Raw genomic sequence first — 268,112 nt, forward strand, 5'->3', positions numbered from 1 at the left:
CTATGTTGATGACTGTGTTCGTTCTTGTATGAAGTTGCTGTTGAATTGCTCTGCCATTATTAGTATTAGTATTATTGTATGAGGTATTCTTGTTTGGGTTACCCCTGTGCTGTGATGTGGGTTTTAAATGGTGTGTATTCTTTTTTCTCTCCACTGGCTATCTGGTAAACAGGCTACCCTCTAGGCAGTCTCTTCTGCTGATGTGTGTGGGTCTGGTAGTGGTACTCTCTCTATTCTACTCTTTTCCTTTCGGCATGGTTAATACCTGCCTGGCACCCGAACAAAATCTTTCTTTACCCCTCTCTAATAAATACCGCTACAGAATTGGCGCCCAAACAGGGACTTGAAGAGAAACACCCATGACACCATCCACACAAGGTTGAATCATGTATTTTGTTGGAACCCCATACTGTGTCAATGTGGACACACCTGATGGTAATCATGTTCGAGATTCTTTCATTGTGGAAGGACTCGATGAACTAATGGAGTTGTTTCCCCTCCGCAAAGCCACTGCATCAGCCATTGCTCTAATTCTGAGAAGGGAGGTCTTTACCAGATTCGGGATTCCAGACCAAATCCTCTCTGACCGTGGTCCGCAGTTCATATCAGGAATCTACAAAGAGCTCTGTACCTACTGGGGTGTAATTGCCAAGTTGACCACAGCCTATCATCCTCAGACCAACCTGACCGAGAGGGTAAACCGAACCCTGAAGGGGATGATTGCTTCATTCGTGGGGGATCAGCACACAAGGTGGGATCAGCATCTCCCTGAATTTCGCTTTGCACTGAACTCTGCCGTGCAGGAGACTTCTGGGGTCACTCCCGCCGAACTCCACCTGGGAAGACCACTAAAAGGTCCGATGGACCGAGTCTTGCAAAGTTTGAATGTTTCACCTGACTGCCCAGCGTTTGATGCCGTACAACACCACCACACCTTGCTAGCCAGAGTGGAGGCCAGCAAACCCAAAGCCAAACAACGACAGCTGAGAAACTATGACAAACATAGACGAGACGTGTGTTTTCCACCCCAGTCTCGTGTCTGGGTATGTTCACATCATCTGTCAAAGGCATCTAAGAAGTTCACTGCCAAGCTAGCTTCGAGATGGAAAGGTCCATACCGTGTAGTGCAGCAGTTGGGACCAGTGAACTACTTGGTCTGTTTGGAGGACACTGGGGAAGATGTCAGGACAGTGCATGTTGTTGACCTAAAGCCCTGCTACCCTACGGCAGAAGAGCTGAATCGCAGGCAAAAGCAACACCTGCAGGACCTCTTCGTGGAGGACTCTGATGAGGAAGACTTCCCTGGTTTTGTGTAGCAGGAACATGAACCTGTCAAAGCCCGCATCCTCTCTGTTTCTACAGGCATTTTTTCATGGGGGGAGGAGTGTGGCGAAATCTGCACGGAGTCTTCACCGTGCACTTCCACTTTAAGAGCACATGAGCAATAAGGAAGGAGGAAATAAAGAGAGCTTGTTCAGCTCGTGGGGAGGGCCTCTTTGGTGGCGCGACAGTTTGATTGTGTGTGCTGCAGAAGTTTTGTTTGTTTTCAGCGTGTGTAGTTCATAGAGTGTTTAACTCAATCATCGGTGTAATCGCTCTAGGTTGTGGTTGTTTTCGTTTGGGACCGCGGCCGTTATGGATCGCATGGATTAGTAGCAACATTGTTGCGAAGCTTTAACATACAAACCAACAAACCATCGGACAGTCAGACAGTACACCTGCACGCCTGAAGACCACAGCTAAGATCTCTCTTGTTCTCTTTCTCTTCCCTCTATCGTTCCAGTGCTTTACCCTGCAACAGACTCTCTATTTTTCCAATGCACTTCCCATTGAAGTTCATTAGAGCTGGACTATTATTGCCCTGCCAGAAGTATTTGGACATTTTAGTTAAAAGGGAGGTTGCTTGCAAGTTGTGTATTGTTATGTGAACTGTATTGAGGTGTACTAATGACATGTGGCCGAGAAGACTGTGGACATTTTTAAGGCCTTTGTTGTGTCGATGAACACCCCCCACATTCATACCCTTTGCACTCATCCACTAGAAAATAATACAGATTATTGCAAATCCTATGTTGATGACTGGGTTCGTTCTTGTATGAAGTTGCTGTTGAATTGCTCTGCCATTATTAGTATTAGTATTATTGTATGAGGTATTCTTGTTTGGGTTACCCCTGTGCTGTGATGTGGGTTTTATATGGTGTGTATTCTTTTTTCTCTCCACTGGCTATCTGGTAAACAGGCTACCCTCTAGGCAGTCTCTTCTGCTGAGGTGTGTGGGTCTGGTAGTGGTACTCGTCTCTATTCTACTCATTTCCTTTCGGCATGGTTAATACCTGCCTGGCGCCCGAACAAAATCTTTCTTTACCCCTCTAATAAATACCGCTACAAGCGCATTAAAGGGACAGTTAATTCATTATGAAATCAAAGGTTGTTAAATGTTTTCAGATCACACCTAAAACGAAATGGTGCTTATCGTTCACATTTATTTGGGATTGAGGCATATGGCCGGATCTACATAACAGATACCATGGGACATGGTTGAATCTCGTCAATAGACCACTTTCAAGTTCTGAAAACATCTGACAAGCTTTTCATTTTGGAGTGAACTATCCCTTTAAGGCCCATTGGCTGTGCTGTGTGTGGCAACATGGTGCTAAGCACTGACCAAAACCATTGGAGCCAGCTAATGCTATCATCCTAGATAGCCACTGTCACAGAAAACTTCTTAGGAAATAGGCATTCCAACTCACACTGACAGTTCAGTTGCGTTCTCTCCTTTACCTATACAATAAAGAGAAGGGGATGAGAGAGAGAGAAGAGGCTATTCATACAAAGTCAGACACCAGCAAAGGCCTGTATTTCTGGGGGACTATAGGTCTCTCTACCTCTCTTGGAATTGTAGCACAGCACGCAGGCGAGGACCAGGACAGCCACCACTAGCAGACAGCAGGCCACGATAAAACATTTCTTCCACATTGCCATCTTCACTGTAGAGAGAGAGAGGAAGGAAGAGTGAGAGAGGTAGGGAGAGAGATGCAGGGAGAGGGGGGAGGTAGGCAGGGTGTTTGTGAGAGGAAAAGGGTAAAGGTTGAAAGACAGTTAGGGTGGGTGGAGATGAGGACAGGGTGGAGAGAGGGGACAGAGGATGGTTGAAAGAGAGAGAAAGTCAATCTTAAAGTTCAGAGTCAAATGTCCATCTGCTTCCTCCTCTTGGGGTCTGAACTTAAGTGTTCCCTTCATTCCCCCTCTCCTCCTCATCCCCCTATCTTCTGCCTTGCCATTGGAGTTGCCGTAGTGCCAATATGGAGGGGGGGGGGGCAGGCTGGGTCTAATTGCTCTGGATAATGAGTGCTGGCCACGTCGTGCTGAGGAGTCATAACCCATGGGAGCCTAGCGCTTTGCCGCTAGCATCCGGATTGACTGTGCTCTCGCGCTAGCCGTCGGCACTAACCACACCACAGGACAGAGGGCAGAGTGGCTGCGGGGAATTTAGCGTGGCTCATGCTAATCAACGCCACAGCAGAGGAGCTCATTGGGGTTCGTTAATAGTGGGGTCAGATAACCTTGCTGGCAGGCACTGGGGTGGAGGGATCAGATCAGACGGAAGTAAACTTGTCAGTTGTCACTGAAGCAGCAGTGTTGTGAGAAGAGCAAAACTGTCCCTGCTGGTCCAAAGAGGAGTCTTTCGTTTCTACACGAGTGGTGCTGTGAACGCAAATCAATCTAGACTGGTGCATCCAGTAAGAGCAGTAAATAAATGCGTGTCTATGGTGGAGTGTGTGGACACCCGCTGTGTGTGCTGTTTGCCTGTCTCTCAACCTATTGTGATAAGTAAAGCAGGGCCTTGCTCTATCTTCTCAGAGTGTGTGTGTGTGTGTAACTCTCACCATCTACGGTGACAGGCTGACTCTGGACCATGATAGTGTAGTTGATGGCCTTGCAGTAGTAGGTGCCACTGTGCTCATTCCCCCCTCCCTTGATCCGGTGGGAATTGGGTTGAGGTGGTGAACAGCGGCTATGTTCCCACTTCGGTACCACTTACAGGTGACGGGCGGGGAACCTTCCACCCCATAGATCAGGTACATCTCATCTCCCTCTGTGACCCCCGACAGGTCTGGGGTGATGATGACTCCTGGATTGGACAGAGGCACTGGGAGAGGGGTTTTTCTGATGGTTAAATAAGAAATGTGCAATAATGCTACAATCCAATGAAGCATGGACATGTTTAACGTTGTATACCATTCCACACTTCAACAGGCTCAGCTAAGACTGCGGTGGTGTTTGTTGCTGACCAACGCGTCGACTTTGGGGTTGTTCTGTGCCTCACATTTATAGTCCACTGTGTCGCTGTAGTGCTGGACGGTGATAGGGAAGATGGCCTGATGGTGCGGCTGCTGCACGGTGGTCGAGTTACCCTCAGAATACTTCTTCCACAAGGTGTAGTCGATGGGTAGGCTGCCTCGGTCTGAGTGACAGCGCACCTGAAGGGCTTTCCCACGATCACTCTGCCAATGGCTGTTATCTCTGGGTTACTGTCAAGAACTGGGGAATGAATAGAACAAGTGATTGAAATTACAAAATGGACTGTTCATGTGGAGAGGTCACCTTCCAATGACATCAACATTACTTAGCGGCTACACGTATGACCACACTTCGACTCAAAGGTTGTATCTGAGTCAAGAGTTACATTTAAAAACGGGTGTTCTTCACCTAAAAGAGCAATTTCCCACATTATCATTTTTGATTGGAGTTCCCCTTTAATATCATATTGTTGTGACAGATACTGCATCCATACATGTTATCAGCATATCCTTAGCTTAGCTTAGCTCCTTGCCCTGTATGCTCACCTTGCATTCGTACTTCCCAGTGTTTGCCACTCTGGCCATGCGCAGAGAGTAGAGGAGGTCCTCTGTGGTGGTGGTGCTCTTCGTGTACACCACGGTGTTGTCCTTGTAGACGGTGTATTCACGGTTCAGGAACCAAGAGCTGCTGACTAAGGCCTGGCAGCGTACCATCACATTGGTACCTTGGGAGACGACGTTGCTGGGCTCCAGAGTCAGATTGACACTTCGGATTGTGAACACTGGAGAAATAACTCAACGTCAATGCTCTGACTGATCAAATGTTCTTTATAACAAAAGTTCTAGAAAACAAGCCTTTGTGATCTCATACCAAAGCACATTATTTAGTGAATTCACACTTGGTAGTGACATTAATCTTTTCACTGAGGCCAAAAAAGATATCCCCATAGTAAGAGAACAGTGCAATAAATATATAGCTAGTCATCTTCCAGCTCCAAGATATTCAGATGAAATCACTCACACCAATGAATTGGATATAAACACAGACCCTCAACAAAAACAACATAAGTCTTTTGATTCAGTTCATGCTGATAGCGAACTGTTTTCCCACATTTGTCCTCCACAGAGTACTTCTTTAGATAAAGGGGCCTCCCAGTGGGGTCTAGTGCGGAGCGGACATTCCTCTGCCAGGTTTCCCCCTCTATCCTAACAGGAGGCGGCGGCGTGTGACACTGCTAACACGGGTTTCCACATTTTTTCCAGTGTCTCGGACTCCAAAAGTGTGAAAACACTGATAAGACAAGATCCAGGAACCATTCTCATAGGATTTCCAGTGTGTCAATACGGTTTTAGCTGTGTTAATACTACGATTAGGGTATATCAGTCACCGCTCAGTATAAGATATGTTTCAGTAAAACAAGTCCATAGCATTAGAAAGAAGTAGATAAGCAAGAACGTCCAGTCCCAAAGCACACAATCTATGAATACACAAACCTTCACAGAGAGAACCAAAACAATAGCTGAATACATACCACTCCTAAAGAAAAACCTGAAATACACAGAGTTCCCTGGTTTTGCAAACTGCATTCACTGCACTCTTGACTATCCTATTTTAAGAATCTCTTCAAGAACACTAATACATACATGCCTGTGATTCCGCCACTTGGTCTGGATGGAACAGGAGGGGGAAAAGAACACACTACATCAACGTAAAGAAAATCCTTACTTCCTTATTTCCCCACCCAACCCAAAACCCTCCCAGAGGGAGATTATCATCAAACTTCCTTACAGGTGGGGAGGAGAACAGAGATTAGCAGTAGTAGTTGGGTGACCATCCTGAGTGAGGGCTGTTGGGGCTCCCACATCGGTGGTGGCTGTCCTGGGCTGATGCGACTGGGGGGATAGTAGTGGGATGGGAGGAGGGAGAGGACAGGGGAGGTGCTCTACCTAGGCCACAGAGTGGGCCGCTGGTTATCACAGCGAGCATAGCCCTCGACTTGGCTTCATTTTCCAGGAAGTGACTGTTGTTTCCTCAGGATGTGGGAGCTGCTGGAACTTTGCTGTTTTGGAATGTTCTCTTTCTGGGCTGTGTGTGTAGTCATAGACACTGCTCAGCATGCTTAGGGTGCAGTAGGAAGGAGCTAACCTTTGCCCCCCCAAGTGTCTGGGCCTCTACAGGTACTATGGGGTAACATGGAGTGGGGCACCCTTGCTTCGGTGCTCAGGAGAGCATGTTTCCTGAGGGTAGGATATCACATTGTGCTCGTTCGTTACAGTTTACACCGTCGTAAATCCCAGCATGCCCTTCAAAGCTGTCAAACTACTTTTAGCTTAAGCTCCTAGTTACGATTTTGTTTGTTTTAACTTCTACTGAGCTACCTACCGCCAGACATATTATACCTTATTGGATGAACTTATTAGAACAAAATAAACAGTTTTACTATGATATACCACTCTTACCTTTGTACCAATATGAAATAAAAAATAAGATGAAAATGTATGCACTCACTAAGTCACTTTGGTTAAGAGTATCTGCTAAATGACAAAAATGTAAATGTACATTTCTTAAGGGCAGGGTAAGTTACTTTCTAAATGTAATCCGTTATGGTTACCTGTCCAAAATTGTAAAAAGTAACTACATTTTTGGTTTACCATAACTCCAACGTAATCGTATCACTTACTTTTGGATTAGTTTCCCTTTAAGAGGCATTAGAAGACAAAAAGGATACATCAAACACATTTGGTATGTCATCGTAGTGGTCTCTGACTCGCTCAGGTTGAATAAACTTGAATGTCATTGAGAAAACAGAAAGGGGTCCATGTATTTTTTTCACTCAAGAACCAGCAACCTCTTTATACCCCCTTAAGCAGGGTTGGGGACTAACTGATTACATGTAATTTGATTACAAAACAAACTAATCTTTTACACTACCAGCAAAATAATAATCAGATTACAGACACTTTTGAAAAACTAGATTACTTATTGGATTACTTTTAAATTCACTTTACCATTTTTGCCTGAGATCCAGTTGGGCAAGACAGTGCGAGACTGGACTCATCTTAGCTCCTGCCCTGCCTCCAGTTAAGGCACACTTATCTGTACCTCCAGACCAGTAGGATTCTATTCCATGTCTAAACTCAGATAGGGGACTGCTAGTTGGCAAGTATCATTGGTTGTTATCAATTAAACTGTCTCTCTTTTTACTGAGGCTTTCTTGACCTTTAACCATAGACAAATCAATGTCACGGCAAACAGAGAAACAGTTCAAAGTTAAGGCCTCTATTCAATGCGTCTCGCTGAATTGTTACAGATTGTACGATAGACATGCGAAGGTCATATCCTATTGAGCCGAGATATGCAGTATTTATGGTGAATGCAGTGTCAGCTAAAGTAGAAACATTGCCATATAATTTCAATCGCTCTGTAACTTCCACGATAGGGATTGAATAAAGCCCTAAATCTGATTTTATTCAGAACATTCATGAAATACCAAACAAATAAATACAAGGATTCAGAATGAAAAACAAAAACTAAATGTAGCAAGCAGCACCTGGAATCTCAGGCTTAATTAAGTCCATGAAAAATATTTGAATCATCTCTTTGCTATGAAATTCATACCAGGACTGATTTTCACAGACACTCACTCCTCAGGGGATTTTTTTTAAGCGGTCTGGTGAGAAGGAAAATATGCCTGATAAAAAAAAAAGTAATTTTCATTATTTTTTAAACATTCCTGATCAACCGATTTGGTAATGACACGAATATTGTGACGCAAAAGTAGATACATTTGTCTTACACAATACATGTAGAACTTCATAATGAGAGCATGAACATTAACACAAACATGAAAACACACACCAGCAACAAAAAACACCAGGAAAACTAGTGTTGTTGTGTATTTGGTTTATTTTACTGACTTCATCTCCTGTCCTATAAACCAGTCAGCAAAGCCGTCTTCCGTCACAGAGAAACACCCGATTGCTTTCATTTCTCCTAAAGTATTCAAAGTTTATTCTTGTTTCCATATCTAAAATGTTAAAACTCAAAGAAGGATATCTAGAGATGTGATTCTGAGCATGGCTGACAGACAGTGTTGTGGGGTTTTGCTGTAGGTGTCAGTGAAAGCAGTGGAGGCTGCAGTACCTCCTCCGTACCCTAGAGGGTGAGCTACTGAGCGTAGTGGGGCTTGGTTATGACCGCGAGCGCAGCCGCTTCTACAGAATGCATGGCATGTGTTACCGGTTACCCTGCCCGATTCAGTCCACAGGCAAAGCATTATTGTCCATTCCTTTCTAGAGTGATAGCCAAGCTGAGGACTTTAGAGGCAAAAAGGTGATGGGAGCATCCATGGGGGAGTACTGTATGAGGAGAGACACCGTGTGGGTGAGAGCGTCTGTGAAAGGGGGAGAAACAGTCCTCTCTCATCTCTCCATCCCACTGAGGTCCAAGGCAAACAAACACCAGCAAATAAAAAATATAAAATCACAAAAAACGGAAGAAAAAAAAAAGTTTCAAAGAAAAACAGGAAGGTAATACAGAGCAAACCCAAAAAGCGACCCCTAATAGAGGCACATTAATTGCGATACCGCACTTGGAGCGAGTGTTGACCAGAGGGGTAACCCTTGTTAAAAAAAAGAAAGAAAGGCACCTCAGGACTCACTGAACTGATTTTGTGACGTTTTTTTGAGACGTCGTGGTATTATGTGGCTCATGAGGTACCTGAGCTAGTGTTGGAGGTTGACAGAAGGAGCTGTGGCTTTTGACAACAAGGACACTGAACTGAAGAAGTGCTATGGATCGTTACTGTGTATTTACCAGTGGTGTCACTCCTCTTTTTCGACCCAACTTCTATCACAATCTTCTTGAAACTCCTTTTCTGCTAAAGAACCCACACGGCTGGCAAATAAAACCAAGGTTAAAAGAAAAAAAAGAAAAGAAAATTGCTGTAGACATTTCTCCAAAAAGGGAAGCGGATAGCAGGGTGGAGGTTGGTAGTTTGCACACAGGGGAAAGAGCTGCCTAGGGCTGGTGTGTGTGTTTCTGGGGACAGTCCATACACAGTTTATAAAGTCCTCATAAGCCTGTGTGCGAGAATGCAGCAAAGTAGCAGTAGAACCCCATTCCCTCGTCCCCATTGGTGTCAATGGGGATGAGGGGATGCAGTGGGCGCTGTGTTTCTTCTCGTCCAGCCGCGGGGTGCTTCTGGCTGGGGTTAGGTCTGTAGGAAAGACTGGGGATGGGCATTGGTCAAGCGGGCCTCAGCCAGAGCTCTGGAACTGATACTTCAGGACCCCAGCAAACTGCTCCGTGTCTCCCAGTGCTGGGGCTCCTCAGGTGGGTATGGCTCAGCTGATGAGTGGGGGGGTCTGGAGCTAGAGCAGCAGAAGCTTGGAGGCTGTAGAGAGCTCCTAGCTAATTCCTTATTGCTTTGCAGGTAGGGCAGACAAGTAGCATCAGTCTTGGGATTAGAGCTGAGCAGTAGTCACCCATTGCGCTATGGACATGAGGTCAGCCTTTGGGCATAGGACAATGGAGATGAATGGCAAAGGTTGGTGAGGTTAGCACAATTGGGTGAGGGTGCATGGATGCAAGGTCTGGTTAGTCCTACAGTATAGCATGGTAGTGGACATCTGTATGGGCATCGGTTTGTGTCCAAGGCTGTGGGCCGGCCCACTTTGGGCACATCTGTGCTCTGTTCTACATTTCACTTTCTCTCAGATGTGCCCCGTCTGTCAAAGTGCCTGGCTGTTTCAGAGGAAAAGCCTGTAGTCCACCATCTTGTACGTGAACAGTGAGAGAAAGTCTATTAGCTACAGCGGGGGGGCTTTCAATAAGGGTTGTGCGGGCGTCCGTGAGCCACGCCTTTCAGGTCCAGAGTCGTGTGTGAGAGATAGCCTCTTGACCCCGATGCATAGAGGTCATAGAAAGGTAATGTAGAGGTCACTCCGAGTTCATTCAGGTAGCGACACCGCCTGTCTCCCCCAGCCAAGGCTGGAACCTTTAAAATAGACCTATTATTCATCTCTGTATACACGCAATTAAATATACACACTCCTCAGCACTGCCAAGTCTACAATCAATAGCTTCATAATAAGAATATGAATAAAACGATCAAGAATAATCAGATAATCAGTCAACATCATAACACGAGTTTGTCAGCAGCCATCACTATAGAACATTCAGGGGTGGTAACAATTGCATATGTACATTAGAAGTCATTTACATCCTGGCTCCGAGGGTGAGAGGTCAGGGGTCAAAGGTAAAGTTCAAGGGGGGGTTGACGCTGAGGGGTTATCTGAGCCTCTTCTCCGCTGAGTAGATGGACATGTAGTAGTCGTTGCTGCCCACCGCCAGGTGGGGCTGTTGGGACACAGGGAGAGAGAAAGAGAGAATATAATGGACTCAAAGACAGGCGCAAAAACATTCATTTTCCAAACCATTTAGTGTAATTAGGTGTGATGAAAAGACAGGTTTTGCAGAGTATAGTTTAAGAGACATAGGGATAACTCCTTGTACCCACGCAACTTATTCACCCAAATCGTAGTTCCCATGTTACGTTATCTAGTTGAGATTCTATGATACTATGAAGAGAATAAGAATGGCATAGTACCCAGTAGGGATGGAAGGCCAAACAGCTGATGGCCCCGATCCTTTGGCCCATGAAACCGTCATAATACTTGATGTTGCTGATCACGTCACCGTTGGAGTTGTACACGGCTATGAACTGGTTCATCGATCCACTGGGAGAGGATGGAGAGAACGAGGGAAAGAGCGAGAAATTAGTTTCATAGCTGCGATACCAAATGTAGCAAAAGTTGAAATCGTCAGACCGTCCCCCACCTTTCATCCGTTGATATAGTATTGACCACATTTGATTCCTCAAAGTGAGTTTAGACCATAGAGTTTGATAGAGGGTTACAAAAAATGGGTTATATCCATCTGGAGTCCTCTATGGAACTCTATGGTTTAGACCATTTATGAAGGCCCTTCCTGCCGCGTGCCGAAAACCTGTGAACTCACCAGGCGAACAGGTTGGCCTGTGGATGGATGTCCAGCGCCGTTAACCCCTTCACCGTCTGCAGCACGTTCACAGAGTCCGGCGACCGCAGCTCGAAGAACCGCACGTCTCCATCGACACTGGGGAGGAGGACGAAGGAGTCAAAACAGTACATGACATGTCATCACATCCATTTAGATCTACAGGAAGTAGGGCCGCTGGTCTTGGACCGAGCCACAGACAGCGAGAGAACTAGAGCGTGTGAGAGAGTCAAGAATAGTAGTATGACCAAATCTGGACACCCAACCGTCACAGAGATATTCCATCAACCAACCATTCAATCACTCATCAACGAGCACTACCTGACACTAATGATTTTGCCGTCCGTCTGCTTCTGCAGGTGGGCCTTGACCACCCAGGACGAGTGTTCCCTGTATGTCATCACACGACTATGGGGAGACAGAGAGGAAAAGCATCATCAACTTCAGTCCACCTACAACCATGTTGTTGTTCACAGGAGAGACCGAGGCAGATGTGAAAAGTAAGCAGCGTGAGTGGATGGACTCCAACATAGTTCATCAACATGCAAGACGCCACACAGTGTAAAAGTGAAGGGTGTATGAGAATTTAAAGCAGTGCCGTTGTGTTGGTCTGAGTTATCAATCAATCAAATGTATTTATAAAGCCCCACTTTGTGACATCAGCAGATGTCACAAAGTGCTATACAGAGACTCAGCCTAAAACCCAAAACAGTAAGCAAGGCTGTATTGTGTGTATATGGCCACTGGGAGTCACCATAAGTACATGGGTATAAGCACTATTGGACAGCCCGTCTCCATGGTAACAGCATCCTTGAGTGACAAGACACTATGATTGAAGATTGAGGAGGTAGTTGCCCCTAAGCACAGATCTAGGCTCTAGATGACCTAACCTCAAATCCTAGCTTTAAGAAGCAGAAAACAAATCTGACTCTGGGCCAGCAGTAAGAAGCAATCAGAAAGCCAAAGTGAGGACCAAAACCTATCCCTGTTCCGTTGGCGAAAATAGTTACAAATTCTGTAAGAGTGTGCATGATTGTGTGTTCCCCTGGGTGTGTATGCGATGTGTGTGTTTGCTTAGCCCTCTACTGGTTTTAAAGGAGAGCACAAAGGGAAAGGGTTCGACAGTCTCAGTGCCTGAGGGGAAGCTCTTAAATGAACATTAGTTCAAGATTTATGGGACACTACGGCTTAATTGCCCTGTTTTCTCTTTGGGGATGAACTCAAATAATGTTTGGCTGAAGATGTGCACGACCGTGTGGACACAGGATGTGGCAGGAGAGCTGGGAGCTCCCAGGTGAGAATACAGCAGAAATCAGTGATATGAGTCTTCAAATAAACCGCCAGTTAATTAGGTACACCACACCGTTCATGAAACTAGATCGCTCCTACAGACAGTCAGTCAAGTGGCTGTGACTCGCTATATAAAGCAGGCAGACAGGCATAAAGACATTCAGTTACTGTTTGGTTGAACGTCAGAATGGGGAAAAACAAGTGACCTAAGCGACTCTAAGCATGTTATGATCGTCGGTGCCAGACGCTCCTGTATCTCAGAAACGGCCGCCTGCCTGAGTTTTTTACGCACAACAGTGTCTCGGGTTTACTGAGAATGGAGCGACAAACAAAAAACACCCATTCTGTGGCAGTCCTGTTGGCGAAAGCAGCTTGTTGATGAGTTCGAATGAGAATGGCAAGAACCGTGCAAGCTAACAGGCGGGCCACAGACAGACAAATAAATAATGGCGCAGTACAGCAGTGGTGTGCCAAACAGCATCTCGGAACGTACAACTCGTCGATCCTTGTCACGGATGGGCTATTGCAGCAGACGACCACACCGGGTTCCACTCCTATCAGCTAAAAACAAGAAGAAGTGGGCACGTGACCAAGACTAGACAATCGAGGACTGGAAAAACATTGCCTGGAGCATGACAGCAAGTTCAGTTTACTTGAGTGGCCTGCGTAGTCCCCAGACCTGAACCCAATACAGTATCAGAACATACTGACATCCAATCTGCGTGTGGAGCGTTTTCCGACACCTTGGAGAATGCCCCGAAGAATTTAGGTTGTTTTGGTGGCAAAGGAGAGTCCGACCCAGTACTAGATTGGTGTACCTAATAAACTGTCCGGTAAGTGTTTATGAGATGAATTATTAACAGCTTTACCTATTTTGCTTTGCACATACGATTTTACATTGTGTCTGATGATAATTAAGGGGATAAAATATATCTGATGCTAATGAGAGTTTCATAAAACATTAAGACACACAGCTTCTCTTTGTTCTACTGGGAATAAGAAGCCCTATGATTAGAAATGAATTAGGAAGAATAGAAGCCCATTCACATTTATCTCAAGGCACATTTTAGACAGAATAATGTGACCAGGTTCGTGTGCATTGCAGGGATGATTCTCATTGTTGAAGCCTTTATGAAAGTCAAAGTGTGGAGGCAGCATTAAAAGTGTGCGTCTGCGTTTGCGCGTGTGCGAGTGAGAACACTCACCACTCGTTGGCGCCCATTCTCCTGTCATAGAGGCGGACCGAGCCGTCGCCCAGCCCCGCTGCGATGAGAGACCGCTGTGAGTCACATGATAGGCAAGTCACACAGCTGTCTGCCCCCGTTGGGATGTCCTGGTAGACACACACACACACACACACACACAATTAGTTTAAGCAATGTGGGGGGAAAAAAACGTAATTACATAGTCGTTGCCGTGACATAAACGTTGTGGTTGTCACGGTGCTCATTAAACATTGAGGAACTGGCTAACAACTCGATCAATCACGTCTACAGCTGAATGATGGAGAATGCCGTCTGGGCTCTGCCGTCAATACAGCCAGAGACAGGGCAGGGCTCGCATACCTACCATACTACTGTCTCTCAAATAAAGGGTTAACAAGTTGAATGGAAATACAACCGATAATGTTGAGCCAGGTGCTGAATACCAGGATGCATTCAGTGCCTTCAGAAAGTATTCAGACCCCTTGACTTATTCCGCATTTTGTTATGTTACCGCCTGAATTCAAACTGGATTAAATACATATTTTTCTTACCCATTATTCTGTACAGGCTTCCTTCTTTTCACTTTCATTTATGTTAGTATTGTGGAGTAACTACAATGTTGTTGATCCATTCTCAGTTTTCTACTATCACAACTATTCAACTAACTGTTTTAAAGTCACCATTGGACTCACGGTGAAATCCCTGTGCGGTTTCCTTCCTCTCCGGCAACTGAGTTAGGAAGTTAGCCTGTATCTTTGTAGTGACTAAGTTTACTGATACACCATCCAAAGTGTAATTAATAATTTCACCATAATCAAAGGGATAGGTCTGCTTTTTATTTTTTTTTTACCCATCTACCAATAGGTGCCCTTCTTTGCGAGGCATTGGAAAATCTCCCTGGTCTTAGTGGTTGAATATGTGTTTGAAATTCACTGCTCGACTGATAATTGTATATGGGGGGTACAGAGAACGCAGTCATTCACAAATCATTTAAAACACATTGCACAGAGTCTACGCAACTTATTATTTGACTTGTTGAGCACATTTGTACTCCTGAACTTAATTAGGCTTGCCACAACAAAGTACCCACACTTCCACAGATTGTCATAATGCTCCCAATGGACCTATTGGTCAAAACTTGTAGAAAGGATTTGAGATGAGGCACCTGTGACATTTCAAAACAACGTCGTTGATAAACGGGTTAGTTATGTTCAGTGTGTTTCCCTTCACCTGAACCTTCATCTCCCTCTCCGTGTCCCAGATCCTGATGACCCTCACGTCTCCAGACGTCATCAGCAGCCCCGTCTCCTGCTCCCAGTCCACCACCATGCCTGCACCTAAGAGAGGACTCTGGTTAGTAACACACACAGACAGAAAGATACAAGGGAACACACACAGGCGGAAACACCATTGACAAAGACCCAGCTGTCAATGCCCGGGACACGGGGGCATGATCTACCAGCTGAGCATGGGTCATGAAGTAATCTGCCAAAAGTTCTGACACACTCAGACTGGCGGATGTAAACAGGAAACACACCATCTGAGTCAATTGTGGGTCTAATGAAGGGTCACTCATCAGCCGTCAGGATATCACCAACACCTATCTAGGGGGCTAGGGGTCGATTTGGAAGAAGCAAAAAACTTTGAGGCAGCTGCCAACCCTGTGACTCACAACAGTCAGAGGTTAAAAGACCTACTCCTCTTGGAGGGGGGGGGGGGGGGGGGGGGGGGGGGCTTTACTTGGCTCATTGCACGCTATCGTCTCCTTGTGGCAGGCCGGGCGCTTGACCTTGGTCGTCAGGTGAACGGTGTTTCCTCCAACACATTGGTGCGGCTGGCTTTTGGGTTTAGCAGGCGGGTGTTAAGGAGCGCGGTTTGGTGGGTCAGGATTCGGAGGACGCATGACTCCACCGTCGTCTCCCGAGCCCGTTCGGGGAGTTTCAGCGATGAGACAAAATCAAAATCGGGAGGCAAAAATAGGGGGTCAAAAAAGCAAAACAAAAAGATGAACTGCTCTACCAGATGTTACTACTGGCAGGCTGTAGTGACAGGGTGTCACACCCAGAGAGAGAGAGAGAGAGAGAGAGAGAGAGATGAGAGAGAAAGACAGAGATTAGAGAGAAAGACAAAGATTAGAGAGAAAGATGTCCCGTTGACAATTTGGTTCTTATCATTTTCATATTGTAAATAGCCAAAGTAAGCTTTAGCAATATGTATATTGTTATATCATGCCAATAAAGCAAATTGAATTGAAAGAGAGCGAAAGACAGAGAGAGAGAGAGAGATATGAGAAAGGGAGAAAGACAGAGAGTGATGAGAGAAAGACAGCGAGAGAGAGATGAGAGAGAAAGACAGCGAAGGAGAGATGAGAAAGAAAGACAGCGAGAGAGATGAGCGAGAAAGACAGCGAGAGAGATGAGCGAGAAAGACAGCGAGAGAGATGAGCGAAAGAGAGCGAGAGAGATGAGCGAAAGAGAGCGAGAGAGATGAGCGAAAGAGAGCGAGAGAGATGAGCGAAAGAGAGCGAGAGAGATGAGCGAAAGAGAGCGAGAGAGATGAGCGAAAGAGAGCGAGAGAGATGAGCGAAAGAGAGCGAGAGAGATGAGCGAAAGAGAGCGAGAGAGATGAGCGAAAGAGAGCGAGAGAGATGAGCGAAAGAGAGCGAGAGAGATGAGCGAAAGAGAGCGAGAGAGATGAGCGAAAGAGAGTGAGAGAGCGAGAGATGAGCGAAAGAGAGCGAGAGATGAGCGAAAGAGAGCGAGAGAGATGAGAGAGAGAATAAAACAGAGATTAGAAAGAGAAAGACAGATAGATTAGAGAGAAAGAGATTAGCGAGAGAGAGCGAACGAGAGAGCGAAAGACAGCGAGAGAGGATTTAGAGAGATAAAAACAGCGAGAGAGGATTTAGAGAGATTAGAGAAAGACAGCGAGAGAGATTAGAGAGAGAGTAAAACAGATTAGAGATGCGAGAGATTAGAGAAGGATTGGCGAGAGAGTGAGAGAGAAAGACAGTGAGAGATTAGAGCGAAAAGAGAGAAAGACAGAGATTAGAGAGATGAGAGAGAGCGGGAGATTAGTGAGTGAAAGAGAGCGGGAGATTAGTGAGTGAAAGAGAGCGGGAGATTAGTGAGTGAAAGAGAGCGGGAAAGAGATGAGAGAGAAAGACAGCGAGAGAAAGAAAGACAGCGAGAGAGAGATTAGAGAGAGCGAGATATGAGAGAGAAAGACAGAAAGATTAGAAAGAGAAAGAGAGAAAGACAGCAAGAGAAAAACAGCGAGAGAGAATTTAGAGAGAGATGAGAGAGAAAGAGATTAGCAAGCAAGAGAGAGAGCAAGACAGAGATTAGAGAGAAAGAGAGATGAGAGAAAGACGGAGAGAAAGACAGAGTATAGAGAGAGATGAGAGACAGAGAGAGAAAGATTAGAGAGAGCGCGAGAGATTAGAAAAAGCGGGAGAGAGCGGGAGAAGCCCTTGGCACCACCATATGCTGCTACTGAGAGCGAGAGTCACAGAGCTAAACTGTGGTCGAGTCTCAACCGTACTTGATAAACCGCTCTGTGACACCTGGCAGAGGGCCGGGGGCGTAGCCTAACCTTGAGGCTAAGCCCCAGCGTGGCTAGCTCTGGAGTCACAGCTACGCGGGCTGTTAGCTAGCTCTGGAGTCACAGCTACGCGGGCTGTTAGCTAGCTCTGGCGTCACAGCTACGCGGGTTGTTAGCTAGCTCTGGCTCACATGCAGACGAGTGGGGGAACACTTCAGAGTGTACTCAGCCACCCACAGAGCTGGGACCCTCACACACACACGAACATCTGTGATTCCCCCATTACACACACGCGTGCACACACACAACATTCAAACACACGCGTGCACACAAACAGAACGTCTGGCCCCATTCAGAGACCAGAGACTGAGGCATTCCTTTGAAGTCTAGAGCTCTGTGTTAGTGAGAAATTCCCATCTCTTGTTGATGAGGAAAGAGGGAGAGGAAGAGTACAGCAGAGAAACCCTAATCTTGTTTATTATAACTTTAACTATTCCAGGCAGATAGTACTAAAGTCAATGCTCACAAGCAAGGGTTGGAAACTCCAAATATTTCCAATCGTTTCATTATGAACCAGAAGCACATTTTTTGTTCTGACCAGCATAATAAAGTTCGGAACCGGTTGGAACCAGAAGAAAGTACAATTTTAGAGAATTTGGCAGTACGTCCAACCGGCCTCACAACCTTACCTAGAAAAGTAGCTGGCAGACAAAAAAAGAGAACGTTGTTAACCGGTTCCCATGCTTTTAAAATAATGCTTATGTTCCTGAACACTAGAGATCACTTCTGTTTCCGTCATTCTTTCGAGTTTTCGGATTTGTTCCCTGAACCGGTTCCGTCCCCTGCGTACAAGCCAACACACTGACTGAACCCAATGTCAGGAAAATAAGAGAACAAAACAGTTCACCCCATCTCTCATTCTTCCCATCCCATCTTTATTCTCCTCCCACTCCGACACCTCTCTTTTCTCTTCACTCCCTCCATACAGTTCAACCGTAACCAACTCCAATCAAAAACATCTCTCAGGCGCTGAAAGGTCACATCAGGGTCAACGCATTGAGTTCTTACACAGACTGTCTCAACTTCCCTAAAATGAGAGAATCAGCAGCATAACCAGGGATCTTAGAAGTCCACACATATATCAATAGCGACATTATAGATGGAGATGCCTGACTGAGGGAGTGGATGTGAGGTAGTGCTGGAGGCTCATTGTTCTCCTTAATAACGACTACAAAGGCGGCTAATGATTTAGTTAGCATTAGCATACTGTATAATGGAATGGATATTCCGGGGCTGCCTGTGCGTGGGTGTTGCTGGTGCGTATAGATGCTAGCTGCAAGCGCAATTAGGTTATCCCTACAGCTAGCGTTCGCATAAACTAGCGTTAGCGGTCTCCAGTGGCTACGATAGCCCCATTCCACTACTCATTCTGCCCCTGGCTCTCTTCCCTAATACCCTTCTCTATAGCGCTCCTTACATATCCCTCAGTCTCACTTCATACTCCCATCACTCATTATTTCTCTCTAGGAGACTAGCACTGCCTCTGCATTCTCATTCCACACCATTATCACCTGTTGATGGACTGGCTCTCACACACGCCGCAGTTTATTAAAGACTGCGCCCCGACTTCAACTTCCCTCCTCTCTCTCTTTTATTCCCTTAATCGTGTTTGCTTTGAAAGTGTCCTCCAGGACCCTGGTGATGGAATTAACTAGGACTACGCTGCACAAGCCTGTAGTTAACGATGAGGGCGTCACCACGGATGGGGTTGATTTGATGGACACGGGCACCGGTAGTTGATTAGGCTTCTGGCGCTAGGCTAGTTGACCTGTGAGCTGACGAGAGACATACAACTCTAGAGTGGAGCCTGTATCGAACCTGTATTACAGGCTAAGGGAGTCTGAGTATTAGAGCAGTGATGACTAAAAACTTTGGGTCCAGAGTCACTGAGACATCTGAGCCTTCTCTCATATTCAGCCTGTTTTAGTTTGTCCCTCTCCCAGTCCCTCTCTCTGTCTATCTGTCCGCCCCCCTCTGTTCCTCTCTCTCTGTGTACGTATCCTCTTTTAGTCCTACACCTCCCAGCCACGAGCTCCCAGAGGCCTTTTTAACAAGCCTCCAGCCATCCAGTGTATGTGGAGTAGGACAGCCCCAGGACTGCCCTACTTTCACTCAAACTTCCCCAGTCTAGTCAGAGAAAAAGAAAACTTCCTCAAGCTGCTGCAGGAGAATGAGAGTTGAGGGGAGAGATAGACGAGAGAGAGAGAGAATGAGAGAAGGGGGAGAGCGCAAGATGTTATAAACGACATTTGCATGAGAACTTAATTAGGTCTGCGCTCTGTCTGTGTGGACGGGAAGTCGATGTGGGTCTCCCTCTCCGGAATGCTAAACAAACACTAATGATAACTCCATAGGGTGTAATGAGGGCTGAGAGGGAGACGGCGCTGCTCCACAACAGATAGAAAATAAACAGCACCCAAACAGGCAGGCAGGCTCTCCCTCGCTCTTCCCCCCTTTCTCATATCTCTCTCTCGGTCAATCCATCACTTTCTCGCCTCTCTCTCCCTATCCCTTCCATCTCTCTCTCTCTCTCTTTCTCTCTACCCTCCTTCCCAATCTCTATGGTCTTCTCTCTGACTCACATTACATGCCAATTCAGCTGCAGAGGAAAAACCCAAGTCTGGATGAAGACAGTTTTAAGGCCCCTTGCTTGGCTGTGGAGGGAACTAATCATTGGTACTGTAGAGTCTGGAGTAAGGGCCTCAGGGCTAGAGGAAGGAGGTCCATTATTTCTACTATCAACATCCCACATTACCAGCAGGCCTCTAATTATACACTGTAGATTATTTTTCAGGGCATCCTCAATCATGTTATAACCCATATGGGGGTGCCGTGATGACAGTTGTAAGACTAATGTGGGTTCCCTGATTAGTACACTACTGCCACTGTAATTCCAACCCTGCAACGATACCGAGGCCGATAGAACCAGAAACAGCACATTCACATCGGAGCTGAAGCATTGCTCTAACTACGTCGACACAAACTGTTTTTATTATCAGGGTAAAACAAGCACACAATTCATAAAAACTAAAAAGACAAATCTGAGTTGTTAATACACCTGCATTTAACTTTGCGTGTAAAAGCTTACAGTTAAAACTAGAGTCGTCTGGGCAGAGTTCAACCCCCTTCATGTCTGTTTTGTACATGACAACTGGTAGGAAGACATGGTACCAGCTTTGGCCTGTGGAGAGAGGGATACTGACGAAAGGGAGGCCTGGGAGGGGGGCGGATCAGGCTACAGGAGGAAGTAGTAGTGCAGGGGCAGACTGCTGGGGTTTGTGCAGCACACTGAGTCAGACGAGAGGAAAAGACGACGGCAGCACTCACCTCCCTGTCCCTTACTCCTGTCCAGACAGATGGAGACCCGCCTGGCCAGACCTGCGAGGGGAGGAGCAGAAAGGAGGAGGCAGGGAGATGGGGGAAGGAGAGTCAGAAGCACATCAGCCCCAGCACCTCACACTTAGCAAGGACCCCCGCATGCACGGACACACACACACTCACGCTCTGACGCATACATGCAGTCTTGCACACGCACGCTCTCTGTTTTTGTTTGTGCGAGTTTGAATTCCACACAGACAGATAGATAGACACATAAGCGCACACAGCCACACACACAATGAGAAGCGGAACAACAAGGCTGCAGTTTACCCAGCATGACATCTTCCAAATGAATACCGCTGATACACCCCGATCAAAAACTATGGAGAGAGAGATATTCCACTACTCAACTACTGGGTGTGCATTTAAAAACAGGCTCCAGATAGCTACACTACATCTTAAATCATATATGCACCCTACGGCCTTGGCCAAAAGTAGTGCACTATATAGGGAATAGGGTTCCATTTGGGATGCAAGTCATATCTCATCTAAAAGCCTAGAGGGCAGAGGAGTCTAAATCCCCTGTACCACAGGGAAGACGAGTGTGTGCACACCTCGTTGAATGGATGTGTGTGTACGTACGCATGTGTGTATACCGAGTGTACAAAACATTAGGAACACCTTCCAAATATTGAGTTTCACTCCCTTTAACTCTCAGAACAGCCTAAATTCGTCGGGGCATGGACTCTACAAGGTGTTGGAAGCGTTCAACAGGGATGCTGGCCCATGTTGACTCTAATGCTTCCCACAGTTGTGTCAAGTTGGCTGGATGTCCTTTGGGTGGTGGACCATTCTTGATACACACTGGAAACTGTTATGTGAAAAACCCAGCAGCATTGCAGTTCTTGACACACTCAAACCAGTGCGCCTGGTACCTACTACCATACCCCGTTCAAAGGAACTTATATATTTTGTTTTGCCTACTCACCCTCTGAATGACACACAATCCATGTCTCAATTCTCTCAAGGTTTAAAAATCATTCTTTAACCTGCCTCCTCCCCTTCATCTACACTGACTGAAGTGGATTTAACAAGAGACATCAATAAGGGATCTTAGCTTTCACCTGGACTCACCTGGTCAGTCTATGTCGTGGAAAGAGCATGTTTTGAACACAGTTTATAAGTGTGAATGTGTGTGTTCTGCAATACAACAGGACTAACTGCATATAGCATAGTGATACAATTAACACCAACTATTACAGTGTAGGGGAGCTGGCAGCCTTGTTCTGCTAGAGGCAGATGAACATAAAACCAACCAAAGTCAACGTAGCAGCAAAGTAGCAAGACAGAGTTGGAGGATCTCAATGAAATGAGACAAAATGAGGAGGAATAGCGCCCGACGTCGTTACTGGATGGAGGGGAGAGCGCGTGTTATGGAGATGGGGGAGATTTGGAATGTGTGTGTGTGCGTGCTTCTGAAGCAGTTACAATCGGTGCCAACGATGATCTCACGATGGCATCTGTTCATTGCAAGTGCGCCAGCTGTATCAACGCAAGCTTGAGCTGTACAGACCATCTCTACCCCCCTCTACCTCCAAGGTGAAGTGGTGGTTAGTTACCCTGCGAAATCCTGATTGTTGAATACCTTGTTGTTGACTGTGATATCTGCCCTACTCTGAAATCTTCAGGGATGTGTGTGTGTGTATGACAGCTCTCCTTGTGATGCTAGTTAACTGTGTCACCTCTCAGCAGGCACCCTGAGCAGGGACGCTGCTCATCTTTGTTAAGGTGGGACACACACAGCTGGTGGTCCGCTGTACTGTCAGTCAGAGCACACATGCACTCATTAGAATAGAATGAGTGTGTCTCATTCCATGATTCGACACAGAGCTGTCAGAGCTAACGTCCTGCTAGCTAGCTCCCTTGCCTGTCCTCCTTCACACCCAGCACAGATAATAATGGAATGTGATTCAGCTATGTATTGAATGTCAGACAACAGCTCATCCTTGACCTGTATGTACTCACACACTTTTCTTCTACCGTACATTTCAGTTACACTGTTTATACTCAGCACATATTTATTTATATACTGGATACCTGGCATAGCGCACTCTTAATATATCTAGTGCTGTACATAGCCTTCTTCATATATCTGGTGTAAATTCATCTGGTTTACATACGTATAGATTGCATTTGGATTACTGTTAACAGTGCTTTGTGGGTTGTTAATTAGATTTATCCCAACGTGTCTTCATTTCTTTCATTAACTAGCTTGTTCAGGGGCAGAACGACAGATTTGTACCTTGTCAGCTCGGGGATTTGAACTTTCGGTTACTAGTCCAACACTCTAACCACTAGGCTACCCTGCTGCCCCATAACATCTGCTAAACTGTGTATGCGACCAATAAGCGTTGATTTGATACAATCTCAAATGAATTCAGTAGCCAATTTCCTGCACCTGCCATCCATAAGCCTACAGTTCTCTGAACCGTCACACGTCAGAGAAGTACAGGAGAGGAACATAGACAAGCAATTGGCAGATGTAGAGTGAAATATGCGGGGGTTGGAGAGTTGGTGGAAAGGGGACATGGAGATGGGGGTCTGAATTCTGAGCGGGTGGGGAGGAGGGGGGGACTTGAATGATTGTGGACACTAGAACTAGGTGGATTGAGGGTTTGGGATAGAGGGGTGGATGGGAATGGGGTAAAAGTTGTATTGTGTGGTGGTGGTGGTGGGACAGGGTGTAAAACTGAAGCCGACGGGGAGGTACTCTGAGGGTCTAGGCTGATAAACGGAGGGGGTCTAGGGGGGGGTAAATAGCGTGGTCTTTACTGTGGGCGCTGGAGGAGGGCTGACCTCGGGTGGTGGGGAGCATGTCGGACAGGCCCTGCCACGCCGTCACCATCTCGGGGTTCCGCTGGTCCGCAAAGTTCTTCCAGATACGCAACGCCCCGTCATCTAGAGGGAGGGAGGGGGGAGAGGATGTTTGGAGAAAGAAAGGAAGGGGGGGTGACAAAGAAGGAAGGAAAAGTAAAGAGAAAAAAAAACAGATATCATACAAGGTTAGAGGTCGCAAACAACTTCCATATTTACACTTGCAGAAACACGTCCCCCCCTCTGTGCCCATGAGAGACGAAGTGCGTGCACATGGATTTACATTAACCGCTATGGCCTCGAGCGCGTACGTGACCTAAAAGTGCTGAAAGAACACAACAGATGCACAGTCTATGGCTATATCCCAAACAGCACCCTATTCCCTACATAGTGCACTACTTTTGACCAGAGCCCTATGGGTGCACTATACAGGGAATAGGGTGCTATTTGGGAGGCATCCTATCCCTTAACATGCATCTCTGAACAAAAGAGATAACGGACAAGTTCTTACGTCGGGTCGACACAAAGCAACTGTCAAGCAATTTGACCTCGTCTCTACAGCCTCAGGCTTTACAAACTCATATGTACAATACAATGAGCTTGTGCCTCTCCTTCATGCCTGGTACCTTCCCACTGCTTTCAAGCCTACACACACACACACACACACATACAAATATAATACCATGCTCCTTGCCACTCATTGTACAAAGGCACCGCAAACTAAACTGAAACTAAGTTCAAGGTCGTGTTAACAGGGTCTTGTTTCTCTAGTCCTCCTGAACAGACTGCCAAAGAATCCCAGAACGTTCAGTATTGAACCACTTATGTACACTCTTCTCTTCCTAGAAGTAATGACGGATGGTGCTCAACCCTTCACGTCAAGGTAGGGAAGAACTTCAAATACGGATGTATTCTGAAAGTATTCAGACAGGGCTGCAAACCAGGGTGAATGAATGACCATGTTTAAAATGACAGACAAAACCACATTACTGTATATGACTTTGGAGCCACAAAGCATTTTAACACAGCCCTGCGATAATTGGTTTCACATGAGAAATAAAGTGAACAGAATGGTGCTCTCCAGCAATTCAACATAAGTCTGCCGACTTAATTCCTTTTATAATTATTTAAGACTGCATTTTTTCACCCAGGGAACAATGTGCGCGTGTGTGTTCCTGTTTGAGGATGTGAGTCAGGCTTTTGAGGCTTATTAAGACTTCAAGGTCCAGGAGAGAGAAAACATGCACATTTATTTACTGCAAAAGGATGGTGTCCTTGAATTGAGGCAACTGGGGTCTATTTAGTTTCTGCATTTAGTTCGATTGGGTGATGCTGAAGTGATTAACTGCTTTTAGTTTTTTACATGTGTGTGCTTGCATATGTTTGTGCAAGATAATTGAGTCTGGGTGTATGTGCGAATTTTTGAGATGATCGCATGTGTGTGTGTATTTATATTATACTTAATATAATAAACGGCGGCAGATTTCCGGCTCGGTGATTCAAACCGGCGACTCTTTGGTTACTGGCCCAACGCTCTTTAACCGCTAGGCTACCTGCCTGTGTGTACAGTGTATAGGTGTGTGTGTGTCTGACCTGTAGCAGTGAGCAGCAGGGAGTAGTCATGTCCGTTGAGGTACTCCATAGCTGTGATGCGGGTGTAGCGAGGGTTCCCGTTGTAGAAATAGTCCAACCTCTCTGCCTTCTCCCAGTCCCAGAAACTACAGAACACACTTACACTTCAGTCACTTCCAGCACTTCAGTCACTTCCAGCCACTATACATCAAACCAAGTGTCTGTAGCACTGCCAGCTATGTCTCTATGTGTGTCACTGGACGGTAATGGCTCTGATAGGGGACAGGCTTTTCTCAGGGCTGCCACTACAGCATGTGTCTGAATGACCTGGTTCTGATGACTTTCAACTCTTTTCACAGAGATGAACACAAATAACTCACACCATATGGCTTGTTTCCACATATCCAGCCCTCTCAGACCAGCAAACAAACACAGTCAATGGCCACATCTCAAAATGGCTTCCCATTTCTCATATACTGTAGTGCACCTTGTGTGAATAGTTTCTGAAGGCACTGTTTGTCTCTGGCCAAAGTAGAGCATTATTTACAGGGACAGAATCATATGAGACAGTCAATAATGTGTTTCAAATATAGTTGAGGCGTTGCGCATAGGTCTCTCACCAGATGCTGTCTTTGTCTGCCACGGCGATGCAGGGGTTGAAGGGGTGGAACTTGACCACGGAGGGAACGCCGGGGTTACGGTTGATGAAGATCTGGTCGTCCAGACGTGTCACGCCTAGAGGGGGAGAAGACACTAGTCACCAAACAAGAATCAAACACCACACAATCCATATGTATTATTTGGCTTCATCAATTAATGAAAAGAAGTCAAGCGGTCTATATTTATATGGGTGTGTGACTGTGGTATCATGATAGTAAAGATATGTTTGGATGAAAACACTCATGTAACTCCCATAAAGACTGGAACATTTGATAGTGAGAGCCCTATTCAATAGTCCTACAGTCACATTACAATCCTTGTCTAAAGGTCTAGCTCTCGCTACGTAGCCATGACAACCATCACTTGTGTCGTCAAGGTGTCCTTCGGCTATCTGGAATGTCTCTAAGTGGACCGTCAGGAATTTCAGAGAATAAATGCTAATTGAAAAAAATGTCATAAAGTCGTAAAAGAAATCCTGGAAGAAAATGTTTTTAATCTAGCCTAGCGAGACCTTGGCAAGACCTTCGCCTCTGGACTTGATCAAAAGCTGAAAAGGGGTTCATTAAAAGCTAGTCTTGTCTGTGTCGTTTTCTCTACCATGCAAAATTCAATACCACGAGTGTGAAACCTTGTATTGTTGCTTTCAGCAAACTCATCACGTATTTCACAAATAAAACAGAAAAAAAACAGACTTCAATCAGTTTCCCCGGCTCTCTTTTTCCCCGTCTCTGTTCCCCGGCTCTCTTCTTCCCCGTCTCTGTTCCCCGGCTCTCTTCTTCCCCGTCTCTGTTCCCCGGCTCTTCTTCCCCGTCTCTGTTCCCCGGCTCTCTTCTTCCCTGTCTCTGTTCCCCGGCTCTCTTCTTCCCTGTCTCTGTTCCCCGGCTCTCTTCTTCCCCGTCTCTGTTCCCCGGCTCTCTTCTTCCCCGTCTCTGTTCCCCGGCTCTCTTCTTCCCTGTCTCTGTTCCCCGGCTCTCTTCTTCCCCGTCTCTGTTCCCCGGCTCTTCTTCCCTGTCTCTGTTTCCCGGCTCTCTTCTTCCCCGTCTCTGTTCCCCGGCTCTCTTCTTCCCCGTCTCTGTTCCCCGGCTCTCTTCTTCCCCGTCTCTGTTCCCCGGCTCTCTTCTTCCCCGTCTCTGTTCCCCGGCTCTCTTCTTCCCCGTCTCTGTTCCCCGGCTCTCTTCTTCCCCGTCTCTGTTCCCCGGCTCTCTTCTTCCCCGTCTCTGTTCCCCGGCTCTCTTCTTCCCTGTCTCTGTTCCCCGGCTCTCTTCTTCCCCGTCTCTGTTCCCCGGCTCTCTTCTTCCCCGTCTCTGTTCCCCGGCTCTCTTCTTCCCCGTCTCTGTTCCCCGGCTCTCTTCTTCCCCGTCTCTGTTCCCCGGCTCTCTTCTTCCCTGTCTCTGTTCCCCGGCTCTCTTCTTCCCCGTCTCTGTTCCCCGGCTCTTCTTCCCCGTCTCTGTTTCCCGGCTCTCTTCTTCCCCGTCTCTGTTCCCCGGCTCTCTTCTTCCCCGTCTCTGTTCCCCGGCTCTCTTCTTCCCCGTCTCTGTTCCCCGGCTCTCTTCTTCCCTGTCTCTGTTCCCCGGCTCTCTTCTTCCCTGTCTCTGTTCCCCGGCTCTCTTCTTCCCCGTCTCTGTTCCCCGGCTCTCTTCTTCCCCGTCTCTGTTCCCCGGCTCTTCTTCCCCGTCTCTGTTTCCCGGCTCTCTTCTTCCCCGTCTCTGTTCCCCGGCTCTCTTCTTCCCCGTCTCTGTTCCCCGGCTCTCTTCTTCCCCGTCTCTGTTCCCCGGCTCTCTTCTTCCCCGTCTCTGTTCCCCGGCTCTCTTCTTCCCCGTCTCTGTTCCCCGGCTCTCTTCTTCCCCGTCTCTGTTCCCCGGCTCTCTTCTTCCCCGTCTCTGTTCCCCGGCTCTCTTCTTCCCCGTCTCTGTTCCCCGGCTCTCTTCTTCCCTGTCTCTGTTCCCCGGCTCTCTTCTTCCCTGTCTCTGTTCCCCGGCTCTCTTCTTCCCTGTCTCTGTTCCCCGGCTCTCTTCTTCCCTGTCTCTGTTCCCCGGCTCTCTTCTTCCCCGTCTCTGTTCCCCGGCTCTCTTCTTCACTGTCTCTGTTCCCCGGCTCTCTTCTTCCCTGTCTCTGTTCCCCGGCTCTCTTCTTCCCCGTCTCTGTTCCCCGGCTCTCTTCTTCCCCGTCTCTGTTCCCCGGCTCTCTTCTTCCCCGTCTCTGTTCCCCGGCTCTCTTCTTCCCCGTCTCTGTTCCCCGGCTCTTCTTCCCCGTCTCTGTTCCCCGGCTCTCTTCTTCCCCGTCTCTGTTCCCCGGCTCTCTTCTTCCCCGTCTCTGTTCCCCGGCTCTCTTCTTCCCTGTCTCTGTTCCCCGGCTCTCTTCTTCCCTGTCTCTGTTCCCCGGCTCTTCTTCCCTGTCTCTGTTCCCCGGCTCTCTTCTTCCCTGTCTCTGTTCCCCGGCTCTCTTCTTCCCCGTCTCTGTTCCCCGGCTCTCTTCTTCACTGTCTCTGTTCCCCGGCTCTCTTCTTCCCTGTCTCTGTTCCCCGGCTCTCTTCTTCCCCGTCTCTGTTCCCCGGCTCTCTTCTTCCCCGTCTCTGTTCCCCGGCTCTCTTCTTCCCCGTCTCTGTTCCCCGGCTCTTCTTCCCCGTCTCTGTTCCCCGGCTCTTCTTCCCCGTCTCTGTTCCCCGGCTCTCTTCTTCCCCGTCTCTGTTCCCCGGCTCTCTTCTTCCCTGTCTCTGTTCCCCGGCTCTCTTCTTCCCTGTCTCTGTTCCCCGGCTCTCTTCTTCCCTGTCTCTGTTCCCCGGCTCTTCTTCCCTGTCTCTGTTCCCCGGCTCTCTTCTTCCCTGTCTCTGTTCCCCGGCTCTTCTTCCCTGTCTCTGTTCCCCGGCTCTCTTCTTCCCTGTCTCTGTTCCCCGGCTCTCTTCTTCCCTGTCTCTGTTCCCCGGCTCTCTTCTTCCCCGGCTCTCTTCCCAGTCTCTGTTCCCCGGCTCTCTTCTTCCCCGTCTCTGTTCCCCGGCTCTCTTCTTCCCCGTCTCTGTTCCCCGGCTCTCTTCTTCCCCGTCTCTGTTCCCCGGCTCTCTTCTTCCCTGTCTCTGTTCCCCGGCTCTCTTCTTCCCTGTCTCTGTTCCCCGGCTCTTCTTCCCTGTCTCTGTTCCCCGGCTCTCTTCTTCCCTGTCTCTGTTCCCCGGCTCTTCTTCCCTGTCTCTGTTCCCCGGCTCTCTTCTTCCCTGTCTCTGTTCCCCGGCTCTCTTCTTCCCTGTCTCTGTTCCCCGGCTCTCTTCTTCCCCGGCTCTCTTCCCCGTCTCTGTTCCCCGGCTCTCTTCTTCCCCGTCTCTGTTCCCCGGCTCTCTTCTTCCCCGTCTCTGTTCCCCGGCTCTCTTCTTCCCCGTCTCTGTTCCCCGGCTCTTCTTCCCTGTCTCTGTTCCCCGGCTCTCTTCTTCCCCGTCTCTGTTCCCCGGCTCTTCTTCCCCGTCTCTGTTCCCCGGCTCTCTTCTTCCCTGTCTCTGTTCCCCGGCTCTCTTCTTCCCTGTCTCTGTTCCCCGGCTCTCTTCTTCCCTGTCTCTGTTCCCCGGCTCTCTTCTTCCCTGTCTCTGTTTCCCGGCTCTCTTCTTCCCTGTCTCTGTTCCCCGGCTCTCTTCTTCCCTGTCTCTGTTCCCCGGCTCTCTTCTTCCCTGTCTCTGTTCCCCGGCTCTCTTCTTCCCCGTCTCTGTTCCCCGGCTCTTCTTCCCTGTCTCTGTTCCCCGGCTCTCTTCTTCCCTGTCTCTGTTCCCCGGCTCTCTTCTTCCCCGTCTCTGTTCCCCGGCTCTCTTCTTCCCCGTCTCTGTTCCCCGGCTCTTCTTCCCCGTCTCTGTTCCCCGGCTCTTCTTCCCTGTCTCTGTTCCCCGGCTCTCTTCTTCCCTGTCTCTGTTCCCCGGCTCTCTTCTTCCCTGTCTCTGTTCCCCGGCTCTCTTCTTCCCTGTCTCTGTTCCCCGGCTCTTCTTCCCTGTCTCTGTTCCCCGGCTCTCTTCTTCCCTGTCTCTGTTCCCCGGCTCTCTTCTTCCCTGTCTCTGTTCCCCGGCTCTCTTCTTCCCTGTCTCTGTTCCCCGGCTCTCTTCTTCCCTGTCTCTGTTCCCCGGCTCTCTTCTTCCCTGTCTCTGTTCCCAGGCTCTTCTTCCCTGTCTCTGTTCCCAGGCTCTTCTTCCCTGTCTCTGTTCCCCGGCTCTCTTCTTCCCCGTCTCTGTTCCCCGGCTCTCTTCTTCCCTGTCTCTGTTCCCCGGCTCTCTTCTTCCCTGTCTCTGTTCCCCGGCTCTCTTCTTCCCTGTCTCTGTTCCCCGGCTCTCTTCTTCCCTGTCTCTGTTCCCCGGCTCTCTTCTTCCCTGTCTCTGTTCCCAGGCTCTTCTTCCCTGTCTCTGTTCCCCGGCTCTCTTCTTCCCCGTCTCTGTTCCCCGGCTCTTCTTCCCTGTCTCTGTTCCCCGGCTCTCTTCTTCCCTGTCTCTGTTCCCCGGCTCTCTTCTTCCCTGTCTCTGTTCCCCGGCTCTTCTTCCCTGTCTCTGTTCCCCGGCTCTCTTCTTCCCCGTCTCTGTTCCCCGGCTCTTCTTCCCTGTCTCTGTTCCCCGGCTCTTCTTCCCTGTCTCTGTTCCCCGGCTCTTCTTCCCTGTCTCTGTTCCCCGGCTCTTCTTCCCTGTCTCTGTTCCCCGGCTCTCTTCTTCCCCGTCTCTGTTCCCCGGCTCTTCTTCCCTGTCTCTGTTCCCCGGCTCTTCTTCCCTGTCTCTGTTCCCCGGCTCTCTTCTTCCCCGTCTCTGTTCCCAGGCTCTCTTCTTCCCTGTCTTTGTTGTCCTCCCTCTCTTCTCTCCACCACTCTCAACCCTCTATCATTTTTACTCCTCTGTTTCTTTACTCTCCTTTCTCACTTCCTCAGTCTCACTCTCCACCCTCCTACTCCTCCCTCTCTATTCTTTGTCACCCTCTAACCTACCGGTCTCTCTCGCACTAACGAACCCCCTTCCTCCCCCTCTCTTTTCTCGGTCTGTCCATCTCCCCAGAGGCAGGAGAATGAATGAGGGCAGCCCTGATCTTTTAGTCTCAACTTAAGAGGATGGCAGAATGGGATGGTTAAAAGGGGAGAGAGTGATGCATGCGTATGTGAGCCTCAGCTCTGACGCCAATGGACTCGTAAGCGCGCACGTGTGTGTGTGTTGTAGGAGCTGGCAGTGACGTGGGAGTGTTAGCCATTCTGTTTGAGCGGGCTCTTGACTTCACAGGGGGAGCTGCGCTGAAGCCTGGGGTCTTTAATGTGTGTGTAGTGTGTGTGTATCATGTGTAGTGTGTGTATAATGTGTATATAATGTGTGTGTGGGTCAGAGACCTGTCTGGGAGAGATTTTGGAACGAGGGGGGGGTTTCCAATAGATCCTCGCTCCCCCTCTAGCCTCATATGCATACTCACGTTCCCCTCACTGGTGTGTGTTTCACTCTTCAAATATCCCCCTGCCACGGTATGCCACAGTATGTGTGACTGAGTGCAGGAGCACATTTGTTTTTCTTCTATACTGTGAGTAAGTGTCTATACAACAGTGACAGAAAATCTACATAGTGTGTGTGTATTTATGTGTAGCTATACATAGTGTTTGTGTGTATTTATGTGGAGCTATACATAGTGTTTGTGTGTATTTATGTGGAGCTATACATAGTGGTTGTGTGTATTTATGTGGAGCTATACATAGTGTTTGTGTGTATTTATGTGTAGCTATACATAGTGTTTGTGTGTATTTATGTGTAGCTAGCTATACATAGTGTTTGTGTGTATTTATGTGTAGCTATACATAGTGTCTGTGTGTATTTATGTGTAGCTATACATAGTGTTTGTGTGTATTTATGTGGAGCTATACATAGTGTTTGTGTGTATTTATGTGTAGCTATACATAGTGTTTGTGTGTATTTATGTGTAGCTATACATAGTGTCTGTGTGTATTTATGTGTAGCTATACATAGTGTTTGTGTGTATTTATGTGTAGCTATACATAGTGTTTGTGTGTATTTATGTGAACCTATACATAGTGTTTGTGTGTATTTATGTGTAGCTATACATAGTGTTTGTGTGTATTTATGTGTAGCTATACATAGTGTTTGTGTGTATTTATGTGTAGCTATACATAGTGTTTGTGTGTATTTATGTGTAGCTATACATAGTGTTTGTGTGTATTTATGTGTAGCTATACATAGTGTTTGTGTGTATTTATGTGGAGCTATACATAGTGTTTGTGTGTATTTATGTGTAGCTATACATAGTGTTTGTGTGTATTTATGTGTAGCTATACATAGTGTCTGTGTGTATTTATGTGTAGCTATACATAGTGTTTATGTGTATTTATGTGTAGCTATACATAGTGTTTGTGTGTATTTATGTGAACCTATACATAGTGTTTGTGTGTATTTATGTGAACCTATACATAGTGTTTGTGTGTATTTATGTGTAGCTATACATAGTGTTTGTGTGTATTTATGTGTAGCTATACATAGTGTTTGTGTGTATTTATGTGTAGCTATACATAGTGTTTGTGTGTATTTATGTGGAGCTATACATAGTGTTTGTGTGTATTTATGTGTAGCTATACATAGTGTTTGTGTGTATTTATGTGGAGCTATACATAGTGTTTGTGTGTATTTATGTGTAGCTATACATAGTGTTTGTGTGTATTTATGTGGAGCTATACATAGTGTTTGTGTGTATTTATGTGTAGCTATACATAGTGTTTGTGTGTATTTATGTGGAGCTATACATAGTGTTTGTGTGTATTTATGTGTAGCTATACATAGTGTTTGTGTGTATTTATGTGTAGCTATACATAGTGTTTGTGTGTATTTATGTGTAGCTATACATAGTGTTTGTGTGTATTTATGTGGAGCTATACATAGTGTTTGTGTGTATTTATGTGTAGCTATACATAGTGTCTGTGTGTATTTATGTGTAGCTAGCTATACATAGTGTTTGTGTGTATTTATGTGTAGCTATACATAGTGTTTGTGTGTATTTATGAGAAGCTATACATAGTGTTTGTGTGTATTTATGTGGAGCTATACATAGTGTTTGTGTGTATTTATGAGTAGCTATACATAGTGTTTGTGTGCATTTATGTGTAGCTATACATAGTGTTTGTGTGTATTTATGTGAACCTATACATAGTGTTTGTGTGTATTTATGTGGAGCTATACATAGTGTTTGTGTGTATTTATGTGTAGCTATACATAGTGTTTGTGTGTATTTATGTGGAGCTATACATAGTGTTTGTGTGTATTTATGTGTAGCTATACATAGTGTTTGTGTGTATTTATGTGTAGCTATACATAGTGTTTGTGTGTATTTATGTGAACCTATACATAGTGTTTGTGTGTATTTATGTGTAGCTATACATAGTGTTTGTGTGTATTTATGTGGAGCTATACATAGTGTTTGTGTGTATTTATGTGGAGCTATACATAGTGTTTGTGTGTATTTATGTGTAGCTATACATAGTGTTTGTGTGTATTTATGTGTAGCTATACATAGTGTTTGTGTGTATTTATGTGGAGCTATACATAGTGTTTGTGTGTATTTATGTGTAGCTATACATAGTGTTTGTGTGTATTTATGTGGAGCTATACATAGTGTTTGTGTGTATTTATGTGTAGCTATACATAGTGTCTGTGTGTATTTATGTGTAGCTAGCTATACAGTGTTTGTGTGTATTTATGTGTAGCTATACATAGTGTTTGTGTGTATTTATGAGTAGCTATACATAGTGTCTGTGTGTATTTATGTGTAGCTATACATAGTGTTTGTGTGCATTTATGTGTAGCTATACATAGTGTTTGTGTGTATTTATGTGAACCTATACATAGTGTTTGTGTGTATTTATGTGTAGCTATACATAGTGTTTGTGTGTATTTATGTGGAGCTATACATAGTGTTTGTGTGTATTTATGAGTAGCTATACATAGTGTTTGTGTATATTTATGTGTAGCTATACATAGTGTTTGTGTGTATTTATGTGGAGCTATACATAGTGTTTGTGTGTATTTATGTGTAGCTAAACATAGTGTTTGTGTGTATTTATGAGTAGCTATACATAGTGTCTGTGTGTATTTATGTGTAGCTATACATAGTGTTTGTGTGCATTTATGTGTAGCTATACATAGTGTTTGTGTGTATTTATGTGAACCTATACATAGTGTTTGTGTGTATTTATGTGTAGCTATACATAGTGTTTGTGTGTATTTATGTGGAGCTATACATAGTGTTTGTGTGTATTTATGAGTAGCTATACATAGTGTTTGTGTATATTTATGTGTAGCTATACATAGTGTTTGTGTGTATTTATGTGGAGCTATACATAGTGTTTGTGTGTATTTATGTGTAGCTAAACATAGTGTTTGTGTGTATTTATGAGTAGCTATACATAGTGTCTGTGTGTATTTATGTGTAGCTATACATAGTGTGTGTGCATTTATGTGTAGCTATACATAGTGTTTGTGTGTATTTATGAGTAGCTATACATAGTGTTTGTGTGTATTTATGTGTAGCTATACATAGTGTTTGTGTGTATTTATGTGGAGCTATACATAGTGTTTGTGTGTATTTATGTGTAGCTATACATAGTGTTTGTGTGTATTTATGTGTAGCTATACATAGTGTTTGTGTGTATTTATGTGAACCTATACATAGTGTTTGTGTGTATTTATGTGTAGCTATACATAGTGTTTGTGTGTATTTATGTGGAGCTATACATAGTGTTTGTGTGTATTTATGTGGAGCTATACATAGTGTTTGTGTGTATTTATGTGTAGCTATACATAGTGTTTGTGTGTATTTATGTGTAGCTATACATAGTGTTTGTGTGTATTTATGTGGAGCTATACATAGTGTTTGTGTGTATTTATGTGTAGCTATACATAGTGTTTGTGTGTATTTATGTGGAGCTATACATAGTGTTTGTGTGTATTTATGTGTAGCTATACATAGTGTCTGTGTGTATTTATGTGTAGCTAGCTATACAGTGTTTGTGTGTATTTATGTGTAGCTATACATAGTGTTTGTGTGTATTTATGAGTAGCTATACATAGTGTCTGTGTGTATTTATGTGTAGCTATACATAGTGTTTGTGTGCATTTATGAGTAGCTATACATAGTGTTTGTGTGTATTTATGTGGAGCTATACATAGTGTTTGTGTGTATTTATGTGGAGCTATACATAGTGTTTGTGTGTATTTATGTGTAGCTAAACATAGTGTTTGTGTGTATTTATGAGTAGCTATACATAGTGTCTGTGTGTATTTATGTGTAGCTATACATAGTGTGTGTGCATTTATGTGTAGCTATACATAGTGTTTGTGTGTATTTATGTGTAGCTATACATAGTGTTTGTGTGCGTCACCTCTCTGCGTGATACGTTGACTCTGTTTTCGAACGCGGGCGTTCCTCAGGAACCTCCACTCCCTCTCTTTCCTCACCTGGCTCTCCACATCATGCTCTTCTGGGATCTAGAGAGAGAGACATGTTTTATTTCTATTAGATTGAATGTCTAAACTGGAAGTGATTACAGAGCTAAGAGAAGAAGACACTTGCTTCCCTTCCCCTCTCTCTCCTCCAGTCATACTCCTTCATGGTATAAAGACAAGAGCTTTGTGCTACTGGGCTAAACGAAGAGGGTTGCTTCTCAGGCTGCTAAGTGTTCCCTCCCACGTTTCAACACTCCCTCATCCTCTTCCTGCCCAACTAACACTCTTATCTCACCCTCTCCTCTCCTTCTGTCATCCCATTCTTTGGAATGATGGGTTAATGAGCTAAATGAAGAGGATCCCCTCTTAGGCTCCAACTGTTAAAAGCTCTATCCTTGCTTGTCCTCTCATCTCTCCTCCCCCTCTCTCCATCCATCCATTATCCCCTCCTTCTCCCTCTCCATCCATCCATCGCCCCTCTTTGAGGGCTGCCTCTCAGGCTGTGTTGAGGGGTTTTCTCCTCCCTCACTCTCATACCCCCCTCTTTCTCTCCATCCATTCATCCCTCTATTTCTGAGGGCTGCCTCTCAGGCTGTGTTGATGGTTTTCTCCATCCCTCAGTCCCTGACAGGGAGAGAATCATTAGTGAGCGTCAATGGCGGTCCTCGGGTGTAACTACAGAGGGCAATGAAGGGATTGAGTTTGAGTGTTTTGGTGTGTGTCTGTGCATGCGTGCACTTCTGTGTAGATGTGTGTTTCTAAGTGGATGTGTGTGCATGAGTGTTTCTGTGTGTCTGATGTGCGCGCACACATTTCTATGTAAATGTGTGTGTGTGTGCGCGTGTCCCTGTGTGTATAGCTGTAACCATTAGCATTATGGACAGAGCTGGTAATGTACAGAGAAAGACTGTAATGGAGTGTAATGGTGGAGTGTTGTGAGGCCAGAGTGTTGCTGCTTATTAAGTACATGCCCCACCAGGCTCCCTGCTCTGCCCGCCGAATACTTAACACTAACAGAGCAGCCACACACTCACTGCATCCCAAACGGCACCCTATGCCCTACGCAGTGCCCTACTTTTGAACAGGGCCCATAGTGCGTTTTATATGGAATAGGGAGCCATTGACTGCTACCGCATGTAGATTTATACGCTGTGGTAATAACCACCAAGCACTCAGTGACAAAACATAGAGAGAGGTGGAGGGAGGGACAGATGGAGGGGGGTGGAGCGAGACAGGGAGAAAAAGGAATGGAAGGGGGGAAGGGAGAGAGCGAGAGAGAGTCGAAGGGTGGAGAGAGAGAGAGAGAGTCGAAGGGTGGAGAGAGAGAGAGAGAGTCGAAGGGTGGAGAGAGAGAGAGAGAGTCGAAGGGTGGAGAGAGAGAGAGAGTCGAAGGGTGGAGAGAGAGAGAGAGAGAGTCGGAGGGTGGAGAGAGAGAGAGAGTCGGAGGGTTGAGAGAGAGAGAGTAGGAGGGTTGAGAGAGAGAGAGTAGGAGGGTGGAGAGAAAGAGAGTAGGAGGGTGGAGAGAGAGAGTAGGAGGGTGGAGAGAGAGAGTAGGAGGGTGGAGAGAGAGAGTAGGAGGGTGGAGAGAAAGATTAGAAGGGTGGAGAGAAAGATTAGAAGGGTGGAGAGAAAGATTAGAAGGGTGGAGAGAAAGATTAGAAGGGTGGAGAGAAAGATTAGAAGGGTGGAGAGAAAGATTAGAAGGGTGGAGAGAAAGATTAGAAGGGTGGAGAGAAAGATTAGAAGGGTGGAGAGAAAGATTAGAAGGGTGGAGAGAAAGATTAGAAGGGTGGAGAGAAAGATTAGAAGGGTGGAGAGAAAGAGTAGAAGGCTGGAGAGAAAGAGTAGAAGGCTGGAGAGAAAGATTAGAAGGGTGAAGAGAAAGAGTGATTAAGTAAAGGACTCAAGGGAATAGTGTGTGCAAGTCACTGTTTGCTTGTACATCTTTACAGCGCTAAGACATTAAGGCCTGCCTCAGTCAGCGCTGATGAGTGTGTGTGTGTGTGTGTGTGTGTGTGTGTGTCAAGGTGAGAGGCTGTCATGATGCTGGGTCTCAGCTTGGGCTGCAGGATATGGGCAAATAATCTAATTGGCATGACAACGAATTAAAAAAGCCAGGTAGAGTAGAAGTTGTTGTGACAGAGTAGGAACCAAAGTGATGGTCAGTTTCCCAGGGGACCCTTATTACATTTAAATGTTACATTCATGGTAAAAAAAAATTTTTTTACATGCAGCCTCTTGCGATATGGATATCTCAGCCACTAATGTGGGACATTACACACTGACTGTACAATGAACTTGGCTGACAAAGGACGGAAACACACACACACCAAAGGTCTGCTAATGGTTATATACACACACACACCTCGTACTGCTGACACATTGATATGATAACCTGTGTACAGACTTTTAGACACAACGGCTCTTTATGGGAGCGTTCCAGAAATTGCAAACGCAGCTTTTTCATTTGTACTTCTGCAAAGTGAATACCTCTCCCTCTCTCTTCCCGCTCTCGTTTTCCTCTCGCTCTCATCCGTCTCATCTCACCCCATCACCCCTTGTTTTTCTTTCCTTCTATTCCATGTCCCCACTTTTTTCCTCCCTCTCTCTCTCTCTCTCTCTCTCTCCTGTTTCTCAAGCCACTTCTCTCCATCTCTCTTATCCACCTAGTGTCTCTCTCCATCCTTTTCTCTCTCTCTCACCTCCAGACCAGCGGCAGTTTGGCAAAGTCAAGACGAGCTGACAACGTTTCTTTTTCTCTTTCAGAAGATGGAGAGATGAAAGGCGGGTTTTAGAAAGTGTTGGAGGGAGTTTGCGGTTCCCCTAACGGCATTGCCAAGGTGCGTGTGTGTGAGAATGGGAGTGTGTGTGTCGGAGTGAGTGAGTGAGTGTGTGGAGACAGCCATACACATGACTCAGCTGCTTCCTCTGACCATCAAAGGAAGGTCAGGTGCTGTAACAGCCTAAACAGCTTCCTTGAACAGGTACTACAGTATTGTGTGTGTGTGTTTAAGAGAGGCGGCGAGAGAGAGTGTGTGACAGAGAAAGAGGGATGAAAATAGGAGAGAGAAGTGTAGTACAGTACCTTCATAACAGGCTGAGCAAAGTACTTGGCGCTCCAGTCACACAGCCCTGTAGACAGGTTGGCATTCATGTAGGCCTTGTGACCTCCTGGGTCATCTGCATCATCCCCGGCCTGACACACACACACGCAGATAATTACAAAATATTCACATTTTAACACAGTAACACTAATACACACCACACTCTCAGAATTAATTATGAAAGATGATCCAAAAATACGTGTCTGGGAGTTCTTTCATAATGAATCAAACAGACTAAAATGAAGCATCTTAATCAAGTTGGATAAAAACATTTCTTCAGAAGCCTTAATTGAGCAATAGAGGTAATTAGCATAAACGTATTGTTTAAATGGGATTTCTTCTCAACTACCACATCTTCCTTTACTATAGACTTCGGAAGTCAGTTAAGGAAAGTTGCCATCACTCAAAATGTTCTTAGGTTATTTCTTATGTTTCTCCTTAAGAAACAAGTCAACCAGAAGTGAGATTCTAGAAAATGATGTCAGGGTACCTGTTCAGAGCCGGAGGGCCCCTTGTCGAACATCTTGCGCGTGCGGGGGAACTGGTGGGAGTGGGGGGCCTGTCCGCCCAGCGTGGGGGTGTAGGGGGGTCGCGTGGGGGGCTGTTCACCTCCTCGTGTCGGGGGTTTGGGCACCTCGTTGGTCAGACTGGAGCTGCTGGCACTGGGCATGGGGGGAGAACCACTGGGGAAAGAGGCAGATATGGGGGGAGAGGGAGGTTAGTGTAGGGGGCAGGAGAGCATTGGTGAGAAAATGAGTATGAGGATGGTGGATGTAGAGTGGTGTGTGTGTTTGTGTGTCTTCTACACCAATAATCCTGGTAGGGTTAAGAATATGAAGATTGTGTGAGTGTGTGTGTGTGTGTGTGTGTGTATCCTCACCCTGCCTGGTGGATGTGTGCCCCCTTGCTGGTGGGGCTGGCAGGGGCCGACTGGGTGAGAGAGCCAGAGTCCAGGATCCTCTGGGGCCGAGCGTTCATAGTGGCCTGGGGAGACAGAGAGAGAGACAGGGCCTGAGAGACCGGCGACAGGAGGAGAAGAGAGACGGAGGGAAAAGAGAGAGCAGGAGTACAAAAAGTGAGAAATGATAATAGCCATTTAGAGCTTAATGTAATATCAAACATAAGTAGGCTAAAACATACTTTGTACTGTGTTCTGTAACTCGAGCAGTTGGGTGAACTTTGACTGTATTTCAACATATTACCCTTTGACAAATGATCTATACAACAACACCAGCAAGACACCTTGAAATCCTCCCGGTACCGCACCCTTCAATAACAGAATCAACGCCAGTATACACTAACAGCTATTCACCAGAGGAGAGTAAAACTCAATGAGGGAAACCTGATGAATAACAGTGAGTTGTTTACAAAAGCCAGAGCAGAGAGAAAAACCTGGTTGGCTTTAGGAGATCCAGTTAACACCAGCAAACAAACACATTCTACCATCTGGAATTGCCTTTTGATTTGATTTCTATGCTAATTGCCAGTAGTAGTGTGTGTGTGTGTGTGTGTGTGTGTGTGTGTGTGTGTGTGTGTGTGTGTCTGTGTGTTTAAGAGTTTGCTACTATTACACGTGTGTGTGGGTTGCGGCAGCATCAATTACTCATGTTTGCAGGCGAGCGCTTCACTAAAACGAAGCATAGAAATGACAGTCGTTATGGATGAGCTGCCACTAATCTGAGGCGCTTCACAAACTGCAGTAGTAAAAGATGAATTAGGTGGGAGAGACCAAGCAATTATCACACCACCACCACAACAAATAATACACTGCAATGTTCGCAGTGCTAGTTACCACACAAACACGGAAAGCATTTTGGCAAAAATCTCTTAACACACACACACACACACACACATAAACAGACACCATCACATCGAGAGAGAGCTGAGAAGCAGTACTTCTTAGACAGAAATCTTCAAAGGGTAAAATTGATCTCATCTCACACTGGGAGTTTTCGCTAACTGTTAAATCAACACGCTCATATCAACTAAGGAACAATGGAGATATCTGGATTCTCTGCAGAGGGGGAAAGCTATCATTATTAAACAACACAGCAAGAGGAAGAAGAGGGGAGAGAATAGCAAAAGGAGGAAGATGTGAAACTTGTCATTTTATCACAATCAGTAAGAGCTGGTGAAGTCAGTCTGACAGCGTAAGAAATTGAATAACCGGTATGTCATTTCCCATGCAACACACAGTCATCAGGATTATTGCATGGTAGACAATAGGTTATCATTACCCCACAGACTAAGCTTCCTGCTTAGTGCAAAACATACAATTGTTGAGTAATTGTGTCCCATAATTGAATGGTATAAAGTGCTTGGTTCGAACCGGCGCGGTCCACCATTGGTGCATAGTCACCATCGACAAAGTAGTGCACTGTGTAGGGTACCATTTGGGACACATAGCCAGCCAGTATCTCTACACTTGTGAGTGTTGAATTATTCAAAGACGGGATTTAAATGGTCTGTGGGCGCACACAAGAACAGAACACCTCCCTGATCAACGATAATAGCCCCATGAAGCAGCCTCAAAGTGAGGTGTGATTGGTTGGAAGGGGTGGTGGTCTGATGCAAGAAGCAATCTGATTGATGGAGGCAGTACCGAGGGGGAGGGATTGATTTTCTGCTGAGTAAGGCAGTAAGGCCCAGAGATTGTGGGTTGAGAAGAGTGATCATGATCTCATGCAGTTGGTTTTAGAGCTTTTTCTACCAGTGTCTCCCCGAATGTGCAAAGCCTGGTCCCAGATCAGTTTATGCTCTCTTTCTAACTCATACTGTTGGTCCGTAGAAGTTGGCACAAGAGAAAACCAAAAAGGGGCATTCACTAGGAACCAAACAGAAGCAAACGAGCTGAAACGGGAAGGGACCTACCTGAACTTGTGCAATAAGAAACCCTGTTGCAAGCTAACATTCACCCACAACAGCACGGGACAACGGATGTTAGAATGTGAGAGAATAGCACAGACTCGCTTACAAATCCTAAATCCTACAATCTTATCACCACAAAGTATGGACCACATACAAAAATATAACAAGTTAACCTTTAGGCTTAAACCTCTTAATAAGGGGTGGCAGGTAGCCTAGTGGTTAGAGTGTTGGGCCAGTAACCGAATGGTTGCTGGATCAAATCCCCGAGCTGACAAGGTAAAAATCTGTCGTTCTGCCCCTGAGCAAGGCAGTTAACCCACTGTTCCACGGGCGCCGAAGATGTGGCTGACGAAAAAGGCAGCCCTCCACACCTCTCTGATTCAGGGGTTAGGTTAAATGCGGAAGACACATTTCAGTTGAAGGCATTCAGTTGTACCACTGACTAGGTATCCCCCTTTTCCCCCATGAAAAATGCATTAAAATGTTAATTTGGAGAACAAAGAAGCTGCATGTGTTTCACACTTCCATCCTCCTTGGCACCTGGCAACGCGCTAAAAATCCTAATTAAAACACAATTGGATTTTCTCGGTTGGACACTTAAACCAATGAGAGCATTTCTCTGCTTGTCAAGGGAAGGCTGTCGAGAGCTCTGGCTTTAACAGACGTGGGCTGCACCAAACTGTTACACACTCCAGTCAATATTGTGTTTAGCGCGAGACACTGAATACCTGGATTGACACTTGTTTTTAAGTGTGTGTGTGTGTGAAGGTGTGGGTAGACCCTCTTTGTTCTTTTCTTTGAAGTGTTGCCAGGCTGAAGAGTGTGTGAGGCCTTGGTAATTAAGGTAAGTATGGATACAGATGGTAATACAGCGTCCAATGGAATGCCCACTTGCAGGTTCTGTCTCGACAATGCAACAATAAGAAAAAATGACGATAAGAATATGAACATAAAGTCAACATCTCAGTGGAATAGAATGTGCTGCGTAAGCACAATACAGGAAGGCACAATTTACTGTCCAATATTTGTTTGTGTCTAAACATCGCAGACACCGTTTAAGTCTCCTCCATCTCATTTGCTTGTTCATTAACTTTCTTTTCACCAGGTAAGTTGTTAGAGAAAACCAACTCTACGGCAACAATCATTTACAGGTTAAATCAGTCAATTTGAATCTGGGGCAGAATGTATTGTGAGGGAGCGGTGGTGGTGGTGGTGGTGGAAAGTAGGAAAGAAAACCTTTGGGAGATGAAACACCACTGCAATAGAGAGATGATGATAGAGAGATGATAGTTCCTCCCAAGCTCATCTACAGATGGATCAAAAGAGCAGGAAACAACAGAGATTTGCATCCCCAATGGCACCCTATTCCCTACGTCGTGCACTACTTCAAATCGGGGGTCATTTTGGGACACATACAGAGATTCACAGAGATTTCTACCTGGGCTTCCCCTGTCTCTGTCTCAGAGAAGAGTTGCACAGGACTGTGGATTGTGTTGAGGAGAAAGAGTACACCGGAGATGATAAATGTACAAGCCACGATGTTATCATGGTCAAATGCCCTTTCCTGAGACTGCAGCAGTGGCCCATAAGGTATATTTCAAAAAATACTGCGGCATCATACATTAGAGTCATTGCAATGTTTCATACATTAGAGTCATTGCAATGTTTCATACATTAGAGTCATTGCAGTGTTTCATACATTAGAGTCATTGCAATGTTTCATACATTAGAGTCATTGCAATGTTTCATACATTAGAGTCTATTGTAATGTTTCATACATTAGAGTCTATTGCAATGTTTCATACATTAGAGTCATTGCAATGTTTCATACATTAGAGTCTATTGCAATGTTTCATACATTAGTCTATTGCAATGTTTCATACATTAGAGTCATTGCAATGTTTCATACATTAGAGTCATTGTAATGTTTCATACATTAGAGTCTATTGCAGTGTTTCATACATTAGAGTCTATTGCAGTGTTTCATACATTAGAGTCATTGCAATGTTTCATACATTAGAGTCTATTGCAATGTTTCATACATTAGAGTCTATTGCAGTGTTTCATACATTAGAGTCTATTGCAATGTTTCATACATTAGAGTCATTGCAATGTTTCATACATTAGAGTCTATTGCAATGTTTCATACATTAGTCTATTGCAATGTTTCATACATTAGAGTCATTGCAATGTTTCATACATTAGAGTCATTGTAATGTTTCATACATTAGAGTCTATTGCAGTGTTTCATACATTAGAGTCTATTGCAGTGTTTCATACATTAGAGTCATTGCAATGTTTCATACATTAGAGTCTATTGCAATGTTTCATACATTAGAGTCTATTGCAGTGTTTCATACATTAGAGTCTATTGCAATGTTTCATACATTAGAGTCTATTGCAGTGTTTCATACATTAGAGTCATTGCAATGTTTCATACATTAGAGTCATTGCAATGTTTCATACATTAGAGTCATTGCAATGTTTCATACATTAGAGTCTATTGCAGTGTTTCATACATTAGAGTCTATTGCAGTGTTTCATACATTAGAGTCATTGCAATGTTTCATACATTAGAGTCTATTGCAGTGTTTCATACATTAGTCTATTGCAGTGTTTCATACATTAGAGTCTATTGCAGTGTTTCATACATTAGAGTCATTGCAGTGTTTCATACATTAGAGTCATTGCAATGTTTCATACATTAGAGTCTATTGCAGTGTTTCATACATTAGTCTATTGCAGTGTTTCATACATTAGAGTCTATTGCAGTGTTTCATACATTAGAGTCATTGCAATGTTTCATACATTAGAGTCTATTGCAGTGTTTCATACATTAGAGTCTATTGCAATGTTTCATACATTAGAGTCTATTGCAGTGTTTCATACATTAGAGTCTATTGCAGTGTTTCATACATTAGAGTCTATTGCAGTGTTTCATACATTAGAGTCATTGCAACGTTTCATACATTAGTCTATTGCAATGTTTCATACATTAGAGTCTATTGCAGTGTTTCATACATTAGAGTCATTGCAATGTTTCATACATTAGAGTCTATTGCAGTGTTTCATACATTAGAGTCATTGCAATGTTTCATACATTAGAGTCTATTGCAGTGTTTCATACATTAGAGTCTATTGCAGTGTTTCATACATTAGAGTCATTGCAACGTTTCATACATTATTCTCTTGTAATGTTTCATACATTATTCTCTTGCAATGTTACTTACAAAAGTCTGTTGCAGTGCCTTAAACAGAGTCTGTTGCAATGTAATATCTAATAAGTCCTGTTGTTTTTTACGGGGCTTCAGTGGGAAGCCCTAAAGCTGAGATGAACAGCTCTGGGGACTGCGAGGAACTGATGGTGTCAGCAGCAGGAAATACAAGGGCTCTCTCCAGCGCCAGGGGCCAACAGTGGTTATTACACCTTCTTAAGTAACAGCAAGCTTCTCCTCTGCAGTGGCTGGCCTGGGGGAGTCGTTTCGCCTTAATTGCATTTGCACAAAAGTAATGGTCTCGAGGTGGGGAAAATGCCAGGGAAGAGGGAGAGTGTATGTGAGTGTGTGTGTGTGTGTAAGAACAAGAGTGTGTGTGTGTATGAAACTACATGACCTTTTCAACACATAAAACACACCTAAAGAAAACCAAACAGACACACAGCAGAAGGAGAGAGAACAGTGTGTATGTTTAGTACCTTGTAGGCGATGCTGTTGAGGACCTTCATGGCCAAGTCGGACACCTCTGGGAACGGGTCGGCCGCCAGGTGCAGGAGAACCCTCCAGATCTGTGTGTAAACGCTGTTGAACGACACCCCTGCAACGACACAGCATGATTAACCATATACATAATTATCCAGCATTCACAGACGTGACTTACCGTTAATACACACAGGCACACAGCATCAATTACAATCAATACACACACACACTGAATTACCATTTCACATAATGACCCAACAGTGTGAACACCATCATTATACATTAGCGAACATCTACATTCTGTCTCCCATTCTCAACAAGCACGTAAACACAGCATGATTAGCATCAATATTTGATTAGCAACCATCAATAAGAGAGCCAACCTTCTCACCATCTCATTTTCTCACGTACACAGCATGATTTCCATAAACACTCAACAATCTCTCTCTCTCTCGCACAAACACAACATGCTTACCGATCACACTCAACCACTGAATTCTCCATCATCATCATCATCATCATCATCGCATACAAACGCTAACATCCAATTGATGCTAATCACCTGTCATCTAACATCCAAAAACATCCACACTGACTGGCCGTTGTCTCACTTCTCCTTCACTCAGTCATCTGCTGAGGTGCTGGAGCCAACATGGCCGCCGTGTCAGGTAATGCAACTCATTAATCAACACACACAATGAAGGCAGCTGGCTTCTGCAACATTGCTGATTGTGAGAGGAACATGACTGCCAATTGTCATCATCATGCGGAATATGAATGAGCAAGTGCTCTGCTATTGTCTTTTTTACCTACCGAGGGCGACAGGTCTGTGTGTTTGTGTATCAGAGAAAGTGTGTGTGTTCACTTTGGCGATTATTCCCTCCCTTCCCACCCAGGACTATCTCCCCCCTCCAACTTTTATTTATACATTTTCTTTCTCTCCTGTCGTCCTCTCTGCGGTGTCATCCCTCATTCCAAGCTGTCACTCAACCTGACAGAAGACTGCAGTGCCGCTGAGCTGAGTTCGAGAGAGACGGTCACTCACCGGGCTTGGCCATGAAGGCGCTGTCAACATCAGTTTGTTTTGCTCCGGGCCTAAACCTGCCTGTCACCTTTCTCTTTGTATTAGGAGTGCCCCCCTCTTATTGTAGTTCATTATTTTGGCACATTGACTCTCACTTTGCAAGGAACACAGCACTCCCTCTATCTAGTTTCCATGCTTTCTCCCTCTGTCTGATGCAATCTTCTGTTCGTCTCGACGGCCGGCAGTGAAGGTATCCAGCTGTTAATGCCCTTCTCCCTCTCCCCAGCACTTCACACTTGTAGACAGAGAACAGAATGAAAAGTGTCCTTAGGGAGTTGTCACTTCATACTGAGGGTAAGAGAGGACACTGTCTTAACCCCTAGACAGGACACACTCATCCTCCTCCAGAGGCTGTAGAATGAGGGACATGTGAGGGGAGGCGTGGCAGGCTATCACAAACTGTTGCGGCTAGCCAGTGCATTTCATAGACACACTGTGTGAAAATGCGTGGAGGCACATGTCGCAGCAAAAATCGGGAGCTCTGTTTAATAGTACTGCAGCAGATTGTAGTGTAGGCCGAGAGGGGGGTGAGAGCTGGAGGGGGAGAGACAGGAAAGAGTACATGCGAGAGAGATAGCAAAGGGGGGTAAGCAAGAGTGGAAGCATGAGAAAGAGAGAGAAAGAGAGCACGGGGAAAGAGGGAGCGAGAAAGCAACCCAGAAATCAGGCAAGAGAGAGAGAGCAAGGTAAAAAGCGAGTGTGTGTAAGCGGGAGCGGGTAAGCAAGGTAAAGAGGTGATTAGGTTCTAGCCCGGGGGCATGAATGTGATTAGGTGCTGCGGTAAACAGCCCTGGTGATGAATGTGAAATACCGTTTCCCCTCCATTTAAACAGGGAAATACTTCAGTTTTCACTGGCATAGACACATTATCACCACAGCACCCTACACAGTTCAACATGAGAGAGTGTGACTACAAATCATTCCCAGGCTGAATTGTCTTCAGCTAGGCCTGGTATGAGGACCTTTGCAACATGTGCACAATTTTACAACCATGTTAAATCCTAAATGATATTTCTCACGACAACAGCTACATTTGGAGCTTCCCCTGCAGTATCCTGACAAGACAGAAAAATGTCTCAAAGGTCATCCGTTAATGCATATTTAACACCCAATCCAATATAAGTCTTGGTCAGCCTCTGTAAGCTACATTTCCTTCATTCAAACACGAGCATCTTAAATGCACTGCCACAGGGAGAAGCTGATCCAAATTCTTGCTGTGGCCAAACAGAAATGTCAGGGAGGATATCAGAACGCCTTAGAGTAGGTAGGTGTGCTCTGGGTGGTATTTTGCTGTGTAAGACATTATCATTTTTAAGGCCAGATTCAATAAGCGTTTCCAACTTATTTTCTGGAGGGAATAGAATCTCCTGTTTCTGTAGCGTGAGGCAGCTTGCTGTACAAGTACACTCCCTGGACAGGAAGCTAGTCTCTCTCAGGGCCTTAAAGAGGTAGCTCACCCAAAATTCAAAGTCCATATTCTGTGTCATCTGTTGTGTTGATTTGGGAGTGAACTGTCCCTTTACGAAGAGCACTTCTATCAACAACCAGGTATTGCCCAATCAATTCTATATTGTGTGTGACTGACCAGTGTTAGCTAACACAACCCAATTGTGCTCCTGCAACATGGCTAGGCTATGGAAACAGCATAGTGGGCGAGGGGCCAATTTCATACTCAACCTGTTTAGAATGAATCAGACCCCTTGGCGGTGTTCGAGACCCCAGTGCAGCTTGGGAAGGGTTTAGATAGAGGCTGAATGAACGCTAAACGCACCGGTTAAAAGGGTAGCGACAGAAACGTCTACCAGAATATGAATTTTTTATTTTATATACAAAAATATATTTGATATCCATTTCCTGGTAGTTTATTCGTCAGACTTGGTAAAGTGCATGCCACTGTGACCTGAAAAGACCCATAGATGTGGCTGTGTTGGACTTGGCCAATCAGGGCTTCCTGTGGGAGTTGATTAATACGGGATTATTTGATGAATCGGAGTTAACGTAGCGGTGTGTTCCCATGGGTCAGTGGTGCACTGGAGGGATTTATGGAAGTGGGGAAGCGTGTGTAGTGTACTTAGTACCCGACTCACGCCACCCCTCTGTTTGTGTGTGTGTGTGCACGTTGTAGCCGTGTCCTCGTATTTTGGAGCAGCGTTTCCCAACTCTGGTCCTCCTGTACCCCCAACAGTACACATTTTCATTGTAGCCCAGACAACACACCTGACTCAACTTGTCGACTAGTCATCAGGCCCTTAATGAGTGGAATCAGGCAAGTTTGACCGGGGCTACAACTAAAATATGTACTTTTGGGGGGGCTGGAGTTGGGAACCACTGTTTTGGAGTACTTTGTCAAATACAATGGCAGTTGGTGTGTGAAGTGGGCATTTCTCAAACTGGCAACAGAGGGTAGGGAATCCCCATCTCTCTCCTTCGTGTTGTTGGTGAGTTAATGCTTTTTCTCCACACACACAAACTGAGTGTCAGGACGCATCAAGGCCTCTGCCAATCACCACAGCATAGGGGAAACAGAGCGGGGCCAGCCCTCAGTGAGACCAGGAAAAGCACTCAGTCTTTTGGAGCCAGGGGCACCCTCGTGAGTTGAACAGTAGAGGATGGTAGGTTGAGAACAAGTCTTACCTACGGGTAGGAGGGCATTGAAGCAGGAGAAAGGGAAAAGTATAGGAAGGCAGGGCTCCAGACTGTGACCGCTTAGTCACATTTTGACTTGGCTGTGCAAGTTAAAAAAATGTATTGGTTGCATCGGCACGAGCTGAACATTCATTACAAGGTCAACTCACTCAAGGTTCAAAACGTCCTATTTTTCTGGTGGCTAAAGCCATGATTTGGTCATTATCCTCAAGATTCCTGTAATGAAAGTGTCTGCCCAGCCCCTGTAACTGCTTTGCTGGTGCCTGCTGTGACACGCGAGCCACACGCTCTCCCCCCTCTGATTGTATAACATGTAAAAATACAACTGTGGGAAACAACAACTGTTGAAGAGAGGATGTTCTCAGCTTTCTGGGGTATGCTCTTTATATTGAGGTCAATAGCAAATACTTCACAACCAAGATATTTTATACTGAACAAAAATATCATCTCAACATGTAAAGCGTTGGAACCATGTTTCATGAGTTGAAATAAAAGAAGATAGAATTGTTCCATACGCACAAGAAGCGTATTTCTCTCAAATGCTGTGCACACATTTGTTTACATCCCTGTCAGTGAGTATTTCTCCTTTGCCAAGATAATCCATCCACCTGACAGGTGTGGTATATCAAGAAGCTGATTAAACAGCATGATCATTACACATAGACGTCTCAAGTTTTGAGGGTGTTTGCAATTGTCATGCTGACTGCAGGAAAGTCCACCATAGCTGTTTCCAGATAATTGAATGTATGTTTCTCTACCATAAGCAGTCTCCAACGTTGTTTTAAAGAATTTGGCAGTACGTCCAATCAAGCCTCACAACCGCAGACCACATGTAACCACGCCAGCCCAGGACCTCCACATCTGACTTCTTCACCTAGGGGATTGTCTGAGACCAGCCACCGGGACAGCTGATGATACTGAGGATAATTTCTGTCTGCAATAAAGTACTTGTGTGGAAAAAATCATTCTGATTGGCTGGGCCTGGCTCCCAAGTGGGTGGGCCTATGCACCTGCCCTGTCATGTGAAATCCATAGATTTGGGCCTAATACATTTATTTTAATTGACTGATTTCCTTATATGAACTAACTCAGTAAAATAGTTGAAATTGTTGCATGTTGGGTTTATATTATTGTTCAGTATATGGCTTTGAGATAAACAGAGTGCTTGAAATGTGCATCAGCCATTGCTCGTGCATAGGGTAGTAGGCTACAAACTGAAACGTTTCTTTAGGACATTACATTCAGATTAATGCATGACTACGAGCAGTGAGTATTATATATAGTGTTACCAATCTAGCTAATGTTTTTTGAGTTTTAGCCCCAAATAAATTTGCCTTTGATATTAATGCAAAAAAAGGATTCCGGCAAATTAATCTCTATTGAACAAAAGAAGTCAGAACATTCTGGAGCCCGATTTTAACAGTAACAGATAAGGTGATTACTATTTCTGTTCTATTGCTTGAAGCCTTGGAAAGGAATGGTGCGACCAAATCATGGGCTTGTTCCACCAACAGAAAAAGAGTATCACCAGACTAAAATGTTAATCTGGAGCCCTGAAAGAGGCCAATTGTAACTTCCACTTAAGTAAAATGTTTGGTCTCCCATTGACATCAATACATGACTAAGTGAACATTTGACTTAAGTGGTAGTTACTACAACCCCTTACTACCAAGAGGAACAAGAGGTGATTTGGAATAAAGGAGAGGAGTAGAACTGTAAGACTAGGGTGGTAAGGGTAGTTAGTGTAGGTCAGTGGTAAGGGTAGTTAGTGTAGGTCAGTGGTAAGGGTAGTTAGTGTAGGTCAGTGGTAAGGGTAGTTAGTGTAGGTCAGTGGTAAGGGTAGTTAGTGTAGGTCAGTAGTAAGGGTAGTGTAGCTCAGTAGTAAGGGTAGTGTTCGCTCAGTAGTAAGGGTAGTGTAGGTCAGTAGTAAGGGTAGTGTTCGCTCAGTAGTAAGGGTAGTGTAGCTCAGTAGTAAGGGTAGTGTTCGCTCAGTAGTAAGGGTAGTGTAGCTCAGTAGTTTTCCTACCTATGAGGGAGTTGAGGGAAGAGTAGGAGGAGACTCGTCTCATCTTGTCGATGGTCTCAAAGGAGAGGATGTACTCGTCGTTGTCAGGGCTACCAAGGGTGCTGCTGGCACTGCTGCTGGTGCTCAGGTTACCTGGTGAGAACGTCACCGGACCACCTAGACGTACAAATGACAGAATAGTAGTTACACAACAGAATCACTATACCCTGAAATATACCATATTATACCAGAATAACAATGCCCCGAAATATACCATATTACACCAGAATAACAATACCCCGAAATATACCATATTATACCAGAATAACAATACCCCAAAATATACCATATTATACCAGAATAACAATACCCCGAAATATACCATATTATACCTGAATAACAATACCATGAAATATACCACATTACACCAGAATAACAATACCATGAAATATACCATATTATACCTGAATAACAATACCATGAAATATACCATATTACACCAGAATAACAATACCCCGAAATATACCATATTATACCTGAATAACAATACCATGAAATATACCATATTACACCAGAATAACAATACCCCGAAATATACCATATTATACCAGAATAACAATACCCTGAAATATACCATATTATACCAGAATAACAATACCCCAAAATATACCATATTATACCAGAATAACAATACCCCGAAATATACCATATTATACCTGAATAACAATACCATGAAATATACCATATTACACCAGAATAACAATACCCCGAAATATACCATATTATACCAGAATAACAATACCCCAAAATATACCATATTATACCAGAATAACAATACCCCGAAATATACCATATTATACCAGAATAACAATACCCCGAAATATACCATATTATACCAGAATAACAATACCCCGAAATATACCATATTATACCAGAATAACAATACCATGAAATATCCCACATTATACCAGAATAACAATAACATGAAATATACCACATTATACCAGAATAACTATACCATGAAATATACCATATTATACCAGAATAACAATACCCCGAAATATACCATATTATACCTGAATAACAATACCATGAAATATACCATATTATACCAGAATAACAATACCCCGAAATATACCATATTATACCAGAATAACAATACCCCGAAATGGACCATATTATACCTGAATAACTATACCCCGAAATATACCATATTATACCAGAATAACAATACCCTGAAATATACCATATTATACCTGAATAATTATACCCTGAAATATCCCACATTATACCAGAATAACTATACCATGAAATATACCATATTATACCTGAATAACAATACCCTGAAATATACCATATTATACCAGAATAACAATACCATGAAATATACCATATTATACCTGAATAACAATACCCTGAAATATACCATATTATACCAGAATAACAATACCCTGAAATATACCATATTATACCAGAATAACTATACCCTGAAATATACCACATTATACCAGAATAACAATACCCTGAAATATACCATATTATACCTGAATAACAATACCCTGAAATATACCATATTATACCAGAATAACTATACCCTGAAATATACCACATTATACCAGAATAACAATACCATGAAATATACCACATTATACCAGAATAACTATACCTTGAAGTAACAGTATCAAATGGAACGTGTAAATAAAGTACTTGTTCTGCTCTGATTGTTTGATTTTGTGTGACTGAAGGTAAAGTGAAGTGTCAACTTATTACTAGCCCCCCTCTCCCATCTCCCTCTAGCTAGAAAACTAGAAACTACAAGCTATTGACTGGACCTTCCATTCAATCTCCCCAGCCTATTCTAACTGTCCGCCCGAGTCATCACACTCTATAACTCTACACAACTTCCCATTATCATCGGCTGACTCACACAAAATGGCCGCCATATATCCCTGTAACAGAGTGCATATTGAGATGGGGATTGGGAGTAGGCAAGGAAGGCTAAAAGGTTTGTCATGGCTGTTGGTGACAAGCATCGCTGCCAGTTAGAATGAGTGGGCGATGTGGATTCAGAGAGGCTGTAAGCGGTAAGCTAACGTGCTAGCGGCTAGTATAACTCAGCGTGGCTATATTGCCTTTTGGCTTCAGCAAGAATGAGCTGACACCTGAGTCAGTCAGTACTGCGGGGGCTGAGAGGGGGTCAAGAGTGTAATCCTCCATTAATGCTGTGGGTGTATGATGGACATAGGCTCTCAAACTGTGTGTGTGTTTTGTGTGTGCAAGCAGAGCAAGACAGGCCCCCCCCCCACGCTAAACCCTAGCGTCAGTGTGGTAAGCCCGAGGAGAATTATCTTCTCTGTTGTGACTTTGCCATCATGACTATGATGACGATTCTTCAAATCCCCTCAAGTAATTATTTGGGAAAGAAGAGAGGCAGTCAGAGGGAAGAGAAGTCTCTACCCTTAAGTCGCTTTCATTCTCTCCATCTCCCCCTTCACAGTATATAACCACATTAATCTCTCCATGTCTCTTTTTTTCAGTTCTCTCCCTTGCCTGCCTCAATGTCATCCTCCCCATTTCTCTCTCCTACCCTCTTCGTTGAGGTTGAGGTTCTGCAGGCTCTTGTTGAGGTTGCGTGCGGTGGTGGCAGCTCTGATGTTGGTGTAGGAGTTGACTGAACGCAGCCGCGGGATGGCTGGGCTGTCGCGCACTGGAGTCAGGTTACATGGCTCTGTACACAGGCACACACAGGGGAAGGTCAATTAACCCATTCATTTGGCACTAAATGGAATACAGTAGCGACATGACAGTCAATATGAGAATAGGTAATAAAGGTCATTTTAAATATTGATGTGCTCTATCAAAACATGCTGCATATTTCATTCAAACTCCCGCAGATCCCTAAACCCCATTTCACATGTACAGTAGTTAATGTCTGGGACAAGTCTAAGTGGACCAGTGTGCTTTAAAACAATACACATCAATGACTTCCTATTGCAATGATTATGACAGAGGTTGGAAGTGAGTGTATGTGGTGTGTGTGTACCTAAGGTGTTGGCAGGTGAGGGTACAGGGTAGTTCTTCTCCTCCTCCATGAACTGCAGGGCCACGGTGCAGAAGTTACTCTCGTACTGAACCACCAGGTGACTCAGAGCCACCACCAGCTCCTGAAGAACACACCGCCACCACACAGTCAGCCAGAACCCAACACACACACGGTCAAAACTTAGTACACCACAGCAAAAGACCTAACACAGTCCATCGCCCTACAGTGGAAATCAGTCAACGACGTCAGCAAGAACATTGGAAATAGTGTGTGTGTGTGTGTGTGTGTGTGTGGGCCCACCTTGCGGACCACAGGGCTGCCGTCGTTGATGAGCTGTGCCAGCATCATGGCCACATTGTGGTCGATGGTCGTAGAATGGTCCGTCCGCTCGGCCGAGTTCCCCACAAACGTCCCCAGGGCAAACACCGCCGCACAGCGCACCTGAGGAGACGGGGGATAGTTTGGTACTAAGAGAACTCACTCCCTAGTCCCTTCCTGGTTGGATCCAGAACAAGTCATTGGTCCGTCATTGGTTAGATTGCTTCGGTGCTGCTTTAAAAAAAAGGGGGAATCAATACTAATACTCCCTCCTTAATCCTCTCATTTCTAATGCAGCCATATTTACTGAGAAGATCAATGGTGTCTGAAAATAATAATTTACCATTGGTCACGCAATACCGCCCATCACACTAATTGACTGTGTACGCTAAATAACAATAACTGCTACTTCTAAATTGCTATCAATAATCGCCCCAAGAAGCCACAAAGGAAGTGCAGGTCCACATAATATATTGTTTATTCCTTAAGTATCTCTCCATGCACTGCCTGTCATACGCAAAACTAACTCAAACCTGGCCCAGTGTGTGTGTGTGTGTGTGTGTGTGTGTGTGTGTGTGTGTGTGTGTGTATATTGCAGAGAGTAAATATGCATCTCCTCTTGAGAAATCCCCCCAACAGGCCTCAGCTGGAAATTCATTAAAAACTCTCACCGTAGTCACTGATCTACATTCCTCAGTCTGTCTCTCTCTGTTCTCTCCAGTCTCTCTCACTCTACCCATCTCTCTCACTCTCTGTCTGCATTATATGGGGTACTTGACACACACACACACCTTCATTTTAAAGAGGGGAACTGGGCCCAGATTCACCAAACACTTCTTACGCAAAAACTTAAGCTTCTCAAGAAAAAAACAAGTTCATAAGACAGTTCTCGTAAGTGCAATTCCTCCACAACGTCTTAGGATTTTATGATTTTCTTACCAGCTTCTCAAATATCTTCTAACAAATCTTCTGAAGATGTTGCTAGGCAACCGTTTCCACTAGCTATCTAGCTAGCAACGGCAATCGTGTTAGCATATTTCCTACTGGGATTACTGTTGTAAAACATGTCCTTGGGTTTAAATAATCAATACAGAAACTTTCAGATGAAGTTTGTGAGTGAATAAAACAAGTTCAATTGCGTTCATGAGTTTCTTCTCTCACTGCCCCGAGTTTAAGACAAGGGTTTGGCTTTCTTGGAATTAACAACATTTCCAATAACATTATGTTCAAGAATCTAATTTCTTCTTAACTTCTTGCTTCAGGCGAAACATAAGAAATAGCAGAAGAACATTTCCAAGAACCTTTGAGGAATAGCAACTTCGCTTAACTTTCTTCTTAAGTCTAGTTAAGGACAAAATGGCAGTTAAGAAGAAATGTCTTAAGGTTTTGTGAATCTGGGCCCTGAAGAGGAGGGAGCTGATCAAACTAGCCGAGTAATAAATATACATTTTTAAATTGTGGTTTGTGTGTGTCTGGGTCCTCCAAAGTTCCTGGTGAAGCGCTCAAATACCCAATTCTCTTCGGGCATTGTGAGTGTGTACATAAGGTTGTGTGAGATCAGTGTGTGTGTGTGTTTACACCAGAGTGGATGCGGACCCTGGTCTCACCACTCAGTCACAGCAGCTATCTGGCCCCTAGAGAGAGAGGATGCCCTGCTAGGCTGCTGGCAACAGATGTTCCCTGTCCCCGTGTGTGTGTGTGTGTGCGCCCTGCATGCCACCCATGTGAGGTGGGCGAAATACAGCGCAAACTGACTTCACTGTCCCTCAGGTCCTCAAAATCCTAAAGGAGCCACTGAACCCTCAATCTGCTAGGTGTGACACACACAGCCACCGAGTGTATGTCCCAAAGGCCTGCGTGTGTGTATGTCTGAAAGGTGTGTGTGTGTGTACGTCACAAAGGTGTGTGTGTGTGTGTACGTCACAAAGGTGTGTGTGTACGTCACAAAGGTGTCTGTGTACGTCTGAAAGGTGTGTATTCCTTCCCTCTCACCTCAGGTATGGGGTCGGACAGCAGACTGTAGAGCTTCTCGTGGGCACTGTCCCTGACACCACACCAGCGGGCCGAGTCAAAGTTCTGCCAGATGCGTCCCAGGCAGATGGCCACCCACTGACGGAGCAGGGGATGAGGGTCAGAGAGCTGCTCCAGGCAGATGGCTATCAGGTTCCCCTGCAGACAGGCCTCCTGGGGGGGGGGGTTGAGGAGGATGAGAAAGGAGTTGGAAGGCAGGCAGGGAGGAGAGAGAGTGTTAGAGGGGCCATGTCAGTAATTCACACACGCACGTCCAAGGCCTTTATGACTTGGCTTTAGGCTGAGCTTCCCATCTGGAAGTCTATGGGCAAACACAACAGGGATCTAACCTCTGCCTCCCACTGTGAACCTGAAGGGTCGACGTCCAATACTTGACTGTTAAGAGTTCGTCACCTTTTATGTGGGGTTGTATTGGTTCCTGTGGCTATGAAAAGCCACCATTTGAAAGCCTATACCTATTTTGGCAGACTCTCTGCCTTGTGGCAGTATCAAACCACCCTCCATCAGACAACTAGAGCAGCACAGGGATTCAGTGTACATGTTGTAACTTGATCACACCGGAGCTGAACCCTACCAGTAGGAGTACCATCACTCCTAACCCCTGAAGTTTAGGCCACGTGTTCCAACCAATCCAACAAACGGAAGGAATGATGAAGTGCTAGTTAAAAGGAAGGCAGAGAGGTATAAATACAAGGCGGCGAGAACTTTGAACGAGCGGCACGTCTCTGTAATGTTGGAGCTCATCTATTATTAACACAGAGCCAATGGGAGACGGAGAATATTAAGTAAACAGAGAGAGAGGAGGGAGGGGGAGAGAGAGAGGAGTGTGCAAAAAATATGAAGAGCAAGATTAATAGATAGAAAGACCGAGAGAGCCCGAGGGCGAGAGCGACCCGACAGAGAGCGCGGGCGAGAGCGACCCGACAGAGCCCGAGGGCGAGAGCGACCCGACAGAGAGCCCGAGGGCGAGAGCGACCCGACAGAGAGCCCGAGGGCGAGAGCGACCCGACAGAGAGCCCGAGGGCGAGAGCGACCCGACAGAGAGCCCGAGGGCGAGAGCGACCCGACAGAGCCCGAGGGCGAGAGCGACCCGACAGAGCACCGGGACCGAGACACAGGGACCGGCAGAAAGAGTCTATGTGGATCTATGATAGACTCAATAAACACCAAAAACCGCGTGAAGAGGTCTGGATCGTTTTCTGGGAATAGAGGAGTATACATGATAAAGTGTTGTCAGGAGAGAGAGCAGAATGGGAGATTTTTAAAAAAATATGACTATCTACTGGGAGTTGGGGAGAATTAAGAATTGTGTCTGTTGAAGGGTTTTAATCAATGTGGGGCTTGCTTGATAATAGCGTCACCTTTAAAGTGATTTCTTCATCAAATAATTCTCCCCTAACATCTCTCTGGTGTCCCCTTTCTCTCACAAGACACACACACACACACACACACACACACACACACCTGGCCTGTGGTGTAGCTGTTGACAATCACAGCCAGGATAAAGACAGCCATGGTGCGGTGCTCAGCCTGAAACAGGAAACACAAGAAACACAGTCAACTGCCATATATCAACTCCGTTCACCAACACCTCATTCATTACTGGGAGCTATGGATCATAGCACACATGTTTGAGTAGGTAGAAGTCACCACTAATACAGGGTCAGATATATTCTCAGCTAGAATGGAAAAGGTTACGATCGGAGGGAAGGGCAATCTGATTCTAGATCTATGGTTAAGGGTAACCCACGGGTGCCTTGTGGCGCTTTCGGTTTTCTCATGCTCTGATTAGGTGATACTCACAGGCATGTAGGGGTCGGCCAGGACAGACAGGAAGTACTTGTGTCCGTTGTCCTTTACCAGGTCTGCCTGACATGACTAGAGAGAGAGAGCGAGAGAGAAAAACAATCCAGTACGTCAGTCTAGTCACCTTGTCATTAATCTGCTGTTATTACACGAGTGATGAACAAAACACGACTCAGACACTTCACTGACAACAGTCTCCTGCCATCCTTACAGTAGAATCAACTCAGCCTAAATAATATATTTATTATATTTAAGTAGATTACTTTATTGTGCTCCTTGAGGAAAAGTGTCATATGTTGCAGAGCGACAAATATGCAACTACTCAACATAATATTTATAACCAAGGTTAAAGACATAGCCTAGACATTATTGAATAACGCAACTCAATACCTGAGTCACACTACTAATTTGACAGGGGGGAAAAATGACTTCTCTTCCTGTCCTTTCATCTCAAAGTCCTTTGATTATTCTTCACCATTGACAAACACTGATGACTACTCTCGGGTGTCTGGATGCTAAAGGATCACTAGAATAATACAGACTGTCCTACTACCTTAGGGTTATACGGTAAGTTCTACCATGTAAGTAAAAAAAAGGCAATATGCTTTGTGTAAGTGAGTTTTAGGGCCGCCATTTTATTCAACAGCTAAAACGTGCCAAAAGGACAATGTTCTTTGTGTTACAGATAGCCATGTTTATAGTGCACACTCGCTTCGTAGGTTATCACGTACTTATGGCCTCGAGGAACATTACCCATTATTGATATCCAATATCTAGCTAAATACTTAAGTTGGGTGAGGAATCAGTAAAATAAGTATAAATCAAATCTTATTGGTTACACACACATGGTCAGCAGATGTTAATGCGAGTGTAGAGAAATGCTTGTGCTTCTAGTTCCGACAGTGCAGCAATATCTAACATGTAATATTTAACAATTTCACAACGACTACCTAATACACACACATCTAAGTAAAAGAATGGAATTAAGAATATATAAATATTTGGACAAGCAATAGAGCGGCATAGACCAAGACACAGTAGAATAGAATACAGTATATACATAGATGAGTAATGCAAGATATGTAAACATTATTAAAGTGGCATTATTAAAGTGACTAGTGTTCCATTTATTAAAGTGGCCAACGATTTCAAGCCTGTATGTAGGCAGCCGCCTCTCACAACTCAATCTCCTGATGATGATTACTCTACATTAACGTCAACTGACGTTAAACTGATCGACTGACATTAACTGACTGAATGGGTTCATTTTCTGCTTTTATCTGGGACTGTTATTGACTTCATGGCAATCATTTCTCTGTACAGCTACACAGAGCTGCTCCATGTGACGGATATGACTTGACTGTCCCTATATAGACACATATCAACTGTTCTGTAGGGAGAGTGAAATTGGTTTAAAATAAAGTGCAACAATTAAAATGTAGCTTGCTATGACGGTAGAAGTCTGGTATGGTTTGGTTATTGTAATGTGTACACTGAATGTGTACACTGACTAAGATCAGGGCTTTGTGATGGCCACTCCAATACCCTGAATTTGTTGTCCTTAAGCCATTTTGACACAACTTTGGAAGTATGCTTGGGGTCATTGTCCATTTGGAAGACCCATTTGTAACTTCCTGACTGATGTCTTGAGATGTTGCTTCAATATATCCACATACCTTCCTCCCTCATGATGCCATCTATTTTGTGAAGTGCCCCAGTCCCTCTTGCAGCAAAACACCCCCACAACATGATGCTGCCATGCCTGTGCTTCACAGTTGGGATGGTGTTCTTTGGCTTGCAAGCCTCCCCTTTTTCCTCCAAACATAACGATGGTCATTATGGCCAAACAGTTCTATTTTGTTTAATCAGAGCAAAGGACATTTCTCCAAAAAATACGATCTTTGTCCCCATGTGCAGTTGCAAACCGTAGTCTGTTTTTTTTATGGCGGTTTGGGGCAGTGGCTTCTTCCTTGCTGAGCGGCCTTTCAGGCTATATCGATATATAGGATACATTTGTACCCGTTTCCTCCAACTTCTTCACAAAGTCCTTTGCTGCTGTTCTGGGATTGATTTGCACTTTTCGCACCAAAGTACGGTCTTCTCTAGGAGACAGAATGCGTCTCCTTCCCGAGCGGTATGACGGCTGCGTGGTCCCATGGTGTTTGGAAATTGATCCCAAAGATGAACCAGACTTGTGGAGGCCTACAATTTTTTTTGCTGGGGTCTTGGCTGATTTCTTTAAAATTTCCCATGATGTCAAGCAAAGAGGTACTGAGTTTGAAGGTAGGCCTTGAAATACATCCACTAGTAAACCAATTGACTCAAACTATGTCAATTAGCCTATCAGAAGCTTCTAAAGCAATCATTTTCTGGAATTTTCCAAGCTGTTTAAAGGCACAGTCTACATACACTAAGTTAACTTCTGACCCACAAATTGTGATAGTGAATTATTAGTGAAATAATCTGTCTGTAAAATTACTTGTGTTATGCAAAGTAGATGTCCTAACCGACTTCCCAAAACTATAGTGTGTTAACAAGAAATTTGTGGTTGAAAAACGAGTTTAATGACTCCAACCTAAGTGTGTGTAAACTTCCGACATCAACTGTAGTGTGCTAGTGTGTATGTGTGTGCCTTAGTACTCACGCTGTCCACAGCCAGGATCTTAGCCCAGATGAAGACCAGCAGGGGTCGGAGCTCCCGCGCAGAGCTCTGTAGCAGCTTCAACACGTAGGGGAAGATCCCTACTGAGAGGGCCTGAAAACACACATGGGATATTATTCACTTTAAAGTTCCAACCTAAAGAAATCAGAACTGGCTTTAACTATTGTGTCTTTCTAGCAACACCTCTATAATAATGAGAAGATTAAGAGGCCCCTAAGGCCCTAAATCTGTGTATATTTATTTTTAAATAAATATAGCAAATACACCTTCCCTAAATGGAGTAAACTAATGGATGACAACACTTTAGCTTCTACTTCCAGCTCATACATACAGTACTATATACATTTTACAGACAGTATATTTTACATGAGTTCTTATTTGTAGTGTCTACTAGTTGATATAGATTGTTTCAGACCTGACAGTAGATGAGAGCTTGTATATCTACAATAATCAGCTATCTGTGCTAGCTAAACTTGTGTTTTGGCCATGTGTTTGTGTATTGGTAGACCAGAATGCTGCATAGTTTCTCACCAGACTGACGGCCCAGGGACCCAGGTCCAGGAAGCGGCCGAGCAGGTCCAGCGCTCTCAGCCTGTGAACCTGACTCAAGAGGACCTGAAGGAGACCAGGGAGGGGGCCGAGGTCAATACCGTGGTGTGTTCAACGTGTTTAGTGGCATCGTGAGCAAAATGAGAGCGGGAGAGGTGGAACAGGTGGCTCACACCACTCACCAATATGCTGGCACTGGCAGTTGTTTGTCTCTCTCTCTCTCTCTGTGTGTGTGTGTGTGTGTGTGTGTGTGTGTGTGTGTGTTTTGGCTGCTTCAGGTGTACATACCATATTAGCATAAGAGTAATGAGGTGAATATGAATACATGTGCATGGGTGTGTTCCCATCAGTGGAGGCTGGTGGGAGGAGCTATAGGAGGACGGGCGCATTGTAATGGCTGGAATGGAATCAATGGAACGGTATCAAACAGATCAAACATCTAGAAACCGCTCGACTCCATTCCAGTCCAGCCATTACAATGAGCCCGTCCTCCTATAGCTCCTCCCACTAGCCTCCACTGGTTCCCTGCGGTATATGACATTGCATTTGTGTGCATGTGGGTGGGGTGTAATGTTAACAGATTGTGCGTGTTTTTGGCACCACCAGCTCCGGACGTTGGCGTGTCCCCATGCGACCGTGTGCCGTGGGCGCGAGGACATGCGCGCACGGGGGGGAGCGGATTCCACACGCGTCCCCCCCCCCGATCAACCCATACACACTGCTATTTCTAGCATAGTTTTGTGTATTATTAGAGCAGTGTGACCTCAACCCAGCAGCTGTGAGCGAACGCAGGAGGAGACCGGGGTTGGACCGTGCCAGGGCTACCCCTCAACCCTTCAGGGGAACGTGAGAAAGGAGAGCCTGGGAATTTGTGGTCTGTATGTTATACAAGAGGAGGAATATTCAGCGATTGAAGAGCGGTTGGAAGAGGAGGGATGAAAAAGTATACTTCTGAACGATGGGATTATATAAGCAGCCACTAATGACACATTCAGAATAGCAAAGTCGCTCATCAATCTTGTCCCAACTGCTGAGACAAGTGACAGTGACAAATCAGAATCAGTGGGCGCGCGCGCGCACACACACACACACACACACACACACACACACACACACACACACACACACACACACACACACACACACACACACACACACACACACACACACACACACACACACACGACTAAAGCGAAGAGACCAAGACCAGTTCAAATGACAGGAAAACCAAAGAGCATTTTACTCTCTCATAGCATGTGGGTGATCATCAGTAACACGCGTTACAAGTCATCGGGGAGTGAGTCAACCAGTACAGATGTTCAATCTGCAGCCACCCACTGATTCACTAGACTGTCGTAATGATTGAATGGGCTTTGTGAGAATGTGTCTCCCCTAGAACTCCAACCCTTCTGAGCTAGCAGTCGTAGGACATCACAATTTAATGACAGTCACCTTTCCCAATCCTTTTGTTTCAATGGGAAGTATGTTACTATGACGACATTCTCTTTCTGACCCCTCTCTTTTACCCATTTTCCCAAAGCTCCTCATCAATAGTTCACACACAATCACCCGCTATATCTCGGAGAATGCAATGTCATAGCTTTATATATTAGAGATCAACGTAAGATTGTCTGTTCTTACGTGGGTGTGTACAACGCTCTACATGCGCACACCCACACAAAATCACACCCGCTCCGCTCAAAAGAAAACCCCTCCACACTTTCCCTCCCCGATGGTTCTCCCAGACAGCCTCCTGGTTTTTATTTGCCTTTCTTTCCCCAGTGGACGTGTGAGGGAAAGCTGCAGCTCTCAGCTCTGCTGAGTCAGGGGGAAATGATCACGCTGAGTACAGAATGGAGCCGGACAGCATAGGGGCTAGGCCAGCACAACAACACATGGGGCCACTGCTGCTGTGAAGTGCCACTTTCAAGAAAACACAGCCTGACGTAAAGGGGCTTAGGGAGAGAGTGAGGGAAGGCGAGAAAGAGCAGCGAGAACCAGAGAGCGAGAGAGTGTGGGGTGGGGTGGGGGGGCTGGAGGAGCTAGCAAGGCAGATAAATGCATTATTTGTGCAGTTAGAGAGCAGACCATGATTTAACTGAGCCAGGCTTACAGAGAGCATGCAACTGCTTGACATTTAAAGGGTAACTCTGCCACGCCACTTTAAACATTTGAAATGTTATTATAATTATATATTTTTTTTGTGTAGTGGCCACGATTTAGCAGCGGTGGCTTAATACATATAGGGTAATTACTGGGGGAAACTAAATGTTCCCAAACAGATTGAAACGATGGAGTATCCTCCTGGAATATCGACCCCACCACTCGCCATCGTACAGAGCTAGTTCCCGGCTGCGCCTCACAACAGGACAGGTTGAAACGATGGAGTATCCTCCTGGAATATCGACCCCACCACTCGCCATCGTACAGAGCTAGTTCCCGGCTGCGCCTCACAACAGGACAGGTTGAAACGATGGAGTATCCTCCTGGAATATCGACCCCACCACTCGCCATCGTACAGAGCTAGTTCCCGGCTGCGCCTCACAACAGGACAGGTTGAAATGCGCCTATTAGAATGTTGATTACAATGTGGGCATAGCCTCTAGTTGTTTTAATGGAATAGCCTGAATGTTTTGTCAGATCAAATTTACTCAAGAGGAGTAGTTTAAAAACAGAATTATTTTATTTGTATGTATCCATTCAGGTTCACAGTGCGGACGGAACCAAGGTTCTCATACCGAACCGTTTGAAAACCTATTAGTGTACCGTTAGACCCCTATTATGAAGTATTTAGTGATGTCCTACACAGTTTGTGTAATTTTATGACTTCATGTCTATTGACTCCTCTGTGATGTTTTCAAGTAGGATTCCTGAGATGACGAATACATTTCATTAAATCATATTCAGCTTTCCTACCGTCTGTAGTTTTCTGATCATATTGGAACTTCCTGCTGTATGTTGCTCTGGTTATCTGTGTCTTATAATATCTAGAAATACTTTAAATGGACGCTTAAATGGGCAAAAGGAGTCACTCGCACAAGATGATGGAATTCCACTCTGGAAATGGGGAAGCGTGTCCACAGAAGTCAACAACCACTACTGGAGCCCTGTAGTGGTAATCTCTGTGAGAGAGAGAGAGAGAGAGAGAGAGAGAGAGAGAGAGAGAGAGAGAGAGAGAGAGAGAGAGAGAGAGAGAGAGAGAGAGAGAGAGAGAGAGAGAGAGAGAGAGAGAGAGAGAGAGAGAGAGAGAGAGAGAGAGAGAGAGAGAGAGAGAGAGAGAGAGAGAGAGAGAGAGAGAGAGAGAGAGAGAGAGAGAGAGAGAGAGAGAGAGAGAGAGAGAGAGAGAGAGAGAGAGAGAGAGAGAGAGAGAGAGAGAGAGAGAGAGAGAGAGAGAGAGAGAGAGAGAGAGAGAGAGAGAGAGAGAGAGAGAGAGAGAGAGAGAGAGAGAGAGAGAGAGAGAGAGAGAGAGAGAGAGAGAGAGAGAGAGAGAGAGAGAGAGAGAGAGAGAGAGAGAGAGAGAGAGAGAGAGAGAGAGAGAGAGAGAGAGAGAGAGAGAGAGAGAGAGAGAGAGAGAGAGAGAGAGAGAGAGAGAGAGAGAGAGAGAGAGAGAGAGAGAGAGAGAGAGAGAGAGAGAGAGAGAGAGAGAGAGAGAGAGAGAGAGAGAGAGAGAGAGAGAGAGAGAGAGAGAGAGAGAGAGAGAGAGAGAGAGAGAGAGAGAGAGAGAGAGAGAGAGAGAGAGAGAGAGAGAGAGAGAGAGAGAGAGAGAGAGAGAGAGAGAGAGAGAGAGAGAGAGAGAGAGAGAGAGAGAGAGAGAGAGAGAGAGAGAGAGAGAGAGAGAGAGAGAGAGAGAGAGAGAGAGAGAGAGAGAGAGAGAGAGAGAGAGAGAGAGAGAGAGAGAGAGAGAGAGAGAGAGAGAGAGAGAGAGAGAGAGAGAGAGAGAGAGAGAGAGAGAGAGAGAGAGAGAGAGAGAGAGAGAGAGAGAGAGAGAGAGAGAGAGAGAGAGAGAGAGAGAGAGAGAGAGAGAGAGAGAGAGAGAGAGAGAGAGAGAGAGAGAGAGAGAGAGAGAGAGAGAGAGAGAGAGAGAGAGAAGAGAGAGAGAGAGAGAGAGAGAGAGAGAGAGAGAGAGAGAGAGAGAGAGAGAGAGAGAGAGAGAGAGAGAGAGAGAGAGAGAGAGAGAGAGAGAGAGAGAGAGAGAGAGAGAGAGAGAGAGAGAGAGAGAGAGAGAGAGAGAGAGAGAGAGAGAGAGAGAGAGAGAGAGAGAGAGAGAGAGAGAGAGAGAGAGAGAGAGAGAGAGAGAGAGAGAGAGAGAGAGAGAGAGAGAGAGAGAGAGAGAGAGAGAGAGAGAGAGAGAGAGAGAGAGAGAGAGAGAGAGAGAGAGAGAGAGAGAGAGAGAGAGAGAGAGAGAGAGAGAGAGAGAGAGAGAGAGAGAGAGAGAGAGAGAGAGAGAGAGAGAGAGAGAGAGAGAGAGAGAGAGAGAGAGAGAGAGAGAGAGAGAGAGAGAGAGAGAGAGAGAGAGAGAGAGAGAGAGAGAGAGAGAGAGAGAGAGAGAGAGAGAGAGAGAGAGAGAGAGAGAGAGTGTGCGTGTGTGTGTGTGAGAGTGTAAATTGTGAGTGTGTGAGTGAGAGCGAGCGAGAGAAAGCGTGATAGAGAGTATGTGTCTGTGTGAATGAGGGAATATGTCTGTGTATAACAAGTCTCTCATAATTGACTGAAGTGATTGTGTTATCTTCTACTGCAGGTACATGACTGACTGTCCGGTAGGAGAGAAGTACATTTCCTGCTCAGTGGTGTAGCCTGTCTTGTGCCACCTCCTCTGGGTGATGGAGAGCTCCAATGACGTCCCTGCCTACGTGGTAAGATTCAAGCTGACACTCACAACAGACCTGGAGAAACGCAAGGAAAACGCCAACCTCACATGGCCACAGCACTAACCCAAGGTTTAAGGACCTGAAGTGCTTTCCCAGACCTGAGAGGAGTGAGGTGTGGGCTTTGGTCAGCTTGCTGAAAAAAAAGAGAGGCCTGCACAGCAACCTGATGAAGCAACACAGTCAGAGCCACCAAAGAAAGCTGCCCTCTTGTTGAGTTCTTCTGAGTCTGATGAAGAGGAGTCGTCCATTGAAAAATGTGTGGAGCGTTACAAAGCAGAGCCCAGCATCAGCATGGAGGACTGTCCATGACAGTGGTGGTCACAGCATGCAGGGGCACACCAGTTGGCCTGCACTGTGCGAAGGTCCCTGGCAACGCCTGCCACATCAGTCCCTCGTGAGAGGTTGTTTTCACTCTCTGGGCATATCGTACAGAAGAAGTAGCTTTATCATCTCAAAATGTCAACAGGCTTGTTTGTCTCTTAGCAACTGGCTCAGTGAAAGGAAATAGGAGGATGACTGAAGTGTATGGTCACAGGTTTATGTTCTGTGGAATTCATGGCATTGTGGGACAGGTTTATGCTGTTTTTTCTTCGTATCCATAGAGCAAGTTATTTTTTCTTATAGCCAATCATTAATTGGGAGAACAATAATTTTGAATGGCTAAAGCTTTAACTGTGTGTGTGTGTGTGTGTGTGTGTGGCGCCTACTGGGAGCATTAGTAAGTTACAGGAATTTTTAATGTTGAATATGCCATTAAGAATATTTTTTTGTGTTTCAGTCCCTACACGCCTACAACTCAATACACAGCTTTTGTTTTTAAATTGAAAAATCTTTATTTAGCACCACATTTGAGCAAATACAACACTTGCGATTAATCGCGATTAACTACAGAATTTAATGTGATTAATTGCAATTCATTTTATTCGTTTGACAGCCCTAGTCGAAATGTAGTTCTCTTTAGTCCATGTCATTACGAATCACATACAATGATTCAGAATGTTCTCTACAATATTATAACCTTAATATGCTTAATAATTAAATAAGAATATTAGTTTGTTGGAATCGTTGCTAGTTTATATCTTCCATATTTCGGCGTTGGGAAGTGGTAAGATCAGGAGGCGTTTCCACACTTCGGACCAATCAAATTCAACTCGATACCCTTGTTATTTTCATCTCCAGATCCGTGACTTTCTATTCCTCGAAACCCAGTCAATCAACGTTGAAAGGGGATGTTGCTATGGCGATTTAAAGGGAAAGACTCCGAAAACTGAAAGATATTTTTCGGGTAGGGTAGATATTTTATGCCCGTGTGTGAGTGTGTGTGTTTGTGCACCTGCAGTACGATGGGGAGCTGTTCGGGGGGGTTCCTGTTCTCCACTCCCATGGTCAGCCACACCTGGAACGCTGTCAGCTGCTCTGCAAAGAACGGACTGTGCTATTGGGATGAAACAAATACAATCGTTTAAATACATCTATGATGAATATACATCTAAAAACATACAGTACATTGATACTGATCTCACTCACAGAGTACATACACTATATGTACAAAAGTATGTGAACACCCCTTCAAATGAGTGGATTCGGCTATTTCAGCCACACCCATTACTGATAGGGATATAAAATCGAGCACACAGCCATGCAATCTCCGTAGACAAACAGTGGCAGTAGAATGGACTTACTGAAGAGCTCAGTGACTTTCAATGTGGCACCGTCATAGGATGCCACCTTTCCAACAAGTTAGTTCGTCGAATTTCTGCCCTGCTAGAGCTGGCCAGATCAACTGTAAGTACTTTTATTGTGAAGTGGAAAAGTCTAGGTGCAACAGCTCAGCCGCAAAGTGGTAGGCCACACAAGCTGTCCCTGGTTGCAACACTCACTACCGAGCTCCAAACTGACTCTGGAAGCAACGTCAGCACAAGAACTGTTCTTCTGGAGCTTCATGAAATGGGTTTTCATGGCCGATCAGCCGCACACAAGATCACAATGCGCAATGCCTAGCTGCCAAGCTGTCGGCTGGAGTGGTGTAAAGCTCGCCGCCATTGGACTCTGGAAACATTCTCTGGAGTGATGAATTACGCTTCACCATCTGGCAAGCCAATGGAAAAATCTGGGTTTGGCGGATGCCAAGAGAATTTGACCTTCCGTGATGCATAGTGCCAACTGTAAAGTTTGGTGGAGGAGGAATAATGGTCTGGGGCTGTTTTTCATGGTTTGGTCTAGGCCCCTTAGTTCCAGCGAAAGGATATCTTAAAGCTACAGCATACAATTACATTCTAGACGATTCTGTGCTTCCAATTGCTTCTGTGCTTCCAACTGCGTCCAACTTTGTGGCAAGAAAGGACCTTTCCTGTTTCAGCATGACAATGCCCCTGTGCACAAAGTAAGGTCCATACAGAAATGGTTTTTCGAGATCAGTGTGGAAGAACTTGAATGGCCTTCACATAGCCCTGACTTTAACCCCATCAAACACCTTTGGGGTGAATTGGAACTGCGACTGCGAGCAAGGCCTAATTTCCCAACCTAACTAATACTCTTGTGGCTGAATGGAAGCAAGTGCCCACAGCAACGTTCCCACATCTAGTGGAAAACCTTCCCAGAAGAGAGGATGATGTTATAGCTGCAAAGGGGAGACCAACTTCATATTAATGCCCATGATTTTGAAATGAGATGTTCGACGAGCAAGTGTCCACATACTTTTGGTCATGCAGTGTATCTTGACCTGCATACAAACACAGCTGTAACCTCTCAACAATAGCAACTCAACAATAACATTATCCATTTAATAGTTTGATCTAGAACACCATTATCTAACACACACAAATTAGGCTTAATGCATCGATAATGAACTGTACACACAATACCATACATCTCATTGTAGAACGAGCTTTGTAACAATGTTTTATTTATTTAGGTTGTGTGTGTGTAAGTTATATAATCATGTGCACGGCAACTCAGCACGTCTACAACGCAACACGCAGATACTAATCTTCATACAATCTGCAACACACAGTAATCATGAAACTAATGCAGCACACCTCTCTCTGTCACACTGTCACACACCCCCCCCCCAACTGAACAGAGTCAATTCTTACACCGATCTGTCTATTACATAACACCCTTACATAAGGAAGCCTCTATTGTAGCCTTGACGACCAGCTGCAGTAGTGTGTGAGAACATGTGTCACTTCATAATGTACCACCCCTCTCTTCCCTGCTTCCCTTCAGCCCCACATAGAGCAGGGCTGTCATGACGATGTGTCTGCCGCTATTAACTGCGCCATGAGCAGTTTCATCATCGTCGTCCCATTAATATAGCAGAGGGAATTACAACAGAGACTCTCCCGCTGCTGAGAGTAGAGGGAAATATTACCACTGGTTGAGGAAGTGAATTTGTGAATAATCAAAGCACCACGCGATGCTCTCTCAACACTCACACGCTCAAACACGAGGAACGAACACGCACACACTAGAGGTTGACCGATTAATCGGAATGGCCGATTAATTAGGGACGATTTCAAGTTTTCATAATCGGAAATCGGTATTTTTGGGCGCCGATTTGCAGATTTTTTAAATATATATTTTTTATACCTTTATTTTACTGGGCAAGTCAGTTAAGAACACATTCTTATTTTCAATGACGGCCTAGGAACGGTGACGGCCTAGGAACGGTGGCCCCTGCCTTGTTCAGGGGCAGAACGACAGATTTTCACCTTGTCAGCTCGGGGAATCCAATCTTGCAACCTTACAGTTAACTAGTCCAACGCAATAACGACCTGCCTCTCTCTTGTTGCACTCCACAAGGAGACTGCCTGTTACGAGAATGCAGTAAGCCAAGGTAAGTTGCTAGCTAGCATTAAACTTATCTTATAAAAAACAATCATAACCACTAGTTAACTACACATGGTTGATGATATTACTAGATATTATCGCGAGAGCGAGAGAGAGAGAACGAGTCTCTTATCTCTCAAAAGGCAGAGAGAGGGGGGAACATTTGTAGAGGACCCAGGTGGGTCAATTATAGTTCCATTTAGCATGCAGGGTTGAAGGAAGAGAGGGAAGAGAATGGAGAGAGAGAGAGGGAAGAGGAATGTTCTCTCAGAAGTGGTAGAGAAGAGGCACACCTCAACAGGCCAGGTGGAGAACTGATAGGACTTGGAAGGAGGGAGTCACGCTCTGTAGAGATTCATTCAACGTTTTGCATACAAACTTTTGCAATGGCAGTGCATTGCTCTCTGCGAGATATGGTGCCTGAAATTAATTTCATAGCTAATTTAGCCTGCGGGCTGCATTCGGTCTTCCCCGGGGTCGGGAGGGCTGCACTGAAATGTTAGATTTTCTTGCCATGGGCCGTACGTTTGACACGCCTAAAGTAAGAGTTCGAGGGAGGTTCAAGTAAAGACGGCATAGATAGAGTGAGGAAAAGATATGGCGAGTTCAGAAGATGACAGTAGACTGCTTAAGGAGCCCTTACACAACCCCTGGTAATAATCTGATGTCACAATCAGCTTTTCTACCCCTGCCTGGCCCAGGGTTTTCCCCCAGAGAGATAGGGAATTCAATATTACAATCGCGGTGGATTATTACACCATAACGGGATGCTAAACTTTTGTAGCTCGTCTGGACAGACCGACTATTTCTACAGGGAGCTGCAACAATGCATCATTAATGACCATCTCAATCTCTATATTTTTGTCGAAAAGCACAGAGGCGGTATATGGCAGGGCAGCATGTACTGTACTACACCATTCATACCACCCAAACTGACCCCAAAGATGATGGTTTAGCACTGACTATCACAGTGGGAAACTTTCAAGTGAGTGTGTTGAAAATATCTTATAATGAATGATTGAGTTGCACTGACCAGACAAGAAGTCCCAGACTGGTTTAACAGGATGGAGTGATACACTGACCGGACAAGAAGTCCCAGACTGATTTAACAGGATGGAGTGATACACTGACCGGACAAGAAGTCCCAGACTGGTTTAACAGGATGGAGTGATACACTGACCGGACAAGAAGTCCATGACTGGTTTAACAGGATGGAGTGATACACTGACCGGACAAGAAGTCCCAGACTGGTTTAACAGGATGGAGTGATACACTGACCGGACAAGAAGTCCCAGACTGGTTTAACAGGATGGAGTGATACACTGACCGGACAAGAAGTCCCAGACTGGTTTAACAGGATGGAGTGATACACTGACCGGACAAGTAGTCCAAGACTGGTTTAACAGGATGGAGTGATACACTGACCGGACAAGTAGTCCCAGACTGGTTTAACAGGATGGAGTGATACACTGACCGGACAAGTAGTCCAAGACTGGTTTAACAGGATGGAGTGATACACTGACCGGACAAGTAGTCCCAGACTGGTTTAACAGGATGGAGTGATACACTGACCGGACAAGTAGTCCCAGACTGGTTTAACAGGATGGCGTGATACACTGACCGGACAAGTAGTCCCAGACTGGTTTAACAGGATGGAGTGATACACTGACCGGACAAGAAGTCCCAGACTGGTTTAACAGGATGGAGTGATACACTGACCGGACAAGAAGTCCCAGACTGGTTTAACAGGATGGAGTGATACACTGACCGGACAAGAAGTCCCAGACTGGTTTAACAGGATGGAGTGATACACTGACCGGACAAGTAGTCCAAGACTGGTTTAACAGGATGGAGTGATACACTGACCGGACAAGTAGTCCCAGACTGGTTTAACAGGATGGAGTGATACACTGACCGGACAAGTAGTCCCAGACTGGTTTAACAGGATGGCGTGATACACTGACCGGACAAGTAGTCCCAGACTGGTTTAACAGGATGGAGTGATACACTGACCGGACAAGTAGTCCCAGACTGGTTTAACAGGATGGAGTGATACACTGACCGGACAAGAAGTCCCAGACTGGTTTAACAGGATGAAGTGATACACTGACCGGACAAGTAGTCCCAGACTGGTTTAACAGGATGGAGTGATACGCTGACCGGACAAGTAGTCCAAGACTGGTTTAACAGGATGGAGTGATACACTTACCACAGCTACTATCACTGCTATTGACTCAGTGGAAATAAAATAGTATTTTAACTCATAGAAGTGCCAGGGTCAAAGTTACCAGGGTCAATACAATGAAAGTGAAAGAACTGAACGCGTCAGACTAGTCAACCTGAAGTGACAGACAGCCATCCGTCAGCTAGTGGGGTTATTTCTCAGTGAGATGTCAAACACACAGAAACTGTATCCACAGCATATAGGGCAATATATCTTAACGCCTGAGGGCTAATCAAATGAAGGGAAAAAAGCCTTTGGCAGTGTGGCCCCGCAGGACCTTGGTGAAGACAGAATTTGGACACCAGGCAAAATGAGTTTGAGACCCCTGACATAGACAGACACACGCCATGACTAAGTCCTAAAGGTACTGATAAATGGAAAAAACACACACTCACCCTGAAGGCGGTGCCCTCCTCAATGATGGTAGGCAGCTGAGAGAGACAGATGTCCACAGCCAGGTCCCATGCCTGCCTGTAGAGGAACGGTGCACACACACACACACAAGGCATCAACAACCCAAATGTCCAACACACACACACACACACACACACACACACACACACACACACACACACACACACAGTCCTAGAGAGGGCAGCATTGAGGCTTTGATCCATCCCAAACTCTGTTCTACCTGGTCATCATGTTTATTTCACACTGTTACATTTCACACATCAAACCCCCTTTACTGCTGCACTTGCACACCAACCCCCCCTTCCCCCTGCTCTTCCCCTATCCACCAACCCCCCTTCCCCCTGCACTTCCCATATCCACCAATCCCCCTTCCCCTCGCTCTTCCCCTATCCACCAACCCCCCGCTCTTCCCCTATCCACCAACTCCCCTTCCTCCCTATTTGCTCTGAGGCAGCACTTGGGGTCTGCAGCTAAGGGGTTTGTCCTCTGGTTAGAAAGTGCATGCAGGAATTGGGCATTTGGTTGAAGAATGCAACAATACGCAACTTTACAGATTGGTTCCAGTCATTGAACGAAACTAAGAACACTGCCTTTGCCTATTCCATCCAGGTAATAGAGGAAACCAAGATAAATGACTAGAATACAATTCTCTAGGGAGAAAGACATTTCCCTAGTCAAAGGATCCTAGATGCTAGTTATAATCTATGTAGAATACAAATCATCATATCATTCACATAACACAGTGTGCATTCAATATTCATATCAGGTATAAATATCTGTAATCCCAGTGCATGAATATATCAAATATATGAAACATCTGGAATCAGTCGAAACAAGCAGACAAACATTTGTTTGGCGACAACAAAAAAAACATGTATCTCTTGTTGTTAGTATCAGTTTGGGAAGTGAGTGAAAAGTGACATGAAACGTGATTGGGATTTGATAGGAGTGAGGGGTATGTGATGGCTGCATGTAGCTTAGCGGTTAAGAGCGTTGGGCAAGTAACCCAAAGGTCACTGGTTCGAATCCCCGAGCCGTCGTTCAGAACACTGGCGCAGTTGTCAAGTCAACACATCTGTCATTGCTGCTGTGAACCGCATCACAAGGGCGATGCCAAAGAAAGGATGTATAAAACATTGACATCATTGATGCAACTTCAATGTTGTTTGAGCTGCATTGTGGATCACTAAATTAGCTTGAGATGATTTTACCGCATCCAAGTTGCTTGACATAGGCGTTTCAAAGAGCTGTCAGTCAAGGTGAGCTCATGAATAATTAACTCCCCGCCCACAAAGCCTGTCTTTTCAAACTTCCTGAGATAAACATACTTTTTCCACACATTTTGAGCATTTCTATCCAAAACAAATATTATGGGTGATATTTTAGTCACTCAAAAGGCTATTTTACATGGGATTCAGAATGACAGTTCGGGACCTTGGGACCTTTAAGTGTGTATGAGGAATGTGTATCTAGTTGCTGACACTGCTATAGCTTCTACCTGCAGCAGAGCTTGGTGCAGCCATAGCGTCATACATCCCCATCACACTTGTTCGTGCACACCTGTCCCCAGCCAATTTATATCCTAATAATGACCCACTAATAAAGACAACAAGAGCATTTTAATAACACTTGCTGGTTGTGTATGGCCACCATCAATCAAAATATTTCCCCAAACCCTCACTATTTCTCTCCACCTCCACACTTACACATTTTTCTTATTTTCTATGTCTCCTACACACTTTATATTAGTCTCTCTCTTCTTTACTGCTATCTAGCTACCTCAACACTTCCTATCAGTCTCTCTCCTCCACTCTCTTCCTTCCTTCTTTACTGTTATCTAGCTACCTCAACACTTCCTATCAGTCTCTCTCCTCCACTCTCTTCCTTCCTTCTTTACTGTTATCTAGCTACCTCAACACTTCCTATCAGTCTCTCTCCTCCACTCTCTTCCTTCCTTCTTTACTGTTATCTAGCTACCTCAACACTTCCTATCAGTCTCTCTCCTCCACTCTCTTCCTTCCTTCTTTACTGTTATCTAGCTACCTCAACACGTCCTATCAGTCTCTCTCCTCCATTCTCTTCCTTCCTTCTTTACTGCTATCCAGCTACCTCAACACTTCCTATCAGTCTCTCTCCTCCACTCTCTTCCTTCCTTCTTTACTGCTATCTAGCTACCTCAACACGTCCTATAAGTCTCTCTCCCTTCCTTCTTTACTGCTACCTCAATACTTCCTATCAGTCTCTCTCCTCCACTCTCTTCCTTCCTTCTTTACTGTTATCTAGCTACCTCAACACGTCCTATCAGTCTCTCTCCTCCATTCTCTTCCTTCCTTCTTTACTGCTATCCAGCTACCTCAACACTTCCTATCAGTCTCTCTCCTCCACTCTCTTCCTTCCTTCTTTACTGTTATCTAGCTACCTCAACACTTCCTATCAGTCTCTCTCCTCCACTCTCTTCCTTCTTTACTGCTATCTAGCTACCTCAACACTTCCTATCAGTCTCTCTCCTCCACTCTCTTCCTTCTTTACTGCTATCTAGCTACCTCAACACTTCCTATCAGTCTCTCTCTTCTTTACTGATATCTAACTACCTCAACACTTCCTATCAGTCTCTCTCCTCCACTCTCTTCCTTCCTTCTTTACTGCTATCCAGCTTGTCCTTTGACCTCCGTCCACATTCTCTCTCTCGCTCTGTGCTTCCTTTCTTGCTGGCTCAAGCATCTCTTTAGAGCTGTGATGGGGTGTAGTAACAAAGGGAAAGTGCACCCCAGATTATTCAGTGCTATTTAATGTCTTCTTAAGAAGAGATAATGGAGGCAATAAGAGAGGAAAACAGGCGATCGCTCACTCAAGAGGCTTTCAGCAAAAACACTCTCCCCCAACTAATGCTTTTAGCAACTGAAGGTGGAAAAACACACAAAAGGATTTTGCAGACAGTTTTCAGCATGAATCTAATGAATGGACAGACAGATAAGATTTAATAGAAAAGGCCAACAGAGAGAGAGTGTGTGTGTGTGTGTGTGTGTGTCTTACCACATGGCGTGCATGTATGTAGGTGGCAGGCGCGGACTGCTGACAGGGGTGCAGTTGTATGACCTCATTATCCTCTCGGCCAACAGGAAGTTGCGGAATAAACTGGCCACCAACAGGTCCTGACGAAAGAGCTTCTGGAACAGATCTAGAGAGAGGGAGGATGAGTAAGAGGAGAGAGAAAAAAGAGAAGAACGGACATGACGGAATGGAAAGAAAGAAAGCGATAGGGGCAAGGGAGCATGGTTGATGGAAAATAAGACAGCATCAAAGAAAGAGAGAGATTCTATTGTTTTTTCTCCCTCAATCTGCCCACAATAACAGAGCAAAAACATGATTTTATAATTTATCAAATTTATTACAAATAAATGTTTTATATTTACATAAGTATTCAGACCCTTTACTCAGTACTTTGTTTAATCATTTTTGGCAGTGATTAGTCTCGAGTCTTCTTCAGTAAAATGCTAAAAGCTTGGCACACCTGTATTTGGGGAGTTTCTCCCATTCTTCTCCGCAGATCCTCTCAAGCTCTGTCAGGTTGGATGGGGAAAGTTGCCGCACAGGGTTCAAGTCCGGGCTCTGGCTGGGCCACTCAAGGACATTCAGAGACTTGTCCCAAAGCCACTCCTGCGTTGTCTTGGCTGTGTGCTTAGGGTCATTGTCCTGTTGGAAGGTGAACTTTCACCCCAGTCTGAGGTCCTGAGCGTTCTGGAGCTGGTTTTCATCTAGTATCTCGCTATACTTTGCTCCATTCATCTTTCCCTCAATCCTGACTAGTCTCCCAGACCCTGCCACTGAAAAATATCCCATCGGCATGATGGTGCCAGGTTTCCTCCAGACGTGACTCTTGGCATTCAGGCCAAAGAGTCCAATCTTGGTTCTCATGGCCAGAGTCTTTTAGGTGCCAAGTCTTCCGTCTGGCCACTCTACCATAACGGCCTGATTGGTGGAGTGCTGCAGAGATAGTTGTCTTTCTGGAAGGTTCTCCCATCTCCACAGAGGAACTCTGGAGCTCTATCAGAGTGACCATCGAGTTCTTGGTCACCTCCCTGACATAGGCCCTTCTCTCTCTAGGAAGAGTTTCGGTGGTTCCAAACTTCTTTCATTTAAGAATGATGAGGCCACAGTGTTCTTGGGGACCTTCAATGCTGCAGACATTTTCTGGTACCCTTCCCCAGATCTGTGCATCGACACAATCTTGTCTCGGACCTCTACGGACAATTCCTTCGAACTCATGGCTTGGTTTTGCTCTGACATGCACTATCATATGTGGCACATTATATATACACAGGTGTGTGCCTTTCCAAATCATGTTGAATCAATTGAATTTACTACAGGTGGAATCCAATCAAGTTGTAGAAATATCAAGGATGATCAATGGAAACAGGATGCACCTGGGCTCAATTTCAAGACTCATATGAGACTCACTTATGTAAATAAGGCATGTTTTTAACTTTTAATACACTAGCAACAATTTCTAAAAACCTGTTTTCATTTTGTCATTATGAGGTAGGTATATTGTGTAGATTGATGAGAATAAGGCTGTAACGTAACAAAATGAGGAAAAGTCAAGGGATCAATGCTTACCGAATCCCCTGTAGGTGTGCATGTATTGTGCATTGAATGCACTGTATGTGTGTATGTATCTATTGTGTGTATGTAGTGTGTGTGTATTGAATGTGGACAGACAGGCAGAGTGCAGTAGCAGCGCCAGATAGATCAAGGCAGGGGGCGGTAGTGACATTTTCAACTCGTATTATTAATTCATGCATTATCTCATTTAGTTTAATGGGGCCAGGTTTCTCCAGTGTTTATCCCCAACTAATGATAATAATTGGTGTGTGTGTGTGAGAGAGAGGGATTGAGTCTGTCTGTGCATAAGTGTTTTGATTGTGGCGTGATTGGAGTGTGCGTGTTCACGTGCTTTTGTGTGTGAGTATGTCTGTGTGAGCGTAGTTTGTGAGAGTGAGGTGTGTGGTGAGGTTGGATTAGGTGTGCCGTGCCTTCATGAAAGAGATTCACTGTGATGGAGGCTGATTAATGAATGGCAGTGCTGTATGGTTTCTGGGGCTTATCAGCCCATTACCACTGTTCTCCTCTCACATCACGACTCACATGAGTGTTTGTGTGTGAGTGAGTGACTTTCTACTTGTCTGGCCAGCCCAGGTAGACACAGGGGTATGAGTGTGTGCGCATGCATATATGCTCCCAAGCTCGTGTGTGTGTGTGTGTGTGTGTGTGTGTGTACCTCTGGGCAGCACGTTCCAGGCGATAGTGTCAGTGATAGCAGTGAAGATCCAGTTGAGCTCTCCCAGTGGGGTGCGTCTGTCATTCAGTCTCCCAGGTATCCTACACAACACCATAGGTTTGTCAGTAACATTAACATACCGGTAACTGTCAAAAAATAAAGGAAACCCCAACGTAATGTCTTAATGGCGTTGGGCCACCATAAGTCAGGACAGCTTCAATGCACCTTGGTATAGATTCTACAAGTCTCTGGAACTCTGTTGGAGGAATGCGACCATAGATATAAAGCCGTGTTCTATTTATATATACGGATGCAACACGATTCTTCCCCAAGAAAATTAATTTGGTGTTTTGTTGATGGTGGTGGAAAATGCTGTCTCAGGCACCGCTCAAGAATCTCCCATAAGTGTTAAACTGGGTTGAGATTGTGACAAACTGCAATGGCATCATACATCGCTTTCATGCTCATCAAACCATTCAGTAAACACTCGTGCCCTGATGAAGGGGGCATTGTCATCCTATGGAGGCATAGCCATGGTAACCAATATAATGGCCTGCCCAGCATTTTATACATTTATAAATGTCTTAAGTCAGGAACCAAACCTGTGTGGAAGCACCTGTTTTTAATATACTTTGTATCCCTCATTTACTCAAGCGTTTCCATTATTTTGGCAGTTACCTGTATATTCCATAAAGAATACACTGAGCGCACAAACATTAAGAACACCTTCCTAATATTGCGTTGCACCCCCCTTTGCCTTCAGAACAGCCTCAATTTGTCAGGGAATGGACTCTAAAAGGCGCCGAAAGCGTTCCACAGGGATGCCGGCCCATGTTGACTCCAATGCTTCCCACAGTTTTGTCAAGTTGGCTGGATGTCCTTGGTGGTGGACCATTCTTGATACACACAGGAAACTGTTGAGTGTGAAAAACCCAGCAGCGATGCAGTTCTTGACAAACGGTGCACCTGGCACCTACAACCATACCCCATTCAAAGGCACTGAAATCTTTTGTCTTGCCCATTCACCCTCTGAATGGCACACATACACAATCCATGTCTCAATTGTTTCAAGGCTTAAAAATCCTTCTTTAACCTGTCTCCTCCCCTTCATCCACACTGATTGAAGTGGATTTAACAAGTGACATCACTAAGGGATCATAGCTTTCACCTGGATTCACCTGGTCAGTTTTTCCCACACCTATTCCAAACTTAACCCACCAAGTCAATGTGCTGTAGGACATTGGTACCCACCCAGGTGATAATGCGACTCTCTCCTCACTAAATTAATGACAAATGGATGAATGGGCAAAAACTGTGCACCTTAATTCAGAATTAAATTCATATTAGGCCTAACTTACTGATGAGGGTGAAGAGGTTGATTTAATTTAGAAAGACAATAGTGTAATGATGAGTTGGTGTTATGCCTATTTATCAGCAGCAAATCACTGTCGGGGCTGATACCGTTCTCTTTTAAGTTTTACTTTGTGAACAGAAGCTGTTATGGAACTGTTGTATTTACTGTAAGGGAAACTAAAACATGCTACATGGTGCAGTAGGCCTTCAGAATAATGCAAAACATATCCTTGACTCTATCTCAGTTGATGAGCGGGAAACAACAATGCCAGTCAGCCTGCCCAGCCGGCCCATCGAAACTACACCTAAACTATACCCAAACTAATTTCACACAGATTAAGAGTTAGACTACAGACAAGATTCAATTGACTATAATCCGATGAGCGACAATTTAAGGCCTATCAGTTGGCAAACTGCACATGCAGGGAAAGGAGCATCACTTTATCATATCCTCCTTCAGAGTCACATGCAAGTAAAACATTTACATTTGTAAATAGTATCAGAAAGAGCATATTCTGCAGTTTCTATTACACTTACCTTTGTCAAATAACTCTGGAGCTGCAGCTCCATTTCCAAATGTCACTTTTTCCAAGAACATCCCTGCTTACCACTTACGTGGCAGCATTGCTATGCCTACTACGTAAAAACGAGTAACATAATACAATTAAAATATGCTATTCTGTCATCAATGGATGAATGGGCAATAGAAACTGATAATGGTGCATGTGACTTAAAACCTCTTTGGGCTGCAATCCCGTTAACGGGATGATATGACAACAGCCAGTGAAAGTGCAGGGCGCCAAATTCAAAACAACAAATCTCAATTAAAATTCCTCAAACATACATGTATCTTATACAGTTTTAAAGGTAGTCTTGTTGTTAATCCCACCACAGTGTCCGATTTCAAATATGCTTTTCAGCGAAATCACCACAAACGATTATGTTAGGTCACCACCAAACCACCATTTTTTCAGCCAAAGAGAGGAGTCGCAGAAAGCACAAAGAGATAAAATGAATCACTAACCTTTGATGATCTTCATCAGATGACACTCATAGGACTTCATGTTACACAATACATGTATGTTTTCTTTGATAAAGTTCATATTTATATAAAAAAAAATCTGAGTTTACATTGGCGCATTACATTCACTAGTTCCAAAAACATCCAGTGATTTTGCATATCCACATCAATTCAACAGAAATACTCATCATAAAGGGAGATGATATAGAAATACCTCTCCTTAATGCAACCGCTGTGTCAGATTTAAAAAAAACTTTATGGAAAAAGCAAACCATGCAATAATCTGAGATGGCGCTCAGAACAATAGTCAAATTAGCCGCCATGTTGGAGTCAACATAAACCATAAATGACAAGCTAAATATTCCCTTACCTTTGATGATCTTCATCAGAATGCACTCCCAGGAATCCCAGGTCCACAATAAATACTTGATTTGTTCGATAATATCCGTTATTTATGTCCAATTAGCTACTTTTTTTAGTGCGTTTGGTACACCTATCCAAACGCTGGTGCTGGTCGACCATTTTTTCGGACACAATATCCAAAAAGTTATTACAGGTCGAAGAAACATTTCAAACTAAGTACAGAATCAATCATTAGGATGTTTTTATCATAAATCTTCAATAAATTCAATAAAATTCCTTTGTGTCTTAAGGAGGAACAGAACGCAGGAAGATATCATGCGTTATGCGTGTGACCTGGAACTGGCTCTCTGCCAGTAGTCTGATTCATTCCCCTCTTATTCAGTCCCACAACACAGTAGAAGCCTCATTCAAATTTCTATAGACGGTTGACATCTAGGGGAATGGTTTGAAAATATACCAACCTCAGATTTCTCACTTCCTGTTTGGATTTCTTCTCAGGTTCTTGCCTGCCATATGAGTTCTGTTATACTCACAGACATCATTCAATTTAGAACTATATTGTAATTTTGATGAAGAATTGTGGGCAGTCTATTTTATTATGAGAGGCTGGAAATGGTATATAATTTCCCCTCTGTGACAGTCAAATTAGACACCGAGTACAACATACAGTGTGTAGTTCAAAATGGCAAGACGAACCAAAAGAACGGACACACTAACAGTATTGCAAATGCTGCAGAATTTAGATGAGTTCGAGTTGGATGGAGGATCATATATTGAGCTTGAACTCAACATTGCTGATGAAGAGTCTTCATCTGATTCAGATGTTGACTTCCGCCTCTGATGCCTGAGCTTCGCCACAGAAAAAACTCAGAGCCAACAGACGGCGAGGCAGGAGTCTGGGAGGGACGGCACGGCGAGGCAGGAGTGTGGGAGGGACGGCGAGGCAGGAGTGTGGGAGGGACGGCACGGCGAGGCAGGAGTGTGGGAGGGACGGCACGGCGAGGCAGGAGTGTGGGAGGGACGGCACGGCGAGGCAGGAGTGTGGGAGGGACGGCACGGCGAGGCAGGAGTGTGGGAGGGACGGCACGGCGAGGCAGGAGTCTGGGAGGGACGGCACGGCGAGGCAGGAGTCTGGGAGGGACGGCAAGGCGAGGCAGGAGTCTGGGAGGGACGGCAAGGCGAGGCAGGAGTCTGGGAGGGACGGCAAGGCGAGGCAGGAGTCTGGGAGGGACGGCAAGGCGAGGCAGGAGTCTGGGAGGGACGGCACGGCGAGGCAGGAGTCTGGGAGGGACGGCACGGCGAGGCAGGAGTCTGGGAGGGACGGCACGGCGAGGCAGGAGTCTGGGAGGGACGGCACGGCAAGGCAGGAGTCTGGGAGGGACGGCACGGTTTGAGTAGAAAAGAGGGAGGAGTTTGTGTGACATGCAGATGTTGAAGCACATCAGAGATGGTACTGTTGCTCATGTGCATAGAAAAGGAAAAAGTAGGTGGGACATGTCTTTGGATGAACTCTAAGCATTTATTGAACTCTTGTACGTCCGCGGGGCGTACGGCGGAAAGAGCATGACGTGGAGTCCTTTTGGTCTGATCGGTATGGGGCGGACATTTTCAAATTGATTACACTGGGCTGGCTGCCGCAAACTGATTACACTGGGTTGGATGGTGTTCAACTCTGAGGTGATACTGCGGCAGGTGCATATGAAGCAAGGCCCATGAAAACTGTGTGCAGTACAACCAATTTGTTTGTGGGGCTTGCTCACACAAAGCCCCGAAGCTGTGCGCTGACTGTGGACCCCCAAAAAAGAAGAGGAAATGGATTAATGCGTAAAGACACTCGCATAAGGGCACAATACAGTGTCCGATATAAAAAAAAACTGTAATTTGTTGATTGTATCTTGTCATGAATATATATTTACGCAATTCACCCTTTACAATTGCTGATGCACTGGTGACTGTTTAGGAATACAGCAAATATTATATTTTTACTTGCTGTCAGAAGTTGTAACTGGACTTAATTACTATAACTCTACAAATTAAGTTGATCAAATTGATTATACTGAATATTTCTTCACGCAATTAATCATTTACAATAGTTTATGCACTATTTATCAAGCATGTTTGCACACCTTACAGGTTGATATGCATCTGATGCATATGCTAAAGAGTATGCCCGGCAACGTTCTCTAGCGGGTACTGATAGGCTGAAAGGCCAGGCGGTTCTACCAATACAAACTTTGCCAGTAATCTAGATTAGGATCAATCTTCCCCTTGTGCCCTAAACAATAGCCTACACTAGTTAGTTCCCTGATGGCACTAGTTGGTCAGATAGGACTTCCTGTTGATGTCAAATAAGGAGTTTCCTTTTGCCCAGTCATCTGTCATGACCTTGGCCTGGGGGTAGGTTAATGACAGTCATAAATACCTCTTTCCCCCTTTTTCCTCTCTCTACCCTACTGATGTTACATTTGCAAACATAGAGATTCTGGGAATATCAGAAGATGGGGGGAAATTAACTATATTCTGGCAATCCGACCAATTGAACAGTGGTACTATATGTCGTCAGTTCGGTTGTCATCTGAGACATTCTCAAAGATAAAATGACAAACTCTACAGTGGATGTCTACACATCAGAGTTATCAGATTCACATGGAATTGTTGTTCAATTTAAATGTTTGAATATGAAATTATTGGTAATGGGATGAAATGTGATTTTAGCTTCTAAAATGTGAGATTTGGGTTTTCATAAGGTACTCAATCAGTGGCCCGCCCGTGTGAAGGGACATGGGCTATAAAACATTTCAAACACGCCCTCCTCTCCCTTCCTATATAAAGCCTTGACGACAATATAACCTCCGGTTCCGAGGATGTGAGGATGACGGTCCTTTGTCAGAATGGTTCAGATAATAACTACAGAACGAAGCCAACATCAGCGTGAGCTTTGGTTGCGAATCGTATGAACTTTGAACTCTTATTCACCACAGAAGTGATGCCTCCTAGCCGTTGAGTTAGCAACAGCCGCTGCAAACGAGGGTTAGGAAGGAACAGACAGATCCCGTCTATCACACAACGACGTTACTACAACGTATCCAATTGACCACCAGAGACATTCTTCAAAGGACAAAGGACTCGGTTTGGCAACACGGGCTTCCATCTACCACCAACCTACCGAAGCGCAGCTCAGAGTAATTTATTGCATTTTCCTTTTCCAAATGGGCGGTAATTTAGAACGCATCAGATACTGTATTTACAATAGCACAGCTATTTGTTACCTTTGTTACCCAGTCTTCCCGCTATTTCACTCAAACCCAGCCCTTTTCTTTTGTGTAACAAGATGTCATATCTGTTCCGCCCGCCAGGGACGTTTTCCTTTATGACGTAATTTGTAATCAAGTTATGATTTAATTATGTGTAATTCTGTGTGATTAGTTAGGTATTTAGTAAATAAATAATTAAACCCAATTTTGTATTGCTGATTCAACTTGTTAGCCAGGGTTTGTGCAGATAACCAAGAATTTACAACTTTCAGATGAGACTGAATTAAGATGAAGATTAATATTGACTGCTATTGATGTAAAATATTACTAGGTCTTTAAGAGTTTATTCAGAAGATAACAGCTCTATAAATATTATTTTGTGGTGCCCCGACTCTCTAGTTAATTACATTTACATGATTAGCTCAATCAGGTAATATTAATTACGGATAAATTATTTTATAGAATAGCATGTCATATCACTTAATCTGGCATAGCCAAAGACACGATACATCACAATGTAATCTATTCTTATTTCAATGAATCAAATACAATTGTATTTATTACAGATTTTGTTGTTGATGTTTTCATCTTGTCTCTAGGCTGTCAGGAAAGTGGTGTCCCCAGAATGTGGTGCCAGAACAGGTGTCCCCAGTAGGTAGCATGTGTGTGGCCTAGTCTGTGGGGCGACAGGCAGCCTAGCGGTTAAGAGTGTTGGGCAAGTAAAGGTTGCTGGTTCGAATCCCTGAGGCGACTACGTGGAAAAATTGGTCACATTTGCCCTTGAGCAAGGCACCTTAACCCTAATTGCTCCTGTAAGTCACTCTGGATAAGAGCATCTGCTAAAGTAACTAAATGTAAAACAATGTACAGTATGTGTGTGCGCGCATGTGGTGTGTGTGTGGTCGAATGATGACTCCTGAAAGCACCCGTGTGTGTAGTGTAGATCAATAGAGGCCTGGCTGTGTTGATGGTGATGTGTTGACCAGGCCACCGCCCCCCACCCCATGACGCTTTATGACCCCCTCAGTGGGGGAGAGGAGTACAAGGAGGAACGGGGACAAATGGCTTCCCCCATCTCCCTAGGTATATCCTGAGACACATGGAGAAAGCACACACACACACACACAATGCCCAGAGAGGACGCTGAGGGGCTGCACTGAACCAACAAGGCATCGCTCATGTGAAAGAGCAGCGTGTCACAACATCAAAGAGACACCATTTCTCTTTCCCATTCAGACCTGCTAAACCCCACAAGAGCTCACCCACCGCTCCCATTCATCTGGCCTAACACACATGAGCAGTCAGTACAGACAACACATGCTCACTCAGCTAAATGTATTAGAATGGAGGAAAAAGAGGACTACATGTTTCTGCCATAACCTTGACTCCGTTCGACTGGGGGCACTGGTGAGTAAAGACATGTTTTCTCAGGATTCCTGCTTGAGGTAAACTATTTCTTATCAACAATTCCGTAAAACCTACCAATATTATTCACTAACACGTCGACAGGATTTCCAAAGTTTGTTTGGCTAAAACAACCTATAACATCCTATTACTGTTTAGATCAAAGGCTGGTGGCTTTGTGGAGTAAAATCACTGAGTACTGGGTGTTCCGGTCAACAATGACTGGCAACACCATGAAGCACCAAAGATGAAACATTTATCCTTCCGGACAGGACAACCTGTGTCCCAGAAAAGTGGCGAGGTAAATTGGTTTCCCTCTTTGTTCAAGGATTAAGAGGGGATACAGAGGTAAGGAATGGATGGATGGATGGATATCCTGGTCAAAGTATAATATCCCTGGCCAACCCTAATTGTTACCCGTCACACAAGTGTTTTCCATTTATTCATGGATTCGTTTTCATGTATTTATTTCCCAGAAGGTAGAGTGCGCCAGTGTCACTGCTGAGTTTCCAAGTCTCTCAGGTGACTTTGTCACATGAAATAATGACCCATAAGCCAAGTGACAAGGCATGATGAGCACAGCCCTACCCAACTCAGAGACCCAGCAGGGGGCTAGACTAGCACTGCACCCTTCCAGGGGGTCTGGGAGACACCGTTTCAATAGGCTGCGGGATTGGAATTGGAATCCAAGCTCAAAGCTCATGTTATTATCCCATGTTATTCCCATCCAGTAGGAAAACAGTTCAGGGGAGATGAAAAAAGACCTGTGTTTCTTGATAAGAAAGGATCATCCTTGTTCAGGAGGCAGGGCTTGGCGGATGTAGGAGTGAAGTCAAAAGAGAAAATAAACAACATCCATTATATTGCATCTGAGTGAAGTAGAGTATTAGTCATGATAACTGACATGGTTTAGAATCGTGACTCGAAATCTCTTATCTAAGATCCTTTTGCAATACGTGTGCGTGCGTGCGTGTGTGTGTGTGTGTAGGAGGTAGAGAAGAAGTAAATCATGTAATTACTGGTTGGTCCAAGTTCTTTGCAGTGACTTAGTCTTATGTAATGGGGGTCGGCTGTTGATATGTAACATCTTGGCCCTCTGAGCAGAAAGTGTGTGTGTCTCTCTCCATTATGGCCGGTTAACACTGAACACACGGAGGGAGTCATGGTCATGTGCTGACTGAGTCACAAACTCAGCTGGGAGGTAAATGTCACCATCTCCTGGGGCCCAGCGCTGAAACACACACTGACACAGCTCAGCCTTCCGGAAGCTAACGCTTCAGCACCACTCCTTATTGTAGCTGTCTAAAACCCCGGTCCTGGAGAACCACACAGGGTGTGTGTTCAGGGTTTTGGTCCAACTCAGCACTAATACACCTGGGGCCTGTTGAGGAGGTTGCAACATTATAGCATTCAGATATAATTTTAAAAAACAGTAACCAGTAACCATTTTAGAGACAGCCACCAAAACTAGCTGTGTTTAAAGTTCCAGACAGAGGTAAATGAGAAGGTCCTATAAATGAGTGTTGTGACAAGGTATGAACTCTGCTATGGACAGGTTCTTATGAGACCCAACAGAACTGGCCTGTCAGAGGACAGAGCAACCGGTCTAAAAACCTTCTGTCACACTGAAAGGGGGTATTTCTGCCATTGCAGCACATTGGAAACCACACACGTGAAGATGCTGGGTGATTCTGTAGGAACTGCTACACTACATGATGAATTAGCGCTTCTGTTGCTGCACTGATCTCCAGTACTTAGCCCGTGAAGTCCAACTGTGAGGTGATTTTGAACTAGTTAAGGGCGCTGTACTGCAACTCCAGTATAGCTCTGAAAAACCAGAGCTTTGAGTGGTGTACAGAGCTTTGGTCTGCATCTGGGTCAGATCTGAACGTCGTCACTCCGAAGCGAAGCCTTTCCCAGCACAAACTTTTTTGTTGTTTTTTTGTTGTTGAATTTTAGCCCTTTTTCTCCCGTACGGGCTCGGGAGAGACAAAGGTTGAAAGTCATGCGTCCTCCGATACACAACCCAACCAAGCCGCACTGCTTCTTAACACAGCGCAAATCCAACCCGGAAGCAATGTGTCGGAGGAAACACCGTGCACCTGGCAACCTTGGTTAGCGTGCACTGCGCGCCACAGGAGTCGCTGGTGCGCAATGAGACAAGGATATCCCTACCGGCCAGGCCCTCCCTAACCCAGACGAAGCTAGGCCAATTGGGCGTCGCCCCACGGACCTCCCGGTCGCGCCCGGTTACGAACAGAGCCTCTTGGTGGCACAGCTGGAGCTGCAGTACAGCGCCCTTAACCACTGCGCCACCCGGGAGGCCCTACACAGCACAAACTTTGACCCAAACTGATTACACTGGGTCGGCTGGTGTCCAACTCTCTTGAGGCTATACCGAACAAGTCCACTGCTGAATACACTCTATACATTCAGTTGAGACGAAGACTCCCAAAAACATCCTCACACTTGCAAAGCTCTCAAACGCAACCTGCATTTTGATTTATTTTGGGTCTGTATCAAGTCGGAATGCCGTCACACTAAAACACTAGGAAGGTAGCTCCGTTTCCAGAGGGGAGCCTTTTCCCAGCACGACCTCAACCTCTGACGCAAACCCACGATAAGAGACTGACGCTCGTATGAGCCTCCTGACGTGCCTTTACATGTCTTCTCGCCGCAGCCCTCACTCCAGTCCAGTGAGAGATGTAAGGAGGGAGGGAGAGGTGCCAAAGCTGTCAAAACCGGCCCGTGATGTACTGATATGGCAGAAGGAGAGTAAAGAGAGAGAGAGAGAGAGAGAGAAAGAAGCGTAGTGAGTGAGATCTCGCTCTGATTGTTAGTTGAAAGGTTCTCTCTTCCACCTGGTTATTTCTCAAGCAGTTTTTATCCTCCACAGAGGCATCTCCAAACGTCAGAGAGAGAGAGGAAGAGAAGAGAACGCTACAGAGAAGGTGGGAAGAAAGCGAGAGAGTTAGACATGATGCCAAAGGGAGAGAGAGAGATAGATAGTGAGCATGAGTGAAGGACCTTATCCACCTGAAGAGAGAGAGACTTCTTGTATCCTCTCCTTTGGAATAGGGGATTGTTTGAAAGAGGAATAGGCTGCGGTTCGGCAGAGGTACCTGAGGAGTTATGGGGCACAGGGGAGGCAACTCTGTGGTTTGGATCCAATCCTAAACCCACTTCCAGTCTTGAAGAGGGGCAGAGTAGGCAGAAAGAGGAGTGAAACGTGACTATCTGGAGAGGTGTAGAGTAGGCAGAGAGAGGAGTGAAACGTGTCTATCTGGAGAGGGGTAGAGTAGGCAGAGAGAGGAGTGAAACGTGTCTATCTGGAGAGGGGTAGAGTAGGCAGAGAGAGGAGTGAAATGTGTCTATCTGGAGAGGGGTAGAGTAGGCAGAAAGAGGAGTGAAACGTGACTATCTGGGAGGTGTAGAGTAGGCAGAGAGAGGAGTGAAACGTGACTATCTGGAGAGGTGTAGAGTAGGCAGAGAGAGGAGTGAAACGTGACTATCTGGAGAGGTGTAGAGTAGGCAGAGAGAGGAGTGAAACGTGACTATCTGGGAGGTGTGGAGTAGGCAGAGAGAGGAGTGAAACGTGACTATCTGCGTCACACTGGAAAGAGTTCTAGATGAACTTTGAGCCCCGACGTGCACACACTCACGTGCACACACACACACGTTCAGTGAGTGTGCACCATGACACCCTCAGCCTCTACTAGCCCTAAGCCAAACACACTAATTAACCTCTAGAGGACTAGACTTGTGTGTGTGTGTGTGTGTGTGTGTGTGTGTCCATTTTGGCCTGGTTAACACTGAGGGAATCATGGCCATGTGCTGACTGAGTCACAATTAGCTGGAGGCAAAGTCATGTGTGCGTTTACACGTCAGCATGTATGTTTGGAGGGAAAGCGAGAACGTCTGAGTCAGACAAAGACTAGGCAAGAGGGCCAAATCTAAAGTATAGAAAAGTTTGTATCCGTCTTGTTTTCCTGTTATGTGAGCGTGTGAACGTAGTCAGTCTTGTTTTCCTGTTATGTGAGCGTGTTCTCTTGTTTTCCTGTTGTTTGAGCGTATGAACGTAGTCTCTGTTGTCTTCCTGTTATGTGAGCGTGTGAACGTAGTCGCTCTGTCTTGTTTTTCTGTTATGTGAGCGTTTGAACGTAGTCTCCGTCTTGTTTTTCTGTTATGTGAGCGTTTGAACGTAGTCTCTGTCTTGTTTTCCTGTTATGTGAGCGTTTGAACGTAGTCTCCGTCTTGTTTTTCTGTTATGTGAGCGTGTGAACGTAGTCTCCGTCTTGTTTTTCTGTTATGTGAGCGTTTGAACGTAAGTCTCTGTCTTGTTTTTCTGTTATGTGAGCGTTTGAACGTAGTCTCTGTCTTGTTTTCCTGTTATGTGAGCGTTTGAACGTAGTCTCTGTCTTGTTTTTCTGTTATGTGAGCGTGTGAACGTAGTCTCTCTGTCTTGTTTTCCTGTTATGTGAGCGTGTTCTCTTGTTTTCCTGTTGTTTGAGCGTGTGAACATAGTCTGTTGTTTTTCTGTTATGTGAGCGTGTGAACGTAGTCTGTTGTTTTCCTGTTATGTGAGCGTGTGAACGTAGTCTGTTGTTTTCCTGTTATGTGAGCGTGTGAACGTAGTCTGTTGTTTTAGCTCTGAAGCAAGCTTCCAGAAAATTGGAACGGAAATGGCGCCACACCAAACTGGAAGTCTTCCGACTAGCTTGGAAAGACAGTACTGTGCAGTACCAAAGAGCCCTTACTGCTGCTCTATCATCCTATTTTTCTAACTTAATTGAGGAAAATAAGAACAATCCGAAATTCCTTTTTGATACTGTCGCAAAGCTAACTAAAAAGCAGCATTCCCCAAGAGAGGATGACTTTCACTTTAGCAGTGATAAATTCATGAACTTCTTTGAGGAAAAGATTATGATTACTAGAAAGCAAATTACGGACTCCTCCTAAATCTGCGTATTCCTTCAAAGCTCAGTTGTCCTGAGTCTGCACAACTCTGCCAGGACCTAGGATCAAGAGAGACGCTCAAGTGTTTTAGTACTATATCTCTTGACACAATGATGAAAATAATCATGGCCTCTAAACCTTCAAGCTGCATACTGGACCCTATTCCAACTAAACTACTTAAAGAGCTGCTTCCTGTGCTTGGCCCTCCTATGTTGAACATAATAAACGGCTCTCTATCCACCGGATGTGTACCAAACTCACTAAAAGTGGCAGTAATAAAGCCTCTCTTGAAAAAGCCAAACCTTGACCCAGAAAATATAAAAAACTAAAATCGGCCTATATCGAATCTTCCATTCCTCTCAAAAATTTTAGAAAAGGCTGTTGCGCAACAACTCACTGCCTTCCTGAAGACAAACAATGTATACAAAATGCTTCAGTCTGGTTTTAGACCCCATCATAGCACTGAGACGGCACTTGTGAAGGTGGTAAATTACATTTTAATGGCATCGGACCGAGGCTCTGCATCTGTCCTCGTGCTCCTAGACCTTAGTGCTGCTTTTGATACCATCGATCACCACATTCTTTTGGAGAGATTGGAAACCCAAATTGGTCTACACGGACAAGTTCTGGCCTGGTTTAGATCTTATCTGTCGGAAAGATATCAGTTTGTCTCTGTGAATGGTTTGTCCTCTGACAAATCAACTGTAAATTTCGGTGTTCCTCAAGGTTCCGTTTTAGGACCACTATTGGTTTCACTATATATTTTACCTCTTGGGGAAGTTATTTCAAAAATATAATGTTAACTTTCACTGCTATGCAGATGACACACAGCTGTACATTTCAATGAAACATGGTGAAGCCCCAAAATTGCCCTTGCTAGAAGCATGTGTTTCAGACATAAGGAAGTGAATGGCTGCAAACTTTCTACTTTTAAACTCGGACAAAACAGAGATGCTTGTTCTAGGTCCCAAGAAACAAAGAGATCTTCTATTGAATCTGACAATTAATCTTAATGGTTGTACAGTCGTCTCAAATAAAAGTGAAGGACCTCGGCGTTACTCTGGACCCTGATCTCTCTTTTGAAGAACATATCAAGACCATTTCAAGGACAGCTTTTTTCCATCTACGTAACATTGCAAAAATCAGAAACTTTCTGTCCAAAAATGATGCAGAAAAATTAATCCATGCTTTTGTCACTTCTAGGTTAGACTACTGCAATGCTCTACTTTCCGGCTACCCGGATAAAGCACTAAATAAACTTCAGTTAGTGCTAAATACGGCTGCTAGAATCCTGACTAGAACCAAAAAATGTGATCATATTACTCCAGTGCTAGCCTCTCTACACTGGCTTCCTGTCAAAGCAAGGGCTGATTTCAAGATTTTACTGCTGCTAACCTACAAAGCATTACATGGGCTTGCTCCTACCTATCTCTCTGATTTGGTCCTGCCGTACATACCTACACGTACGCTACGGTCACAAGACGCAGGCCTCCTAATTGTCCCTAGAATTTCTAAGCAAACAGCTGGAGGCAGGGCTTTCTCCTATAGAGCTCCATTTTTATGGAACGGTCTGCCTACCCATGTCAGAGACGCAAACTCGGTCTCAACCTTTAAGTCTCTACTGAAGACTCATCTCTTCAGTGGGTCATATGATTGAGTGTAGTCTAGCCCAGGAGTGGGAAGGTGAACGGAAAGGCTCTGGAGCAACGAACCACCCTTGCTGTCTCTGCCTGGCCGGTTCCCCTCTTTCCACTGGGATTCTCTGCCTCTAACCCTATTACAGGGGCTGAGTCACTGGCTTACTGGGGCTCTCTCATGCCGTCCCTGGAGGGGGTGCGTCACCTGAGTGGGTTGATTCACTGATGTGGTCATCCTGTCTGGGTTGGCCCCCCCCCCCCAACCCTTTGGGTTGTGCCGTGGCGGAGGTCTTTGTGGGCTATACTCAGCCTTGTCTCAGGATAGTAAGTTGGTGGTTGAATATATCCCTCTAGTGGTGTGGGGGCTGTGCTTTGGCAAAGTGGGTGGGGTTATATCCTTCCTGTTTGGCCCTGTCCGGGGGTGTCCTCGGATGGGGCCACAGTGTCTCCTGACCCCTCCTGTCTCAGCCTCCAGTATTTATGCTGCAGTAGTTTATGTGTTGGGGGGCTAGGGTCAGTTTGTTATATCTGGAGTACTTCTCCTGTCCTGTTCGGTGTCCTGTGTGAATCTAAGTGTGCGTTCTCTAATTCTCTCCTTCTCTCTTTCTTTCTCTCTCTCGGAGGACCTGAGCCCTAGGACCATGCCCCAGGACTACCTGACATGATGACTCCTTGCTGTCCCCAGTCCACCTGGCCGTGCTGCTGCTCCAGTTTCAACTGTTCTGCCTTATTATTATTCGACCATGCTGGTCATTTATGAACATTTGAACATCTTGGCCATGTTCTGTTATAATCTCCACCCGGCACAGCCAGAAGAGGACTGGCCACCCCACATAGCCTGGTTCCTCTCTAGGTTTCTTCCTAGGTTTTGGCCTTTCTAGGGAGTTTTTCCTAGCCACCGTGCTTCTACACCTGCATTGCTTGCTGTTTGGGGTTTTAGGCTGGGTTTCTGTACAGCACTTTGAGATATCAGCTGATGTACGAAGGGCTATATAAATACATTTGATTTGATTTGTTTTCCTGTTATGTGAGCGTGTGAACGTAGTCTGTTGTTTTCCTGTTATGTGAGCGTGTGAACGTAGTCTGTTGTTTTCCTGTTATGTGAGCGTGTGAACGTAGTCTGTTGTTTTCCTGTTATGTGAGCGTGTGAACATAGTCTCTGTGTAGTTGGGGTAGAGAGAGCTCTAGGGGCTGTAAGCTGCCTTATGTTCTCAAAACGAGTGGAATTGCATCTGTACGTCCTTTTATCTGGCATATTTGTATCACTCACAACAAGAACATACTCAAATCCATCCAGAAAAAAACAACAAATCTTTACAAAAGAAAAAGTAGGGCTTTAAATTGGTCCAAACTACACTACTCGCTGAAAGAACAAAAGAAAAGCAATATAAAGTAAAGAAAGCAGAAATGAAAGCGGGAGAGTTACCACAGCAGTACTTACTTCTCAATGAGGTCCAACGTCACTCCTGGCACCAGCTTGGCACTTTTCTGCATGCAAAACCTGGGGGCACAAACAGAGATCCAGTCCAATCAGGGCAGCAAGAAAGCAAACAAAAGTGCTATAAAAATGTTTCATCTGTAAACCGCTGAACGTTTGCAGACAGTATGTGTGGAAGCACTGCCGTGTCAACCACAAAGAAATATGTTTGTTTTCACAGTGAATTTTGTTTTTGCTGTCACAGAAACAATAAGTAACTTTCAATTACATTGCATAAGGTGAGGGTCAGGTCACAAAGGGATACACGCAGGGTACATCCAGGTCTATTTGGACCGCACTGTGACTCCCACAGTGAAGAGGGTATTATCGTGCTTGGACAGGCCCGGCTGGTAGCAGGTCCAGTGCGTTCCCAGCAGGGTGACGTTTAAAGGTAGAGGAGAGGCAAGGCACGATATAGCACTGCTGAGGCAGCAAATATAGCAGCTGGGTTGAGATCTCAGATAGGGCTTAGTCATTATTATCAAGGGGAACACAGGTGTGGGGATTGTGTGTGGGGGGGGGGGGGGGGGGGGGGTGTGTGTGTGTATTCTGTGAGCGTGCACTCGGGCACGCATGCGTTACACAAATCCAATGCTTGAATTATGCAGAACCTCACCACCAGCTGTCCAGCACACGTGTTCTCATCTGGACATTCAAGCATGTACCCAGACAAAGTCCAAACTAACACTGTGTAATAACTTCCCACAACAAACCTCAGTTGACCATTACATTCAGATCTCCCACTGTGTTTGTTGTGGTAATGAACTTTTAGGACAGAGGTCAAAGCGGCACACGAGAGTCTTCTCAAACAGGACATGGAACATGAATAGAGACAAGGCCATGTAGACAGAACGAGAGATAGAGAAGCAGGAGGAGACTTTGATCCACAGCCAAAACAGAGAAGAGATGGAGAAGGGTGTCAGAGGACATACTGTACTAGAGAGAGAAGTGGAGCAGAGAGAACTTGTGGAGTGGTACTGGGGATCCATGTGACTGTCTGTGCGTAAGTGCTTGGGAGAGAGAGAGAACGAGAGAGAGTGAGGAAGTGTGTGTGTGGGGTCTTGTGTGCGCGACGGCTACCTCTCGGTGGGATCACAAACTAGGTCGTAGAGGGAGGAGCGGAGCTTCTCTGTTGGTCCCCTTGGAGCCGACTGTCTGCTACAGCTCATTACATCCCCCAATCAGTCCTCCCCAGACTCCCTCTGTCTCCATCTTTCCCTCTATGCGGCTCTCTCCTTCAATTCCAATCTCTGTCCTTCGGTCTCTCTTGCTCCCTCTCCCCTATCATTCTGAATGTGCATGTCTCCCAACTCCCTCAGTCTGCCCTCCACTCCCCCTCTCCATTTGACACGTTTCCCAACCCCAAGTCCTCATCGTGTACCAAGTTACCAATTCTCTATATCCCCCTATTTTTTGGCTCTCCTTCACCGTCTGCTTCCCTTCTCCTGTTCTTTTCTCCTTCTATCCTCTAATTCCTTTCCCGCTTCCGTCTCCCCGCTCCATCCTCTCCCTCTTCCGTCTCCCCGCTCCATCCTCTCCCTCTTCCGTCTCCCCGCTCCATCCTCTCCCTCTACCGTCTCCCCGCTCCATCCTCTCCCTCTACCGTCTCCCCGCTCCATCCTCTCCCTCTACCGTCTCCCCGCTCCATCCTCTCCCTCTACCGTCTCCCCGCTCCATCCTCTCCCTCTTCCGTCTCCCCGCTCCATCCTCTCCCTCTTCCGTCTCCCCGCTCCATCCTCTCCCTCTTCCGTCTCCCCGCTCCATCCTCTCCCTCTTCCGTCTCCCCGCTCCATCCTCTCCCTCTACCGTCTCCCCGCTCCATCCTCTCCCTCTACCGTCTCCCCGCTCCATCCTCTCCCTCTACCGTCTCCCCGCTCCATCCTCTCCCTCTACCGTCTCCCCGCTCCATCCTCTCCCTCTACCGTCTCCCCGCTCCATCCTCTCCCTCTACCGTCTCCCCGCTCCATCCTCTCCCTCTTCCGTCTCCCCGCTCCATCCTCTCCCTCTTCCGTCTCCCCGCTCCATCCTCTCCCTCTTCCGTCTCCCCGCTCCATCCTCTCCCTCTTCCGTCTCCCCGCTCCATCCTCTCCCGTCTCCCCGCTCCATCCTCTCCCGTCTCCCCGCTCCATCCTCTCCCGTCTCCCCGCTCCATCCTCTCCCGTCTCCCCGCTCCATCCTCTCCCGTCTCCCCGCTCCATCCTCTCCCGTCTCCCCGCTCCATCCTCTCCCGTCTCCCCGCTCCATCCTCTCCCGTCTCCCCGCTCCATCCTCTCCCGTCTCCCCGCTCCATCCTCTCCCGTCTCCCCGCTCCATCCTCTCCCGTCTCCCCGCTCCATCCTCTCCCTCTACCGTCTCCCCGCTCCATCCTCTCCCTCTACCGTCTCCCCGCTCCATCCTCTCCCTCTACCGTCTCCCCGCTCCATCCTCTCCCTCTACCGTCTCCCCGCTCCATCCTCTCCCTCTACCGTCTCCCCGCTCCATCCTCTCCCTCTACCGTCTCCCCGCTCCATCCTCTCCCGTCTCCCCGCTCCATCCTCTCCCGTCTCCCCGCTCCATCCTCTTCCGTCTCCCCGCTCCATCCTCTCCCTCTTCCGTCTCCCCGCTCCATCCTCTCCCTCTTCCGTCTCCCCGCTCCATCCTCTCCCTCTTCCGTCTCCCCGCTCCATCCTCTCCCTCTTCCGTCTCCCCGCTCCATCCTCTCCCTCTTCCGTCTCCCCGCTCCATCCTCTCCCTCTTCCGTCTCCCCGCTCCATCCTCTCCCTCTTCCGTCTCCCCGCTCCATCCTCTCCCTCTTCCGTCTCCCCGCTCCATCCTCTCCCTCTTCCGTCTCCCCGCTCCATCCTCTCCCTCTTCCGTCTCCCCGCTCCATCCTCTCCCTCTTCCGTCTCCCCGCTCCATCCTTTCCCTCTTCCGTCTCCCCGCTCCATCCTTTCCCTCTTCCGTCTCCCCGCTCCATCCTTTCCCTCTTCCGTCTCCCCGCTCCATCCTTTCCCTCTTCCGTCTCCCCGCTCCATCCTTTCCCTCTTCCGTCTCCCCGCTCCATCCTCTCCCTCTACCGTCTCCCCGCTCCATCCACCGTCTCCCCGCTCCATCCTTTCCCTCTACCGTCTCCCCGCTCCATCCTTTCCCTCTACCGTCTCCCCGCGCCATCCTTTCCCTCTACCGTCTCCCCGCGCCATCCTTTCCCTCTACCGTCTCCCCGCTCCATCCTTTCCCTCTACCGTCTCCCCGCTCCATCCTTTCCCTCTACCGTCTCCCCGCTCCATCCTTTCCCTCTACCGTCTCCCCGCTCCATCCTTTCCCTCTACCGTCTCCCCGCTCCATCCTTTCCCTCTACCGTCTCCCCGCTCCATCCTTTCCCTCTACCGTCTCCCCGCTCCATCCTTTCCCTCTACCGTCTCCCCGCTCCATCCTTTCCCTCTACCGTCTCCCCGCTCCATCCTTTCCCTCTACCGTCTCCCCGCTCCATCCTTTCCCTCTACCGTCTCACCGCTCCATCCTTTCCCTCTACCGTCTCCCCGCTCCATCCTTTCCCTCTACCGTCTCCCCGCTCCATCCTTTCCCTCTACCGTCTCCCCGCTCCATCCTTTCCCTCTACCGTCTCCCCGCTCCATCCTTTCCCTCTACCGTCTCCCCGCTCCATCCTTTCCCTCTACCGTCTCCCCGCTCCATCCTTTCCCTCTACCGTCTCCCCGCTCCATCCTTTCCCTCTACCGTTTCCCCGCTCCATCCTTTCCCTCTACCGTCTCCCCGCTCCATCCTTTCCCTCTTCCGTCTCCCCGCTCCATCCTTTCCCTCTTCCGTCTCCCCGCTCCATCCTTTCCCTCTTCCGTCTCCCCTCTCCCTCTACCGTCTCCCCGCTCCATCCACCGTCTCCCCGCTCCATCCTTTCCCTCTACCGTCTCCCCGCTCCATCCTTTCCCTCTACCGTCTCCCCGCGCCATCCTTTCCCTCTACCGTCTCCCCGCGCCATCCTTTCCCTCTACCGTCTCCCCGCGCCATCCTTTCCCTCTACCGTCTCCCCGCTCCATCCTTTCCCTCTACCGTCTCCCCGCTCCATCCTTTCCCTCTACCGTCTCCCCGCTCCATCCTTTCCCTCTACCGTCTCCCCGCTCCATCCTTTCCCTCTACCGTCTCCCCGCTCCATCCTTTCCCTCTACCGTCTCCCCGCTCCATCCTTTCCCTCTACCGTCTCCCCGCTCCATCCTTTCCCTCTACCGTCTCCCCGCTCCATCCTTTCCCTCTACCGTCTCCCCGCTCCATCCTTTCCCTCTTCCGTCTCCCCGCTCCATCCTTTCCCTCTGCAGTCTCCCCGCTCCATCCTTTCCCTCTGCAGTCTCCCCGCTCCATCCTTTCCCTCTGCAGTCTCCCCGCTCCATCCTTTCCCTCTGCAGTCTCCCCGCTCCATCCTTTCCCTCTGCAGTCTCCCCGCTCCATCCTTTCCCTCTGCAGTCTCCCCGCTCCATCCTTTCCCTCTGCAGTCTCCCCGCTCCATCCTTTCCCTCTTCCGTCTCCCCGCTCCATCCTTTCCCTCTTCAGTCTCCCCGCTCCATCCTTTCCCTCTCCCGTCTCCCCGCTCCATCCTCTCCCTCTCCCGTTTCCCGCTCCATCCTTTCCCTCTTCCGTCTCCCCGTTCCATCCTTTCCCTCTTCCGTCTCCCCGCTCCATCCTTTCCCTCTTCCGTCTCCCCGCTCCATCCTTTCTCTCTTCCGTCTCCCCGCTCCATCCTTTCTCTCTTCTGTGTCCCCGCTCCATCCTTTCTTCTGTGTCCCCGCTCCATCCTTTCTTCTGTGTCCCCGCTCCATCCTTTCTTCTGTGTCACCGCTACATCCTTTCTTCTGTGTCCCCACTCCATCCTTTCTTCTGTGTCCCCACTCCATCCTTTCTTCTGTGTCCCCACTCCATCCTTTCTTGTGTCCCCACTCCATCCTTTCTTCTGTGTCCCCACTCCATCATTTCCCTCTTCAGTCTTCCCGCTCCATCCTTTCCCTTGCTCTCCCTCGTCGATACACGGACATTAGCAGCAATAATTAACAAAACACTAATTAGCTGACTGTTGGCTCCTTGCTATTGCTGTATAATATACTGCTAAAATAAAGGAAACCCCAACATAAAGTGTCTTAATAGGGCGTTGGGCCACCACGAGTCAGAACAGCTTCAATGCACCTTGGCATAGATTCTACACGTTTCTGCAACTTTCAGAGGGATGCATGCAACACCATTCTTTCACACACAAAAAAATCATAATTTGGTGTTTTGTTGATGGTGGTGGAAAGCGCAGTCTCAAGCGCTGCTCCAGAATCTCACATTAGTGTTCAATTGGGTTGAGATCTGGTGACACCCTTTAAACCCCCTACGCTCCTTTAAGACCCCTCTTTCAAAGTCACTGATCTCTCTTCTTCTAGCCATGGTAGCCAAAATAATGGGCAACTGGGCATTTTTATACATGACCCTAAGAATGATGACATGTTAATTGCTTAATTAACGCAGGAATTCCATCTGTGTGGAAGCCTGCTTTCAATATACTTATATCCCTCATTTACTCAAGTGTTTCCTTTATTTTGGCGGTTACCTGTATATAATGTTCTGCTCTGCTGCCCTAAGCTGTGGATTCCTCTTAATGTTTGAGATCTACACTATTAGAAGCTAAGTGGTTATTCAGACAGAGAAACAGTCACAGTAGGTTCATAGCTTACGTCTCAAGGATGTTCAAGGCATAACCTATCTTCATTCATTTCTATGGTTCAAGGGCAGAGCCGTATATGTATATTAATGGATCTGGTTCAAGGCACTCGGGTTGGAAGAAAATATATGTAATTTCAAAAGGTCTATGCATTGCTATAGAACTTATAAAACGCAGAGATGTATTCAGAACGGAGATGTGTTTTAGCACAGGGCATTCAAGGTAGTCTGAGGCAGTTAAAGTATTCTGATGTATTATGAGGTTTTATGGGGTAAAACTTCTTCCTGTGCCCATTACATTCCTGTTTAGGTGTGTTGAAACAACGCGGAATGTACAATAGTACCAAAGGGAAATAGAACATGAGGTTAACTTCTCTAGGGTAGGGGGCAGCATTTGGAATTTTGGATGAAAAGCGTGCCCAAATTAAACTGTCTTCTACTCATGCCCAGAAGATAGGATATGCATATAATTGGTAGATTTGGATAGAAAACACTCAAGTTTCCAAAACTGTTAAAATAGTGTCTGAATATAACAGAATTGATTTGGCAGGCGAAAACCTGAGAAAAATCCATTCAGGAAGTATCATTTGTTGAACAAAACTGAGGTTTTTGGATATAAAGAGATTATCGAACAAAGGGAACATTTATAGAATAAATGAATGTCTTCTGTGTGCAACCATATGAAGACCATCAAAGGTAAGTGATTAATTTTATCTCTATTTCTGACTTGTGTAACTCTTCTACTTGGCTGGTTACTGTTTGTAATGATTTGTCTGCTGGGCTATGTTCTCAAATAATTGTAAGGTATGCTTTCGCCGTAAAGCATTTTTGAAATCTGACACCGTGGTTGGATTCACAAGAAGTTCATCTTTAAACCTATGTAAAATAGTTGCATCGTTCCTGATTTATTATAATGAGTATTTCTGTATTTGACACTCTGCAATCTTTGCAATCTCACTGGATGTTGGCCAGGTGGGACACTAGCGTTGTGTCCACGCTCCAGCGATCGTACAGGAAGTGTGTGTGTGTTACACCCTCCTCACATGTTTCCTCCTTCCCCCTATAGGCTAAGGAGATGTGAGAACCAAGAGAATGAGCTGTTTTAGCTTTAAACTAGAGCAAAACATTGGTGTGTGTCATGGGATATCTTGGCAAACAAGGGGAATCTAAGACAGGATAATGCAGCTCCGTGCTGACGCATTTTCATTCAGAATTTATCAGCGTTTTGCCTCTTGAAGGTGTACCGTCATGCAAAGCATCATAGATAATGAGAAGAAGATACTTGAGGTTACTGGAAAGGCTGTCCCAAGTTTTCAAGAGGGAAGCTAAGGTCTCACGTGCGCACACACATTTTTGTGCTTTCTTTTTCTGTTATTTGTGTGTGTGACTGAGTATGTCGGTGTGTGCTTGGTGAGAGTGAGACCTTAGCTTCCTTAGCTAAAACACACACACAATACCCAGGGGGTGGGGTTGGCATGAGTAGAGTGTGCGGAAGCACCAAAGTTCCAGGATATTGAGGCAGTCACCTGTCAAGGTGTTGGCAGCAGAACAGGAGTCCTGATTAAAGATTCAGGAATATGGTGCTTCTCAGCTCCTCACAGTCACACAAGGCTGGCTCCTAACTATCTGATACGTATGCTGAGTCCCTCAAGAATCACTATCCTCATTTCCTTTCCTTATTTAACCCTCTTCTCCCCTTCTTTCCAAGCTCAATAAATCTTTCTTCTCCTCTCTCCTTTCCCTTTCTTTTTATCCCCTCTTGTTCCATCCTTTCCTCTCATCATCTCTGCTCTTCTCCTTTCCCCCTCCATTACCATAGCCACCCTCTATCTGAACATGGGGGAAATCCCTTGAAGACAGTGCTCTATCAGAGATGATTTTCTGCTCTAGTGAGCAAGGAAACCCTCTTTCTGCCTCTCTCTCTTCCTATATTCGTTTTTTCTCACCTCCCTCTCATTCTCTTCCCTCTGTGCTTTTTTTGTGTTGCAGGTTTGGAATCCGAGGTAAGCCATCACATCTTAGTGAGCCTGCAGGGCTGAATGCGATTAGCTAAGAAGAGAAGCACATGTCTCTTTCAGCATGGAAGGGGGAGAGAGCGAGCAAGATAGTGGCAGAGTTCACTGCAGTCTCGAGACAGGGATGATAATGGATATTTCCAGCATTGGAAATCACTCTTTGTTATGACCCATCTAATACCTTTACTATAAGACTATCAAATCTTTAAGCAATTTGAGACTTGGCTGTAGAAATATTATCTACTGTTATATTACTTCATCATTAACCTTTATTTAAAAAAATAAGTTAAGTCAAACGAGCCAATTGGGAACAAATGATTAGGTGGCCATGATAATATTAGATGTTGGGTTTGAAATTTATCCAAGACCATATACTTGCAACAAATGCCAAGAGATGTATAATGAAAGGAAAACAGAAAACGTACCACTGAGACCCCAATTTAATGTCTTAACCAAAGAATGAAGATTGCAAAGAAATGTGAATTATATGCCTATCAAATGTCTTCCTACCCCAATGGTATTATTGTACGCCAATGCGTCGCACTCACTATAATGGATCCTTTGAGCATGAAAAAAAATTGACAAAGGAAACATCTACTCCAGTCTCACTTAGCCTCAGAAACTGTGATTTGAAGTACCCATTAGCTATATTACACCATTGATAGAAAAAAAACGTGAGACTGACATGTCTGTACGTCATGTGTGCGAGTGAGAGACCTTGCCAATACTTTCGATTAACACTAGAACTGTGCAAGAATTGTCACTGTCTGAATTCCGAACAATGCCAAACACTAAGAGAAAAAAACTAAACACACCCAAATATCCCCTCAAACTACAACACTACTACTGTAGCAGGAAATGCAAAGGGGTAAGCTGGGTATTGTAGTTCACAGAAGAGATCAGATAATGAAGTGGTCTTTCAGTACCGATCTCTTCCTGATTGGTAGCCCTTTCCCGTATACGGGTAAAAAAAAATATGCAGATTTTGTAATTGATAAGCACCTAAATTGGAACGCAGTGACTGTACTGTAACATGTAACATGTAAATTGCACCGCCATTTCCTGGTTGCAAAACTTCAAATGGTTCACCTCATTCCAGTTTACGTGACAAAAAAAGCATGTGTAGTGTAGATAATCATTGCGTCACTAATAAACCACTGAAATATATTTTCCATAACCAAATATATTGCATTTTCTTTCAGCTGTTTGAAGCTGGCGTACAACACCGAAAGTAAAATCCAAAAATGTAACTTACAAATTGGAAGTATAGATATAGCGCACATAGATCTACCCATTCTTGGAAATTCATTGTTTGGTGAATGTTCAATTCTCCCTGACTGTCTAGCTTTTATTTTGGTAATTGGTAGTTCTCAAAGATGATATTATTATAAAATATATAGGTCCATTATCTTTGACATACTTTATATCTGGTTTTTGTCATTACGGTTTACACTGAAAGCATTTTTCCAACCAGAAAACCCATATATTTTATATATGGGTCAAAGACGAGACGTGTAAATTTGTTGTCCGAAGGCCATTCATTTAACATAAAAAGATATGCATAGATATAATAATAAATCATTCAACTATTTCCCTTCTTTAGACCCAGAAATATTTGTGTTGCAAACTATTAAATTAAGGGAGTTATTGAGCTTTAACGTGTCAAAATGTCCTTCAATGTAACTGTTCGGGTAAAAATTCTAATGACAAAAGTGATTTAAAAATATAAATGAAGACCCATGGCAAAATTGTGTTAGTGTTTGCAACAATATATAGAATGGGCGACATACTGTATCTACAAATTATTTAATAACTTGAATAACTTTTTTCAGGACTTCTGCGCTTCAATGTCATTCAGTATAACATAGGTAAAAAGCATATCACATGATGGTAATCTCTAAAATATTTGATGATTTTGTAACAAAAATGCATGTTCTTCGCACAACACAGAAAACATACTTTTAATGTTATATATAAATGTTATATATAAAGAGCTATATTAAATATGAAAAGGATAATCTTCATAGGTCAAGGATACTTTATATAGGTGGCAGAGGAACTGCCTGTTAAATATGTTTATGTATGAAATCCATATCACGCTTTTTTCCTTCAGCACAACAAAAGTTGTTATACCACAATGTCACCCGTTATGCTGAAGGACAGTAGCTTTGTTATCCCATGTTTTCACTAGTTTACAACATTTAATCATGCAATTCAAATTTACTTGTATGAATACAGAATATTATCATTTTAAAACTATTTTATGGCATTAAGGTATTTCAAGGTACATTATCTTTATACTGTAGATGCGGTTGTCTAATAAGGAGAGGGCTGCACGGTACAAACAAAACATTAACGCAGATCCAGTTGCTATGGAGGAAAGACAATCCAGAAGAAAAGCGAGGTATTGTTTTCATGGTCTCAAGCCGTCAGCAACAGAATCTGATATAATAGGCAATAAAGCGGGGTGAATAACACTTAACATTAACAAAAATCCAGAAAATCACATTGTATGATTTTTAAAATAAATAAAAAAGCTTTCCGGGCGTTGTAATTGACGTTTTAATTTTTGCTACTTTAACAACTTTATACGTCTTTGACATATAGACACACACACATACAGTTGAAGTCGGAAGTTTACATGCACATTAGCCAAGTACATTTAAACTCAGTTTTTCACAATTCCTGACATTTAATCCTCGTAACAATTCCCTGTCAGTTAGGATCACCACTTTTTTTTAAGAATGTAAATTGTCAGAATAATTTATTTCAGCTTTTATTTATTTCATCACATTCCCAGTGGGTCAGAAGTTTACATACTCTCAATTAGTATTTGTTAGCATTGCCTTTAAATTGTATAACTTCAGTCAAACGTTTCAAACGTTTCAGGTTCAGGATTTTCCCATGATGTCAAGCAAAGAGGCACTGAGTTTGAAGGTAGGCCTTGAAATACATCCACAGGCGCACCTCCAATTGACTGAAATTATGTCAATTAGCCTATCAGAAGCTTCTAAAGCCATGACATAATTTTCTGGAATTTTCCAAATTGTTTAAAGGCGCAGTCAACTTGGTGTATGTGAACTTCTGACCCACTGGAATTGTTATACAATGAATTATAAGTTAAATAATCTGTCTGTAAACAATTGTTGGAAGAATGACATGTCATGCACAAAGTAGATGTCCTAACCGACTTGCCAAAACTATAGTTTGTTAACCTGTCGAGCGGAACCCCTCGCCAACAGCCAATGAAATTGCAGGGCGCCAAATACAAATCAGAAATCTCATAATTCAAATTTCTCAAACATACAAGTATTAGGCACCATTTTAAAGATACAATTCTCGTTAATCCAGCCACAGTGTCGGATTTCAAAAATGCTTTACAGCGAAAGCTCCACAAACGATTATGCTAGGTCACCACCAACTCACAGAAAAATCCAGCCATTTTTCCAGCCAAAAATGAATCACTAACCTTTGATGATGATCATCAGATGACACTCATAGGACTTCATGTTACACAATACATGTATGTTTTGTTTGGTAAAGTTCATATTTATATCCAAAAATCTCATTTTACATTGGCGTGTTGTTCAGTTGTTCCAAAACACGCAGTGATATTACAGAGAGCCACATTAATTCACAGAAATACTCATATGTTGATGAAAATTCAAGTGTTATGCATGGAAATATAGATAAACTTCTCCTTAATGCAACCGCTGTGTCAGATTTCAAAAAAAATTAAAGGAAAAAGCATAATCTGAGAACGGCGCTCAGAGCCTAAACCAGCCAAAATATATATCCGCCATGTTGCGCAGTCAACATTAGTCATAAATAGCATGATCAACATTCACTTACCTTTGATGATCTTCATCAGAATGCACTCCCAGGAATCGCAGTTCCACAATAAATGCTTGTTTTGTTCGATAATGTCCATCATTTATGTCCAAATCTTTTGTTAGCTTCTTTGGTTAGGGTGTTTAGTAAACAAATCCAAAAGCGAGTTCAGGTCCAGTCGGACGAAAAGTTCAAAAAGTTATATTACAGGTCGAAGAACCTTGTCAAACTAAGTATATAATCAATCTTTAGGATGTTTTTATCAGAAATGTTCAATAATGTTCGAACCGGAGAATTCCATTGTCTGTAGAAAAGCAATGGAACGAGAGATACCTCATGTGAAATGCGCGTGACTGAGAACGAGGCTGCTGGCAGACCCCTTAGTCAAACAGCTCCCATCCGGCCGCCCTTCACATGAGAAGACTGAAACAACGTTCTAAAGACGGTTGACTTCTAGTGGAAGCCTTAGGAAGTGCAAAATAACCCATAACTCAATGTGAATTCGATAGGGGCTGAGTTCAAAAACTACAAACCACAGATATCCCACTTCCTGTTTGGATTTGTTCTCAGGTTTTTGCCTGCCATATGAGTTCTGATATACTCACAGACATCATTCAAACAGTTTTAGAAACTTCAGAGTGTTTTCTATCCAATACTAATAATCTGCATATATTAGCATCTGGGACTGAGTAGGAGGCAGTTCACTCTGGGCACGCTATTCATCCAAAAGTGAAAATGCTGCCCCCTATCCCAAAGAACAAGATATTTGTGGAGTGGTTGAAAAACAAGTTAATGACTAAGCGTATGTAACTTCTGACTTCAACTGTACATACAAATCATTCATTTTAATTTTCTCACTGTTTGGAATTAGGCAGCCGGAGGTGCTGGTGTAACCGACAATGTTATCCGAATTTGATATGCTGCTTAAATGAATTGACACCCATATCATCTAAAAATGGAACGTCATGTTTTGGTCATGAAGAAAAAGCTAATATCTCGCAGCTTTTTTACCAGTAACCTGGAATCACTAGTCAGTCTTCAGAAAATACTCATCCCCCTTGATTTATTCTACAACCTGAATTCAAAAGTATCACTGATATTTAATAAGCTTACGTCAGAGCTTTTGTGAATTAAAAAAAAATTGCATCCTTATGTAGACCTCGCCCCACCCACATCCGTTCCACGCATCGAAAGGGGTTGGAGGCAAAGGAAAAACAAATAAGTGCTACCAAATATAACATGCATTTCAAAAATATTACAAGTGTATAAATAAGGCGTATTAAACACATCTGTAAAACCACAGCAAGTTTTCATTAATCATTGGGTACATCATACAAAAAACAGAGTAATCTTAAATAGGGACATTATTCATGTTCAAATTCATAACATACAGGCATTTCATCATTAAGTCCTTTAGGAAATAATGTCTGGAGGGTGAAAATACAAAAGCATTCTCTTTCTCAGACTATTATTAATATCCCCTCCCCTGTCTGATATCTTAACTTTCTCTATGCCACAAAACCTAAAAAAAAGGTAGAAATGTCATGCTTTAGGTCATTAAAATGTACTGTCTATGCCGGATTAAGTGATATGACATGCTATTCTATAAAATAATTTCTCTGTAATTAATATCACCTGATTGAGCTAATCATGTAAATGTAATTAACTAGAGTCGGGCACCACGAAATAATATTTATAGAGCTGTTATCTTCCGAATAAACTCTTAAAGACCTAGTAATATTTTACATCAATAGCAGTCAATATTAATCCTTATCTTAATTCAGTCTCATCTGAACGTTGTAAATTCTTGGTTATCTGCACAAACCCTGGCTGAATCAGTAATACAAAATATGGTTTAATTATTTATTTACTAAATACCTAACTAATCACACAGAATTACACATACACATAATTAAATCATAATTTGATTACAAATGACGTCATAAAGGAAAACGTCCCTAGTGGGCGGAACAGATGACAGCTGGTTACATAAAGGAAAAGGACTGGGTTTGAGTGAAAGAGCGGGAAGACTGAGGGACACAGGGAGAAGCTGTGCTATCGTAAATACAGTATCTGATGCATTCTAAATTGCCGCCCATTTGCAAAAGAAAAATGCAATAAATATTTACTCTGAGCTGCGCTTCGGTAGGTTGGTGGTAGATGGAAGGCCGTCTTGCCCAACCGAGTCCTTTGAAGAATGTCTCTGGTTGTCAATTGGATATGTTTTCGTAACGTCGTTGTGTGGTAGACGGGATACTCTGTCTGTTCCTTTCCTGTTCCTTCCAATCTGCTGTTGCTAACTCAACGGTGTGGAGGTATCACTTCTGTAGTGAATAAGAGTTCAAAGTTCATACCATTCGCAACCAAAGCTCACGTTGATGTTGGCTTCGTTCTGTAGTTATTATCTGAACCATTCTGACAAAGGACCGTCATCCTCACATCATTGGAACAGGAAGTTATATTGTCGTCAAGGGCTTATATAGGAAGGGAGAGGAGGGCGTGTTTGAAAAGTTTTATAGCCATGTCCCTTCACAGGGGCGGGCCACTGATTGAGCAGATGAAAACCCTTATGAAAACCCAAATCTCACATTTTAGAAGCTAAACTCACATTTCATCCCATCACCAATAATTTCATATTCAAACATTTAAATTGAACAACAACTCCATGCGAATCTGATAACTCTGATGTGTAGACTTTCCACTGTAGAGTTTGTCATCTTATCATTGATGAGAATGTCTCAGATGACAACCGAACTGACATCATATTCATTAAGTACTATCGCATATGTTCCATTGATCGGATTGCAAGAATATAGTTCAGGCCAACGTTATGACAGTACAGTACTGCGACTGGATAATCCTTGTTTTTCCTGATTTAACTTTTATGTTCACTAATTCTCTGTTTGAGAGAACGAGAGGTTTTACCGACATAGCAGAGCCCACATGAACATTTAATAATGTAAATAACCTCGGTGGAACATGTAATAATGTCATTTATTTGGAACTGTTTTCCTGTGTGTGGGTGGCAGAAATATTCACACTTCATCATATTGTTGCACTGTGTGCATTCTCTGCATTTATAGCTACCATTTGGTAGAGGGCGTAAAAGGGCCTGGCTGATTTTCTTTTGTGGCTGGCAGTTGGCATGAACCAATTTATCGTGTAAATTGTGACCTCTCCTATACACAATAAGTGGTGGATTTTTAAATTCAGCAGGCAAAGCTGGGTCCGATGATAAAATATGCCAGTGTTTCTTGACCACATCTCCCACTTTTCACAAATTCAATGTATATGTGGTTGTGAATATTACGGAGTGTTCTTTAGCTTTAGTCTTTTTTGTAGCAGTTCATCTCGTGTTTTTCCCCAAAGCCAAATTAAGAGCTTCATCCACACATTGTGGCGAATAGCCTTTTAGAAACCTAATGCGCATCTCCTCTGCTTTTCCTAGATAATCCTTTGTGGAGTGGCATATACAACGCAGTCTGAAACTGGCTTCTTGGAAGTCCCCTTTTTAATGGCTCAGGATGGAAGTTGTCCCCCTGTAATAGTATTTATGTCTGTTTCTTTTCTATACAGAGTTGTAAACAGGGTTCCATTTGATTTCTCAATCCGCATATCGAGGTAATGAACACGTTGAGTCAACGTGTTCATTCAACAGTGAACTTGAGATTGGGGTCAATGTCATTGAGTCGTGCCATAAAATCTGACAGCTCTTTTTCCATTCCTTCCCATATGCAAAAAATGTTGTCTCGCGATACAACTTCAGGACTTTATTCAAAAATGTTCGTTTTCATTATTAACAAAACTTTCTTTAAAAAGACCCATAGAGGTTAACATAGCTCGGAGCAAATGTGGAGCCAATCGATGTTCCATTCGTTTGGAGGTAGTATTCATCATCAAACCTAAAATAGTTATACGTCAAAACATATTCAGCCAGTTCTAGAATAAAGTTTGTTGGTGGATATTCGTTAGTATCTGTCCAAATAGTGTGCTAGTGCTGCCAGCCCCCCACGGGGAATACTGGTATATAGACTCTCGACATCTAATGTGACCGAAATACAGTCTTCTGTTAAACCCGTTATAGGTGAGATCTTGTTTATGAAGTCTATAGTCTTTTACATATGATGGCAATGCTTGCACATGAGTTTTAATAAAAGAGTCTACAAAGTTTGACAACGGCTCTAGCATTGAGCCTATTCCTGCAACCACTGTTCTGCCTGGATAATTGCCTTGTGCTTTAGGTTTGTGTAATTTCGGTCAAATGTACGGGCATGGACGTATCGCACATTTGCAGCAAAGATATTAATATTCAGGTTTTGAGATAAGGTGGTTTAATAGGCCTTGCTCCAGATTAGAGCATATATCCCTTTGGAACACCTGTGTGGGATCAACACTCAGTTTTCTATAGAAACAATCATTGCAGAGTTCTCTCTGAATTTCTTCTTTATATTTTTCATAGTTTAGAACCAAAGATGAATCTTTCATTAATTAATTAAGTGCCAGTTCTTCTGTTCTAGTGAGATTCTTCTGAATGTGGTTTGTTTGTCTTGTGTACCCTGACATGGCTTCTTGTTTGACTAACCTACTATAGGTATTCATCGAGGAGTTGTTATCCATGGGACATAATTTGCTTTTAGGCTTAAAATGGGTACCAGCTCTTTGATGTGTTTCTAGGCCCAAAACAGTGGTTTGCCAAAACACATGCTTAAATTTAATCTTGCGAAACAATTTAAACAGATCTACTTTCGTATCGAATGGTTTATCTGTACATGTCGGTAAAAAAGAGAGGCCCTTAGATAAGACTGAGACTTGATCATCAGTAAGGTCTTTTTTGGAGAGATTAATTACCGCGTCTTGCTGTAGCTCCGTGTCCACGGCCTGTGTTCCTGGTTTCATCTTCGACCGCTTGCCTCTCCTACATTTATTTTCTTTCGTGGAGCCTTGTGTTGCTTCTGGGCTAGAAAAACTGACTGTGTGCCATGGTAGCTGGAGTCACTGTCTGTAGGGAATTGGCTCTCGGTGGAATCCTCTGTGGCCATGTCCTCCCGCTGCTGCGTATCTGTGTCCCCCGATCAGCGGTGCGTCCCTACATCGGCCTCTGTGCTCCTGTCCTTGGGCCTTCCCATTCGTACACCTGGTTGAGCTGGTAGTCCTCTGTGTGTCGCCGATATTTCTTGATCTTTGTTGCTTGTAGAAAGTCCCTATTTCCCAATAGACTGGTTGATCGTGTCGTCTATGGCTGTAAAATTTGGGCCTAGAATCTCCATTATAACCTCATGTTCGCTAATCTAAACTTCAACTTCGTTTACTTCCTTCGACATGTTCAACGATTAATAGCATTAAATCTAAAGAACATTTGAGTATTTCACCCCATTGCTGAACGAAAGTTTGTAGGCTCTTTCTGTATTCTCAGTCCTCTTGGAATGAGCTTATTGTGCCAATACTCGCTAAGAGTGGTGCCATGCAGGAACAAATGAGTTTCTTTCTCCTGGAGACTCTGGAGTTGGATTTTAAGTTTGACAATCGAGTGTGGAACTGGGTTGTCCATGTTGGAGGTAGGGAAAAGAATCTTGTTGGCGTTTTCTTGTGTGAATGAAAGGGTACTCGCACAATGCGTGGTAAGTGAGTTGTTCTCTCGTAGTGGATCCATTGTATACTTGGTACGACGTTTTCTTGTGTATATTTACAAGATTTCAGAGTGCAGAGTGAAAATATTTCCAAATAAATGACATTATTACGTGTTCCACCACCCATGTTATTTACATTATTAAATGTCCACGTGGGATCTGCTATGTCGGTAAAACCTCTCGTTCTCTCAGAGAATTAGTGAACATAAAAGTTAAATCAGGAGAAACGACAGGGATTATCCAGTCGCAGTACATTTTAATAATGACCTAAAGCATGGCATTTCTACCTTTTTAGATTTTGTGGCATAGAGAAAGTTAAGATACCAGACAGGGGAGGGGATATCAATAAATATGAGTAAAAGAGAATGCTTTTGTATTTTCACCCTCCAGACATTATTTCCTAAAGGACTTAATGATGAAATGCCTGTGTATGTTATGTTGTGAATTTGTCCCTATTTAAGATTACTCTGTTTTTCGTATGATGTACCCAATGATTGATGAAAACTTGCTGTGGTTTTACAGACGTGTTTAATACGTCTTATTTATACACTTTTGTAATATTTATGAAATGCATATTGTTATATTTGGTAGCACTTATTTGTTTTTCCTTCGCCTCCAACTCCTTTCGATGCGTGGAACGGATGTGGGTGGGTCGAGGTCTACATAAGGGTGCAATTTTTTTTTCTCACAAAAGCTCTGACGAAAGCCGTGAGGCCGATACGTAAGCTTATTAAATATCAGTGATACTATCAAGAGCAGTGTGCAGTTTCCTTTTTCCTTCATCTTGTTTCTTTTTATCAACAAAAAAAAACTCCCTAGTCCTTGTCGATGACAAGCATACCCATAACATGATGCAGCCACCACCATGCTTGAAAATATGACGCCTAATTGCCCAACATCAGTGCCCGACCTCACTAATGCTCGTGGCTGAATAGAAGTCCCTGCAAAAATATTCCAATATCTAGTGGAAAGCCTTCCGAGTAGACTGGAGGCCGTTATAGCAGCGAGGGGGGGGGGGGGGGGCAACTCCATATTAATGCCCATGATTTTGGAATGAGATGTTCGAAGAGCAGGTGTCCATATACTTTTGGTCATGTAGTGTAGGCTGTATCCTCTTTCAAAATGTAGCAAGTGTTGTCATCATTCTTGCTGCTTCCACACACACACACCTGTGAGATCAGGTGTGGGTGTGGTCTCAATTTAATAGAGTAGGCAATAGCCTATGCACGGGCGGAGAAGCACGGGGCAGTTATCTTTCCAAGGAAATGTACTTCCTAAATATGATTAGGCTGTAGTTTACTACATTTCGTAGAAATAAATATTGATCATCCATATTTCTGTCTGAAAATCTTCACACTCCTAAAAGGTAGGCTATAAAAATAGCTCAAGAGAAAGTGCAAGTCTCCAACTCCGCTCTCTTCAACTACATCTATCATATTGGCTGATACAGGCCAGTAATACAGACCAATATAAAATGGGCCACATGAAAAGCTCTGGTAATTTAACCTATTTAACTTATATTTGCGCATTTGATATTGCCTATAGGGCGCAAAATTAACAGGACCATGGCTGGCAAGTGAGCTGTGTCACATACACCTAAAATAACTGGTTTGGGACCAGTTCTTGACGTATCAGGTGCAGTCGGACAGAAAGCCAGCAGGTGCGGTATGTAACGCTGCAGGTGTGAAGGGGGTAGTGGGATGAAGAAATCCGTCCAGTGTAGATCCCTAGCGTGGAGTACCTTAGAATACTTTGAAACTACCTCAGAATGCCTTGAAGACCCTAGGCTAAAATGCACTGCCGTTTTGAATATAACTCTGCGTTTGATCAATTCTATTGGTGTTGTCACCAACCAATCGACTAGTCGATCTTCAAGGAATTTTTAGTCGGTCACCAAACATTACGACAGAAAAGCCAACGATAAACCCTTGTCACAGAGTTTCGAAACCCAGAGGCGCAACATCGTGAGAATTCCGGGAACGCTTGCAAAACAGACCAAGCCGGGGTTTGGCGTTTGAAAAGTCAACGAGAAGCGAAAGATTTTCCCTTATGTTAATTTTCTAGAAATCTGAAGGCACAACCTGGATTGGAGCCAATGGCTTAAGTAGATGACCATCTTATTTATACAATATCGTGAAAGTGACAAACTGACACGTTTCCATTTTGGTCAAAAACAACTTCATATCAAAGGAGTGACTGATTTGACAGCCTGCACATGCGCAGTTCAGCGCGAGACGACCGTTAGACCCGACGAGGAGTTTCTGTGCTTATCTAGCCAACGTCACCATGACATCGGAGAAGCAGTCTGATTGAACATGTGAGGTTACACAATGCTTTGCTTCCCCACTGTGAAGTCACCACAGCGACGGGACAACAGCTACATTTCCATTATACTCCGTGTGTGTTACACCCTCCTCCCATGTTTCCTCCTTCCCCCTATTGACAAAGGAGATGTGAGGACAGAGAGAATTAGTTAGTTTGCCGACACATTTTCATTCAGAATTGATCAGTGATGTGCCTTTTGAAGGTGTACTTGTCACTCACAACATCATAGATAATGACAATAAGCTACTAGAGGTGACAGGAAAGGCTGTCTCAGTTTCCAGGAGGGAAGGGCTCTCTCTCTCTCTCACACACACACACCACACACACACACGCTTTCTTTTTCTGTTATATGTGTGAGAACTTAGCTTCCTTAGCAAAAAATACACACGATGCCCAAGTGGCATGATATTGAGGCAGTCACCTGTCAAGGAGATGGCAGCAGAACAGGAGTCTTGCTTAAATATTCAGCAGGAAGATGGTGCTTTTCAGCTCCTCATTGTCACACAAGGCCATGACTGGCTCCTAACCATCTGATAAGCATGCTGAGTCCCTCAAGAATCACTATCCTCATTTCCTTTCCATATTTAACCCTCTTCTCCCCTTTCCAAGCTCATCAGATCTTTCTTCTCCTCTCCTCATTTCCTCTCTCCTTCCCTCCCTCTCTCCTTTCCCTTTCTTTTTATCCCCTCTTGTTCCATCCTTTCCTCTCACCATCTCTGCTCTTCTCATTTCCCCCTCCATTACCATAGCCACCTTATATCTGAACATGGGGGAAATCCCTTGAAGACAGTGCTCTATCAGTAATGATTTTCTGCTCTGGTGAGCAAGGAATCTCTCTCCCTCTATATTCGTATTCACTATCTCATCCCCATCTTTCATCATCTTCCCTCGGTGCATGTTATGCAGGTTTGGAAGCCGAGGTAAGCCTGTCTTAGTGAGCTTTCGCATCTGTTTTTTTTCTCACTGCGGCGCTGAATGCAAATAGCTAAGGGGAGAAGCACATGCCTCTTTCAGCATGGAACGGAGAAAAAGAGAGAGAAAGAGGCAGAGTTCACTAAATTCGAGACAGGGCTGATAATGGATATTTCTAGCATTGGAAATCATTCTTTGTTATGACCCATCTAATACCTTTACTATAAGACTATCAAATCCTTAAGCAATTTGAGACTAGGCTGTAGAAATATCAACATTTATTTTTCCCAGATAAGTTGTGGCCCAATGAGCCAATTGGCAAATAAGGATTAGGTGGCCATGATAATACAACATGTTGGGTTTGAAATTTACATAAGACACAATATACTTGCAACAAATACCAAGAGCTGTATAGTGACCACTTCGAACACAGTTTAATGTCTCAACCAAAGAATGAGTATTGCTAGTTTTCTGGAATGATATGCCTATTAAATGTCCTTGTTCCCCAATGGTAATATTATACACCAATGCATCCCACTATTACGAATATTTTTTTATTGAAACTTTATTTAACAAGGCAAGTCAGTTAAGAACAAAATCTTATTTACAATGACGGCCAACCCTGGCCAAACCCGGACAATTCTGTGCACCGCCCTACGGGACTCCCAATCACAGCCGGATGTGATGCAGCCTGGATTCGAACCAGGGACTGCAGTGACGCCTTTTGCACTGAGATGCAGTGCCTTAGACCGCTGCACCATCTTTCGATAGAAAACACTCTAACGTTTCCAAAACTGTAAAGACATTGTCTGTGAGTATAACAGAACTCAAGCAAAAGCCTGAGAAAAATCCAATCCGGAAGTGCCCCAGGTTTTGAAAGCGCTGCGTTCCAATGACTCCCTATTTGGCTGTGAATGTACCATAAACGAGCTTACGCTTTCTACGTATTCCCCAAGGTGTCTACAGCATTGTGACGTAGTTTTACGCATTTCTGTTGAAGAATAGCCGCAGGCGGCCACATTGAGTAAGTGGTCACATGGTGGCTCCAAGAGAGATTCTCGTGTAAAATACAGAGGTAGCCATTACTCCAATCGGTCCTAGAGAAAAATGAATTGTCCCGACGGATATATGATCGAATATATATTAGAAAAACACCTTGAGGATGGATTCTAAACAGCGTTTGCCATGTTTCTGTCGATATTATGGAGCTAATTTGGAATATTTTTCGGCGTTGTGGTGACCGCAATTTCCGGGCGATTTCTCAGCCAAACGTGAAGAACAAACGGAGCTGTTTCGCCTACAAAAATAATATTTTTGGGGAAAATGAACTTTGGCTATCTACCTGGGAGTCTCGTGAGTGAAAACATCCGAAGTTCATCAAAGGTAAACAATTTAATTTGATTGCTTTTCTGATTTCCGTGACATGGTTGCCTGCTGCTGGCAAGGCTATCGATAAACTTACACAAATGCTTGTCTAGCGTTGGCTGTAAAGCATATTTTGAAAATCTGAGATGGCAGGGTGATTAACAAAAGGCTAAGCTGTGTCAATATATTTATATATTGATATATATTATTCACTCACAAAATTGTGAGTGAGCCCACTCCCTTGGCTGAGAAGCAACCCCACACATGAATGGTCTCAGGATGCTTTACTGTTGGCATGACACAGGAATGATGGTAGCGCTCACCTTGTCATCTCCGGACAAGCTTTTTTTCCAGATGCCCCAAACAATCGGAAAGGGGATTCAGAGAAAATTACTTTACCCCATTGCTCAGCAGTCCAATCCCTGTACCTTTTTTCAGAATATCAGTCTGTCCCTGATATTTTTCCTGGAGAGAAGTGGCTTCTTTGCTGCCCTTCTTGACACCAGGCCATCCTCCAAAAGTCTTCGCCTTACTGTGCGTGCAGATGCACTCACACCTGCCTGCTGCCATTCCTGAGCAAGTTCTGTACTGGTGGTGTCCCAATCGCGCAGCTGAATCAACTTTAGGAGACGGTCCTGGCGCTTGCTGGACTTTCTTGGGCGCCCTGAAGCCTTCTTCACAACAATTGAACCGCTCTCCTTGAAGTTCTTGATGATACCATGGTTGACAGAGGAAGAACAATGATTCCAAGCACCACGCTCCTTTTGAAGCTTCCAGTCTGTTATTCAAACTCAAGCAGCATGACAGAGTGATCTCCATCCTTGTCCTCGTCAACACTCACATCTGTGTTAACGAGATAATCACTAACATGTCAGCTGGTCCTTTTGCAGCAGGGCTGAAATGCAGTGGAAATGTTTTTTTTGGGAATCAGTTCATTTGCATGGCAAAGTGGGACTTTGCAATTAATTGCAATTCATCTGATCCCTCTTCATAACATTCTGGAGTATATGCAAATTTTCATCATGCAAACTGAGGCAGCAGACTTTGTGAAAATTAATATTTGTGTCATTCTCAAAACTTTTTGCCACGACTGTATATTATAATAACCAAATATAGCCTATTAACAGCTGAATATAGAGAAAACATGCCAACTGTGCCAGTGAGAAATGTTTAACGTTAAACCCTGCACATGCATGCACACACATAAGTGCATGCCTGTGTATATGTGCACGTGTGTGTGTGTGCGCACGCTTGCTTATGTTTGTGCAAGTGCGTGTATGTGAGACCTTCCTTAGTGAAAACACACACGATGCCCAGGTGGCAGGGTTGGCATGAGGAGTGTGGTCGGAAGCACCAACATTCCAGGAGATTGAGGCAGTGACCTGCCAAGGAGCAGCAGAACAGCAGTGTACTTGGAAGATGGAGCTACAGTCACACGAGGCCATATGATGCTCCCAACTAACTGATAAGCAAATGGCCACTGGAAGGTTTTCTCCACCTTCTGCTGACAAGTATTTATTTCCCGCTCATACACAAGTAATAAAGGCCAAACGCACTGAGTGGGATAAAAAAATATCTATATATATTTTACACACACACACCTCCTCAGCACCCCTACTTCTATTGGCTATGGATAAGCATGCTGAGTTCCTCAAGAATAACAATCCTCCTTCACTTTTCCTTATTTTAACCCTCCTCTTCTCCCTCAGAACTTTCTCATCCGCTTCTCTTACCTACTTCCCTCCTCTCTCTCCCCTCCTCTGTCTCCCTCTCTCTCTCTCCTTGTATGCCTGCCTCCCTCCCTCCCTCTCCTTCCCTGACTGCCTGCCCGCCTCCCTGCCTCTCCTTTCCTGCCTGCCTCCTTCCTTCCTTCCATGCCTGCCTGCCTGCCTGCCTCCTTCCCTGCCTGCCTGCCTGCCTCCTCCTCCTTCCCTGCCTGCCTCCTCCTTCCCTGCCTGCCTCCTCCTTCCCTGCCTGCCTCCTCCTTCCCTGCCTGCCTGCCTCCTCCCCTGCCTGCCTGCCTGCCTCCTCCCCTGCCTGCCTGCCTGCCTGCCTCCTCCTTCCCTGCCTGCCTGCCTCCTCCTTCCCTGCCTGCCTGCCTGCCTCCTCCTCCTTCCCTGCCTGCCTGCCTCCTCCTTCCCTGCCTGCCTGCCTCCTCCTTCCCTGCCTGCCTGCCTCCTCCTTCCCTGCCTGCCTGCCTGCTCCTTCCCTGCCTGCCTGCCTCCTTCCCTGCCTGCCTGCCTGCCTCCTTCCCTGCCTGCCTGCATCCTTCCCTGCCTGCCTGCCTGCCTCCTTCCCTGCCTGCCTGCCTGCCTCCTTCCCTGCCTGCCTGCCTGCCTCCTTCCCTGCCTGCCTGCCTGCCTCCTTCCCTGCCTGCCTGCCTGCCTCCTTCCCTGCCTGCCTGCCTGCCTCCTTCCCTGCCTGCCTGCCTGCCTCCTTCCCTGCCTGCCTGCCTGCCTCCTTCCCTGCCTGCCTGCCTCCTTCCCTTGCTCTCCCTCCCTCCTTCCCCCTCTCTCCTTCCCTGCCTGCCAGCCTCCCTCCCTTTCCCTGTTTGCCTCCTTCCCTGCCTGCCTCCCTCAATCTCTGTCTCCCTCCCTCCCCTCTCTCTCCCTGCCTGCCTGCCTGCCTCCCTCCCCTTCCCTGCCTGCCTGCCTCCCTTGCTCTCTCTCCTTGCCAACCTCCATCTTTGCCTGCCTGCCTGCCTCCCTCCTTCCCACTTTCCTTCCCTGCCAGCCTCCCTCCCTCTCCTTCCCTGCATGCCTGCCTCCTTCCCTCCCTCTCCTTCCCTGCATGCCTGCCTCCTTCCCTCTCTCTCCTTTCCTGCCTGCCTCCTCTCCCCCTCCCTCAGCCTCTTTCCCTGCCCCTGCCAGCCTCTTTCCCTGCCCCTGCCAGCCTCTTTCCCTACCTGCCAGCCGCCTCAGTCTTCCCTTCCTTCCCGCCTGCCTGCCTCATACCTTTTATCCCCTCTTTTCCACACTTCTTTCCCCCCTCCATCACCTTAGCCTCCCCCCGCATCGGGGAAATCAGAAATGATTTTCTTGCTCTGGTAAGCAAGGAAGCCCTCTCTCACTCTTCCTATATTCATTTCTCTCCCGCTCACCACCCCCTCCCTCTTTCGTTCACTTTCCTCCATGCAATTTTTTTTTGCAGGTTTGGAAGCAGAGGCCTTGGCGTCTTTGTGAGCCTTAGTCTGTTTTTTTCACTCCCTTTTCTCACTCCGGGCTGAATGCAATTAGCTAAGGAGAGAAGCACGTCTCTTTCCGCATGGAAGGGAGACAGGGTGAGAGTGAGGGAGAGAAAGAGTGCCAGAGAGCGAAATAGGCAGATTTCACTGCAGTCTCGAGATAGGGCTGATAGTAGATATTTCTAGAATTGGAAAACATTGTTATGACCAATCCAATGATGTTCACTCTAAGACTATCAAATCCTTAAGCAATAAGACTTGGCTATAGAAATATTATCTACCATTATATTACTTCATCATTAACCTTTATTTTTACCAGAAGTTGAGTGGTCAAATTAGTCAATTGGGAAATAAGGATTAGGTGGCCATGATAATATTAGATGTTGGGTTTGAAATTTAGCCAAGACACAATATTCTTGCAACAAATGTCAAGAGATGTATAATGAAGGGGAAACAGAAAACCTACCACTGAGACCTTTAATGTCTCAACCAAAAGAATGAGAGTTGACACTTTTTGGGAATTATATGCCTATAAAATGTCCTTCCCCAATGGTAATATTGTACGCCAATACATCCCACTATAACGGATCTTTGGAGCATGAAAAGATAGTTGAAAAAGAAAATGGCTATTCACTTTCCTCAAACTGCCATTTGAAGTACCCATTAGCCTATACTTCATCCTTTGATAGAAAAACCATGAGTGACGTGTGTCTGTACGTCATGTGCACGTACACATCTGAGACCTTGACGAGTTCTTGCCAATACCTTCGATTTGTACTAGAATTGGCCCTGTTTGAACTCAGAACAGTGCCAAACGCTAAGATGCATATCCCCTCAAACTACAACACTAGGGCATAAGGAGAGAGGGTGTGCTGGGTATTGTTGTTCACAGGATAAGAGATCAGATTCTGCAGTGGTTTTTCAGTACCAATCTATTCCCGATTGTCCAGAAATTGCCATTTTAAAAGTCATTAATATTTATGACACTACATAGACCTCATTAAAACTGAAGGTCAAAATAGGGCCCCCATAGAGCTCTGGTCTAAAGTAGTCTACTATATAGGGAATATGGTGCCATTTGGGATGCAGTGTAAGTATTATGTTGACCTTCAGTAGAAATAGAATAGAGAAAGGGGAAAATTGAAATCCATGGTGTTTATGACAAAAACAACTACTTTTTAAAATGTCCTATGAGTACATCTTGAAGTTTGCCCATCCTCCTCACCCACATATCTCAGCGTCATCTGTCAACGATATTTCCAAAGGGCTCGCAACCTGCTAAAGCATTTATGATGTTACAATCTGGCAAACAGTGCTTTGCAAATACAATGTCTACTCTGAAATGCTTCACAAACTGGCATGAACTTGTCATTTCTAAGGAGTCAAATGGAGAACGGCAACTACCATAAGAACAATTTATTCTATCAATCGGACATTGTGACAGCCATTCTGGATCGAGGAACTCCAGTTCCATATGAGGGCTTGACATTAACTTTTTTAGCCATTTATCTTTCGGACAAGTTGGACTGAAAGCTCAAATCACTTGCGCGCCGCCGCCCCCTAACACCACGGGCCAAAGATGTGACTGAAAATTGTCTTTGATGCAAGGAACCATGTCACTAAATAATATTCACTATTACAGTATCATTGGTATTGACAAAGAAAGGATGCTACTCTCTGATCCCATGTATTATAAAGTCTCTCCTGCCGTTGTGGCCTTGAGCAAGGCACTTAGCCCACCACAAAGTACAATACTGCACTAATAGGCCACTGTATAAAACACATGTTGGCCGTCAACCCTCCATCTGGAGACCTACTGGGTGGCACGCTTTTGATCCAGCCCTGCACAAACACCAGAGTCAGCCTACCAAGGTCCTGTTGAGCAGGTGATTTAAAAAAAATCTTTTTTCTCACACAATCGGTTATGTTCGAGCAGGGCTAAATCAAAAGCCTGCACACCTAGTAGCTCTCCTGGAGGATGGTTGGCCACCCTGCAACATTACAATTACAACCAAATACTTGCTAAAATAATTCCCTCCATAAACCAGGGATCAAATGGCTAAGGAAGGCGAAGTAGCTAAGATATTCAGTGTTCAGGGGAGATCTTGGCAGCATAGGAGTTACTTGTCAATAAGGCCATTCTAAGAATATTTGTTTTACTTTTTCAGAATTACATGGCCAGTATTGAACAGAGGACAATCCTAACTAATTTTGAGCGTGTGAGAGACGTAGGGGTTTTCAACCAGAGTACGCAGCATTGGTTTCATCAACTATGAACCCGTATGACCTGCGTGTCGGCCATTTGCGGTTATACACGAGTGCCTGTGGCAAGTTATTTTAGGACATGACAATGACATTAATACACACTGATAAATAGTTACCTAGCGAATTTAAAACATTGTGTAGTTTGGCTGGTTATGTAGATATACTACAGTCTATCATTGTTTTACAAGCAGCACAAATCTCTCCCTCCCCCCCTCGGTAACAGCCCACTGACAAACGCAGGTGATGCACACACCATGACTTTTCCAGGATTTATTGCTGACCAAAGAATAACTAGGCAAATAACTCACTAACTAGCAACAAATATCAACAAATGTGCACTCGCGGCTAGTGTCGCTTTGATCTCAAAAACGCATTTGGCAACTGCATGATTGAAAGACTGTCTATGCAAGCCTACAATAATTACACTCAGATGTGTTCTGCAGAGATTGGGTGGACAGTGTGCAACAAATTGCTTCCGGATGACACTGATCCAATTCTGATCGGAGTAGCCTCATTATTTGATAGTGATTTCTGCGTGATTTTGTCAATTCCAACAACTTAAATTTATATTTTTCTGTCTGACATTTTTTTATTTTACTTGCCCGAACAAGCACACAGTCCCTTTTCAGCAAACAAACGCTTGTTTCAAATAAACACTGGGTCTAAATTAATTGTTTATGAGGTTACCATGGACACAGCTCTGATATTCCCATGGTCATGTGCATTAAACTTTATTATTTTTATCTGTCAACGTCGCAAGCCATGGCACAACCAAATTCATAGAGCAAAATTCCGGCGAGGCAACAGCCAGGCATTTTGGAATTGATCCAAAACGAGTGCGAGGATGTAAAAAAGTCAAAGTTCAAGGGCGAGACTATGAGGTGGATCAGAAGAGGGCGAGACTGCGAGGTGGGGAGAGGAAAAAGGAAAGGAAAAAGACAGGACAGGCTCTAATAAACGCTGGTTGTGATCAGTGATGAAGCCAATAAATGCCTGGTCTACTAATTGAAGTTATGGTATTCAAAGACATTCAACCTGACATGAAAGGGCCTGGCCTGCATGTTGCCACTCCGAGAGAGCTTTCATCCAGCAGAGTTCCTCCCCCACCCAAATGCAGAGGCCTCTTGGCCCTCCCTGCTCCATGGCTTCCCTCTGTGCAGAGGTCACCACAGTACAGTACCCCTTCGATATTAAAAATGCCAAGGCACGGAAAGAGAAAGAAAAGCTCCTCATGGACAATCCAGAGACACTATTTGCTGACTGCTATACAAATGTGAACGTAAGCAACCTAATCTTCCACACAGACCATCCCTGGGCATGGCACACAGCTATAAGAGCACACTACCCTGCTTTTAAGAGAGAGGGTATTGGCAGAGGGTGGAAAAACAGAATAGTGGAAAATGAGGACCCTGAGACTGAGACACCCTCTGTCAACCTGTACAAGAATGGAACAGTGGTGTTGCAGGGCGGCGTCATACATTTCCAAAAGGACTGAATCACAGTGAGAGCACGGCAGGAGAAGCTTTCTCTGGGTGACGTCTCCACCCACCTCGAGCGAGTCTGATCACACCTCTTCAAACTGTCCTGCAGACAAGGATAGTCACACTGTACCCCCCCAGGACATAACACCCAGGTCCCACAACTGCACTGCTCCTCCATCACAGAGGGATACACTCACTGAGAAGGAGAGAGATATGGTGGCACTCAGGGAGAGAGGTAGTCCACATACTCTCCAGATAGCACAGACACACAAATTAGACCAGCACAACACCACCCCCCTACAGTACCCAGAGGGCTGAAGGTGGAGATGGACTGCTGTCTGAGAGAGCTGGCTGCACTTCAGTCTGAGGTGAGAGACCCGAAGCAGGAGAGAGAGGAACACATGGCACAGCACTGCAGGAGGAGGTGGGAAAGCAGAGGTGCGACAAACAACCAGTCATGAGAGCTAGCCCCTACCCCCACGAAGAAGCCAACAGAACAGTCCACTTCAGACATTGACCACAGCAGGACAGACAAGGCAGGATCCACCAACCCAGCAGACGACCCCCTCTTGGCATCCCCCCTGTCAGCACACCAGATATCTCTCCTGACAACACTCCCACACCAACTGTGGACACACAAAAGGCAAAGAGTGTGCTCTAAAATGTATTTCCCATTTGTGTCAATGATGAGGAAACTTTCTCCAAAACACCAAGTGGCTAACAATCTGGTCTCTGAACACTCGGCGAGCCCTGGAGTTGCTGTCAGAGGACCAACTAGGGTCACCCAGCCACATTATAATAGAGACGGGCACAAACAAACAGAGCCAAAGCAGGAAAGGGTGGCCACAGCACTTAGAGTGATTAGAAAAGTATTTTCCACTTTCCCCAATGCACAAGTGGTTATCTCCACCCTGCTACCAGGAAAATAATTTTGCCCTGCCACCATACAATGGGTGAACGCAAGCATTTCCTGGGCCTGTGCCTCAAAACCAAATGTTTACCTGGCTCACCACTCCACCTTGGACTTGAACAGCCTTTATGATCAGGTCCACCTCTATAAGGCAGCAGTCCCCACCTTTGCCAGGACCCTGAAGGACATCACCCTCAACCACAGCCCCAGCACCTCACACAGGAGCAACCGAGAAACTGACACCCCACCCAGACTGGGAGGACCTGCACCAAGAGGATCCACACCAAGAGGACTTACACCCAGACCAGCAAGACCCTCTCCCCCGGGAGGACCTGCACCAAGAGGATCCACACCAAGAAGACCTACACCCAGACCAGCAAGACCCCTCCCCCAGGAGGACCTGCACCAAGAGGATCCACAGCAAGAGGACCTACACCCAGACCACAGCACCAACAGTTACATCCCCACCCCAACCAGTCAACAACTCCCTAAACAAACTCTAGCCACACCCTATATAGGCACCCCCAGATCGGTTTTATGCCCCTTCTGCACTTTCCTGCGTTTGCCAGCAGCTCTTCGCTGTGCTTCAAGCATTGCCCTGTTTATGACTTCAAGCCTGGTTAAATAAAGGTGAAATAAATAAATAAAAAGTCTGTCAACTCCCGAGATTAGGCTGGCATAGTGCCTATAAGAACATCCAATAGTCAAAGGTATATGAATTACAAATGGTAGAGAGAGAAATTGTCCTATAATAACTACAACCTAAAACTTCTTAACTGGGAATATTGAAGACTCATGTTAAAAGGAACCACCAGCTTTCAAATTGTAATGAAACAGCAGGGAGCAGGTCTCGAACCCTCAACCTTCTACGCCCGAAGTCCAGCGTGCTATCGACTGTGCCGCAAAAACATGCTCGTGCGGCAGTCGATATCCGCGCGTAAAAAAACAAGGGTCGTTACAATATGTTCTGAGCAAGGAACTTAAACGTTAGCTTTTTTACATGGTACATGTTGCACTTCGACTTTCTTCTCCAACACTGTGTTTTTGCATTATTTAAACCAAATTGAACAGGTTTCATTATTTATTTGGGACTAAATTGATTTTATTTATGTATTATATTTTTTTTGGTCCTCTATAAATCGGTATCGGTGTTGAAAAATCATACTCTGTCGACCTCTAATTTGCACATCGTTCCAACACTGTATATATCCATAATATGACATTCGAGATGTCTATTCCTTTGGAACTTCAGTGAGTGTAATGTTCATTTATCGTTTATTTCATTTTAGTTAATTAGCCATTTCACTTGCTTTGGCAATGTAAACATATGTTTCCCATGCCAATAAAGCCCTTTGAATTGAATTGATAGACAGTGAGGATAGAGGAGAGAGATGTTCCGGTTTATGAAGCATCACGCACAGATTGGGGTCCGTGGCCTAATCCCATTGTGAATATGAAACTGGGCAATCACACAGAAAATACACTGATGGTTGGATAGATAGAGACGTCTGAGGTCTCCACTCATGAGTAACAGAGAAACACACTACAGAGAACACCGCAATGCCAGAGTCATGTTCATTAGGAAAAAACCCACGCCATGAAGTTGAACACTGGTGACCACCTAATTCAATGTCCATTTTCTCCCCTTTATAAACTGACCGTGACCCTTTTCCAAGAGGATTCCTGTGCTAGCGACCCAGTTGAATCACCTCTCTGCCAGACATTGACCCAGTAAAGCTGGCAAACACCATACTATATTGTTGAAATCACCTTTGGTTGGTACGCAAGACCTCCCTCAGTGTGATCTACATGCTAAATTGGCTGTACCACAGAGAGACAACACTAGAGGCCAAAAGAACAACACTAAGGAACATGGAATGATATCCAATTATATTAGTATGTCAAATGAAGGCTATGCCGATGTATTCCTCCGAAGTACAGTATGTTCAAATATGTTGAAAACTAATAACGCATCAACGCTTTAGAGAGCAGGGATGTCAACGGTTGGATTCTGGGTAAACTCTTAACATTGAGATATTAAAGACATGATGGATCAGATGCATAGTCTATAAAGGAGTGAGAAGTTAATGGTTCTCTGAAGTAAGACAATAAGCTTGGAATGTGCTGAGTGCAGGGAAAACAAATCGCATGTGACAGTACTGATAAGGGGAGAAACCGTTGAAGGCTCATATCACTTAGTTCCCTGCTTAGTAAGAAGGATGCAGTGTTTAGAGATACGGAGGAGACTGGGGTATGAATACAACCACAGAGGAAGCTATGTATTTTGTCTGAATACAGCCGTGTCGACCCTTTGAGAAGAATTAAACTTGTTTAAGCTTCTCTAGTGTCCGTGAGTTATTTACTCTGAAAAATTTGACCCTAACACTACTAATGACCATACTTATGTGGAAAATATATATCTAAATAGTTTTCATTTGGCGTACTAATATCAATATCATTGGATATAATTGAACAAGGAAAGTACGCCATTTAGACAGGGTGTCTGAGAATAAGGAGTTTTAAGTTGGAGTGATCCATCTTTTGGCTGGTCCACTGTGGCTCTTACCAGCGCAGGGCGATCTTGATGGGCGTGGTGAGGCAGGAGGTGAAGAGGTCAGCGGGGAGGTCAGGGTTCATGGGCAGTAGCTCCGAGGCCTCGCAGGCAGCCAGCTGGATACAGTTCTTCATGGAGGGGGGGAGAGGCATCTGGGCCAGGGGGTGGTTAGGGTTAATGGCTGCCACCTGGAAGAGGACAAAAATACTTAGATTGGAGATGAGGCTAATAGAGGGACAGGCTATACAGAGACACAGGTCTAACAGATCAGCTGCACAGACGGACACACCGATGTTATGCTATCCCCGTCTGAATGAAATACGTTTTTATTCAAAAATAAAAAAGGTATAGACAAACAGAGAACACCAGGGAATACTATAAAAATAGAGAAAATATGTAATACTGAACTCTCGCACTTGACTGTTTTCCCCCCTTACTGGTTCTGACATTGCTGATAGCTACTTTATTGAGGAGAAATGTACTTACTATGACTGTGATATGTGGCCGTCCCACCAAGCCATCTTAAGATGGACGCGCTAACTAAGTCGCTCTGGATAACAGTATCCGCTAAATGACTCCAATGTAAGTGTAAATGTAAGTCAGAGAGAAAAGAGGTGAAAGGAAAGAGAAATAACAGTCGACAAAGAACAAGATGACAGAAGAAGAGAAGGAAAAACCAACCAAGGTGGTAACGCCGAGCAAGAGAAAGAGGACCAGATAAAAGAACAAGAACAGAATCGACAGAAAAGAGGAGACCGATAACAGGCCAGAGGGGCGTGCAGGTCAGAGAAAGGGAGTGAAAACCTTTAGGTCATTGGATTCTCTCACTGCTCTAAACTTCTGCTATCATGCGGTAATGAGATGTGGAAGAGAGCTTTTGAAGTTCAGGGCGGCGGCCGTGTTCGACAGTGTGCTCTGAACAAACAGCCTCCGAAGCAGATATTGGCTAATGTGATATTATCATTCTGGGGAAATGGACCGCCTGTACAATGCCATGAATACAAAGGTGTGAGAGACACTGAGTGTGTGTGGAATACACAGGTGTTTATGTCTGAGTGCATGTGTGTACACGCACGCGCGTCTCCTCCTGTCTGGGTGTATAGATCCACCCAGACCTGGTTTAATGTCAGCCTGCCTCTAGGCAGCTTGCGGAGGTGAGCTCCACATTTCATTTGATGACCTCGGTGCGCTCCCTTCCCCTCCTTACCCAAGGCTGTGTACCATGGACTCCCTATGCTTATAAATACTTCACAGACTTGACTGAAGCGCTTGTACTTTTGAGCTTCAAAATGTGAGTTCTGCCATAATTCTACAGTTCTGGTGCAGCCTAAATCTCCCAATGACTAGCAATACGGCCGAGTTTCAGGCAAGGATCTGGAGATTTGATCTGGCCCTTGGGGGTCATTTTGTACTGATGGCATAGCTGATGCATATGATGAAAGGGTGCAATACAATTTAAAGCACTTTGTCTAGCGTTATGATAGCAAGCATCACGGTAGATGGATGGTACCGCGTGTTGAAGAGTGGGACTCTTCATTGCACCCAGGAGACTGAGATTTACCTACCACTCCTAGTACCATCCCATCCATGAGAGAAGAGGGAAATTCTGCTTTAAGTGTTAAAACCACTTCCTGTTTTTAAAAAAATTCACTGTCAAGCTGGCTATAACTGCTGTGCAGGGAGGAATTGAAAGATCTTCTCCAAAGTGTCAACCCAAACACTTACATACAGTGCAGTAGACCAGGGACACATGCCCAGTCAATCAGACACAGAACTTCTGCTCTCTGTCCTCACATCTCCTTAGTCTATAGGGAGAAAAGGGAACGTGGGATGCACACATACGCACACACATGCACTCAAAGACAAGTGTCACACAGCACACACAATCTGGGAATTGTGAGGTGAAAATAGCTCAATTCTCCCCACAGTCAACTCCTCAACATCTGATGCAAGGCATGGTAAACCTAGGCTTATTAACACCACTTAGGGCAGAGTGCAGATGATGGAAGGCTGGTCATATTTTACTAAGGGCTAGCTGGTAGACACACACACACTCTAAAATGCAACCAGACAGACCAGCATTTTCTCCATATTTTTCCCCTTGGTGAGGAGCAAATACAACATTCCAAAACTTTCAATTGAAATCAACAGAGGCATGAAAAGTGTGTGTGTGTGGGTGTGTGTGTGTGTAAACAACAGATACACTGAAAGAACCTCAACACTACATGATGAGACAGCATGAGTCCTCCCAGCTCTAGAAACACACCGGGAATAAGTCCCTTCTAAATCAGTAGAACCACAGTGAAACCCCTTATGGATATTGAGCCTTCCTCTCTAATTGTAGCTTGTTATAATGAGGAGACTCCAGAGAAAGGAAACTAAATGCAGGACCTGCAGCAAGCCAACATCTCAGTGTGAGATCCATGTGTGTCTTCATTGCTTTTCATAAATACCACTATTAAACCTGCAGCTCTGCTCAGACCTGTCTGGATTAATAGGGACGTGTGCGCTTGCGTTTGTACACTGTGCATGTCCGTGACTCGTACGATTACATCTTCTCTGTCACTTCTTAATGATGAAATGGGGAATGTTACACTAACCAACGCAACATGTATATTTGAACTAGTCCATAAGACATGATGATGGATCAACGATGGCGGAACAATGTTGTTACACAAGTCATTTGGGATATTGTGATACAATACACCTTATGGTAAATACCACACTACTGCCTAAACCCGGCTGCTTTTCGGTAATTAACATATTAGCATATCATAATCTCAGAAATTTGCATTACAATCAGCATGGAAGGATTTTATTGTCATCACACTGGGTATGTGATTTTTTTTTACTGGCACTAATTCACAGAACTAATTGTACTGTATGGGGAGCGGGGTGTATACACACACACAGCAAGGAGTCAACAAACACATTCAAAACACAGCCTTTACAATACACATATGCACAGACACACACGGGAGTGTGCATTGGCTGAGAACAGATATACCAGACAGACAAATGCACAACAATCAGACTCCTTCCGCCCAAAAGACAAGAGCACGGACACACAGTCAATGCAGTGAGCATCATATTGCTGACTCCATACAGTAAGTCTGAAATATTTAGCAGGAAGCGGACTGCTCATAACAGAGCACTCAGACACCACACCCCTGACTGATGGTTGCGTGCGTGTGTGCGAGTGAGTGAGCGAGACAGAACACCTCCCCGTCCTTCCGCACCACTCCCCCTATTTCCCAGTAAAAAAAAAAATGTTAAGGCCCCTAGTGGGATCAAGTCTGTCCGTGTGTGTTTATGAATACATGCATATAAGGATTGTGTGCGTGTGAGAAGGCGTGGGCGTGAACTAGGGCCACCCTCTACGTGCACTCTGCTGCAGAGCGTTATGCTGTAGCGGAAACAGGGATGGAGAGGAGGTGGAGAGCACAGGGACTCCCTGCCTGGGTACTATCATGCATCTTTAATAGTCTTCCGGAACTACCTCTCCACCTCTCTCCTTCCTCTCTTTCCCTACCTCCCTCATCCTATTTCAATATTCCTCTTTCATCTATCCCTCTCTCCCTTTCCTCTCCCTCCCAACTACCATTCATCTTTCCATCCCCATCCTCCAACTCTCTCGTTCTCCATCACTCCCCCCATTCCTCTCTTCCTGTTGCTGTGCAGGCGGGGGAGAGGTGCACCAAGGTGTAAAGTGGAGCCATTTTGCCTTCCGCCATTATTTAACTTGGCCTAGTACTAACACAGAGTGCTATGAAGCTGAAAGCAGTGTGGTCTAACACAGTAGTAACCCCAACTGTTCTGTGCCGTGACCCAGAAAACACGAAGACATCGGCCTTAAACTGACCCACTAAAAAGGACCCACTCCAAACAGAGCATAAATTCCTTTTGCATATTGGCACATTATTTTCTGATGAATAAGGTTTGTTTAAAATATCACGTTTACTTTCAACCAAGGCACATACAATGGAATTGAATGTGGCATAACCTAAGTATCACATGGCCCATGTTGTTATATGGCCCATTTTTAAATAGTTTGTTCACAAACTCACTGGTCAGTGGCTACAACCTTACACTTGAGTGGATAGCTAGGCTAGCACGGAAGAGTGGTGTTTCTCAACAGTTCCAGCTGGCTGCAGCTAAGAGCTTTTCCCCACAGTGACCCAAAGAGAACCCAGAGTGGTCAATTACACCAACACTTTTAACAGCTGAGAAACAAAGGCTACTCTCTATCCCTCTCCATCTCGCTCTAGACCTCTGTTGATCCATTTCTCCTCTCACTTTTTTCGCTCTTCCTTCCCCGCTCCCTCTCTCGCACTGACAGCTTTAAGTGTTATTGATGGGCCGCTGGGCCTTCTCTCGCTCCTTCCTCTATCTGGGCCGTGACCCCTGCTATCTCAGCCTGGTAAGAGTTGGACACATAGGGAGCAGGGCAGAGGGAGCCTGAATGGACGGATGGGGAGGAAAGGAGAAAAGGTGTGTTGCTGGTATTGAAGTTAGCGTGACTTTATGGTGAAGGATGAATCTCCTCACAGTATCTGTCTTTTTCTCAGCCTCTCTAGACTGCATTGTAACACTTTCATCGCCTCGCTGCCATCCCTTCCTCTCCCACCTCTCTTTTCCCCCTCTTCCTCCCCCTTTCTATTGCTCGCCCTCTTCTTCACCTCTCTGACCCCTTTCTCCACATCTCATCAACCCTCCTTGTCCTTCTCTCGCTCGTCCTCTTTCTTTCTGCTGTATTCAATATAATCTGAAGTGCGCTCAAACTCCTCCATGAATAATTTAACTGCGTGTTGTAAATTCACTTGAGATGCCACGGCCGGGAAGAAGAAAACAGTGGAATAAAGGGGATAGAGGGATGGCAGGGAGGGGGAGGGGAGATCCTGACCAAACCAAAACACTATCATTAATTCATTTAGCTCCAGCTGCCTATTTGCTGGCTGGGATCACAGAGAGGAGATTGTGAAACGCTTCTTTCATTCAAAATAATTAGCTGGCTTGCCATTCGGAATTCAAGGCACATTATACACACACATACCTTGGTCTCGCTGGGGGAGTGGTTGTGTGTGTGTGTGTATGTCTGTATGTGTGTGTACAGAGCATTCATAAATTATTCAGACCCCTGGACTTTTTCCATATTTTGTTACGTTACAGCCTTATTCTAAAACCGAATAAATCGTTTTTTCCCCCCCTCAATCTACACACAATAACCAATAATGACAACAAAAAAACGTGCACTTTTTATTTTTATAAATGAAATACATTCACATAAATATCCAGACCTTTTACTCAGTACTTTGTTGAAGCACCTTCGGCAGCAATTACAGCCTCGAATCTTCTTGGGTATGACACTCAAAGCTCGGCACACGTGTATTTGGGGAGTTTCTCCCATTATTCTCTGCAGATCCTTTCAAGCTCTGTCAGGTTGGATGGGGAGCATTGCTGCACAGCTATTTTCAGTTCACACCAGAGATGTTTGATCGGGTTCAAGTCCGGGCTCCGGCTGGGCCACTCTAGGACATTCAGAGACTTGTCCCGAAGCCACTCCTGCGTAGTCTTGCCTGTGTGCTTAGGGTTGTTTTCCCCATTCTGAGGTCCTGAGTGCTCTGGAATAGGTTTTCATCAAGGATCTCTGTATTTTAAAAAAATAATAATGTCCTGACTAGTCCCAGTACCTGCCATTGAAAAACATCCTCACAGCATGATGCTGCCACCACCATACTTCACCGTAGGGATGGTCCCAGGTTTCCTCCAGACGTGATACTTGGCATTCAGACTACAGAGTTCAATCTTGGTTTCATCAGACCAGAGAATCTTGTTTCTCATGGTCTGAGAGTCCTTTAGGTGTCTTTTGGCAAAATCCATGCAGGCTGTCATGTGTCTTTTACTGAGGAGTGGCTTCCGTCTGGCCACTACCAAAAAGGCCTGATCGGTGGAATGCAGCAGAGACGGTTGTACTTCTGGAAGGTTCTTCCATCTCCAAAGAGGAACTCTGGAGCTCTGTCAGTATGACCATCGGTTTCTGATCACCTCCCTGACCAAGGCCCTTCTCCCCTGATTGATCAGTTCGGCCGGCTCTAGGAAGAGTTTGTGGTTCCAAATTTCTTCCATTTAAGAAAGACAAAGGCCACTGTGTTCTTGGGGACCTTCAATGCTGCAGACATTTTTTGGTACCCTTCCCCAGATCTGTGCCTGGACACAATCCTGTCTTGGAGCTCTACGGACAATTCCTTCAACCTCATTGCTTGGTTTTTTGCTGACATGCACTGTCAACTGTGGGACCTTATATAGACAGCCGTGTGCCTTTCCAAAACATGTCCAATTAATTGAATTTACCATAGGTGGACTCCAATCAAGTTGTAGAAACATCTCAAAGGCGATCAATGGAAACAGGATGCACCTGGGCTCAATTTCGAGTCTCATGGCAAATGGTATGAATACTTATGTAAATAAGTATTAATTTTATTTAAATGTATACATTTGCAAATATTTCTAAAAAGCTGTTTTCGCTTTGTCACTATGGGGTATTGTGTGTAGATTCATGAGGAAAAAGGTATGTTTTATCCATTTTAGAATAAGGCTGCAACGTAACAAAATGTGGAAAAAGTCCAGTCCTCAATACTTTCCGAATGCAGTGTATATCTCTGCCACCCACCTCCAACTCCTGCTCTCTCTGCAGGGCGAACTGTTTGAAAGACTTGACGATGATGCCAGCGTTGGAGCAGTCGTAAACGAAGATAGAGGGGCTGCCCATCCACGTCTGGAGGTCGTACACAGACAGAGGGATGTACTGGGTGTAGTTCTACAGGACAAACAGGAAGGGGGTTATTAAACATTTTGGTAGACAACATTAGATGCCATGTTATAGCCACCTACAAGCCAGCAAATAGAAATGTTCTGTACTACTAGCAATTATTTGTTCAAAATTTGTTTAAGATGTTGCCAGATCCTTCAATCCTCTTTCAATACTAACAATGAAAGAAAGAGGGGGGGGGTTAACTGTACATCTGCGTCCCAATTCACTTTTTGGATTGGATGTGGGGAAGCAATGAAAGTCCTGGTGTTGTTTCTGACTACTGTACTGGGAGATACTCTGTGGTGGTGGTTTTAGGAGGTGGAACAGAGGGATCAATGGGGCCTTGGCACACCGTAGCAGAGAGTCGGCAGCAGGGCTAGTTTTATAGGACTCATCATTAAGGGTTACAAAGAGAGGAAGAGAAGAGGAAAGGAGGAGGCGCTCTGGGGTGTACTGGGCAGAGGCAGCGCCCAAACCAAGACAGGAGCCGTGTGTCATTTAGAGTGGGTGTTCCTTGTGTGAGTTGTCCATAAAATAATGTATTTCTGTAATAACTATTTTTGTTGTTGGTGCGTGGGTGTGTGTGGGATAACTTGTTTAAGTCTAAAATCAGTGGAGCCAATGGACCTGTTTGTGTGTATTCAACGATTGGACTTCATTTGTGAGTCTTAGTGTGATTGTAGAGACAGAAGTGGAAGTCATCATTGGACGTGTGTGTGTGGGATAACTTGTTTAAGTCTAAAATCAGTGGAGCCAATGGACCTGTTCGTGTGTATTCAACGATTGGACTTCATTTGTGAGTCTTAGTGTGATTGTAGAGACAGAAGTGGAAGTCATCATTGGACGTGTGTGTGTGTGTGTGTGTGTGTGTGTGTGTGTGTGTGTGTGTGTATATATATTTCTGCATGTGTGTGTTTCTCTCACCTTGTTGAAGACCCAGATCTCTCCGTTGACGGTGGGTCGGGGGACCCCGTGTCCATTGTAGTGGAAGAGGACACGCTCCTCCTTGGCATTGCGTCTCAAGGACGTACACAGCTTCTTCACCTCGTCTACGGTGGGGTCCAGACTCTGCTTGTAACGTGCCTGAGCGAGAGACAGAGAAACCGAGAGAAAGAGTGGAAGAGCGTTAACATAATTTGATATTGTGTTGTGTTATCATGTTGCTACAACTACCTGCCCCTCATTTGATCTGACAACACGCATTCGATGAGAGGTGAGAGAGAAGGAAAGAGACGCATTTCAGTTTGAGAGTGTGGACAGACACATACACCATAGTTTAAAGTGTATCGATTAATAGATAGACGCGAGTGTAGAAATATGAAAAGGGGGTGAAACAAGAAGCAGGCCAAACACACAGGTCTTTTCAATTCAACTCCCTCTTTCATTCATCATTAAAGAACTTTGGAGAAACAGAGAGCATGTGGATTGACCGTCCTTACAGGCCAATGCCTAGAGGACTAGAAATAACTAGATACAACTGAATAGCGGTGCTGAAAGTAGGTTAGGGCTACAGTTGATGTCTTTTTTGTTGTTTATATATTATATATTATATATTATATATATATATAATATTTTTCTATGAGAAAGGAGGTGCATTTGCGTCATTGCTATCCTACCTGGGGAGAATAGAATAGACTATTGTGTTTGCTGTAATAGGCTTCAGTGGCATATTTAAATAATGCTCCTGCTGCTTTTAATTAGTGAAACAGGCCTCGAGGTCATTTAACAATGAGAGCAGAGTGGGACAATGGCCTGCTTTGTGTGTACACGTCGTCATACAAATTTAGACGGTGTACATTGTATGATTCCCACGTGCGTACTAACAGTCAAACACAGGTTCTCTCAAACAAGACACACAAAACATCGAAACGTCAGTCACCTGTCCGCATCCTGTACAATGAATTAAAGTGAGCAATAAGAAATCAATGGGGTTTCTTTGTTTTGTTTTTTTGAGTGCTCCAACTATGTTTAAACCTCAAGTCCTTTAGAAAGTTTGTGGTAAGCCCTTCTCATAACCGCACAATATTACATCAACCTAGTACGAACCCGTCCCCATTCAACCTAGAACGTTCCCATTCAACCTAGAACGAACCCATTCAACCTAGAACGTTCCCATTCAACCTAAAACGAACCAGTTCCCATTCAACCTAGAACGAACCAGTTCCCATTCAACCTAGAACGAACCAGTTCCCATTCAACCTAGAACGAACAGTTCCCATTCAACCTAGAACGAACCAGTTCCCATTCAACCTAGAACGAACCAGTTCCCATTCAACCTAGAACAAACCAGTTCCCATTCAACCTAGAACAAACCAGTTCCCATTCAACTTAGAACAAACCAGTTCCCATTCAACCTAGAACAAACCAGTTCCCATTCAACCTAGAATAAACCAGTTCCCATTCAACCTAGAATAAACCAGTTCCCATTCAACTTAGAATAAACCAGTTCCCATTCAACCTAGAATAAACCAGTTCCCATTCCACCTAGAATAAACCAGTTCCCATTCCACCTAGAATAAACCAGTTCCCATTCAACCTAGAATAAACCAGTTCCCATTCAACCTAGTATGAACCTAACTTTTTTAATCCATCAGTTCCCATTCAAGGACTTCAGCATTTAACCCACACAATCATTAGAAACACCAAGCTAAATAGCAATGAACCAATCAGTTCAATATGTATTCGTATTCAACGACGTCATCCAGTCTCCTCATTCGGCTTCAGAACACAGTGAGCATGCCTTGAAAGCTAAAGTTGCTGATTGAGTTTGGTGCAATCAGATAGGACCGCAGTCTGAACACTGCCTGGCGGATAGACACTTTCAACGATCCAATGTTAGTCCTTATGAGATTAAGTGTTATCAGCAGCTGCTAATTGTGTTAGAGATGGGATTTCACAAATGGGATGTACACTGAAATGTGAGTGAGGAGAGATGGGGCGGAAACTTGATCAGTTTAGGCTGACTAAACTTTCTTCAAGCGAGTGTGTTTGATGGAGAGAGAGAAAAGGAGAGGAAGAGGAAAGGAAAAAAGGAGAGAAAGTGAGAGTGAAAGCGTGTTTGTGTACATAGCCCATCACACACTCAAATGCTGTTTCCTATCTTTCCCTGAAGGGGGAGCCCTGGTACCCAACTGGGACTCTCCTTGCAGGTAAGTCAATACTCCCAGGAAGTCCTCCTCCCATCCTACATCTCTGCAGCTAGCTCCCAATGCCCAGCAGTGTCTGAGCAGTCCCATTGGCACTGAGCTGGGAATTTGATGTGCGTCTGCCCTTTCAGTTTCTGTCCGTCTCTGTTTAGTTGGCTCTATCGAGGTGTCCATGAATTGATCCATCACTCCTTACAAAAAAATCTGACTGACTCCATTGGTGCATGAAGTGGTTGTGTTGTTTCTGTCAATGTCAGGACAGATATGGTGCCTGGCGCACATCAACCTGAACCCTGCCCTGTCTGCTTCAAGGAACAGGTACCAGGGAAGGATACAGATAACCAAGAACACGAAAATACACTCTTAAAATCTCAGACATACTGATACCGTAAGCTACTCAAATACTTGCTCTCTCTCACACACACACATACAGGCATAGCCTACACGGGCACACAGGAACACACACAGGCAGTCGGGGACACACAAACATTTTCCACTGATGGTGGACCTGTGGGACTGGGGATAATCCCTGTACTAGAACAAGGAAAAGCACAGAGCGTAACCAACCTCTCATCCCTGATCTGCTCCATAACAATAAGAGCATATGTCTCAAATGACACCCTATTCCCTATGTAGTGCACTACCTTTGACCAGAGCAAGCTCCAAAGTGGTGCGCGACATACAGAATAGGGTGCCATTTGGGATGGAACCAGAGTGAAGGAAAAAAAGCGCCACATCATTAACACACTAAACCTTTCCTAAAGCCATTCTCAACACTGAGGGGTGCACAGGGACATTATAGACTAAACTCACTCTGATTACAAAGGAAAAGATGGATGGTATTACCAGCCTTGCATAAATGTTGTGTAACAAAAATACATGACACAGAGAAAGATGAGATTGAGAATGAGGAGATACAATCTGCCTATAGTAGTAAGCTTGTCACCAGTCTCATAGTTTTTTTTACCAGAAAGACTGAAAGCTGATAATCTAACAGACTGAAGTTGCAGACCAAAAGCATGCAAGCAAAATAAATTATGCAAAATCAAAATGTACTTGCATACGTTTTACAGATACATTTGTTTCTATAAGCTCCAAAGAACAAGCAAGGATAGACAATGTCTGAAGACAGTTTGTATAGTTGACAGCAGCAGTGGCACCCCAACTTGTTGTCAATGAAGGCAAATCTGTTGAGTGCTGTGCCGTTTCCTGTCATTGGGGAGGGCTATGTTAACATTTCATTACAAATACTGGGATTGTTTGGCTGAGAAGGAGAACCACAAATCTAATAGGCAGAGTGAGAGGGAGGAAGAGAAAGAGTAAGAGAAATAGAGTCATTTCTCAAGCACTGTATCATCTCCCTGCTTTCAGATCAATACCGCTGAGGAGAAATGATGCCAATGGTTTGATGGTGCGCGCACACACACACAATGAGCAGGCCTATGTTTCTGATCACTTTCGTTGCATGTTCAAAAGCACATACACACCCATTCATAGATCTGTCAGTGATGACGTGTGTCGGTGCGAAGTCAGCCAAGGGGCTCCTTTACTTTAGATCAATTGTCTTCTTCCAATTCACACCTCAGGAAATTGAAGAGACCCTTATGTTACTCCTGTTTATAGACACTCAGTCAGACACATTCTAGTCACAGTAAAGGTTATAACCATGTAAAAAGCAATTATATTTCTATGGAGGGTACTGTCCTTGCCAGACTGAGTACCATGATGCAAGTGTCATGACAGAATCGTATCACCTTGTAAAATGATTTTAAAGAGATTCTCCGAACTTCTGTATACTTTTTTTGCCAGTAGTTCTGAAAGTAGTGCTCACGAGCCAAAAGTGGCCCCCGAAAATTGCGTCATATGTACAGATACATTTTGTGCACAACTTTTTGCTCGCTCTCTCTTTGCTGCCTCAAATAGTGAAGGGTCTGAACCTCATTGGCTGGAACTCGAATTGCTAGCGCAGCACAGCTTTCAGTAAACAGTCACTTTCAAACTAGGGATTTTGTGTCTAAGACAATAGTTATCTTCGTAGATAATGCATGAATGAACTACACATTGGCACATCCAGCCCAAAGTGAGAGGTATAAAAATACTTATTAGTCACCAAAGTTCTGGATCACGTCTTTAATCCAGAGTGAGCTGTAAATAGCGAGGGGGACTAGAATTGCTTTTTACAGTTTTTTTTATTTTTATTAAAAGGAATCAGTTTTCCTTGTCATATCAGTCATTGCATCCCTTTAGAGAGCTATTAACAACTTGCAAGAAATGTCCAGATCAACCAACCCATGTCAGCTAACGTTTTTAGTAAGGTTTTTTAGCCCATAGATTGTTGTACCGTTGGAGTCACTCAAATATCACATTAATACAGACATGGCAACATGTATTGAATTGCAAGAAAATAAGCTTTAAACCTGCAGAATTCTCTCTCCACCAACAAGAGGGGTGTGAACAGTGTCATGAACAGTGCTTGTGCCCATTGAAATAGGCGTGGATCACTGGATGTTCCCCAATACTGGAGGGAGGCCTGAGTGAAAAGGTTTGGGAACCCCTGTATTAGACTATAATGTGTAAGAAGATTTTTTTATTTTTATAATTCAACGTTTCATGAACCAGCGCAAGGCCACTGAGTAATGACAGGTTTAGGATGACACATCACTTCCTGGTCAGTATGGGTAAGTGGACAGACAGTTGATCTGGCGTTTTCCTTGTTGTCAGATGCCCTGTGGGCTGTAATCTGCAGCTGCTCAGTCATGTGTGTGTGTGTGTGTGTGTGTGTGTGTGTGTGTGTGTGTGTGTGTGTACCACTCAGGATGAAAATGAACGATAACAGGTCACTAGGATCCACAGACATACCCTGCCCCTTTGAACTCAAGTCAATCTAGTGAGCAAACACTGGGCTTTGCCTGTAATGCATTTCAGACACAGGGCCCAATTCCCTAGAGTAAACACACAGGCAATTTGTGAGGGTCCATTTCTGTGTCAGTTGCAATGTGTAGTGGGGGAAGATAGTTCAAAGTGTGTATAGTGTGTTGACCTGAAAATAATTGATATTATAAAATGATTTTGTTGTTTGTGTGGGTAGGTGTGGGATAGCATGTCTAAGCAGACTGATCCATTGTGGAGGCTGTGGGAATGGCACCCCCCGTCACTAAGACATGTGCTACTGAAATTGTATATGGATATTTTATGTAAGAGCAATGGTGGAACACTAATACAAATGATACTATAACAAATTAGTTTTCTCCCGCGTTAGAAAGCAGTCGGTGTCCGCGGTTCAGAAACACAGTGCGCTGTTGAATTGACGCCTTTTCCTAGACCATGTTGCTATGTGCATAATAGCAAAGTTAACCAGCATATTGCGGCAGAGTTAGATGAGCAAACAGCCCTTGCCTTAATTGTCGAAGAAAAGCGAGGAGAGGAAACCAACTTAATTAGCTCTATAAATCAATAGCCTAACTTTCATAAATCATCCAACCATCTACAGTACCAGTGAAAAACGTGGACACACCTACTCATTCAAGGGTTTCTCTTTCCTTGTTCCCTTTTTGGTTGTTACAGTCTTGTCTCATCGCTGCATCTTCCCTACAGACTCGGGAGAGGTGAAGGTCGAGAGCAGTGCGTCCTCAGAAACATGACACAGTCAAGCCCCACTGCTTCTTGACACAATGCCCGTCGAACCAATGTGTCGGAGGAAACACCATACACCTGGCGACCGTCTCAGCGTGTACGCGCCCATCCCGCCACAAGAGTCACTAGAGCGCGATGGGACAAAAGACATCCCGGCCGGACAAACCCTACCCTAGCCCGGACGACGCTGGGCCAATTATGCATCTCCCCGGCTGTGACAGAGCCTGGACTCGAACCAGGATCTCTAGTGGCACAGCTAGTACTGATATGCAGTGCCTTAGACCACTACAACACTTAATGCGTGCTGCTTGTGCTGTTACAGACTGGGATGATCGGGAGCTGATGTAGTAGGGGTGGCCAGCAAAATGAGCTGTGGAAACCTCCGTCCACCAGTGGTGTGTGTCAGCCACAGGGGCCACAGGCCACCATGTAATCACCACATAACTCTGTTGGCAGGGTACATTATGCAGCTGGCACTGTTAGCACCACATAACTCTGCTGTTTTGCCGTGAAGGCCAGCATCACATAACTCTACCATGGCCACTGGGCTAAATACAACTAGACGCTACCATATATCTCTACCTTCACCGTTGTATGCTATAAAGCTAGCGCCTCAGGACCATGACGCTACAGCTAAGCCCTTTGGCATCACATAACTCTACCTCAGACACAAATAACCCATCAATATACCATAGCCAGCTCCAGTCTAAATACAGCTAGTTGGACCAGGAAGCCATTTGAGAATTTTGGTACATAGCTCCAGTGAACAGCTTCAGAACAGAGGTCCAGTAAAGCTCTCTTCATACGGGCTCAGCTGTCAGCTGCCCAATCCACCTCTTTTCTCTCGTTCTCCTCTAATCGTCTCTGATCCCAATTTCCAGCTACAGCCGCTGGAATTACAATGGAAATTGTTTGAGGAGTGGTTGGAGTGGCAGAAATGCCAGAGTCCATTCCTAAAGACCGAGTCTGACAGAGGCTTGGGGACTTCCGATGTGAGTTGGGGGATTGAAGTGGGAATTCTGTCCAGATACGCCAGGAAGAGAGAGGAGAAAAGCGGGGTGTGGTTATGGGAAGAAGAGAGTTGTGTTTCAGGGTTAAATGTAGAATGTGGGGCGAACAAGGGGGAATGAGGACACACACTGACACGAATCTGAGTGTGTGTAATTAATCCTCCTCCATTCGGAAATAGCCTCTAATGCAGGGGTCTACCGGTCACACCTGTAGGTAGGTAGGTAGGTAGGTAGCTAGGTAGGTCGGTCGTGCACTCGCACCTCTTAGGTTATTTCAGTCACAAAGCAGATGTTTGTGGTAGAACCCCACCCCCTGATTATGGTAAATGATGGGTCTTCAACATCCCAAGGGGTTCGGAGTAGGGTAGCGTTCCCAGAAAATACACACACAAGTAACATTCACACACACACACAACCTCTTAGGTTATTTTTGTCACGAAGCGGATGTTTGTGGTAGAACCCCACCCCCTGGTTATGGTAAATGATGGGTCTTCAACATCCCCAAGGGGTGTGATATGGGGTGTGATATGTGAGCCTGTAGAGGTATCCAGGTCAGGTGTTTCCTGGCTACTTCAGATCTTTCCATCTGATTTAGGGTCCATTGATCAGGTAATAAATATGTCTCATTCTGCTCCTCAGGGATCACTGGGTTATTATAAAGGTACTGATCAATAAAGCCTCAAATGAGGGGAAGAGACCCTACAGGTTTTATAGTCCAGTGAGTGTTTACTGGAAAGGTGTGTGTTTTCAGAAGTGTAGTTCTAGTGTGTGTCTGTGTACGTGTATGTCAGTGAGTGAGTGCAGTGAATGGAAGAGAGCCAGTGGTTACCGTATTTTACTATATAATATACACCGGTATTGATGCACGGGCCAGTTTGGGGTTTTACTTTACCTATAACAGTACTTCAAGGTTTGGTTTGTTAAATGTGTTAGGCCACTCCTCCGCGTGTAATGTCATTTTTTATAATTTACTCTGTTTGCTATTTGAGTCGTCTCTCTCCTTTGACACATACCAAACCCTGTATCATGTCACTCAAGGAGAGCAGTTGCAGATGCAACAAGATGTTGATGACAACGATGCTGCTTTCCACTTTGTTTCTTAATACAAATCCACAAGCGTTCTATATTTGTACTATTAGTTTGTGTATCTTACAGTCTGCAAACAGCTAGCTAGTTTTGTCCTTTCCTAGCAAGTTGGGATTCAAAGATATCAATGCTAATCGCTAGTTAGTTGGCTAGTTAGCTAGCTAAATGTACTGGGTCAGAGCAAATGTAGCTAGTTAATACAGCCTGCTACCAGTGCTGGTGAAGGCCTAGATCGGCATGTTGTTTGTGCAACGATATATCATCAATCAGAGAGGAATAAGCAAAGCATGAATATTTTAGCTACATTGAAGATATATCAAGTGAGAGAAAACATGTTATTATTTTACCCTCTTTTTTCACCCCAATTTCGTGGTATCCAATTGTTAGTAGTTACTGTCTTGTCTCATCGCTACAACTCACGCACGGACGCGGGAGAGGTGAAGATCGAGAGCCATGCGTCCTCCGAAACACAACCCAACCAAGCCGCACTGCTTCTAAACACAGTGCACATCCAACCCTAGCGGCCTGGTCAGCGTGCACTGCGCCTGGCTAGTGCTAGTGTGCGATGAGACAAGGATATCCCTGCCGGCCAAACCTTCCCTTACCCAGACGACGCTAGGCCAATTGTACGCCGCCCCATAGGCCTCCCGGTCACGGCCGGCTGCGACAGAGCCTGTGCTCGAACGCAGAGTCTCTGGTGGCACAGCTAGCACTGTGATGCAGTGCCTTAGACCACTGCACCACCCGGGAGGCCTGTAAGAGAAAACATTTAATGTAACATCTAATTAGAGTCCACTGAGAAACACTGACCAACACTTTGGTTCAAACCCTGTCACAATAACCCCTCTCTGGCTTTTCATTTGCTGTAATGCTATATTCAAAGTGTCCAACATATTCCAAGTTTTGGTTGATATTGAATTGAACAGAATAAAACAAGTTCCCACACTAGGGTCATGCACTACTCAAAGCATATCATTAGTAAAAAAATCTCAAATATCGTCAAAAACGTTAACAATATTGTGGCCATATCGCCCAGCCAGATCAGTGACTAGCTATGAGCTAAATCAAATGTAACACCTCCACACTTCCAGGAACACGGTTAGGATTTCCTCCTAATGGAAGCGCACACATTCGTGTATGTGAGTGGAAGTGGTTGTTAAAGTGTTCTGCTCTCTAGAGTGTGTGTGAAGAGTTGGCTAAGTTGAGTGTGTACAGTGTTTGTTACATTTGGCGTATGGGTCGGTGTGTGCTTGTGCGTCTACTGACTGGGGCGGCTAATGAAGGCACTGTGGAGTGTTGTCAGCAGTACAGCTGGCACCTCAACCTGAAGAACAGGGTTCTGGCCAAATCACTGCTATGCTATACTTGTACACACACACCCCTCTCTTATTTGCAGACAACATCTGACAAACAGCCAGCTGGTTCTACTACAGAATAGAACGCACATTACAATGCCATCAGCTTTTTTTCCTGCACCTAGTGAAGTGGGTGAGAGTGTGTATGCAGGTGTGCATGTGATAGAGTGCAATTATACTCAGTATGCACTTTGCAGTCTCAATGTAAGACACAGCCCCTAGGTGTGTAGTATAACCATCAGCAAATCCATATGAAATACTGGGTCAGGGGGGCTTAAATTATGCCTCTAATTGTAATGCCTAGAAACTGCTTAGTGAATAGTGTGTGTGTCAGGTGAGCTCTGTGTACACCCAAGTGTGTGTCAATGACTGCATGTTCTACTCCCTTGCGCTAAACACACACGTCCACCCCCGCATCCCTTGGGCTAGCTGCATTGGTAAACGGCAGAGAGCATTCTCCTGCCCTTCCGCCCCATTCCAGGAAAAGCAGGAAAAGTCTGAATCTCCTAGAAGTGGTATCTACCCTGCTGATATAGGGACAGATATCTTGAGATTGACACCAAGGACAAAAGTTCTGTATGAGAGGCTAAACATACCAAATCAGATTTAATTCACTTCACAGGCATTAAATCTAATTCAGAGAAACTAAAGATTGCATTATTACACTTAAGTTTCACGAGGTGCAAAAGACAAAGCTTAAAATAGCAGTGTAAGATGCTCTTGCCATGTGATGGGGACGGTGAACAGGCAGACCTAATCACATTACAAGTTACAACACATTGCCACAGTGGTTCTGTTTTTAGGCCCTCAGTAAAATACACCATGACGGGATCATCTCTGTCTACATCTCACCAGCGTGTCCGCCTCTCGTGTGTGTACCTTTTCCTCTCCTCTATCTGCCCGCTCTCTCTCCCTCTCTGGGACATGGTGTCAGTGCTGCATGCTTCAGTAATATTTACCCAGTAATGAAGTCTGGGGCAGAGCGATTGTGTGTCTGGAAAAGAGGCCCTTAAGCTCAGCCTGCTGCCCTCAGACCTCCGAAATAGGGCCAGTACAGGGCAGGGTATGTATCATTCATTTATCATCTACACACATTAAAATTATGCATGTAGAGTGGAGAGAAGGGATGGACAGAAAGCTAGTAAAAAGGTAGGAGTGGGTGAGAGACACTGGGTGGGGAGAGTAAGACAGGAGAGAAAACAGGAAGACCTGGTGAGAGAGAGGGGGAGCTGGCTCCAGAGGAAAGCAGATGCAGTCTAGGTGGTACAGGATGGAGGGATGAACCCTCTATTAAAGAAGACGATGAGGAGACAGGTCAAGAAATAAACCAGTAACGGAAAATGGAAAGGTAGGCTCAACCTTCAGAGAAGGTTGGGTTTCAAAAACCAAAATGGTATTTCTGTTGCAAAGCAATGTTCAAAGCAAACCACTTGACCTTAACTTCCTATGTAACTAAATGAGATGCAATTCAAACCACTGCATGAATGGGTTAACTAGGCTAACAGATTCCTATAATGTCAAAAGATTAAAGTAGGTTAAAGTAGGCTCAAGTGGACCAGAAGGAAGACCAAAGGACCAACTCAGTCTAACACTTAGAGATCCAATCTATACAGAACAAAAATATAAAAACGCAACATGTAAAGCATTGGTCCCATCATTCATGAGCTGAAATAAAAGAACCCTGAAATTTCCCATATGCACAAAAATCTTATTTCTCTCAAATTTTGTTCACAGATTTCTCCTTTGCCAAGATAATCCATCCACTTGATAGGTGTGGCATATCACGAAGCTGATTAAACAGCATGATCATTACACAGGTGCACCTAAAATATGCAGTTTTGTCACATAACAGTTTTGAGGAGCGTGCAATTGGCATGCTGACTGCAGGAAAGTCCACCCTAGCTGTTGCCAGAGAATTGAATATCAATTTCTCTACCAGAGAGAATTGCAGTACGCCCAACCGGACTAAAAACCGCAGACCACATCAACCCAGGACCATCACCATCTTCACCTGCGGGGTCGTCTGAGACCAGCCACCCGGACAGCTGATGAAACAGGCGTTTTTCTGTCTGTAATAAAGCCCTTTTGTGGGGAAAACTCATTCTGATTGGCTGGGCCTTGCTCCCCACTGAGTCCCTGCCCAGTCATATGAATTCCATAGATAATGTCCTAATGAATTCATTTCAATTGACTCATTTCCTTATATGAACTGTAAAATCGTAAATTGTTGCATGTTCCGTTTATATTTTTGTTCAGTATATTTAAATGAAAACCACTGCATTATGATCATGAATGGACTAACAAGGCTGAAGATGGCTCAATTGGACCATCCAGAAAGAGGGCCAAAGGGCCAACTACATACGGAGCATAAGTGTCGACCACCTAATGGTCCGAATTCCTGTCATACCATGGACTGTACATAGGTTGCCTTCCTAACGATACGCGTGCTTAATACAGAGATAACCTACTCATCTATCCTGCCCCAGTAGCTATCGGTCTTCATTAGACTGGCTTTAGTCACAGAGTGGCTGTGATGAATGGCATCCTCTCTACTAGGCTACCTAGCTTCAGAGAGAGGGGTAGTGTTCCAAATGGGAGCCTGTTCCCTTTCTAGTGCACTACTTTTGACCAGGGCTCATAGGGCTCTGGTCAAAAGTAGTGCACTTCATAGAGAATAGGTCATTTGGGACACACCGGGAGTAGACAAGCTCAACACCTTCAGTCTGCCTCGTTGTCTCTTCCTCAGTCTCCCTGCATCTGTCCTTTCTTTCACCCTTCTGCTTTGTTCAGACTGCAGGCTCAAATCACTTTTGTCCAAAAAGCAATTTACAAGTGACCAAATGGCATTCATGTATGTTCAGACAGCAGTCATTTGCTGACTCACAAGTCTACCGCGAGGTGTTCAAGTAATGACACGTGTCTGGGTAGTGGTGTAGGCTGATTGGTGGTGGTGCTTACCATCACTCAGAGGTTGAGTAGCTAGCTACGGTGACAGTGCCTGCCATGGAAGTTTCCCAGTCACGTCAAAAGATGATCCAACTTTCAAAATGGGTCCTTTTTTGGCTAGCCACAAGTCAATAACCGAGCTAGCTGTTTAGCTTGTAGGCACACTAACCAATGCTTTAATAACCAATTAACAAGTTAGTTAGCTAGCATATTTTGTCAAATTTTCAGAGTAGCTAGCAAGACAAAATATTCAAAATAACAGACAAATAAATAAACAAACACTTGATGGCAAAAAAATATAAATTGACCGTTCAGACAAGTGGATGGCCAGGAATCAGATTTATATCTGATTTACAACCACCTAGAGAGGTGGTTTAAAATTTATTTGAAAATATGATTCTATGTGCTTTTTGGCTGCTCAAACTACAGGAAAAATATCAGATGACGGATTTGAGTCACTTCAAACTGCCCAAGTGTGATCAAGGCTTTATTACCTCTCCTCTTTCTCTGCCCCCACTCTTTCCCTTTCTTATTTCCCAGCACAGCAGGTAGTTTAAAAAGATCGTAACAGAGGTACAGAGGCAGTCTGCCTTGCCAGAGCTTTAATTGTAACTGTCCTGTCAAGAGACACAGATGGTTAGTCAGTCCCCTTCAGACTGAATCGGATTCGTCCCAATGGTTTCTGTCACAGTTTGGTGGTAAGAAGGTGAGCACAGCCAGGTAAGAGGTGATGGGAACAGCCACACGTTCACACACAACTTCACCCAGTCTTCCCATGCTTCTACAATCTGCTTCTACAAGACACTTACCACCCACCTTCTGAAGCTGGTACCAGAGTACATCTCTGTACGTGCGGAACCTGTGTGTGCAGAACTATTTTTATTTTGCCCACTTTCTTTTCTCGTTCTTCCCTACTTTTTCACACATATACCCCTTCTCCCTCCCTCTCTCCATTCCCTTTCTATTTAAATCTCTGCTGATTAACTGAAGGGAAACTTCACAGAGAACGGAGTATTGTGAGAATACTTCATTTAGAATGCAAGGCCTATAGTTAGTGAACTGAAGATGGTCCTAAGTAGAGGTCGACCGATTATGATTTTTCAACGCCGATACCGATTACTGGAGGACCAAAAAAGCCGATACCGATTAATTGGCCGATTTTTTTATATATATATTTTTGTAATAATGACAATTACAACAATACTGAATTAACACTTATTTTAACTTAATATAATACATCAATAAAATCAATTAAGCCTAAAATAATGAAACATGTTCAATTTGGTTTAAATAATGCAAAAACTAAGTGTTGGAGAAGAAAGTAATATGTGCCAATATGCAATATGTGCCATGTAAAAATGTGTGCCATGTAAAAAAAAAAGCTAACGTTTAAGTTCCTTACTCAGAACATGAGAACATATGAAAGTTGGTGGTTCCTTTTAACATGAGACTTCAATATTCCAAGGTAAGAGGTTTTAGGTTGTAGTTAATATAGTATTTATAGGACTATTTCTCTCTATACCATTTGTATTTCATATACCTTTGACTATTGGATGTTCTTATAAGCACTATAGTATTGCCAGTGTAACAGTATAGCTTCCGCCCGTCTCCTTGCCCCTACCGGGGCTCGAACCAGGAACACATCGACAACAGCCACACTCAAAGCATCATTACCCATGGCCCCACAAAAGCCGCAGCCCTTGCAGCGCAAGGGGAATAACTACTCCAAACGGTATTAGCGCACACCCAGCTAACTAGCTAGCCATTTCACATTGGTTACACCAGCCATTAGGCTAATAGGCTTGAAGTCATAAACAGCGCTGTTTTTGCGAAGAGCTGCTGGCAAAACGCAGAAAAGTGCTGTTTGAATGAATGATTACGGGCCTGCTGCTGCTCGGTCAGACTGCTCTATCAAATCAGACTTAATTGTAACATAGCACACAGAAATACGAGCCTTTGGTCATTAATATGGTCGAATCCAGAAACTATAATTTCGAAAACAAAACGTTTATTATTTCAGTAAAATACGGAACCGTTAGGTATTTTATCTAACGGGTTACATTGTTCTTGTTATATTGCACAACCTTCAATGTTGTCATAATTACGTAAAATTCTGGCAAATTAGTTCGCAATGAGCCAGGCAACCCAAACTGTTGCATATACCCTTACTCTGCGTGCAATGAACGCAAGAAAAATGACAATTTCATCTGGTTAATATTGCCTGCTAAACTAGATTAGTAGTGAACTAGTGATTATGATTGAATGTTTTTTATAAGATAAGTTTAATGCTAGCTAGCAATTTACCTTGGCTTCTACCGCATTCGCGTAACAGGCAGTCTCCTTGTGGAGTGCAATGGTTAGAGCGTTGGACTAGTTAACTGTAAGGTTGCAAGATTGAATCCCCGAGCTGACAAGGTGAACATCTGTCGTTCTGCCCCTGAACAAGGCAGTTAACCCACTGTTCCTAAACCGTCATTGAAAATAAGAATGTGTTCTTAACTGACTTGCCTAGTTAAATAAAGGTATTTTTATAAAAAACGGAAATCGGCGCCCATTTCCGATTGTTATGAAAACTTGAAATCGGCCCTGATTAATCTGTCGACCTCTAGTCCTAAAATGCATGAAGTTTAATTAATATGACAAACTTGGGAGTCCAAGGAAAGGTCGCAAATTATCGAGTGCACTACCACAAACACCAAAAGAGATTTGGAAGCTCAGCTCATACAAAGTGATGTCCAGTCAGCCAGTACAGAAATGCCGTACTTCTCCTCCTCCTCCCCACCCAGCTGCCCCTTGCTCTGTCCTGCCTATTGATTCACAGTGCCAGCCCTGCTACGCCCCAGTCAGTGTCCTGAGCCCACCTCGGCAAGCACACAGACACACCTCTCCTTTCCTCTTACATATGTGGCCACCGAAGCCTTCAGTGACAGGGGATTATGGTCAGCCACACACACCTCCGCCACGCTCCCACATATTGCCCTGTGTACGACGGCCACTGAAGATTTCAGTGACAGGGAACAAAACAAGTCCCCGTCTGACCAGAGGACAGAAACATAACAGTTTGAGGAGACAGACTGAATCCTAAGCAGTGCGGCAACAGCGTGCTGATGTGTGAGATTATGTGAGAGTCATGAACAAAGAGTGAATCCTCAGCGGTTTGTGCGTAAATCACACCTGCCACGTCAAATGTCAACGAGGGCTCTCTCAGTCCTTTCACAGGACAGACACTCCCTCTAGTACTTTTATTACTACCCCACCGTGGGGTTTACTGGAGGGCTCAGATGGAAACTGGCTTCACGTTTTAATTAAAGCCCTGCTCTGCTCTGTGTGAAGATTCCGAGAGAAGACCGAAGATGGAATGAGAAAGAAGAGGCTCTAATGATCAGCTATAAGGCCGCAGTCACATTTCCCTGTAGCAGTGAAAAGCAGATAATCCCGTGTGGCTCTCTCTCAACTACTAATTGTGTCACAGGCACACGGCATGGAAGGCAGTGAAAAGAGTGAGTAAAGTAGAGCGCGAAAGCCTGACACACAGTCCTCAGAATCTGAAGATAATCTACCAACTCTGAGACCTGGGTCTGCGGGTTTCTAGTCTCTTTTGTCACTTATCGATGCACATCAACTGTTAGTCTGAAGAGTGTGTGAAGAATAGGATACATTGCAACCTCATTGTGAAACACGCACGGAGGCACGGATGGACACACACAGCTCCGCATAATAAACTGTGAGAAGGAGAGTCACGCTGCACCCAAAGGGCATGCTGCTGCAGAAGGAAGGATGCTGTAGCTAAGTAAGCAGCTTTGAGGGCAGGCAGGCCCCAGACCTGAACCTCCTTAGATCAGCTCTAACAAGGCCAAGGCCAGACGCTCACATCCCTACATTACAATAGGATCAGTCATACCAGTGTGATCAAATACAGGGTGTTTTAAAACGCACCTTTGAATCAAACAAACACACCGGGTGTTTCTCAAAATCCAAATTGGAGCACAGGAGGGCCGGCGTGAGTCCAAATAAAAGTTTGCGAAACGGAACACGGAGGGAACTTCTCTAATGCGTACCCGAATGCACAGGAATATAAGAACGGCCATTTTATTTTATTTCTATCAATGGTGGCCATTATTTTCACTGTAGCGAGTGAAAATACACATTAAATGTTGCCTATTCACATCTCAAATGTTGCCTGACTACCATATTTTAACTTGATACTTTAATAAATGCATGCAGTGTTCATTTTGGCATGTTTACCTGCCTACAATACCCACTGTAGTGCACGTAGATCACAAGCCCATATTAAGTCAAGTGTTAACTGGCTAGCTACTGTTTATAGCTAGCTAGATACCCACAAATAATTGGCATTGCTGTACCTTGCATAACAGTAGTTTTAGGTCATTGTCTGGTTAGCTACGTTATTACAATTCATAGTTATGAAGTAAAACATGTGCTGTGTGTATATCTTGTTTCGTCTCTGTTGTTGCCATTGTCCTGGCAGGAAGACGGTTCAGTGAATTGGAAGGTGTAGCGTGAGGTAACACAGCAGGGGAAGTGCAAGTGCTTCTCAAATAGTGTGTGTGTGCTCCACACTCTCATCCTCACAAGAACGTACTCAAGAGAACATCCTCGGGGGAATGCACTGGGAGCATGATTGTGTGGGGCACGGTAGTAATGCATATTGAAAAATGCCCACAGATCTCAATGACGCAATACACTTGTCAGTGGCAAAGAGAATGGCAAGGACAAGACTGGGTGGTAGGTAGCTTAACGTTGAAAAACACGGGGCCAGAAGCAGGTTGCTGGTTCAAATCCCTGAGGCAACTAGGTAAAAAGTATGTCGATGTACCCTTGAGAAAGGCACTTACATTCAACCTAATTGCTGCTGTCAGTGGCTCTGGACAAGAGCGTCGGCTAAATGAAGCAATAAAAGCTATTTCGACAGCTTAAAAATCCTATACAAGAGGGTAGCTTTTTGTACTATTCAACATTCATTTCACAGAAACTGTCAAACTGTCAGTTACAATGTCATCTTATGGCAATGAGCTGCAACTGAATAATCAATACATAAAACCAGTGTCTTTCCGGCACTTTGGAATAAAGAGCACAGAAGTAAAGGCAGCCAAGTGGAACTGTTAGTACAAGCCCTGTGAGAAAGTGGCTTATTCAGACATCCACACGCCGAACCTTCAGACAGGAGACAAGGGACCATTAGCTAGGCGATGGACACACAAAAACACACACACTAGGGATCCCTTAGCACGGAAGTCCCCAAAGTCGCTAATTGGGGAAAGCAGAAAAGCCAAGGTCCCCAGGTTCAAAAGCAATCAAAGCACCAACTGGAAGAAGGAGCTGGTTGAGTGACAGATGTGTGGACGGAAAACGTGTGTGAAGTAAGAATGCGTGCGCACAAATTACCAAGTGCATGTGTCTGATGAAAACTGCTGATTGAGTAGTCGTGCAGAGGTATACCAAGCTATGCGTATGCCTGGTGCTCTTCACTTTGACAACCCAAAGCAGGAGAATGTAGATGGATATTTAGGATTCGGTCACAAGATAATTGGAATATAACACCTAATATGCACTGGGAGCTCGTCTGAAAAACGAGGCATTCTAGAAGCTCTGTTCCTTGACAAAAGACAAGGGAATAGACTGATTCTCTACATTATCAGAACATCGAACAAAGAACAAAGAACAAGTGCACTGATCCAAGACCAAGGTTGTGCATTATTATACAATAACAAAGACGGCAACATCTGGAGGGTAGAATACATGCCTCGAGTAATCGACGGCAACACAAACTACGTGGATAACTACAAATACCTAGGTGTCTGGCTAGACTAAACTCTCCTTCCAGACTCACATTAACCTGTTGAGTCTATAGGGGCGCTATTTCATTATTGGATAAAAAAACTTTCCCGTTTTAAGCGCAATATTTTGTCACGAAAATATGTTTTGGAAAGAAAACACTGAAGTTTCAGAATCTGCAAAGATATTGTCTGTGAGTGCCCCAGAACTCATTCTACAGGCGAAACCAAGATGAAACGTCAAACAGGAAATGAGCAGAATTTCTGAAGCTCTGTTTTCTAATGTCTCCTTATATGGCTGTGAATGCGACAGGAATAAGCTTAGACCTTCTGCCGTTTCCCCAAGATGTCGGCAGCATTGTGACGTATTTGTAGGCATATCATTGGAAGATTGACCATAAGAGACTACATTTTCCAAGTGTCCGCCTGGTGTCCTGCGTCGAAACTGGTGCGCAAAGCCAGGTGCAAGTATTTTTCCATTTGATAGAGAGGAGAAACCAGGCTTCCACGAACGATATATCATCGAAGAGATATGTGAAAAACACCTTGAGGATTGATTCCAAACAACGTTTGCCATGTTTTCAGTCAATATTATGGAGTTAATTTGGAAAAAAGTTCGCGTTTTGAGGACTGAATTTTCTGGTTTTTTTGGTAGCCAAATGTGATGTACAAAACGGAGCTATTTCTAATACACAAAGACTCTTTTTGGAAAAACTGAGCATTTGCTATCTAACTGAGAGTCTCCTCATTGAAAACATCCGAAGTTCTTCAAAGGTAAATTATTTTATTTGAAGGCTTTTCTTGTTTTTGTTGAAATGTTGCCTGCTGGATGCCAACGCTAATGCTAACGCTAAATGCTACGCTAGCTAGCTAGCTACTGTCAGACAAATTATTGTTTTCCTATGGTTGAGAAGCATATTTTGAAAATCTGAGATGACAGTGTTGTTTACAAAAGGCTAAGCTTGAGAGATGGCATATTTATTTCATTTCATTTGCGATTTTCATGAATAGTTAACGTTGCGTTATGGTAATGAGCTTGAGTCTGTATTCACGATCCCGGATCTGGGATGGGGAGATCAGAGAGGTTGCATCTCCAATCCAAAATTAAATCTAGAATCGGCTTCCTATTTCGCAACAAAGCTTCCTTCACTCCTGCTGCCAAACATACCCTCGTAAAACTGACCCTCCTACCAATCATTGACTTCGGCGATGTCATCAATAAAATAGCCTCCAACACTCTACTCAGCAAACTGGATGTAGTCTACCACAGTGCCATCCGGTTTGCCACCAAAGCCCCATACACTACTCACCACTGCGACCTATACACTCTCGTTGGCTGGCCCTCGCTTCATACTCGTCGCCAAACCCACTGGCTACAGGTTATCTACAAGTCTCTGCTAGGTAAAGTCCCCCCTTATCTCAGCTCACTGGTCACCATAGCAGCACCCACTCGTAACACACGCTCCAGCAGGAATATCTCACTGGTCACCCCCAAAGCCAATTCCTCCTTTGGTCGCCTTTATTTACAGTTCTCTGCTGCCACTGACTGGAACGAACTGCAAAAATCACTGAAGCTGGAGATTCCCATCTCCTTCACTAGCTTTAAGAACCAGATGTCAGAGCAGCTAACAGATCACTGCACCTGTTCATAGCCTATCTGTATACTGCCCATCTATCTACCTCATCCGCATACTGTACTTATTTATTTTGCTCCTCTTGCACCACAGTATGTCTACTTGCACATCTACAGTGCCTTGCGAAAGTATTCGGCCCCCTTGAACTTTGCGACCTTTTGCCACATTTCAGGCTTCAAACAAAGATATAAAACTGTAATTTTTTTGTGAAGAATCAACAACAAGTGGGACACAAGCATGAAGTGGAACGACATTTATTGGATATATCAAACTTTTTTAACAAATCAAAAACTGAAAAATTCGGTGTGCAAAATTATTCAGCTCCTTTACTTTCAGTGCAGCAAACTCTCTCCAGAAATTCAGTGAGGATCTCTGAATGATCCAATGTTGACCTAAATGACTAATGATGATAAATACAATCCACCTGTGTGTAATCAAGTCTCCGTATAAATGCACCTGCACTGTGATAGTCTCAGAGGTCCGTTAAAAGCGCAGAGAGCATCATGAAGAACAAGGAACACACCAGGCAGGTCCGAGATACTGTTGTGAAGAAGTTTAAAGCCGGATTTGGATACAAAAAGATTTCCCAAGCTTTAAACATCCCAAGGAGCACTGTGCAAGCGATAATATTGAAATGGAAGGAGTATCAGACCACTGCAAATCTACCAAGACCTGGCCGCCCCTCTAAACTTTCAGCTCATACAAGGAGAAGACTGATCAGAGATGCTGCCAAGAGGCCCATGATCACTCTGGATGAACTGCAGAGATCTACAGCTGAGGTGGGAGACTCTGTCCATAGGACAACAATCAGTCATATATTGCACAAATCTGGCCTTTATGGAAGAGTGGCAAGAAGAAAGCCATTTCTTAAAGATATCCATAAAAAGTGTTGTTTAAAGTTTGCCACAAGCCACCTGGGAGACACACTAAACATGTGGAAGAAGGTGCTCTGGTCAGATGAAACCAAAATTGAACTTTTTGGCAACAATACAAAACGTTATGTTTGGCGTAAAAGCAACGCAGCTGAACACACCATCCCCACTGTCAAACATGGTGGTGGCAGCATCATGGTTTGGGCCTGCTTTTCTTCAGCAGGGACAGGGAAGATGGTTAGAATTGATGGGAAGATGGATGGAGCCAAATACAGGACCATTCTGGAAGAAAACCTGATGGAGTCTGCAAAAGACCTGAGACTGGGACAGAGATTTGTCTTCCAACAAGACAATGATCCAAAACATAAAGCAAAATCTACAATGGAATGGTTCAAAAATAAACATATCCAGGTGTTAGAATGGCCAAGTCAAAGTCCAGACCTGAATCCAATCGAGAATCTGTGGAAAGAACTGAAAACTGCTGTTCACAAATGCTCTCCATCCAACCTCACTGAGCTCGAGCTGTTTTGCAAGGAGGAATGGGAAAAAATTTCAGTCTCTCGATGTGCAAAACTGATAGAGACATACCCCAAGCGAATTACAGCTGTAATCGCAGCAAAAGGTGGCACTACAAAGTATTAACTTAAGGGGGCTGAATAATTTTGCACGCCCAATTTTTCAGTTTTTGATTTGTTAAAACAGTTTGAAATATCCAATAAATGTCGTTCCACTTCATGATTGTGTCCCACTTGTTGTTGATTCTTCACAAAAAAATACAGTTTTATATCTTCATGTTTGAAGCCTGAATTGTGGCAAAATGTCGCAAAGTTCAAGGGGGCCGAATACTTTCACAAGGCACTGTACCATTCCAGTGTTTAATTGCCATATTGTAATTACTTCGCCACCATAGCCTATTTTTTGCCTTAACTCCCTTATTTGACCTAATTTGCACTCACTGTATATAGACTTTGTTTTATTTTTTTCTACTGTATTATTGACTATGTTTTTGTTCATTCCATGTGTAACTCTGTGTTGTTGTATCTGTCGAATTGCTATGCTTTATCTTGGCCAAGTCGCAGTTGCAAATGAGAACGTGTTCTCAACTAGCTTACCTGGTTAAATAAAGGTGAAATTTAAAATGTAAAATTAAAATAAGACCAAACGGTAAAACAGCTTGGCTCACACGTAACCCTTTGTGTTACGATACACATGCAACTTTACAGATAGCCAATAAAGAGGCCTCGACTGAGCTGTTCTGGGCGCAACAGAAAAAACATCAGACCAGTCTAGACAAACTCTTCGGGCATTGTGAGAGCGTACACCTTATGATGAAACCTGACTGGAAAAAGGAGAGAGAAGATTTCTTTGTACAATGTAAACAGAAGCCTGGTCATTCAGCAGTACTGTAGCTTGACTGTAAAGCATCTTAGTTGTGCACCTCAATTAAATCTAGAATCGGCTTCCTATTTCGCAACAAGCATCCTTCACTCATGCTGCCAAACATACCCTCGTAAAACTGACTATCCTAACGATCCTTGACTTCGGCGATGTCATTTACAAAATAGCCAACACTACTCAGCAAACTGGATGTAGTCCATCATAGTGCCATCCGCTGTAACCAAAACCCCATATACTACCCACCACTGTGACCTGTATGCTCTCGTTGGCTGGCCCTCGCTACATTTGTTGCCAAACCCACTGGCTCCAGGTCATCTATAAGTCTTTGCTAGGTAAAGCCTCGCCTTGTGTCAGCGCACTGGTCACCATAGCAACACCCACCCGTAGCACTCCAGCAGGTATATTTCACTGGTCATCCCCAAAGCCAACTCCTCCTTTAGCCGACTTTCCTTCCAGTACTCTGCTGCCAATGACTGGAACAAATTGCAAAAATCACTGAAGCTGGAGTCTTATGTCTCCCTCTCTAACTTTAAGCATCAGCTGTCAGAGCAGCGTACCGATCACTGTACCTGAACACAGCCCATCTGTAAATAGCACACCCAACTACCTCATCCCCATATTGTTATTTATCCTGTTGCTCTTTTGCACCCCAGTATCTACTTGCACATCATCTGCACATCTATCACTCCAATGTTAATGCTAAATAGTAATTATTTTGCCTCTATGGCCTATTTATTGCCTTACCTCCCTACTCTACATTTGCACGCATTGTACATAGGTTTTTTTATTGTGTTATTGACTATACGTTTATGTGTAACTGTTGTTTTTGCCGCACTGCTTTGCTTCATCTTGGCCAGGTCACAGTGGTAAAATGAGAACTTGTTCAACTGTTAAATAAAAGGTGGGAAAAATGTATTCAATAGCCCTTCAAACCATCCTTACATTTGACTTGATCCTTCTTGAATACTGAATGGACATCATGATGTTACAGACTGGTGTAACGTGTGATATTGAAGGTTGCTTAGTACAATGTAAAAAAAACAAAAAAAAACAAGAGAGGCCTCGTCATTCAGCAGTAGCTTGACTGTAAAGCATCAATAACAATGTCCCTCAGAGGATGAAGTAATTGCTTTAGGTTTGTGTTTATTTTTCTTGCTCGTCAATGGATCAGTAGGAGGACTTCAGCGTCTGTTAGCTCCATGATCCTTAGCAATACAAACAATGTAGCAACTAGCGCTCCCGGACACACAGACATCGGCGGAAGACTTACAGCTATTGAAACAACTGCAGAATGTGTGTGTGTGTAGCTATTCAAACAGCTCCATTTCGTAATTAGAGTGAGTCATGAGTGTGCGCAAACACGTTGCTGTGTTTACCATGGGCTCCGGGCGCCAGTGACATGTGGATAAGCCCAGATGCTCACTCAGATTGCGGCGCCCGTCGCAGCCACCACCTCAAGGACATCCAATGAGGAGCTGTCAAAAAGTATTGTCGATGGAGAGAGCGGAGAGTGGAATCCGAAGGCGGATAAACTCATTCCTGTAGGGCTAAACTATTCTTTGGGTAAATAAACATTGGTTTTCTGAGAAAAGAAGACAAGGGCTTTTGTAATCTTCAGACAGTGAATAGGCTGAGGGGACATCAAAGTGAGTTTGACTCATGCTGTAGAATAGTGTATGGGGAAAATGTAAAGGCCTTTTGCAGAAAGGCATTGCATGTTTGTGCAGACGTGTTCGATAACATTTTGTCACCGATGCTGTGAAATGTTGTGCGAGTCATGATGGCATCGGTGTCGAAGAAAGGAATCGTGACTATGGAAATATTCTGCAAAGCTTTCAACTGAGTTGAGAAGCACGCCATTTGTTTGTTTTTTGTTTTTTTTAAAAGCACGCCATTTGTTTCTGAACACGACTTGAGATGAGGACCTTGAGTTGAATGTCACACAGTATTAACGGCAACTTCTTGCTCACGTCAGATAAGAGTTGTATCTAAGTACAGATTAAGGATAAATTTGCCCTATTCAAATTCTTAGAATCTATTAAAAAGGTGCTACACCTAGCATTTCTCCCTAGGGAAGCTAGGTGAATTGCAACAGCACTAGGCTGTCCTGCATCCCTGCCCTGCATCCCATTTCCCCGTAACATGGCAGAGACTTGGGCTTGAGCCTTTTACTTTCGGTTTTGGTCCACCAGCTTCAAACTGCTGTAAAAACAATATTTGTTGTTATTGAAAGGATTTCACGGTGATTTAGATGGTACAATGATGCCCTACACTATTCAGTCCTTATTTTCTCACAAACTGAAACTGAGCGAACAGTGTAGAAATGTTGCAACCAATTTTGCAACCAGGAAAAGACAGATTGATTTCTACATTAGGCACTAGAGCTGATTTCCACTAGATAAACACAGCCAAAGTCAAAACAGCTTTCCCATTTTGACATAAGGCGCCGTTCCGGCGGGAGAAATCATTAGGCGAATATCACAATCCCAACTTTTTCAGGCAAGTGATACTGTGAAATACTATCATTCCACTATTACTGGAAATATATCGTGGACATTGTCTGAAAATAACATCCAAAAATTCTTAACAATCCTATGTGTAGCGCTTTAACCAATACAGACTAATGCTTGCATTTTAAGAGGCTGGTTTAGAAGCAGTGTACACAGCCTTAGCCTAAGTGTAGTGAGGGCTGTGGTGGAATTATTGTAATCAAATAGACTTTACGATTTCTTCAAAACAAATCAAACTTTATTACTTAATTAGTGCAGTAATGGAGCTGGTCAGTAACCATCCCTGGTGGTGATCAATGAGAACGCAACTAGCTGGTTTGAGCCACAGCATTTTATAGCAAAGTCCATCCTCCTTCAGTCTACATGACAAACAGATGTATGGAATGGGTCACAAGGTTAAGATTTGTATGAAAGATATTTCTAATTTCACAGCAGACAGTATCTGCTGTAACAACAGTTGTGTAGACCACCGAGGTCTCTCCCTGGTACCTTATTTAAAGAACAAAAACATTAACTCCTGCTCTGGAATGCAGTATCAGCCAAAGACATCGTACATCTTCCAAAGGCCCATCCTCAGTAGAACACACACAGATGAGCGTTCCAACAACCTCTTATTCTGTTGCATAAAACCACCATTTGATGCAATTACACCATTATTACATAATCTTGCAATTTTGCTCTCACAGGGCCAGACTTAGAACAGCTCAGGACAGGCATGTTTGGCGCTGCTCACAGTTCAGTATAGGACATAATACATAAGTAGTCAGGGAAAGTTAATCCACTTGGTTGTAGTGGGTCAGAGGCCTACAAGCCCTGACATGTTACTCACTCGTACTTGTGTGTAAGCTCTTGACCCACAACTAACAGACACGACAAGTTTTGACACAACAGTGAACACACAGATAGGATGAGAAGATGGACACTTGAAAATTAGAACCAAGAGCCCAGTAAAACATGTATATGGGAACCCAAACAACTGTTTCAGAGAAAATTGATTATGGAAATGTCATGATTCCAGTAAAGCAAAATACCCTCAAACCCAAAACGAGACCCCATCTAGTATCAGATGGCATGACAGTAAAACCCTCATTAGTGTAGCAGGGGTGGTAATTCCAGTAAACATGACAACAGCTTTCCAAACAACATGTAGTCTAATGCACAAACACTCAATAATAAACCCCGTCACACAATAAATGAATCCACGTTTTTAGATCACACAGAAATCCCATGTATTACTAATGCCCAATACAGACACTCACGATGCATGCTTCCATACGGTGTATAGTGAAGACACAGCAGAGATGAGCTACAGTGTGGGACTAGTGTGGGACTGGCACATTGGGAGGCTGAGAATTGGAGGCTTAAAAGATGGAACACAACCCAAGTCGTAGTTGCAGACCAGCTTAGCAGACAGAGTGAATGGGTAGAGTGGGCCAGACAGACATAGTTTGACATTAAGAACAGTGGAGGGTGTTGAAAAGTTGCGAGACTACCAAATTGTTAGTACCATCTCTAGGCAAATGCTAACAGCCAACTCTATGAATAAAGTAGCTACATGTTCATGCCATTTCCAGGCAGACAGAGTTGAAGCGAGGGCTGAGGGTGCTGAGAGGAATGGAGAGGCTGATGGCCAGGTAGAGGAGAGTGGGAGGAGAGGGGGCAGCAGAGAAAGAGGCTTGGAAACGAGAGGCGTTGAGACTTGGAGAGTTGTGGTGAACGGTGGAGGACTTTGGCCTTTCTACAGCTTCTGTGTATCAGCTCTTCAGTATGAATGGGATGGGAAAGGCCAAACGGGACAACGATAGTTTTAGCCGTCATCCTTCGAATGCATGACTCACATTAACTGGCATAAATGTACGTAAATAATTAGCCTACACTATAAAGGTGATATAAGCACATTGCCTGCGGCAAACAATAACATTGCGTTAAGGCTTGATCGTGTCCACATACTAGTTCAGATCAAATGGCCAATGGTTGTTGTGCATCACACATCACCAGAGTAACCAAATCTCAAACAATTAATGTTTGAAACTTGAATTGAAAGCAGCATTTCTCTACTGTTCTCTTGGTTTTCAAATCAGTTTCCCATTAGAACAGTGCATTCCCGCTACTTGCATTGTGGAACATTTGTGTGTATTGCCGTGTGTGCATTGCTGTGAGTTTAATGTGAAGAAATAGTTTATTAACATTAAGTTTAAAGTTCTGATCTGTTCCATCAGCCCCGTTGTGTTTTAACATTTTCAGATAAAACCATGATTGTACAGTGCATTCGTAAAGTATTCAGACCCCTTCCCATTTAATGCATTTTGTTACATTTACAGACCTTATTCTAAAGTGGATTAAATTAAATGTTTTCCTCATTAATCTACACACAATAGCCCATAATAACAAAGTGAACAGCTATTTATAAAGAAATACCTCATTTACACAAGTATTCAGACCCTTTGCTATGAGACTCGAAATTGAGCTAAGGTGCATCCTGTTTCCATTCATCAGCCTTGAAATGTTTCTTCAACTTGATTGGAGTCCGTGGTAAATTCAATTGATTGGACATGATTTGAAAAGGCACACACCTGTCTATATAAAAGGTACCACAGTTGACAGTGCATGTCAGAGCAAAAACCAGAGTTCCTCTGTGGAGATGGGAGAACCTTCCAGAAGGACAACCAATTCTGCAGCAATCCACCAATCAAGCCTTTATGGTAGTGACCAGACAGAAGCCACTCCTAAGTAAAAAGGCACGACAGCCCGCTTGGAGTTTCCCAAAAGGCACCTAGACTCTCAGACCATGAGAAACAAGATTCTTTGGACTGATGAAACCAAGATTGAACTCTTTGGCCTGAATGCCAAGTGTCACATCTGGAGGAAATCTGGCACCATCCCTACGATAAAGCATCATGCTGTGGGGATGTTTTTCTGCGGCAGGGACTGGGAGACAAGTCAGGATCGAGAGAAAGATGAACAGAGCAAAGTACATAGAGATCCTTGATGCTCCAGAGCACTCAGGACATCAGACTGGGACGAAGGTTCACCTTCCAACTGGACAACGAACCTGAGCACACAGCCAAGACAATGTAGGAGTGCCTTTGGGACCAGTCTTTGAATGTCCTTGAGTGGCCCAGCCACAGCCAGAACCCGATCGAACATCTCTGGAGAGACCTTAACAAGGACCCAAGCCCTAACAAGTTTCAGAATTCCCGCCTGACTGACGTGCCCAAAGTAAACTGCCTGTTACTCAGGCCCAGATGCCAGGATATGCATATAATTGGTACCATTGTATAGAAAACACTGAAGTTTGTAGAAATGTTAAAATTATGTTTGAGACTATAACAATTGATAGGGTAGGAGAAAATCCAACCGGAAATTATTTCTTTTTGAGATCCCATGCTCTTTCGATGGAAAGCTATGGTCCCTATGCAACTTCAGCTCACAGATTGCAATTCCTATGGCTTCCACTAGATGTCAACAGTCTTTGTTAAAAGTTTCGGGCTGGTTTCTTCCAACCGAGGAAGAGTGGAGTTTTGGTACTGGGAGTCACAGTTGGAAATCAGTCTGTGGATGCGCAACGAAGAGGATGCGAACTTGCTAATTTTACTTTTCTATTGAACATACTTCTTTCCGTATTAAATATTATAGTTTAATTACATTTTAGGGTAACTGAGGATGAAATAAAAATGTAGTTTGACTTGTTTTAACAAAGTTTAGCGGTAGCTTTTTGGATTCCTTTGTCTGCATGTTGAACTCAAATCGATGGCGCCAACCGACTTCTTGGGATTATAAAGAAGGATTTTATTTAACAAAAGGACCATGCATGTTGTACCTGGGACCCTTTGGATTGAAAATCAGAGGAAGATTTTAAAAAAGTGATTATTTAAATTTCCATGTGTGATTTTATGTAGCCTGTGCTGGTTGAAAAATGTGTTGATCTGGGGCGCCATCCTCAAACAATCACATGGCATGCTTTCGCTGTAAAGCCTATTGTAAATCGGACAATGCAGTTAGATTAACAAGACTAAGCTTTTAACCGATATAGGACACTTGTATGTACCTCAATGTTTAATATCCATAATTTGTACAATTATGTGTTTGAATTGCGCGCCCTCCAATTTCACAAGGAAATTGTCGACGGGTGACGGGAAGCCTAGCCCTAGGAAGTTTAGCTGTGCAGCGACACTCCCCATCCAACCTGACAGAACTTGAGGATCTTCCGAGAAGAATGGGAAAAACTTCCCAAATACAGGTGTGCCAAGCTTGTAGCGTCATACCCAAGAAGACTCGAAGCTGTAATCACTGCCAAAGGTGCTTCAACAAAGTACTGAGTAGAGGGTCTGAATACTTATGTAAATGTAATTTAAGTTTTTTTGTTTGTAAAACATTTGCAAAAATTTCTAAAATCCTGCTTTTGCTTTGTCAAAATGGGGTAGTGTGTGTAGTTTGAGGGGAAAACGATTTATTCCATTTTAGAATAAGCCTGTAACGCAAAATGTGAGAAACGTCAAGGGGTTTGAAAACTTTCCAAATGCACTGTATTACCTTTAGGTCCATCGTCCCAGAACTGTCCGTCTGTTTTGAATATTTAAAAAAATGTGTCTCATGTTTCCTGGGACGACAGGACGCCCTTAATTTCAAGTTAGGCCCAATTACGGTATAGGCGTGTATCCGACGGTTGTGTGTAACCGGTGAGAAATGGCTAGCTAGTTAGCGGGGTGTGCGCTAAAAGCATTTCAAATCGATGACGTCACTCGCTCTGAGACCTTGAAGTAGTGGTTTCCCTTGCTCTGCAAGGGCTACGGCTTTTGTGAGTCAGTTGTTGATGTGTGCAAAGGGTCCCTGGTTCGAGCCCTGGTTGGGGAGATGAGAGGGACGGAAGCAAAACTGTGACATGTGGATTACATTTTTTTTAAACGTCATAGCCGGGAAAAATATATACACTCACAGACAGGCCAGTTTTTTTTAGGTACACCACTCGTCACAAAAATGGATCGCGCCTACAGACAGTGAGTCACGAGGACATGGCTTGCTATATAAAGCAGAGAGTTATGCAGTTAGTGTTGGAATGAATGTTAGAATGGGCAAAACAAGTGACCTAACCGAATGAGCTTAAACCTGTTTTCGCTATGTCATTATGGTACTGGTGGTACTGTATTGCTTAGGAATTTTTAGAATAAGGCTGTAACGTAACAAAATTTGGAAAAAGGTCAAGGGGTCTGAATACTTTCTGAAGGCACTGGAGAGTATGCATGTATGGTTGAAGTCGGAAGTTAACATACACTTAGGTTGGAGTCATTAAAACTTGTTTTTCAACCACTCCACAAATTTCTTGTTAACAAACTACAGTTATGGCAAGACGGTTAGGACATTTACTTTGTGCATGACAAGTCATTTTTCCAGCAATTGTTTACAGACGGATTATTTCACTGTATCACAAGTCCAGTGGGTCAGAAGTTTACATACAATAAATTGACTGTTCCTTTAAACAGTTTGGGAAGACTCCCAAAAATGATGTCATGGCTTTACACGCTTCTGATTTCAAGGCCTACCTTCAAACTCAGTGCCTCTGTTTGACATCATGGGAATATCAAAATAAATCAGCCAAGACCTCAGAAAAAGAATGCAGACCTCCACAAAGTCTGGTTCATCCTACAGATGAACATACTTTTGTGCGAAAAGTGCAAATCAATCCCAGAACAACGGCAAAGGGCCTTGTGAAGATGCTGGAGGAAAACAGGTACAAAAGTATCTATATCCACATAACCTGAAAGGCCGCTCAGCAAGTAAGAAGCCACTGCTCCAAAACCGCAATAAAAAAGCTAGACTACGGTTTGAAACTGCACATGGGGACAAAGATCGTACGTTTTGTCCTCTGCTCTGATTAAACAAAAATAGAATTGTTTGGCCATAATGACCATTGTTATGTTGAGGGAAAAGGGGGAAGCTTGCAAGACGAAGAACACCATCCCAACTGTGAAGCACGGGGGTGGCAGCATCATGCTGTGGGGGTGCTTTGCTGCAGGAGGGACTGGTGCACTTCACAAAATAGAGGGCAACATGAGGAACGAATATTATGTGGCTATATTGAAGCAACATCCAGACATCAGTCAGGAAGTTAAAGCTTGGTCTTAAATGGGTCTTCCAAATGGACAATGACCCCAAGCATACTTCCAAAGTTGTGGCAATATGGCTTAAGGAAAACAAAGTCAAGGTATTGGAGTGGCCATCACAAAGCCCTGACCTCAATCCTCTAGAAAATGTGTGGGCAGAACTGAAAAAGCGTGTGCGAGCAAGGAGGCCTACAAACCTGACTCAGTTACACCAGCTTTGTCAGGAGGAATGGGCCAAAATTCACCCAACTTACTGTGGGAAGCTCGTGGAAGGCTACCCGAAACATTTGACCCAAGTTAAACAATTTAAAGGCAATGCTACCAAGTACTAATTGAGTGTATGTAAATAAAAAATTATGTTAAAGACTACCGAAGGGTTGCAAAAAATGTATATATAGATTTTTTGCTTTTGAACAGCTATTACAGTGACTCCAGTCATTTGGCAGGCTAATTAGAGTAATCCAAAATTCCATGACCATCACAGTCCTATTCAAGCCTTGCCTAACACACAAATCACAGTTTTGCACACGCAAAGTTAGAGCCCAGACAGATCCATCCACAGTCATTTACACATAGATAGAATAACTTTAGATTAAGTTAAGCGTAGGAAGTGAAGCAGCATTCATTTCTTTGTCCCTAGTCCCATCCTGTCTTCCTGTGGGTCTCTCCTCCTGCTCTGTAGTCTGTATCCTCTCCATGGCTGGGCTCCAATGGGTCTTGCCAAATGACACACACAAGACAGACACGGGATCGCTCACACACGCACGCGGCCGGCATATTTTAATAATAGTGCCACACTGGCCATTTGTCCCTGAACATCGCTGACACAGAAACATGACTAGAGCAGCAGCTGAGAGATGAGTCACTGAAACTGTGGAGAGCAGCAGGACACAGCCAACAATCATTACACAAACACACAATCACCATCTTCTGCCTACCACACACACACACAAAATCAGGCGGCGGACGCACACAAACTCACTCATACCTATGCGCCCCCCCCCTGCCAGTTCTGTCATAGAAATCTGTAATAACCCAATCCACTTTCATTTGTTCTGTCAAACTATTCAGCCTGTTCATCACTTTTGACATGGAGCGAGCAGTCTGAAACCCCTCCCACACATTCACACACAGTCATACACAGTCACACACACACTGCAATGGTGTCACACAGCCCTCACTCACTCTGCTTACTGAGATGATGTGAGGTCTTACTAACAATTGTCACTCGCGGTCAACTCACATGACACGATCTCCATCTCACGCATGCCTACACAGGAGAATACTCTGCCACTCACTCTCAATCATTATTAACAGGCAATAAAATCAAGACATCAACCATCATATGTCTAATGTATTTGCTCAAGGCTATTGACCAGTCCAACAGTACACAGAAAAATCTATGCTCCGTCTCTTCAATGTCGGCCCTGGGGGGCCCAAACACTTCCGGTTTTCTTCATCTCCTTCGAACCAGGGACCTATTCAGACCTGGGACACCAGGTGAGTGCAATTAACTACCAAGTACGAACAAAAAAAAAACATAAGGACCATAATTGAACAGCCCTGGTCGATAGGAATGTGATGAAAGAAAATAAAAAAAACTGTGCCTTTGAGAAGACCACTGATGGACAACCTGGATTCTATAGAAATCTTTGCGTTTGACTATTATTTGTATTGTTTTTCTATAGCTCACAAATATACAGAGACCAAAACATTAAGAACATCTGTGCATTCCATGACAGACTTACTAAGTGAATCCAGATGAAAGCTATGATCCCTTATTGACGTCACTAGTTAAATCCACTTCAATCAGTGTGGATGAAGGGGAGGAGGCAGGTTAAAGGATTTTTAAGCCTTGAGACATGGATTGTGTGTGTGTGCCATTCAGAGGGTGAACGGGCAAGACAAAAGATTTAAGCACCTTAAACGAGGTATGGTAGTAGGTGCCAGGCGCACCGGTTTGAGTGTGTCAAGAACTGCAACGCTGCTGGGCTTTTCACGCTCAACAGTTTCCTGTGTGTACCTAGAAAGGTACAACACCCATCCAGCCAACTTGACAACTGTGGGAAGCATTGGAGTAACCATGGGCCAGAATCCCCGTTGAACGCTTGACACCTTGTAGAGTCCATGCCCCGACGAATTGAAGCTGTTCCGAGGGCAAAAAGGCGTGCAACTCAATAATAGGAAGGTGATCCTATTGTTTTGTTCACTAAGTTTACATTTCAAAAGGGGATCAATGTACTGTACTAGAACATACAAATCGACACTTGATCTGTACTAAACGTTTGCGACCACCACCAGATCATCTATAGATCTCTAGTCGTCTTTCCTATGATATTTATGAAGGTGATCAGCAGGCAGAGAGCTGATCGATAATGCTCTGAACTGGCTCCTCTCTCTCCCATAGGGATCCCATTGCCTTGACCGGAGCCTCAGCTCATTACCACGTTGTTTCTAGAGACGATCTATGGATCGGCCACTGACCAGGGGAAGTAGACAACCATACATCTTCCTGTGTGCCAAATGGTCCCCCCCCTCCCCAATCCAGAGGGGCTGGTAGGAAATCTCCACATGTTATATGCTAGTTTCCCCTAGCTTGAATACTTTGTGATGTCCTGCCTAAAGGGGTAGGCAAATCATTGAGCATTGGGAGAGGGAACACCATCCCTGCATGTGAAGATGTGAATTCCACTTTGTTCTGAAGATATTAGCATTCCAAATTTGAACTCCTCTGTATTTGGCCAGACAATCATCCACACCATAAACTATGGAACGTGAGTTAGACTGTCAAGATCACGTGAGCTCAGTCACCCAACACCTCATCCCTTTCACGCTCTGTTCTCTCTCTCCCGCTGAGATATCAACACAGTCCGGGTCATAAAAAGAGAATCTAAAACCCAATCAGGAGCAGTGTTTTAGAACACTGATAAATAATGTAGAAGGCGTTCTACTGGACAGCAGGGACTCAGATCTACAGCCAGTGCCAGTGATCGCAGAAAAAAACTGCTCAAAGATAGAAAGAGAAAGTTACGGGGGAGACAGATGGGGAGTTAGAGAAAGGGTGAGAGAGAGCGGACGAGTAATTCAGGCATGCAGAGAAGTCCTACCGGCTCAGCCAGTCTTCTCTGCCACAGGGCTGTTAAAAAGGTAATGGCATTCTGACAATGTTGCTGCTTTTAAAAACAGGAGCTTTCATCTCAGCCAGTGGAGAGGGGGGAGAATCTCCACTATGACATGTGGCACAAATCAATAATTCTAACCAACTGTCTCATGAGAAAGAGGAAGAAAAGGGGGAAGAGGAATGCATGATATGAAAGAGGGTGAAAGAGGGTGAGAAAGTGCCATGGGAAAAAAGGAACATGAAAGAGACAGGAAGGGTAGGAATCAAGCAAACGGGGACAGAAAGAGAGAACAGAGCAAAGAGTGGCATCAACACAGATGAGACGGTCATGGAACTGAATGCAGTGCTAGTTCTCAGTTGAATCCACATCCACAGTATAACAGAACTGGTAACCCCTTTAAGTCAAAAGACTGGTGAGCAAACCACAAGTGAGCAATTGTAATCTGTGCACTGACTAATCTGTCATGTTTTACCCTTCAAAGCCAAGAGTTAAGCAACGCCTGGCAGTTGTTATGCAAGCTGTCACATTTTGACGGCAATACAACGTTGATACAAACATGTAGGCTACATCATTATCGATTGCATAGGAGTCGTGCAGCGCCAGCACAAATCGAGCTACAGCAGCAACCGCCTACTATGCACATAGCTGTGGGAGTGTGGGGAGTTGCACTTCTCCCTTCTCTGCCATTAGCGGTGGTTGGTTTGTGTATAGCAGTGAAGAAGAAATAATAAAATATTAACGAGGGCCCATTAGGAAGCGGGGAGCGGGTTAGCTAGGTGAGGATGAGCTCTAGAGGAGAGGATACTAGTACAGCAATGCACCCACTGAACCCAATCAGAGGCAGAGCAGAGGCCCAACACCGGGTTAGTGTGGAGGCGAGATATCGAGGAGAACTTTGAAGATGATTAGACGAGATGCGATGAAAGTGTCAATCCCAGTTCACCACAGATGGTCGTCTTTGTGTGTCACGTGCGAGTGGGCTTGTGAGCATGTGTATATTTGTCTGTACGTATGCGTCACAGGAGGTTGGTGGCACCTTAATTGGGGAGGACGGGCCCGTGGTACTGGCTGGAGCAGAATGGTATTAAATACATCAAAACACATGGTTTGATGCCATTCCATTCGCTCCGTTCAAGCCATTATTATGAGCTGCCCTCCCCTGAGCAGCCTCCACTGATATGCGTGTGTATCGCTGTGCAAAGTATTGAATAGGAAAGGAATAGCATATAGGTAGGACATGTACAGGTATAGAAACTGCCAAAGGTTTTGGCCCAGGCCTCCCAGCATCTGTGAGTGTCTATTTTGGGCCTGTGTAGCAGTCAGTCAGCGTGGGCTGGCGGGGTGATAGATCATGATGAGATTAGCCCCTTGTCCCTCTGCAGTGCCGCCGTGCCAGAAGTCTGGTGTCACTTTCACTCAGACTCTTTATCAATAATGAGCAACAGGCAGCATGCTTCGCTAGCACTAGGTCAGGCTATGCTAGGCTGCTCTTGGATATGCCATGATAGCCAAGGGGACCAAATAGGCCTAAAGTACACCAGCCATTACGAAGTATTGTAGTTTAACATGTTAGACTAAATTAGCAATGTAACGCTACGCTAGGCTAATGTAATACCCAAGCAAGAGTTTAACACACAGCCATGAATGTATAGCTAAATAGAGAGATACACTGGTGGGACATATGTGGCTAAATCTGTTACAGTGCACTAGCTACATTCCAAGGGAACCAGAGACAAAAATAGGCCACGTGAATAATTTACAGACCAGAGGGACAAATGTGGGATAATGTGCCATAGCTGGGCACGCTACAGACTCCAAGCTAGGAAATAGTGTATAGTCCATAACACAGTAGTCCATCAAACCATGCACTTGTCCAACTGTAACACTCCCTGAGAGAGCGACAGAGTAAAGACTGAGCTCTGGGCAGCAGCCAGGTCAGAATTTTGCCTTCTCTCAGTGTTCTGTGACAGTGGCCAGGAGGGTCAATGAGCAAACAGAGAGAGAGATATGACAGGTTAGGCTGGCAGTGGAGAAAGTCCCTCCAAACATGGGCAGTACAGGTCCTGGGCTTGGAAGTAACTGATTAAATACCAACGAGGTGGCCATTCTAGTTTTCAGAACACGGGAAGGAAGACAGTTGATTTTGTACAACAGGGTTGTACTCACATTGTGGTTCAGGATATCATTGAAAGTCGAAAGTGAAGACTATTAGATACAATGGCTACATGTACAGTTGTAAATTCGGAAGCTTACACACACCTTAGCCAAATACATTTAAACTCAGTTTCACAATTCCTGACATTTAATCCTATTAAAAATTAGCTGTCTTAGGTCAGTTAGGATCACCACTTTATTTTAAGAATGTGAAATGTCAGAATAATAGTATATTTTAGAATATAATTATAGAATATTTTATTTCAGCTTTTATTTCTTTCCAAAAAATATGTACATTTTTTGCAACCCTTCTGTAGTCTAACATACTTTTATTTACATACACTCAATTAGTATTTAGTAGCATTGCCTTTAAATTGTTGAACTTGGGTCGAATGTTTTGGGTAGCCTTCCACAAGCTTCCCACAATAAGTTGGGTGAATTTTGGCCCATTCCTCCTGACAGAGCTGGTGTAACTGAGGCATTTTGCTTGGGGTCATTGTCCATTTGGAAGACACATTTGAGATCAAGTTTTAACTTCCTGACTGATGTCTTGAGTTGCTTAAATATATCCACAATTCTCCATCCTCATGATGCCATCTATTTTGTGAAGTGCACCAGTCCCTCCTGCAACAAAGCACACCCACAACATGATGCTGCCACCCCAGTATTTCACGGTTGGGATGGTGTTCTTCAGTTTGCAAGCCTCCCCCTTTTTCCTCAACATAACAATGGTCATTATGGCCAAACAGTTTTACTTTTGTTTCATCAGACCAGAGGACATTTCTCCAAAAAGTACGATCTTTGTCCAAATGTGCAGTTGCAAACCGTAGTCTGGCTTTTTTATGGCGGTTTTGGAGCAGTGGATTCTTCCTTGCTGAGTGGCCTTTCGGGTTATGTCAATATAGGACTCGTTTTACTGTGGATATAGATACTTTTGTACCCGTTTCCTCCAGCATCTTCACATGGTCCTTTGCTGCTGTTCTGGGATTGATTTGCACTTTTCGCACAAAAGTACATTCATCTGTAGGAGACAGAACGCGTCTCCTTCCTGAGCGGTATGACGGCTGCGTGGTCCCATGGTGTTTATACTTGTGTACTGTTGTTTGTACATATGAACGTGGTATCCTCAGGCGTTTAGAAATTGCTCCAAAGATGAACCAGACTTGTGGTCTAAAATTTTTTTTCTGGGGTCTTGGCTGATTTCTTTTGATTTTCCCATGATGTCAAGCAAAGAGGTACTGAGTTTGAAGGTAGGCCTTCAAATACATCCACAGGTACACCTCCAATTGACTCATACTACGTCAATTAGCCTATCAGAAGCTTCTAAAACCATGACATCATTTTCTGGAGTTTCCCAAGCTGTTTAAAAGGCACAATCAACTTAGTGTATGTAAACTTCTGGCCCACTGGAATTGTGATACAGTGAAATAATGTCTGTAAACAATTGTTGGAAAAATTACTTGTGTCATGCACAAAGTAGATGTCCTAACCGACTTGCCAAAACTATAGTTTATTGACAAGAAATTTGTGGAGTGATTGAAAAACGAGTTTTAATGACTCCAACCAAAGTGTGTAAAAACATCCGACTTCAACTGTAAATGATACTGTATCTTGTATATTTAGATGTATCTAAAAACACAAGAAGGTTATTTTAGGTCCAATTTAATTTTCATGAACAAACAGTGGTTTTGACATGAACCCAGAGTCAGAGCGTGACAGGTAAGAGGGTAAGTTCAGCTCAGTGCTGGTATTATTAGTTACAGCATACAGAGAGGTCTGTGGCCAGAAGTGGTCTCTGGTCTGTGGCCTAGCAGTAGGCATAAGTCCTGAGGCTGAAAGAGACTGAATGCTTTCACACTCCCCCGCTCCTTCTCTCTCCCACCATCTGGTTCTGACCTCTGGCTCACTCAGCCCACACTCAGCTGGTCTGTTTCTCTCTCCCTCTTCACGCTCTCCTTCTCCTTTCTACTTACTGTCCTTCCCACGCTCAAATCTCCTTTCCATTCCATACTTCTCACATACTCATGCTGTCTGTGCTCCCCCCCTGTGTCAGTGGGTGTTTAGGAGATACAGGTGAGGGTAGCCCCAGCCATCTGCTCCAGCTCTGAGCTCTTAGCCACAGACAGGTTACAGACATGAGGAGAGGCCCTTGCTCACCGCTGGGGAAGGATAGCGTTAGCCGCCAGTACACACGCTCGCTCTCACATACACACAAACTTTGTGAACTCACACGCACACTGTACACAGAATGCCAGGACACTCCATACACACACAATATCCTAACTATACTAAATTTGCTGTAAGTGTCTAACATATCAACACTAAGGTCACTAAGTTAGTTATGGGCTTACACAGCCAACTTCACTTCACTTCAGTGACACCACAAACACACTCCACTTCAGAGAGAACAGATCCAACTACTCAGAGAGCCCATACCGACACTGAGAACAGGGACACACAGGTGGGGGGTGGGACTGTGAGAGTGAGTGAGTGAGTGAGTGAGTGAGTGAGTGAGTGAGTGAGTGAGTGAGTGAGTGAGTGTATGTATGTGTTGGTGTGTTTAAGTGCGTTTGCTTATGTGCACGCGTGGGACACATAGCTCCAAGCCATATAGGAGCCAGTCTAGAGACTAGCGAGACAGGGATCCACAACACAGGTACAGGTACAGACTGGTGTGTGTGGGTGGAAGGTCACTGAGGTGGGAGAGGAGGGAGAACATGGGGGCCATGTGAACTCACTCACCCGGGGCTGCCAGTTCTCGTACTGCTTCTGCAGGTTGGCTCCAATGGTCTCCAGGGCTTTCTGAGGACTCATGGACAGAGGGTCTGGAGGAGAGGAAACACAGACACCTCATTATCATAGACAGACAACACTAGACATAGGTACAACCAGCACAGCACAGCATAGGGTGAAATGTTCTGTCCACAAAACATTAGTGAAATGCAGAAAAATTACCACCTTGCTCATAATACTTGATCTGATATTTACAGAGAAACATTGCTTTTCAAATCAAATCAAAGTTTGTCACGTGCACCAAATACAACAGGTGTAAACCTTAGTGAAATGCTTACATACAGGCTCTAACCAATGGTGCCAAAAAAGGTATGTGTGAGTGTGTGAGTGTGTGTGTGTGTGTGTAGGTAAGTAAAGAAATAAAACAGTAGAAAGACATTTGAAAAAAAGAGTAGCAAGGCTATATACAGACACCTGTTAGTCAGGCTTATTGAGGTAGTATGTACATGTAGGTATCGATAAAGTGACAATGCATATATGATGAACAGAGAGTAGCAGAAGCGTAAAAAGATGGGTTGGCGGGTGGTGGGACACAATGCAGTTAGCCCGGTTAGCCAATGTGCGGGAGCACTGGTTGGTCGGACCAATTTAGGTAGTATGTACATGAATGTATAGTTTAAGTGACTAAGCATATAAGATAAACAGAGAGTAGCAGCAGCGTAAAATAGGGGTTGGGGGCAAACAATGCAAATAGTCCGGGGAACCACCTGTTCAGGAGTCTTCTGGCTTGGGGGTAAAAACTGTTGAGACGCCTTTTTGTCCTAGACTTGGCACTCCGGTACCGCTTGCCATGCGGTAGTAGAGAGAACAGTCTATGACCGGGGTGGCTGGGGTCTTTTAGGTATTTTAGGGTCTTTTAGGGCCTTCCTCTGAAACCGCCTGGTGTAGAGGTGGTGGAAGGCAGGCAGCTTTGCCCCAGTGATGTACTGGGCCGTACGCACTACCCTCTGAAGTGCCTTGCGGTCAGAGGCCGAGCAATTGCCGTACCAGGCAGTGATGCAACCGGTCAGGATGCTCTCGATGTTGCAGCTGTAGAACCTTTTGAGGATCTCAGGACCCATGCAAATATTTTTAGTTTCCTGAGGGGGAATAGGCTTTGTCGTGCCCTCCTCACAACTGTCTTGGTGTGTTTGGACCAATCTAGTTTGTTGTTGATGTGGACAACCAAGGAATTTGAAGCTCTCAACCTGCTCCACTACAGCCCCGTCGATGAGAATGGGGACGTGCTCGGTGCTTTTACACTGTTCATGGGATGGGAAGGTAAAAGTCAAGTAGATCCGAAGTAACAGAGATCAGATAGATCCCAATAGTGCCATCACAATGAAGCAGAGATTCAGTTGAGACAGTTAACCCAATAGAGAACCAGTATCACAATCCCTTGCCATTTGTTTAGGAGGGCTGTTTCTCTTATCAAATTAAACTACATAACACGGAGAAATCTCCCCAGCGCTTTGGATTGAAATATTGACAAGAAGAAATCAAATTGTATAAAGCACAGCGAGCATTATAGATTCTGAGATATCAAATTCTGCCCACAATGCAGACAATAACATTATTGATTTAGAAATTACCGGATGTATTGACAATATGCATATTCAGGGACAGACCATTTTTTGGGGAGAAAAGTATATTTATTGATAGATATATTTCCAGTAGCCAGCAAGTTAAGGAAATAATAAATGTATATTGTGCAGTGTAATGCAGTGTAATGCAACTGCAGTGAGCAAACCTTAAGACGACCGTAAAGTGGGATAACGCATTCATTTCTCTGCAAATGGGATCTGTAAAACGAAGGAAGGAAGAAGGGTGAGGAGGAAAAGGGTGGGGTGAGGAGGGTCAGAGAAGAAGGATAGCTAATGATTGTGCATTTAGGGTTATTCTACACAGTTATCTTTAAATAAACTGTGATCTGATGACAGGTTGCATTGTCCCCAGTAAAAGTCTACAATGAAACAGGAGCAGCCTGTCAGACGTGTCTGCTTTTTTGAATGTGTTAAATGGTTCCTTTCATTAAAACGCTACCATCGAACAGTCTTGAGTTGTTCCACAGAGTTTCATGTGGTTTCAGTTTGTCAAACCATCTGTGGAGGCGTATTGTTTAATTATTACTGTCATTTTGTCTGTCTGGTTTCTTCTCAGTCTTATATGCTGTTATGAGATTACTTACAAAACTTGGATGTAGAACTGGGCAATACGGTCATAATATTATATCACTATATATTTCTAAGACAGGATGACTATTTCATGTTTTGGAATAACATAAGCTCTAAATATGCTTCAGGAGGAGTGCATGATCCTAGTGTGGCAACAAATACATTCTAAGTGGTTTTAAAATGGAGCTCTCGCTTTTCTGATTTTTGTTGTTGTTGCATTTTCATACATTTCTGAATTCCCTTCACTAATTTGTTATAATTTCCACAATGTTAAATATTTGTTTTTACTTTGAATGGTTCTGTTTTGTGAAAAGGTTTATCCTTTATCAGAATAATAATTATTATTATTATTCTCTAACCAGGTTTCCATCCAACCTTTTTATGAGAGTTTAGTACATGTCAGATAAAAAAGATTCACGACAGGCCTGATGGAAACAGCAAATGTCAGTAAACTTTCCAAATGTCGACAAAACATAAAAATAGACAAGGTGGGATATGTCAGTAAACTTTCCAAATGTCGACAAAACATAAAAATAGACAAGGTGGGATGGGATCTTTTTGTGTCTGTAAAATTAATTATGCGAGAAATGGTGGTGGAAACGCTTTTTTGTGCAAATATTGATATAATAACCATCATATTTTCTTGACTGCTACCGCAAGAACTGGCACCAAACCCAACTGCAGTCCCGCAATGTTATTTTAGGCATATGTGACACAGATCACTTGCCAGCCATGATCCCCGCAAGGCAATATCAAACGCACAAAAATTACTTAGGAAATAGGTGAGATTTCCAGAGATTCTCACATGGCCCTTATATTGTATTACTTGGCTGTATCAGCCAATATGCTAGATGTTGTTTGAAGAGAGCAGAGTTGGAGAAGCACTTTCTCTTGAGCTATTTCTATAGCCTACATTTTAGAAGTGGGAAAATTGTATTATCCACCAGCATTGTTGCAAACCCTATTACTAGCCTGTTCAACCTATTTTGTATCATCCGAGATTCCTAAAGGTTGGAAAGCTGCCGCGGTCATCCCCCTCTTCAAAGGGGGAGACACTAGACCAAAACTGTTACAGACCTATATCCATCCAGCCCTGCCTTTCTAAAGTCTTCAAAAGCCAAGTTAATAAACAGGTCACCAACCATTTAGAATCCCACCGAACCTTCTCCGCTGTGCAATCCGGTTTCCGAGCCGGTCACGGGTGCAAATCAGCCACGCTCAAGATAGTAAACGATATCATAACCGCCATCGAAAAAAAGACATTACTGTGCAGCCATCTTCATCTCCCTGGCCAAGGCTTTCGACTCCGTCAATCACCGTATTCTTATCGGCAGACTCAATAGCCTTGGTTTTTCTAATGACTGCTTCGCCTGGTTCACCAACTCAATTCTCGGGCCGACTCTTTTCTCTGTATATATCAATGATGTCGCTCTTGCTGCGGGTGATTCCTTGATTCAACTCTCCACAGCTGACACCATTCTGTATACAGCTGGCCCTTCTTAGGACACTTAACAAACCTCCAGACGAGCTTCAATGCCATACAACACTCCTTCCGTGGCCTCCAACTGCTCTTAAACGCTAGTAAAACTAAATGCATGCTCTTCAACCGATCGCTACCCACGCCCGCCCGACAAGCATCACTACTCTGGACGGTTCTGACTTAGGTATTTGTAGTTGTCCACATATTCTAGGTGTCTGGCTAGATTGTAAACTATACTTCCAGACTCATTAAGCATCTCCAATCCAAAATAAAATCTAGAATCGGCTTCCTATTTCGCAACAAAGCCTCCTTCACTCACGCTGCCAAACAATACCCTCGTAAAACCGATCCTTGACTTCAGTGATGTCATTTACAAAATAGCCTCCAACACTACTCAACAAACTGGATGCAGTCTATCACATTGCCATCCGTTGTCACCACAACACCATATACCATCCACCACAGAAACCTGTATGCTCTCGTCGGCTGGCCCTCGCTACATGTTCATTGCCAAACCCACTGGCTCCAGGTCATCTACAAGTCTCTTCTAGGTAAAGCCCCACCTTATCTCAGCTCACTGGTCACCATAACACCTACCCGTAGCACACGCTCCAGCAGGTATATCTCACTGGTCATCCCCAAAGCCAACACCTGCTTTGCCTGCCTTTCCTTCCAGTTCTCTGCTGCCAATGACTGGAAAGAATTGCAAAAAAAAAAAAATCACTGAAGCTGGAGTCTATTATCTCCCTCACTAACTTCAAGCATCAGCTATCTGAGCAACTAACCGAACGCTGCAGCTGTACACAGCCCATCTGTAAATAGCCAACCCAACTACCTACCTCATCCCCATATTGTTTTAATTAACTTTTTTGCACACCAGTATTTCTATTTGCATACTCATCTGCACATCTATCACTTCAGTGTTAATTTGCTAAATTGTAATTACCTCGCTACTATGGTCTATTTATTGCCTTACCTCCTTACTTCATTTGCACACACACACCATGTAGATTATTCTATTGTGTTGACTGTACTTTTGTTTGTCCTGTGTGTAACTGTAGTTTATTGTTGCACTGCTTTGCTTGATCTTGGTCAGGTCGCAGCTGTAAATGAGAACTTGTTCAACTGGCCTACCTGGTTAAACAAAAGTGAAATAATTTTTTTATTTTTTATTAAAATATTTAAAGAAATAGAAATATGGATGATCAATATTCCAGACAATGTAGTAAACTATAGCCTAATCATATGCCTATTTAGGAAGTACATTTCCTTGGAAAGACAACTGCCCCGTGCTTGTCATCCCATGCATAGGCTATAGCCTACTATTTAAATGAGACCACACGGGCACCTGATCTCACAGGTTTGGCTACAGAACTGGAAGCAGCAGGAATGATGACAGCGACACCTGCTACGTTTTGCATAGCCCTATAGGATGTAGCCTACCTTCTAGGACGATTTGCAGGCAGAGACAAATAAAACGGGTAATCAATACTGGCTCAGCATAGTTTGAAGATTAAATGTGTTGATTGCGCTGCGACTCACGTTGGTTGAGAGCCCTCCACTTCTTTCCATTATCAATATGTATTTAGATAATGTAGTAAACAAGTCTAATCATATTTAAGTTCATTTCATATTCAATTTAACCACCACCTGATTCTCTGCGCATGTAGGCAGCCTACTCTACATCAATGAGACCACACATACAACGCACCGTTGAACTCTCACGCCCAACTAGGCGAGGTAGGCTACTGAGGTTGAAGCAGAAAATTCTGTGTGTGTGAATAATGCGAAGATGTGCTGTTAATACAATAGGTAGACTAATGCATACAAAGCAGAAAGAGGCAGTTTCCAAATAATCTGTGGGACAACAAAAATATTTGCATCCCAAAGTCATCAGTCTGACCACACACAGCATGAAAAATGCCAACAGCACTGCAATGATCTCTGTCGGGACCCGCAGGAATGCAGCCTGGTGCAGTCAGTACACAACACTATGCTCGACATGTCTTAGCAGGATCAGATGGTGACATGGGCCGCAGCAGGGTCAGACAGCCAGGGAAGACCAGTCTATGGAACTCAGGTGAATTTTGCAGTATATTAACAATATCAGTGAATGATACAAAGTTCCATATTGAATTGATGGTAGACCTACAGTAGCCACATGACAGCAGTTTAACGTCAAAGCTACAGTCTGGGATGTGGGAATAATGGTCACTTCTATTATTGAACCATATATTATATTCTTAGGTAATATAATGTATAAATGTCCACCAAGGTAATTCTTTGTCATCCCTCATTTTTAGGAGGATCAGATAGTGACAGGGATCTCAGCAGGCAGCCAGGGAAGACCAGTCTGACACAGGTGAGGAACATTTCTGCAGATACAACCCTTTATTCTCTCTATGCAGCAAACACTGGACAAGCCAGATGCTATTACAAGGCAGTCTGACGAACATCCAAAGTTGATTTCCAAACTGTATCAAGGGTTGGAGGAATTTTCCAATGACAAAACATGTAAAACAAAAATGTGAAGACCTGGTAGAAGCTATTGATGATATGAACATGACTGGGCATTCCTCATCTCAGACATAAATTACTGCAGTTTAAGAACATACTATATGCCACTGAAACTGAATTACATGCACTCAGAAATGTAATTCCACTGCTGGATGTGTAAAACACAAAAGTGGACATATTTGCATGTTGCAGCGCATTCGGAAAGTATTCAGGCCCCTTGAATTTTTCCACATTGTTACGTTACAGCCTTATTCTAAAATGGATAACGTTTCTCTCTCCCCCTAACCAATCTATACACACTACCTCATAATGACAAAGAAAAAAAAACAGGTTTGTAGACATTTATGTAAATGTATATTTAAAAAATTCTCTCATTTGCATATGTATTCAGACCCTTTACTCAGTACTTTGATGAAGCACCTTTGGCAGCAAGTACAGACGGAAGCCACTCTTCAATAAAAGGCACACGACAGCCCGCTTGGAGTTTTCCAAAAGGACCTAAAAGGACTCTCAGACCATGAGAAACTAGATTCTCTGATCTGATGAAACCAAGAGTGAACTCTTTGGCCTGAATGCCAAGCATCATGTCTGGCACCATCCCTACGGTGAAGCACAGTGGTGGCAGCATCATACTGTGGGGATGTTTTTCAGTGGGACCGGGAGACTAGTCAGGATCGAGGGAAAGATGAACGGAGCCAAGTACAGAGATTATTATTGATGAAAACCTGCTCCAGAGTGCTCAGGACCTCAGACTGGTACGAAGGTTCACCTTACAACAGGACAACGACCCTAAGCACACAGCAAAGACAACGCAGGAGCGGCTTCGGGACAAGTCCCTTGAAAGTCCTAGAGTGGCTAAGCCAGAGCCCGGACTTGAACCCGATCGAACCTCTGGAGAGACCTTAAAATAGCTGTGCAGCGACGCTCCTCATCCAACTTTGACAGAGCTTGAGAGAATCTGCAGAGAAGAATGGGAGAAACTTCCCAAATACAGTTGTGCCAAGCTTGTAGCATCATACCAAAGAAGACTCAAGGCTTTGTGGCCACTCCACCATAAAGGTCTGATTTGTGGATTGCTGCAGAGATGGTTGTACTTCTGGAAGGTTCTCCCATCTCCACAGAGGAACTTTGGAGCTCTGTCAGGTTTCTTGGTCACCTCCCTGACCAAGGCCCTTCTCCCCCGATTGCTTAGTTTGGCTGGGCGGCCAGCTCTAGGAAGAGTCATGGTGGTTCCAAATGTCATCCCTTTGAGAATGATGGAAGTCACTGTGTTCTTGGGGACCTTCAATGCTGCAGAAATGTTTTGGTACCCTTCCCCAGATCTGTTCAGCGACAAAAATCATGTCTCGGAGCTCAACCAAAAATTCCTTCGACCTTTCCAAATCATGCCCAATCAATTGAATTCACCACAGGTGGACTCCAATAAAGTTGTAGAACCATCCCAAGGCTGATCAATGGAAACAGGATACACCTGAGCTCAATTTGAAGTCTCATATCAAAGGGTTTGAAACCTTTTTTTTTTTAAAGTACATAACTTATGCAAATATATAAACACGCAAACATTTCTAAAAACCTGTTTTCACTTTGTGATTATGGGGTATTGTGTGTAGATTCATGAGGAAAACATCTTATTTAATCAATTTTAGAATATGGCTGTAATGTAACCAAATGTGGAAAAAGTCAAGGGGTCTGAATACTTTCTGATTGCACTGTATGGTCTTGTGAAGGTTGGCTGAATTCTGAGAGTATGTTCTTTTATCTCAGCATGTCTAAAGATTCTCCCTCCTCCCCGGTTTGTTTGCTTGGAAATGTAACCAAGCATTTATAGGGGCTAAGAAATGCATTGCCATTAATTGGAAGGTTGGTTATCCTCCGACAATGTCAAGTTAAGTATCACTAGATGTGATTTATTACAAGACTAAGGCTACACTGAATAACTTTTACAAGGTCTGGATGCCTTATATGGAATACAGTTAGACTAAAGGAGTCTGTATTGAAAACATGCCCACATCAGGGGAGATACCTATTTAGGCAATCCCTGGTTGCCGTCCTGTGAGTTGTCACTCAGTCCTTGGCCTAACACACCCGAAACCAACACTGAATCTTTCACTAAGATCCTAAAACTGAGTGGGGTGTGACTGAACAGGGAATAAAAATATAGGTATGACTGAACGGGGAGGAAATTGTGTTGGGAGAGTTGAGTTATTGACTAGACTGGTGGGGGTCGGGGTGCAGGCGGTTCAGGCTGGCTGAAATTTGATCAAGTGGATGTCTTAATAAAAGACATCAAAAGTCTTTATATTTTAGTCACGAGTTTTTCATTTGTTAGGCTATTGGTTAAAGGTGAAACAATATTTATTATTGAATTACCTTTGATTTAGTTCAGTCTTATTAATCACTTACCTAGCTTGGTGACTGAGGACATTTTGGCTTACTTTCTGTTCTAAAGAGACAGCACATTGGATTGTGTAAAAAATGCGGGAATGAATCTTTAGATGCCCGGCCCACTTCTAAAATCAAAGTAGAGCCCGTGGATTATTTTATTAAAGTGAAACAATGTGTCGGTTTGCTGCTTTCATTAAATCATGCATAGCTGATATGGCCTAAAACCAATGTGTTCATATGGGAAGAATATTAGGCTATAGCACACTGAACTTTCATCAGTAATGAAATTAGAACATTCCATTTAACAAAATCACCTTGGTAAAAGACCGACATTTGGACGTTTCAATTAAAAATGACTGTCACATGAATATAAAAAAGTAAAACATTGTGATTTTAGAGACAAAGTAACAGCCTATGATTAGGCTCAGAGGAACACCCAAACAATTGCCAAGGACTCCAGCCACCCTCATCATAGAGTGTTCTCTCTGCTACCGCACTATATATACACAGACTAAAGATCTACCCGAGATTCAACTTGAAGGCAAGGGCATCTTTTAAAACTATTTTGATACTCACCTCATGTCTTGACAATATGAATGAGATAGTAGTCCATTTCGTTTTGAAATCAGTAGTGATCTCTCCCATTTCCAATAAAAAACAAATATGCTTGAAAGATTCACAAGGCTATAACAGTGCTGCCCTACCCTGGCCGGCGAGGAACAATAGGCACAAACTTAAGAACTCTATTTTAAGTATTTTATTAACTTAAGATTCTCACCAAGACAGGCAGACAGTCCAGACAGACAGACAGTACACAAGAATATAGGCTATTTTAAGAGATTTAAGAGAATGAATGCAAATGTATGCTGTAAATGAACAATAACTAGGCCCAATCTATCAACTACCAGATATGAATAAATGGGTTGGATGGATGGCTTTGATTGTCCAGCAATCTAATTGCAAATCATTAATATGCTATTAATACAAATATTCTTCTTAAAAAGATCTTGCTACCCTCAGCATTCATTATTCTTGGAAGAGGTCAGAACAAGCAACAGGGAAGTCACCAGAGATTCATAACCAGGGGCTCAGCCCTGAAAACCAGGGACTAACGGGGTACCGGCAAATCATTGCATTTGTGGGTCTGAGAAAACGACCCATGTCTTAAATGCAAGAGTGGATGAATACACAGATAGTAAGCCTGCAATAGGAGGAGGAAATTCTAGTCCACCAACTTTCCAGGAGCACTCACTTATCCAAAGTCCTGGTGATGTCCCTGACAAGCAATGGAAACCGTATTTATCCTCTTCGTGCTTCCCAAAAATACCCTGGCGCATGAAGGCTACATCTACAGACGGAAATGACACTGCAAATAAGTCCTTCTGGAAGTGCATCGAATATAATGTTTTCGAATACCGAGGTCGCGTTCTGCTCACTGACGGGGTTATCTCCAAGTTATACTGGATACGCAGTTCTTTCAGCGCCCGGAACATCAACTAGATGAGCCCAGGACTTTCAAGGTACCATGGGTTGGGGAGAAGGTTGGACACATTAGAAGAAAGCCAATATTTCCCATAGGTATGTCATATTTAAGATAATAATGCCTTTATTATGTGTGTGTTTTTTGAGTATGGAATAGGTTATGCAAGTGTGTGGGTGTGTGTGTGTGTGTTCTTACCGATCCAGCACTCCAGTCTAGCGCAGGGTGACGTCTTGACCACGTCAGGAGGGTCCACCCCCACGTTGAGACACAACACCAGGGCCACACTCACTGTCTTCATCTGGGGGGGGAGACAGAGAAGTCAATACACATGCCTCTGAACACACACTTTATTGGGATTATTTCTCAGATAAACCCATGCACTCATATACAGAGTGAAGAGACCCTGTTTATTTACATTATTTGGGTGAAGGATGTTCATATTTCACAGAGGCGCTCAGACTTGACTCCTCATACACGCACTACACAGCTCTGAGGCAGGCATCTGACAACAATGTCAGCCTCTTGGTTGTCCTTCCATTTAATATCAGATATGCATATTTTCCTTTCAAGACGAATCAACGCGTATCGAGGGGCAACGTAGCCTACGTTTTTTGTTCTCCCACTTTCCTCTGGTAGTAGACTATTCTGGTAAAACATCATTTTCAACAGCGCATAGATAACAACCTAGCAAATGACATTGGTTGTCACTCTACTAATAGCATAATATCACACAAGCCATTTTAGCATTTGAATGCTGAAGGTGCAAGATCAGGAACAGGCCGTCTACCTGGCGAAGCTGGACAAGGTGCTCAGTTTGACTAGGCTACTGACATTGCCTTGGGTTGTTCGGCATGCAAAATGACCCAGTTACAAGCTTAGTTCCACACTAAAGGAGGGGACGCATCAGTTGTCCCAATAGGAGGTATTTTCGGAAGGTAGAAAGAATGTAATGTGAGCCAAAAATAAAGTGAAATGGCGATTGAGTCAATTTTCTGGCCGATGCATGCTACATTTCTTCAAACAATCATCTTTAATTAATATAAATAAATTATTGCAATAATGATACCGTCAGCCCAGCAGTCTTGATCCACTGTTAGGCTGAGAGTCTAGCCTTTACAGACGATGTACAGTTTTTATATAGCTGACACCAAGATTGCTTGGTCAGTCACTTCTAACCTTCCCATAAGCCACCTTGGTTATCTACACAGGATGGTCTTTTACTTTGTCTCATCTTCCTGGCATCTGGGAAACTATGAGGCATTGTTCTTAACTCTTCCAGGCTCTCTCTCTCTCTCTCTCTCGAGTCACGCACACCACATCTTGTCTACAGAATGCTAGCTTTTAATCACCAACACAAATCAATTGTCAGCTTCAAGCTATCTCTAGTAGAACCCATGTCCTCAACACCCAGACTAGCTGCAGGGTGCTAGAGTGGAGACCATAAAACACAGCATTAGCAGGACAGAAATATCTTACTGTTCGTTAAGTAAATAATTGTTACATAGCCAACAAATAAGGTGAAAACGTAATTTTTCCCTCACAGGTCCAACTCGTATAGTTGAATTGTTACCTCCCTATCCAGCACCATATTTTACAGTAGGGATGAGGTATTTCTCCATATGAATTGTTCTTTCAAAGGCTAAACCCACAGCTGGTGTGCGTGGCCAAAGACCTTTATTTTCGTGTCATATGACCATAGCACCGGTGCCAATCTAAGTGCCAATGCCGTTTAGCAAATTCCAGGCGGTGCCATGGTCAGATGACATGGAAATGGAGCTCTTTGGCCACGCACACCATTGGTGGGTTTGGCCTTCTATTTGTACACACACAAACTCCCGCAGACGTCCAACACGGCAAAACTTCAGCCCCTTGTTTGTCCTTCAAATATTGGGAAAAGGTGCTCTTGCGATAATTAGTATTTTTCATTACTTGAGGTGTCCTGGGGTAAGATCGTTTTTTTGGACAGCCATACACACTATTTTGACCTTGCCCTCTGGCATGGATGGATCCATTGGCAGGTCTGTATAGTTGGCATAGCCTGACGTGACTTTGCAATTCTGAACCACTGAGTGCTGCTGACCTGACCTGGAGAGTGAAGCGCCATGTTGTCTATCAACAAGACTGAGGCTGGGTCCAACACTATGCCAAGCACTAGACTATAGAGAACACACCAAATGAGTTCTGCTTGGAAAGGAGGGAAGAACTTAAACTTCTCTTTGAAGTCTGTAGACTGTCACGACTCCGATACAAGTCACAATTCAGTGTACATGTGCTTTCTGTAATAAAAATAGATGTTTTAAAATATATATTTTTAAAAAAGTCACAACTCTGAATATAAACCTTGCCCAGATATCGCTTAATGATACAGCAGAAAGAAAGACCACATTTACAGGTGATTGATATGTCTCCCAAGGACTTTCCAAGAAAGGTCTATTGAAATGAATTTAATTGAATGTGTGCCTGGATAACTGAAGTTAATGGAACTCTGTAGCTGACAAACAGAAAGGCCGAAGCTCATTGCAGACAGAAGGGTATTGAATTCAATATGTGCCCGATCTATGGTGGTTAGCAGAGTTCTGTAGCTACTGCTCCTACAAGGCAGTTTACTGTAGTGTAGACTGGTCTGATCGAGAAGAAGCCTAGGGGGACAGGAAACAGGGTCAGGTAAACATGTGCACCTGAACACAGATTAATCCATTGGGGCACACATGGACATACACAAACAGAGAGAGGGAACGAGAGAACAGAGAGGGCAGTCAAACCCTGCACTGATTACTAGCCTTGTTACACAAACAGAGGGAACGAGAGAACAGAGAGGGCAGTCTGAAACCCTGCACTGATTACTAGCCTTGTTACACAAACAGAGAGAGGGAACGAGAGAACAGAGAGGGCAGTCTGAAACCCTGCACTGATTACTAGCCGTGTTACAAACAGAGAGAGGGAACAGAGAGGGCAGTCTGAAACCCTGCACTGATTACTAGCCTGAAACCCTGTGTTACTAGCCTTGTGCATCTTTTCTCAACGCCTGAGTAATAGTCAAAATGAGCAAGCTCACGTCAGTGACCACGTTTACATGCACATAGTATCCTGAATAATAGCCCAATCCCGATTAAGGTATCATTTCAGGATAAGCCGTTTACATGCAGCTTTGACATTCCACTCACGAGTATCTCTGTATCCATGAATAAAAAATAACATTCCTAATTTGCCCCAGGACGTCAGTTTATTTTTTAACGGGATGCGGGACAAAAAATTAATAAATTATGCCTCATTTAGATATTTTTTCTGCTTATAATGTCTGACATTAGGTAGGGTAGCCTAGTGGTTAGAGTGTTGGACTAGTAACCGGAAGGTTGCAAGTTCAAATCCCCAAGCTGACAAGGTTCTGTCGTTCTGCCCCTGAACAGGCAGTTAACCCACTGTTCCTAGGCCGTCATTGAAAATAAGAATTTGTTCTTAACTGACTTGCCTAGTTAAATAAAGGTCTAATTAAACATTAAAAAGGTTATTTGTTGGTCAACTTGAATAAAATTACATATATGAAGCTTCTCTTCTGTCATTACTCTAGAATACTAAATAAAGCCTTGCTCACCAGAATGTCAGGAAATGATAGAATACATCTAGTTAACATATGTAAAGTTCTATGATTTCTGCTTCTCTCACGGCGAGAAGACATTTAGGGACCGGGGAGAATTTCCATGCAAATTTCCCAATGACATCAACCAGTGAGATTTGTTTTTTTAAATACGTCTAAAAAAAATGAATAAAAAATTAAAAGGCAGGTTTAAGGTTCTGAATGAAAGATGAAGACGTATTTCCTGGACGTTTTGGTCATTCAGCAGAGGATCCAGACCGACTGACAGTCAGTGCATTCACCTAAACAAATAAACAACAGTCGTAGTAAGAAAAAAAACATTCCTGTAACCATTACTGAGAATGTTGTTGAAGTGGTCAGTTGGTTGGACTCCTTTCAAAGTCACTGCCAATTTAAAATGTTTTTGAACTTAAAGTGCATGGGACAGATGGGAGCAACAATACATGTTCTGTTGCAATCTTTAGTTGGCGCCTCTTTCCTTTCCTATATTGAATAGATTTCAAATGTATTATTGTGATAGAATGCCTAAAGCACATAGATTCTAAATGTAGTTGAAATTTGGGTATAGAATTAATTACCCCAAAAATATGTACTTTCAACAAATGTAAAATGACGTCTTTTCAACTTTTCAGAATCAAAAATGTACCCGATTTCAACGTCAAGAAAATACGTAATTTCATCATCCGGAAATTTCTATGACCAGATTTCAACTGCACGTACTTTCTCAACGAAGCAAGCACTCGATCAAAATAATAATTTCACACTGAAGATGACAACATAGAATCGAACAAGATATTTTTTTTTTAGGTTGGGGACAGCCCTAACACACACACATACAAAGCAGAGACAGGAGTAGAGGTCAAGATACAGGAGACAATAAAAGATGCAGGTAGGTCTCAGATGAATCTCATACAAGTGCAGGAGATTGCGGAGTGAGCAAAGCTGAGAGGGGGAAAGAAACTCATGGCATTTCATTTCCCACAACGTTGTGGTTCCAACTCTAATATCTTCTTTCCTATTTTTACACACAATAGTTAGGGCCGCAATTGGGAACGAGTGCACTGACTGACTGACTGAAATAAACTTGAAAACAGCTGTGAGCATTTGTGACTGCAATTATTCTTCCGGTGTCTTTGCGTTGTTTGGTCAAACTGAAGATGGCATAGCTACCCACAAAAGCACCCACACGGAGCAGGTCCTGGCTTTAAAACTGTCTCCCAATACCCATCCACACACACACACACCCACAAATCACCTGTAGATCAGTTTTAGAGGTGAGGTACGTTCATGCCAGACGTTCTGTCCTGACTTGGCATTGTTCAGCACCACACTAATTCACCAGCAACATTACTGCAGCCTGGCACAGGAAACTAAGGTGATTACCATCACAATAAAACAACCCTAATGAAATGATTTGTTTCCCAAAGACGACATATGCGAGCGACTAATAAAACACAGAAATTAGCATGAAATAAAAAAAGACAATTGAGACAAATGAGGAGGTAGAATCTCTGTCGGATTCATAATAGGCTAATGTGGCATTTAGGTTTGACAGCAGCCAGATGTTGGCTCACATTGATTGAATCCCATTCATTTCTCGCGTCAGAGGAAGTCTATTGTGCCCCTATTGATATCATACATTCCAATTGGAGGAGACATAAGGGCTGCAACCCTATGGGCCCTGGTCAAAAGTAGTACACTATACATGAAATAGGGTGCCACTTGGGACAAATCCAAGATGCTTGCCTTGTGCAGAGAAACATGTTTGGCTTGTGACAGGTTCTTTAATATTCTAGTGGTTTGGTAGGCAGTTATTTTGCAGCGGTTTTTAGCCACTGAAATAATGAAATGACTATTGGATTTGGGTAAGCTCATTAAGAATCAGAGGGCTACAAGCCAGCACAGAAACCACAAATGAAGAGAATCGGGACTAGAATCTGTACGTGTTGCAGCAAGCTCAGTACAAAAAAGTGTGATGCTTTAAAACATTTTTGAAGCTTTTCTGTGTTTAAAAATATAGAAGATGAACACTGAACAACGCGAGAAAAGGGAGGGACAAAGTGAATGAAAAGGTAGAGGCTAAGTCTTGCCCCCCAGGGGACAGGCTCTGATCCTCCATAACAACGGTCTCCTTCTGAAGAGGGTGGTCCTCCATAATTGTTAACATTAATCTGAAGGAAACAAAATTACATTTTAATACACGTCTCCTGGACCTCATGGATTTCCAAAAATCCCATAAATCCTGTTCGGAGCAGCGCAGAGGGGGGGGAAAGAGAGATAACAAGGGAGGAGTAGGGTGAAAGCTGAAGCAGACTTTGGTTCAATCTTTTTTTTTTACTTGTTCACAATGCTCAATATCATACAGGTAAATGGCATCGGCACTTAACTATTGGAGAGCCAAATGGAAAACACAGAAACTTCAAGACAGCTTCCAAGGGTTTGTGATTATGTACGTGTATCAGAGTGTGACTGTGCCCTAATGTGCGTCCAGCTGGCGATAAAGTGAGTGGCCCAAGCTGATGCTGCAATCTCCAAGGCCGTCCAGCCTGCAAGGCCTTGCCCTGGCACGGGGGAGATCGATGCCCCCTCTGTTTAAATAGCCTTAATTTATAGCAGGCCTAGCAAATGGAATAGTCACTGGCCATTGATCCGTATGGGCCGAGGTACTGGATCAGAGGGAGGGAGGGAATGGCTCAAAGTTCCCAGGAGTCCCATGCATGGTTATTCATGAGGGGGAGTTACCAAACCCAATTACCAGTTTAAAAAGACAACACACTCCGCGCCCGCGTCCACAGACACTCCGCGCCCGCATCCACAGACACTCCGCGCCCACAGACGATCGACAGTACCTGGATCAGACTGCTCTCCAGTCTGGATTTACTGCTCTCCTAAAGAAGATACACTGGTTATCATGGCGATTATATAGTCATTTTACATGGTGAACTGAGATATGTTTAAAAGGATGAAAATAATGGCAAAGATGGAGGAAGCCAGCCCAGTAGAAAGCTAAGAAATGCAATTAGTGGGCTTGATATTGCAGCGTGCTTTTGAGGGTGTGGAAATCATTGTTGGAAAGCCAGTACTTTAGAGTAAGCAGAGGTGGTTGGTTCATTGAAGCGCTCATCTGCATGGATTTCAAATGACTAGCTCTGATTTTGACAGAACCCAGACATCCTTTTTAGAGGTCAATGGTCGCATGTCTAATTGGCCTAGTTAATTTCCTGTGTGCATTTAATTAATTCATGATGGATTACTGATTAAGACCGCAAAGCATTCTAAATAGCACACCTGCCTCATTTCACTCCTGCTACAATGGTGTGGTTGTCAATTTAGCATTGATTTATGGTATTGTAAGATGGGCTAATTATATTCCTCTCTCTCCATCTCGTGTCACGTGTGTGTGTCCATGCGTGCGGCCTCCACGTCCCTCTAACGAGGAAGTGAGACAGGACAGGGGTGCGGTCTCGCGTGCTGAATCAACAGCTGTGTGGGCACATGGGTCAGGGATCATCTGATACACAGAGACATCAGCCCTCACCATCACATGTCATTGGTGGAACATCTCTTTTGAACGGTGTCATGGAGAAAGAGCTTGGAAAAGAATGCAGCTTACCCGCTTAACCACAGCACAGTGATATCATAAACACAGACGACGATTGATATTCTGTCCTAAACATACCATGGAGGTCAGGCCATGCAGCTGAGTAGGGTTAGCTCTTTCTGGGGGGGGGGGGCATGGCAAATCTCAACTTACTTCCTGGAAACATTTGAAATGGGCATCCCTTCTAGGTTTTCATATCTGAGGAATGTATCAAATGTTCTGCTTTTATCCACAGCAATCCCTGGACTATCAGGATAAAAAACAGAAGAGATGAAGTGCATCTCGCTGGTGGGTCTAGGTCGGACCTCTTGTACTAACTAGTCTTTCTAAACAGACGTGTTGCCTCCCACAACGTAGGCCTATCAATGTTCTGGCTAACACGTCTGTACTTATACATCAGTTTGGCATAGAGGAAAGGGCAGAGTTGGGACATTCTGCTTTCCTATATCACTTTATCCACTTGTTGACAGTGTTAAACATCACCAGGACACAAAATAGTATTGAGTAAAATGGAGATCAGAGGTTATTTTTAATGAGTGCATTTCGCAAGTGGCTAGTTTGCGTCAACCACCACAAAAGGTTTCGCCTGCAAACTATGGTTTTGAATTACAACGTTCTGGCATGTCTGCCTTGTGGTTTGTTGGGAGAGTCAGTCTGAAGAGAAACATCAAGATATATATTTATTTTTCAGAAGTTATGACAATCTGCCATTAATCCTAGACAGTGCTGTTGCTCTTAGCTCTGGGTTTCCGATACTACTCTTACACAAGCCATACTGATGTTTAACTCCAGGGGCCACATCTAGAGAAGGGTTTCCTAAACTTGGTCCTGTGGGCCCCACTAGGTGTTTGCCCTAGCACCACACAGCTGATTCAAATGATCAAATCTTGCTGAGGAGTTGGTTATTTAAAATTAGCTGTGTATTGCTAAGGCAAAAATGTTCACCCAGATGGGGCCCCAGGACCGAGTTTGGGAAACCCTGATCTAGAGCGTCACATCAGGGTCAAGCCCTGGACATGGCATAGCTCCTCAAATGGATCTGCTATTGTGTGTTTATGTATTGGACACGGATATGAACAAGAGTCTAGCTCTCTCTGGTATAGTAGATTCAAGTCTGGCTGTCCTGCACAGGGTGCTATCCGACCTGGTTTACTCTATCTAGCTTCTCTCTCTCGCTCGCTCCAGTGAGCCACTGCTCATCCACTAACAGCTCACTCTATAGTCCCAGTTCAGGCCGGGGGGTGAGCGAGCCATAAACATCTAATAAGGAACCGTTGGGGTTCTCTTCAATGAGTCAGGTCTACTAACTGTGTACTTTGGGGTTAGGGTTGGTTTGTCTCGCACTGCTCCATGTCACAGCGCCTGAATGTCATTCAGTGTTACAATGTATCCTTTCAGAAGACTCTAGCCCAACCTCTATCCATGGCATTGACATATATAGGACAGAGGCAAACCCATGACTATTTTGGGTACCATAAATAACATAGCTCTCCCATAAAGCCCAATACCACAAACACAGCCATATTACAAACACAGCCATATTGCAAACAGAAGCAGCCATAGACAAACCCAACAGGGAGGCAGAGTTTGTGGGATTCGGAGCAGCAACTAGGCCGACCATGATAGAGTTTCTGCAGGCCTATCGTGAATGATTCCAATGCACACACTTGCAGGTATACATACACACACGCCGCTTTGCTTCATGAGCGCTCCACACATCGACATGGTCACAACTCAATTACAGACATCTCCACAGGGACCGGACTCCACCTTGACCAATGGGCCTTGTAATTGGGCAGCCTGCCACCTCTCATCCTGAGATAGCCCATCAGTGACTGTAGTGTAGTAGCTAGCTGGCCATGATCCTGCTGATTTCCCACGATGCAGCACATAATTTACGGGCCACTCGATAGCCCCTTCACAACACACTCCTCTCAACAGCTTTAACGCTTAAAATACACAACCAATGGGGACCCTAGTACCACACCTAACATTATCATCCATCACTGTCAATCAATCTACAGTGCTCTCCTGAATTATTTATTTAACTAGGCAAGTCAGTTAAGAACAAATTCTTATTTACAATGACGGACTAGGTACAGTGAGTTAACTGCCTTGTTCAGGGGGAGAACGACAGAAATTTACCTTGTCAGCTCAGGGATTCGATCTAGCAACCTCTCGGTTACTGACCACTAGGCTACCTGCCACCCCGACCCATGACCTTGGTGTTATCAGGTCCATGATTGGCACCCTATGTAAATATGAACAAAAATGACTGAAAAAATGTAATTGCTGTTTATCAGCTTGATCTTACACTCAAAATATCATATGAATCTAACCTTTGAGTTAAAATTGTTCAAAGAAAAATAGTACATCAGTAAATCGTTTTATTTTAAAACATGGGTCAGTTATTAGAACCCCTGGAAATTCTTATGAACAAAGTTGATGTATATCCGATTAAGATATTACTTTTTAAAGTTAAATGTGAATCTTTGGGAACTCGTGTTCATCCATGACTTCCTGTTTCACTGGGGTATACATATGAGGTGACAGGCTAAACTCCCTTAGTCATCCATCAACATCAGAAAGGCCAAAGAAAACACTAATTAAATTAAACAAAAAGGTTGTTGACCGTCACAAATCAGGCAAAGGCTATAAAAAGATAGCTACACGTGTGAAAATACTCATCACCACTATGAGGGCAATAATTAAGAAATGTTTAACAACTGGAGCTGTGATGAACCTGCCTGGAAGAAGACGCAAGTGTATTTTGCCCCCATGCACAGTGAGAAGGATGGCTCAAGTGGAATTGTTTTTGCCCAAGGACCACAGATGGAGAATTGCAGAAGTTGGTTACAGCAAGTCTCCAAATCTACAACTAAAACACCACCTCCATGCCAACAAGTTATTTGGAAGGGTTGCCAGAAGAAAGCCTCTGCTGTCACCAAACACAAACATAAGCCCCTGGAGTTTGCTAAATGTCATTGGAACCAGGTTTGGTTGGAACTATGTTCTATGGTCTGATGAGACTAAAATAGAGCTTTTTTGGCAACAAACACCAGAGCTGGGTTTGGCATAAAATAGCTGTGCAGAAAATAACCTAATCCCCACTGTGAAGTATGGTGGTGGAGCTGTGATGTTGTGGCGCTGTTTTACTTCCAAAGGCCCTGGGAACCTTGTTAGGATACCTGGCATCATGGACTCAAAGTACCAGGAGATTTTGCGTCAAACTGAGTGGCTGTTGGATCTTCCAGCAGAACAATGATCCAAAGCATACCTCCAAATCCACAAATAAAATGGTTCACTGACTATTGAATCAAGCTTTTGCAATGGCCATCCCAGTCTTCTGACGTAAAACAAATTGAAAACCCATGGGGTGAGCTGAAGAGGAGAGTCCACAAGCGAGGAACCAAGGACTCTGAAGGATCTGGAGAGTTTCTTAATGGAGGAATGGTCTCAAATCCCTTCCTATGTGTTCTCTCACCTCAAACATTACAGGAGACGACTCCGAACTGTTATCTTGGAAAAGGGAGGGTGCACAAAGTACTAAACGCAGGAGTGCCAATAATTGTGATATGCATGTTTTTAAATAAAATAATTATTTCTTGCTGACGATTTATTTGAATAATTAACTCAAAAAGGTTAGACTGATATGATATTTTGAGTGTCAGATCAAGCAGATAAACAATGACATTTTGTCCACAGCATTTTTTGTACATATTTACATAGGGTGCCAATAATACAGGAGTGCACTTAAAATCACCCTGTAGTAAATAACAGTAGACCAGGGAACATTAAGCAGATTTATTTCTTGAGCGGATGGTCAGGGGGCCGGAACATAATTACAAATTATTTGTAGACTGCATATTGACCGTAAGCCCAAAGATATTTGAATAAAACAATATCAAACCTTGCTTACATTTGCATACAATCACATAGTTATATTATGTGTGGGAATAGTTTGTTACAGATTGTTGTTTTTATTACAGTATTATGTCCAACAATAAAAAATTAAATAAAAATGTTTTGCAAAAATTCAAATAAAAAAAATGTAAATCGCCCATGGGGGAGGCCGGCAGTTGAGGAACCCTGCCATACACAATCAAAACGGGTACCGTAATTAAATGAATTGATGCAAAACAATGTATTCTTTGTAGACCATCAACTAGCCTAAATTATTTTGGCATATTTTCTATCAGTGTTAGAGAAAGAATGTCCCTTTGTCTTACCCCAAATAATCTCTCCTGTTTTGGAATGAATATATGAATTAAATGTTTATCGTTACAATATAATTCAGAACCTGAAGCACAGTGTAGGAGCTTAATTTCTATGTCATATTAGCAGAAGTGTGTTAATGTCATTTGGGTGATTGTCTTGCCAATAGGGATACTAAGTCACCCGGCGAAGCGTACGGCATTATTGCCGTCATAGCTCTCCATAACAGACTCTATGAAACAATCGAGTAGCTAGTGCTGCAGGGGTCTAACAGCACCTTTCATATAAGCCCTGGCAGGTGTAATAGAAACAGAAATCCCACTGTCACCATTTACTAGAGAAAAGCATTAAAATTCCACTGTCAAAGTGCCTAGGGTTGGCCTGAAGCAAAGTTATAATGAATTTCTGCAAATGGGGAACAATATAGACGAAAGCTAACCTTAACAAGGTTGAATGTGGAAGTCTCGCTGCAGAACGAATTGTCTCTCCTAAAGCAGTAGACTGTGATGACGGTAATGTTATATCAAGATGTTCCTGCCATACAGATTGCAAGAAATTTTTGATATACCGATTCCATTGCACAGGATGTATGAGTTGATATATAAAAATGACTGTCTATATCAGCTAAAACTATTGTACAGAATTCTTGCACACCAACAAAATGTTGAATATTAAGGGCATACAATCATCGCAGCTCTGTAGATTTTTTGTGAGGATACAAAATCAATAGACCATTTGTTCTGGTATTGCTCTTATGTAGCCTGTTTCGAGTCTCAGGTTCAGGAATGGCTGAAAAAACATAACATTCATCTAAAATTTGCCCTAGAAATAGCGTTGTTGGGAGATCTGGATAGACCTGGTCAGTCAATTACTAATATACTCTTGATAGCATCACCACCCTGGATGGTTCCGACCTAGAATATGTGGACATCTGTAAGTACCTAGGTGTCTGGCTAGACTGTAAACTCTCCTTCCAGACTGATAAACATCTCCAATCTAAAATCAAATCTAGAGTCGGCTTTCTATTCCGCAACAAAGCCTCCTTCACTCACGCCGCCAAACTTACCCTAGTAAAACTGACTATCCTACCGATCCTCGACTTTGGCGATGTCATCTACAAAATAGCTTCCAATACTCTACTCAGCAAACTGGATGCAGTTTATCACAGTGCCATCTGTTTTGTTACTAAAGCACCTTATACCACCCACCACTGCGAGCTGTATGCTCTTGTCGGCTGGTCCTCGCTACCTAATAAAGTCAAAATAAACACACAAAAAAGGCAGTTTGAATGACACCGACAGGCAACGCTGTTACATCCATTGACTGTTTGCCTGAGGCTGAGGCAGAGGACGCACAGGTGCTTGCATGTACAGTACCAGTCAAAAGTTTGGACACACCTACCCATTTAAGGGTTTTTCTTTATTCTTAATATTTTCTACATTGTATAATAATAGTGAAGACATCAAAACTATGAAATAAAACATATGGAATCATGTAGTAACCAATAAAGTGTTAAACAACTCAAAATATATTTTACATTTGAGATTCTTAAAATAGCCCCCCTTTGCCTTGATGACAGCTTTGCACACTTGTCATTCTCTCAACCAGGTTCATGAGGTAGCCTCCTGGCATGCATTTCAATTAACAGGGGTGCCTTGTTAAAAGTTGATTTATGAAATGTCCTTCTTAATGCATGAGACAATCAGCTGTGATGTGATAAGGTAGGGGTGGTATACAGAAGAGGCACTATTTGGTAAAAGACCAAGTCCATATTATAGCTCACTTTAAGCTTATTTTAAGACATGCTCAGTCAATACGGTACATTTCAAGAACTTTGAAAGTTTCTTCAAGTGAAGTCGCAAAAACCATCAAGCGCTATGATGAAACTGGCTCTCATGAGGACCGCCACAGGAAAGGAAGACACAGAGCTACCTTTGCTGCAGAGGATAAGTCCATTACAGTTACCGGCCTCAGAAAACGCAGCCCAAATAAATGCTCCAGAGTTCAAGTAACAGACATGTCAACATCAACTGTTCAGAGGAGACTATGTGAATCAGGCCTTCATGGTCTAATTGCTGCAAAGAAACCACTACTGAAAGGACACCAATAAGAAGAAGAGACTCGCTTGGGCCTAGAAACATGACCAATGAACATTAGACCGGTGGAAATATCCTGCTGGTGACACTGTCAGTGATTTATTTAGAATTCAAGGCACACTTAACCAGCATGGCTATCACAGCATTCTGCAGCGATACACCATCCCATCTGATTTGGGCTTAGTGGGACCATCATTTGTTTTCAAAAGGACAATGACCCAACACACCTCCAGGCTGTGTAAGGGCTATTTGACCAAGAAGCAGAGTGATGGAGTGTTGCATCAGATGACCTAACCTCCACAATCACCCAACCTCAATCCAATTGAGATGGTTTGGGATGAGTTGGACTGCAGAGGGAAGGAAAAGCAGCTAACAAGTGCTCAGCATTTGCGGGAACTCCTTCAAGACATTTTTTGTTACTGCATGATTCCATTTGTTTTTTCATAGTTGGTCTTCACTATGTAGAAAATAGTAAAAATAAAGAAAAACCCTTGAATGAGTAGGTGTCCAAACTTTTGACCGGTACTGTAAATACACGCACTCGGATTCAACAAGCACACACAAATAGTGCCACACATGTACTGAAATGTGTGGCCTTGCTGTTCAGTTGGCCTTGCTGTTTAGATTGTGTCCTCGATGTCTTTTATTTTCGCATTGTTGTTTTCTGTTGTTGTCCCCGTTTTGACTTGTTGGGAGATATGTCGACATGCTTGACCCTGATTGCTCCTGTGGGTCACTCTGGATGGGAGACGGTTGGATGACAATGTAATGTAAATCTTGAGTGGCTTAACCGCAGGTAGATTGTATGTTTTAATTTAAAAAAATAAGTATTAAATACAAAAATACAAAATAAAGCAAACTGGATTTTAAAAAATGATATGCTAGTTCAAAGGCAACCTTTCTTTGATGGAAGCAAGTCAAATGAAATGATCAAGTAGATATACTCCAGTCAAAAGTGATAATGAAGTTAACATTGTTTAATGAGAACTTAAAATAATCTGGAAAAGCAGCTGTTTAAAACGGGAGATTTTAAGATCTGCACAGCTGTGGAACCTAACCATAGTTTCTGGATATTAAACCAACACAGTGGTCTCCAATTAAAAAGTCTCCCTGGTTTCAGTTCATCAGTCATGAGCTACTTTCAAAGATTGAACAAGACTAACCTTAAATGAGAAGCAAGAGCAACTGCACAATATGAACAACTCGGTAAGGCCTTTATCCGTTCACTATTAAAAAGCCCTAGTTCAGCAGAACAGTGTAGAGACTTAGGACATGGTGCAACGGGACCATAAGGACGTCTCTTACCCGGTCCTTCATCCTCCAGCTCTGGGCCAGGGCCTTGGAGCCCTCGATCTTCTCTGAGTGGCGTTTCTTCATGAAGGCCAGCGGCAGGTTCCAGTCGCTCGTGTCCGCCTCCTCCTCCTCAGCCAGACACACGGCCGGCGAGTGCAGCAGTTCCGAGTCCATTTTCATCAGGACCCTGAGGGAGAGATGGAGAGGAGGTCAGTGATAAAAAAAAGGTTTCTTCATTCAATCATAGGATATACAGTATGTTTTTGTGTAACATTGAGGAATATGATAAATATTTAACATGCATCCATCAGATGCAATCTACTCTTGACCAAAACTATTCAACCATTTTAAGTTCTGCTTCCTAATGACTAGGAAAGTTTGGGCAGCGTTGGGTTAGCCATAGACCAGCTGACAATACCGGTCAGATGAGGAGCAGCTCTGGGATAAAAACTACCACCACCTAGCTTTGGAACTCAACATCAGAAGTCTGTTTTGGTTGGACTCCCTGAGTTGTTAATCGTTCTGGTGGGTGGCAACGTTAAATAACCCTACCACAATATAGCTGCCCACACCAAAAAAAAGCTCTAGCTCTACTTACAAGACATATAGTGAAATGTGACCCTAGCTATCAAATAAACGTCTGAATCCAACTTGTCTGAACCGCACCATATTCCGGCTGTGTAGACAGCAGTACATTTCGTGCAAGGAAGTCTCCCTCGAACTGCATGGTCTAATAGCTTCCTGCTGTCTAACTCAACATGAATATGGTGCTGTTCAGGCTAGAGTTGGATTCAGACGTTAATTTGATAGCGAGACATTTAACTTCTGGTAAGTACAGTTTCTCAAGATTATACATATGCCTCACATCCCTAAACCCCATACACCACAGGTGGCCCTGGTGAGTGGGATATGAACTCAACAGCTTTAGCTTCAAAACAAAGTACAACCACGCAAGACTCGTTTGTCATGATGTGCGGTAGTGAGCATATTCTCGTTCTAATAAGTACATAACTAGTAGCTACTGTATTTGCATTTGACACGGTTAACATTAGCTGTGTAAAAAGGTTTAAGTCTGACAATGACGTCTCACCAGTGAATTCCTTTTGAAATTAACTTAACCGTCAAATGGTAGAGAATACGCAGAATAGATAGGCTAACGGTAACTTACATGTTATTTTTTTAAGGGGATAGTACATATTGCAGAATGATACATAACAGAATTGGAAATCGATAGAACGTTATCAACCTGCAGAGGTTGACCCATGCTCGCGCGTGGCTGTTCTAGAGTTCGGGGTCGAGTTTGACAGGTTAGCTTGTGGCTAACTAGCAGACCTGGGGTCGAGTTTGACAGGTTAGCTTGTGGCTAACTAGCAGACCTGGGGTCGAGTTTGACAGGTTAGCTTGTGGCTAACTAGCAGACCCTTAGCCGACTAGCTGACAACTAGCTAGTATCGTTTTCACAGGTTTGTACTTCATACTTGTAAAACTGTGCATGCTTCATGTTACTTGTGGAATTGCTAGGTACAATAGTTAGATAGACGTTTTCGAAAATAATGGCTGGCAAGTGAAGCAAATGTGCAGAAATTGCATTTTTCACAGGGTGGCGAGCAGCGTACAGACCTTGGCACGGTAGAATCCTTTTCAATACGGGGTGGGATACCTCTCCGTCTCCTGACTATTATAGACGCGGTCGAACAGATAATTCTTGAAAGAAAATTGTACGGTAGCGTCCACAATTTGTAAACGATGTCGAACCCGACAGGTCCAAGTTCGACCGGTATGTGTTTGCAGGGAAATCTGCGGTTTCTCTCCCCACGGCTGCTCTTTGCTATGGGAAGGGGCTCGAGACGAGGCCCATCTTCACACGGACACTCTGCCACAACCACGCCACGCGCTGTCAGGCTCGAGCTGTCAATGACGCTAGTCGTGTGGTCTTCTGACACAAACGCGCGTCGACGTTGTAAGCTAGTTGCGGTGAAATTAACCAACAATTCCAACTATTTCTCCAGAGACACTTCTTCAGCACTTCTGCAAGGGCGCCGCCATCTTGGGAAAGACCCACAATGCACTGTAGCACCCAGGGCTGGACTGAAGATGTCATTAAAAACGTCATCATGGTCAGTGAATGTCCCTTTCATCAAAATAAAAGTTAAATAGTCAAATCAAGTCCTAAATATTCCATAAAGTTAATTTGTGATGTCTCAATGCGATCCAAAAATATACGTTTATTATTGAATCCTGTACATTTTGAAAGATTGATGTTGTTGAAATCTTACTTTTTATTAAGCTTGTCCCACTGTAATAATATTTGGGACTACATAGGCCTACCATGATAGTGCAAGTAGTGCCTTATCCCAAGGTCACTGTGCAATTATAGACATCGTGTTTTAAAGTGAAATATTTCAAGATACTGTATTATAATCCAAACAAACATAAAATACCTTAAATGGGCAATAACAAAGCACCCTCCTGCCCCTAATTCGGTAAAAAGCTAAAAGATGGAGCTGGAGAAATGTAATTATTCTCAAATTCATAGACAGGACTGACCATCCATGATATCAGAATTATAGTTTTAACCATATTTTGAGGCTATATAGTGTTTGTTAACATTTACTTTGTGTTACTCCAATGTTTGTAAACAAACTTATATTTTGGATCCTAATCGGGTAAGACAGTTGAACTAAGCTAATGAGGCATGTATATAAGTTATTCACCAAAGAATCAGTGGGTACATATAATTAATTCCAAAAATGGATGAAGCAACTGCAGATTGCCTCTTCAAAAATGTAAAATGTACTTCTTTAACTTATAACATTCAAAGGTTGCCCTTTCCTACCTAATTAGATTTTCTCTAGAAAAGAAGCACATGCAATTCTTTAGCCAGAGAAAAGTAATGGGGGAGGGGAGGCAGGGTGGTGCTCAAAGACATTTCCAGCATATTTTTGGTTATCTGTTGTTACATTCCTTCTGACCAGATTTTTACCTCAGGGTTACTCGGCCGCAGGAATGTTTGCTGAATTGCACCTTGCAATTCTCACTGCCTGTTTCCACTGAACAAGTGAATTCACACAGAAAGCAGCTGCCTCTATTTTTCCTAGTATCCACTGCTGTCTGCCTTTTGTGCTCATTCCTCACTCAGTGGGGGGGTTTAAGGTTTTAGAAGAAACACTGGAGAGAGAAAAAACACATCCATCTGTCCCTGTGACAAAAAATGAAACCCACTTTCTGTTTACTCTCTACTAAGATATTGAAAAAGTTCATCCATCATGTAGAGGAGGTGATTAAGGCAACAAATTACTCCAAAGAGAAGCCGTGTGGAGATACAATGCATTCGGAAAGTATTCAGAGCCCTTGACTTCTCCCACATTTTGTTACGTTACAGCCTTATTCTAAAATGTATTAAATCGTTTTTTTTCTTCATCGGTATACACACAATACCCCATAAATGACAAAGCAAAAAAAGGTTTTAGAAATGTTTGCAAATAAAATAAACTGAAATATCACATTTGCATACGTATTCAGACCCTTTACTCAGTACTTTGTTGAAGCACCTTTGGCAGCGTTTACAGCCTCAAGTCTTTTTCGGTATGACGCTACAAGCTTGGCAAACCTGTTTTTGGGGAGTTTCTCCCATTCTTCTCTGCAGATCAGCTCAAGCTCTGTCAGGTTGGATGGGGAGCATCGCTGCACAGCTATTTTCAGGTCGCTCCAGAGATGTTTGATCGAGTTCAAGTCCAGGCTATGGATGGGCCACTCAAGGACATTCAAATAGTTCAAATCAAGTCAAACTTTGTCACATGTGCCAAATACAACCTTACCGTAAAGTGCTTACTTAAAAGCCCTTGAAAACCAACCATGCAGTTCAAGAAAAAGTAAAGAAAATATTTACCAAATAAACTAAATAAAAAAATAATACAAATTAACACAATAAAATAACAATAACGAGGCTATATACAGGGGGTAATGGTACCGAATCAATGTGCTGGGGTACAGGTTAATGGAGGTCATTTGTACATGTAGGTAGGGGTAAAGTGACTGTGCATAGATAATTAACAGCGAGTAGCAAATGGGGGGGTCCGGATGGCCAATTGATGAATTGTTCAACAGGCTTATGGCTTGGGGGTAGAAGCTGTTAAGGAGCCTTTTGGTCCTAGACTTGGCGCTCCGGTACCGCTTGCCGTGCAGTAGCAGAGGGAAGAGTCTATGACTTGGGTGATTGGAGTCTTTCACAATTTTTGGGGCTTTCCTCTGACACCGCCTAGTATATAGGTCCTGGATGACAGGAAGCTTGGCCCCAGTGATGTACTGGGCCATACACACTACCCTCTGTAGCATCTTACTGTCACATGCCGAGCAGTTGCTATACCAGGTGCTGATGCATCCGGTCAGGATGCTCTCAGTGGTGCAGCTTTAGAACGTTTTGAGGATCTCGGGACCCATGCCATATCTTTTCAGTCTCCTGAGGGGAAACGGTGTTGTTGTGCCCTCTTCACAACTGTCTTTGTGTGATGTGGACACCAAGGAACTTGAAACTCTCAACCCGCTCCACTACAAATTGTGAAAGACTCCAGTCACCCAAGACACAGAAATGTGCTTTACTACTGTGTCGTATTGCAACGGAAAATGAAAATCATTATTTCTTAAGGGACAAGAGAACCCTTTTTCGTGGTATCCAATTGTTGTAGTAGCTACTATCTTGTCTCATCGCTACAACTCCCGTACGGGCTCGGGAGAGACGAAGGTTGAATGTCATGCGTCCTCCGATACACAACCCAACCAGCCGCACTGCTTCTTAACACAGCGTGCATCCAACCCAGCCGCACCAATGTGTCGGAGGCTACACCATGCACCCGGCAACCTTGGTTAGCGCGCACTGCGCCCGGCCCGCCACAGGAGTCGCTGGTGCGCGATAAGACAAGGACATCCCTACCGACCAAGCCCTCCCTAACCCGGACGACGCTAGGCCAATTATGCGTCGCCCCACGGACCTCCCGGTCGCGGCCGGTTACGACAGAGCCTGGGCGCAAACCCAGGGACTCTGATGGCACAGCTGGCGCTGCAGTACAGCGCCCTTAACCACTGCGCCACCCGGGAGGCCCCTCCATCCATTTTCTTGGTTGGTTCATAGTAGACAGGACATAGGGGATGCAGTGGAGATGAGCTATGGTAGATGGGAAGTAGAGGCTCTTCCAATGTCTCAGTCACGTCCCTGTTAAATCAGACAAAAATATCACTCTCTCATCTTCTTGGTGATGAGCACACCACAATACAGCTCAGATCATATATATGCATCACCACAAGACGGTCATCTCAGCTCATCAGAAAACATGAAAACAGCATGGCAGATGGACAGCAGGATTTTCTCCCTCTCACTGCATTGGCCAGTGCAGTAATCAATATGCTGGCTATTTGAGTTAGCCAGCAGCAACACTATGGTACAGCAATCTAGAGATGTGTAAGAAACTCATAACTGTATCAGGCTGAATCTATCCCTCCTGTCTCAGTGTCCATTGTGAATGAGAAACCAATCCAATCTCTTAAGAGTGTGATGGAGGTTGAGACCCTGGGTTAGTGGTGAGGGGAAGATTACTCTTTCTCACTCACTCACTCACTCACTCACTCACTCACTCACTCACTCACTCACTCACTCACAGACAAACACAGAGTTCTCCTCCCAGATTGGGAGCATGGTGACAAGGTGATCAACGGGGCTCAATCTGGAAACTGGAGCTGTTCCCAGAGCCAAATCAGACAAGGGTGAAGAAAAGCCAACGTGTCACCTCCCTGAGGACTGATTACAACAACCCTGGCAAGACGACAGAGCCAAGGAACCATGCAAGACGAGAGAGAGCAGAGAATGTCAGAGAGAGATAGAGAGATGGATCGGAGAGGTTTCCAATCGGATGTGGAGAGGTTTGTTTTGCCAGGAAGCTTGTATATAATAATCATGTGATCCTCTAAGTGGACGATAATAGTGTGTCCTCTCAGACGGGAAACTGGAGACAGAAGAGCCGTAATGAGGCATTAACTCGCCCCACCCAGTTCTTCTCAGTCACATAAAGGTGCATACTGTATGGGCGACATTATGGGGATCAGAGTTCAAATCATGGTTTGCTGACTCAGCATGATTTCTTTTATGCATCTACGAACCATTGGTGTCTTAAATCACAATACAGCTAAAGCCACAATTACAAGTCATGCAGCATCTAATTTCACCTCCTTTAAAGAAGCTAAGGAATTAAAGAAAGGTTGCACATTAAACTTTGTTTGGGAGGACGAAACAACACCAGCTTCTGGGTCCAGTTTTAATTATGCATGTTGGTGCCGTTCATCTGCCAAGCTCACAGACCATCACTAAAAACAGAGGAGTCATGATTAATGCTTTGCATTCTTCAGCATTGATATCATCGTCATCAGTATTTTCTCCAAGTGCGACCATTTTCCCTGACAGTCTCGCGCCAGCTTCAGGCTCATAACTCACATTAAAGGTTGATATCGCCTTAAATCAAATGCAAAGTTTCCATCTCAAAACTTCAAACTATAATGGTTGCTGTGTTTATACGGGGTCTTCATCAGAGTTTGTCCTCAAAAGAGACAACAAAGCATCTCTTTCTGAAGTGAATTACACTGAGATCTCTCTTTCTCTCTCCCCTTTCTCTCCCTCTTTATCTCTCTCTCTCCATTGAGGTGGGAGGTTAAATAAGGTTAGAGAGAGGTAGGACTCAAAAGGTAGTGTTAACATTCTCACAACGTTTGAAGTGACAAAGACCACCAGAGTGGCTGCTGTGAGACCCTGATATAAATGACAGCACAGAAACCTGATATTTTTTATAACCAAAGAAAGACCAATACCAATAGTTAGCTTTGAGAGATATGCTGATCGCCCTAACATGAATGTAATTCCACCATCATCTGTAATTCATCAATAACCGCTTAGACAGGTGTCCATTAATTCATGATCAACAACGCAGCTATCACAGATCACACTCCCAGACGCAGTCCCCGTTTACGCCTGATCAATGTGTTAATATGAGATGTTCTACCAATCAATGGGAGTGTAGGACCAGGAGAATGCTCCATTGTGTGTGTGTGTGTGTGTGTGTGTGTGTGTGTGTGTGTGTGTGTAAAGTCCTCACAAGGATAGTAAAACAATAAATATTAGGCTTTGGGGGTTAGGGTTACACTTAGGGTCAGGGGTTAGGCATTTGGGGTTAAGGTTGGGGTTAAGGTTAGGGAAAATAGGATTTTGAATGGGAATCAATTGTTTGGTCCCCACAAGGATAGTAAGACAAACGTGTGTGTGTGTGTGTGTCAGATGAATGGGTGTGAAACACACGCCCCATAGATTACCTTTCACTTATCATCACTAGGTTACTCAAGCCTTTCGATGGAAAGGATTTGATTATGAATGGCGAACAGAGGATTTGAAAGAGCTGTTGGGAGTGAGACAAAGAGGAGTAGAGGAGGGGGAGAAAGGAGGGCAGGCTGACCTTGAATTTAAGAGCACTTCAATGGTTGTGAAGTCATTTGTCATTTGACAAAAGGAGGAGAAGGTCCTAGAGGGGATTTTGGTAACTCAGGTTATAATGGTGTGATGTCACCATTGCTGAGCCAAAGGGCTATTTTTAGGTACGTGCGCACACACTCCCAAACACACACATTTGAAGCCAGTGGACGAGCAGGCAGCCTATTCTCAGGTTTCATTCCCACTGGACAGGAGGACAGCGAGCCACGTGTTCACACTCATTCACAGAAGATCCCCGACGATACCCACCCTGTGAACATGAGGACCCATTTACCGCAGAGAAACAGCTGCTGCTCATCTCCACTCTCACACGCACACTTTCGCATGAACTCTTTCTCCCTCTCGCTCTCACACACAAACACGCACGTCACACACACTCACACACTGAAGAGGTGTGGGCAGCCAAGAGAGGTTTGTCCTTAGGTGTTAATCAGTACAGGCACCTTCAACCAGAAAAGAAAGGTTCAATGTTCTGAGCACAAGGTCATGGTAAGACATAATTGCCTCCTGTGTAATAGACTTATAATTGAGTTATGTCATCATTTTGAGGGTTATAATCGAGTTGAACATAAAATGACTGGATTCAGTCTATGATATTGTAAAAAAAGACATTCAAAATGCATTTGTTATGGCTGGGTGGGTGGGTTGTATCCAGCCAAATTGAGAGACAAATTTGAATCAGCATCTCTGAAATTGAGCTGACAGTCATTTACCTGCAGTGGCGTGTACTCATGGATGCCAAGGGAAGTCAGGCTTCCCCAAGAAAAAAAGAAAAAAACATTGACTAATATATATTTTGTCTCTCAGTGTTTAATAATTTCCCTTCAATTCGCAAGAGGCTGACGGAGAAAGCATCCGAGTGAGCGCAACAGCGCCCATCTACTTTATGCTGTCTGGTCAAAGATAATATGATATTGTTGCCGCCCGTACTATTGAATACAAGGGAAGCCAGCGAGCATTTGGCCTCCATTGATAAAAATAAATACAAATAATAGCCGGTCAGCATTGAGCTAAACTGTGAATGGTCTTGGTGCACCAAAAAAAAGTTGAGGGAAGTCAGTTTGGATTTGGCTTCACACCAATCATATCACACCAAAAGCCAAACATAATTTACAGAACATTTTTTATTGTTGCAACTAGTTGTGTTGTCTTCTGGTGGCTAGCTAGCTAAAATTGCCCCTTTCTTAAATTAACCATGGATGGAGATAGGGATTTAGACTTGTGGTTTTACTTCATTCTCCGTACTGGACATTGATTATAATGCAGAATCTGATCCAATCATAAATTCATACATTGTGCCCATGGCCTGAAAGGATGGCAGTTCAACATGTAGCTAGATGTAATAAGCTAATGTTAACTTACTGGCCTGGCATTTTATCCAGGTAGTCTGGGATGACAAAAACTCAAAGTGTGTACTCTATGACAGAGTCTTAGACCGTTTAGGCAACATGAAAGAGAAGGTTGGCATTGGCATTTCTCTACAAGTAGGGTGAGCTAATGGGGTTTCTACTTGCACGCACACACGCAAACTGGACTTCACCAGACAGAGCTTGCTCTCCGGTTTTGTGATGAAACAAAGGTGTGGTTGAATTTATTCTGCCACTGTGTCTTCTTATTGTCTCGGCCTTAGGCCTATATATCACAGTCGCAAGGCATATGAACTAACAGGTTGTAGAGCAAACAACACAATTATCACAACACATAGGTTGTAATATAACATTATTTTCCTGGCTTGTCAGCCCCAGTGAGTTTACCCATACAGCGCTACTGTTTACCTGAGTGAAACGACAGCCGCATGATGGAGTCTAGCTTAATGTGATGTGTGTACAGAAAAGCCACTCCCATGAGTTGTCAGCTCCGTCTGCATACTGTAGTGTTACGCCTCATGTCCACCAGATGCATCAAACTCACTGCGTTCGGGCAGAAGTCATTCATTGTCAATGGAGCAGTCTGCAACGCTACGCTGGGGGGTACCGCACTAGGCTGCAGTGTGTTCTGTGTACCGCATGCGGTTCAATATTTTCAACTCCTGCATTACTTTACAGTGCGGTGGTACAAACAGAAGCACAGTCACAGACTCCAACAAGCTAGCTTTTAGCTAGTTGAAAAGTGAAGCACATGTGCGTCAAGTATGGAAAATGCAGGTTGACATTCAGCAAAACAAAAACACATGCATCTGGTGGACATCCGGCATTATAGACCAAGCTCCTTGTAAAGAGAGGGGAGAATGTCAAGTGGCCTTTCACGTCACATCAAAACTACATGACAGAAGAGGTATTTCAAACTGATACAAAAGAGGGCTTTTTATATTCAAAATAGCTCTCTGACAGCATGTCTATCAAGGTCTTTAATGTAGCTAGGCACGTGTTGCGAGAACACAGTTATACGCACCAAAAGCAGCATCCTGTCGCAAATGTGTTAAGGATCAATCAAATTCCACTTCAGAGGAGGTGTGAAGCATTAGACCTGACAAACGTTTAAGTGTCACAAGTTACTCAAGCATGATGTCACTATCATATATGCAGTACGCCCATATATCAGGGCTGTTCCATTCCCCGGAAGGCCAAAACACCGCTGTTATTTTTTTCCTAACTGGTAGTTAATTGCACTCACCTGGTGTCCCAGGTCTGACTAAGTCCCTGATTAGAAGGAGAGGATGAAAACCAGATGTGTTTTGGCCCTCCAGGACCAACAGTGAACAGCCTTGCCATATATGAACTGAATGATATCAATTGAGCCTTTGATAAAGCAATGAAAGGATGCCTAGAAGGCTACTTCCTATTAGTATACTGCATCATGTGAGGTCCTCAGAACATTGATACCCCACAGTGTAGAGTTAGAGCTATTCTATTTTAAGAGCAGACCAATGACAGGTGGACACTGAAGACTTACTTAAGACACCATCAAATGATGTACTATCGTAATCTAAGATTGCTGTTACGCAAGAAGAAGGAAACAAATCATACATAAAACACACAGGGCAGGAGTAAGAACCTGGGTATCTGCAAACTCAGCCCAAAGCTGAAGGATGCCTTGGTGGAGAATGTGGACCCACTTTAATTAATGCTACATGGGTGATTTTTCATCTTTCGTTATATAGACACAGTGGAGTGTGTCGAGTGAGTCCTCGCAAACCACCTTGGAGTGAGTCCTCACAAAACACATTGGAGTGTGCAGAGTCCCCACAAACCACCTTGGAGTTGAAGTAGGCCAAGTCCCCGCAAACCCCCCTGAAGCTGGCCAACTCCCCATAAATCACACAAGAAGGTTCTGGTGACCTCGACAACTGCTGTGGGGCTCCCACCGCTGTCTGGTGAAGGGCATGATGGGAGCTGGTCTCCTGCTTGGGAGACAGCAGGCTGCTTTTAATTGGGTTTGTCCTTGATAAAGAGATTCAAATCCAAGCAGAGGAAAGTAAACTGCCGCCAACCGCCAACATTACCACAATGTTGACTCCAGCTATGGGGAGCAACCTGAAATGCCCCAGCTCACAAAATGTGAGCCATTTAAAGCAAATTCTTTGTTCTCTGTTGAGGTATTAAAGATCTTTTAAACTTCATAATCCCCCCCAGATAGGGTATCCTCAGCTTGCCTTTTAAGAGTGCTGCGTCTGTTGAAACCGTGACGCATTGTAAAAGCATTGTTAAAGCGTCCAACTAAAACTTCCAAATTGGCTTGGCAGTTGGCACATAACACGATTTATCTCTTTGCACCGTGTGCTTTCTTGCTGTAAAGTGTTCCGCTATAGCGAGGTGCTAAATTGTTATGATTCTGTGCATTGTAGGGTTTCATATCTTTGGAAACACATGCAGTGATGTTTCGATGATGAGCTAAGGAGAGCGCCCTTGGTACACGGACACTCAGACGGGAAATGCAACGAGTTTGTGGAGGGTCAAAGGGCCTGGGAGAATCTCCGTCGACCGTGTTCATGCAAAGTGTGGCGATGTGAGGAAATAGCAATGCATCTCTAAGAATATAAAAGGCCTTTAGAAAACATTGCAGTGCAATATTGAAGAGGGTTTTTTCATCCATCCACTAAGCTCCTCCCCATACACAGAAAACTCTCCTTGAGTGCAAAGAGTCCTTGATCTGAAAACTTAAAGAACAGTAATTGGGTAAAGCAGATTGGATGTGTGTATGAATGTGTGTATGTGTATGCGTGCGTGCGTGCATAAGTGTGGCCTGGTGAGTCGTGGCTGCTACCAGACTGGTGCCACTCGGTGCTGTGACACCCCAGAGGAGTGGGGACGGTCCAGAGTCACAAGGTGAACTGTGTAGTCCCCAGCCTGCAGTAACAATGTGTTATATATTTATGCCCAGAGGGCGTGTGATCTATGGCCAATATACCACGGCTAAGGGCTGATCTTATGCACTTATGCACGACGCAACGATGAGTGCCTGGATACAGCCCTTAGCCGTGATATATTGGCCATATATTACAAACCTCAGAAGTGCTAGGGCCTCCCGAGTGGTGCAGCAGTCTAAGGCACTGCATCGCAGTGTTGAGGCGTCACTACAGCCTTGCGTTCGACCCAGGCTGTGTCACGGCTGGCCGTGACTGGGAGTCCCATAAGGCGGTGCACAATGGCCCAGTGTTGTTGTCCGGGGGGGGGGCTTTCCTTGGCTCATCGCGCTCTAACAACTCCTTGTGGCAGACCGGGGGCCTGCAAGCTGACTAAGGTTGTCAGTTGAACAGTGCTTCCTCTGACACATTGGTGCAACTGGCTTCTGAGTTAAGCAAGCGGGTGTTAAGAAGCAGCATTGCGTGTCATGTATCGGAGGACGCATGAATTGACCTTGGCCGAGCCTGTTGGGTAATTGCAGTGATGAGACAAGATTGTAATCACCTGGTTTATGTCTCATATACCATGGCTTTCAGACAATCAGCATCCAGGATTCAAATTACCAGCTTTATATTATATAATTTATATTATCAGTGTGCACAGTGTTCCATATCATTGGAAACACATGCAATGACATTTTGATGATGAGCTAAGGTGACGTCCTTGGTACACTACAGTGGTGTAAAGTACTTAAGTAAAAATACTTTAAAGTACTACTTAAGTAGTTTTTGTATTGTATCTGTTCTTCACTTTACTAGTTATATTTTTGACAACTTTTACTTCACTACATTCCTAAAGAAAATAATGGACATTTTACTCCATCAATTTTCTCTGACACCCCAAAAAAAGTACTTGTTACATTTTGAATGCTTAGCGGGAAAGGAACATTTTCAAATTCACACACTTATCAAGGGAACATCCCTGATCATCCCTACTGCCTCTGATTTGGCAGATTCACTAAACACAAATGCTGCATTTGTAATGATGTCTGAGTGTTGGTGTGCCCCTGGCTATCCGTAAATTTAAGAAAACAAGAAAATGATGCCGTATGGTTTGCTTAATATAAGGAATTTGAAATGTATACTTTTACCTTGACTTTTGATAAGTATATTTTAGCAATTACATAAAGTATATTCAAAAACCAAATACTTTTAGACTTTTACTCAAGTAGTATTTTACTAGGTGACTTTCTCTCGAGTCATTTTCTATTAAGGTATCTATTTTACTCATATCACGTTTTAAGGCATGACCCAGGTGCAGACAGTGTTGAAGAAACAAATGTTTATTCTTTAAACAGGGGCAAGCAAACGACAGGTCAAGGCAGGCAGGGGTCAATAATCCAGAGAGGGTGTAAGGCACCGGAACAGCAGGAGGGTTCAGGGTCAGGCAGAGGTCAAAACCAGGAAACAGGGACTATAGCAAAGACAGGAGCAAGAGAAACCACTGGTAGGTTGAACGAACGAAACGATTTGGCACAGACAGACAGAAAACACAGGTTTAAGTACCCAGGGGATAATGGGGAAGATGGGCAACACCTGGAGTGGGGTGGAGACAAGCACAAGGACAGGTGAAACAGTTCAGGGCGTGACAACTCAAGTAAAACAATTAGGTACTTTTTCCACCACTTTTCCTGATACTCAAACTTGAAACGCAAGGAGTTTGTACAGTGTCAAAGAATCTCCATTGACAGACCTCATGCATAGTGTGGTGATGTGTGTGGAATACCAGGCATCTCTAAGATTATAAAAGGCCTTAAGATTATTATTTGTTTTAATAGGGTTCATCATCCATATGCCAATTGAGCTCCTCCCCATATACTGAAAACACTCCTTGAAGACTTAGCAAAAGAGTCTTTGATAGGTAATTGGGGAAGGTAGACTGTCAAGAGACATTACGGTGTCAAACATCTTCTCTCTCCAGTGTAGCTGTTGATCTTGTTAGAGTGAATAGAGCCTACAACAGGCATGAGGCTCCCAGACGCAACCAAAGAGGAGCTTCGTCCTTCCTGTGTGTGTTCCTTCCTCTCCCCACACTTTCACCTGCAGAGAGAGACAGGCTTGCGTCCCAAAATGGCACCCTATCCCCTATGTAGTGTGCTACTTTTGACCAGGGTCCATAGTAGTGCACTGTATAGTGAGTGGGGTACCATTTGAGACACAACCTGACTAACACACCACCAATTACACATCTGCTGGGGCTGTCCACTCATTAGAACCACCAACTGTTAACACTGTGGCATGCTTCCAAACAGTCATTTGTTATGGTTACTACAGTATGTACGAGGAACTGGCGGCGTAACAGTCATTAAAATCTTACGGCAAGTTAAGGGAAAATCTGTCTCCCCATCTGAACACGTTTTTCGACCACACACTTGTCGTAGGTGAAGAGCTATATCAGGAAGTGTGGGAGGCTGTTTGTTTTGGACGAGGCCCAAGAAGCCCAGTAGTGTAGGTAGTTTGATAAACAGCGCTGTCTTTGCGAAAGCGCTAATATGCAGACTGAGGAGAATTATTAGCTATGAAGTTAGCTTAGCGCCTGCAGAACAAAGAGTGCCTGGTATTTGTTTTCATCACTGAGTTTTAATGTGTGGGGAATAAGTCACAGGATGGCAGTGCTTTGTGTGCAGTGACAAGTCTTGTGCTGGGCTTAAAGCAATAGTTTAGTTTGAGTATATTTTGTTATGGCATATATTATCCTAACATTAGTTTAAAGAGATAGTTCAAACAAACTTGATGATTAGTTATGTTAGCATAATTACCTGTAGAAATGTATTGTCTATTTATACCATGGCCTTGTTGAATACTTGTTTGTGATAGGCTTGAAGGACATTCTAGAGTGTGCATTATTTAAGTAATAAGGCCCGAGGAGGTGTGGTACATGGCCAATATACCACGGCTAAGGGCTGTTCTTATGCACGACGCAACACAGAGTGCCTGAACACATCCCTTAACCATGGTATATTTAAGCAATAAGGCCCGAGGAGGTGTGGTATATGGCTAATATACCACGGCTAAGGGCTGTTCTTATGCACGATGCAACGCAGAGCGCCTGGATACAGCCCTTAGCCATGGTATATTGGCCATATCCCACAAACCCCCAAGGTGCTTCATTGCTATTATAAAATGTTTACCAAAGTAATTAGAGCAGTAAAAATACATGTTTGTCACACCCATGGTATACAGTTTGATATACCATGGCTGTCAGCCAATCAGCATTCAGGGCTCAAACCACCCAGTTTATAATTCCCTATAACGCATGGTACATTTGCACAGTAGAACTCAATGGCGATAGTTCATTCTTCCATGTTCGAGCTACTTCAGTGGATGTTGAACACATTTCTACTGGCAAATAAACACATTTCTAGACGCAAATGTGTTAAATGATAGCCGTGGTATAAAACGGTTATCAACTCAGGGCGCTATGTGTTCTCTAGTGCGTCATAGAACACACCTTCCACGTCGTTCATTCTTTTCCAAAGAACGCATAGCCCCTCGTTGATTATCCCTTCCATACTGAATATTTCTACAGGTTATTGATGCTAACATAACGAATCGTAAAGTATGGGTGAACTCTCTCTTCAAGGTGATGTTAAGATAACTGAGCACTGTACTAGACTGAGCTGTGTGCCATTGACAATGGGGCTGCAGAGCTGTTATTAGCGGCTGTATCATTCCCTGCATGTCTAACCTACACACATGGACACCCTTGGGAAAGAATGGGTCAGACATACACCTCTAGACAGAGCCATTCACCATGTCTGGCTCACCCCATCCTGTCTCGGTCTGTCATCCCTATTCCCTACCTCCCCAGCCATACTCCCCATGGGAAACCACCCACGGTGAGCTCGAGAGAGAGACAGACAGACAGACAGACTCCTATGGCATGATGGGAAGGGAGATAACAAGACTGGAAGAACAGGGGAGCGTCCAGGGGGGACTGGAATGCCTAAACTCTTTGTCTACAGCGAATTCTCAGAGTTACAGTATTAAGCAGGAAAACGTATAGGGCTAAACTCACAGTAGCATATAAACTTACTGTGTTTAAACACCGTTTTTTTCCCAACCAAGCAGTACTGGACAGTAAACAAATACACTGCATAAACATTGCTAAAACTGGTGTTCTCTCTGAACCATTCCATATAGCTGTGAGCCAACCTTTTCTTGGGGAGCGTCTGAAATGGCACCCTATTACCTATGGTGCACACAACATACAGAAGACATAAAAATTTCAGACACAGGGATGCATCCCAAATGGCACCCTATACTCTATATAGTGCACTACTTTTTATCAGAGCTTTATGGGTCCATGCAGCCCAAATGGCACCCTATACAGTGCACTACTTTTTATCCTGGTCAAAAGTAGTACACTAAATAGGGAATATAGTGCCATTTGGGAAGCACCCATAGCCTTGGTTTGTTTGTGCTTGTTCGCTGCCCCCTCCTCCTCCCGGCCATTGCAGATGCCGGTCATATAAAGGACTAGTGGTGCAGAGGCAGGCACAGTGTTAAAAAGTATTTCTCTATCTGTGCTCTTAGATATTGGGTTCTGTTAAAAAGGCCTTGCATTATTCAGTAGGCACAGGGAGACTGATTATTACCGATCGCAGTCCATTCTCCCATTTTTGCATCTCAAATTGAATCCTATTCCCTTTTTAGTGCACTACTTTCTCGACCAAGGTCGTGAGCTCTGGTCAAAAGTGTTGCACTATAAAGGGAAAAAGGTGCCGTTTGGGACGTGTCCAGCTATGCTATATTACAGTGCCTTGCGAAAGTATTCGGCCCCCTTGAACTTTGCGACCTTTTGCCACATTTCAGGCTTCAAACATAAAGATATAAAACTGTATTTTTTTGTGAAGAATCAACAACAAGTGGGACACAATCATGAAGTGGAATGACATTTATTGGATATTTCAAACTTTTTTAACAAATCAAAAACTGAAAAATTGGGCGTGCAAAATTATTCAGCCCCCTTAAGTTAATACTTTGTAGCGCCACCTTTTGCTCACCCTGTCGCTTGGGGTATGTCTCTATCAGTTTTGCACATCGAGAGACTGAAATTTTTTCCCATTCCTCCTTGCAAAACAGCTCGAGCTCAGTGAGGTTGGATGGAGAGCATTTGTAAACAGCAGTTTTCAGTTCTTTACACAGATTCTCGATTGGATTCAGGTCTGGACTTTGACTTGGCCATTCTAACACCTGGATATGTTTATTTTTGAACCATTCCATTGTAGATTTTGCTTTATGTTTTGGATCATTGTCTTTTTGGAAGACAAATCTCCGTCCCAGTCTCAGGTCTTTTGCAGACTCCATCAGGTTTTCTTCCAGAATGGTCCTGTATTTGGCTCCATCCATCTTCCCATCAATTTTAACCATCTTCCCTGTCCCTGCTGAAGAAAAGCAGGCCCAAACCATGATGCTGCCACCACCATGTTTGACAGTGGGGATGGTGTGTTCAGCTGCGTTGCTTTTACGCCAAACATAACGTTTTGCATTGTTGCCAAAAAGTTTCTTTATATACGACAAGTGTTTTTTATATATTAATTTTGGTTTCATCTGACCAGAGCACCTTCTTCCACATGTTTGGTGTGTCTCCCAGGTGGCTTGTGACAAACTTTAAACAACACTTTTTATGGATATCTTTAAGAAATGGCTTTCTTCTTGCCACTCTTCCATAAAGGCCAGATTTGTGCAATATACGACTGATTGTTGTCCTATGGACAGAGTCTCCCACCTCAGCTGTAGATCTCTGCAGTTCATCCAGAGTGATCATGGGCCTCTTGGCTGCATCTCTGATCAGTCTTCTCCTTGTATGAGCTGAAAGTTTAGAGGGACGGCCAGGTCTTGGTAGATTTACAGTGGTCTGATACTCCTTCCATTTCAATATTATCGCTTGCACAGTGATCCTTGGGATGTTTAAAGCTTGGGAAATCTTTTTGTATCCAAATCCGGCTTTAAACTTCTTCACAACAGTATCTCGGACCTGCCTGGTGTGTTCCTTGTTCTTCATGATGCGCTCTGCGCTTTTAACGGACCTCTGAGACTATCACAGTGCAGGTGCATTTATACGGAGACTTGATTACACACAGGTGGATTGTATTTATCATCATTAGTCATTTAGGTCAACATTTGATCATTCAGAGATCCTCACTGAACTTCTGGAGAAAGTTTGCTGCACTGAAAGTAAAGGGGCTGAATAATTTTGCACGCCCAATTTTTCAGTTTTTGATTTGTTAAAAAAGTTTGAAATATCCAATAAATGTCGTTCCACTTGATGATTGTGTCCCACTTGTTGTTGATTCTTCACAAAAAAATACAGTTTTATATCTTCATGTTTGAAGCCTGAAATGTGGCAAAAGGTCGCAAAGTTCAAGGGGGCCGAATACTTTCGCAAGGCACTGTATCTAAACTAGAGCTAGCGTATACAGCCTCTGAACGGACTTGGTGCTATTAACAAGACTCGTTGTTCCCCTAGGTTTATGCTCAGGCGAGATGCACAGGGGCCAAAAGGACCATTGAGAGCTGGGAACAGCGACATTTTCGATTGAATTTAAAACAATTTTGGAGGGATGCAGCTAGGTAGAGACAGACCGCAATCGACTCACAGGGTTGGTGCAGTGGAACAGTGAACCATCACAGGGTCATTACATTTGTCCACATTTAATTGATCCTAAGTTCTGGCATGTCATCTTAGTGGAAAGTGCTCCAAACGTTCCGATAAGACTACAAATCAGCTTACTAATTAAAAATGACAAAATATGCCCAGAGTCCTCAGTCACAACTCTGTTCGTTTATGCAACTTCTCCTGTCTAAAAAAAATTAGGAAAGACTGGCAGAGATATCAAGTAGAGGAGAGGAAGCGTTTGGCTGAGCATATGGCGCTGCTCTTTCTTATGCAGTAGATATGAAGGATAAATATGAATATATATCCGAGGCAAGCTGCTGGGCCGACTCTGGTCTCCCAGTAGGATTGGCTTACGTCCCAGCAGGGTTAGAGTTCAGCTTGATCGTTTACAGTGCTGTGGATCTAATGCACAGAACACTGGCTAATTTGCTCCCATATGGTAAACAGCTATTGTATTGCCTGTTGGGCCTGGGCGATAGATAATGAACGTTAACGTGTTGACCTATGCATAGGTGCGCCCTAATAACAAAGGCTGAAAATGTTTATTTTCCAAAACGGCACCTTTTTCTCTGTATAGTGCACTACTTTTGACCAAAGTCCTGCCTTACTACCTGCCACTACCCAGTACGCGGGGCGGCAGGTAGCCTAGTGGCAAGAAAGATTGCAAGATCCAGTCCCTGACAAGGTAAAAATCTATCCTTCTGCCCCTGAACAACCCACTGTTCCTAAGCTCTCATTGAAATTGAGAAGTTGTTCTTAACTGACTTACAAAGTACAAATAAAAAGTAGTGCACTGTAGAATAGGGTGCAATTTGAGACGTAGAAGCGCCTTGTTTATGTGCTGAGATAAGGGGGATTTTCAACATGAGCTCTTGCAGGCGCAATTAGACTTTGCCATTAACCGTTTGTTATCTTGACTTTTTCCCGCCATAGGCGGGAAACACCTTGCTGATTACAACGCACGCGATCGATAATTAAACCAATTCAACTAGACAGATGGGTCTGTCGAATTTCTGCCATTGTTTTTTGACCGAGACCGCTTCCGTGTCACAAAGTCTTATACAACTATATGTTCAGTTGATAAAACAATGGTAAGCTTCTTTATTAAGTCTAGGGTTTGAGTGCCAATTTGTTTCACAAGAGGACCGAGTCTATAGGCTAACAACTTATGCTGTTGTCCACGGTGCTGTATTGGTGCAGTGCTGATTCTTTCATAGGCCTACTGGTTGAGAGAAAAAGAGCTATGCTGAAGTGTAGTAAGTAGCCTTCCGCTGGGCACATACGTCAGTTCAACGTTTTGATTTACATTTGGTTGAGTTGTCAACTAAGTGAATTCAACGAAAAAAAGGTTACCATGTCATTGGATTTAGATCAAAAGTTGGGTTAAAAAAATACGAAATTCCCTTATGTTGATGATTTTTTTTCAAATCCAATCAGTTTCCCACCTCATCGCATTAATTTTTTTGGTTGTAATTACGTTGATTCAACCGGTTTTGGCCCAGTTGGCTAGGCCAACTAGACTCACCAAAGACACTATATATTGACTGTCGCTATATTAAAATCCGTTTCCCGATCATTCCCAGCAGCTCAGTAATGAGAGGGTAAATTCTCTCACCTCGCTCCAAAAGGGAAATCAAATATTTCCAGTGACATCTGTGAAATGGCGCGTTTTCCCTCCCTGTATTTAATAAATATTAATGTGATAGCCTCTGTGCTTGTTACGCAACAACATGTTAAATTCATTTCATATCCTTTTAGCACCCCTCGGATGAATGGTGAGGGTTTGAAAAACGTTACTTCACCGTTCCTTTTCGTTTGACTCCGCATTTGTGAGGACGTTGTTTGCTCTGTGAGGAAATGTAGCCTACATGGACTCAATCACTGACTAATTATCTATTTGCTTAGCCTAAGATAATTTCATGATTCATGCATTTACTTTGACTAACGTTTTTTTTGTGGGTTGCTGAATTGGGTGCCAATATATTGTCTATTCTTGCATGGACGAGCACACATGAGAAACTTGATGCCAACTGGTCCGATGAAGGTATAGTGCAGACAATTAATTATCATTTCACTTGAATAAAGTGAATAAAGTAACTCCTTGCAATGAATATGCCAGAGACACATTTGAACCAGAATCCTCTGTAGCCTACCACCCACATGAAAAAAAATATTTTCCATAAGCAGAATTTCAAGTTTTCTTATGGCATCCAGGAGTTCAGACTAAGGAGTCCAGACTATGGGCAAAATATTAATAGCCTAATGCAATAGTTTTAATCTGAATGTATGTCATGCATAATATATTGTGTGATGAACACCCAGGCAGGTAGATTCATTGTATGAGTGACATCTCGTCCCCACGTGGGAAATAAAACATGACACTGCACCGAGATTGCATCAGATAAACCCATGTCTGTGGGGAAATATGGGGATGAATGAGACACGCCAACTGGTGGAAGGTGAGCGTGAGAGACAGAGCGAGAGAAATGGAGAGCGAGAGAGATGGAGAGAGAGAGAGAGAGAGAGCGAGAGAGATGGACAGAGAGAGAGAAAGAAAAATAAAGAGAGAGAGAATACTCGGTGGGATAGTCAGAGAGAGGGACTCTGCCAGGATCCTCACTCTAGGGGCATGGGGAGTGGCTTCCTTTAAGGTGGAACTTCAGACACATAGGCTATACTTGGCCTAATGCAATACACGAGTTAGTTCAAATTCAATCACTTCAATGCACTGTACTGATATATGACTTCGAAACGACAGTAATTAAATCTAATAAAAAATGTTTTTTGGGATGGATTTAAATGCCAGTTGAACTTCAGAATGTAAAGAATGTAAAGCAGACTGCCATCTATAATATATTTACTCCTGGTAAAACAAGTTCATCTTCTCCTATTCTCACTTCTGTATTTGTAAATGTGAATTACAGACCATAATAATAGCAGTCTAAGAAACTCATTCCTAAAACAGTAGAGCAGTGCTTTATCTTACTTGGTCTTGACAACATAATAGTACACGACTCACGTCATGCAGTGGTGTAAAAAATATACAATATGCTTCTACTCGCCTCGGTCCACCTTAAATAAAAGTCTGGAAGTGATTAAGCAGCACAACCTGCTTCCTCCCCACTGTGCTGCAGAGAACCTGCCTCAACGCTGCCCTCATCCCGGCTGTGGCTAGCCTATAAAATCTAGGACGAGCAGAACTGAAACCTCACAGCTACAGACAGGGGACAGCTCCGTGGTGCTGAAACCAACTGCCCGAAAACAAACTCAGCTGCTGCAACACCACACACATGTCAGGAAACATGCCTGGAATCATTGAGGGACACTCTTGGCAACTTTTCCTACTTTCATTCTTGGTTTTGGAGGGGTCGACGCAAGATTTCGGACAGACCCAGTTTATTTGCACGTCTGTGCCCAAGGATATGGACTTGTGCGCGGCTACGATGCAGAACAGCGGTCCGGCAGAGGATTTGAAGACGACGGTGATGCAATTGAGGGAGACCGTGTTACAGCAAAAGGAGACCATTATGAACCAAAAGGAGACAATCAGGGAACTAACGTCCAAGTTGAGCCGGTGTGAGAGCCAGAGTCTGCCCGAGGCGGGAGCGGGAGGCCGGAGAATAGTACCCGGCGCCAAGAACACTATGGGGGACGTATCAAGGGGTCCTCAGGACACTCTCGCTCAACTAGGACAGACTTTACAGACTCTCAAACAGAGGTTGGAGAATCTTGAGGTATGCATTGGCGTTTGTTTGACCTCCCTATTTTGACCTAGTAATTTGGAATGCAGTTTGAGCTTTCAATCAACTTTTAATCCATTCTACGCGTTTCCAATCGGCTCGGTTGATTGTATAGCACGTAGAGCTCAATGTGCTAGTTATAAGTGCTCTATATAGTTGTGAATTGCTTACTATAGGGTTATTTCAGTCCAGTCACTAATGCTATAGACCTATTTAAAGCTCTTTTTCCGCATCCAGTCGTAAAGTGATTACTCTAGAGCACTACATAAAGCCGCACCACACTCCTGATAAGGACAGACAGACGCCTCATCTTTGGACCAATTTAGGCATTTGATGCAAATTGCCGAGGCAGTAAGCCCTCCACAAACGAGCTAAGCACCAGAGCTTTACCCACGACGAGCCCCGCCTCGTGCATGTAGGAGTGTTTATTTAAACCCAAAGTTATTTTAATCCCCTCTTATCTGTTCCTATGTCCTTGTTCCATGGTACAGCAATACAGCCGAAACAACGGTACGGCCCAGGCGAATAGTCTGAAAGACCTGCTTCAGAACAAGATTGATGATATGGAGAAGCAGGTGCTGTCCCGGGTCAACACCCTGGAGGAGACCAAACCGGGTCAGAAAAACGATACGGACCAGCGGAACCGAGTGGAGTCCACGCTGACTTCCATGCATCACCGGATAACGGACCTAGAGAAAGGTGAGTGAGATATGAGACAAAGAGATCATGCCCAAATGTACACAGTCAATATAATAGTTATGTTCATGTGAATGTTTGCTTATACAAACGACTAAACTTATTACATTATTTTGATAATAAGTTGCGCATAAAGTTTTAATAGTAAAAAAAATAAATCCAAATGTGGTGGAATTGCCTCACTCAATTGTTTATATGTCTAAAACAATGTCAATTTCTAAAAACAACCCTGCATTTCACTTGGTTAATTGCTTGGTGCACATGAGGTATCACTACAAACCCGCAGACCACAGTAGCTTGTCAATACAGACTGTGCCGCAGCACAGTTCTCACCACAGTGCGTAATGGGATATGGGCGATGGAGAGAGGGAGGTAGCTGCATTGCTTTGCATATCTCATATTAACACAGTGATGCCACGCTGGGATAATAATTAACGTGGCATGGAGCGACAGCCAATGATCGCTTTATTTCCAGTGACTGTGAACGAGAGTCGTTGGTTTTGTAGCGGACAGAGCCGCGCAGGAACTTTACCAGAGGGTTTTTAACGATGTGCGCAGTGCTTGATAAAGCGCGCACAGTGTTGGAGACCGATAGGCACATTTTGGAACATCAATCAAGGTTTAGTTCCTTACTGACAACCCGAAAGGGATGGGGAGCATGAGCGGGTTGGAGGTTAGGAAGGGGTGGCGCGTGTGTGTGAGTGAGAGAGAGGGAGAGAGAGATAGAGAGCAATTCCGTTTGCCCTGCTCACGTGGTCACATCATACCGCAGATAATAGGTTAGGAGAGAGATGCACAGTCTGTTCTAAGCCAATTATATAAATCAGAGCATCGTCAAAAAACTAAAAAGAAAGGAGAAAACCTTTAGTTAGGGATCGAACATCTCTACTGGTGGAGCAAACCACGTATACGAATAAATCAATCAATCACATGATATGACATAACTGACTATAACATAGGCCTATGAGTGCAATGTAAATGATAGAAATCACTTTAAGGTAAACAAGTAGGCCTACGTTTCGTCCGCAGGTGGGAAAGACAACAGACCACTGGACAAGTTCCAGCTGACATTCCCGTTGAGAACCAACTACATGTACGCCAAAGCCAAGAGAACCCTGCCGGAGATGTATGCCTTCACCGTGTGTCTGTGGATTAAATCTAACGCGTCGCCCGGAGTGGGCACACCTTTCTCCTACGCTGTCACAGGGCAGGCCAACGAGCTGGTGCTGATTGAGTGGGGAAATAACCCGATGGAGATACTCATCAATGATAAGGTAATGATCGCTGACGGCAATGGCATATTCTACACGGCATTTGGTTATAGGCAAAATGGTCAGATCGCCATGCGCAAATGTGGTGTGCCAGACTAGCAAATTAAACTTCGCAGCATTATGCAATGTCTGGGAAAATTATGGAGACGTGACAAGCAACTTAATTATACAAATATTGCATTTACAGCCAGTGCTATGTCTGAAAAAATAAAAAACCGTTGCAATCATTAGTTCTAGGCCAGGCCTATTTGAACATTCAGTAATGGGTGTGCTGTCCATGCTGCAGGTGGCCAAGTTGCCGTTCATCATCAACGACGGGAAGTGGCATCACATCTGCATCACCTGGACCACGCGCGACGGGATGTGGGAGGCGTTTCAGGACGGAGTGCTGCGGGGCAGTGGAGAGAATCTGGCGCCATACCATCCCATCAAGCCGCAGGGGGTCCTCGTACTGGGACAAGAGCAGGTAAGAGGGTTCACTAAATGAGGATGAACTAACTTTGTATTACATTGGTATGCAAGTCGTGATATATTGAGATAAATGGCCTGGGGGAAATAATTATATCCATTAGTAATGAAAATATTAGAGCACGTTCTCTCTCCAATGATCAAAGGAATATTCAAGTAATGGGAAAGTTGAGAGACCTTGACGAAATTGTCAATTAAGACGTAGCCATCTAATTAAGGCCCTCGAGCTAGATATAGTAGAATACCCCCACTCAATTGGGACAATGCACAATCCACTTCAGATAGAAAAGTGGCAAATCTGTAGCAATTAAAAAGTAATAGGCATATATTGTCATGAAAAGCAAATAACGTGTGTAAATGGTTAAATTTGGGCTTCGGTTGTGATGGACCTGTCAAGAAGAGTGGCTGCTTTTTATTATAGTTTTATGATAGTTAGAAATATAAATCAATGCATTTCCATGGTACAGGACAATTGTATTCCTTCCTAATACAGTACAGGATGATTAGCTTATTACACACATTTGTAATAGATTGGCCATGCGTAAAAGAAAGGCCACGCGCGTACCCACAACTCGCGCCACTAACCTTGAACTTGTCATCTTGTTGCTCCGCAGGACACGCTGGGGGGAGGTTTCGACGCCACACAAGCATACGTGGGTGAGCTAGCAAATCTCAACATGTGGGATAGGAAGCTTTCCATCGGGGATATTTATAACCTGGCAACCTGCAACAGTAAAGCGCAAACTGGCAATGTATTCTCTTGGTCGGAGTCCAACATTGAAGTATTCGGTGGAGCTACCAAGTGGACATTCGAGCCGTGCCGTGCGCTCAACTGAACTGCATTCCGACATGAAACCAAGGCCAATCCGACTTATCTGTATTTCTTTTGAGCTTCTGTCGTTGTCTTCATTTTGACGTTCGTTACAGACTATTTGGTATTTATTTAATGATAAGCTTATACCTGGGATTTCTATTAGATATTTATGTACGAAACAACATTTTTTGATCTTGAGAAAAATCTAATTCGTCTTGGAAACCTCAGTTGGACAGTGTTGGTATCTGTTTGTTTGGTTTTCTATTGGAGTTTTGTTGCAAGCGCACTTTAGCTTTTTTGATTCGCTTATTTTGTCTTGGACTGGCAGCTGGGCAATCCACGCCTTACGTTAGACAATTCACAGCACAGTGCGGAATTTATGGAGCCATCCCCTAGAGTGGAACTCACGCTGTCTGTCCAAGTATTGTCAGTATTTGACGCCGTGAAATGATACAGCGCCCTCCAAATCCCTCAACCCCCCACCCCCGGATCTTGCACTGTGAATGACGAGAGCCATGTAGAGAGAGGACGCCGAGGGTACGTTGAAGGACACTGCAAGTCGGACTGTAAAAATAATTTGTAATTGTCGTTCGCTTCAAAGTGTCTCCTGTAAACGAATGTCGTTAATTGCCTACATGCAACAAAGCCTGGGTGCCTTGGGCTAGTGCAAATATTCAGCGCATACGTTTTATGTTGCAAATGATATGTGTTGTTTGTTTTGTATTTATTTTGAGGGAGGGTGGGAGCGTTTCTTGTTATTATTCTGATAAATGTAATTTAATTGAGGTTTGTTCACGGATATGGTGACGTGTTTGGGCAGGTGTTTGTACTACCGGTGTCTGTATTCGGAATGTTACGGTGTCTGTATAGTAACAGCATGACTGAGTGACAAAACGCTGCCACATCTGCTTGACTATCCTTTCTGGGACTGGGTGGTTTTCTACTGGATTGTTATATGCTCCAAGCATGGCAACATTGAAAGATATAAAAAAAAAGATATAATTTTTGTAATAAAATTGTGATACATAAGAGTTAAAAGTTTATTCATGGGCTGGCATTAATCGTAGGCGAAAAAAAGTGTGGATGAGAAGTGAGAAAGAGAGAGCGGGAAAATGTGGGGGGGAGAGAGAATCATAATTGCTGGTTAAATCTGCTTTAATCTTGTCACATGGTGTAGGTGAAAGACGTTAGTGCTGGATAAGTGAAACACGCCTGAACTCAGACTGAAGGTCAGAGAGGTGCTGGGAACAACTGAAACAGTGTGTGTGGTGTGTCTTTTAGCTGACTGCAGAAGATAACACTCCCAAATGCTTTGTGATGTGTGCGTGCGTTTGAGGCGCGCACAGTCCCGCCCTAATGAAAGCGAGGCTGTCGAAAGAAGAAAACGCCTAGTCATATCACTCCCCTTTGCCATAGTCAATTGGTTGCGATGCAATCTGATCCAAACCTACAGAATGCGCCATGCTATACTGTAGCCTATACTGCTCTATTTCGTTCTGTATCAGTTTACAGTGTTGTGTTAAGTGCCATCCTCTCCCATCACATGCATCATGTAACAAAACACTGCAGTCCTGGATGCTGGTGGTCTTGTACTTTGACAGTTACTGCATTGAGCTGAGTCAGTTATTATTCGTTATCACCCACGTATCAGATGGTGTCACAAACATCTCAGAGAAGCACCCACATTTAACTCTGCCTCTTGCAGCATGGCTTTTGGAGAAATTGTGCAGCCTGCACCATCATGCTTGGCTTCCTGTTACCATAGAAATCTATGGCCATTACTCATAAATCCCGTGGGTAGTTAGTTATCCAGAGGGAGAACTGGGAGGGAAGGTCTCTTGAAAGACCAGTTAGAAAAGCGATCTTCCCTGAGAGCCAACATTGATCAGATAGCGAGCAATGAGCAGCTGTAGGCCTTAGTTAGTAGGTAGCCAGAGGGAGAGATGGGAGAGGTAGTCCCTGACAGAAAGAGAAAGAGGTCCCTTGAGGGGACAGACCCTCATTAGCTCGGACAGAACATTCACACACAGCCTCACTGACCCAGAGACTCATTCTCCCAAGGTGCACTACCTCTTACCCAAGGTCAAGAGCCCAGTAACAAAGTAATGAGATGGGAGGTCTCCCTTAGAGAACAGGCGTCCTTACTCTTCTCACTATCATCATTTCACCCTCATACAGAACACACACCAAACTGGACTGGTTACACCCGAGGCCTGTTTCTGAAGGGTTGAGAGCGTACATTGGACTGGTAGACAATGCTGGAGAAGGGTTGGAATTGCACAATGAGTCTTGGGGGTGGTCTAAAACTAGTGGGTTGAACCAACAGTAATTAAAAAACTTATGGGGGAGCTCGTTTTACACGTTCAACACAAGGATCCAGGGGTGTCATCCATCCATTATTTTAGAGGGGGTGCATAGTTAGGAAGGGGGAGGGGGGGGGGGGTGAAGAGGGGTGCTGACAAATCTGAGAATTTATCATTTTTTGAAACACCCGAAGCAGCTTTTAACTGACATCTACAGCCACAATCATTATGCCTATTTATATGTCAAAACTATTTGCATTTTTCTGCATCGGTTATATAATCATACGCCTTTACCTGTTCAATTTTAATTTGAATTAAAGATGCACATGGATTCTTTAAGAACCTTTATGCCTTAGAAGATTAGTACAACACTGGTATATAGCGTCATAGCACAAGAATTAAAGCAATTTTAGTATTCTCTAAAGTCTACTGTAGCAACCTTTCCAGCAGGCATGCCAGCTAAGATAGAGTAGCTTGTCAAACTAACTTGATTGATAGCCTGAAATGGCTTGGCAGCTAGTTAAGAGGTTGGGATATTGGGAAGCTATCTAGCTGGATAGCTAAAGCAAACTTCATAAATTTGCTACAGTAGGTGACTAGTATTATATAGAAACAAAACATTTTCCTTTTAGTTATTTATCAAGAAGGAATCAATAGGCTACATAGCGTATGAGTCATGCCCATCACTGGCAGCTGAAATCAAATCAAACGCTCTGTGTGGTCACTCAACACTCTCTTTCCTCCACTAATGATGCTGTCTGCACTAGAGCCCTCAAACTCAACTCTGGACTTCGAAGCCAGTTCCACTGTGTTCTTTCATTTCCCCCCTCTAATCAGGGACTGAATTAGACCTGGGACACCAGGTGTGTGCAATTTATGATCAGGTAGAACAGAAAACCAGCAGGCTCCGGCCCTCGTAGGGTCAGAGTTGAGAACCCCTGCACTAAAGCATCTAGCATCCTGCCTAGCATATCTTTTCTCCATGGTACACCTTGGAAGGAACCACTTATTAGGGAGAATGGGGGGAGGGGGTACTCCAGTAAGTGTGCCCCCTCCACAAAATGCCACTGACAGATCTTTTTTTATCTATAATTATGATAAAAAGTGGTCTTAAAAATGACATTTTGTAATCAATTTAACCTCAGAACATTTTTAAACAGGACAAATCTGAGGGGGCACTTGGCCTTGTGCCCCATATGGGCATGACACCTCTGCAGGGAGCTCCCCCTGCTTTGATATGGGAGTGCCCAGCCCTCTTGAAGACCCCTGTAAATACTCTGCTATGTTTTACTCAATATATTTATTTAGTCCAGGACTAGGACATGCTACACACTCAATCCACTAGTCAACAAATCACCAAGCCTGTGATTAGTTTAAGCAGGTGTGCTACTACTGAAATAGATTAGAAGTGGAAGTGGCTGGGTGGCATGAGGACAGGGTGAGAATCACACAAACATCACGTTGACAAGGAATGAGGCTCCACTACACTGTCCAAAACAACAGCAGGATCAAAGGAGAGGAGAGGAGAGGAGGGAGGGTGATCTACAGTACTGCCACGGTAGTTTATAGCCAGCCTCTCAGTTGACGTCACCAGAAAGCACCCGTCAATGGCCGACTGGCCAAGCCATCATAATCACTGGGGCTACTGCTTACTACGCTGCTCACTAATTCCCTGCTAGCGTAATGCTGCTAGGCTGTAGTGCATTGCTAGAGTACGACCGTGTATTTGTGAAGTGGTCATCTGTATATTCTCTGCGCCAGGAGACGTCATCAATTGTACCAGGCAGACATTCCCCTGAAAAATGTAAATAAATGATCTGAAAACTGATTTTATTTCACCTTTATTTAAATAAGCAAGTCAGTTAAGAACAAATTCTTATTTACAATGACGGCCTAGGAACAGTGGGTTAACTGCCTTGTTCAGGGGCAAAACAACAGATTTTTACCTTGTCAGTTCAGGGATTTGATCTTGCAACCTTTCGGTTACTAGTCCAACGATTTAACCACTAGGCTACCTGCCGCCATCGATAGAAATCAGTCAAAGGATCAACCTATGAAACCCATGAAATCTCATATATAACACGATAACCTTCCTGTCAAACAGACTTGAATTGATCCAGACAACTGTAATTTCAGATCCCAATTTAAGTCATTGATAATTAACCAGTCCATAAATCAAAGCCCTCAATCTTAATTCAAACAGACAAACCATGAAATAAAATAACAAACTCTACGAGGACAATATGAAAACAGGATTTCTGCCAAAGGGTTGTTACATATGCTGCTTTTTAAACGCTGAGTTACATGGCCTAATGTTTTCCAGGGCAAGAGCACCATTTTCCAGGGCACCTCTCTTGCCTATATGTAAACATCTGTTATTTCTCATACCATAGAGGGCACCATAAGGTGCCCTACTTCACAATTCAGGCTCCAACCCTCTTTATAGAGCTATGTTTTGTAATCAGTGTTCCACAGTGCAATTGATCTCCAGTCAACCGCCCATAAATAACTATCTGGAATGAAAGAGTCAGCCTGAGAAATATTCACACATACATTTTCTCTCAGTATTAAGCACTGACCTGGAAAGCTCCTGGAATGCTATTTTCGCTTTACACTGCAGTGCTGCTATAAATACAATGGGCAATGATAGCAATTTTATTTCAAGGATAATGGAACATAAGTTATGAAGGAAAGAGCATGATTTATGTAATTCTCCAACAAAGATACAACTTTTTAGATGCAATGATACACAAAACACAGCATGTTGTGTCAGTTCACCACAAAACCAGTGATCCCTGTCAACCAATGTACGCCACAGCCGTAAACGCCACCATATCAAGATTGATCGGGACGATTTTAACAATATTTCAATGTAATGTTCGGTTCACCTCACCACAAAACCAATAATCTCTGTCCACCAATATTGCCATATCCGTCACCATATCCATCGACAATACCAGTAAGATTCATGGTGCCTCCCCAGCAATGCAAATCTTTCCGAGGGAGGAGTTTTTGTTGTCAGATTGAGTGGATAAAGAGATGACGTTTCAGCCGTCTCATTAATTCCTAACCTGTCCCAGGTGGCACTAGTCTCTGGGAGGAAGATGAATAATGCTTTCGTCCAGAGAAGCAGTCATACCGCTTGTTGACGCAGGGAGCACAAACTTGCACAACACCGTGCACCATAACGAGAGCCTGGGGTCGCTGTGTTAAAACGTGCAAATGCAAAATGAAAGGAAAATCTGGATATCCCATCCCAACCAACCCCCCCTACATCTGTATGCAGGGCTGTCAGCGTGTTATTTCAGCCCGTGCAACATGCAGGCAACAGTTCCCTCTTCTATCATAACTGCACTGAACAGACACTCTGGGTGAAGGGGGATCCTACTAACAGCTGAGGACTAAAAGTGGACCATCCAACTCAGCCGAGTCTTTAAAGAGAGATAAAGAGAGATAAAGAGAGAAAGCCATACCTCCCTCCCTCCCTCCCTCCCTCCCTCCCTCCCTCCTCCTCCCATCTCTCATCTCTCATCTCCTCCTCTGGTCCTCTCGCCATGGAGAGGCAATCACAGAAGGGAGCACGAGCTTGGCTCGTGGCATTTAACGAGCAGCGGAGTCTTCCGGACTGGATGCAGGCTGGGATAATGAGCCCGCTCACAGGTAAGGTCAGGATCCATGTGGTGTCTTCCTCCGTTATAGGGAGTCCTCTGACGGCACAGCTCCACTACAGTTGGACAGAGACTGGAGAAAGCAAGAGAGAGAGAGAGCGAGAAAGAGCGAGAAAGAGTGAGAGAGAGCGAGTGGGAGATTCTCTAGCTTCCTATTCCAACCCAAAAGGTAGACTAGAAGAAACATTACTGGCCTTCTGTGTCCATTGCCCTCTTTTCTGATTCCTCAGACAGACATCCTTCCATCAGAGGTAAGACGAATGTCAATGTTGGGTGTGAGTCAACCCAAAGACAAGCAGAAGAAGCATATCTATCCTGAATGAGATCCTTACGTTGCAGACTTTGTCCACTACGAGTTTGACCCACTCGAATGCTGTATTCACTCGAATGCAGGGTGGATGGTATCAGTGTCAGTCAGTAAAGGCTGAGTTATAGGTCCACAGATGGAGGATCTCTATGCCTGTGGCTCTCTGACCTCTCAGGTGAATTCACAGTTCAGACAGGTCCAGCCCGGTGGTTCTGACCAGCTGTTATTGGCTGTGTACCAGACAACACTGCCCAGACACTGGGCAACGTGGTCAGTCGGATAGCTGTGGAAGGGCTGGCTAAAAGACGGTACACAGGCCAATATAACCTCTCCAGCTCCCATCGTGCCACCTCCATCTGTCCTGAAACATTGATGAGTAGCCTAGCCTAGCTTAGCATTAGCACCCCTGCGTTCTTATCCCCCTTACCGGCGCCAGCATGAAAAATGCATGAGTGATGCACATCAACAGGAAGTTGAAGAGGAACGGGGAAGAGGCAGCAAGGGGATGAGGAAACACATACGGATCTCCACTTTAGCGAGTCATGACTTGTTTAAAAGGGGGAGTTTCTGGTAGCAGCTCTCTGAGGGCTCTCTAAGGCAGAGTGATGAGATGGAGATCGGATTCAGGAAGGGGAACAGAGTTTAGGGGGTAGCAGGCATGACAGCAGTTAACAAGGAAGAGGACTGGTGCAGTGGGACGTTCTGTTAACACTGAGAGCACACAGTACAGCACGACACACACTGTACAGAGAGCGAGACACTGTCACTGATACCTTCCCCACCTATCTTTCTCCCTCTATACCTCACTCCTCCCCTCTCTATCGTGCTCTCTCTTTCTCCTTATCAATCTGATCTCTCCCTCTCCCTCCCTCCCTCCCTCCGGGGAGCCAGTTACACAGCATATCTCAAAGAAACAGGTCATCCACCAGAGGCGAGTGATTTCCATAATAGAAAAAAGCCGACATTGAACTGATCCTTGCATTGACTAAACAGTGTTGAGAGAAGAGGAGAGGAGGGGAGAGGATGGGAGAGGAGAAAAAGAGGCCAGGAGAGGGGAGGAGGAGAAATCACAGGCAGGTTGAGATCATAGGAATCTAAGGGGGCGTGAACGCATGTGTATAGAAGACCCCAGGAGATGGCTATGTGGGACGAATGTGGTCTGTCACCAATGCTGACTGCCTAGAGCTGGAAAGAGGAAGGGTGTAAAGTGAGCTGTGTCATCTCCCTAAGGTCCCTCAATTATGCGCTTTCACATATTCAAGGTCACTTGTAGCAGAAGCGACCTTGGCTGTGGTGTAGGCATTAAGGGCATTTGATAACACCTTCTTTACCACAGCTCCCTCTTGAGTAATCACAGCGCTAATGGCAGAGCTTGCCCGTGTGTGACCAGGACTCAGCGGGAGAAAGGGGAGGAGAGGTGGAGCGAGAGGTAGACAGGTAGAGAGAGAGAGAGGTAGTGCAAGGTAAAGACAGAGAGAGTTAGAGAAAGCATGTTATGGAGGGAGAGGTAGAGAGTGCTGTGGGACGGGGGTCTGATAACGGGGGAACAGAATATGATAGATGGCGTCGGGCCGGTAGGACCATGCTGTACACATTCCATCTCACAGCCAGGTCGGGGAATATCCCCCCCCCCCCCCCCCCCCCCCCGATCCCTCCCTCTGTGCCCGAGCGCCGCAATAGCAGCATGAATAATTGAACATTGAACGAGCCCGATTCGGGGATTGGAGAATTTCTGTTGCGGATATCTTGCTGGTGAGGCGGCAGTCGTGGAGACAGCAATAACTTTTTCCAAACACCCCCTGCCACAGACCACCCGGGATTCAACAGTTTGTGTGGAGGAGAAGGGTTATCTCCTTGGGAATACACACACGAAAACAACAAACACATAAATCCTCGCCCGGAAGGAGATCTGCTAGCTAACTGACAGAGCTGGCATTTCTATTCATCTCTACAGTACAGTACCTGCAATCTGATTAGAGCACTGTAATGTAATCATCTGTGTGGACTGGAGACCTGTTGTTTACCTGTGGGGAACATTTAGCTACATCGGTAGTTGAGGATACTTGTGACACACAGAAATTAAGGAGAAGGTAACCACACTCACACGCGCACACACACACACACACACACACAATCTGGGCGCCGCACACCGGCAGGCCTGCCATAATTAGGTCAGTCGCAGGCTGTGCCAGCCGCTCATATGGACGCACGTACGCCACTCGTGCGCGCATACACGCGCATACACACACACACACACACACACACACACACACACACACACTTGAGCATGCGTATATACTCATGCACGCATCTCCTTAAAAAGTTACTTCTCCAAGAAGAAATGCGATGTCACCTGTCTGTAGTGTGAGCAGGCATATTGAGTCAGTGAGTCAGAGAGAGAGTGTGTGTGTCTGTAATGTGAGCAGGCATATTAAGTCAGTGAGTCAGAGAGAGAGTGTGTCTGTGTCTGTAGTGTGAGCAGGCATACTGAGTCAGTGAGTCAGAGAGAGAGTGTGTCTGTGTCTGTAGTGTGAGCAGGCATACTGAGTCAGTGAGTCAGAGAGAGAGTGTGTGTGTGTGTCTGTAGTGTGAGCAGGCATACTGAGTCAGTGAGTCAGAGAGAGAGTGTGTGTGTGTGTGTCTGTAGTGTGAGCAGGCATACTGAGTCAGTGAGTCAGAGAGAGTGTGTCTGTAGTGTGAGCAGGCATACTGAGTCAGTGAGTCAGAGAGAGAGTGTGTCTGTGTCTGTAGTGTGAGCAGGCATACTGAGCCAGTGAGTCAGAGAGAGAGTGTGTCTGTGTCAGTATGCCTGTTCACACTACAGAGTCAGTGAGTCAGAGAGAGAGAGTGTATCTGTAGTGTGAGCAGGCATACTGAGTCAGTGAGTCAGAGAGAGAGAGTGTGTCTGTGTGAGAGAAAGACAAAGAAGAGTGTGTGTATGTGTGTGCGTCTGTGTGTGTGCATGTGTGTGTATGTGTGTGTCTCTATGCGTGTGTATCTGTGTGTGTATGTGTGGGTGTATATGTGTGTGTGTCTGTATGAGTGCCTGCCAACCTGTATCTCGGGCTTGATGTAAATTCCAATTTGGGCAGCAGATAGACCAGACAGAAGTGATTTTTAGGTGAAAGGGCTGTAATCAAATAGCAGCAGGTGTAACCTTAATTGCGCATCTGCTATTTTAAAGGTCACAGCTATTGGGCACAACTGGTGAATAGGGAAATACAGGCAGAACTTGCATTCAAACTCTTTTCCCAATGATTAGCAGTCTAATGGACTTAGCCTAAAACAGGCGGACCACATGCTAGCACACTAAACCCCGGAAAATGAGACGGAGGGGGTTAGCTACTAAGCTACTACATTGCAACTATGGTACTTAGTATATACACACACAGTTCTGGCTGGCACAATATCAGTGTCTAGACTTTTCAATTCAGTAAAGCTTTTTTTGGTAGAAACCACAGTAGATGTGTAGATATTGCCAAAGCAGATGAGTTTTGGAAAATAAATGATAATAACTTTGGATCACATGTTCTGGAGTGCAGAATTCTATCAACAGAATTTACCCTTTCTATTTCTTTACACTATATAATATTTTGGGACTGAGGCCTGGCCGACAAGAGAAGGAGAGACAGTATCAAAGACTAATTCAGGAGCGGAGGGAAATCCAGGCAGAGGGAACAACATGGGACTGCAGCACAGACTAACACTAAAATGTCTCCGTACATACCCTTCAAACAGATAGCGAGAGAGACAAAGACAGATAATAATACAACACACATACAGTCTTGAAGACATCACAGATAAAATGCTTAGGGACTGATGCAGGGAGGAATCAGAAGGAATACAACGAAGAGAGAAAGATGAAGAAAATATAGAGAGAGAGCTGAGGAAGCCCTGAGAGAGAGAGACCTGAGGAAGCCCTGAGAGAGAGAGAGAGAGAGAGAGAGACCTGAGGAAGCCCTGAGAGAGAGAGAGAGACCTGAGAAAGCCCTGAGAGAGAAAGAGAGAGACCCGAGGAAGCCCTGTGAGAGAGAGAGACCTGAGGAAGCCCAGAGAGAGAGAGAGAGAGAGAGAGAGACCTGAGGAAGCCCTGAGAGAGAGAGAGACCTGAGAAAGCCCTGAGAGAGAAAGAGAGAGACCCGAGGAAGCCCTGAGAGAGAAAGAGACCTGAGAAAAAACTGAGGGAGAGCGAGAAAGAGAGCAAAGAGAAAGAGAGCAAAGAGAAAGGTACTGGAGCACTTGTTCTTGCACATCTGGTGATTACGGTTGAAAACATCAGGTTTGACATGAGTTGGAACCATGGAACCATGGCATGGTGGAGGAACCATCCCCTCCCTTTACACTAATTACTTTCACAGTGTTGTCCCTGTGAAAGGAAACCTAAGCCCTCTGCACACCGAAAGAAATCACTTCACATACTGGCACTGGAGATTAGTTAAAACACATTTTGCCATAGTTGCACGTGTGTGTGGGAGGGAGTGGTGTGAGTATGTATGTACGAGTGTGTGTAGTCCCCTGTAGCTCAGTTGGTAGAGCATGGCACTTGCAGTGCCAGTGTTGTGGGTTCGATTCCCAAGGGGGACCAGTACAAAGAAAGTATTAAAATGTATACACTACTGTGAGTTGCTCTGGATGGGCCCCATCTTAACAGACCTATGAGAGGCCACAAACAACATGGTGGCGGTTCTAGCTTGTATAGCTCCCTGGGCAAACCCCACCTTCAGCCTCCTGCCAACAGCAAAAAACTAACTATTTTTATTCAGACATTCGGAACAACACAAATAAATAATCAAACTATGTGTGCACAAACACACCTGAAGAATCCTGCTGGGGTGAAGTTGAAGCAAATGGGTCTTCATCCTCATCCTCAGACAATATTTGTGAAGACACCTGTGTGGCTGAGGAGGTGGATGGCTCCGAGATCATTTCTGAAGAGGTCTGTGTGGCTGAGGAGCTAGATGGCTCCTCATCCTGGCCAGTACCAGAGGCTGCTCCAAAATATTTCAGAAGTTCCCCTGAATTTGCATTGAAATACAGTATGAGTCTAACACCCTAAGTTAATTTGTTGCACTATTAAATATAGATGTCATTATGCACTAATTTATCAAACTTTCAGAATAGGAACCAAATGAACCATACAGCCTCCTTGGTTACTTCTGAGTGAGAGACCTTCCCAGGCAGTAACCTGCCTAGCTCACAAACTAGAATCAGGGCGCCCACTCCGACAAGGGTCATGATATCATTGACGTGACATGCAAATGAGCAATAGAAAACCGATTGCGCAAATGTCACCGTTCTAAATGTTTTTGTCTGGGATCCCCGTGCCGCCTCCGGCAAGATGCAGCCCTGGGCAGCTGCCCGTGTCGCTTATACCTAAATCCTCCACTGCATGGTAGACACACATGTTTTGTAAACAAACAGGTGGAGGGGTGACTCAGGGTTTGACAAACAACATGATAAACACATACAGTTGAAGTAAGAAGTTTACAACATCATGGATGCCATCTATTTTGTGAAGTGCACCAGTCCCTCCTGCAGCAAAGTACCCCCACAGCATGATGCTGCCACCCCCGTGCTTCACGGTTGGGATGGTGTTCTTCGGCTTGCAAGCCTCCCACTTTTCCTCTAACCATAATGGTCATTATGGCAAAACAGTTCTATTTTGGTTTCATCAGACCAGAGGACATTTCTCCAAAAAGTACAATCTTTGTCCCCATGTGCAGTTACAAACCGTAGTCTGGCTTTTTCATGGCGGTTTTGGAGCAGTGGCTTCTTCCTTGCTGAGCGGCCTTTCAGGTTATGTCGATATAGGACTCGTTTTACTGTGGACATAGATACTTTTGCACCTGTTTCTTCCAGCATCTTCACAAGGTCCTTTGCTGTTGTTCTGGGATTGATTTGCACATTTCACACCAAAGTACCTTCATCTCTAGGAGACAGATTGCATCTCCTTCCTGAGCGGTATGATAGCTGCGTGGTCCCATGGTGTTTATTCTCATGTACTATTGTTTGTACAGATGAACGTGGTACCTTCAGGCATTTGGAAATTGCTCCCAAGGATGAACCAGACTTGTGGAGGTCTACAATTTTTTTTCTCTGAAAAAACAGATATACAGTAGAAAGTGGAGGGGTGACTCGGTGAGAGAGAGATGAGAGGAATAAAAGAGGATAAAGAATGAAAGCCAAGGGGCTGAACGATCATTGAACGATCATTGAACGATCATTGAACGATAATTGAACGATAGCACAACAAAAAACTGTAATTGCGTCATAACAGTCAAGAGCCATCATCTACATCCCAAATATTTGAAAAGTCAGTACAGTACTTTTATGAGTCCTTGCTTTGTACTGGAAGTTCTTTTATGAAGGTCAAATGTCTTGCGTCGGTGCGACGCGTACAATAGCCCAGCTACCATTTCAGATCTCTCTAGTTCTTTATCATTGCACGTCTGGCTGGAATATCGTGGGTCGTGAAAAATGTTCTGTTCACAGCAGTAATTGCCTGGCATTGAGGAAGAAAGGTCGTCTAGGTTTGAGTGGCCAACCTTTTTGATTCTCTTCCCTGGTACACATGAAGATATGAATGTGGAAAGTTATCATTCTTTGACTTGAGGACAGAGAGAGACACAGAGAGAGACACAGAGAGAGAGTGAGAGTAAGAGAGAGAGAGTAAGAGAGAGAGAGTAAGAGAGAGTAAGTGAGTGAGTGAGTGAGAAATAATTTGTGTTTGGCCTTCTTATTATGGCATGTTTTGTTCCTCATCTCCTGGCAACTGAATGACTGATGTTTCCAAGTTCATTCCATCCAATTTGACAAATCACAAGCTCAGGAGGCTGAAGAAATTTGTCTTGTCACCTAAAACCCTGTCGGGCTGTATCACCGCCTGGTACGGGAGTTGCACCACCCACAAACGCAAGGCTCTCCAGAGGGTGGTGCGGTCTGCACAACGCATCACCGGGCGCAAACTACCTGCCCTCCAGGACACCTACACCACCAGATGTCACTTGAAGGCCAAAAAGATCATCAAGGACAACAACCACCCGAGCCACTGCCTGTTCACCCCGCTATCATCCAGAAGGCGAGGTCAGTACAGGTGCATCAAAGCTGGGAATGAGACTGAAAAACAGCTTCTATCAAGGCCATCAGGCTGTTAAACAGCTATCACTAACACAGATAAGCTGCTGGCTACATACAGACTTGAAATCATTGGCCACTTTAATAATGTTTAGATATCTTGCATCTCTCATCTCTGTATTTTATACCATCTATTGCATCTTGCCTATGCCGCTCTGTCATCGCTCATCCATATATTTAGATGTATATATTCTTATTCCATTCTTTTACTTAGATGTGTGTGTATAAGGTAGTTGAGGAATTGTTAGATTACATGTTAGATATTGCCGCACTGTCTGAGCTAGAAGCACAAGCATTTCGCTACACTCGCAAAACCATGTGTATGTGACCAATAAAATTTGATTTGATTTAACATAAAATTGTAAATGACATTTAGTGTAATAAGTCAAGCAGTTTTATCCAGAGCGACTTACATCAAGTGCAAGTGTATCAAGTGCAATCAAACAAGGAAGCTGAAACAATCCTGCAATAACGGATTTCAAACCCAGGAACAACCGCATAGTACAAGCATCCTAAGGTGTCAAACCCAAGTTCTCCTGACTTACGGCTGGATTCAATCCGTATGGCTGAAGTTCAGCGCTCTAGTGCGTATGTAAAGGTCATTTTTGAGCCGAAATGGGCAGCTTTACCGTGAATGCAGTCTGCGCTAACTTAGGAACATTGCCAATACATTTCTATTTGGCTGTACCACAGCTCTTCAGCGCTAGGGTTCAAGCTACCCCCTCAAAGAGAAACAATGGGAAGGCACTCTGTCCCAGCCGACCACCTACAGATAAGAGGATGCACCAGTAGAGGGTCTCTGACAAGGACACCCATGTTAGCAAATTACAGATGGGTTTCACATAGCGCTGTGAGCTTCGACGAACACTTTCACATAGACCGTCTCCACAAACACATCAAAGAGCTTGTTCACTTCAATCGAGCAGAGACATGAGAGGAGTGTAGTCAGAATACTCTCCCTGTGTCCTCTCACATCCTCTCTCTCTTTCTGCCTGTCTCTCTGTCTGTCTGCCTCACTCTCTTTCTGCCTGTCTCTGTCTGTCTGCCTGTCTCACTCTCTTTCTGTCTGTCTCTGTCTGTCTGTCTGTCTCACTCTCTTTCTGTCTGTCTCTCTGCCTGTCTCACTCTGTCTGTCTATCTACCTGTCTCTGTCCGTCTACCTGTCTCTCTGTCTGTCTACGTCTGCCTGTCTGTCTGCCTGTATCAGCCTGTCTCTCTCTCCCTCTTTCTCTGTGCTGAGTATGAGTGAGACTGTCTGGTACTGTCTCTTCACTAGACTTGATAAGACTACAGTTACATTTTTCATATGTTCTGAGAATGCCTGATTGCACCTCCCTTGGAGACTGGGACCACATGAAACACTGTTTGAAGATTAAATCAAGCTAGGAAATCAAATCAACTGCAAAAACTACAGGATGAAAGATGTTTATTTTTCTTCTGGTGCAAATGGATCTTCTAAGAGCTGTTGAGCTTATGATGAGAGAACAAGAAAAAGGAAAACTACACTTGAGTCTGGGCAGTGATGCCTGTCTCTGTGTGTGTGTGTGTGTGTGTGTGTGTGTGTGTGTGTGTGTGTGTGTGTGTGTGTGTGTGTGTGTGTGTGTGTGTGTGAAAAAGAAAGAGTGTGCGAGTGAGTGACAGAGAGAAAGAATGAATGTGTGTGTGAGTGGCAGAGAGAGAGAGATGAATGTGTGCGTGAGTGACAGAGAGAGATGAATGTGTGCGTGAGTGACAGAGAGAGAGAGATGAATGTGTGCGTGAGTGGCAGAGCGAGATGAATGTGTGTGTGTGTGTGTGACAGAGAGAGAGAGAGAGAGAGAGAGAGATGAATGTGTGTGTGTGTGTGTGTGTGTGTGTGTGTGTGTGTGTGTGTGTGTGTGTGTGTGTGTGTGTGTGTGTGTGTGTGAGTGAGTGAGTGAGTGAGTGAGTGAGTGAGTGGAGAGAGATGAATGTATGTGTGAGTGAGTGACAGAGAGAGATGAATGTGTGTGTTGCAATGCCAAGAGAGACAATGCAGAGAATGCCATCACTTTCAGAGCTTACGTAACCACAGTGATGAAAGAGGCAAGACTGTCAGTCTTGAAAGAGACAAGACTGTTAGTGACATGTTCTTGAACCCACAACCTGGCGGTGCAGCGTCATGCTCTACCAACTGATCTGTACACATATCAAACACATACTGCAGGCATGTACCCGCATGTATAGTGTACATACGTTATGCACAATGTAAGCGTCGCTTGCAACCAAAGACTGAGCAAGGTGGAATGTTCTGGAAGGAAGTGGAGAGCGTTCAACCAATGTGAGTTGAGGTGCAACCAAACTATTTTATCATCATTGAAAAGGAAAAGGTGCAACACTTGCTCACCAATACAAATGTATCGTGTAACTATTAAAAGCTTGGCTTTAATCATTAGCCTTCATCAGAATGTGGAATGTTTTCTCAGCAAATGTCTTCGCAGTCAATTCTATTCAGTTTAATATCAGCGGTGTTGTTTTTTGTTTTATTTCAAACGTATATTTGACACATTTTGAGGAAGTCAAATCTCCAATACCATCCCTACTTTAATTATAAGCAACAGGGCTCAAACTAACTATGACAATGAATTATTGGTCCTCTGTTCGTTCTTCACACCGGAACAAAACACCAAATACCAAGACACATTACACCACTGTTGTTGATTCTTTTCAATCTTTATTTTTTAATTGTTGATATAAATGAAAATATATATTTTTTGAGGATCAATATAATGGAAAATAGGCAGCTTGATGTACAAGTTTTTTAATTTTATTATCTAGGCAAGCCTGGAGCCTGGAGGGTCTCCTGGGGCTCTGTCTGCATGACCATCCACTGGTCTTCCTTGGCCTGGAGGGTCTCCTGGAGCTCTGTCTGCATGACCATCCACTGGTCTTCCCTGGCCTGGAGGGTCTTCTGAAGCTCGTTCTGACTGGCCACTTTTCTTCCTTGGCCTGGAGGCTTTCCTGGAGAGCATTTATCTGGTTCTGACTGGACATCTCTCTCTTTTCTGCCTGACTCAGTCTGCTCTCCAGTTCTATTTTCTCCTGCCTGAAAGTGGAGAGGTCTCTAGTTTTGAACATGGTGACCCCCCTCCTCTTGAGCTCTTCCATCTCTTTCGTCCACGTCCCCTCGCAGGCCTTATAGTGGTCCAGATTATTTCAGAGGGTGGATATCTCCTTGTCCATCTCTTTGAAACAGAGCTGTGGACCACACCCAGAGCCGTGGACCACACCCAGAGCCTAAGACCACACCCAGAGCCGTGGACCACACCCAGAGCCTTGGACCACACCCAGAAAGGTGGACCACACCCAGAAAGGTGGACCACACCCAGAGCCTTGAACCACACCCAGAAAGGTGGACCACACCCTGAGGCATGGACCACACCTCCTCCTCACTGGTCTTCTCAGGGTTGACTTTTTTTGGTTTCCCCATTCTCCTGGCTGTAAAATAAACACAACATCAGCTGTTTTACAAATGGAAATGTTTTTCACTTTGTCAAAGATACTGGGCCGTTGTCACGACAACCATGTCTGTGGCATTCTAGAGTTAACAACGCACTGTAAATCTATTTCTAGGCCTATTAGATTGAATTTGAATACCTTCATTTTCCCTATGTAAAAATGATTTAACACAATTCTGAATGATATTATTTGGCAACTTGACACTAGTATAGGCCTAAGCCTAATTGTCCATATTTGAAATACTAGGTTAGCGTTTTACTGTGAAAGGTGACGCACGCCGATCACACAAATCTGGACAACGTGACAGACAACGTGATAGAGGCTACAAGGCCTATTATAAAATATACTGCCTAAACTGTAATATTGCGTAAAAAGTTCAAACCGCTGGGGAATAGGCTGCATTGTAAATGGTAGCATAAGCTCCTTCTAAGTATTGATGTGTTGAAGGTACTGAACTGTCTGTTCAAGCAGTTGGTACACAGTTCGGACACCCATTGGTACAACACAAGACATGCAGCCAGAGGTCTCTTCACAGTCCTCAGGTCCAGAACAGAGGCTGGGAAACGCACAGTATTGAATAGAGCCATGACTACATGGAACTCTGCCATCCCAGGCAACTCAATCTAGCAATAAAACCAGATTCAAAAAAGATAAAAAAAGACCTTATGATAATTAGGGATCCTAATAAAATACTAAATACCAAAGGTAAAAATCAACATAAGAAAAACTATTCAAGCTTATACAGTGCCTTGCGAAAGTATTCGGCCCCCTTGAACTTTGCGACCTTTTGCCACATTTCAGGCTTCAAACATAAAGATATAAAACTGTATTTTTTTGTGAAGACTCAACAACAAGTGGGACACAATCATGAAGTGGAACGACATTTATTGGATATTTCAAACTTTTTTAACAAATCAAAAACTGAAAAATTGGGCGTGCAAAATTATTCAGCCCCCTTAAGTTAATACTTTGTAGCGCCACCTTTTGCTGCGATTACAGCTGTAAGTCGCTTGGGGTATGTCTCTATCAGTTTTGCACATCGAGAGACTGACATTTTTTCCCATTCCTCCTTGCAAAACAGCTCGAGCTCAGTGAGGTTGGATGGAGAGCATTTGTGAACAGCAGTTTTCAGTTCTTTCCACAGATTCTCGATTGGATTCAGGTCTGGACTTTGACTTGGCCATTCTAACACCTGGATATGTTTATTTTTGAACCATTCCATTGTAGATTTTGCTTTATGTTTTGGATCATTGTCTTGTTGGAAGACAAATCTCCGTCCCAGTCTCAGGTCTTTTGCAGACTCCATCAGGTTTTCTTCCAGAATGGTCCTGTATTTGGCTCCATCCATCTTCCCATCAATTTTAACCATCTTCCCTGTCCCTGCTGAAGAAAAGCAGGCCCAAACCATGATGCTGCCACCACCATGTTTGACAGTGGGGATGGTGTGTTCAGCTGTGTTGCTTTTACGCCAAACATAACGTTTTGCATTGTTGCCAAAAAGTTAAATTTTGGTTTCATCTGACCAGAGCACCTTCTTCCACATGTTTGGTGTCTCTCCCAGGTGGCTTGTGGCAAACTTTAAACGACACTTTTTATGGACATCTTTAAGAAATGGCTTTCTTCTTGGCACTCTTCCATAAAGGCCAGATTTGTGCAATATACGACTGATTGTTGTCCTATGGACAGAGTCTCCCACCTCAGCTGTAGATCTCTGCAGGTCATCCAGAGTGATCATGGGCCTCTTGGCTGCATCTCTGATCAGTCTTCTCCTTGTATGAGCTGAAAGTTTAGAGGGGCGGCCAGGTCTTGGTAGATTTGCAGTGGTCTGATACTCCTTCCATTTCAATATTATCACTTGCACAGTGCTCCTTGGGATGTTTAAAGCTTGGGAAATCTTTTTGTATCCAAATCCGGCTTTAAACTTCTTCACAACAGTATCTCGGACCTGCCTGGTGTGTTCCTTGTTCTTCATGATGCTCTCTGCGCTTTTAACAGACCTCTGAGACTATCACAGTGCAGGTGCATTTATACGGAGAGTTGATTACACACAGGTGGATTGCATTTATCATCATTAGTCATTTAGGTCAACATTGGATCATTCAGAGATCCTCGCTGAACTTCTGGAGAGAGTTTGCTGCACTGAAAGTAAAGGGGCTGAATAATTTTGCACGCCCAATTTTTCAGTTTTTGATTTGTTAAAAAAGTTTGAAATATCCAATAAATGTCGTTCCACTTCATGATTGTGTCCCACTTGTTGTTGATTCTTCACACAAATACAGTTTTATATCTTTATGTTTGAAGCCTGAAATGTGGCAAAAGGTCGCAAAGTTCAAGGGGGCCGAATACTTTCGCAAAGCACTGTATCTTGTTCTAAATTTAAGGGTGAATGAATATGTGTGGAGCCTGTCTTGGAACAAATCATTCTTTGTTAGTTTACGGCCTAATATTTTTTATGTTCATGGGAATCTGAAACAGACAAGCACAATATGCCAACTCAACGCCTGCTAAAGCGCAGACTCAGCACCAACAAAAATAGACACCCGGATGTACACATGGCCCCCTCTACAAACTACAAAAATAAACACTTACCACACACGCACACACAGTCTGTTCCCCTCCTCCTCAACCTGGCCCGTTGCCAACTCTTGGGGCTGCTGCCCTCTGACGTGTGTGTGTGTGTGTGTACAGTAAGAAATTCAGGGACAGGCACACACACCCACGCACACCCCCCACACATAGATGTGATGTAAGAAGTGTGTGAGTCACTCCTAAGTCTATAATGACTTACAACAACCCCTCTCACCTCACCCCAAACAGAGCCATAGATGCTGTAAATCAATGAGGGAAAAGTTCATGTTTGCGTCACTCCTCTCACTAAATAGCATGTAGGAGTGGAGTGTAACAGCTTCCAAACCCCACTCACCTCAACCCCACAGAGAGACATATCTACTGTACAACTCAGCTTGCTAACATGGGGAAAAGTTTGGGGAAAAATCTTTGGCGCTGACCACCAAAATGTTAATAAAGAGCAGTGTAAATGCATTCAGAGCTCAGTTGGGATTTATTTACAGGATAAAAAAACATCTCTGTGTAAAAAAAGAGCCCAAAACATGAGTACAGGATATACAAATATTCTGATATAAAAAATACCCATAGAATATACTGTAGATATCGGGGAGGCAGGTAGCCTAGTGGTTAGAGCGTTGGACTAGTAACTGAAAGTTTGCAAGATCAAATCCCCGAGGTGACAAGGTAAAAATCTGTCGTTCTGCCCCTGAACAAGGCAGTTAACCCACTGTTCCTAGGCTGTCATTGAAAATAAGAATTTGTTCTTAACTGACTTGCCTAGTTAGATAAAATACTGTAAAGATAATGCATAAAAACACTGTAAATCTTATTTCAACCGTCTCTCATGCACCCACTCACTCTCGCAGGCTTTTCGGGTATCTTCTTGTTAGGCATCACTGTTTTGTCTTGCATTTCATGATGTGTACACTTCCCAGCACTGAGGAGAGAGAAAGAGTTGACATCAGTATTTCAGCTTTGCATAACACAACACATACTACAACAGACAACATCCACATATAGTTAAGTATTTCCACAGTCTCAGCAGACATTAGCAATAGTATCAGGAGCTGGCCTGGTATACCAGCTATCATAACCTTCAATAGTATCAGGAGCTGGCCTGGTATACTAGCTATCATAACCTTCAATAGTATCAGGAGCTGGCCTGGTATACCAGCTATCATAACCTTCAATAGTATCAGGAGCTGGCCTGGTATACCAGCTATGATAACCTTCAATAGTATCAGGAGCTGGCCTGGTATACCAGCTATCATAACCTTCAATAGTATCAGGAGCTGGCCTGGTATACCAGCTATCATAACCTTCAATAGTATCAGGAGCTGGCCTGGTATACCAGCTATTATAACCTTCAATAGTATCAGGAGCTGGCCTGGTATACCAGCTATCATAACCTTCAATAGTATCAGGAGCTGGCCTGGTATACCAGCTATTATAACCTTCAATAGTATCAGGAGCTGGCCTGGTATACCAGCTATCATAACCTTCAATAGTATCAGGAGCTGGCCTGGTATACCAGCTATCATAACCTTCAATAGTATCAGGAGCTGGCCTGGTATACCAGCTATTATAACCTTCAATAGTATCAGGAGCTGGCCTGGTATACCAGCTATTATAACCTTCAATAGTATCAGGAGCTGGCCTGGTATACCAGCTATTATAACCTTCAATAGTATCAGGAGCTGGCCTGGTATACCAGCTATTATAACCTTCAATAGTATCAGGAGCTGGCCTGGTATACCAGCTATTATAACCTTCAATAGTATCAGGAGCTGGCCTGGTATACCAGCTATTATAACCTTCAATAGTATCAGGAGCTGACCTGGTATACCAGCTATCATAACCTTCAATAGTATCAGGAGCTGGCCTGGTATACCAGCTATTATAACCTTCAATAGTATCAGGAGCTGGCCTGGTATACCAGCTATCATAACCTTCAATTGTATCAGGAGCTGGCCTGGTATACCAGCTATCATAACCTTCAATAGTATCAGGAGCTGGCCTGGTATACCAGCTATTATAACCTTCAATAGTATCAGGAGCTGGCCTGGTATACCAGCTATTATAACCTTCAATAGTATCAGGAGCTGGCCTGGTATACCAGCTATCATAACCTTCAATAGTATCAGGAGCTGGCCTGGTATACCAGCTATCATAACCTTCAATAGTATCAGGAGCTGGCCTGGTATACCAGCTATGATAACCTTCAATAGTATCAGGAGCTGGCCTGGTATACCAGCTATCATAACCTTCAATAGTATCAGGAGCTGGCCTGGTATACCAGCTATTATAACCTTCAATAGTATCAGGAGCTGGCCTGGTATACCAGCTATTATAACCTTCAATAGTATCAGGAGCTGGCCTGGTATACCAGCTATTATAACCTTCAATAGTATCAGGAGCTGGCCTGGTATACCAGCTATGATAACCTTCAATAGTATCAGGAGCTGGCCTGGTATACCAGCTATCATAACCTTCAATAGTATCAGGAGCTGGCCTGGTATACCAGCTATTATAACCTTCAATAGTATCAGGAGCTGGCCTGGTATACCAGCTATTATAACCTTCAATAGTATCAGGAGCTGGCCTGGTATACCAGCTATCATAACCTTCAATAGTATCAGGAGCTGGCCTGGTATACCAGCTATCATAACCTTCAATAGTATCAGGAGCTGGCCTGGTATACCAGCTATTATAACCTTCAATAGTATCAGGAGCTGGCCTGGTATACCAGCTATGATAACCTTCAATAGTATCAGGAGCTGGCCTGGTATACCAGCTATCATAACCTTCAATAGTATCAGGAGCTGGCCTGGTATACCAGCTATTATAACCTTCAATAGTATCAGGAGCTGGCCTGGTATACCAGCTATTATAACCTTCAATAGTATCAGGAGCTGGCCTGGTATACCAGCTATTATAACCTTCAATAGTATCAGGAGCTGGCCTGGTATACCAGCTATCATAACCTTCAATAGTATCAGGAGCTGGCCTGGTATACCAGCTATTATAACCTTCAATAGTATCAGGAGCTGGCCTGGTATACCAGCTATGATAACCTTCAATAGTATCAGGAGCTGGCCTGGTATACCAGCTATCATAACCTTCAATAGTATCAGGAGCTGGCCTGGTATACCAGCTATTATAACCTTCAATAGTATCAGGAGCTGGCCTGGTATACCAGCTATCATAACCTTCAATAGTATCAGGAGCTGGCCTGGTATACCAGCTATCATAACCTTCAATAGTATCAGGAGCTGGCCTGGTATACCAGCTATTATAACCTTCAATAGTATCCGCTAGGGTTTACAGTGACCTAATATGCAATGTGCACTGATAGCGCCTGAGAAGACATTTCCATTAAACTGGAGAGGAGGGGGGGGGGGGGGGGGGGGGGGGCGGACAAAGGAGATAGACGGAAAAGGAGAAAGGAAAAATGAATGGGATCAGGGTTGCTGTCCATTACAATCAGACACTGTAAGGGGTCAATGTGCTGACCAGGTGATAACAGACAGAGCATAATAGATAATGGACCTATAATGGGAGACAGAGAGGAGACATCACATAAAGCTGACCCCAGGTAGACAGATGGAGAGGAGACCCTGCTGTGTCTCCTGAAGGGAGAGGCAGCACTCAGATCAGTGGAAGAAGTGGTATTAGCTATTGTAACACGTGCCGAAGGGCACGTAAGCTATTAGAAGTAGACATGGTCAGTGAGAAAGGGATGTGTTCGTACGGCTGGTGCTGAAGGAGGGTTCGATGGGGATTGACTAATGTATAACACACACACACAGTGTCAGACACACACACACAAACACACACACACACACACAGTGACAAATAAAAATGTATTGGTCACATACACATGGTTAGCAGATGTTATTGGGATTGTAGCGAAATGCTTGTGCTTCTTGCTCAGACAGTGCAGCAATATCTAACATGTAATCTAACAATTCCCCAACAACTACCTAATACACACAAATCTAAGTAAAGTAACGGAATACATACATGGATGAGCAATGACAGAGCGGCATAGGCAAGATGCAATAGATGGTATAAAATACAGTATATACATATGAGATGAGTAATGCAAGATATGTAAACATTATTAAAGTGGCATTATTAAAGTGACTAGTGATCCATTTATTAAAGTGGCCAATGATTTCAAGTCTGTATGTAGGCAGCAGCATATCTGTGTTAATGTGTGTTAGTGTTAGCTGTTATGAGATAGAAGCTGTTTCTCAGTCTCTCATTCCCAGCTTTGATGCACCTGTACTGACCTCGCCTTCTGGATGATACAGGGTGAACAGGCAGTGGCTCGGGTGGTTGTTGTCCTTGATGATCTTTTTGGCCTTCCTGTGACATCGGGTGCTGTAGGTGTCCTGGAGGGCAGGTAGTTTGCCCCGGGTGAATCGTTAGGCAGACCGCACCACCCTCTGGAGAGCCTTGCGTTTGTGGGTGGTGCAGTTGCCGTACCAGGCGGTGATGCAGCCCGACAGGGTGCTCTCAATTGTGCATCTGTAAATGCTTGTGAGGGTTTTAGGTGACAAGCCACATTTCTTCAGCCTCCTGAGGTTGGAGAGGCTCTGTTGCACCTTCTTCACCACATTATCTGTGTGGGTGGACCATTTCAGGAACTTAAAACGTTCCACCTTCTCCACTGCTATCCCGTCACATTATCTCTGTAGAATGGACAGTGTGAGTGAAAAAGGAGTGAACGACACGTGAGTGGGATTGCTGCTGTTATGTCTGAACGCAGAGCGGATCTGAATCTCAGCTGGCCATGACTCACCTCCATTCACTTCATTGTGGGAAAACAAATTTCCTTCAGTAACAGGATACAGGAAGTAGTCCTCTCTATTCTCTGTCACACTACACCTCACATAAAAGCTCTCATTACAAGTGCCTCCTAAATGGCCCCCTATTCCATATATAGCGCACTACATTTGACCAAAGCCCTATGGGACCTGGTGAAAGGTAGTGCACTATAGGGAATAGGGTGCCATTTGGGACACACACCACACCTCCAGCTCTACCCGCCATTACCTGGAGTTAGTAGTGTCAAGGTTTAAAGGGTCACTTCCTGTGTGAGGGCGTCAGAGTAGCGCTGACTGATTAGTGTCAGGAGGGTAATCAGATGTGGTAGAACAGGACTCTCTTTGGTAAAGATAAGTTACTCTTCTGGTAAAGAGGGGGGGGGGGGGGGGAGTGGTGTTGGCTAAAGCTTCAATGGGATGTGTGTGTGACTGAGTAATCATAACAAAAAATAATCCTACATAGGAACATTGACAAGAACAACCACACCGCTTCACTTATTGAGGCAGTTTTAGAAGAGTTCGCCATGCTGATCTGTCCCCTCTTCCTCTGTGAGACTGTTGGTCACTTCCCCTAATCTTTCTGATTGTCGTTTGCCACGGCCTTTCCTCCTCACCAGTGGCACACAGCTTTAGACCACTTTTGAGGTGTGAAGGAGGTTTAGCTTCCCCCTTTCAAATTTGGTCTTAGCTTGTTAACCCCACCATAAAACAAAATAAAATATAATAATAAAAAATAGAAATAAAAAAATAAAAAATGGTGTTTATTGGTACGTGGACCATGACATCTTCCATTGAAAATAGAAGACTGCTTTGCCAGCAAATTACACTCAAAAACTTATTGGAGAAAAGTATATTTTCAAAAGTGAATAAAATCGTCCATCGCATCCTTTGATATAGTTTTCAAAGTCAGCATAACACACAGGGCTCGGTTCAGACATGACCAGGCAGAGATGGAGGTGTCACAGGGACAGATAACTCACTGGAGAGAGAGGGAGACAATGAGATGACCCCGTTGTCACACATGCACAGGTATACACACACACAATACACATATCTGCCTACAGTGCACTCACATCTGCCAGATGGGAGTTTACAACTTGCTGCACTCACAACTCACATGATGTCAATGACAGAATAAGCACACACACACACACACACACACACACACACACACACACACACACACACACACACACACACACACATGGAATGTCAACAAAAAAAAGTGTGCATGAGCACATAAATTCCCCCATGAGCCCCCCCATCCTGTCCCCACCCCTCGACCACACACACAAACATCCCCCCCAAGACACACAGACAACCCCCCCCCCCCCCCCCCCCCTTACACACACACACACACACACACACACACCCCTACAGTATCATACTGCTGGAGTCAGCACATCTTCTCCCCAGGAAATGAGGTGCATGTTTATCCATGCTCAGACATTACCAGACTACACAGCAGGCTGGCCCAGAATCACAAATATGAGACTCCTCACCCCCCCCCCCAATAAACATTTGCAATATTTTCCAATTTCCAGGCAGTCAGGGCGGGCGACGGTTCATCTTTTAGGGAGCTCTACCCTTCAGTATTAATAATCTCCCAGTCACACCTCACCTCGTTGGGGGATGAATCATGTTGTATTGGGGCCTGGCGGGGTGAGGGGGAGTGCGGTGATGCACGACATAATGGCTGGCCTTTGTGTAGGGGAGGAGGGGGGAGAGAAAGAGGGTGGAGAGTGGGGTAAAGGCAACGGCCCAGAGATCTCTATGTCCATGGCATATACTAGATATGCACACACAAAACGACACACACACGCACATACGACTGGATGACTGAGCAGAAGGTGGTACGTGTCCATGCAACACTGTTGAACATTGCCGATGGTATTGCATCACCACCTGGGACCTTTCATTTTAATCCAATCAAAACCTTGTATACAAACACCTGAGACACTTAAGGTCCCAGACATCAAAACGGGAGAGCAAAGTGATTTTCGAAAATATGCAACAAGGAACCAGCTTGGACTGTTGATCTCAATTTCACTTCACTTTCATAATTTGTTTTGGTCACAGACCGTATCCTTGCTGAGGGAGTTGTATAATGATGTTTTGAATGGTCACAGACCGTTTCCTTGCTGAGGGAGTTGTATAATGATGTTTTGAGTGGTCACAGACCGTTTCCTTGCTGAGGGAGTTGTATAATGATGTTTTGAGTGGTCACAGACCGTTTCCTTGCTGAGGGAGTTGTATAATGATGTTTTGAGTGGTCACAGACCGTTTCCTTGCTGAGGGAGTTGTATAATGATGTTTTGAGTGGTCACAGACCGTTTCCTTGCTGAGGGAGTTGTATAATGATGTTTTGTGTGGTCACAGACCGTTTCCTTGCTGAGGGAGTTGTATAATGATGTTTTGAGTGGTCACAGACCGTTTCCTTGCTGAGGGAGTTGTATAATGATGTTTTGAGTGGTCACAGACCGTTTCCTTGCTGAGGGAGTTGTATAATGATGTTTTGAGTGGTCACAGACCGTTTCCTTGCTGAGGGAGTTGTATAATGATGTTTTGTGTGGTCACAGACCGTTTCCTTGCTGAGGGAGTTGTATAATGATGTTTTGAGTGGTCACAGACCGTATCCTTGCTGAGGGAGTTGTATAATGATGTGTTGAGTGGTCACAGACCGTTTCCTTGCTGAGGGAGTTGTATAATGATATTTTGAGTGGTCACAGACCGTTTCCTTGCTGAGGGAGTTGTATAATGATGTTTTGAATGGAGTTTCACCGTACATGTTTTCCCAGTAAACATATTGAACAAGCTATGCCCTCATTTCTCCTGCTGTCCCTGTAATAAACACTTGAGCTCAATAACAACTAGCTGGATGGATCACGACCGAGGTAAAGGATCATTCATACAGCTAGATGTGAATCGTAATATAACAAGTGCTCAGGGAAAATGGGTGTACACCTAAGTGTCAACAAAATAGCTAGAAGTGGTGTGTTTCTGCGGGTGTTGTGAATATGGTGGTGTGCCGTTTATGGCTTCGCTTGTGTGTGTGCACTGTGTGTGTGTACCTGCATAATATTTGTGTGCGTGGGTGTATATGATAATCCTTGTGTGTGTGTGTGTGTGTGTGTGTGTGTGTGTGTGTGTGTGTGTGTGTGTGTGTGTGCGCGCCCTGGGGCTGGTCTGACGCTGTGTGACGCTAACTGTGACATGATTGATGATGTGGCGGTGTGACAAGAACAACTGGGCTCTCTGCAACCGGCCCTGAGCTACAGTACTGCCACACACACACACACACACACACACACACCTTCAGCTGTTCCCGTGGGCCCATGCTCTCTCGCGGAGTGTGTGAATCTGTGTGTGAGAGGCGGGTAGGTGTGTGTGTGTCAATGTCCTTTTATCGTTGCAAGGGTAGCGAGGAGATGCTCGACGCATAAAACAACAGGGACAAGTGGAGTTAAGGTGTTCAGCTCTAGTGTTTGACTCGTCTGAGTTCAGTTTTAGCGTAGTTCACTCAGCACAACGCTTTTGAGGAGCGGTGCTTGTGTTCAATTCTGATTGGGTAGCGGAGAGGCGTTAAGATTCACTGCAGACCTGTACTGACGGACCGATCGTGAGAAAAGGGGGTAAGAGGGGAAGAGAGGAGTGAAAGAGACATGGGGGGATAGAGAGGAGAACAAGGTGAGCGGGAGAGAGAGGGAAAACAGAGCGAGAGACAGAGAGCGGGAGAGAGAGGGAAAACAGAGCGAGAGGGATAGTGAGAAGAAGTGAAAGAGACATGGGGGGATAGAGAGGAGAACAAGGTGAGCAAAGCGCGAGAGAGAGCGGGAGAGAGAGGGAAAACAGAGTGAGAGAGAGAGCGGGAGAGAGAGGGAAAACTGAGCTAGAGGGATAGTGAGAAGGAGTGAAAGCGTAGGGAGGAGGCAAAAGACAGCAGGGACAGAAAGATGAGTGAAAGAGAGCCAGGCGGGAGGGCAGGAACAAAAGGGCAGAGAGAGGTAAAGAAAAGCTGTGTGCAAGAGAGAGAAGGAGAGCTCTGCTCAGTGGGGCCGTTTGAAACAGCCTGTCTGACATGAAAGCGCTGGGCTCTGTGACCCTGGAGGGCATCATATTACATTACAGCAGCAGGAGAGAGGGAGAGAAGGAGAACGTAATAAAATGATAGAGAGAAGGCCAAATAAACAACGCAGAGTGAGGGGAAGAGAGAGCGAGAGGGGAAGAGAGAGCGAGAGGGGGAGAGAGAGCGAGAGGGGGAGAGAGAGCGAGAGGGGGAGAGAGAGCGAGAGGGGGAGAGAGAGAAAGAGAGAGAAAAAGGAAGAGAGAGAGAAAGAAAGAGAGAGAAAGAAAGAGAGGGGTAGAGAGATTAGAAGCCTGTTAAACAAGGCCAAACAGCCAGAATGGTCAATAAAGAAACATGATACAATGAATCCCACTGCACTAAACACAGACTTCATAGACTTCAATGGCTAGCCACAACACACAGTCATATTGACATACACACAAACACACTGTAATACGTTACAAGCGAGTTTGTTGGCACACATTACGAGGGATGCAGTGGTACCCCATAGATAGCCTGAGACTGATATGTCTATGATTTAGCTCACAGACTCACCCCCATTTATTTGTAGTAAATGGGTTTGGGAAGAGATATTGTGGTGTGTTTCTATGGAAGCTCATGGCCATTGGGCCAGACTGAGGGATGGGCTCACAGTGGGCGGAGGAGGGATGGAGGGAGGGTTACAGTGTTACCGGCACCGTGAATCACAGTGTTGGTGTAGCAGGTGTAGTAGAAAACACACATACACTAATACAGAGGCAAAGGCGCGCACACACACACACACACACACACAATCATAGTAGACTGTGACTCACCATTTGGCACAGGTACCGGTGAGGAGGTCATCTACCTACTGATGTCTCTTCCCAGCATCAGTTCAGTGGATGGTGTATAACACCTCTGACACCATATAAGGGGAGTGAGACCAGGAGAGTGAGCAGATCATCATGTTGATTTTATGACAGTGTTTGCACTCGTGATTTCCTGTGGGATTGCATGGCAGTTGATGCGTATAAGCCGGTGGATGTATAAGCATGTGAATGAATTTACGAACGTGTGAATGCAGTGGGTATCTGTTTCTGTGTGTGTTTGTGATAATATCTGCGAGTGATGTCCTGATTGGTTGGTTGTGGCGAGGCACTATAAAGCGCCCAATGTCTGATCAACAGCATCCCCACACACACACACACACACACACACACACACACACACACACACACACACAACTGGCTCAATCATTCATATCCATATGGACAAACGCTCTCTCGCAAGCAGGCACACACACATGTACAGAACACACTCTGCCAGTAAATACTGAGGATAATGAAGACAGGCAGACACACATGTACAGAACACACTCTGCCAGTAAATACTGAGGATAATGAAGACAGGAAGACACACATGTACAGAACACACTCTGCCAGTAAATACTGAGGATAATGAAGACAGGCACACACACACATGTACAGAACACACTGCCAGTAAATGCTGAGGATAATGAAGACAGGCACACACACATATGTACAGAACACACTGCCAGTAAATACTGAGGATAATGAAGACAGGCAGACACACATGTACAGAACACACTCTGCCAGTAAATACTGAGGATAATGAAGACAGGCAGACACACATGTACAGAACACACTCTGCCAGTAAATACTGAGGATAATGAAGACAGGCACACACACACATGTACAGAACACACTGCCAGTAAATGCTGAGGATAATGAAGACAGGCACACACACATATGTACAGAACACACTGCCAGTAAATACTGAGGATAATGAAGACAGGCAGACACACATGTACAGAACACACTCTGCCAGTAAATACTGAGGATAATGAAGACAGGCAGACACACATGTACAGAACACACTCTGCCAGTAAATGCTGAGGATAATGAAGACAGGCAGACACTACTGGCAGCTCAGAGCTCACAACACTAAATAGCTACACATCCTTAACGGCTGGTTAGTAGATACAACTCAGTATTTAAATGAATCAGAATAATCTCTCTAATCCCCAAATCAGCAAGCAAAACTGATTTCATTTCCGAAAGCGTAAACTGCAACGATGGAAAGAAGGCCCGAGAGATGATAATGGAACGTGTGCTGATATTTGGAGCCACACAGGCACCCGTAGGGGTTGGCAATAGACAGAAAGATGATGAGCTGCAGTTTGTTTTGGAAAGTTGTCAACACTAGAGAAGAAAAGTAAAGAGACACAGCTAATTAGGAAGCATTCCGTACAGTAGCATCATCGCTGACACTGAGGCACACTGCATGGTAGCATCATCGCTAACACGGAGGCACCTCACGGTAGCATCATCACCAACACTGAGGCACACAACCACACAATCAAGCCCCGCTTTACCTCAGCTCACTGGTCACCATGCAACACCCACCCGTAGCACGCACTCCAGCAGGTATATTTCACTGGTCATCCCCAAAGCCAGCAACTCATTTGGCTGCCTTTCCTTCCAGTTCTCTGCTGCCTTTCCTTCCAGTTCTCTGCTGCCAATGACTGGAACGGATTGCAAAAATCACTGAAGCTGGAGACTTATATAGACCTCTTTAACTTTAAGCATAAGCTGTCAGAGCAGTTTACCCATCACTGTACCTGTACACAGCACATCTGTAAATAGCACACCCAACTACCTCATCCCCATATTGTTATTATTATTATTATTATTCTTTGCTCTTTTGCACCCCAGTATCTCTACTTGCACATCATCATCTGCACATCTATCACTCCAGTGCTAATGCTAAATTGTAATTATTTCACAACTATGGCCTATTTATTGCCTTACCTCCCTAATCTTACTACATTTGCACACACTGTACATAGATTTTTCTATTGTGTTATTGACTGTCCGTTTGTTAATCCAATGTGTAACTCTGTGTTGTTGTTTTTGTCGCACTGCTTTGCTTTATCTTGGCCAGGTCGCAGTTGTAAATGAGAACTTGTTCTCAACTGGCCTACCTGGTTAAATAAAAAAAATGGAGTACATTATGATAAGCTGTGGTCCACACTATCTACCAAAAGAGTACTCTTCTATATTATTCATAGCCGTAAAAAACAACAACACTATGGTATCATCACTGCTAACACTGAGGTATACTGTAGGGTAGTGTCATGCCGTGTCCCTTTCCGGGTATAGATTATGGCCCCTCCCTCCCTCCATCCACATCATAGAAGAGAACTGAACAATGTCCATGTTTTGGAGAATGTGTAAACAGTCGGTGGAGAAGCCAGCTACGACCCCGGTCCGTTTTGTTTCATGTTTGTGACCTCATGAAAGACAATACAGCCACATTACCATAACTCTGTTTATACAGGTGCCTCCATTATGAGGTTTGCGTCTAATTATTGTATAAAATGAATGAGTAAAGATGAAACTATTTGTGAAATGATGGAATGCTATGTTAAACCGTTAATGTGAGAGAATTGTATTCCCTTTAAAGTTTAACTAAGTCATTGGCCCTAGTCTGCAGCTAGAAATTATGTCAACCTGAGATGCGAAGACCGACAACTGCTGAAAATGTTCTATAGAACATTTCTGAATGGTACTCTGAAGTATCCATTCTAACCACGAAAGACTTCAGGGAAGCAGAGAGATGCTCGGATGAACTTTCCAACAGAAGGACTGACGATTTAAACAGAGTAAATATATATTGATTGCAATTAAGAATTAAGAATTCCCAAAAGAGTGAGTGTTCATGTCCAAAGGATTAGCATTTAAATTAATATAATTATCAACTGTGTAGTGACTCTTTTAGTCTTTCCCACCCTTCTCAGTCCACACCCACTTCACTTTGTCCGCCAAGCCGTCATATCGGCTTAGCCCACTATGGAACCTCCCCTATCATTTCCTTGTAACCATATCTACTATTTGTTGGTTTACACATTTCTGTGATTATTTAGTTAGTTAGTAAATAAATGATTAAGACAATTGGTGTATGGATGATTCATGGTAAAGGCTGGGTTCACGTAGATAACCAACAATTTACAACGTTTGGAATGAGACTAACGTGAGGTAAAGAATAATTCATTAATTAGAAGACTAACTGATCAGATATTAAAATATCTGAAGAGTTATATTAGGAAAATTATAACTTTGTAATCTGAAGATTTTCCTTTGTGCCCCAACTTCCTAGTTAATTAGATTTACATGATTAGTTTAATCACGTAATAATAATTACAGAGAATTGATTTGATAAAATAAGTCTTCAATTTAATGATGCCAAAGACACGACAGTAGCATAATCGCTAACGGTAGAACAAGCTGAGCCAATAGAGTAACTAAACCGCACCGTAGCTTACTGAAGAGACACTAAGTGACTGAAATCAAAAGGAATGGCTGGACCTCACAGTCAGTTCCTCTCTGCCTAATGTAAAATCTAAAAACGCATCCCATGATGCATCTCCTCTCCCATCTCAAGGCTGATTTGTCCTTATTGCAACAAATCGGCCTGCATTGATTTGCCCATAGAAGCCCAATTGATTTTCCATTTTAGAGTAAGGTGTGCTCGCAGTGGAAGGAGAGGCAGAGGCAGGTGTTGGCACTTCGCACCTGAACAGAGGCAGAAAAAATTAGAGCAAGGTTTGCCGTCCAGAGAGACATCGGAGATTGTAACATTCTCTGTTTCACGGCAACATGGCTCTCTTGGGATATGTTGTCGGAATCGGTTCAGCCACCGCGCCGACAGAGATAAACACCTCTCTGTGAAGAGGAAGGGTGGGGGTGTATGCTTCATGATTAACGACTCATGGTGTAATCATAACAACATACAGGAACTCAAGTCCTTCTGCTCACCCAACCTAGAATTCCTTACAATCAAATGCCGGCCATTTTACCAACCCAGAGAATTCTCGACAGTTATAGTCACAACTGTGTACATTCCCCCTCAAGCAGATACCAAGACGGCCCTCAAGGAACTTCACTGGACTCTATGTAAACTGTAAACTATATATCCTGAGGCTGCATTTATTGTAACTGTGAATTTTAACAAAGTAAATTTGAGAACAAGGCTACCTAAATTCTATCAGCATATTGATTGCACGACACGCAGGGGAAATACTCTCGACCATTGCTGCTCTAACCTCCGCGATGCATACAAAGCCCTCCCCCGCCCTCCCTTCGGCAAATCCAACCACGACGCCATCTTGCTCGTACCGTCTTATAGGCAGAAACTCAAACAGGATGTACCAGTGACGAGAACCATTCAACGCTGGTCTAACCAATCAGAAGCCACGCTTCAAGATTGTTTTGATCACACGGACTGGAATATGTTCCGTTCAGCCCCAGAGAACAACATCAACCTATACGCTGAAGCGGTGAGTGAGTTTATAAAGAAGTGCATTGGAGAGGTTGTATCCGCTGTGACTAATAAAATCTACCCTAACCAGAAACCGCGGATGGATGGCGGCATTCACGCAAAACTGAAAGAGCGATCCACCGCATTTAACCATGGAAAGAGGTTTGGGAATATGGCTGAATATAAACAGTGTAGTTATTCCCTCCGCAAGGCAATCAAATAAGTGAAATGCCGGCACAGGGACAAGGTGGAGACGCAATTCAATGGCTCAGACACGAGACGTATGTGGCAGGGTCTACAGGAAATCACAGACAACAAAAACAAACAAAGCCACGCTTCCAGATAAACTAAACAACTTCTTTGCCCGCTTTGAGGATAATACAGTGCCACCGTTGCGGCTTGCTAACAAGGACTAGGCTGACAAGGCAAAGATAACTGAAATGACTACCACTCACTTCTGTCATCATGAAGTGCTTTGAGAGGCTAGTCAAGGATCATATCACCTCCACCGTACCTGACACCCTAGACCCACTCAGTTTGCATACCATCCTAACAGGTCCACAGACGACGCAATCGCCTGCACACTGCCCTATCCCATCTGGACAAAAAGAATACCTATGTAAGAATGCTGTTCCTTGACTACAGCTCAGCATTCAATACCATAGTACCCTCCAAGCTCATCATCAAGCTGGAGGCCCTGGGTCTCAACCCTGCCCTGTGCAATTGGGTCTTGGACTTTCTGACGGGCCACCAGGTGGGGAAACATTTCCACTTCTCTGACCCTCAACACTGAAAGGACAGCAGTGGAGAAGGTGGAAAGTTTTTAAGTTCCTCAGCGTACACATCACGGACAAACTGAAACGGTCCACTGACACAGACAGTGTGGTGAAGAAGGTGCAACAGCGCTTCTTCAACCTCAGGAGGCTGAAGAAATTTGGCTTGTCACCAAAAACACTGACAAACTTTTACAGATGCACAATCGAGCATCCTGTTGGGCTGTATCACAGCCTGGTACGGTAACTACACCTCCCTCAACCGCAAGGCTCTCCAGAGGGTGGTGCGGTCTGCACAACGCATCACCAGGGGCAAACTACCCGCACTCCATGACACCTACAGCACCCGATGTCACAGGAAGGCCAAAAAGATCATCAAAGACATCAACCACCCGAGCCACTGCCTGTTCACCCCGCTTTCATCCAGAAGGCGAGGTCAGTACTGGTGCATCAAAGCTGAGACAGAGAGATTGAAAAACAGCTTCTATTGCCAGGCCATCAGACTGCTCAACAGCAATGACTAACTTAGAGAGGCTGCTGCCTACATTGAGACCCAATCACTGGCCACTTTAATAAATGGATCACTAGTCACTTTAAACAATGCCCCTTTAATAATGTTTACATATCTTACATTACTCATATCACATGAATATACTGTATTTTATACCATCTATTGCACCTTGCCTCAGCCGCTCGGCCATCGCTCATCCATATGTAGATATTCTCATTCACCCCTTTAGATTTGTGTGTATTAGGTAGTTGTTGGGGAATTGTTAGATTACTTGTTAGATATTACTGCACTGTTGGAACTAGAAACACAAGCATTTCGCTACACTCACATTAACATCTGCTAACCATGTGTACATGACCAACAAAATTTGAGAGTAAAGTCGAGATGAGTCATTTTAAATCCTTTGAAACTAAAAAATAAGTTAGCATTTACATACAAATATACTTTTAATAAAGGCTTTAGATGTATGGCAGCATAATACAGCATATTATTATAGAATAATATGTGATCGTTACTACAATATCTTTATCATCTCTATTATCCTGAGACCTAAAGAAAGCACTAGTATTTGGTAACAGAAGCCCACAGAATAAGGTCACATGAAGACAGAGTCGCTTTTCTTAAAATACAAACAGGCATCCATCTCAGATGTTCACCTGTGTCAGCCCCTCTCTGCCAAGGCATCTATCAATAACAGCTCTCTGGACTGATGATCACAACTGTTGACTGTCGTTTTATTTTAGATGAACAGTAGGGCAGGAACGTTCAGTGGCAAACAGCTGAGTATAAACTTCTGGAATCTTTATTTTCTCCTTTTGGGTGAAAACCTACAGGAACTTTTGCCAATTCTAAACTATGACTGACCTCTGGCTTCTGACCCAAGGGGCCTCTTCCTCTCGCCTCTGGAATGGACAGAACCAGAAGGAAAGGTCAACTCCTGAAAGGTGTATTATTGGAGAAAGAGAACAGGGCATTCCTTATCAATTCGTCAATCAACACATCTCTCTCTCTCTCTACATCTCCAACACCGTGTTTCCAATCTGCTAAATGTAGAGTACAGCCCCATTGTACTCAGGCATGGGCATAAATCACTTCTTCCTATTGATCCATTTCAGGGTCAGATTTGAATTTAAGGTATTTTCAGATTTTATTAAACAGAGAGAGAGAGAGAGGATAACAGTGGGGAAAGACCGAGGGAGGCTGTGTCAAAGGACAGTAGGCTGAATTTGAACGCATGCCGACACCGAAGACTTGTGTGCAGGAGACTGTGACATTACCTCTACACCAGCCAGGCCACAACGGGTCAGAATGTTGACACATTTCAGAGTAAGAATCAATGCAGAATAAAACATTCACTAACTCTCAACATGAAGAAAAGCATAACCTAAAGCATCCCCAATCTGGGAAAAATCATCTGTGAGTTTTAAACAAGTTATTTTTGACCCAAATTCAAGCAGATGCCTATTGGGTTGCATTGAGTTGTGTCGGTGCACCAGTTAGCCGGAAACAGGCAAAACATCTGTTGGGAGTCCATTTAGTATGAAGAGTGAACACACAGGCTGTGGGGTTTCACAATTATTTTACACTTGCTGAGTAAACTTTTTCATGCCCAATGCCAGTGGCTTTCTGTGTTTTGAGGCGTGTGGGTGGGTGTGTGTGTGTGTGTGTGTATGTGTGTGTGTGTGTGTGGGTGTGTTGACCTTGAACCGATACAAAAGCAGCTATTGTCAACAATTCAGAGGAGCGCAACAACAGTCTGTCTTTTATTTTATTTCTCTCTCACTGCTATACTTCCTTTGGACACATCGATTCCCTCAGAACCCCTTCCCGTTTGTTCAAAAACACTTTCCCTACGCTTGTCTCTCCTTACTGTTCCACACCTCACATTGACATTTTAGTCATTTAGCAGACACTCTTATCCAGAGCGACTTACATGAGCAATTGGGGTGAAGTGCCTTGCTCAAGGGCACAGAGATTTTTCACCTAGTTGGCTCGGGGATTCAAACCAGCAACCTTTCCGTTACTGGCCCAACGCTCTTTAACTGCTAGACTACCTGCCACTCCTCTTCTCTACATTCCTCCGCTCTCTCTCTATCCATCTCTCATTCTTGGGGGCTCAGCGATTGTTCTTGTTATCGTGGGATGGGTTGTGAAAAATGAGGCAGGTGGTAGCGATTCATCAACAACTGAGGTTCGCGCAGTGCCTGGTGTTCTGGGGGAAAGGAGGAGGAGGAGGAGGAGGAGGAGGAGGAGGAGGAAGGGAAAAGAAGGGTGACAGGGTTGTTCATTCCTGAGGCCAAGCATGATGAAACGATTGCGGATCCACTCTGCCGCAGACAGACAGGTAGATACTAGATTGGGGGGTCTCCTCCCAATGATTTGCCTGGCATGGGCTTCTCTCCCCTTACACCCCCCACCCATCCCTCATCCCTGATTCCCCGCCTCTCCAGGTTGCGGTACAAAATGCTCATCTCTCTCCCTCTCTTTTTATTCACTGTGTTTCTCCTCTGTCTATTCGGCTGGAAATTGATGACAGAGTAGTAGTAGAAAAGGCAAGAGATGGATAGTTGGAAAGATGGACAACTCCCCCTCCCTCCCCATCTCTCTCTTTTTGTGTCTTTGATTGCGCAGTCCCAGTGCGTGTTGGGGAAGAGAGGCATGGAGGCAGGCGCCGGGTATCCTGCCAACCCTCTTTGTGTCTGCCAGAAAGGACCCAGATGCCTGCTGCTGCCTCTGGCACACTGTGCCTCTAGTCTATACTCAATGGGCCTCAGAGGGAGGGGTGGGAATGAGAGGAGGGGGCAGAGGGGCGATGGAAAAAAACAGAGGGGGGACAGAGGGAGAGAGAAAGAGAAATGTGGCAGACGGAGAGAAAAAGAGAATGAGAAGAGAGAAAGTAAGAGAAATGAGGAGAGTTAAAGGCGAGAGAAAGAAAGAGGAGAAATTAGAGAAATGTAAGTGAGGACGGCAGATAAGATAGACACAGAGAAACAGAAGAAACAAGAGACACAGGAGAAACAGGAGACACAGGAGAAACAGGAGACACAGGAGAAACAGGAGAAACAGGAGACACAGGAGAAACAGGAGAAACAAAAGAAGGATGAGAGAGAGAGGAAATGAGAGGATGAGAGTATCCTTCAGGTTATTCCTATTTGGAGATCAAACCCCCTCATCATGTCTTCGGCTTCAACATCAAAAGGAACACTCGCCTTTTGCCCTTATCAGACAAGCACAATAACATCCGTGTAACTGTCAGGATTTGAACCCTGTTCTCCGACGGGAGAAGCCAACGTCTTGACCTTTGGACCAAGAGGACATTTCCTTTTGGCTTGAGGGCTGACACTGATCTTGAAGTCGAAGGCCCACCACGTGACAATGAGAAACCATGACCGACTCCAGTCCGCTACACTTGCACACACAAACGCATAAACACGCACACACTTTTGTTGTCTAATTAAAAGGTGTGTTGTCAATGAACCGTATTTTATTTGTACATCTGAATCCCTGGGGAAATTCAAAGTCAGCATATATACCATCATGCCAGTGTTTTATCATTAAATGGTCCAATGCAGCAGTTTTTATCTCAACATCAAACAATTTCTGGGTAACAATTAAATACCTTATTGTTTTCAATTATAATGGTTAAAAATAAACAAAAATAGATTCTTAGCAAAGAGCAATTTCTCAAGCAAGAATGTTGCTAGGACTGTCTGGGAGAGGTCTGGGTGGGGAGGGGGAAACTGAAAACCAGCTGTTATTGGCAAGGAGATTTGGAACTCCCTTTCTTATTGGTTTATTAACTAATTTACCACCTGGTGAAGTCCCCATGGCAAACATTTCAGGCAGTCTTTTCAAACAGCTCTTACACTAAAATGGCATTACCATAATTTTCACAATTTCACAGTATTATTCCAACCTGACAGTGTGGAAATATATATAAAACACAGAAAAAAAGCTCATTTTTAGACTGCACTGGCCTTTAAATAATCCAAAACAATCCCTACTTTCACCAAGAAGTTTTCTTATTAATTAGTTGTCCTCCTCCCTGCCGAGTCTATTCATCTCCACAACATTTCCCTGACATTTTGGAGATCAGTGGGAAAGGGCAGCAGTGTGTATATCAGCATGAACCTAATTGAAAACTTCAACTCATTTAATTTAGTTTAACCTGAGGTCCCCAGTTATTGGTTAGGACTGAGGGGAGGGTGGGGTAATGGAGGAGGATAGAGGGAAATGATTGGTTAAGAAAACACAGCATTGGGCAGCATCCATCAGTTCTTGGAGGGAAGAGCTGTACAGGTCTGTGAGGGACTATCGGTAATGTTACTGTGGTGATCAATGAGGATAAATACAATAGAAAATGTTGTTTTTTCGCCTCGGATGGGTCACACGATCAGACAAAAATCAGGGTTCTTGTTTGTAAAAGTTTAAGCAGATGAAAAAGCTAAACTCAGGTACGAATGCACACGCACACACCTACCTCAAACCACTACAATAGCTCTCTCCCATCTGCATTGAATTCCTGTACTCCATTTCTCCATCGCTCCTCATCCCCGTCTCCACTCCTGTCGTCCCTCTCCTCCCCTCAGATCCCTTCATCTTCTCTCCTGCTGATCCATCTTTCATCCCCTCCTCTCTCTCTGTCAGAATCCTATTGCTTTTCTGCCACGCTTTCTCTCCCTCCAGCATGAGTCAGTGAGAGAGGTGCTCATTCCCTTTGCCCTGCAGGGGGCTATGAGGGGGCTGTGAGAGACAACAGGAGGCTCACAGTCCAGAGGCTTACAGAGGAATGGATACTCCAGCTCTACCCAGTGGTCCAGGGGATGATAGGCTCTGGGTATCTACCAGAGGAGCACATTTTCTGTAATGGGATTCCATTGAGATAGAGATTGTCGACTTCAAGGGAAACCGGTTATGGGAAGGGAGCACGACGATTCTCTGCCTAACCCCTACAAGAAACCTGTGGAGTAGTGGAGTGCAATCGTAGAAGTATCCATTATCAATTTCCTTGAATTACTTTGATCTAAACCTGGAGACCCTATTGAGATAGAGCACAATGCTTCTCTGACTAAACTCTATAAGAAGGCTACAGTGCAGGGTTGGGCAATCGTACCAAGTATTTAAAAGCGTGCGCTTATACTGGCCCTTGAAGAGTAAGATTACCCACCATCCCTGTTTGTAGAGAAATGGCATGGGATAAACTTAAGACCGAGGCCTCCACTGATGAATAAAGCAACAGGAAGACCGAAACCCTAACCATATTGCCACTGCTAGAAACCACTACTGATCCACGACGCACCAAATCCTCCCCATTTTCTCGTTACCCACCATGTCGGAGACAGTAGCATACTGTACAGTTAGAGGGGTTGAGCACAATCCAGCACTCATCAGAACAGTGCCAGAACCAGAGGTTCTGGGCTGGGGAAAGTCCCACTACAGTAGTACAGAGGACAGAAAATGTCTGCCCTGCATAGCTGATCCACAGAGGTTTTTAAGTGGAAGGGCATGAGGGGAGTTTTTAAAGGGGAAGGGAGATAAGGGAGTTAAAGCCTGGAGATTCAGAGAGGGCAGCCTTGCTCACTCAGCAAAAACCTTCCTGTCTATTTTCCCTTTGTTGAGAGAATGATCAAAAGAGGACGAGGGGTGAGAGAGAGCATCGCTCCCGCCATGGGGGAGTTCAAAGGGGGATGACTTTGGAATGTCAGAATACGGGCTGCATTTCAAATGGGTGTTAGGTTGTGTGTGTGTGTGTGTGTGTGTGTGTGTGTGTGTGTGTGTGTGTGTGTGTGTGTGTGTATGTGTGTGTGTGTGTGTATGCACATGACTAAGCAAGAGTGTGCACGTCTCTGTGTATCTGTATGTGTGCGCGTGCCGCGTATCCGTGCCTACTGTACTGTAACTGGGCATGCGTAAATCCTTTGCATCCTCATACGACTCTTGAAGCGCTAGAGCTTTGATGACTCACTAAAAGGAGGGGATGATGGGAGACTGGCTGTTGTCTGGGAGGATGATCTCTGGATCTAAGGCTGCCTTAGCCTTCCATCCTTCTTTCTTCCCCCTCTCCCTCGCTCCATCCGAGGAGCTCTCACCTCACACCAGTGGCTCCTCAGAGGAGGATCATCCTACTCAGTGAATTTCATAAAAATAGTGAAACATTTAAATATATTCACATCACCAAATAACTGACTAAAACATACTGTTATGCAATGAGGGTCTACAGTAGCCTCAACAGCACTCTGTAGGTTAGAACCATAGTCGGAGGACAGCTAGTTTCCATCCTCCTCTGGGTACATTGATTTCAATACAAAACCTTGGAGGCTCATGGTTCTCAACCCATTCCATAGACTTACACAGTAATTATGACAACTTCCGGAGGACGTCCTCCAACCTATCAGAGCTCTTGCAGTACTAACTAATATCTTCTCCATCCAATCAAAGGATCAGAGAATGAATCTAGTACTGAAAGCATAAGCTACAGCAAGCTAGCACTGTAGTGCATAAAATGTGGTGAGTTGACTTAAAGAGAGAGAAAGACAACAGTTTTGAACAAATTATATTGTTCAAAAATTAAGGAGAAGCAGCAGAGAGAGAGCTAGCTATATTTTTTTGTTAGTTTACCTTCCACTTTGTTAGCTAATGCAGCTAATTTAGCATACTCAACAACCTGACTCAGAGGAATGCTAGTTATGTTAGCTAGCTGGCTAAGGCTATCCAACAATGCAACTCTTCCAAGTCAAGGTAAGCTTTCGGTTTTGATTATTTATTGCCACCGGGGTTCACCGGTGTAACTGCTAAATTGCTTGCTGTACATACACTGTACTGCATGATTGTACACATGGATTGGATTGTGAGTTTATTAACACTTTAGGTCTAGTTTGTTAACTATAACGTTAATAATGTGACAATGATGTAGGTTGTCTATCGGTTAGCGGTATGAAGGTTTGGCTTGGAGAGGTTTTTGCACCTGGTCACAGACAGCTGTTGTGTTGTGCACTGAAGTCCACAAGCAAAGGGAAAAGGTGAGATGAGGAGAGCGTGTAGACGTTAGAAGAAATTAGACAATGAGCAAAGTGATGATGCTGTATGTGGCTGCTATGAAAGTGAACTGTGTGTGCAGGTGATCAGGATGTATTTATTCCACAGATTCTGTTGCAAAATGTTTCTTCAACTAACGCAAACAGAATGAAACAGGGAGGGACCTACCTACATTTGTCCAAAAGATACTCTTGTTTAAGTTGCAAACTGTTTGGACTAATGATTACACCCCAGATCAGGTAGATGCAGTCAAGTGTGCACGGTGGTATTAAATGAGTCACTGTCTGCCACATTAATTACTCCAATTTGTCTCACGAACCTGTGCACCTACATCCTCTCCCTAATCTTGAACGGCACAAACCGCCACTGCCTCACACTCCCTTTTCTTCCCTCCCTCCCTCCATTCCTCTCTCCATTCCTCCCTCTTTCAGAGCTCAACCCAAAGTGGTCCCACTGGCTCACCTCCCACCCCTCCCCCTGCAGAGAGGCTGTCCTGGGAAAACACTAGTGCCTGGTATACCCTCTGTAAGGACATTAAGGGCTCAGCACTGGGCTGGCAGCCTGGCACAGATCCAAAGAGTGCAGAGAGAGAGACAGAAGGGGACAGAGAAGGAGAGAGAGACAGAGACAGAGAGAAGGAGAGAGAGACAGAGAGAGACAGACAGAGAGAGACAGAGAGAGAGAGAGAGACAGAGAGAAGGAGAGAGAGACAGAGAGAGATAGAGAGAGACAGAGAGAGAGAGAAGGAGAGAGAGAGAGTCAGAGACAGAGACAGAGAGATAGAGAGAGACAGAGAGAGAGAGAAGGAGAGAGAGACAGAGACAGAGAGAGATAGAGAAAGGGAGACATCAATACCAGCAATATATCTGTTTGAAATGGGACTGTGTTTTATCTCCGTCCACAGCATTGGGGACTGCAAAAGTGTTAGTATTTGTAAGCCACGGCAAATGCCTGCAATGAGTGCTTTACCTGTGTGTGTCTGTGTGTCTGCTGAAACACCTACCCATCTCCTCTATGCTCAGGTGTCTGCAGCAGTTGGGAAGTGGACACGCAGGTACTCTCTGGAGCGCATGTCCGCCTGCAATCCCAAAGAGATAGCAGAGGGGTTAACTTCTGCTGCCGTCAACACCACCGATTAGGCCTCTGTCTTAAAACCCGTCATAAAACCGCACACCTGTGTATTCTGCAATATCTCCGTGAATGTTTGAGTTATGACACTACACCTCTCAACTTAGAATCCCCCCGTCCTCCTCTGCATAGGATTCGAAAAAAAGCAGCCTAAAACAAATCAACAAGAACACCCTCACAAAGATGTGCTGCATGCTTCATCTCGACATGACAATGCCAACGATTCATCCATCAAATTGCTTTAAAAACTCATCTACAAATGTTTATTTGATTTCCGACCTGCCTTTGTTCTTGCTACGTGACTCAGTAAGAGTCGTGGATTGTGTGTGTGTGTGTGTGTGTGTGTGTGTGTGTGTGTGTGGTTGTGCTTTGGCTGTAAGTGTATGCATGTGTGTTTCTATGCATATGTGTGCGTGTGTGGTTGTGCATTAGCTGTAAAGTCATGGATGGTATAAGGTCGGTATGAGGATTTAGAATGAACGGGGGTTGAGAACGTGTTTGGTAATGAATGTGTGGCCTTGGTAATGCCCAAGTGTCAGTTACCTTAATGAGAACCATCAGAGTGTGAATTCCACTGGGGATTTTTCTTCTCTCTCTGTCAATCAGCAAGGACCCGAGTCACTCCATTTGCAGCTGAAGCCCCTGAATTACCCAGCACCTGCATGAAAACGTGTGTACACACACACTGGCACATAGACAGACACTGTGCACAGACACACACAAAAAAGCTTTACAACCGTGGTGAACAGGCACTCAAACAGATCTTAAAACACCCCCCAAAAACATAATAAAAGACCCGTGTTAAACTTAGATTCATCTGGAGTCTGCTCCCGTAGCTGTTGGCGTGGGGCACGCAGAAATAACAGGTGGGTTCCAACTTCCTCATTATCATAACTTCCCATAGCACTCAGCGAAGCACAGAGACAACACTCGGCTGATTTGCCACTGCTTTGGATGAGAGTGAGAGAGAAAGAGAATGAAAGCGAGACAGAGAAAGAGAGATGTGGGTGATGCATTGACGTGTGGTTGAGGGTAGAAGGTAGATAAGGTAGTGGCAACAGAAATGAAGGGATCTGATTGAAGCTTTGTCCACCAGTCTCCCGTTGTCACCCGTAGAGCTCTTACACTGGGCACAGGACAGCTCAGCTGTGGCCTTGGCACCATCCCACACAAACATGTACATATGCATGCCCGCACGCACACTCACACACATGCATGCAGACATGTTTACGCACACACACGCGGCATGCATGCACACACACTCTCTCTAACTCTGCACCCTGGCCTCATTCCACTGGCCTGAGGCACGGCTATTGCTTTCCCCCTGCAGCAGTTTGTCTGGCTACACTATCCCTCTCTTCCTCTCCATCCCTCTCTTCCTCTCCCTCCCTCCTCTCCCTACTCCAGTGGGACTGGGTTTCTGGTTCAAGCTGAAAATGTCAAACAGAAATATATTAACATTTAGAAAACCTGAGTGCTTCAACAAGCAGCACCGTTTAATGCTGCAGTAGTATCACCTCCGCCGAGGGATAGAAAACACACCTGCAGAGTGAAATCGTTCAAAGTAACTTATTTCTTTCTGCCATATTAGGAATATGAACTATTTTGGCAATATTTCACACATGACAAAATATTAATAATTGGTGATACTTGCTCAGGGGTAAAACGCAAGTTGTGTGGCGTGTAGGCTAGTTCAAATCCCTGGTAAGACCGTACACTTGCGCATGATGCGCTCGAGTAAAGAGTCAAATGTTGAGTCACATCTCCGAGCCTTCGTCAAGAAATCTTACCGTACACCCTGATCACCCGCTACGGTAGAACACGTGGCATGCACTAAGCACACTAACCACCTTAAGTGAGATGCATTTGTCGCACTCAATCCCCATCCACGATAACACAGCAGGAAGAGGACAGAAGTTTGTGTGATGACTCTGCTGGTGTAATTCCTCATAGTTAGTGTCTAGCCTCTCTCCTGCATTGTGTGTTTTCTGCGTCTGCACTGTCATTTGTTTCCATAGAGGAGAGGAGATCAAATGTACTGGATACAGGACCTGGGTTCAAATACTACTTGAAATCATTTCAAAGCTGAGCTTGATTGAGCTTGCCTGGATCAATGGAACAATAGAACTCCAGGCAGGAGTGTTTGAACCCAGGTCTGCAGTAGACTGAATGTTTTGGGAATTGAACCCAGAGCTGCAGTAGACTGAATGTGTTGGGGTTTGAACCGAGGTCTGCAGTAGACTGAATGTGTTGGGGTTTGAACCCAGGTCTGCAGTAGACTGAATGTGTTTGGGTTTGAACCCAGGTCTGCAGTAGACTGAATGTGTTGGGGTTTGAACCCAGGTCTGCAGTAGACTGAATGTGTTTGGGTTTGAACCCAGGTCTGCAGTAGACTGAATGTGTTGGGGTTTGAACCCAGGTCTGCAGTAGACTGAATGTGTATGGGTTTGAACCCAGGTCTGCAGTAGACTGAATGTGTTGGGGTTTGAACCCAGGTCTGCAGTAGACTGAATGTGTTGGGGTTTGAACCCAGGTCTGCAGTAGACTGAATGTGTTGGGGTTTGTACCCAGGTCTGCAGTAGACTGAATGTGTTGGGGTTTGAACCCAGGTCTGCAGTAGACTGAATGTGTTTGGGTTTGAACCCAGGTCTGCAGTAGACTGAATGTGTATGGGTTTGAAACCAGGTCTGCAGTAGACTGAATGTGTTGGGGTTTGAACCCAGGTCTGCAGTAGACTGAATGTGTTTGGGTTTGAACCCAGGTCTGCAGTAGACTGAATGTGTTTGGGTTTGTTTTGGTGGGTGGGTGTTAATGTGTCAGTGTCAACAGACAGAAACACAAAGCTCTGTGGGGGTTGAATTATTCAAAGGAGAGGGGAGAGAGAGGGCGAGGGAAGGACAGCAAAAGATTGGAGGGGGGAGAGAAAGAGAGAGAGAGAGAAAGGGAGAGAGACAGACATATGCTGAGAAATGTGACAGGCATGCGCACC

At 44.3% G+C, this 268,112-nt stretch overlaps 3 protein-coding genes across 9 annotated transcripts; 1 reads left to right on the forward strand and 2 right to left on the reverse strand.

Annotated features, from left to right (window-relative positions):
• Positions 1–2,835: 2,835 nt before the first annotated feature.
• LOC110493660 lies at positions 2,836–6,244 on the reverse strand. Its single transcript, XM_036948367.1, is given in 8 exon segments — positions 2,836–2,987; positions 3,888–3,991; positions 3,993–4,016; positions 4,018–4,150; positions 4,240–4,542; positions 4,835–5,083; positions 5,946–5,969; positions 6,091–6,244. Coding segments are annotated over 8 exon segments (1,065 nt in total). The 5' UTR covers positions 6,167–6,244.
• A 1,944-nt stretch (positions 6,245–8,188) lies between these two features.
• LOC110493661 (regulatory-associated protein of mTOR) lies at positions 8,189–198,606 on the reverse strand. Of its 7 annotated transcripts, XR_005036942.1 has the most exons (37): positions 198,142–198,606; positions 196,534–196,708; positions 181,917–182,019; positions 171,653–171,735; positions 133,073–133,231; positions 132,008–132,154; positions 125,350–125,525; positions 93,151–93,210; positions 77,722–77,822; positions 75,477–75,621; positions 72,425–72,500; positions 67,308–67,409; positions 61,089–61,172; positions 60,540–60,650; positions 57,893–57,967; positions 57,554–57,619; positions 56,051–56,242; positions 54,041–54,181; positions 53,741–53,861; positions 53,285–53,425; positions 50,719–50,874; positions 44,959–45,077; positions 39,277–39,407; positions 38,887–39,079; positions 38,378–38,488; positions 35,229–35,334; positions 25,823–25,937; positions 25,224–25,348; positions 23,589–23,714; positions 20,766–20,816; positions 15,066–15,172; positions 13,836–13,963; positions 11,662–11,748; positions 11,323–11,439; positions 10,913–11,042; positions 10,526–10,662; positions 8,189–10,300 (listed from the first exon to the last, which is right to left on the reverse strand). XR_005036942.1 is itself a non-coding variant. In XM_036949653.1 (36 exons), the coding sequence occupies exons 2-36, from the start codon at positions 196,699–196,701 to the stop codon at positions 10,594–10,596; spliced, it is 4,071 nt and encodes a 1,356-aa protein (XP_036805548.1). In that variant the 5' UTR covers positions 196,702–196,708; positions 198,142–198,606; the 3' UTR covers positions 8,189–10,593. The 7 variants fall into 7 exon arrangements, 6 of the variants coding, with proteins under 6 accessions (XP_036805548.1, XP_036805547.1, XP_036805546.1 ...); XM_036949653.1 differs by having other exon boundaries at positions 8,189–10,662; positions 23,613–23,714; positions 39,277–39,380; XM_036949652.1 differs by having other exon boundaries at positions 8,189–10,662; positions 39,277–39,380.
• Positions 198,607–218,198: 19,592 nt separating this feature from the next.
• On the forward strand, positions 218,199–223,037 carry LOC110493662 (neuronal pentraxin-1). The gene is made up of 5 exons (XM_021568060.2): positions 218,199–218,744; positions 219,242–219,449; positions 220,476–220,720; positions 221,004–221,183; positions 221,800–223,037. Exons 1-5 carry the CDS (start codon positions 218,301–218,303, stop codon positions 222,019–222,021), a joined length of 1,299 nt encoding a protein of 432 aa, XP_021423735.1. The 5' UTR covers positions 218,199–218,300; the 3' UTR covers positions 222,022–223,037.
• The last annotated feature ends 45,075 nt before the right edge of the window (positions 223,038–268,112 follow it).

The sequence above is a fragment of the Oncorhynchus mykiss genome, chromosome 17 (genome assembly GCF_013265735.2).
Source record: "Oncorhynchus mykiss isolate Arlee chromosome 17, USDA_OmykA_1.1, whole genome shotgun sequence".
NCBI lineage: Eukaryota > Metazoa > Chordata > Actinopteri > Salmoniformes > Salmonidae > Oncorhynchus > Oncorhynchus mykiss.

Excerpts from the sequence above, each read along its gene's own strand:
- LOC110493661 (XM_036949650.1), bottom strand. The coding sequence starts at position 196,701 with ATGAAAATGGACTCGGAACTGCTGCACTCGCCGGCCGTGTGTCTGGCT. Across the intron at positions 57,620-57,892 it reads TGGCCGACCCCTACATGCCT|GCTGAGCACCGCACCATGGC; the intron begins GTGAGTATCACC and ends TTCCTGTTTCAG. Across the intron at positions 25,349-25,822 it reads GCAGACAAAGACAGCATCTG|TTTCTGGGACTGGGAGAAGG; the intron begins GTGAGAGACCTA and ends TGTGTTCTGTAG.
- LOC110493662 (XM_021568060.2), top strand. The coding sequence starts at position 218,301 with ATGTCAGGAAACATGCCTGGAATCATTGAGGGACACTCTTGGCAACTT. Across the intron at positions 220,721-221,003 it reads AGATACTCATCAATGATAAG|GTGGCCAAGTTGCCGTTCAT; the intron begins GTAATGATCGCT and ends TCCATGCTGCAG. Across the intron at positions 221,184-221,799 it reads TCGTACTGGGACAAGAGCAG|GACACGCTGGGGGGAGGTTT; the intron begins GTAAGAGGGTTC and ends GTTGCTCCGCAG.